The sequence below is a fragment of the Argiope bruennichi genome, chromosome 7 (genome assembly GCF_947563725.1).
Source record: "Argiope bruennichi chromosome 7, qqArgBrue1.1, whole genome shotgun sequence".
NCBI classification, from domain to species: domain Eukaryota; kingdom Metazoa; phylum Arthropoda; class Arachnida; order Araneae; family Araneidae; genus Argiope; species Argiope bruennichi.
The window spans coordinates 18,518,652-18,807,009 of record NC_079157.1 but is presented as its reverse complement, the minus strand read 5'-3'; the positions used below and the strand labels follow the sequence as shown (position 1 = coordinate 18,807,009).

The 288,358-nt window shown below is 29.4% G+C and overlaps 3 protein-coding genes across 5 annotated transcripts; all 3 read right to left on the bottom strand.

Annotated features, from left to right (window-relative positions):
- Positions 1-102,097: 102,097 nt before the first annotated feature.
- On the bottom strand, positions 102,098-118,445 carry LOC129976764 (uracil phosphoribosyltransferase homolog). Its single transcript, XM_056090502.1, has 8 exons — positions 118,113-118,445; positions 116,584-116,626; positions 114,626-114,695; positions 113,456-113,518; positions 111,338-111,499; positions 107,045-107,143; positions 104,518-104,673; positions 102,098-102,220 (listed from the first exon to the last, which is right to left on the bottom strand). Exons 1-7 carry the CDS (start codon positions 118,256-118,258, stop codon positions 104,567-104,569), a joined length of 690 nt encoding a protein of 229 aa, XP_055946477.1. The 5' UTR covers positions 118,259-118,445; the 3' UTR covers positions 102,098-102,220; positions 104,518-104,566.
- Positions 118,446-122,469: 4,024 nt separating this feature from the next.
- Positions 122,470-232,634, bottom strand: LOC129974933 (afadin-like). 2 transcript variants are annotated; one of them, XM_056087735.1, is made up of 31 exons: positions 232,369-232,634; positions 154,246-154,438; positions 152,265-152,374; positions 150,969-151,070; positions 149,066-149,237; positions 147,828-148,112; positions 146,412-146,558; positions 145,997-146,100; positions 145,575-145,775; positions 145,346-145,395; positions 144,590-144,840; positions 142,866-143,071; positions 140,803-141,043; positions 139,593-139,858; positions 138,772-138,939; positions 138,379-138,553; positions 138,060-138,148; positions 137,224-137,352; positions 137,070-137,135; positions 136,391-136,464; positions 136,191-136,309; positions 134,139-134,276; positions 133,576-134,017; positions 132,649-132,933; positions 129,671-130,360; positions 128,865-128,976; positions 128,661-128,708; positions 127,631-127,810; positions 126,709-126,897; positions 125,814-125,927; positions 122,470-125,215 (listed from the first exon to the last, which is right to left on the bottom strand). In XM_056087735.1, exons 1-31 carry the CDS (start codon positions 232,477-232,479, stop codon positions 124,379-124,381), a joined length of 6,294 nt encoding a protein of 2,097 aa, XP_055943710.1. In that variant the 5' UTR covers positions 232,480-232,634; the 3' UTR covers positions 122,470-124,378. The 2 variants fall into 2 exon arrangements, with proteins under 2 accessions (XP_055943710.1, XP_055943711.1); XM_056087736.1 differs by lacking the exon at positions 128,661-128,708.
- Positions 232,635-262,517: 29,883 nt separating this feature from the next.
- LOC129975897 (recQ-mediated genome instability protein 1-like) lies at positions 262,518-276,562 on the bottom strand. Of its 2 annotated transcripts, none has more exons than XM_056089176.1 (12): positions 276,277-276,562; positions 276,043-276,189; positions 274,264-274,377; positions 273,892-274,011; positions 272,182-272,315; positions 270,354-270,783; positions 270,127-270,265; positions 268,400-268,479; positions 265,548-265,661; positions 264,709-264,750; positions 264,516-264,569; positions 262,518-262,942 (listed from the first exon to the last, which is right to left on the bottom strand). In XM_056089176.1, the coding sequence occupies exons 1-12, from the start codon at positions 276,388-276,390 to the stop codon at positions 262,790-262,792; spliced, it is 1,641 nt and encodes a 546-aa protein (XP_055945151.1). In that variant the 5' UTR covers positions 276,391-276,562; the 3' UTR covers positions 262,518-262,789. The 2 variants fall into 2 exon arrangements, with proteins under 2 accessions (XP_055945151.1, XP_055945152.1); XM_056089177.1 differs by lacking the exon at positions 262,518-262,942 and adding an exon at positions 264,280-264,347.
- Between the last annotated feature and the right edge of the window lie 11,796 nt (positions 276,563-288,358).

Below are 288,358 nucleotides of genomic sequence, written 5' to 3'. Positions count from 1 at the left end.
TTCAGGGACACTGCGACCTATTGTTAAAAATTGGAGCAAAATAATTTTTTAAAAAAACTGTTAAAAAAGTTAATTCTTTAATTGGTATCATTAAAAAAGCATCTTTCTAAACTTTTAAATAGCCAAAGCTTCGCTTAAATCTGAATTATTTTAAATTAAAGCAACCACCCCGCGAAGAACATTACAACCTTCCAAAGTATATGTGTGCTCTAGCATTCCCAAAAAGTGGAACAAGCGTTTAAACTCCTAATAATGAATATAAATTTTATAATAATTCCCTATTCATTTAATCATATTTAATAAAATATTTTAAGATACATCAAAGCAAAAATCGAAATGGCATTTTTTTCTTACAACGAAAATTTCCATCAGCTACCGACAAATATTGACGACAACATCAGGGCCGCCGCGTGGGGGTGGCAAAATTGTTCACCGCACAAGGGCGCCTGGGCCAGGGGGGCGCCAAAATTTATAGTACTTATAGTTTTTTAATTTAATGTTACTTAAAATAAGGTTGTTAATTATACGCTTGCAATTTTGCATGTTTTATATTTTCTAAGCAATAAAATGAGATTTTATTTTATATTTTAATATCATTTTACTTTTGTTTTCCTTTGTGAGGGTTGTTTTCTTTTGTGTAAAACAAAATTTGATTGCCGATACGAACAATAAAAACTCTTTCCGTGTGGAGTTCGCGCTACCACACGGAACGTGTTAAAAATCTAAGAATGTGTAACATGTAACAACAGGAATTGGGAATGTTTTGTATCGGCATATATTTATTCTTTATGTGCTGTGAAGCTGTTGCGGCTCAACGTCGTTGTTTAGTTTGCTTTTTTTTTATGATGGTGACGGCGCCACCGTGCGTGTGTGCCCTTGAATTAACAGGGAATATCTTTATTTTTAATCATATGCGTAGTCGCTGCTCATAAAGTGCGTAAATTCTGTGAATTGCTTCGGATGCAAAGTACTGTGATTAATTGTTTTCAAATCATTTTTTGTTTATAATTGCTCAAAAAAATAGGATTATTATTTAGAGGTAAATGAACAATATAAATATATTATTAGTATTATTTCCATTGCAGTAAAAATTCATAAAAAGAAACAATTCATTAAGAAAAACTTTTATCTTTGAAATTAACAAAATAATTCAAAAAGCAACTTTTTATTTATCTCTATAAAACCCAGATAAATCTTACCCTTAATTGGGCAGAATTTGATTTATCTATTTCTGATATACAATTACAATTTCCAAATAATCGCAAAAAAATTACTAGTAATTATAGCTTTTTTTCATTACAAGTTTGTAATGTACCTGAGATATTTTCAATATTTCAATTCTTATAACAAATGCTTTTTAGTAATTTGAATTAATATTGGTTTAATTTACTTAAATATTTTGAATTAGCAGAAAGAAGAAAAAATTTCACATTAAATTCTCAGAAATAAATTTTCCCACAAAAAAAAATGTTTCTAAAATTTTAGTTAAATAAGTTTCGTTATCTGAATTTATATTTAGTAGCAAAAGACATAAATGGGCTTTCGACATTCAAATAGTATATTGAGAGAAAATCATCTGATGCAGCTCATATAATTTGCAGCAGTGCAACAGAACCCCATAAAGGGGCGCCAAATTTCCATTTGAACAAGGGCGCCTAATACCCACGCGGCGGCCCTGGACAACGTAATGTATTTAGAAACCAAATGCAATTGGCTTTGGACTTTGGCCTAGAAGAGTTTAACTTATTTGTTTAAACTTTAAAGTGTCGAGAATATTTACTAAATATTACTGACAGGAGCAGGTGCTATATGAAAATTTCGAATACTGATTTTTTTCAACAATACATTTAATATTTCAAACAACATAAAATATAATTATTTGTGTCATTTAAAAAAAAAAGGTTCTCAACTGGATGTGAGCGCCTATCTCTAATGGTTTAGAAATTAGATTTTGAAGCATGGTTAAAGAAAATAAAAGATCAGACCATGATACAAAATTAGAAAGCATGATTAAACATTTTATATAATGAAAAATATATTAATTTCAAACTTTCTTCATTTATTTAGCAACCATATATTATAAATTATTTAATTAATTTTTATATTCCTTTATTGAAAATGAATTTTTAGGATTAAATAGTCGACCATAAAACTTAAATATTAAAGGATATCATTCAATTTTGATTAATTATTTGATTAAAATTTCAATCTTAACTTGCTTACCATAATCCATTACTGAAGACATATTTTGTTATTTTCAGTATTGATCATGTGACATTTAATTGAAATTAAATGCAACTAATGTTCGCCAGCTGGTCGCCAAAAGCGACTGATGTGTAATATGTGTACGTTAAGGATATAAAAATAAAAAAATTACGTAATTTCCAACAAAAAAAAGACAATTTGTTAGTTATTAAAAAATGAATAAGGCTTAACACTAATTGCATAGAAAGTAATTTTGGACAATTTTAAAAAAATATTTTAAAAAATTATGAAAAAGTTTAAACTGATAATTAAATTATCTTAAAAATAACACCGATTTTTCATAAAAAGCTTACTAAGTAAGCAAAAATATCTTTTTTGGGCTTCTATATATATTTCTCTGTAATAATTTAATAATGAATTTCAGTTCACTCTTAAAAATATTGACATTAGGCAAACTATTAGACAAAAAAAAAATAGATAAATAAAATAAAACTAATAAAACATCCAAAGATAAAGGCTTTTGAAGCTATCTCACATTCTATTGCAACGAAAATTGCTCTTATCTCTTGAAAATGTCCTTTTTATCATTATTCTAAGAGAAAATCCTAAGCTTTGTTTACTTTCACACAAAAAAACAATTAATAATAATTCTGTCATTAATAATCATGTGATGCTTTTCTCATTAACGCCATTTTTCAAACTCGCGTAATTCTAGGACAAAAGAAGACTTTTAATTAATAATCCCAAAACTGAAGATTAATTTTTAGTAGATCATTCAAACATCTGTTACAACTCTCGCTCGAACGTGTAGGTGAAAAAAAAATAATAAATAAAAAAAAATCGTGTGGTGTGCCGATGTTTACAGTAATTAAGTTTTTAAAAAAATATAATGGAAAATACCTGAATTTGTTAATAGTGTTTAGAAAACAGCAAAAAAATTTTTTTTTATTAATTGCCTATGAAGTAAAATAAAATTATGACAGTTTCTGAAGAAAAAATTTGAAGCTTGGAACAATGATCAAATTTAAAATAAAATTTTTAAAACTTGCAAACGATTTTTTTAACTAATTGGAAATAATGTATTACTTTTGAAGGAATGAACATCTTTTAATATTTAATTGAATTTTTTAATGTAAAGAGAAAACTCATTTGCAAATTAGTTTGTAAAGTAAGGCAGAACATTTAATTAATAAACTAAAACTAAGCTTTATTTATTTATTTTCTCGGAGTTAATGAATGCTTTAGAAATATTTGTTTTAGACACGAGCACTTTACAATTTAATGTTGAGTTGAAGTTTTCAAAAACTTCTTTTTAGAAAATACACATTGTAAAGCCATGGAATACCACATTTGTGATATTTAGAGTTTTGCTTGATATAATTAAATTATTTGTTTCAAAATTACTGTTTTGAATTTTTTTTTTAGGTTTTTTGATTTAATGCATTACTATTCAGAATGTAATGAAGTTGCATATACTTTGAAATGTATAAAACGGAAAACTCAAATCTTTTAAAGCGTAAAAGAATGCTACTTTAAACTATGATTTTTGCTCTTACTTTTAAGCGAGAAAAAGTTCCAACTTTTTTTCTTATCAATTCCTTTATCACATTTTACAGAATCATCCTAGATATTTAAACTATATTTTAAGAAACAATTTTATAAAAAAAAATTTTATATTACATTTTTAAGACCTTTTTCAAATGTTTGAGGTACATTATTTATCATATCCTGACAAACTATTAAGTCTTTAAGGCAGTACAGTAGCGCTTCTTTCAATTAATTGTGCATCAAAAGCTTCTCAAATTTGAAGCAATAATAAAAATTAGGAGTCTGAAGATAAAAATTTATTTGTTGTTTGACTTGAATTTTTGTAAAAATTTATATATAATGTAATAAATTAAAAATATAATTTGATAATGAGATTTTGAATAAATATTTGTAACCGCAAGTCGTTATTGTAACGGCAAACGGTCATATATCAAATGTTGTTCGATTGATATCAAATTGTCATTGCTGTTTTTTATAGGCAATTGATGCCAAATCGTTAAAGCCAATATTCAAGATAATTTCTAAGATAACAATGTAATCTGTGGGAGTGGTTACATTGTTACCCTTGCATGCCATCCGCAAACGATAGTTACAAAATATTAATCATTGGTGGAAATTTAGCATTTTTACTGAATCATGTCGAGTTTCATCCATGGTGAGGTTTTGGCACTTAATCCCTGATATGGGGTTTATAGTATCCGAAAATAGAATTTGTATTTCAGACGAATTTTTTCAAACCGATTGAAGGAAATATTTGACACAGAATTACAATTTTAATCATATATCAAATTTGATGAATTTAAATCATTGTGTCTTTGAATGATCCTGTTTAAAGATTTCTGAAAGTACAGACAGACAGACAACCGTTGAGCCAAATTCCTTATAGATCTAGCACAAAATTTGAAAGATATCTATATTATAGATGTTAATTCTGTACATCGAATTTTAACTATCTAGCTCTATTCGTTTCGTAATTAACGCGATAAATTATATTCGAACAGCCGGAGATTAAGTAAAATGATAGATACTAAATTTCATGTATCTAGATCAAAGCATTTTTTAGTTATTTTTGTCACAGACAGATGGACATCTTCCAAAACATTGTTTTTCGAACTCAGAGATGTCTAAAACATGCAAATTCGTCAAAATCTTGAGTTTGTATTTTGATGATCTTTTATCTTAAGATCGAAAATACAATCGAATCTTTGCAAATATTGGTCAAATTGTACCCAACATTAAAATTTCATCAAACGTCCACCACTTTAGTGCCAGAATTTTTCCACTAGAATCAAAATTTTAAGACTGAAATAAAAAATAAATTGGCGAACTATCGCCAAAGCAGATTTCTTGTTAAGTAATTGTACTTTATACTGTAGTCTAGATAGATTTTTTAATTTGATGTGAGCACTCAACGAATTCATGCATTCTACAAGGGCTAAATTTCTTTCCACAATGTTTACATTCAAGTTTCTTTAAACAAACAATATCATAAGGATTTTCAATGTATATTTGTTTTGAAAAATCAACAAACTTCTAGAGTTCTAAAGTTCTGTAAGATCTTCCACAGTTTTGAGTAAGAAAAATTTTAGTTTCTAAACCAACCAACTCGCATACATGGATGCTGTCTCAAGAATTCGAGTATTTTACACAATTTTCGAAAAATATTTGGCAAGAATTCTCCAAAAATAAACTGATATAGTTTTACCAACAAGTCTCAACTTCAAATTCAGTTTCCTAGTTTTGTAGAAACTAGGAGTGATGGAAAATTTATCTGATATACAAAGAAAATATTGTAAAAGTTTCAAAGTTTAACAAAGTAATTAAATAAATATTAAAGTAGCGAATTGTCAATTTAAAATCAAACTAACTTTTATGAAAAGTAAATTTTCAAAAATACTTTGAAACAATTTATAGTTCGAAAATCCTTTAAATTCTTCACTCTCAAATATCATAGCAATATCTGAAACATTACTACTAATGCCACTTTCAAGAATTTATCACATTATTTAATTTAGCGTAAAATAAAACAGGAATTCAACTCAACTTATGCTCAAACGATCCTTCTTCAGAGTTTCATAAGAACTTTGACATTCTTCTTTGAGCAAAAGCGCGGGAAAAGTTTAGAATACTTTCAAACTGGAATTTTTATCTTTACAAAAGCGAGAAATTCTTTCCGTGGCTTTGATGTAGATGACCTAAGTTTAACATTTTAAAAGCGCCGCTGAATGAGAGAATGGAGCACTCGAGTTTCAAGAGATTAAACAAAAGTGATAATTTTCGACAGCGGTAAAAGTACCAAGTTAATTAACGCTATTCAAAAGCACTTGTATCTCAGAAATGTGGCGGAATTCGTTTAATTTCCTGAGCTTTCTTGATTCGCTAAATAGCTTAGAGAAGTACCACTTGAAGTTAATACGTTATGAAAATTTTTTTTTCTCTTGATTTAAGTTTTCCAAAATGTTTTGATAAAATTTCATTGTATGAATGCACATGATGTTAAGGAAGTGAATTCTACAATGTTTATGTCGGTAAAAAAAAATTATTTTTTATTATTTGTAAAAACGGAAACTAAAATTTTTATTTTAAATACCTACTTTTAACTGTGATGCTTCTAAGCGATTCAGTTTGACATTTTGTTTTAATAGGTTTATGGTTCTAATTCCATTTAATCTAACATATCTAGTTAAATCCAAAAATCAACTAATCATATTATGCAAGACCTATGATATATTCCATTGATCAAAGCTTATTTTAAATTATTTCATTACAAACTCAGCTGGAGCGGTCTTCTCAAAACTTTCTTGCATATTGTCTAATAAACTTATCATTTCATAAAATGCTTTACATGGCATTGGCGTACAATAGTTATGAAATATTAACTTTTGGCTTGAATTTAGCATTTTTACTGAATCCATCCTGTCGTCCTTGGCGAGTTATTTGGCGATTAATCCCTGACATGCGGTTAATAGTCTCCAAAATCGAATTTGCCTTTTAGACACGTTTTTATCAACCAAATGAAACCAGCATTTGACACAACACTGCACTTGTAGTCACAATTGATATATTTAAGTCATTGGGTTTTTGAATTATTCCATTTACACATTTCTGAAAGTACAGACCGACAGACAGTTAAACTGTTGTTGGATTTGCCTCAAAATTTGACAGCTGTTTACACTATAGTTATTAAATCTGTGTATTGAATTTTATCTACTTCACTCAACTCGTTTTGTAGTTATCATGTTAACATAAATTCGAACAGCCGGACGGGCGGACTTTCTCTGAACAGATTTTACACAAAAGTTGACAGAACTCAGCAAATTTGGTGTAAAGATCGTATACCTAATTTCATCCTCCTAACTCAAAGTGTTTTTTTTTTTTTTTAGTTATCTTTGTCACAGAGAGACAGACGGACATTTTCTAAAAATGTGTTTTTCGAACTCAGTGAGGTCAAAAACGTGGACATTCGTCAAAATCTCGAGTTCTAATTTTTTGACGATTATTACTATATTTCCGTTACACTATGTATATGAGAAAGTTAAAATAAATGGCATTATAGAACCTAAATCATCAAATATTAAAATTGTCTGGTAACAGAGAGAGTAAGTCTTAAGATTAATACATGGTTTTTCGCCAAGTATGTCAAAATTCTTGTCAATTGTCCAAAAATTTATCATAAGTCCGCCGTCTTGCATGGATACCGGAAATGAATATAAGCGGCTTTTAAGGCTGCAATAAAAAGAGTTGACACGATTACATTTGGCGAGAAATTGCCGAAAAATAATTCTACTTTAATTAATTTTCAGTCAAACTTTCCAATTCTCCTTCGTTTAAATAAGATGAATTTCATCAGAATTTATAGAAATAGTGGTAATAAGACTAAAATAATCGCCAACAACAGCGAGTATTAATAAGATTAATGTAGATGAATTAGATGTCTATCAATTTAGATGAATACATCTCATTACAAAAAGATACAATATTGTAACGAAATTTCTCGGGGTTCGTTTGGATAGTGGGAGTTATATGGTGTGGTGAACGCTCAATCAGCAGGCGGTAGTAGAAAATAAAACAACGACGTTTATTTACACGAAGACACACAGGACAGCACAAGGACGACAACTATATACAGCACAGAAGACGATTATCTTCAGCCGAGACGTGCAACATACATCAGCATACACAGCAGCATACAACAGCAGCATACACAGCAGCATACAACAGCAGCATACACAGCAGCATACAACAGCAGCATACACAGCAGCATACAAGACTCTCTACTGCAGACAGTAGCGCACAGCTTAGTTCAGCACTAGCTTCACTCTGCCGCTTCTCCGCTTTTCTCTGGAATGCCAGTTCTTTACCGTCGATTCCGACTACTCTCTCCTAGCAGCTGCGGCCGCCTCCTTTTATAGGTCCCAGGAGGCGAGGCTAGAAGCCCCTCAACCAATCAGGAACGTTCGAGGCACATCTCGGTTCCTAATGGACGGATCGGGAAAATTCTCGATGTTTCGAGTATAATCTATTTTGGCGCCAAAGTCGCTAAATTCGTCACCAAGTCTCCAAATGGTCGCCAAGTTTGTCGCCAAGCTCCGGGACCTCCGACGCGACACACGGACTCCGTCCAATACAGATGACTGTAAAACATTCTTTCCGATGGTGGAACCAACTATGCTGGGAAGCAGCATTACAGATTCGTAACAATATTATTTTAAATGCTTCAAAGTGGCAAAATTAATTGGCAACGAAATTTAGCGATGTTCTTGTAGTTCGGAAACTTTATTCGGTAAAAACGAGACACCGCTATTTTGTCCATGTCGACTGGATTTTTACGAATGATTCTTCTACAATTTCATTTCCTTTTTTCATTTTCGAACAATTTTGATTTATTATCGAAATTGCTCGATTTACTTAGATAATTTTTGCTTTAGCCAATGCCCGAAAAAAATATCTTAATTACATTATTAATGAAATGGATAAATTCAGATTTTTAGCAGCAAAATCTTACCTTACATTTTCCCACCAAGGCAAGCATGTAAACAAACCAAAGATGCGAGCTGTTGCCAAATGATAATTAACAAATTCAACCTGATTTTGTGCCCATATAAGCGTTTTATATAGAGAGATGGTTATAATTTTAGTTACTTTTTAATAGATTTGAAACATGATTTGTTTGATTTTGCTCTTTTCTTTTACTTCAGTGGGCATTCAATCATGCCTTTTTGAAAATTATAACTTTCTGCGTCTATCTTTTAAACCATTGCCTTTCAGATATTCTTGGATTTTTATTTTTTACACTTGTCTTTACACATTACATGTTATTTCTTCATAGGAAATCTAAAAAAAAAAAAGGCCAAAGAATTTATATCGCCGTTTTATATGCTATCATTCGCGTATAACAATGTGCTAAATCTGGATATTGTACCTATTGTGTCTTATTTATTGAGCTATTAAATAAATACCTTAAAAATCCGAAAAATTTCGATTTCGAAATATATTATATTTAGCAGAGTCTTCAGATGTTGTTTAAAAATTTTTAAGACAGAAATTCTGAGACGTAAGAATGGAATTCTTCCACAAGAAAATAAATAAAAATAAAGTAAAACGAAATCTTTCTAAAACTTCTTCAGCAGACTATTCGAATTTCATATATCTATTTTCGTTTTATTTAAAAAACGAAGCAACATATCAGATTGATTTTCAAAAGAATCATTTTCTGAACTTGAATGTGGTTATTATTTCTTTATTGTCGCAGACGATAGTTTTACTGACAAAAAAGATAACTATTCGAAATTTTGAAGAGCAAAGAGAAAAAGATTCTTTGACTTTCATTCTTTGAAATGTTCTTTTTAGATCGAACGTAATCTCTGCATTCGCCAAAGTGAAAGCTCAAGTGTAAATATAAATAAAAATTGTTGATAGAGAGGGAAAAAATAAAAAATAGAGTATCTTTTGTGACAGTTTTCTTTTTTTTTCAAAAACTTCCCTGGAATTCTTATTTCGAGTCAAGTTATTCATGTATACTTCTTCAAAAACCGCAACAATATTTTTTATTTCGCGATTTTTTTTTCTTTCCATGAAAGAAGTTTTGGAAATCTATTTTAATGTATTATTTATGTGGCTCGCAGTCAGACAATTCCAAGAAAGAAATGAAAAAGCATCTTGAATTTCAATGGCATCGTATTCCAGAACGACATGCTATCCTCATGCTAGTGGTTTAGCTAGAAAAGATTTAGGTTTCTTTACGAATAAAAAAAAAATATTACTTCTTTTTTCTTGGCAACACAGAATTCAAGCTATGGCGCCGTTTTCATTGTCGTGGGAAAAGTTCACTCTGAAGAAAATTCTAAAAGGTTTGCTGTTGCCACTCTATGCATCTTTTTGGAAAATCATTATTGGAGTGACTGAAAATCTGTTTTCATGGTGAAAAAAGAGTTTAAGCGCCTTTTCAATGCAGATTTTTTTCTAACTTATTCATAGAATAGAGTTCGGATTTTTTTCCAACCTAAAAAAAGAATTTTCATAAAAGTTTTCTAACAATGGAATGCATTAGGATTAGTGTATAGTATATATAATGTTATCACTTCGGAACTGGGTGTTACTTTAGAATTGTAACCTGTATTGGAAAGCTAGTTAAATAAATACAAGACTACTATAAGAATGTCAAATGTTTGAATATAAAAAAATTTCTAAAAATTTAACCTTAAATAAAGGAATATAATTCCATCAAAGCATGAAAATTTATGTATAAATATTTAAAGTGGAACATCAAAGAATTTAAAGTAGCATCAATGTGTACTTGTAGAAATTATGAAATATTTTATTGGAAATTATAAATACATATACTTATAATAATCCTGCATATATTGTTTATCACTTACTCGTGCTTAACCCATAAATAGAGATAACACTCACTTAATCTTATAATATCAATATGTATTTGTAATACTGTTATAAAGTTTAGTTAATAGTTGTAAATACATGCATTTGTTTTGTTAAAAGCTGTAAATATATGTACTTATCTTACATATATCATTTCTTATTAATTCATGCTTAAAGCATAAATAGAGACAATGCTTACTTATTTTTATTAATTAATGTTTACAGTATAAATAGAGACAACGAAGCATAAATAATCATTGAAAAATTTTATATCAATCTTAATATAAATAAAATCCATTGAGGGTAAGCACGTACCTGTCACTTCCCTTTTAAAACAATTGAGCAAAATTAAAACACACATGAAACGATTATCATTTAAGACAAAAGAAAAGATGCCTACATTTCAAAATACAAAAGTTAATTAAATGTTCAATTCATTAGAAAGTAACTGAATTTTTTTAGAATTACGCTTATATTCTGTTTCTGTGATGTCATTGTATTTGATTCCATAAATTTGACAGAGACTTTATTTTATGATACCCATTTGCTGCTTTACACGTTTAAAAAAATTCACTTAACGATGCCACATTCAAGCCTAAGTATTCACCATTTTTTTTAATAAAGCAAATGTTTGTTGAAATTTAATACTATTCGGTAAAAAAATTATTCTGACTAATTACTCAACAATATTCCTTCTTCCATCTACTTTTTTTTAAAAAAAAATAAATAAATAGTATATTTTTTCTTCAAAAGAAGATTAAATGTTTACCTTTTTTTATTTATAAATCCCATTAAATGCTAGTTTTCTTATAAAAGACATTTACGATATTTAAAGAGGACGTTTTTCTTCTAAAATCTCTAATGATCGGATGGAATGCCAAGGATGGCAACCTCCCATTTGATTTATAATTGGATGACCTCACTGTGTATCTTCTGAAGCGTTCGATATCTTAACGACGGAATCCACTTTATGATAGTCACATTAAGAACTACTCTGCATTACGTGACCCGATGAAAAGAAGACTTCGAAAATAAGCAACAATTTTTGCGAGCCAGCAGCAAAATATAATCCTATAATAAGACAAGAAAGAATATTCTTCTACTCTGAGCATTCGTAGCTATCGATTTCAGCAGACGACATTTTCCAGTAGAAAATTCAAGGAAAAACATTTGCGCTAACAAGCGAGCCACATTAAAAATGGATCGTTTGCATTGTACAAAAGGGAATTATAAATGAAGTCTTGAGCAAAATGGCGTACGAAGGCTTCTTAGAACTTCATAATTTATTCAGAATTTTTCTTGCTTCTAAAAGCCAAAATTCAAAGTTGAGAAATCCTTTGCACAAAGATCACGTACAATTTTTTTTTAACTTTGTGCTTTTTTTTTTACTTTTAACTCTTGTTTACATTACATAGGCTTAAAAGTTAAACGATGTCAGTCTTTTAGCAAAGTCAAAAAATTTTAAGTGCTTTTTTTTGCCGCTTTTAAAGAGTGCATTTTGTTTGTTGCAAAAATCTTTCTTTTTTTTTTAAGTTTTGCATTTATATCCATGGCTTTTTTTTTTAATATTCTAACTACATATGTGTATTTCGCAATTCTGCATTCAGATATCAACGCCCGGACTTATAAATTAAATTCATCAGACATGCATTTCAAAGTAATTTTGCTAAAATATTTTTTTCTGTTAAGTACTTTTTTCAAAAACATTTGTTCTTTCCAAATAGTAAATGAATTAAGCATTCAGATGGCTAATAAATTTTGGCTTACAGCTCGAGCATTAAAAATTATTTCATTCTTATTTTCTTCTGATCTTAAATTCTGTTTTTGCTCAAAGGAAAATATAAATTCATTCATATTTTTTATATTGCACCAATAGCTTATTTTCACAACATGTGTTTACTATTGCAACATTCTGTATTAAAAGTAATTACATTATATTTTTTCATAATACAAATAAATAAATTTGTTTATTATAAAACTTCCAATTTTTTTTAGAATCAGCGTAAAGAAATTCAATTAGAAAATTTATAAAATTTTATTTGAAATAGAATTTACTGCTCTTATTTCGTAAGAAGAATGTTTTGATCAGTAAGATAAGAATAAAAGTATAAATATAATTATTTTTGAAAACAATTCAATCATATTCTACAAAGCTTTTTTTTACTAAGAAAAAAAGGTTAAGAAATTTCTTTATGCACTTAGGGAAAATATCTATTCTCCTTCATGTATTTGGGAAAGAAATTTGATGTAGGTCCATAATTTCGATATTAAAAGTATATAGTTTTGAATTTGTAATATTGCTTCCCAGCGCAGAACAATTGTTGGTAGTAAAACTGAAACTCAGCTCTGAAGGATGTTGATCGTATGTCAGATCAATGAGCTCGGTCTTGGTGGCAAACTTGGGGACTATTTGGCGGCAAAAAAGATTCTAGAATCTACAGGAATTGTGGCGATAGGCTCATTAGGATATTATGATGATCTTTATAGAACATCCTCTGTGCTGTCACTGACACTATAAAGCCTTTAGATAAAGCTGGAGTCATTCAGTATTGAGTTAGTCGACGAGGCATATATTGAGTCAGTAATGAGTAGGCAGTTGAGTTCAGCTCAAGTGAGTAGTCATTTGAGAATGGTAGAAGATTCGAGAGCCGTCTTGTTGTCACGTTTGTTTACTACCGATTTACTGCTTTTATGCTACTGTTTACAGCAAGTATTGATTTTATTGAGAGGGTGAGATTTGTTATCTGTGTCTTCGTATAGATTAAAGATCGTTCTTTGTTATTATTGAACTTTTGATTCTGTTGGATTTTTAAATCTTAAAGTTTTCGTAAAAATATGTAAAATTTCCTCCTCCATATACAGTTGAACCTTCATTTAGAACTTGGAAAAAAAATCCATATATAAAATTTTTCATCCATAAATATTTTATTAAACAAAAAATATTTGTTGTAAATTTCTCATCATTTTCTTGCTCAAATCATATGCCTTTAGTTAAGTTAGGGTCAAAAAAGAACAAAAAGATTTTAAGTAACAAATCAAGTTATTTTTAAAAATGCATCAACAACAACAATTTTACAACATTGTTGAGATATTGTTCTTTTATTCTTTTTTTAAAATTCATTTTTATTTTTTTATGTTGCTTTCTATTTCTTTTATTAAGCTAAATTTATTTTTCAAATTTTATAAGTTCAATCTAAAAGTCGTACTCATTAAAAAATTAACAGCCAAACTTAATTTAAAGTAAAAAGAATCTTTTCCAGCATAGGATTCGTAAAATAAAACGTAATTATAACGTATGATTCAACTGTAATTTTAAAATTTATTCTTTTTCCTAAGCGACTTACGATTACCCGAAAACCATTGTTGTAGTAAAAATCTATATATCAATTTTTTCGTTCATTACTCCTTCTTATGAGCGAAATCAATGTCAGCTTTTGGCTGCAATGTTATTTTCTTCTGAGAAATTATTTGTTCGATTTATAGAAATTTCATTCGATAAACGAAAATTCATCGATATATTAATTTAATATTCTCGAAAAAAGTTTGATTTACATAGATTTCTATTTTCTGCAAGTTTTATATGAAGAATTCCATTGCATTTTTAAGCGATCATTTCACAAATATTCGAACAAGAAGTATCAAGTTACATTGCTAAATTTGCCTTTTACAGAGATCAAAAGATAGAGAATATTTTAAAATAACATTTTTAGGAAAAAGTTCAGCTATAAAAGAAAAAAATATAGGACATCGGGTGTTTTTTTGTTTTTTTTTGGCAGACTGAAATCGCTTTGTAATTGACTGAAGCTAATTTCAAATTTGCAATTTTAATGGCTACAGTTTGATCAGAAAGGTCCAGTTATAAAAAAAGTTAAATACTGTCACATATTTTAAGCAACTAATTTTTCGCTAAACGAGATATATAACAATAAAATTCATATTGGCTCATATTAATTTGAAATCTGCTTCAACAAAACCGGGACATTATTGATGCTTCAGAATCATTATTTTTTAAAATTTTGTGGATCATAAAATTTATTTCAGGTAATTAAACAGTAAATTCTCTGAAATACGAATTTGCATCATGTGATATTTATTCATTTTCACATATAATAAACGATAAAAAATATTAAAAATAAAAGCAAACACAAAAAAATTGATAAATTATGCTTCGAACTAAAAAATGGGAAAAAAAATATTATTATCGTTTGTAGATTTAAAATAAGTACTAATTAAAGAACAGAAGAAATCGCAACTTTTGAAAAAATAAACAAGATAACTCTAATGTATAGTAAATGATATTTTAATGTATATTTATTTTTTGTTTTTATTTTGGATATCTTAATGTTTTTTATTTCTTATGTTTTAATGTAGAGAAAGAAAAGTACTTGCATCCATTTAGTACGATTTATAATGTCTGTAAAAAGAGTTTCAGAACGATGACCATTAAATATTCTTTAAGAATTTTTTATCCTAAAAGTTTTATATTTTTCTGGGTTTTTTTTTTCAGATTAATAATTACTTCTATTGGGATTTTTTTGTTTGTTTGTTTGTTTACTTACAGTTCAGAATTCATAAGGTATCTTTTTAAAAGAAAAATACTTTTGGTTGTTACTTGTTTACTTTGATGTTTACTTGTCTATTATTTTTAAGTTTTTTTTTAATTTTTATTGTTATACTTAATTTTTTTTTTCTTTTTCATTTCGAATTCACTTTTAGCTACTGCTTAATTTCAACAAAATTTGTTCTAATAAATTTTAAAAAAAACTCTGCATGTACTTTCGGAATATAAACAAATTCTTTTGTAAAAAAGCAAAATTATTTCATGTTAAAAAAATAGAAAACAATCGAAAATTACCACAAGTCTAAGAACTATTTTAAAAATTAAAAAGAACCTACGATTATTATGAACTGACTGAGAAAATATTTTTTATTCCATGGTTTTGGGTAAGTCGTAGAACAAGACTATATGGAAAACAATGACATGGTTGCTTAAAATATGAGAGAAATCTTTAAAAAATGTTTTTAGAAAACTACGAAAAATATAAAAATGTTAAAAATTTACAATAGATAGTAGGAAAGGCAGAAAAAATTTGAAATACAAACAATATATTTTATTTATTCTGCTTTCTTCATTCACATTGCTTTTATCATTGTTTTTTACTTTGAACTAGGAATCTTCTCAAAAGATATATTTGCCGTTACAATAAATTTTAAGAGTGTAACAAAGCTTTTAACATAATTAATCTCGTGAATTCATTACCAGTTCTAAACAGCCATATATTAATTGTCTTTTCTCGCTTCTTAATTCTTATGTGAAGAAATAATCTTGTTGTAGGCGCAATAATTAAAAAAATATATATATTTGTGGTTGTCTCTCATATGCAAAGAAATATATCGCCCATGCACACATAAAATTTGGCAAAAGAATAGTTTTGCATTAATTACTTATTACATTTCAATCCAGATTTTAAAATTTGATATATAAATCTGTTATATAATATTTGTGTCAGTAGATTTTTCGTGTGTATATATATATATATACACAAAAGTATTAGAATCAAGTTAATAGGAAAAACAAAAAATCAAATAAAAATTAAACCAAAAAAATTATAAAAAATATAAAAAAAGAATCCGGCCTGAAGACTTTTTCAAGGGTCACCCTCAGGCAGGGATTCAAAGAAAGGGATTTTTTCTGTGAGGAAATACAGACATTGTCTAATAATGATTCCTCGTGACCGGAAAATCCCCTGAAATTATGCTCAAGAGATATACCATTTTAACAGAAAGGAAATACAAAACAACAAATTAGAAGAAATTAACCACAACAAAGTAAAAATACAATAACAAAAATAACAATAAAAACAAAAAATAGCCCTAAAATTAAAAATTAAAAACGAAAAGGCCAGTACATACCATCAACAGTCAAGGAAACTTTAAACTATCGATGGTGATTCCCTGTTTTTAAAAAACTAACGGTAAATTATGTAAACAGATGTAGGCTCCCAGCGCCATCTATTGAGTGATCCAATATGCAAGTTCTATTTTTATTTAAGCCAAAGGATTAATCCCAAACCATACCTTGTTTAATTAAAAAATTGACATTACAGTAATTTCTAGGAAATTCATTTTTAATTAAATTTTTAAGGAGGTTGTTTGATGCTTCAATATAAGAATTTTTATTATTGCAAACCCTTTTGATCCTGTTAACTTGTGAGAAAATTAGATTTTTGAAAATTTTAGAGTTTAGATTGGAATGGTAGTTACATAGTTTTGTTTCATAGTTTCAAAGTTAGGTAGTTACATAGTTTCAGAAAAAATCCCTTTCTTTGAATCCCTGCCTGAGGGTGACCCTTGAAAACGTCCGGATTCTTTTTTTATATTTTTTATAATTTTTTTGGTTTAATTTTTATTTGATTTTTTTGTTTTTCCTATTAACTTGATTCTAATACTTTTGTATCAATTCATCTGTGTTTTAGAAGTAGCTGCAATTGCGCTCTCTAAATACTATGAAGTTCTTTTTTGGTTTTAGCTTAAATAGGTTATAAATTTTAGTTGTGATTTCGAAACTGTTTTGTTTCGTTTTCATTTTAGTTTCGTTTCATTAGTATATATATATATATATATATATATATAATCCAGGTAAGGAAGAAAGTTTTACAGAAATATTAATAGATACCGAGCAAATATCTCCCGTCTTGATGACGAATTTTGCAATTGTGGCAGCAAAAGCGAAGAAAGCCGAGAATCTTGGCAATAGATGTATTAGAATTCGAGTTCCGTCGTTTATTCTAGAGCATTCGATGTTCTGTGAAGGGAGTTTAAAAAGCCGAGAGATTGATCTGAAATCAATAATGAGTAGTCGGCAATTGAGTTGAGTTCAAGCGAGTCGTTCAGCGAAATCTCTTTGGAGTGTTGATCGCTTACAAGTTCTTTGCTTTGTTACGGTTTTCTATTACCGATTTGCTCCTGTTTATTAAAAGTGCTGTTTTTATGCTCTTTCAAGCTATGTGATTTGTTAACTGTTACTTGTAGAATGAGGCATTGTTATATGCTATTGAATCTGTTGTACTTTTCATCGACCAACCCAAGGGCGAATTTTTGGATGTTTTTTGTAACAATAATTTTTAGTGATTGTAAAAGAAAAAATCGGTTGTCGTTCCTATAGAAGAAGCAATTTTAGCTCTAAGAAAATTTGTTTTAAACGTCTAACATATACTTGATTTTGAGAAATTTTAAAATATAGTCAGTTTTCCTGAAATATTTTTAAAACCAAAAATTAATAATAAAATCCCTGCATCCAACATTCTATTTTCCTTAACTTTTTTTCAAATTTTTTGAGACAGTAACTGAAATAATTTATCCTAATTTAAAACAAGAATGACAAAAATAAAATTTGAATTGATTTTTAATTGATTGTTTTCTTGTTGAATTCAATTATTTTCGTTCAGATATGCAATATAAAAAATGAAAGAAATATTACTTCACTGGAATATTATTGATTTCACTGGAATATTATTCATTTAGTATCTATTTAGTTCATATTTATCTTCACTGGAATATTATTGATTTAGCTTGTTACATGAGTGTCTAATATTGAATTGGCAAGGAGGCAAATAAGATTTGATGCTTCAAGAATCACTTCACGCGAAACGCCACGCAAATGCTATCAGTTAAATGAAAATTCGGTGGTTTCTTTTAAAAAATTTAGAATGAGAAACAGGAGTCCTAAACATTTATGTACGAAATTTCAACTATGCCAACTACATATTCTACGTATAATATGAGTTTAAAAAAAGAATTTTTTTTAATATTTTCTCAAAATTAATTTCATTTGTTTCTACTTCTACATTTTTAAATAACTATTATTTACTTGCAGGTAAATAAAGAAACACATTACACCGTTATATTCTAAAACAGATTTTTTCTGAAATATCCTTTGAAGTTGAAATCTAAAATTTAAAATCAGGATCGTCAACTAGCTGTGGTAGTCTCCCTGAAACTTTCTCCCATTCTCAGTAATAAAAATGTTATTCTCTTCTGTCTCAGAAAAAAAGCATGGACGTGAGCGGGATATGGACGACACAAATGATGAAATTATTATTTTCAGAGACCCACACTTGAGGGTATCGTGCATGTTAATATAGTGAAAAAAATCGGATATGCCTTTTGAGCACCTTTTTTGTTAAGATTGATTTAAATCAAAATTTCACACGGAATTACATCATAAATAATAACATTAGGTACTTACAAAATTTAAAGTTTCCAAGTCATTATATTTTGAGTTATATGCATACAATCTTATACAAATGAACAGCTTGACATACGTTCAAACCCTTGACAGTTTTCACACAAAATTGGATTTCGGTCTACAATTTAGATGCCAAATTTCATTCGTCTAGTTCTTTACATTTTGTGGTTATAGCTGTTCACTTGTACTCCATCAAGCAGATAGATACATTTCTTTGAAATATTTTTGTTCAGAATTTTATAGAAATCTACAAAGGCCACTAACCAAATTTCATTCATACAGATCAAAGTTTCTTGACTTAATATATTCACAAATGGGTAGATTTAATTCCAAAAATGCGCTTTTCAGACTCAAAAAAGGGGTGAAATGTGGAGATTTGTGAAAACCTGTAGTTCGAATTTTTTTGTCAATCACAATATTTTCTCTTTGTATACTTAGTATATGAGAGAGTAAAAACATGCTTTATTTTTTAAACATTTATTCTTATAAAAAATAAAAGAAATATTCTTTATTTTTTATAAGGAACATTCTTATTTAGTATTTTGTAATATTCTTACAAAAAGAAATTCATAACAAGGCATGGATTTCTTTTTGTAATGAAAGCATAATAAAGTCAAGAATTATATTAAAATATATTAAAATGTTCCATTCTTTTTACTTTCTGGTATATGAATTTACAAGACGTAAGTACTTTAATAGTCAAAAAATTCGAAATTTCCGATTTTGACGAATTTTTAATTTTCGGACCTCCCTGAGATCTGCAAATATATTTTTGAAATTGTCTATGAACAAACACAATGACTTAAAAATGCTTTGAACTAGAAAGATGAAATTTGGTATGCGCACTTAACAGCAAATTTATAGATTTCTGTCATGTTCTAAATAAAACCCATTCTGAGTACAAGTGTAAATGATTGTACAAGTGTAAATGAACATAATAACTACAAAACGAATAGAGTTAAATGAATAATATTTGGTACACAGATTTAACATTTAGAATATAAATGTGTATCAAATTTGGAACCAAATTTTCAAACGGTTCACCATCTGTCCGTCCGTATTTTTATACCACATAGACGCATCAACTCAAAAATAGATTGATTTAAATACATGAAATCAATTTTTTTTACTACAATTGTAGTTCTAAGTCAGATTTTTGTCGGTGAAAAAGCGATTAAAATTCACATTCTTATTTTTTTGTTGTTGTTGTTAGCAATGGCATCTGAAAAAATCGCCAAAGTTCGGCTCTTTCGTAACAATTATTCGCCATTTAGTAATACACAAGTATTATTAATTGAATTATCACAGAGCAATTTTACTACCATAATAATCTCGCATAATAATAAATAAAGCTGCGTTCCACCTTTTACTTAGCTTTTTCCAACTGCTGTTTCATCTGTAAAACATAATTTATGTTAAACAAAATAATTTTAATTAATGTCTCAATAAAACTCTGCCAAATTTATTTCGCAGTTTTTCCTTGGTTTTTATATAACAATGCTTCACATTTATTTAGTTCAATTTCTAAAGAACAAATAATACTTTTGCTTATTTATTGTTTGCTTTAATACAAACAGATTTTTATCGATAACATGGTTCTTTTAGAATAATTTGTTAAAAGTAGTTCCATATTTATTTATTCAGTAAAGGTATTTTTATACTGAGTTTAAATATTCAGCATTCAAACTGAAATAGCATCATTAGCATGTTATCTTATTTGCACTCTTTAAAATCTATAACAATTCACAGATAAACTTCTTTATTTTCAACACCGAAATCACTTTATTCAACATAAACTAAAATCTCTCAGGATTTTTTTTTATTGAAAAAGAATAACTATTGAAAAATATTCATCCTTTCATATTTAAGTGCTCATTTCAACTCAGTTCTTAAAAATGGAGATAATAAAATCTGTCGAAACACCAAACGATACAGATAAATTCCCCAGCCTTTATTATTTATTCAGAAAAAAATAAGGCAAATAAAAGCTTTCGAAATACCAAACGATTTAGATAAATTCAACTTTTATTATTGATTGCTTTCGTGTGGCATCAAAATGTCACTACTTCCGGACAGTGAAAGCTGAGCTTAAATTCCATTAAGGAACAGGAAATCTGGCAACAAACATTTCGCTCATTATTATTCATAATTTTCTATCTCTCCTGAGGTTATGCGGTTCTACAAAAGGGATGCGGAAACAAAAGACCGAATACGTTCTTTGTTACACAGAAAACATTTTAGTCCAAAATAAAATTCCTTCGTTATTTTAACAAAAGCTTTTAGTTTGGAGTTTGTAGTCCATTGTTCCGAGCGAAAGTGGTACAGTATAAATTAAGCTTTTCTCGGAACGTTTTCGTGTTCCAACAAAGACGGTTGTTTAATTAAAGCATTCCTTTTACAATTTTAAGACATCTATTTAAGAAAATTATGCGTGAGGGGGAATAAGGTGAAAGCGAAGAGACATTTCAGACATTAAGTCGCATCAAAGCGGCATAACTTCACAAAGTAATGTAAGGGGAAATTTTAAACACCAAACACTGCTTTTGAGTTTCCGAACTATATAGCCTTTTATTTAATGTTGAAAGTTATTCAAATAGAGTAGAATTTGTGTATTTTTAATACAAGAAATATTTAATTCTAAAATGTTAGGTTATTTCCATCAAAGTATATTATGTTAAGGTCTTTTATGCAGATAATCAATTTTTGTAAAATAATATATACAGTGGCTCAAAAAATTGAGAGTACACCTTACGTTTACTTGATAAATGCGACTTTCAATATAAATAACACATTACCGGGAACTGCAAACTTGTTTTTATTTTTACACATAACAAATGGTTTAATTTAGAGTAAAAATAAAGAAAAATCAACGAAAAATTTCTTAATTGAAAATTTTCAGAAGCATTTTAAATAAACATACGCCGAATTTTGCCTCAAAAAATTGAGAATACACCAATGAAATTTTTGCAATATCACGCATAGAAACAAAGTGTCACTATTAAATTGCATGTCTTTTGGCTCTTATAATGGTCTCTAAACGTCATGGTACCGATTCGACCCATTTTTGGTGGTATCTGAAGATATTTTACCTCATTCTTCTTGCACCACTTGTTTTAAATGGATTTTGTTTCTAATTTTGTATTTTTGAACCACTTTTTCGAGTATCCCCCTCGAATATTCAATGGCATTGATGTCAGGGTACTGTGGTGGTGTGTGTAACTGTTGTTTACAACGAAAAATACATCATATTTTGACGTTACGTGCATTCTGTTTGAGGTCGTTGTCCTGCTGAAAAATGGAATTTCCATCTAAACCCAAATTTTTAACACTTTCCTTTAGATTGCTGCTACCCTATGGTTCATCCAACTTGTTGCAGAAACTTTTCAAATCATAGGCAGAAGTGTAAGTGCTGAAACTGTGCTAAATGCCATTAAACAAGATGGATATAAAAGTAGCATTGTTAGAGAGAAACCGTTCACCAGCTTGCAAATTCAGAAAAAGCATTTGAAGTTTGCAAAAACTCATCAATTGACGACCAATAACCTTTGGAAGAAATCTATATTTAGTAATGAAAGAAACCTCAACATTTTTGGCAGTGACAACCATCTTACTGTATGGAGAAAGCCTAATACTGCTTTGTATCCAAAAAATTTACGTCCTACAGTTAAACATGATGGTGACTCCGTGATGATTTGAGGTTACATGGCTTCATTCGGGGTAGGAAATTTAATTTTTATAGATGGCATTATAAATGATACGGTTTACTTGAATATACTTAGCAGCAATCTAAAGGAAAGTGCTAAAAATTTGGGTTTAAATGGAAATTTCATTTTCCAGTAAGACAACGACCCCAAACAGAATACACGTAACTTCAAAATATGGTGTCTTTTTCATTGTAAATACCAGTTACACACACCACCACAGTGCCCCAACATCAATGCCATTGAATATTCGTGGGCCATACACAAAAAAAGGGGTTCAAATACACAAAATTAGAAACAAAACACATTTAAAACAAGTGGTGCAAGAAGAATGGGGTAAAATATCTTCAAATACCACCAAAAATGGGTCAAATCGGTACCATGACGTTTAGAGGCCATTGTAAGAGCTAAAAGACATACAATTTAATAGTGACACTTTATTCTTATGCGTGATATTGCAAAAATTTCATTGGTGTATTCTCAATTTTTTGAGGCAAAATTCTGCGTATGTTTATTTAAAATGCTTCTGAAAATTTTCAATTTAGACATTTTTTGTTGATTTTTCTTTATTTTTACTCTAAATTAAACCATTTGTTATGGGTAAAAATAAAATCATGTTTGCACTTCCCGGTAATGTGTTATTTATATTGAAAGTCGGATTTATGAAGTAAAAGTAAGGTGTACTCTCAATTTTTTGAGCCACTGTATATATATATATATATATATATATATATATATATATATATATATATATATATATATATATATATATATATATATATATATACTTAAAAAAAGAAACATTTTGAAGCATATTTTTTCAATCTACTAAAAATATACTGTGATATGTATGATCAAAGTTAATAAATCGGAGGATCTAAATATAAACATGAAAAAATGAGACGCTGATAGAAGAATTCAAAATAAAATGGAATTTTAGTTGTGTTTAAGATAAATATTGGAAATATCAATTATTTCCTCTTGTCAGTTTTTAAAAATAAAAATTATATTTTTTTACATTTTATTGCATTTTTTTTTGTAATATTTCTAATTTTTTTTAATTAAGTATGCGCAGCTAAAAAGTTTTTGCTTTCTTTTTCCTCACAAAGCGGCTTAAAGCTGCTTATGAAAGAACAATTTCAGAACAACCAATTTGTTCTTGATAAAAATCTTATATTAATTGAAAAGATAATTCACATTAAAATTCTGAATACATTGCTTTGTCAGCAAAAACTCACAATTTGGCAAAATTTTAGAGCTATCGCACTTTAGAAAGTGAAGTAAAAAAACCATTTATCTAAATTCAACTTTACAAATATGAGAAGTTAAAAATTATGTTAATTAGAAGCATATAAAAATTATGATCCCTAAAATCTTCATGTTCATTTAATTGACCTACCAGCAATGGAAAAAAGAGTATTAACTAAAAAACTTTTATTAACTATTATTAGTAATAATTAATTAATTTAATAATTAACCAAAACTATATTTAATTTCATGAATTCAGAAATAAAGACTATTTTTTTAATGTGGATAGTCATTGAAAAGAAATCGTTTGATTCGTTTTTATTTGCAAACGATATCTAGCTTAAAATAATCAAAAAAATATGTAAGTTATTTCAAAACAATGGCCGCTATTACAACTAACTATATCTATAGCTTTCAAAGACAGGAATAAAAGGAAATTGAACATAATACGATGGAACTTATTGATATTGTTTGATTATAGAAGAAGTTTACAGACTTAGTTTGACTATAATATTTTTACATATCGTATTTTCTTACAAAGACAAAAATTTGATGAGTACACTACCATAGAATAATTACTAGATGAAAAATTCAGCCATTTTTAAAAATTTATTAATATTCCCAATTAATACCAAAGTACAAAAGAAAAACAAATTTAATAAATAAAAGATGTGAACTATAAATAGTTAAGAAATAATTCGACAAGAATTAGGGAGAATACTCTTCAACTTTCTATTGTAATTATATAATTTGAGATGTTTTATATTTAGCTTCGTATTATAATAAAGCGAATCAAAAAACCATTTTAGAATCATTCTTTTTTATTCATTAAATCCAAATTTGGCCAAGTCTTCAATTTACGTGCAAACGATTACATGCTAAATTTTATTCGTCTGTTCGATTTTCACTTAATGAGCTCTAAAAATGATTTCTTTTTTTTTTTTTTTTACATTGAGTAGTTTAAAAAGAACAGATTGCATCAAAGGTTTTTGTTCGAATTTTTTGATGATGCTAATATTTTCTTTTTGTATACCTTATACTTTCCGTATACCACATGCATTTTTATATACCTCACACTTTTTGTATACCTCATACTTTTTTGTATATCTTATACATACTCATCTCACATCAAAATGACGCTGAGATTTATATGAAGATTTTTATTGCCATTAAAGTTAATAGCAAATTTAAAACCGAAATAAAAACAAATAAAGAATAGTCGAATCGTTGAATCGGAACATTGTAGCATGATAATGATTTAATTTGTCTGCTTTATCTTTTTCTGGCTTGATTGCATCAGGTCGTTTCATTCTGTCAGGAACGATTTTTGCATAACGCAGTAAGCAGTAAAAGTGTCAGTTTAAAAAAAATTATCATACTAAAAAAAACTGGATGTTTTGAAATATGATGGAGGATTAGTAATTAACTGAAAAATCTAATAGTTATTTTTGTTAGCAAGAACTATTAACAGATTAATAATTGATTTAGTAAACACTGATTAACCCTAACTATTAATTTAACTAACACTATTTATTTAAATTCGTGGATTTTGAAACGCACTGTTATAAAGAAAATTTATTTATTTTGAAACGTGCTATTAAAAATTATATTGAAAACTGTTTTTGAAAATTTATTAAAATCATAAAAGTTGTACGAAAATAAACAGCGGTGTATTAATTACAAATATAATCATCATTTAATTACAATTAATTATAATTGTGTATTAATTACAATTTAATTTCTATTAATTACAAAAATTTAAAATACAACAAAAATTTTGAAAAATCCTTTCTTATTCAATTCCAATTAGGTACCGAATTTGATAATTCTATACCCAAAGATGTTCTTACTTATAGAGTATTTTGTGCATTTTTGCCTCATGATCCAGATCACAGATAATAAGCCAACCTAAAAGTATAAAATGTTAAAAATGCATCTTGTGGAAAATTTATAACGCAAAAAAATAGTTTATTAAAAAGGGAAAAATGATTTTTTTTATATGAAAAAGTAATATTTTAACTTGAAAATCGTTTGGCCAGTTTCTTCCGAAATTTGTGAAAAATATTAAATCTTTATTGATATTAAAATCACATAATTGCGGATGAAATTATTAACTTAATAAATAGTAACCGCGCGTTTCAAAAATTATTGTAGTACTTACATTATACGTAGTCAAGAACTTGAATCAGAAATTTAAATGTTAGGAAATGTCATTTAAAAATGAGAGTACATTTCGTAAAATTAAATCTGAAATAAAACTTGTGTATCATAACAATTATTTCATTTCCGTAAGGAATTTAATTAAAATCAGTCTAAACGTTTGAGAGTAAACTGAAAAATTTAATTTTCTAAAGAATCCGGATCCTATAATGCGGGCAGATGCATGTATTCCCTTATAAATTACCATGAATGCTCATTTCAAACACTTAGAAATAAACAAGCATTTCTGAAATCCCATCATTCGCCCTAAATATTTTAGAGCTGACTATTTAAACAGAGATCATAAGACATTTTTGACTCGGTATAGAAAAGATTAAAATTGTTTATTTGAAAATAAATTTTATTCCGATTTCACCCGTACTAATCAGTTTAAGTGTCTTGGCTTCTTATTCGGATAGCAATGGGTTCGGGGTTTGATTTCAATGAAAATTTGCTTGCACAAGGGTTGGTACATGTTAAATCTATTGAGAATCAAATATCTTTCCACACCAAGAACTGTGTCGGACCTACTCATCTGACTTCCTCGTCATCTGATCACGATTCAAAGCAAATATTTTTTCCCAAAATAGTTCTCGATAACGATTTCAAACTATAGCAAACTAAACGAATGATTTTTCATGTACTTTTATCATCACACTTACATCGATATTTATCAAATGTTCGTCATAATTGGATTGATTATAGTTGTGTCATATCTGTAAGCGATCAAACTTGTTCAATACATAACAAAGAACATGGCTGTACGTAAGACAACATGCCACTAAATGACATGTGCACTTACGTTTCTTCCATGGTTGGATATTATACTGTGTGCATGCGTGAGTGTGTGTTTGTGCATGTCTGCGTGCGCGTGTACTTGCATTCTTCTGTGTGAGTGCGTATGAGTAATGCATGTATTGTATGCTAATGTGTGTGTTTATGTGTGTGAGAGAGAGTGTGTGCTTGCATAATTGTGTGTGTGCGTGTGTACTTGCATGCTTGTGTGTGTGTGCGCGTGTGTGTACTTACATGCTTGTGTGTGTGTGTGTGTACTTACATGCTTGTGTGTGTGTGTGTGTGTGTGTACTTAAATGCTTGTGTGTGTGTGTGTGTGTGTGCGTGTACTTAAATGCTTGTGTGTGTACTTAAATGCTTGTGTGTGTGTGTGTGCGTGCGTGTGCGTGCGTGTATACTTGCATGCTTGTGTGTGCGTGTGTGTTCGTGTGTGTGCGTGTATACTTGCATGCTTGTGTGTGTGTGTGTGTGTGCGTGTGCGTGCGTGTATACTTGCATGCTTGTGTGTGTGTGTGCGTGTATACTTGCATGCTTGTGTGTGTGTGTGTGTGTGTGTGTGCGATCGTATGTACTTAAATGCTTGTGTGTGTGTGTGCGTAGGTGTGTACTTAAATGCTTGTGTGTGTCTGTGCGTGTACTTAAATGCTTGTGTGTGTCTGTGCGTGTACTTAAATGCTTGTGTGTGTCTGTGCGTGTACTTAAATGCTTGTGTGTGTGCGTGTGTACTTAAATGCTTGTGTGTGTATGTGTGTGTGTGTGCACGTGTGTACTTACATACTTGTGTGGGCTGCGTTTAATCTTAATTAAATCTTTAAATATAATTGTTTTCAATAATAATTAGCTAACTTATTCATCAAAGCATTTTTAAACATCAAATTAATGCAGTGTTATTTTAATAATACTTTTTTTTATTGTTAATGGATATTCTGAATGCAGTCAAGTCCCATGACATCACAGGTTCATTAGACACTGAAATACCTCAATAATTTATTTCAGATTTGGAGTTGTGTTTTGCATCAATGTAATTTAGCTTTTAAATTTCTCGTTGTAAATTACTCAGACAGTTATCAGAGTCTTGCTTGCTCATATTTCAACAATAAAGAAAATGATGCGATGTAATATTTAATGGAAAAAAAATCATTTGAATTTTATTTTTTGCAACAATAAAAGCTATTCTTGTAAATAATACACAAAAGTATTTTTAAGAAATTATCGAAATTCAGAGAAAAATTACATAACAATTAAATTGGCATAATCAAAAAAATAACTTTTTTTAATTTTAAAATGAAGTAAAATCAAGTTCTGCGTAAAACTATTTTCAAATATCATCGAGAAAGAAGACCAAACTATTGTTAAATATTGAGTTGATTAAAAATTTTAAATGGTTTAAGATATAAATTTCCAAAGTATAATCTATACCAAATTTGGTAGTGCAAATTCAAATAGTATTTTCTGTAAAGAGCGCCAACAGACAGACAGACAAACTAACATTTACCTTTATATTTAACAGATGTAGTACCTTCATTCATAAATTAATAGAAACAAGTGGTAATTGAACTAACTTTCATGCATGCCAAACGTATTCCAAATACCAAACTTACCAAATACCACGCATACCAAACTTTCACGTAACCAAACTTTCATGCATACTCTAATAAAAGTGTTATCCCAGAAAACACCTTGCATTACATTGGCGTTCAATAACTAAGAAATATCAGCCTTTGGCGAGAATTTACCATTATCATTGAATCTATCTTGTAATCCTTGGCGAATTTTTAATGATTACTCCCTGATTAATAGTACCTACAAATTGAAATTGTATTTTAAACGCGTTTTTTCTAACCGACTGAAACAAAAATTTGACACAAAACTACACTTGTAGTTATAAAATCCAATACCAAATTTGATATACTTAAAGCATTGGGTTTTTGAGTTGTCGCGTTACGTTTTTAAAAATATATGTCGACATATGGTCAACCTGTTGCTGGATTTGATTTAAAACTCGACGGGTTTCTATAGTATACATATTAAATTTATGTACCGAATATTATCTGTCTCGCTCTTTTCGTTTTGTAGTTATTGTGTTAACTTATATACGAACAGCCGGATAGATGGACTTCCTCTGGATAGATTTTACTCAAAACTTGATAGAAATCTACATATTTGGTGTAAAGACCGTATATGAATTTCCTCTTTCTAGTTCAAAGAAGTTTTCAGTTATCTTTGTCACAGACAGGCAGACAGACGGACATTTACCAAAAATATGTTTTTCAAACTTAGGGAGGTCTGAAACATGCAGATCCGTCAAAATCTCAAGTTCGAATTTTTTGACTTTCTCTATACTACGCATTTGAAAAAGTAAAAATGTGAAAGCAACGAACATAATAGACGCTTCAAGACTAAAAACTTTTGATTTAGTGGCATATTATACAAGATTTATATTTTGATGTTACCTATAAAAAAAAGAAAATATTACTTATAAAAAAAGATTCTAAAAAAAACATTCCATTCGCTAAAAAATGCAAATAAACTCATCAGATTATGAAAATTAGATCTATAAAAATCCAACAACCCTTCACAAAGAATTTATATCTTCCATTCCTTTTCAACACTGCAGAAAGAATACATCACCTTCAAACCTTATCCTACCAATAACGATACTTCCACCTAGAAATAATCCATCCCGTACCACTGTTAACCTGAAAGGACTTAACTTCCTTCAAAACATCCAGCATTACAATAACAATAAATAATAACACTAAATGAAAGCCCCATCCATAACCGAGCTTCCGTTCCTTTGCAACTGCAGACGACTTCATGAATATGACCTCCCCCCCCCTATTTCCTGGATCCTCCTTCATTAACAGCAACGCAGGATATATATATATATCGTCAGGATATTATCCGTCGGCGTAAGAGAAATATTCAAATGAGGATGTGTGTGTGGAAAAATGGGCTGGCAAAGGTTGGATTGCTTGCTCTGCTTTGGAGATGGTAATTTTATCGTGATGGTTTTAGGCGGTGGCATCAAGGAGATGAGACTTATAAAGATTAGTTTTAGCTGGTGGGTATAATGGGGTTCAGGGGTGTTATTGATGCTCTTCTATGCAAACCGGAGAAAAATGCGAGCCTCTTTTCAAATTCGGTGACTTTAACGGTAGTTTGCCTTTGTGTGGAAGTTGTTTTGAATAGTGTGTCTTCGACGTCGGTTTTGTTCATGCTGGGGATATAGTTTTGCTCGTGCATTACGAGTGTTGGAAATCAAATCGAATTTCTTTTTAGTCGCAGCATTTGGATTGTAAATTTGGAACGGGAAAGTGGTTTCTTGCTAGGAATGACTTATGTAGAAGTCAAGGGAAAAAATTATTTCATGGGAAACTGGTTTTCAAAACTCTTCATGCTATGAATTTGTTATACAAATTTATTTGATAAATAAATTCAGGAACTTCCTATGTTTCTTTTAGCTAAAGTTTTCGAAATTGCAGATTTTGTTTTTGAAGTTTATTTAACGGAATAGTTAGATATATAAATTTTTGATCAAATACAGAGTTTCTTCATACGCTGTAGTAATATTTTGAATTCACTTTATCTCAAAAGAAATCTTTGTAATGTTACATTTTACGTTGGAAAACTCCTCTCCTTACCCCTTCAACCAATTTTCTTGTACATTGAGCAATACATCTTATTACTTGTTAATGCAACTGCAACAGAGTGTGCATTTTGTACGTCTTCGAATGAATGAGTACAAAATTAGATTGCGATCAACAATTTTGATTGCAAATACATATTTCATTTTTCTCACTTGTATTTTAATTATCAGTAGGAAAGTTTCTCCCTACCTCCCCTAATTATCTCGTAGATTCCGTTATCTAAGTTCATTTAATGCAATAGAATACATGCATTTTGAAGGGCTTCGATTGAATGGACCTGGAATTGGATTCATATCAACAATTTTGATGGCAAAACTATTCATTTTTCTCACTTGTCTTTTTTAGTTATCTGTTTATAAATACTCGTTTCCCTTTTCGATTATCTCATATACTTAGCAATATAGCAGATTTTCAGTTTTCTGAATGCATCAGAGTATGCATTTTGGACGGCTTCAACTAAATGGGTCCAAAATCAGATAACCATCAACAATTTTGATTGCAATATTATATTTCTCTTTTTTCATTTGTGTTTTTAATTATCAATAGGAAAGTAGTACTCCCTCTTCCTCATTTGTTTTGTGTACTTAGCAATACAGCATATTTTCCGTTCCGTTAATGCATCAGAGTATGTATTTTGGACGGCTTCAACTGAGTGGATCCAAAATTAGATAACTATCAACAATTTTGACAGCAATATCATATTTCTCTTTTCTCATTTGTGATTTTAATTATCAATAGGAAAGTAGTACTCCCTCTTCCTCATTTGTTTTGTGTACTTAGCAATACAGCATATTTTCCGTTCCGTTAATGTATCAGAGTATGCATTTTGGATGGTTTGGTCTGAATGGATCCAAAATTAGATAAACATCAACAATTTTGATAGCAGTATCATATTTCCCTTTTCTGATTTGTGTTTTTAATTATCAATAGGAAAATACGCCCTTTTCCTCATTTGTCTTGTATACTTATCAATACAGCATATTTTTCGTTCCGTTAATGCATCAGAGTATGTATTTTGGACGGCTTCAACTGAGTGGGTCCAAAATTAGATAACTATCAACAATTTTGACAGCAATATCATATTTCTCTTTTCTCATTTGTGATTTTAATTATCAATAGGAAAGTAGTACTCCCTCTTCCTCATTTGTTTTGTGTACTTAGCAATACAGCATATTTTCCGTTCCGTTAATGTATCAGAGTATGCATTTTGGATGGTTTGGTCTGAATGGATCCAAAATTAGATAACCATCAATAATCTTGTTGGAAAAACTTTATTTAATTTTGCTTATTAATATTTTTAATTATAGTGTTCTCATAAACTAAAAAAAAACAAACAGATTGACTACTGAGTGAATTATTTATTCTAAAATTAAATAGTTTTATAATTTTGATGTTAAGTTTAAATTCTTAAACTCGGCCATCCAGCTTGTACTATTTTTGAATTACCACATATTCAAACTGAATTTGTAATCTTTTTTTTTATTGAATTTCATGAAAAGTTTGATAAAAATCTAAATTTATAGCACAGAAATTCATGCCAAGATTTATTTATTTAACTTTTTGCGGTTTTCCTTGTCGTATTCACATACAGACACATAATTCCAATTAAAGTATCTTCTGGGTATCCAAACGATGGTGATTTATCAAAATCTTTTGGTAAAAAATTTTTGGCAATATTTTCTTTTTGTAAAAGAAAATATAATGTTTTTTTTTTTTTTTTTTGCGAAATCACTAATTTAACACTGTGACATTTTTCTATTTTAGAAGTTATGAACATTGAATTGCATTGCATAAAGAGTTTTCTTCATATTACTGCTATTCTATAGGAAACTGCTTCCCAAAATGGCACTCTAACACGTTCCGAGGGAAAACAACCTTTGCTTACAAAAGCCTGATGTTTTATGTAATTCATTTTCATAGTTACAAAATAATAATATTTCATAATTAATTTATTTAAAAAAATTATCTTGCATAGCTGTTTCTAAAACGCTGCATATTTTGATCTCATCCTTTTGAAATATTTTATCTAAATATCAAGGAAATATTAGGGGCTGATTTCTTTATAAAAATAAAACGAATACTTGATGAATTATTCTGGTAAATCCAGTTACAAAAGGCTAGATCAACAAAAATCGACTTTAATTGCAAATTAAAGAAACGGTCAAAATTATACTGAATTTGCTTGATTCAATTAAGAATCACATTCAAAAAAAGTATTTTATGTGACTTTAATGATCTGAAAGTAACCCTTGTCAAAAAATAAAAAGAGAAAAAAAAAAGAAATACTAAGGAACTAAGAACTCTTTTACTGAACAACAGAAAATCGAATACTCTCCTCTTCAATTCGGAGGCACTTCAATTCCGTCACATAAATAAAAGCCACGTTGCGTAATCCAATGTTGCGAAGTAAATTCGTTTAACGAATTCCATTCCTTTTCGATTAACTGCGTTAATTAAAGCATCGAATCGGTTCAATCATTTCTTCTTTTGTCTTTATTCTCTTTCAAACAGAACAGCATTCTAGAAGACTCAATTTTGATTGGATGCCCGCTGTCACGTGATGGGTTTTTATCGTCTGCTTCTGCATGGAAGTCTTCCGAAGACAAATAAAATTTTCAAAAGTTAAATACAATCTCTCTAAATCTAATTAAGTTAGAAATTGATATATTTGTTTAGATTACTTTTTTTTTGCTTCGCTTTTTGATGAATTTGGATTTGAATTTCAAAAGAATCGAATGAGAAAACGATTCACTCGTTATTACAAAAACATTAATTAAGTTACGGTTTCGGTTAAAGATATTACATTGATAAGATTTTCTTTATCTTGACTTTTTGGATTTATTCATTAAAAGAAATAAGTATCCACAAACCACAATGAAAGAAAAGTGAACTATTCTAATAAAAATGAACAAACTCATTCTTGGAATGCAAATATTTTTATCTTTTAAAATGAAGTGAAGATGAAAGGAATTACTTTAGATAGGAATTTTGTAATAAAATTGAAAAGCACACTTATTTGCCTTAATTAAAATTTATTGTTCGGTTAGTGTGATAGCGATTTATGTCATTTCAAATAAAACAAAAAGCGTTCCCTGGTCATATTGGAAAAGAAATGAAAATCAAAATTAAATTTGAAGTAACTTCCATTCATTTTTGAATCAGTTAAATCATAAAAACATTTTTGAATTGATAAACAAATAGATAAATAAAGAAAATATAATAATTACATGAATAAAAAGAGCAATGATCTTCAACACATAAAAAAGTACGTTTACTAAAGAATCATAAAACTAAAAATCACATGAATAAAGCATTGATTCAAACTTTTCATATTAATTTATAAAGCGATGCAATGATTTTTACAAGTTATTATAATTAACTTAAAACATAGAAAAGATACTTTTATTCTGGCGTTAGCCACCTTATCAAATTTAGTGATTACAATTGTAGTTGCATGATAAATTTTGGGATCATTCAATCACGAAAGAGGCGCCCAATATACAAATTTGATTTTCTGTTACTTTTATGTTATTCATTATTGGTCTAGACATTGCGCTTATTTTTACTGATACCTTAGCTCTTAGATTTGTCAGATGTATAGTTTTTCCCTAAATAAATTTTTAGGTCTAATACTTTATAAGCATCGTATTTATAACTACAAATCTAAGCATATTATTACGACTTTATAATATTGCTTCCCTGTACAGTTATTTTCTTGGAAAGGAAGTTTTTTAAAATATCTCTAACGAATAATAAAGGAAGGCGAGTCAATGACTCTAGATCTTAGCGACAAACTTGGGGACTAATTGGCTTCGAATTGAGAGACTTTAGAGGGAAAAAAACTTAAGTTCTTGAAACAGCTGGAATTTTGGTAATGCATTGATTAGGAACCGAAGATACGATAACTTCCTAGAATATTCTATGCCTTGCCATAGGTGCTATAAAAATAAAGGGTCACAGATGACAATCAGTCGGCAGTTGAAATGGGGAAGTCTCTTTGGTGTATTTAATCACCTCCGAGTTTTCTCTGAGTGCTTAGTGCTCTTGTTTATTGTTAATTTGTTGCTATTTATTGCATTCGTATTGCATTTCGTATACACTTCATCTGTTTTTTAGCTGCAGTGATTTCGCGCTTTTCTTAAAGTAAAGCGTCCTTATAAGTTATTAAGTCTATTTGACTGTGCATTCTGAGCCCATTGACGGGTTTTTGAATTATTTCTTCTAACAATAAATTGATAAAATTTTGCATATATTTGCATTTAGGAATGTCATGTAGGGATTCGTGTATTATTATTCCAATGATTTTTTTAAAGAAAAGTTTTAAAATGCTAGTTTTGAAACATTTATTAATTAGAGATGTAATATTAATTAAAATTTAGGTATTATTAAACTAGTATTAATTAAAATTTAGGGATGTAAAACTTGCAAAGCATTATGTAAAATGGAAAAAAAAAATAATAACCTGGCCGAAATTATTTATCTTTTATTTTAATATACTATAATACTATAAAAATACTAATACTATAAAAGAATGTAAAGTTTTATAATATTTCAAATCATTTTTTAAAAATTAAAACTACAGTAACCAATTTTATTAAATTAATTTTACAGCATAAAAAAATAAAAATAATAAATTGCTATAAAAATACCGGAGAGTAACGCAGAAGAAAAATATTGTTTTGAACATCCATTATAATTAAGCATGTAATTTTTATACTTGTGTTAATCTTTTTTTAAAACTGTAATCTGTTTAGAAAAGAAAGGTTTCATTTTTTTGAATATTTTTCTGTTCTTAAAGAAAGACAGATAAAAAGAAGCGGATATTCTTTTTTTATTATTGTTATTCCACTAAGATGAAAAAAACTATAGCAAAACAAGGGACATATTGATCTTTAAGAAGAACAAGGCACAGAGCTTGTAGTCTGTGTTTTATAGCGTCGTAAGTTACAGAGCAGATCTGGATAGTAACATGTTTTAATCTGGGGATTATCACTTTAATTAATATGGCCACGGTGACAAGTTTTTAAATATGTCTTCTTGTGTGTTTGCTTATGTCTTTTCATGCAAAAGTGATTAACTGACCAATTTGATAACTTTTAGATGACATAATACGACAAAATATCGGATTTCCATCAATTATAAGAACAGAAAACTTTGTTATCCGAAAAAAAAGGGATATTTTTTTTTATATAAAAGATGTTTAGTACAGCATTTAAAAGTTATGAAGTTAAAAATTTCGTTCATTTTTAATTAAAATTAGTTAAAGGGACCTTATTAGAATGAAAAATTTTTAGAGTGGAAAATGTTGCTACTGATATTTCAATCAATTTATGATAAATAAGTGCCACCAAAGAGTATCTTTAAGCATTTTTATTTTTCACTGCATGCCTTTGGTTATCTGTTGGTTCACTGAGATGAATGATTGTTTAAAACTGAAATTAAATATTTTGTGTAATTGTAACTTGGCTCCCCCAAAAAAAATTTTCAAATCTCAAATTTTAATAGAAGTTTAACTCGTACTACTTTAGACGCCTTGCATAGTTCTGTTCATTCTGCAATGTATTTCCCTGTCTATATCTGATTTTCTGCCTATATCTTTATATATACAATTATATTACAAGACAAAGCAGCAATCTTTAAAAATAAATTAATTTTTTAAAAATTCACTTTTATTAAATTTTAAAATTAAATCAGAAAAGTAAGTATAACAAAATTACAAAAAAATATATTGAATAAAATAGACAGAAATAGAAATTAATATTAATAATTAAAATTTGACGAGTTACTAAACACAAATAATATTTTTAAAAATATATTGAAGCGTCGTAAAGAAATACCTATCTAAGTCAATCAAATATTTATACAATTGTTTTCAAACATGCTTTCACCATTTGTGTTTCTAATGGTTTAAGTCATACATAACATCAATATCTGAAATATAACATAATTTATATTTTTAGGAGAATGATTTAATCAAAGGAGTTAATTTTGTACAAAAATTAATTTTAATCCTGAAACACGCATTGGACAAAAGAAAAGCTCTTGCTTTTGATGAAAAAAAATATAATTTGTAGAAATCTGTTTAGTTTGTTGTTTTAAATGACCACTATTTGATAAAAGATCTCATTTTATGATAATTTTTTAAAAATTTCTTTAACAAATGTCTCAAAATTCTTAAACAGAAACTTATTTTGTTTCTTAAATCAGTTTTCCTTTTTTTAATATTCCCATGACGTTGCTTATTTAATTTTTTTATTATTTAAACTAATTTATTTTCATGAAGAAGCAAGTAAAACCTACTAGTAAACATACATTATTTTTATAATTTTCTTCCTCTTATAATTCTTTTCCATTTATATTTTTTTAAACTTTACATTGCTGCGATTTCGATTTCACAAAACGTTGCAAAATTTAACGATGAACCTTGGTGGAAATAACCATCTTTCTTACATATGTCTTAGCTTCTATATTGCATCGATTCAAATAAATGGGCCGAGCTATTTGCAATTTTTTTTTATAATAAATCTTATTCTAACAATACAAAGAAAGAAATTTTTCGTCTGGCAAAAGATGAATAAATAATACAAACTTTATATCGTCTGATGGAATTCTGGTGAAACATTTAATCCCTGATTTAATGAATTTTGAAACATTTTTTACATTATTTAAACCATGTTATAATAGCTCATTTTTATTTGACAATATTTATTCAAAGAAATGACTTGCAATTAGAATAATGATATAATAAAACAAAATATAATGATCTTCAAATCTTCGTCGATTTGAATTTTAATGAAGAATAATTCTCTAAGTTATATATTTATAAAATGAGAAAATTCCATGTTGATTTTCATATAAAAAGAATTTTAAATTTTAAAACTTGAGCTTTTAGGAACTCCATATATTTATTTTTCATATCACATGAGATAATTAATTGTAGAAATAGAAAGGATTTCAAAAAAAAAAGGATTCTGGAAAAGGATTTTCAAACCCATTATCATTTTTTTAAATAATAAATTCTTTAAGAACTGCGGCTTACGCAATAAGTACTAATAAATTATTTTATCACAATAGCTTAAAAATTCTACTTTCGCTGTTTCTAAGATTATTGCGAGTGCAATAAAAGATAATTTTAAATTATGGTTCTGGACTTCTTTTGTAAAAGGGAATTCATTATTTACAAAGATTAATAAGTGCTATACAGAAACAAATCCCTTTAATATCGAGACATTTGAATTAAAGTACTTTATTCATAATGTCTATACTTATTTATTTAAAATACTAGAGTTACTTAAGCTCTTTTATTATTTCATGAAACGGTACAATTTTTCTCTTTTAAATATTCAAATTCATTATTGTCTTTCTCATTTTTTGCAATTAAAATCCGACGAACTGTAAAAGTATTTCGGTTTTGTACTTACATATAAGAAATATAAATTATTTCTTAATAAATATAGTAATAAATCTTTTAACTGTTATTTATGTATTAAAAATTTTCAGAAAATCCAATTAACTATGCTAAAACTTTTTTAGAAAAAGGAATTCATTATTTAGAAAAAAATATCTTTACTGCCTTATAACAAATGCTCAGTGCCACTAATGGAGTCAATAGAAAACGAAAACACCAAATATTCTAAGAAATATTTTATTTGGCATAAGAAAATACATTTCCGCTTTCGAATACTAATAAATTCCACGTTGATAAGAACAATAAAAAAATCGTCTGCTTCAGCGCCTTTGGCCCGGTCCATTCAAGTAGCAGCGGAATCTTTTGATCATGATGAAGCACACTTGACGAAATGACGCTAAAAGAACGTTTTTTTGTTTTTGGAATCACATAATCATACGATCACCAATTCCGTTGTTTCACAAAGTAATGGCGGGAAGCGAAGCATCCATGATTAACTAGCGCCCCCTAGCGGTTATTAAGATTCGAGTTTCAAAAGAACCTGCAAGTGTCTGCAACTTTGATAATTTTTGTTCTTTTTTTTTCTTTATTATTTTTCCTCTTTCCTTTTTATATCTTGATATACCTCTTCATTATGTGTAGAGACAAAAGAGGTAGAAAATGCAAACGACGGCGAAAATTATTCATAATTTTTCGGCGTTGATCTTTGTTCTTTGATGAAATCATGTAGGTGAGGTCGAAGTTCTTTTTTTCTTTTTTATAATCCATGTGTTTCGCTGCGTTTGCTCTACACGCAGATTAAACCGATAACCCGGATTGAAACAAAAAAGAATCACTTCACTTGTGAACGAGGGCTACGAAATTAAAGAAGTTTCTCCTTCCTTTTGTTTTAATATTTCACCCAAAGATAAAAGGCGGCACGAAATTCTGTAATTCTCTTCCTCGTATTCGGTAAGTGGATTTTATCGGATATCTTCTAATCCAGTTGAGATAGAAATCATTGTTTCTGTGGTTATAAGAAATGGCTGAACTATGGTGGTTTTAAATGATTCAGAAACCATTTGTTCATCTGAAATATATTTTATAATTGTTTGGCATTAGTTCACGCCTGAATGTTTTAAGTCAACATTTTTTTAATAACTACTAGCTGCGTCATTTCAAAAATTTCTATTTGTTATTCATTTTTGATTATTCAATATTTTATTATTCATTTTAATTTAAGTTATTCATTTTAATTTTAAAGCTGCCAGTGAAGATTGCAAATTCCTTTTATTTTTATTCTAGTTAGATATATCTATATATTTTAAATTCTTGAATACATGTAACACATAGCGTATATCCATTACATAATAATATTTGTTTTTGGAATTCCTTTTTCAGTATTTTGATAGTTAAAAAAATAAATGAATAATTCAGAATCATTTGTTTATTTTAAAAATATTTTATAATCGTTTGGCATTATTTCATGCTTTTCTATTTGTTATTCTTATTACATAATTTCTATTTATATTATTTTTATTTATTTTTAAGTATTAATTTCAGAATTGCTTGTGAAAACTGCAGCTTTCTTTTTTTTATTTTAATTAAATAGGTCTTTATTTCTAAATTTTGAAATAATTTAACATACCATGGATATCAATTACTTAACAATTCATGTTGTTGGGTTTTTTTTTTATTATTTTGCCAGTTAAAATACTAAAAAAAGTAAAGTAATTTAAGCCTTTTTTTTTTCAAAACTGATCAAATGATTTTTTTTATTTGTTCTAACTTTTTTTTAAAAGAAACTATTCGTGTAATCTATGTCATTGGGCTTATTAAGATGCACATTATTTAATTCATCTTATCCTAAAGGGAATCCTTTTTCTTCCTATGAGAAACGAATTGGATTCTAAAATGAATTGACAATTCCCATTGAACATGGATTACTTCAGAAAGTACTTATATGATTGGGACATCTTGAAATAGCGTTTTTGTAACTGGAACAGTACAAGTGAATTCTGTCTCCAAATTTTTTCTTTCTAAATAGTAAATAACATTATGACTGTTGAAAAGAAAGATACATTTTTGGAATTATACTTTTCCTTACTGACGTAAAAGCAAAAGGTATAAAGTAAACTATCATAGCAATTGCCCATTTGAACTTTTCGATTGAATCCGATTACTGAAAACAAAAATATGGAAAGAAGTACATAATTAGTAAAATTGCATAAAATATTATCCTGATATTTTATAATTCATAGAATTTGTATTCCTTACAAATTTATTTATTTGGCACTTAGACGAATAATATCTTCTTAATCGACCTACTTGTGGCCAACCTCATTTTGATGGTCCAAATAGTTTGCCTGGTTGAAAATCTGCCTCTTCGTATTGTAAGAAAGTAAAGAAAAATTTTTCAATGTAAGATATATTTGAGAATTTGATAATATATTTAGTGGTCTTCGAGCTGATTTTCGATACTGATTCTCGCGAACAATTGAAAACTTCTTCCGTATAAAAAATTGCCGACAACATAGTATAAATAGGATCCAGAATAAATACTATAAAATGCTAAAATACCATAGTATAAATGGTACTTTAGTACTGATTCATAGCAAGCGTACTAGTAACCATTGCCGAGTAAAAATATTTGAACCAGTTGCCTCAAAGCATTAAATTAATGACAGCATTTGAATTGACAGAAGATTTAGAATGCATTTTGGATCCCTTGCAGCTGTTTTGTTTGATCCAAATGTACGAGCTATACGAATACGCAAATTGGCAGAAAGAAGAGATTCGAAAGATTTGTTCTCAAAATATGATACACAAATACAATTCCAATAATTAAATCATAAGCAAAATTCCTTTATCTTGTAATATGATGCACATTTAGAATTCCGGTAATTAGTCATAAGCAAAATTTCCTTGATCTTGTAATATGATGGGCACATACGAGAAAGTAAAAAAATGAGTTTTTTGAATTGAAGGAGATCGAAAATGGGAAAATGCATGAAAATCTCGATGTCGCAATTTGTGATAATAGCAATGCTTTTTCTTTGCAAACTTCTTATTCGAAAAAGATAACAAATTGCCTATAACGTACCTTCATTTATAAAAACAAAAAGACCCTCTAACATTCTTCCAAAGAATGTTTTAAAAAATGTATATGTAAGACAAAATATAGACCTCATGGACCACTTTTTAAGAATCTCTACAACAACCCAATCCACCATATCCCGCCCTATATTAATAACTTCTTCCTCATAGCGGCAAAACACAAATATCCATCCAAAGCCACATAAACCACTCGCTTTCGCTCGATATAAACATAACAAAGGCATTCAATTACACCCCTGAATTATGCAATATCTCTCGCAAAAACCACCATATCTTCCTCTAAGCGCTTAGATTCCCAATTTCCAACACAGAGCAAATCGTTTTACACCTATTATCTTCGCCTGCACCAGACTCAACAGTGCCCCCAGAACACCCTAACTCATCCACTACCGAGCAATATAGCCGGGACATAACATATCGAACGTTCATTCCATTAGATTGCTCGTGGAATTTTTATCACGTGCGTGGACGAGTATATCCATATTACAGCTATTATAGAGAGAATAAAGTGCATCTGACTCAGCAAGGGGGAAGGGCTGGATCCCTCCATTTTTGTGCGGGGGTTTTCCCCCTCGTTGGATAAGATCATATTCCTTTGTGTTCCGTAGATTGAGTGGGTGGCGTTCGTTTGGAAAGAGGGAGGAATTATTTATTGCTTACAAAGAGATGGTTTTGCTGGAAAATCTCGGAAATTTGTGAACTGTTAGAAATTGTGCTGATGTGAGGAAATAAGTGTTGGTATAATGCAAGGCAGTGTTTGAGTTGAGCTCCGAGGGGTGGGGATTGGTCAGTATAATGTGTTATATTTTGTGCCTCATTTTAGACATGAATACTATATAGGGAAAGAGAGGATATTGATTGAATTCCATTTGGAAATTACCGCAACGTAATGGAAGGTACAGTTTGGACTTGCATACTATAATGATGAGTTGTTTTGTATAGTTATATCATTGAAAATCTGAAATGGATGAAAGAAAATGTTCATATAAATAAAATTCATTATATGTATATACCAACCATGTCTTCTACAAAGCTTTAGCATCGATTTTACCCAACAATGAACAATTATTATTATTTCTTATCGATGAAGCAAAATTACTGTGGGTATCCTTATTTCCTTTACATCCTTATTTCAAACGCTATTTGAAGATTAAAAGCCGGAACTTTATAACATTACAAAGTAAAATTTTTGAACATGGAGGAATATTCTAGAATATTTGTAAACACTATTTCGTCTTGGAGATTTGCAGTATTTTTGAGAAATTTCTAGAATATTTTTGAGCATATTTGCATGTTGAATATTTCACATTATCATGTATTCATTATCCTTTTTTTCCAAATACTACCACATTTCAGAGATTTGTAGAATTTCTTTAAAATGTCTGGATCATGCTGAATGATTATGATACATTAATGAACTGCAATTTCTAGATCAATCTTGAGATTTAAAAACTTGAGAAGATCATTCTTGAGTTGTTTCCCCAAAACTTTCTCGCATATAGTCTAATAAATATGTTATTCCAGAGATGTATAGCTTTGGTGCATAATAGTTCCAAAATATTTTTTGGCATGAATAAAGCAATTTTATTGAATTTATAGCAAAGGAAGCACGCAACGAAGACCACCCTCGAGTAGTCACCTGTGCAGATGCGAATGCTGCCGCCAGGCGAAGGATCTACAACCAGCATCTTAGCAAGGCAACAATCCCCGATCTAAACTGCCCAAGAAACCTTTCCTCAACAATAGCTAGGCTACGTACTGGACATTTCAAAGGCATGAAGATCTCACGAACCAATATAAAATCGTATCCCATCTGTAAGTACTGTCCCTATTCGCAATTAACTCCAGATCATGTTTTTGACTGCCAGGCCATTATCGATTCCCTCTTTCAACTTGGAGCACCCCCAATCGAAATCCTCCATAGCCATCGGGCTCCAGAATTTGCAGATCTTATCACCAAGGCTTTTGGAGGACTCTAATCATTTGCACTAGCACTGTATGCATAGACACGACAACAACAACAACATTGAATTTATAGTGTGATCCGTGGAGAGTTATTCGCCGATTAATCTCTGGTATGCGGTTAAAAATGTCCAAAAATCGAATTTAGGTTTCAGACACGTTCTTCCCAACCGATTGGTTCAAAAATTTGACACAAAGCTACATCTGTAGTCACAAAACTATATACCAAATTTGATATATTTAAGTTATTTCGTCTTTATCGTATTTATATGCTTCTGAAATTAGAAACCAATAGACGATGAATCCCTAGTTGGATTTAACTCAAACGTTGATAAGTATTTAAACTATAGATGTGAATTCTGTGTATCGAATTTTATTTAGCTAGCTCTCTTCGGTTTGTAGTTATTGCGTTAAATTATATTCGAACAGCTAGACAGCCTTCCTCTGAGCTCCTTTGCTCAAAACTTAATAGAAATATACAAATTTAGTATAAAGAACATATATTAAATTTCGTCCGTTTAGATCAAAACGTTTTTGAGTTAGTTATCTTTGTCACAAAGAGACAGACAGACGGATATTTTCCAAGAAATATGTTTTTCGAACTCAGTGAGGTCAAAAATGTTGAGATTCGTCAAAATATCGAGTTTTTTGGCAATTACTATATTTTCTCTATACTATGTATACTATAAAGTAAAAAATATCATCTTAAAGAATATAAGGGGAGTTGTAAGGATACCAGTTCTTGTTTAGACTTAAAAGCTCATAAGTTAAAGTACGAAATACGAAGTATAAAACTCAGTTATTATTATTATTATTGTTATTATTAATGAATGAATCCAGTTCCTAACATTTAACGAAAAAGAATATAATTTAGAATTGTATAAACTTTACACAATGATTTAAAGTACCTAAAAAGAAACATAGAGCCATCAATCAAAATTCATCTTAAGAGAATAGCTATTTTACGACCTGATCAAACAGGTGATCCACAATAGTTAACGGCTTCAAGCTGCTTGGGAACGTCTCAGAACATCACTTGTGACTGAATTTGAGGATCGACATAATTGTTATCTTCAAGAAATGCGAGTACTCATTAATATAAAATAAAACTACCTAAAACTATTCGAATTTCTTGGGTTCCATCGGGTAATTTTCATGGGCGTATACCGACTTTGAAAGATTCATAGCATAATTTACATATTTGTTTGATAATAAAAAAAATTATTATAGTTTTTAGAAAATCTTCAAAATTTGTCCTTTAATTTTACGCTGAAAAGTCCAACAAGTTCAATAATGGATACAGATGCTTTATTCTATTCGAGTCTTCGAATTCACAAACAGATAGACAAGCATTTCTTGTTTACCCAAAATACAGGCAAGGGGTAAACAAGAACGGCATTTGCAGTAAACAGCAGCCCAGATGTAACAAATCAGTAATGCAAACTAATGTCACAAAATGGTAGGAGAGAACTCGTTCAACTATTCGCTTGAGCTCAACTCAACTGATTGATTGAATATTGACTTTAGCTCTTTGTCTCTTGAGGTTTATAGCGTCCATGACAGCGATTCGAATATTCTAGAAGGATGCCGTATCTTCACTCTTAATCTGTATGTTACTAAAATTCCAGCAGTTTCAGGAACTTTCGTTTTTTGTCGCCAAATTTATTGCCAAGCCCGGGAATCATTGATTTGACATCCTTTCAGCATCTGTTAGATCTACTTGTAAAACTAGCTTCCTTATTAGGAGACTTATTGTGCAGAGAAGCAATATTGCAAATTCGCAACAATAGTTTGAAATCTTTGATCAAGTTAAGACCTTCGGAACGAATATTTCTTTTTGCAGATTATCTGTCTATTCATTAACTTCGAAATACTATTTTTTTTAAAAAAAAAAACTTTCTTTTGCCGGTTTTATAGCTTTATAGGCTTTGAAACCACATATGAACACAATACATTTATCAAAGCATGTCCCCAAAAATGGAACATGCAGTATTGAAGATTTAATGCATAATTATTATGCTTTAAAATGTTACATTAAATTAATTATAGCACCAAAGTGGAATCAAACTTACTTTCTCAATTTTGAAGAGAACTTCTTAATTCTTAAAATAAATTAATTGATAGATTTAATCAACTATTAAAAGGTTATTTAAAATTTGCTGATGGCAACAACAGTTTTCTCCTTTCCTAAATCATCACAATTTTCATAATATATCATTTCATAATTTTCATAATATTAGCATAGTTGTTATTAATATATTTATACATAAACTTGCCAATATATAAAATTCAGAAATTTTGCTGGATTTATTTTTTCACATACTTTAATTGACTTCTGAATAGAATATTCATATTTTTATATAGATTAACAATATTAATTAAACAAACTATTTTTAATCAAATAGATAAATAATAGATATATGCTAGAAATAATAATATAAAACAGAAATTTCATAATTTTCCAAGATATTCCTTAAATACTTCAAGTTTATAAATTGGTGGTAACATTAACGTGTCTCAAAAATGATGCCTTATACCGGAATAAATATCACTGTGTAACTATTTACAAAACAAACAACAAACAAAAACACATCAGACAAGAAAGAAGCACATTGTATAACTTCTAAAGCAGTTTCAGTTCCATGTTTGCTGCGAACTACAAAATATAAATTTAAATATTTTATCACAAAGGACGAGTTTCATTCTTAACAAGATATTTTTCTGACTACTAGGAGATAGAAACGCAGTTCTTTCACTTGCAAAATTCCTAACAAAACTGTAAAACTCTTTCAAATTTATTCGTATGGAATAAAAATGAATAGAATTCGTCCACACATGTTTGTGTATAATCTCATTTCAGGCAAGAATGTATCACGGAGTTTTTATACGAAGGACGTAAAAAAGATAACTATCTCAGCGGATACGGAAATAAGCGATAGAAGTGCGTGTGTCAAAGCAATAGATTTCTGATCGAAATCACAATTTCCGTTACAAAAAAATACTGCATCTCCGGATTACCTCTAATGAGATATAAATAAGAGAATCTCGTGACATGGAATCCCGGAAACTTGAATTGGAAAATGTGGCATTTTTATTTTATTCGGATATGGCGAAATAATTACCTTCTTATAGTTTCAGAAGTTTTTTTTTTTCTTAATTTTTATATGACTAAGTTTTATTATAGAAAAAGAATGTTTTATTTTGTAAGAATAATTCGTTTTAATAAATGTTTATTGTTTGAAAAAAATTATTAGTTTTTATTATTCTTCGTAGAAGTTTTATTTTATATTTAGCGAAATAAAATCGTTTGCGCTGAAATTGCTTCAGAATCCAAACAGTAAAATAATATTTCTTTAAAAAGAATAATGGATATATCTTCATCAAATTAAATAGATTTACTTCTAATTTCATCATTTTTCGTTACTCTTATTTTTTTATTTTCTTTATAGTAAATTAAAGTAGAAATAGTATAGTATATATATATAGTTAAAAAAGTAGTATATAATATAGTATAAAATATATATTGCTAAAAATTAGTTAAGTTAAAAAGTTTAATTAACAATTAATAAGATCTGTTTGTCTGAATTTATTATTTTATGTTTTTTAAAAAGGTTCTCTTTAATGCAAATATTTTTAGTTGGGCAATAAGTCATCTTCATCGCATAAAACAAAGAAGGATTAAGTGCATTCTCTTGTTTAATGCGCAGAACAAAAAATTATGTTTTCAGCAAATATAATATTTATAATGTACTTACCTTTCCTTAAAATAATTTTCTTTGATTTTTAAGAACATATGAAAGACAAAACTACTTAATATGAAAATTTCAAATAAATAAATTTAAAATTTTAGAATAAATTAATGTAAAAAAATTAACAAATATAATATTTATAGTACACTTAGATTCCGCTAAAGCAAAACCGTTGGCCTGCTAAAACCTTTGAATTTTAAAAACGTGATGAAAATAAAAATGGTTTGATGAGAAATTTTTAAGAGTTGAATGTAATGAAAAAACAATGCTAATATTGGAGAATTGAAAAAGAATTAATATAGAACAAACATCTTTTTAATACTAATGAGATTTTCCTTTATTTTTGGAAATAAAATTTTCAGGCATATAATTTTAGACATATAGAGAGATTAAAAAGATTACAACACTTAGTTATGTGTACTTTAGATAATCTTTTGATATAAATTTTTAATGACAAGAAATTTAAGAAGAATTTTAAATGCATTTACTTCTTAATAATTATGAAAATACCATTGACGATATTTGGAACTTTTAAAATGCCAACTAAAATTCTTTTCTAAAACGCTTTGCGATGTTTTTGTTGTTTTTCAATTACTTTTCAAAATTATATTTGAATCTTTCATGAGAAATTTTTTAAATTTCATTTAATATTCTTTTTTCATTTTTCTCTCGACTTTCAATATGCGTTTCGGTATATTCTTTTTCTTTTTCATGAATCACTTTTAATCAAAATTATAATTTAAATATTTTTCAAAAATTACACCAATTACGTATAGTCTAGGATGATATTATTCGAGCAAGAATTTAATAAAAATCTTTTGGCAATATTAATATTTAATAATTAATATTTGGCAATATTAATATGACCTTTTAAAATCTTTTGGCAATATTTTTATTTTTTATGTAGCAGATATCGTATTGCAAAAATAAATGTTAAAATGTATATTCTTTTTGAATTACATTTGACATTTTAAATTAAATTTAGACGATATTTGAAATTAATTATTGAATGTTACTGGAAATTTATGAGACATGTAAATATTTCATAAAGTTTTGCGAAAGATTTCTAATATGTGTTTTATATGAAGCATTCCTTATACTTTTTGAACACAGTAATACGTTGTATGGAATAAGTGAAGCCCTTGGTAACTTACGGTTTCAGCAAATGTTTCCGAAAATCATTTTTCATCAGCCTCGAACACAAAGAAGCCGTTTAGCTCCGATCCATGTTATATTCTCTATAGAAAATACTCCTCTAATCTTTTCTGCCTATATTCAAAACTTATGGTAGAAAACAAAGAAGTAACAACGAATGAACAAAGTCTTGCTACCGGAGAAGAATTAATCTTATCAAAATTCTGATTTTAAATACTTGATTATAATCGTATGAAATGAATATTAAATCGCAATAAATGCTTGAACAGAAATGCGCCCAAACTATTCAACAAGTAATCTAATAACTTTTCATTCCTCTTCAAAACATAAGAATCATTTTGTATGGATCCATGTTATATCATTTACAGAAAGTATTCATGTAATCTTGCCTTCATGACTGAGAACTTATGGAACGGAACAAAGCGGCAACGGCAAACGAACAAAATTATGTTTCCTAAAAAAGAATGAACCTCATCAAAATTCTGCTTTTTAACACTCGATTATAAGGGGTGTTCAAATGAAAAGGTACCAAACGACACTGTGGGTATCAATAAAGACTTTATTCAAAGTGTACACCATATGCCTGAGCACGACGGTCCCATTGATTAATAAGTCGAAGGATTCCTTATTCCCAGAATTCCAGTGGCCGTTACGAGACCCAATCCTTCATAGCGTCTTTGAGTTCGCCCTCGGAGTTGAAGCGCTTCCCTTTCAGATGTTTTTTCAGGGGACCAAACACATGAAAATCGCAAGGTGACATGCCCGGGCTGTAGGGTGGATGGTCGAGCTGCTCCCACTTGAACTTGGCCAGTTCCGCATGCGTGACCCTGGAGATGTGTGGAAGCGTGTTATCATGGAGCAGAACACACCCTCCTTGAGTAACTCAGATCTTTTATTCTTGATGGACCTGCGTAGTCTTCGGAGTGTCTCATCGGAGTTAAGGTTCTGTAAGGGAAGCGCTTCAACTCGAACGGTGAACTCAAGGACGCTGTGAAGGATTGGGTCTCGTCTTGGCCACAGGAGTTTTAGGAACAAGGAATCCTTCGGCTTATTAATCAATAGTTTAATCTATGGTGCATACTTTGAATAAAATCTTCATTTATACCCACAGTGTCGTTTCGTACCTTTTCATCTGAACACCCCTTGTATAATTGTATGTAATGGATACTTAATGGCAATGAGCGCTTGAACAGAATTGGTATACCTTTTAGTACTTACCTCAGCAAATTTCACGACTGATCATTTTTCATTTCTCTCCACAATACAGAAACAATTTTGCAACCGATCCATGAATATCATCCATAGAAAATATCCCCCTAATCTTTACTGCCAGATTCAGAACTTATGGGAGAGAACAAAGAGGCAACGACGAATGAACAAAGTCTTGCTACCCAAGAAGAATGGACCTTATCAAAATTCTGCTTTTCAGCACTCGATAATAATTGAACACTTAATATCATCCCATTAAAACTCATTAGCTTTTAAAACATTTCAACTGACTCCCGTATCTTCATGTCCACAGTTGGAGAAGTCTTAATGCGAGTTGCTGATTTGCATTGTAAAACTCTTCCACCCCCTTTCCCACACACGCGCACGCTCCTTTCTGGGAAACTATCTCAGATAGATAATTACCACCACCCCCATCCTCTATTCCTCCTAAATCAATAATGATAATTATCCTTCATTCTAATTTTCTGCCTCATAACTTCATTATGGAAACAGGAGCTGAACGGATTTCCTACAGATGTTTCGATTCACTGTTGTGGGAACCGTTTTTTCATGCGCCTTATTGCCTACTTGTTACGAAATTAATATGTGATGTGAACGCGTTCTGCAAGTTAAGTGAACGAGATGAAGTGCTTTAAGGCCATTTTTTTTTCTGCAAGAAAGCTTTTAATTTACTTAATGGCCATGATGTGAATATTTTAGGTCTCCGCCTAAGATTTAGCAGAAGCTTATTAAAGGATAAGAGTAGGTTATTTGGGTAAAAAGAACAACCTATTATGCTTAGTAATATAGCCAAACATGACATTATACTTGATTGTAACATGATGAAATGGAGTGAATATCGCCATTTTTTTATCGATTTCCGCTATGGCTGTACTTTAATCTAAAAATTATCCATTAATAAATCCGTTTTGATGTAGGTCTTTGAAAATGTTAAACGTTTATCAAACCAGGCAAGTACTTGTCATGTATCTTTTCATGTCATTTACAAAAACAGGTGCAAAAAAGAAGCATAGACACATTTTGACATCTTACTGCTACTTAAAACAAAGCTTATGGCAAATAAATCCAGAGAAACTTAAAAATTCTTCCAATTTCTTCAAGATCACTTTTATTGCTTATTAAAATTTTCAGCCACTATGGGTTTTTTTTCTGTCTGTAATTTTATTTATACTTGCGTAATAAATTATTGCAAGAGTAACAGAACTTAAGGAAAACTCTTCGCCAGACTTATGCAATTTTACCTAAATTAAGTCTGAGTCTATCAACTGAATTAGGGAAGATAAATTTTCTCCGAACAGAGACCTTTCCCAGACTATCTCCATAGTTTCGAATTCGCCAATAATAACCACCGTAGATATGGAGGAATAAGGTCTACATTGTCCTTCGCCACAAAATGTTTCCTCAAGTCTTGGAGTTGCAAAGACTATTGTTCACAACTCTTATAACTCATGAACTGGATACTTAACATTTTTCTTTTTGTTGTCATCGTTTTAAATGTATATAATTTAAAAACAGTAACTGAAGAAAAATTCAGAAATTTACAACTCACTCTGTGGAAGTGGTGTTTTAAGTATAGGATACTGAAATGAATCTTTCGGTTGGAGAGGTTTCTCTGTATGCACCAGCATGTATCCTTCATGTTCAATATATATATATATATATATATATATATATATATATATATATATATATATATATATATATATATATATATATATATTTGTATCAGCATTATTTTATGTGAAGCAGAATGCAGTTTCGAAGACAGTGAAAAGACATTTTACATTTTTGAATTAATTCAAATATCCATCGGGAAAGCATAACTATTTACAAGCAGAGACGCGGACAAGATACGTCCGCCACAGCGTGACACAAAAGCAAAAGTGGGGAAGAAGAGAGAAATAATTTAACCCTTGTTTTATATAACCTGAGATTTTGATAGGGAAAATATTTCTTTACAGTGCTAATATATCATTAAAATTTTGATAGGGATTTTTGCTACACGCGTCGACGAGGTAAGGGAAAACACAGGGTTCTTTTAAAAAGGAATTTGTCTCGTCAGCTGTATTTTGTCTCTTCACGTGGAGTGTGGGAAAGTTAGGTTCTTAGCCGATTCAGCAATTTTACAAACCTCTCTTGAATAAATTAAGTAGAGAAAGTGGAATTGGAACACGAAATAAGAGAATATTTTAGAATGAAATTACTATGGGCTAAATTAAGATAAAACCTTGGAAATTAATTAAATTTAAATTCAAGTTTAAAATATCATTACACACACACACACACACACACACATATATATATATATATATATATATATATATATATATATATATATATATATATATATATACACACACCAGTTGATGATGTTATTCCATAAATTGATAAATATTTGCGATACTGGTGATAAAGCAGAGTTTTATTATGCTCTTTTGTGAATTTCATATATTACTTAACACAGTTTTATAGTAAAGATCATTCATCGAATTTCACTTGATTTGCTCTTTCCGTTTTTATATTGGAATGTTTAAAAATAAAAATTCCAATTTTTTAACGGTCTCAGATTGGACAAAAACTTAGATAAATTCGTCAAAATCTTGATGTTGAATTTCTTAAAATTATCTTACTTTGTCTTTATATTTGTAAAAAGAATGAAATTCTACTAGTACAACATAAACTGAATAAATTTTAACAACCTCTAATTATTTAGTTTATTCATTTTCTAGAATTTTATTGGTAGCTTGATAACTGTGTTGTAATTAATTTGTTTAATTAGTTTTTGAAAAGTTCTTAATAGATGAGTGCTTCTTCAAAGCCTTGCCTTCTTCATTTAATTACGATAAAAGAAAACTAGGCCAGATAGTATAGAAGCCGGATAGTCGCCAACTGGATACTCGGGAGTGTACTGTACCTTTTATTTAACGATATTATAAAATATTTTTTTTATCTATACCCTTATATATTTATAGCGGCATAGCAAAAGTAATTATCATAGATTCTATTACATCATATGACATTTATTGCATTTTTAAGCCTAATCCAGCTCACAATTCGTGAAAATCGTCTGCTTAGAAAAATAAAACTCCAGTCTCCCTCTTCCATTCCATTTCTAGGCATTTCCTAACAGCATCTACAGAATCGCTCCCCTCCAAACCTTATACACACGTACGGTCCTCGACCACCCCTAAATAGCCTAACAAACATCCCCCTAAAATTATATCTCCCATATTCTCCATCCCTCCAACACGTTATCAGCACGCACCACACCTTCTGCCTCCCCGGGTGGATCTCTATTCCAGGGGTTGTTGCGTGGGAGGGGTGGACGTTTAAGAATGTGTGTGTACTGCCTCGCTATCTGCGTTATGTACCAAGCGATATGTCGCCTTCATTAGATCCTATGTCGTCTGCTCTTAATCGAGGTGATGGTGGCAACGATAGAGCGGGTGGTTTGGTTTCTTGGGGTGGGGGGTATGAGGCTATCTTCTGTAGGTGATTATTTTGGTGCTGAAATTTCGGATGAGTGGAAACGGTTGAGGCGTGAAATAAGAGATGCTGTTGGCTTGGGGGTAGTTAGTTTTTAAGTAAAAAGAAAAGATGTTTGGATGGTATACTAGCGAATTGTAGAACTGTTAAGAAATGGTCTTTAATAAATTGTTACCGCAGAACTTTTATGATAAAAAAGAGAGTGTAAACAAGGAAAATGTGTTATTACTTTCTCGCATAAGTAGTATAGAGAAAGTATAGTAATCGTCAAAAAAAATCGAACACGAAATTTTGACGACGCTACACGTTTTGAACCACTCTGAGTTTCAAAACCATATTTTTGGAAAACATCTGTCTGTGGCAACGATAATTCAAAAACGCTTTGAGCTAGACGATTGAAATTTGGTATTGTATACACCAAATTTGCAAATTTCTATCAAATTTTGAGTAAAATGTATTATAAGGAAGTCTGTCTGTCTGGCTGTTCGAATATAAGTTAACACGATAACTACAAAACGAAGAGAGCTAGACAGATAAGATTCGGTACACTGATTTAACATCTACAATGTAGACACCTGCCAAATCGAACAATGGTTTGACTGTCTGTCGGTCTGTACTTTCAGAAATATGCAAACGTGATAATTCAAAAAAAAAATGCAAATGCTTAATAAAATAGCTTAAATGTATCAAATTTGGTATGGGGTTTTGTGACTACAAATGCAGTTTTGTGTCAATTTTTGTTTCGATGGTTTGAGAAAAACGTGCCTAAAACACAAATTCGATTTTCGGATAATATTAATCATATGCCAGAGATTAATCTCCAAATAACTCGCCAGGGATTACACGCCAGATTCAATAAAAATTTTAAATTCGCCCCAAATGTTAATATTTCATAGCTGTAACAGTAGTTATGTTAATATTTCATAGCTACTATATGCCAATGCCACGTAAGGCATTCTTTGGCATGACAAGTTTAATAGAAAATATTAAAGAAAGTTTTGGGGAGAAAATTCTCGCCGGTTTTTATATATGTAAAAGTTTTTAAGCCTAAATTAAATGCCAGATTTAAAAATCAAACTATAATTTTAATAAAAGGTTGCTTAGAATAAAATTAAATGTAGATAAGAAATTCTCACAACTTTTTTCCTATTTGTAATCTATGCAGAAAATATTCCGAAACAGCATCCGCTAAAGAAAAAAAAATTCTACCAACTGAAATGGGCTTTAAAAGCAAAAATTAAAAATAAAAGAAGATAACTGAAATTTATAATACATAGAGGGATAATTAATATAACACTCATTTGAAAAATTAAATAAAATGATTATTGACGTGGTAGAATCTGATTTAAGTACACAGTTTTCAAGATTTTCATAACTGAAAGGTAATTTAGAATTACTTTCCATAAATTAAAAACAATTACTAAAATAGATCTGGAAATTATGACAAAAAATTTATAATAATAACTCTTCACAACTTACATTTTACGCATGAAGTAAATTAGAAATACAAATAAAAATGTAAATTCATTTTTGGTCCAATTGAATCCGTTCATTCAATGTCACAGACGTACGCTAAGGTCATGTTGTGACATCACATTATTTTTTTCAATGAAAAATTAATGCCAAACTGAAATTAAAATAGTGCATGCGTCATTTATTGTTTAAGCTAAAGATTTATATAAAAATATCATATCAAAAAATATATTTACAAATACGATTAATTATTATATACTCAATATACTTTTTTAAGCATCGCTGTAAGTAATAATTATTGTTGAATTCTTTTCTGCAAAACATGATTTATTTTAATAGAAATTTTTGTTCTGGTACATAAATTCTTTTAACTCACATACACTGTCAAAAAAAGGAATGAAATAATTTATTTTTTAAATGTCTATTTTCACCAAAAGTCTGTTTCTCATTGACTTAAATATACTTAAAAACGAAGTATTTAAGAACAAATTTTTATAAGAACCAGAACTAGTGCGATTTTCTTTAATTCTCAGTTAAAATCAAGGAAAAACTACAGCTACCATGAGAAGATTTTCACGTGTCGATTTATGAATTCTGGTTGCCATTTACGAAATATAATCTACATTAAAATAATTGCCGTTTAGCATCGTAATTTATATGAAATAATTAATGGTATTATTATGTTTAGAAGGGTTTTTTTATCATGCAAGTTCTATTTATTATGAAATAACAGCACGAATAAATTTCAAAATATTTTATGTGTTCTGGCAACACTCGAATTGCAAACGATCTAACTGAGTCTGCGCTTATATTTTCAGAATATTTGCATGTCTAGACAGGAGAAAAATTGTTTATCTAACAGTGAAAATTGAATGCAAATCCTAAAAGAGAGCAAAAATAGAAGAAAAATAACATAAATTGCATTTCAGGGGAAAGCTAGACATATTATTCATGCAAATATGTGAATTTTAGATAAATTTATTATTATTTTTTAGAATAATTATTTCATGAACATCGAACATTACAGAGCGTTTTAGCTCATATTAGAAGAGCAGGTGTTTTGGTTCTCAGGATGCTTTTATTTCATGATTTTTAAAGATATCCGGTAATTTATGATTTTTTTTAACAGTTTTGTTATTTCCGAGCAGCTGCCATAGAATATTTAATCTGTTCAGCGAAAATATTTTGCACTTTATATGTTTATATTCGTGTAGTAACAATTTAATGCTAACATTAAATGAATAAATATAAAATTTATAAAGAAATTGTATATTAATAAATTCGAAAGAACATTGTATAATTAATTTTTAAAAATGGTATAATTAATTAAAAGATTAAAGTTATAAGCTATATTCAGTATTGATGCTGAAAGAGATTAAAAATATTGTTAATATATTTACAATATTCATTTAAAAATATTTTTAATTAATATTTTTAATTTAATTAATATATTTTGATTAAAATAGTTTTAATTGAAATATTTTTAATTTAACAAATATATTTTGATTAAAATATTTTTAATTTATCTTTTTTACATAGTAAGATAGAAAACAGTAATCTATATATTTAAAAAAATTAAAAATAACAAAGAATCAGATTTCACTCTCTCTTATCTCCATCTAATTTCACTAATTTTTATTTCATAGGAAAGCTAAAAATACTATAAAGGCATTTATAGTCGCCTATCCTCCCCAACAATACCACTATTTTAGAGAGAAATCAGAAAAAAAATCCCATCACTGTACATTCTCAATGGAAAAAAAAAACCATGACAGAGTTATCCGCTTCCAATCATTATATTGTTTTCGGCAATTTTTATTTCATATAAAAACTCATGGATAGTAGCTATATTAACACAGGCAACTCGCTGGCACCATCTTCCGTTTTTTTAGAGGTTTTGCAAAATAAATCTTTGGCAGCTTCAACAGCTGGAGCGATTTCGCCAATTAATTTCACTACTTTGCAAGCACAACAAACCAAATCCATTTCTCTATGTTTGTGGTGCAAATATAACCTAAAATAGTAGTTTCTTCTCTTTGTAGGGTTATCATACTTTAATAACATGACAAAATTAATGCTCTAAACATGGTGAGCGTACAACTAGTCGCCGAATGCGACTTCAATAGACAATATAGGAGCAGCTGTAAGCAATTAAATTGCCTTTGGTGGCGGGATAAATTTTTTTATGATTCTTTGGCTTGTATAAGCATAAATTGAACTTTTTTTTTATCAAACATAGAATTTCATAATTCATAATATCGATTATTGATATTAAACTGAACTAAAAATTATTTTTCATCGATTTCCTTTCAATATAATATGAAAGATTTTTTAAATTAATTTATTATTAATATAAGTTAAACGTCAAGTGAAATTTATTTTGATCAAAACTGATGAAAAAGCAGGCTGCCTTATTTTCAAAACTTCTGTATTTTTGCTCATCATAATAAAGACAGAATTGTAAATTCTTGTAAAATTTGTTTTTCGTATATATTATATCATGGATTTTATTTGCTTTATTTTACTGCTTACGTGCACTTATGTACCATAACCATATCATAAAGATCAAATAAATATTTCTTAGATATTTCGCTCATATTCGTTGTAACTGGGGGATTTTGATGTCACAAATTCTTACTGAACTAGTAATGTCCGACATCTGAAGTCTTAACTATTACAACAAATGGTTATTCTCATATTTATCTTGGAATAAATCCCTACTACCATCAAATACAGTGTCGAACTTTTTTCCTGATGTGTGTCGTTTAATATCTAATGGGTTTTGTGCTTAAAAATAGCAATCCATTGGAATCTTTAGATCCAAATATTTATTTTGAGAGTACATGAGATTGCATTAAATAGAACTTTTTAAGGTAATGATGAAAATGCTATTATCACAAATGAGGGACTGTAAAGTCTTCATATTCGCATCACATTGAATTGTTTACTTAATAGACGCTTAATAGGAAATGGGGAAAACCCATTTTTAAACCAGCAGGAGGGATCATACCAAAAATTTCTCGCCTACACCACAGAATGCCTTGGATGGCATTAACGTGTAATAGTTACGAAATATTAATTTTTTTTGCTTGAATTTAGCATTTTGATTTTAGTTTTTTAGTGATTATTCCCTGACATGTGGTTAATAGTATCCAAAAATCGAATTTGAGTTTTAGACGTTTTTTTCTCAACCGATTGAAACAAAAACTTGACACAACGTTACACTTGCAATCATGAAATCCGATACAAAATTTGATATTTTCAAGTGATTGCATTTTTGAATTATCGCGTTTACATGTTACTAAAAGTATAGACAGACATGCGATCAACCGCTTGTTGAATTTGGCTCGAAATTTGACAGGTATATATACTATATGTAAAATCTGCATACTAAATCTTATCTATCTAGTTCTTCCCATTTTGTAGTTACCGTGTTAATTTATATTCGAACAGCCAAACAGATGAATTTCGTGTTAGGATTACATACCAAATTTCAACTATTTAGCTCAAAGCGTTTTTAAGTTATCTTTGTCACAGGCAAACAAACGGACGAACAGTTTAATTTTCAACTAATTCAAATTACAATTAAAATTTTAAAGATGACATTCATTCTCTCCAAAGTATATATGTGCCAAATTTAGTAGCTATAGATTTGTACAGCACACACACACACACATATTCATCTTATTCATCACGTCTCGTCATATGATTGCAGCATCCTATCATTACAAAGCAAATGTTGAAAAAGACAGATATTTGGTGGAAGCTACAGCACCACGAAGAAAAAATACTACACGTGGTTCAAATTCACAGACACATGGAACAGCATATTGTTACGGAAATACCATAGCCTACACAAGAAAAACAATTACAGTAAACAGAGCACTCAAGTAGAAAATAGCAAGAGCATAAAGCACGCAAACAGAACTGGCTGGAGACCAACACTCTAAAAGACAGACTTCGCTCAACCACTCGATTGAACTCAACTCAACTCAACTATTCTACTCCACTTTTTTATTGTTCCCATGACAGGGCATCGAATGCTCTTGAACAAGCACACCAACTCCAGTCCTAATAAGGCTATCATCAGTATTCTCGAATATTCTGTTCCTTCTTGACGCCAAGTAGCCGCCAAGCACAGGAAGCATTGACCTTGCTTCCAGTCAGCATCCATTTGGGCTATCTGTAAATCTCTCTTCCTTACAAGGAAACTTAGTGTGCAGGAAAACAATATTATAAATTCTAACAATATTGAGCTATGAATAGACGAATTAATCTAAACAACATTTTTTGGAGACCCTTTAGCCATGATGGGATGTAATTATCGCCAAATATTTACTGTGTTCCCTTAGTCGTTCTCCAGGCTTAAACTTATCAAAACAGTCAAGTTTTTTTATTGTTTTTTATTTTATTTATTTATTTGGCCAAATGGCATAATTGTTACACAATTTACTAAACATTATCCATACTTCAAATACTATTTTTCTAAATTTTCGAGGTTTTCACAAGATCTTATTTTAAACTTAGAAAAACTGCTTAAACACTGCCTCACAAACTAAGTCCTAATTAAGAAGAAGAAAAAACTAAGTGTTGTTAACAAGGCATTATTGCTTTAAAATTTTCATTATGAATAGAAAGAGCTTGATTTATTTCAACAATAAATAGTGCAATGGGGGAAAAACTCATCAAATATATTTATAATTCATTTGATTGAATTTATTTCACTCTAATGGTCTTCAATACATTAAATATTGCATAAGACAATGGAATGATTTAAAATGACACCAAAGTAGCATGACAGATATTATTGAACATTCATCTAACATTTAATTACACATTTTGTAAATTTGGACAATGCAGTATGTCTTTTTACCTCTTTGGACAAGACCACTAGTAGAAAACGAAAGAACTTGATCACGCACGCTTATGTAATAATAATACAAAAATAATGATAATAATAAAACCTCAAGTGATAAGTACAGATATCTTCATTTAATCCAATGATTCCGAAAAATAATATCCAACAGAAGATTTCTCTTTAACTATTTAGAATGGAATGACATTAACGCTCAACGTTTTCGAAGATTCTTAAATCCCGAGCATTCATTTCAGAGAGTTTACACGCTCTTAATACTTCCATCGGGGATATTTTGTATTCAATTCAAGACCCGCAGCAGCCCATTATGGGCCCTGAATCTGCAAACCTCATCATCATGATTACGGTCATGATGATGATCGTCATCGAATTTCTGATCCCTCCAGTCGTCAATTTGACGACCTAGGATCGTCAAAACGGTCGTCTTTCAATCTTCGTTAGTCCGTTTCCCGCGACTTCGAGATTTCTCACTTCATTTCCGGGTTCTTTTTTCGGGCAGCATGTTTATTCGCAGAATTGCTCAACCGGCAATGGCAACAGAGATGATATCGCCGATTTCTCTAATGATCTGAATGTGCTGAGTTTTCGCGAAGCGGTTAAGAGATGGTATTTTTGAGGAAGGAACTAGGCAGGTGTTGTGAATTACTTTCCTATGAACACAAAACTCTTGTAATTTTGGAATCATCACCGTCTATCGAAAAAAAAATCTTAAATCGAAATATCAAAAAAAAAAAAATCAACAAATCAATCTCTTACTTTCCGAATTTATTGTTACTTCCTTCTTTAATAATCATTGTTTAAACTATCTGCTTCTGAAGAAAAAAAAATCAGAACTTTTTTTCCATCTACCGTCTTACTTGATAAGTTCTTTTTTTCGCATTTATTGAAGCTTAATAACAATGCTTGGAAATATTTTTGTTTAAAATAATTTCTTTAGAATTATTTTTAATTATGTTACTGGTCATTAATCTTCCATCAAAAATCACTCAATTATTATCAAGGTTTTTTAACACATTTCTTTGTTCTCAAAACGAAATATAAGTGCCAAAATATGTCTGTACATTTAGTCTATTAATTTCATAAAAAATAAAGACTTTTTTTTTGTATTCTTAATCTATGCTCGAGTCAATTTCTGCTACGATATTGCTTTAATTTTCAATAAAATATTAATTTTATTTTAATACCTTTAAAAGCAAAAGTGTGTTCTAATATTTGGGTATATTTTATATTTTTCAATAAATTAAATATAGCTCTATTTCAAAGAGAATTCTTTGACTTAAATAGAGATGCAGACACCATGAAATATTACAACTAACAAAGTACATCAATAAAATAAAGAATACATTATCTAAAACTATCTCAGAATTTTTTAAGTTAAGATTCTTGGCAGAAATTCCCATTTCTTTATGCCATCATATTTCTTTTATTTATTTTTTCAGCACATTGATTAAACATTTTTATCAGTAACATCTTCATGATATGTATAAAATACTTATTTAACTTGCAAACGATTCTCATTTATATATAACGAATTTGGACAGTGAACTCCATTCTTTTTTCCTCAATAACGATTAAAATGGTTTGAAATTGTTTGCTGAACTAAAAAAAAATTCATATTGTTTTTACTCCTGATTATCTATCTATACTTATAATAAAGCTCAATGTGTGTGTGTGTGTGTGTGTGTGTGTGTGTGTGTGTGTGTGTGTGTGTGTGTGTGTGTGTGTGTGTGTGTGTGTGTGTGTGTGTGTGTGTTGGCGCTCTACAGGCCAGACCGTTTGACATACAGCTACCAAATTTGGTACATGTATAAATTGGAGGTCGGGAATGTGCACCTGGGGTTCCTTTTTTCGAATTTTTAATTAGAATTTTAATTATTAATTAAAAACTAACTTTCCCGCCAAAAAAATCTTCCATTTTCCCCACCGCCAACTTTTCCGCCAAAAAAATCTTCCATTTTCCCCATCGCCAAACGAGAAAGGCTTCAGTTTTTTTTTCTCCCAACAGTAATGAGGCTAGGGTTAAAAATTTTCGGCGGATTATTTCAATCGATTCTGCTTATTTTCTTAATGTTTGATGCATTTAAAATGAAACATTGTTAATTAATCCATGTTTCAGATTCATTCTGAAGTACTTTTGAATTAAAATAAAACAGAATAAAGGAAATTAAAAATTTCTAATCCGCATAGCGTTACCCCAACTGGCGTAGAAAAAATCACGTATTTGCGTTACGTAACCGGCGAAGAAAATTCACGCATGCGCATTGTGTTCTGATTGTTGACAATTATTATCAACGGATGCGGACTTCATTTAAATTATTTTTAGGTTAGTTGCATGCTTTTGTAAGTAAATTGTATTTATGTTAGTTATATATTTTTTGTATATGCTTATAGTTTTAAGTACATCGTTTTTTAAGTAGTTTTTTTAAAACCTGTTTTCAACCGTTTATTTTAAACGATTCGTTTTATTCTCTTAGTGTTTGATGCATTTAAATTTAAACATTGTTAATGAATCGATCTGCTCATAATGAATCTAAGAAAATTTTGTTGACCAACTCTTGAGATATTACATAAATTAAAAAAGATATTCTTTAGTGCGCATAAAGTTTAAACGCTGAGTGACTCTATTTTCAGTAATCAGATTATAAAAAAAATGCTTTGTTGCAGTAAAAAATATTATTATATTAATTGAAGATTAATTCTTTCCACTTTAATTTAAAGCATAAATTCTACTGGTGCTAACAGAAAATGTAAGAGATACATATTATGTTATGACTGAAGGCCTTTATAATATTATGAATGAATTATATGATAATCAAAATTTGAAGTTTTAAAATATTTTGATGAAGAAGCTATTAAAGTAGAAATTGCATAAAATATTTAATTATTAAAATTTTAACGAATATTAAGATTGGCGAACCGGCTGGTCGCCAAAGGCGGCTAGTAGAAAATAAAATAAATAAATAAATATAATAAAAACATTATTTTATTAATATTTTGGAAATAATTTGTTTCATTAACATTATTTTATCTCTATTTTTTATTCTTTAATTTATTATTCGCAATAAGAAAGATTATGAAACTTTGAAATCAGATTTTTTTCATCAAATTTGCTACTAGATCTCATTCCTATAATGAAAAAAAGTTTAATTAAATTAATAATTAAATTTTATTTAAGTTTTGGAAACAGTAAAACGTATTTTTAGCAAAAACATATTAGTAAATGTAAATAGTGAATTTTAGCTCACGAAAAAGAGGATGCAAAATAGACTACAAAATACCATGTTTACAAACATGAAATAAATTAAATAATAGATACGTTAAATTGAGTTTTTCAGGCATTTAATCATAGAATAGATATGTGTATATTTCAGTTCATTAGAAAGAATATGCAAAATCGACTACAAAATTTCATGTTTACACAAACATAAAATAAATTGAATAATAGGTACGCCAAATTGTGCTTTCAGACATTTAGTTAAATCCTTTTATACATGAGACACTTAAATAATGTATTAGAAAATCCAATTTGTAAATAGAGTCACGTTAAATTTTATGATATTATCTTATTTTCTTCGGACTATCTGATCTATAAGTGAAACATATTTGATTCTAAAGAAAATATTTATGGCAAAATAATTTGATTATTTTATACTTTAATATACCAAACTTGCCACTGAAATCTTATGCATTTACACAAGTCAATGATAATTTTTCAATCTAGTAAAAGAAAAAGAAAAAAAATCAGCAACATTAATCTCCTCGAAACTTTTTAACATACTCCCTAATTAAGGTATTATCCTCTTACCCACCCGTATAAATATTGATCAACCTTGATCAAGACCGTGCAAGCCATGAATACTACTCCAATTTTTATTTTTAGAGTCCCGCTTATGAGCGTTTTGTGCTTCCTAGTACAATGAAGAAAACCAAATATATATTTTCGATCGATTTAAAGCAAAATTTGACATACAATTATATATCACTTACCAAATTTCACTTATTTAAGTCATTTGGGTTTTTGAGTTATCGCGTTTACTTGCAATTGAAATCACAGACAGACAGACAATTTTGTTCCACACTTTGGATGCTTAATCTCTGTACTAAATTTTATCTGTCTGACTTTTCACATTTTGTAATTTTCATATTCATCTATATTAGGATACACAGACAAACCTCCTGAGAAGTGATTTCGTTTAAAATTTGATAGAAATCTATAAAGCTACTGTCAATACCACATACCAAATTTCACCAGGATAGCTCAATGCGTTTTTGAGTTGACCTGTTTTATTTTTATAAAGCTGGATTTTTCGAAATCAGGGAGATTTGATATTTAAAAATTCGTTAGATGTTAAATTTTTGAAATCTCTAGAAGTCAAATTTTATGGCTATTATAATATTTTTTTTAATTTTTTGTATATTCCCTATATGAATAAATAAAGAATAAATAATGTATTTTATCTTAAAAATCAGAAATTAAATTGATAACACGTAGAGAGTTATTAACATCCGCAGTACCGTTGAATGACGTAAATGTATTTCATTTCATTTTATGGCTCTATTTCCTCTAAATTAAATAGTTTTTGTCTGAAAATAGGCATTTTTAAAGCAAAACATTGATTACTACAGTCAAAATTCATTTTTTCCAAAACATATGACATTTTTAAATACCCAGGAGTCATATTTAAGACTATTTGACCAGATATAATTTTATACTATAGAACTTTTCTATAACTATCTGTTTGATCTGTAGCACTCGCTATAGAATCCATGAGTAACACAAAATTAAACATTCAAAGTTGAACTCAAACAACTACAATCACGTTGACAGGCAAATTTATTCCTCTAATTTATTCTATTTATCTACTCTTCCTCTTTTCCACTCACATGAAAAAGAAACAAAATCGAACGAAATTAACCCGCCGAAAATCTGCTAATAATTTAGCAGATTTCAGAGAGATTAAACAAGAGAACCAATCTCTAGAAGGCTAACTAAACATCCAAAGTAATTTTTTTCCTCTCTTATCAAACGTGTTTAAGACGGGAGAAACAAATGCCTCGGAACATAAGAGAAAAAGAACAAAGAAAAAGATAGGAAAAGGAACGCAAGTTTTCCAACATTGGTGGATAAGAGATGTCTATTTTATCATGCCTAGTCTTAGAAGTTGTCGTTTCTTGCGACACTACTGCCATCTCCCGGGAGAGTTTGCAACGAAACTCCATTTGTCTCCATTTAGGGCGATTTATTTCAAGACTGATGATCTTACCCTAGGATCAGTCTGACTGTGAGCTTAACATTTATCTTGGGCTGTTTGTTTGGACCTGGTGGACCACTGGCTTTTCCCAAAAAGCCTTAAAACTGTGAGGTTAAGATTAAAAAAGAAATGAAAGTGACTGATGTTACGTCTTTGTTTTTGATCCAAGACAACTTAAGTTGAGTAACGGTAACCGTACTGGGAGAGAGGCTTATACCAAGAAAATGGAGCTGTCATTGCCAGATTACGAAGTGTTAACTTTAACAAATTTCTCTAAACTTAATCATTGGTTGTGATTTCAGAAAATAAAAAAGTAGAAGATGGATCAAGGTGGTCATTAATTTAATTCTTTCCCTTAGAAACTAAAGTTTGGTTTAAAGTAAGTAAAATAAAAGTTGGAGCTTGGGAAGAATTAAAGTCTGTCTAAATTAAATCGTTATTTATCTTTAAATGTATTTCAAAGTTTTACTTTTGTAAAGGCTGAATTCATCTTAATGGCATTTATTATTTTATTTCTCATACCAAGTAATTTCCAATCAGAATCATGTGGATTATATTCTATGAAAAGTAATTTTTAATGTGATTTTATAATGTAATTATCCATCAATCCATTTAAAACTATTTAGAAATCAATTGATATTCTTAATAAAAACGATGAATGAAATTTAATATTCCTTGCTTAATCTTTCATAAAGAAAAAATGTTGAGATTTTGCTTCAATTAAAATAATTGCAGACGATATGAGAATGAATTATTCTATCTAGAATATTTTTTATTTTATTTATACTCGAGGGAAATAAAAAGAAAAATTTATTTTTGGTAATTTTAATTCAATATGCTTCTGTTTTTTTAAAACTACTTTGTTCTGTGGATACAAAAAGTTGATGAAAGTAATACATAAATCCTTAAATATTTTATACACAATTAACTAATATACCCAGCATTACTCAGATTAAAAATATTTTCGTATCTAAAATTTTCAATCTTAAAACTACTTTCATGTAAGAATAAATAATAATAGTAAAAATAATATCTTTCATTAGAATACACAAAAACTTTTTATCACTTGAGAGGTTTTTTAATTAAATCGAATATTAATAGAGTCGTTTGATTTTAAGAGCCGACAATAGCTTATTTTCTTTGGAATTTTATTAGGATTTGCTGTTTAAGTACTTAAAATTTAATTCATTAATATTGAAGATTAAGAAAGGTTTTAATAAACGTTTCGGAATTATTAATCAGATAATAATTTTTCATGCTTATTTATTACTTCATATGAGCCGCAGATAAAAATGGGAAAATATTTTAGTGCCAGTAATTTATAAATTTAATTAAATAAAGTTTAGAGTTATTTTAAAAGTAATTTTTAAAAAGTCGCCAAAAATATTTTTTAAAAACAAAACTGAAATATTTAAAAAAGAATGAGAGTAGAATGGTTCACTGTTGCTTAGTTAATTAATTTTTCAAAATTTAATAAATAACTGAATCGATGTAAATGATTTTTAAATAAGGAATTATATTAATATAGTGTTGCTAAGCAAGAGTGAACCATTATTAACATTTATTAAATTTTGAAAAATTAATAAAGATTGAAAAAAATTGTGCATGAAGGAAATTGGTATCATTAGCAAAATAATATTTTGAATTTTAATATGGTCTATAAACATTTTTTGTGGAATAATTTGCTCCTAAGTTACTGAGAAAAAACAGCAAAATTTCACCTAATATCTTATTAATTGAATATTTAATTCATTTCTGCTCTCTGAAAGATTGATTCTATTCTTTATATGGTCTTAAATAATAAGTATACAAAGTTAGATTGAATTCAACTCAATTATTTAGGAAGAGATGAATATGCATACATACAGCATTACAATGACTTTTATCAATATTTATGTCGCCAACTTTTGACGACATTTTTTTCTTGTATAATTACGTTAATTTTTTGTTTGAATCATTCCTTCCTGGCGTCATGTAGCGACGTATAGTAAATTTTACTATAATTCTCTTTTCAATTCCTAAAGTATTGATTGATTCATAACTAGCCGCCTTTGGCGACTAGCTAGATTGTCGGGATTAATGGTCGCTAAAAGTTTTGATTAAATATTTTATGTAACTTGATCTTATTCATATCTTATAAAATGATTTAGTGTTGATTTATTTATAATGTTACATTTTTCCAAGATAATTTTTATAAACTTTTTCCATCTTTCTTGCTTTAAAGAAATGTGGTGTAATTAATCTATCTCTAACAATAATAAAGGTGTGTGTGTGTGTGTGTGTGTGTGTGTGAGAGAGAGAGAGAGAGAGAGAGTGTGTGAGAGAGTGTGTGTATGTGTGAGTGAGAGAGAGAGTGTGAGAGAGAGAGTATGTGTGTGTGTGAGAGAGAGAGTGTGTGTGTGTGAGAGAGAGAGAGTGTGTGTGTGAGAGAGAGAGAGTGTGTGTGTGTGTGTGTGAGAGAGAGAGAGAGAGAGAGAGAGTGTGTGTGAGAGAGAGTGTGTGTGTGTGTGTGTGTGTGTGTGAGAGAGAGAGAGAGAGAGAGAGAGAGAGAGAGAGAGAGCAATTTTTTTTATTTTATTAGAAATTTAATTAATTAAAAATTAAGCTAAGTTCAGGTGTTTCAACCTGATAACTTTCCAAAAAATTATTTCACAATTAAAAATCGAATTTTATCAGTCTTGAGATTGATTAATTTTTCTTCTATAATTCTGCAATTATTTTTATATTTAAAGAACGTTTTGCAAAAATTTACCCATTTTACCATTTAATTAGTCATACTTATTTTACATCTCAAAATCATTGTCCTACAGAATTGTTTTTTTTTTCTTATTATGTATTATGTCTGAAATACTAAACAGCGGTAATGGTCCCCCCAAAACTTTCTCGCATACTCTATAATAAAGATTTCATACCAGTGAACGACATTAGCTTAAAATAGTTGTGAAATATTAACTTTTGGCGTATATTTAACGTTTTTACTGAATCTATCGCATAGTCCTTGGCGAATTTTTCGGTGAATATTGAAATTATTCGGTGAAATTGCAACTTGTATTCTATCAAGCATTTTTATAAAATTCGGTTTATGCAGAATAGTATATATACCGTGCCTGTGTTCCAAATTTTATCTATTTAATTCTTTTATAATTTTGAATTAATCGTGTTCACTTGCACTCGAACGGCCGGACGAACAGACTTTTCCTGTTCAAAAGTTGATAGAAATCGACAAATTTTGTATAAAGATTACATATCAAATTTTATCCGTTTACATCAAAATGTTTTTGAATTAAAACAGGAAAATAGTTTTACGCACTGATTTGAGTATAACTTCTTTTAAGTTTGTAAGGTTGTAATTTCGTAATTGATGTTTTACTCACTTCTTGATGTCTTGAAATTTTGAAATTTTTAACACCTGTGTCTTCTCAATGACAATGCAATATATCAATTGCACTTGACTTTTAACTAATTGATTAATTTTCGAAATTTTAACGTCAAATGAGTATCACCATTTATTTGTGAATTTAAGAAAAAAAATTGATTTCAAAAGTCATAAAATTTCAAATAGAAAATAATAAAATATATTAAAGATTAGAATTTGAAAAAATAAAAGATAATTTTAAAAAAAAATTCAAAAATGAACTTTGGTTGCTGAATTTAAAAGAAGAAAATAATTTTTTCGTCAAAAATATAGTTTTAAAACAAAACCATATAAGTCTAAGGCTCTGAAAATAGCATTGCTATGACGAAATTAAATCCTTATAGATATTGCCAGAAAAAAAATCCTTAAACTTTCATTACAAATTAATTCATATTATCTAAGCAATTTTCAAATCTATGAGACAATTTTTATGCTTAGTTTAATAGAAGCTCTAAGAGCTCAAGGAAATTCATTTTGGTCAATAAGAAACTACCAACTATAATTTATTAAAATTTCCTTTTTAAACAAAAATTTTGTTCAATAAATCAATTTACATCATTAGAACTTAAACCATTTTATTTTCTGGTAGCATACTGAGTAAATATATATCTTAACATATTCGTATTTCGCATGAATCATTAAATTTGTATTTAAATAAAATAAATATATAATTATCACTTCATTTAAATAATCTTTAAAATTCATAAAAATTTTCTCTTGAGTTTTTCAAAATAGTCGCATAACAATAAATGAATATAGATATATCAGAGCTAAAAAGAAATATTTTCTTCGTTTTTATTCAAGATAGCGAAAGAATTCTTTGTTTGAACTATATTCTTTCTATGTTTGCAACTATGTTCTTCGACTCTATTTCTATTTTTTGTTCTTTCTTACATTACATCAAAACTGTCCCATTGCCTTGCTTCTATTTTAAAATCATTCTTCCACAAAAGGCAGAAAAAAATTTTTAAATCCATCGAGGACTCGTATTACAAGTCTGAAAAATGATATCCTGTTTTTCCCGCGGTATTATTAAGAAAAATCTGAAAATAAAGCCACATTTGATGTATGACGGTCCAACAAACTTGAAAATATAACCATGTTTCCCCAGAAAACATGAAAAACTTTATCTTCTTTTCTTTCTAAAAAAGCTACGACGAATAAATAATAAATACGCGGCAAATAAATAATCCCTCTAGATTAAATAAAAAAAATTAAATGCAGACGATTCGTACGAATGACAAAAAGAAGAAAAAAAGAGTACGAATAAAACGAATTCCACAAAAAAAAAGTCGTTCGTTGATAAAAAGAAATATGACAACCAAACGATTACTCGTTGAACCTTGAAGTTTTTATTCTGAAAAATATTCTTTCTGGAGGAGTTCCATGATTTTTGGTTGATTTGTCGTTGGACGGTTTGTATAACAGGAAATTGCTGCACTTCGGATGTTCCACGAACTCTTTGGGTAAAAAGCAGACGACGAATCAATTGGACAGCTCAAATCGGTGCAGTAGTTGAAGTGGAAGCATTCGGTTTCGGACTTTTTGACAGCGACTATTATTTTATATCTTGGGGAAGGAAAATATAAAATGTTTGAAATACACTTTTCTCTAATGGATTTGATGTTTCGTAAAAACATTGAAGTCCATTTTTTTTCCCCCGCTTGGATTGTGGTAATAATGAATTTATTCGACTGAAGAATATGCGCTATTGTTTGGAACTTATTAAAGATACTATTTAAGCTGGCGAATTTTTTTTTTTTATTCGTCTGAAATTCAGAATCTAATTTATAATTTGCCTTTGAAAACCACAGCAATTGTGAGTATAATCTGAATAGCTATTGAGCCTTTGTAAGTAGTTGTAAATATGCATTTGAATTTTCCATCTAAATATTGCATGATTTAATATTTTAGTTTATTTAATTTTATTATTAGCTTATTTATATTTATTTTTTAATATTTCCCTTAAATAATTTATTTATCAATTGAATTTAAATTATAATCTTTATCATAAGAATGACTTTCTACGTCATACTTTTCTTCGCATCAGATTTTACTGCATTTATAATTTAGAGCTTAATGCCAAAGTGATAAATGATTCACGGCTCACAATCTATTATGGGACAGAGCTAGACGGATGAAATTTAGCAACTGATCTTTACAAAAAAATTGTAGATTCCTTGTAAATTCTGAACGAAGTACGTCTACAAAGAGTTTGTCCGAGTATAAATGAAGAACATAACTACAAAACTCAAAGACGTAAATGGATGAATCTAGGTACATAGTTTTAACATTGAAATGCATTTTGCTATCAAATTTTGAATCAAATCCTTCAACAAATTGGCTACATGGAATGTATATTGGAAACAAATTTCGAATCAAATCATTCAACAACTTGTCTACCTTGAATGTATATTGGTATCAAATTTTGAATCAAATCATTCAACAGACTGACTATCTGGATTGTATACTGGTATCAAATTTTGAATCAAATCATTCAATAAATTGGCCATCTGGAATGTATATTGGTAACAAATTTTAAATCAAATCATTCAACAGACTGACTATCTGGATTGTATATTGGTATCAAATTTTGAATTAAATCATTCAAGAAATTGGCCATATGGAATGTATATTGCTATCAAATTTTGAATGAAATCATTCAACAGACTGACTATCTGGATTGTATACTGGTATCAAATTTTGAATCAAATCATTCAATAAATTGGCCATCTGGAATGTATATTGGTATCAAATTTTGAATCAAATCATTCAACAGACTGACTCTCTGGAATGTATACTGGTATCAAATTTTGAATCAAATCATTCAAGAAATTGACCATATGGAATGTATATTGGTATCAAATTTTGAATCAAATCAATCAACAGCATGGCCATCAAGAAAGTATATTGATATCAAATTTTGAAACAAATCATTCAGCAAATTGGCCATCTTGAATGCATATTGGTATCAAATTTTGAATCAAATCATTCAAGAAATTGGCCATCTGGAATGTATATTGGTATCAAATTTTGAATCAAATCATTCGACAGACTGACTCTCTGGAATGTATATTGGTATCAAATTTTGAATCAAATCATTCAAGAAATTGACCATATGGAATGTATATTGGTATCAAATTTTGAAACAAATCATTCAGCAAATTGGCCATCTGGAATGTATATTGGTATCAAATTTTGAATCAAATCATTCGACAGACTGACTCTCTGGAATGTATATTGGTATCAAATTTTGAATCAAATCATTCAAGAAATTGACCATATGGAATGTATATTGGTATCAAATTTTGAAACAAATCATTCAGCAAATTGGCCATCTGGAATGTATATTGGTATCAAATTTTGAATCAAATCATTCGACAGACTGACTCTCTGGAATGTATATTGGTATCAAATTTTGAATCAAATCATTCAAGAAATTGGCCATCTGGAATGTATATTGGTATCAAATTTTGAATCAAATCATTCGACAGACTGACTCTCTGGAATGTATATTGGTATCAAATTTTGAATCAAATCATTCAACAAATTGGCCATCTGGAATGTATATTGGTATCAAATTTTGAATCAAATCATTCGACAGACTGACTCTCTGGAATGTATATTGGTATCAAATTTTGAATCAAATCATTCAAGAAATTGACCATATGGAATGTATATTGGTATCAAATTTTGAAACAAATCATTCAGCAAATTGGCCATCTGGAATGTATATTGGTATCAAATTTTGAATCAAATCATTCGACAGACTGACTCTCTGGAATGTATATTGGTATCAAATTTTGAATCAAATCATTCAAGAAATTGACCATATGGAATGTATATTGGTATCAAATTTTGAAACAAATCATTCAGCAAATTGGCCATCTGGAATGTATATTGGTATCAAATTTTGAATCAAATCATTCGACAGACTGACTCTCTGGAATGTATATTGGTATCAAATTTTGAATCAAATCATTCAACAAATTGGCCATCTGGAATGTATATTGGTATCAAATTTTGAATCAAATCATTCGACAGACTGACTCTCTGGAATGTATATTGGTATCAAATTTTGAATCAAATCATTCAAGAAATTGACCATATGGAATGTATATTGGTATCAAATTTTGAAACAAATCATTCAGCAAATTGGCCATCTGGAATGTATATTGGTATCAAATTTTGAATCAAATCATTCGACAGACTGACTCTCTGGAATGTATATTGGTATCAAATTTTGAATCAAATCATTCAAGAAATTGACCATATGGAATGTATATTGGTATCAAATTTTGAAACAAATCATTCAGCAAATTGGCCATCTGGAATGTATATTGGTATCCAATTTTGAATCAAATCATTCGACAGACTGACTCTCTGGAATGTATATTGGTATCAAATTTTGAATCAAATCATTCAAGAAATTGGCCATCTGGAATGTATATTGGTATCAAATTTTGAATCAAATCATTCGACAGACTGACTCTCTGGAATGTATATTGGTATCAAATTTTGAATCAAATCATTCAAGAAATTGGCCATCTGGAATGTATATTGGTATCAAATTTTGAATCAAATCATTCGACAGACTGACTCTCTGGAATGTATATTGGTATCAAATTTTGAATCAAATCATTCAAGAAATTGGCCATCTGGAATGTATATTGGTATCAAATTTTGAATCAAATCATTCGACAGACTGACTCTCTGGAATGTATATTGGTATCAAATTTTGAAACAAATCATTCAGCAAATTAGCCATCTGGAATGTATATTGGTATCAAATTTTGAATCAAATCATTCGACAGACTGACTCTCTGGAATGTATATTGGTATCAAATTTTGAATCAAATCATTCAAGAAATTGGCCATCTGGAATGTATATTGGTATCAAATTTTGAATCAAATCATTCGACAGACTGACTCTCTGGAATGTATATTGGTATCAAATTTTGAATCAAATCATTCAAGAAATTGACCATATGGAATGTATATTGGTATCAAATTTTGAAACAAATCATTCAGCAAATTGGCCATCTGGAATGTATATTGGTATCAAATTTTGAATCAAATCATTCGACAGACTGACTCTCTGGAATGTATATTGGTATCAAATTTTGAATCAAATCATTCAAGAAATTGGCCATCTGGAATGTATATTGGTATCAAATTTTGAATCAAATCATTCGACAGACTGACTCTCTGGAATGTATATTGGTATCAAATTTTGAATCAAATCATTCAAGAAATTGGCCATCTGGAATGTATATTGGTATCAAATTTTGAATCAAATCATTCGACAGACTGACTCTCTGGAATGTATATTGGTATCAAATTTTGAAACAAATCATTCAGCAAATTGGCCATCTGGAATGTATATTGGTATCAAATTTTGAATCAAATCATTCGACAGACTGACTCTCTGGAATGTATATTGGTATCAAATTTTGAATCAAATCATTCAAGAAATTGGCCATCTGGAATGTATATTGGTATCAAATTTTGAATCAAATCATTCGACAGACTGACTCTCTGGAATGTATATTGGTATCAAATTTTGAATCAAATCATTCAAGAAATTGGCCATCTGGAATGTATATTGGTATCAAATTTTGAATCAAATCATTCGACAGACTGACTCTCTGGAATGTATATTGGTATCAAATTTTGAATCAAATCATTCAAGAAATTGGCCATCTGGAATGTATATTGGTATCAAATTTTGAATCAAATCATTCGACAGACTGACTCTCTGGAATGTATATTGGTATCAAATTTTGAATCAAATCATTCAAGAAATTGGCCATCTGGAATGTATATTGGTATCAAATTTTGAATCAAATCATTCGACAGACTGACTCTCTGGAATGTATATTGGTATCAAATTTTGAAACAAATCATTCAGCAAATTGGCCATCTGGAATGTATATTGGTATCAAATTTTGAATCAAATCATTCGACAGACTGACTCTCTGGAATGTATATTGGTATCAAATTTTGAATCAAATCATTCAAGAAATTGGCCATCTGGAATGTATATTGGTATCAAATTTTGAATCAAATCATTCGACAGACTGACTCTCTGGAATGTATATTGGTATCAAATTTTGAATCAAATCATTCAAGAAATTGGCCATCTGGAATGTATATTGGTATCAAATTTTGAATCAAATCATTCGACAGACTGACTCTCTGGAATGTATATTGGTATCAAATTTTGAATCAAATCATTCAAGAAATTGGCCATCTGGAATGTATATTGGTATCAAATTTTGAATCAAATCATTCGACAGACTGACTCTCTGGAATGTATATTGGTATCAAATTTTGAATCAAATCATTCAAGAAATTGGCCATCTGGAATGTATATTGGTATCAAATTTTGAATCAAATCATTCGACAGACTGACTCTCTGGAATGTATATTGGTATCAAATTTTGAAACAAATCATTCAGCAAATTGGCCATCTGGAATGTATATTGGTATCAAATTTTGAATCAAATCATTCGACAGACTGACTCTCTGGAATGTATATTGGTATCAAATTTTGAATCAAATCATTCGACAGACTGACTCTCTGGAATGTATATTGGTATCAAATTTTGAATCAAATCATTCAGCAAATTGGCCATCTGGAATGTATATTGGTATCAAATTTTGAATCAAATCATTCGACAGACTGACTCTCTGGAATGTATATTGGTATCAAATTTTGAAACAAATCATTCAAGAAATTGGCCATCTGGAATGTATATTGGTATCAAATTTTGAATCAAATCATTCGACAGACTGACTCTCTGGAATGTATATTGGTATCAAATTTTGAATCAAATCATTCGACAGACTGACTCTCTGGAATGTATATTGGTATCAAATTTTGAATCAAATCATTCGACAGACTGACTCTCTGGAATGTATATTGGTATCAAATTTTGAAACAAATCATTCAGCAAATTGGCCATCTGGAATGTATATTGGTATCAAATTTTGAATCAAATCATTCGACAGACTGACTCTCTGGAATGTATATTGGTATCAAATTTTGAATCAAATCATTCAAGAAATTGGCCATCTGGAATGTATATTGGTATCAAATTTTGAATCAAATCATTCGACAGACTGACTCTCTGGAATGTATATTGGTATCAAATTTTGAATCAAATCATTCGACAGACTGACTCTCTGGAATGTATATTGGTATCAAATTTTGAATCAAATCATTCGACAGACTGACTCTCTGGAATGTATATTGGTATCAAATTTTGAATCAAATCATTCAGCAAATTGGCCATCTGGAATGTATATTGGTATCAAATTTTGAATCAAATCATTCGACAGACTGACTCTCTGGAATGTATATTGGTATCAAATTTTGAAACAAATCATTCAGCAAATTGGCCATCTGGAATGTATATTGGTATCAAATTTTGAATCAAATCATTCGACAGACTGACTCTCTGGAATGTATATTGGTATCAAATTTTGAATCAAATCATTCAAGAAATTGGCCATCTGGAATGTATATTGGTATCAAATTTTGAATCAAATCATTCGACAGACTGACTCTCTGGAATGTATATTGGTATCAAATTTTGAATCAAATCATTCAAGAAATTGGCCATCTGGAATGTATATTGGTATCAAATTTTGAATCAAATCATTCGACAGACTGACTCTCTGGAATGTATATTGGTATCAAATTTTGAATCAAATCATTCAAGAAATTGGCCATCTGGAATGTATATTGGTATCAAATTTTGAATCAAATCATTCGACAGACTGACTCTCTGGAATGTATATTGGTATCAAATTTTGAATCAAATCATTCGACAGACTGACTCTCTGGAATGTATATTGGTATCAAATTTTGAATCAAATCATTCAAGAAATTGGCCATCTGGAATGTATATTGGTATCAAATTTTGAATCAAATCATTCGACAGACTGACTCTCTGGAATGTATATTGGTATCAAATTTTGAATCAAATCATTCAGCAAATTGGCCATCTGGAATGTATATTGGTATCAAATTTTGAATCAAATCATTCGACAGACTGACTCTCTGGAATGTATATTGGTATCAAATTTTGAAACAAATCATTCAGCAAATTGGCCATCTGGAATGTATATTGGTATCAAATTTTGAATCAAATCATTCGACAGACTGACTCTCTGGAATGTATATTGGTATCAAATTTTGAATCAAATCATTCAAGAAATTGGCCATCTGGAATGTATATTGGTATCAAATTTTGAATCAAATCATTCGACAGACTGACTCTCTGGAATGTATATTGGTATCAAATTTTGAATCAAATCATTCGACAGACTGACTCTCTGGAATGTATATTGGTATCAAATTTTGAATCAAATCATTCGACAGACTGACTCTCTGGAATGTATATTGGTATCAAATTTTGAATCAAATCATTCAGCAAATTGGCCATCTGGAATGTATATTGGTATCAAATTTTGAATCAAATCATTCGACAGACTGACTCTCTGGAATGTATATTGGTATCAAATTTTGAAACAAATCATTCAGCAAATTGGCCATCTGGAATGTATATTGGTATCAAATTTTGAATCAAATCATTCGACAGACTGACTCTCTGGAATGTATATTGGTATCAAATTTTGAATCAAATCATTCAAGAAATTGGCCATCTGGAATGTATATTGGTATCAAATTTTGAATCAAATCATTCGACAGACTGACTCTCTGGAATGTATATTGGTATCAAATTTTGAATCAAATCATTCAAGAAATTGGCCATCTGGAATGTATATTGGTATCAAATTTTGAATCAAATCATTCGACAGACTGACTCTCTGGAATGTATATTGGTATCAAATTTTGAATCAAATCATTCGACAGACTGACTCTCTGGAATGTATATTGGTATCAAATTTTGAATCAAATCATTCAAGAAATTGGCCATCTGGAATGTATATTGGTATCAAATTTTGAATCAAATCATTCGACAGACTGACTCTCTGGAATGTATATTGGTATCAAATTTTGAATCAAATCATTCGACAGACTGACTCTCTGGAATGTATATTGGTATCAAATTTTGAATCAAATCATTCAAGAAATTGGCCATCTGGAATGTATATTGGTATCAAATTTTGAATCAAATCATTCGACAGACTGACTCTCTGGAATGTATATTGGTATCAAATTTTGAATCAAATCATTCAGCAAATTGGCCATCTGGAATGTATATTGGTATCAAATTTTGAATCAAATCATTCGACAGACTGACTCTCTGGAATGTATATTGGTATCAAATTTTGAAACAAATCATTCAGCAAATTGGCCATCTGGAATGTATATTGGTATCAAATTTTGAATCAAATCATTCGACAGACTGACTCTCTGGAATGTATATTGGTATCAAATTTTGAATCAAATCATTCGACAGACTGACTCTCTGGAATGTATATTGGTATCAAATTTTGAATCAAATCATTCAAGAAATTGGCCATCTGGAATGTATATTGGTATCAAATTTTGAATCAAATCATTCGACAGACTGACTCTCTGGAATGTATATTGGTATCAAATTTTGAATCAAATCATTCAGCAAATTGGCCATCTGGAATGTATATTGGTATCAAATTTTGAATCAAATCATTCGACAGACTGACTCTCTGGAATGTATATTGGTATCAAATTTTGAATCAAATCATTCAAGAAATTGGCCATCTGGAATGTATATTGGTATCAAATTTTGAATCAAATCATTCAAGAAATTGGCTATCTATTAGTCTGTGCATTTAAATGCATGTAAACGCAATAACTCAAAAACGTAAAATTTTTTTAAAAAATGAAATTTAGTATGTGATCTTGTAACTAATATCGTAATTATGTGTCACATTTTGGTACTAATCGGTTCCATAAAAGAGTTCAAATGCCTATTCTATTTTCTTCACTGCTTTTTGACGACAAAACACTCGTGTGTGGGCCTTTGAAATAAATATGCGAACACTCGTGATATCCACAATTTTTAATGCGAGAAGTTTAGTTTAGTTTAGTTATATTAACGTCCCGTTTTAAAGCAACACTAGAGCTATTTTGGGATGGACCTCGTAATTTTGAACCGCGGTCAGATGACGAGGGAGACACCTGAACTGGCACCCCCTCTCCAAACTTCCACACCACACGAACGGGTTTAATGAGAGAAGAAAACAGAGATAATACCTGTATTGATAAGTAGGCGAGAATGTTTCGGAGATACCACTTCCAATTATCAGTATTATATAATTTAAGTTAAATTTTAAATAATGTAAAGACAGACGATTTAATTCTAAAACATTGTCATTCTACGATGTTTGCGTGTTCGAATGTTCTTTGAATTTTCTAGAATGTTTCATTGATTCGAGATCTATCAAATTTTTACCCAAATAGTCCTCGCGCGATTAAAAATTGAATATGAATTTAACTAAACAAAGATTTCAACAACTCTTACAATTATTGAGAAGCCCGGATGTGAAATATCCTGCGAAAAATTTTCCCGATTCCAATCGGGGTCAAGATCTAGGGAACAATAACCCTACTCTAGTACATGAGTAGGGTCTTCTTGACAGAGCATTACAGAGCTCTGAGGGGGTGATCGTTACAGATCATCGGAATGCAATCCTATCAGTGAATATCCAGCTCCGATCCCTGGCCTCACAGACCCATTAAGAGGGGGATCTACAATCGCGTTTAGCGCGTGTCAGGGATTGCCGGGGATGGACATGCGGAGGTATTGTTGGACATTCCGAATCGGTGCACCGGACGGACGCTGTGGATGACATTTATCGTCATCGCTCGCGCCGGACACTTAATTAATACGGTAGCCAAACGATCCCTCTGACAGGATGAGCGGTCATTTGTTAGTGCACTCGCTGTCCATGAGTATATTGCATGTGAGGCAGGGAATGGGGGGTAGTCGAAGTCATAGATTTGAATGGAGTTTTAGAGGTACAGGTGAGTAACTTCTGAATAATTTAAGGCATTGGCCTGGTGGTGATAAGAAAGTCAAGATTTCGAATAAAAAGGTAATAATTTAAATCTCAAAGATAGCCTTTCATACATCAAAAACGTTCTTTTTTAAGCCTAAGTACTTGCCGTTATTCATATTTTTTTTTATCTCTAAATACAGATCAGTACTTTATACTGTCCCTTCTGTATCAAAATACTGTATGCCAAATTCTCTAAAATATTTCGTTGTGGATAAAAAAAATTTTATGTTTTGATGATGTGTCGTGTCCGCGTTACAACGGAAAGAGGGGTGCAGTAGCTTCTGAAGGTAAAGATCCCTGAGCACCCGAGGGCAGAAGTCTGACTTCTAGCTCATATGAAGATGACACTCTCCCACTCGCTTGCACAACCCCATTTTAAAAAAAGGGGGGCTCGTTCACACACCTCACAAATAGAACACAGGGTAAGGAACAACCATGCCCGAACCAGGACGCCTAGATCACAGGCACGACCCCTACGCCAGGACGCCGACTTTCTGTGAGCTGTGAGTTACCACAAAATTCTGTTGTGTTGTGACTTATGGCACTTTAAAAGCCTGATGACAGTTATCAAGTTACAAAATTCTATATTTCTCTTTTGACTCTTGCTAGAATTCGAGAATCATGTTGTCGTGTTCGTTTGTACTAGGGCAGACAGACAGATGGACTTCCTAAGAACGGATTTCGTTCAAAAATTGGTAGAATTCTGCATATTTAGCGTAAAGACCATATATAAATTTCTAGTGTCTAGCTCAAAGCGTTTTTTAATTATTATGTTCACAGACAGACAGACATCATTGCAGAAATGTGCTTTTTAGATTCAAGGTGGTGTGAAATATGAATATTCCCCCAAAATTTCAGATTCTAATTTTTTGCTGATTACAATATTTTCGCTTTATATACTTCTATTATTATTTTTATTATTCCAATATTATTGCTGTGCTGTAGGTAAGTATTTTATTCGTGTTTAAAATAATAGCAGAAATGCAGCCATTTAAAAAAAAAATTGAACTTCATTCAGAAAACATGACGTTTATTTTTGATATTCGTCAAATTTCTTAAAGAAGCCTAAAATCCTGAAATATTTCTTAACCTTTTCCGAATTTCTGTCTCAAGAAGACGGCATGTTTTACTACAGAATATTACTTATGACGAATGCCAAATCATTTTTTTAGGTTAAATATTTATTATTATTTTTTTTAAATCGTCTGCACCGATTTCGTGTAACAGGAAAAAGCGAAAGATTAAGACCAGACGAAAAATTTTCGAAGTGGTGGCGTGTTAGTGAAAATATATAAAAAAAATAAATGGATTTCAAGAGAAATTGCAAAGGAAACATTACCTTTTTTTCCCTCTTCAGATTCATTTTGTTTTTCTTTACATGGAAAAAAGATTGGAAAATGGGATAGAATCTTACGAAATTGGATTTCGACCATAGATTTCCAGGCAAAACGTGCCGTTTTTGTAAATCAGACGATTTTTTTTTCTAATTTTATTTATTTATTTTTTTTCCAAACTTCTCTTTTCCCACATCTTTCACGAAGGGAAGAAACTCGGTTAAAAGCGGCAGGCATTGTCTTTCCAAACGATTTTCTTGCTTTATATAATCGTCTGCCGGTGCACGCATTTCAGGTAAAGGGTAAAAAGAAGGTTTTAACTTTAGAAGCGCGGAAATGGAAAGTTGTTAGCGGAAAGAATGAATTGAATGGAATCGTCTGCTCTTTCAGTAAGATCGAATGCTTGAGGGAAAAAATAAATAAATAATATTTTTTTCCATCAAGGCTTGAAATAGAATTTCTCTTTCAACATTTGTGAAACTTTTAACCACAGGTGAAGACTTGTTACGTGGTCTATCAGAATGTGAACAGTGAATGCTTTCTTTTTGTTGCTTCGCTAGAAAAAGAAATTGAAGAAACTGTTTTATCTGTTTCTTACTTTGCATGTTTAAAGACTTATTCTTCGTAGCAAGGAATTTACTTTAACTTAAGTCAGATCCGTGATTTTGATAAATAAAATGAATAATTTTTACTGCTTTAGAATTTATTTAAAATGTCAAAAAAAAAAAAATATCTCAGGTAAACATTTTTTTTTTTTACTTTATTGTTAGAAAAAATTATTGATCCACTAAAAGAAAATTTTGTAATTACTAAGAAAATCTGATGAGATTTGACAACATTTTACTATTTTAGACTTATTTAAGTCTCTTCTACACAAACTCATATATAAAAAATTGTATTTATCTCGTATATCTCTGCTTTAATGGATGAGATGAGTGAAATTCTATCTCTATACATTTAGAAGAAAAAAATCAAGGAATCAGAGCCCTATCCCCAACTTCTCATCCAATTTCGTCAATTCTTATTTCATATAAGACTCAAAATTTTGAAAGACTTTAATGGTCACTTGTGCCCCATTTCACTCCCCCCCCCCCCCACTTTACGAAAGAAATTTCAAAACACTACATCACTATACATTCTCTGTAGGAAGAAAATGGCGACAATTTTACTCTCCAATTAATCTTGCCCCTTTACAATCATAAGTATCCAATGAAATGTTCTTTGTTTGTTGTACAGACATAATTTGAATTAACCCTTTAAAGGGCCATTTTTTTCTAGTCATATTATGTTAAACTATTTTTAGGTTTGAAATTAGCATAAGAAAAGGAATTCATTTTGCTTATTAGACAAATTTAATTTGATTAATTAATTAATTTGGTTAATTAATAATGAAGTAACAAATCAAGACGCATCATTTTGTGTAAGATAAAGAACTGAAGCATCTAAGTTTCTGTCTTTCTAAAAAAATTTGTCAGAACTTATGCCAACCTACATAATTTCATACAAAGATTGATAAATTTGGTGGGATGCATACTTCCCACGGCCCTAGAAAGGGTTAAAACCTTCTTTTGTTATAATAAAATGCATCTCATCGAAATTTTTTGACATAATTTAATATTGTGGTTAACAAACAGCTAGTGTAGTACTTAGATAAAAATTGTAAACATGCTTTAAGTTTTGAATTATATCGTAAACCAGTAGCAGTGGTCTCCCAAAAACTTTCTCGCATACTCTCTAATAAAGTTTTTTTCCCAGAGAACTCCTTGCTTAGCACTGGTGTACACTAGTTACGAAATATGAACCTTAGGCACGAATTTACATTTTTACTGGATCTATCGTGGGAACCTTGGCGAGTTATTTGGCGATTAATCCTTGGCATGTGGTTAATAGCAACCTAAAATCGCATTTGTGTTTTAGATGCAGATTTCCCAAACAATTGACACAAAATTACATTTTTAATCACAAAACCACATACCAAATTTAATATATTTAAGTCATTGCATTTTTTAGTTATCGTATTTATATATTTCTGAAAATACAGACCTAGAGACGGTCATTCTCTTGTTAGATTTGACTCAAAATGTAGTAATGTCTAGACTATAGATACTAATTCTGTCTATCGAAATTTATCTATTTGGCGCTCTTCGTTTTGTAGTTATTATTCAAACAGATGGACAGACAGACTTCCTCTGAGCGGAATTTGCACAAAATTTGATGCAAATCTACCAAATTTCATTCTTGATCAACGCGTTTTTTTAATTATATTTTTCACAGACAGCAGGTAATGCCATCAACAGTCAAAAAAGTTAATGAATCAGTCGCTCTTCTGTCTGTCGAATTTAAATGGTTTTTTGACAAAACATGACATCACATGGAATTTTCAAGAAGACTCATTAGATCTTGATTCTTAACAAAGAAATAAGTGCAATTCTTGCATTTTCCAGAAAGTTAATTTTTGTCACTAATGTTGAAGGCCATTGAATCATCCGTTTAGAATCCCTTAAGAATCTTCCTGAATAATTCTTTACAGCTATAAAACTAATATTACAGGAATGTAGTATTATAAGTTCGCAAAGCTGCTGATCTCTTTAAAGCATAGGTTCCCAAAGTGGTCCAGGTGGACCCCCAGGGGTCCATCGGAGACCACACGGGGGTCCACGTAGACGTGAAAAGAAAACAGGGGTTCACACGTTGTAAGTGGGGGTCCACGAAACATTTTCTGGTTTTCATAATAAAGGACAAAAATTTTGGCTTGGATTTACTTATCAACGTAGGTAGGTAGCATCATTCACTAGGTAGGTACTCAGAAATGTTCGAGACTCAGTTCAAACACAGAATTAAATAGAATAATAGATAATAGTACAAGTGTACACCACATGTCGAGACTTCCAAAGTGCCGCCCTTGCGCCCGCTCGTCCGTGATGCTTGTTTAGACCTGCAAAGGGATGAAATACGACTTGCGCTGTGCTACTTTTTTGAAACTGAAAGTGTGCTGCTTTTTTTTTCTTCTTAACACCCCCAATTTAGGGTGATATTTTTTAGGAGTTTTGAGAATACAGTAGAAATGTAGCAGCAAGGGGTCTACCGAAAATAGTAAAACTTTGAAAGTGGTCCACGAGAAAAAAAAGTTTGGGAACCTCTGCTTTAAAGAATACACGTCCCGGCAGTCTCATTATGTAACTATAACCAATACCTTGGCTCGCAATTGAACAAATGATGAAAATAACTTTTGATTTGACTTTGGGCGATTTTGACAATTTTGTTGCAGCTTTGGTCTAAGATTGCTCTGTCACTTCGCGTTATACATTAATGATTTAACGGTGGTCTGTTGCTTTAATATCTGGAAAACTCAAGTACGCTTTCCAAACGATTCTTCATAAGTTAATTTGACTTTTGTAATTACACGGCTTTAAATGTCGGTCGCAATTCAATGTCTCAACGAGAATGATGATCCTCAAGTTACGTATAAAAGGTTTAATTGAAATCAGTCCCAACTAAAATATTTGAGAAAGGCGGTTATTGAAAAATATTGTTGTAAATTATGGAAAAATATAAAATTCCAAATATTATCAAAATTTATGGAAAAATTACATTAAAATTTAATTTTAACATTACGTAGATATTTTTTTAAATTTTAAATTGGTTCAATAATTAATTTTGTGCAGTTATATTATCGAAAGTTATCACAGAAAAACATCGAAAATAATTCTTAACTCTTCTCATTCAAATTTTGTGAAAACATGATGTTGTTTTGGTTTTGGAATTTTTGAAGCCTGAAAATGCACGAGTAGAAAATTGGCAATTTACCGCTTTTGAGGCATCAATTTTTCGCTTTTAAGGTTATTTGAAAATAATACAGCCACATTTCGCGACTTATCGCCAATAAAAAATTACAACTTGGCGCGATTATCCGTCATGCACCCGATTCTCCTGATTGGCCAGTAAAGGGCGGGGTCGTAAGAAGTTATCGTCCGAAGAATCACAGCACAGAGAAGAAAAGGGAATGAACGCGAAACAGCGAGGTAAGGTATCGAAAGTTATATATATATATATTAATTTTTAATTTTTCTAGCTGGCAAAAAAAGTTTTGGAGCTTGATTTTGAGATGAGGGGAAAAAAAATGGCCTTTCTAAAAATTGACGAATGCGCAATGCTATAGTCACGTGATCATTCCAAACCAGTTTCCCGCTGGTGTGGCGTGGTGTGGAGAGGAGGGTGCCAGCTCAGGTGTCGTCCTCGTTATTTGACCGAGGTTCAAAATTATGAGGTCCGCCCAAAAAATAGCCCTAGTGTTGCTTTAAAAGGGACATTAATATAACTAAACTAAACTAACCTAATCCAAACCAGTTTAAACTTTATTTTCGCAAAAAAAAAAAAAAAAAAAAAAAAAATTGGACTTCAGATAAAGTTTTGGAGCTCGAAGGGTTTTGAGACGGTAGGAGTAAAAACAACATCGTTCTCTAAATATCGATGTATGCTTAATTTGATAGACACGTGATTGCTTAAAACCAGTTTAAACCGGTTTTCCAAGGGAAAAAATTTCATAAAAAAATTGTTTAAACAAAAAAAATCTACTAAAAATTGTTTAATTGGAAAAAATTTTAGTACTCGATTGATTTTGAGATGGTCAAAATCCATCGCTTTTCTAAATGTTGGTGATTACGAAATATAAGTCATGTGAGAACTTGATGTTTTTCTGTCGGATAGATACCACGTGAATTAAAAAAGTAATGTCCCCACATGGTAACCTGAAATTTGCGATTGCAGGTTTCAATTTTTTTAATAATTTGACTGAGGTTTATATCACTAACAAATTTTACTTGTATTAACTTTGATAGCTCTAGGTCAAACAACTTATCTTGTAGAATGCTTTATTATTAGTAAAGATATAGATACGAGAAACTATAACAAAAAAGAATTTATATTCAGGAAATAATTATAAATCGTATTACATTTTCAGAACTTTCTTTGTGCATAAATGGAAGTTTATGCAACAAGGAAGATTTATGCAACAAATAATTTAATCAAGAGAAATCTCTAGCTGGTTTTAACAGTTTATGAGCTTGAACTTTTCAACAGAAGTTGATCAACCCTAAATTAAAATAAAAAAAACAACATTCGGGATTTATTGAAGATTACTTAGATGTCTGGAGTAATAGTTTAGAAATTCGTGTTGGCATCGTAAAATTAAGTCGGTTTTATTACTCGCTTGAAAAAAGAGAAAACAGATTTTACTGACTCTAATCTAGATCTAATGTAAATATATATAAAATGCTATTCAGTAATAAAATATCGAATGACTTAAAAATCTTCCTCGCTGCATTCTATATTTTATTCCATTTTAGAAATGAAGAAAAATTTCTGTTTACATACTAAAGTATATTGAATTAAAATGAAATGAAATTCCGAAAAGCACTCTGCGGATTATTATTTTAAGCCTCGTTCAGGGAAATTACAAAATAAAAAGTTATTAAGTTTTAAACTATATAAATGTTAAAACTGTCGCATGGTTTTTTTATTTTTATATTCTACGATATGAATGATACAAAGTATTTTATTCATCAAAAGATTGAAATCAAGATATTGACGACGTTTGACGTTTCATACATTCCAGAATCCGAATTACATCTGCCAATTTTTCTGTTAACATGAAGATTCAAAACCGCTTTGAGTTACACGTTTTTTCTCCTTTGGCTAGAGCTACCAAAAAACTTACCAAATTTGTCGATTTCTTTCAAATTTTGAGTAAAATCAATTCACATTAAGTCTGTCTATCTAACTGTCTGAGTACAAGTAAACAAGAAACTATGAAATACAACAATTTAGATAAATAAAATGTATCGCACAGTTTGACCATTTAAAATGAAGATTTTTTTTTAATTCTAAGCTAATTCCATCAAAAGGTTGATTGTCTGTCCTTCTGCAATCCAAAATAATCCAAAAACTGAGTTGTATGTGAGTTTGCTATTTAAATTCGATTTGTACATCAAAATTTTAGTTTTCAGTCAACCGCAAAAAAGTCGTTTCAAATGCAGCTTTGTTTGTTTTTTTCAATGCACTATAAAGCGAAACACTCTCTTTACGGGACTGTGGAAATAAAAGTTTGAGCACTTGTGGTTTTCAGGACTTTGCTCGAGTTCCAAAAAATTTTTTGTGGATAATTCTTTTACTAGAAAGTATGCTTGAAACTTTCAAGAAGAGGTTTAACTTCAGCATACTTTAATTTCAGCATGAGAAACTATTGGGATGAAGCGAGCGGACTATTTTTCTCGCGTAGGAATATCTGTGTGATTAGTCTTCTGGCGCTTCGTTCTGATGCATTCGCCCCTCGAACTGTTTTAACATGATGCTGTGTGCGTAATTGTCAATATGTGTGTTCTTTTCTTTTCGTTTTCTTTGTCTAATAAATGTGCTGTCTTCAAGAACCATGCTGAGATTTATTGAAAAGTAACAACAGAAACACTAGATGTTAATGAAGGTATGTTGGGAATCGAGTTAAGACAGTAATTTTAAACTAGGACAAACCAAGATTAACATACGATTATTTTAATTATGAAACTATTAATTTCATGGACATCTGCTTAAAATTTAAATTCACCAAAAATAATTAGGATATGGGATTTCAATTATTCTTCAATTCTAAGTGGCACTCTCTATGCAGTAAAAATAGAAAAAGTGAATTTTTTAGAAATTTTATTTAAAACCAGTTCGCTTTCGACAATCAGCTAGTTCGCTGGGAATAAAGTTAACTAAAAAAAATTTAAATTCATTATTTTGTGTAACTTGGTATTCTAATAGCTTCTTGGGTTAAATATTTTTAAGCTACAAATTTTAATAGCTTTATAACTCATATTACAGAAACCTCAACTGTTCTGTTCATTGCAGTATGAATTTTTCTAATTATTGGAAGCAATTCGTTTAAAGCACACATTCGATTTTCAGATACTATTAACGCATGCCAAGGGATTAATCGCCAAAAAACTCGCCAAGAATCTGAGTCGGTAAAAATGCTAAATTCAAGGCAAAAAATAATTCGTAATTATTATACGCCACTGTCATGCAAGGAGCTCTCTAGCCTAACAAGTTTATTAGAGAATATACCAGAAAGTCATGAGGCGATCACTCCCACTAATTTAGTTTTAAGATAATACAAAAACTATTTTTTAAATAGCACTTTGGGGAGATAATACCATCGATTTTCTTAAATAAATCATTGGGATTGCCCATCTGGAAGTGGTTAAACCTATTTAACCTTGATTAAAATTACTGTATGACGCCATTTTTTTAAATTCTTTTATATCTTTTCTCTCCCGACTAGCTGTGGACCGTGGTGGCCTGGTGATAAGGTCTCAGCTTCGGAACCGGAGGGTTTCAGGTTCGAAAACCGATTCTACCTTAGAACCCTCGTGTAAGTAAATCTGGTGCACGCTAAATCCGTCGGTGCCAAACGTCCTCCCGCTCGTGTGGTGTAGAAGTTTGGATGCCAGTTCAGGTGTCGTCTCCGTCATCTGACCACTATTCAAAATCGAGGTCTAAATTAGCCGCAGCGTTGCTTTAAAATGGGCCGTTAATATAACTAAACCATTTTTTTAAAAAATCCTAGACTGATTGTAATTTATGGTGGCATAGCGAACTTTCTCCAGAAAATTTCTAATCATTCTATTTGCATTTTCATTAATTAGCTACGTAAAGCATTGAATTCAATGCAGTTATATAAAAGTTCAATGAAACAATCTGAAACATTCTTATGACATTTGATCGGTACTATTCAGTAATAATAGAGCTTTCTGTGTCATGTATGTACTTAGCGCTTCATAAATGTAGAATTTATAAAACGTTTTCTTTTTTGATAATAAATCTTAGTACTAAATTTCAACATTTAGCCTCTCCGATTTCTAGTTATTGTGTTCATATATACGCAGAATGATATCCTTTTCGATGGATTTTGTCCAAAATTTGATAGGAATTTACAAATGGACGCAAAGTCTATACATCAAATTTCATCTTTATAGCTCACTGCGTTTTTAAGTTATCAAATTCATATATTCTTTATATAAACGCTAATATACGTGGCTCTCTCAGTCGCAGATTGAATGTCAAGTTAACAGGACTTCGTATAGGTCATACTTATTTTACTCTCAAGCATTTACTTCATTCGGATTCGGCTCCAATTTGTGCAAGATGCAGTACAGTAATTTCTGTTCGGCACATCACAAGAATAAAAGAAGAATTCTAAGAATAATCTAAGAATAAAATATTCTTAGATTATTCTTAGAATAATCTAAGAAGAAGAGATTATCCAAATTTGAAAGATATAATTGGCCAAACTTACCATGCTAATGTGTTTTCATTTTTACCTGACATCAATTTCAAGCGTATACTTTTTCACTTTGTTTTTTGTTTTTTACTTTGCATCTCCTTATTGTTTTCAACGAGTAATTTTTTTTTATTTTAAATTAACACGAGTTTAGCACAGCTTGGCTAATATTGGTCCTTGCTCCAAAAAAAAAAAAAAATCTATCAATCAACTAACGTACGTGACACAGAAAGCGCTGGTTATTACTTATTGTGGAATGGCAACAGCCAAATGTAAATAAATCAAATATAGGGAATATTTCAGACGATTTCATTTAATGTTTTTCAGTTGCATTTAATTTAACACTTTCACTAATTAATAAATTTGGAAAATATTATCATAAATTCTTTACGCCGTTTCAAACACTCCATTCATTCAGACAACAAAAGAAGTCAAGGGAGAAAAAAAATAGACGCCAAAGAGAAAGTTTAATCGAGCCCAAAAATAAATTTAACCGCCACTAGATGGATAATCGCTATGGCTTACCTATGGAAATAGATGACCATCTCAAAAAAATGGGTTTTGCATTATTTTAAATCTCAACAAAATTACCTCTTTAATGATATTGGTTTCATTTCTGCACATTTTTCGAATTTAATGCTTCAAGTTTAATTTATAATGCTGCGATGCTTTTAATGTTATGATGACATTCAAACTCTTCTATCAAAATATCCAATTGCGAGCTTTTGCAATGCCAAAAGGAAGATTGAAAAATAGCTTTCTTTTGACATTATTTTCGAAATTAGATTTTCACCTCCGTTTTTATTTCGTAGTACATACATTTTTAATTTGCATAATATAATTTTTTGAAAATTGCTGCAATTAAATTCAATTTTTAAATTGTATCAAATAAACTGAATTGTTTTTAAAAAAAAAGTCCATTCCACATTAATCATTTAACATCCTAAAAAGTCAATAATTTGGGAGAACAAATTGGTTGCCAAAGGCGGCTAGTTTTTATAAATGTAGGTAAGATAGTTTCGCTTCTTTTTCAAATTTTAATTCGAAGACCAAGCGTGGCATAAACTTCTTAGCCCGGTTTATTGACATTTATCCATATATATTTTCAAAAATGTCGTCAGCGATTAAGGAAGATATTAAAAAAAAATTCTTTTTGTTCCTTCTTGATAACTTTTTTTCGGATGGTGTTTTACCACCCTTTCGCTGAAAGGTCTTAATGCATGCTGATGGATTCTGAAGCAGGAGAGACTGGACACCGACAACATCTGGAAAATTTCTCTCCGGGAACTCTGCCGTATCAACTCTTTTTCTTCTTCGGTATCGAACTTTTGAAGTGGTGGAAGTTTAGGAAGTTCGTTGATTTATACGAGCTGTATTACCGGCTGGGAAGCTTTAAACTTTTTATTTTTTTTTTACATTCTCATGTATGCAGTGGACAAAGAGAAAGTACACGAATTGTTAAAAAAAAATTCTATCACAAGATTTTGATGAATCTTCATGTTTCAGACTTCAGAAAGTTCAAAAAACACATTTTTGGAATTATGTCTGCCTGAAAAGACAATAGCTCAAAGTCGCTTTGAGGTAAAAGGGTGAAATTCAGTGTATGATTATTACTTCAAATTTGTAGATAGCCACCAAGTTTTGAATGGAATCCATTCACAGAAAGTCTGTCTGGCTGTCTTTTTGAGTGCGGCTGAACACGATAGCGACAAATCGTAAAGAGCTAAATAGATAAAATTTGGTACACACAATGATTAACATCTTAAATATAGATTCATATCAGATTTTGAATCAAATCTTTCAGTGGGTTGAAAATCATTTCATATTCATCGTCATAATCATCCTTTGGTTTTCAAAATTCTAGATATTTTTAACAATCTCGAGATTTTATTATTTTATTCTGTTGGGTACCCTCTCATGTAGGAATTCTGGGCAATGAAGAGGCAGACAAGGCTTCTAAATTGGCAAGTATTCCAGCGGTCACATCTATTCCTCTAAGCGACTTAAATAAGCACACTAAAAGGCTTCTTTATTCCAAATGGCAAGCTCAGTCGGACCTTGAAACTAGCAATAAACTACATGCTATTAAACCTCATGTAAAACCGTGGTCTTCATTACCTAATCGGAAAGCATACACAGTATTAACCCGTTTACGTATTGGTCATACGGGATTCACTCATCTCCATTTGTTACTAGGTGAACAACCACCTCTATGTTCCCAGTGTGACTGTCAAATGTCTGTCCAACATATATTGTCAGAATGTCCAAATTTCAATGCTCAACGTTTGTACTTCTTTCAAAATACGAACACTCCATTATCCTTCTTACTTGGTAAGACACCACATGTTCAAATTTTTGAAATCAATTGGTTTTTATCCACATATTTAAGTGTTTTTTTTTTTTTTTTCCATCTTTCTCAAAAATTTTCACATTGTTTTTATAGCTGAAATTTTATATTTTAATCCTGAAAAACACAGTTTGGCACGGCATAGCCAACATCATGGCTTTTGTGCCAATAAAATCAAGATCAAATCATTCAGTGGGTTGACCGTCTGTCGATTTATACTTCATCATGCATTCAAGGGCTATAACACAAAACCGCAAGAGCTTGAAAAAGTGAAATTCGATGCATTGTTTTAGCATCTAAAGTGTGGATTCTTATGAAATTTTGAATCATATTTGTAGAAGAGTTTTCTGGCTGATGCTCAGTTCTTTTATATCCATGTAAATTCGATAAAAATTCTCGGTGACTTACATAAATAAAATTTGGTATGTAATCTTGTGACCATAAATACAGCTTTGTGTCAACGTTCGTTTTGAATCGGTTGAAAAAAAAATCCAAAAAGAAATATTGTGGGAGAGTTTGCTTTGTTTGTTTACTATATTAAGAAACCTGCAAGTCTGATGAGCGAGGTTTAGAAAATAAAAATCTGAGTAATCATAATATTGTTACGAAATTTCCGGGGTTCGTTTGGATGGTGGGAGTTATATGGTGTGGAGAACGCTCAATCAGCAGGCGGCAATAGAAAATAAAACAACGACGTTTATTTACACGAAGACACACAGGACAGCACAAAGACGACAACTATATACAGCACAACAGACGATTATCTTCAGCCGAGACGTGCAGCATACAACAGAAGCATACAAAACAGCATAAACAGCAGCATACAACAAGTCTCTACTGTAGACAGTAGCGCACAGCTTAGTTCAACACTAGCTTCACACCGTCGCTGTTCCGCTTATCTTTGGAAGGCCAGTTCTTTACCGTCTATCCCGACTACGACGACTCCTCTGGTCCACGACTACTGTCGCACTGCTCTGTAGCTGCAGGCTGCTCCTTTTATAGGTCTCAGGAGGAGGAAGGGCTAGAAGCCTCTCAACCAATCAGGAACGTTCGAGGCGTATCTCGGTTCCTCGGGAAAATTCTCGATGTTTCGGGTATAGTCTATTTTGGCGCCAAAGTCGCCAAATTCGTCGTCAAGTCGCAAAATGCTCGCCCAGCTCTGGGACCTCCTATGGAACCAACTATGCTGGGAAGCCGCATCACAGATTCGTAACAATATTAAACGCCTTGCTCGTGGTAAACAGTTTTATGCTCCGATTCTCTAATAAAAGATTGCTACCACGTTCATCAAGGACTATGCGAGAACCAATCCGTTGCATCTGTCTGTTTTAGCTTTGTTTTATTTCTACTAAATTTAAACAAATATTTATGTTACTACTTGTTGAGTAAATATCCAAACAAATATTTAAGTGCTGTAGCTATTTGAAAATTTTTGAAGAAATACCTTATTCTGGATAGTTTTTAGTTTTTCGAATATAAAAGAAAAGTTTTGTCTATAAATGAAAAGTCTTAAGAGTTCTAACCGACAAGATTTATCATACATTAAATCTATTTAATTTAAAACAAATTAATTTTGGAATAAAATCTATTGTTTGTTTCTTTGTGAACATGATATTTCAAAAAAGGCAGCAAGCTAGAGTGATTTGATACTCGTCTTTATATTAAAATTGTTGATTTCTATCCATTTATCGACTAATTACATCTGTGGTGAAAGCTTATAAGCCAGTTAACAACTACGCTACCCGAGCAATTGTATTGTGGTCATGTTACTGGGCTGTGCACCACAAGGCCCCAGGTTCTATTCTCGCGCATAACAAACCACCACATTGGTGACCTCGGACGATGAATCTTCAACCTTCGTACAGCTATTGTGGCGGCATCTAACCGCAACCAAAGTCGTCAGATTCACTTGACGCAGCAACAGCATCAACAACCACTCACACGCTCGCCATAACGCTTGGCGCTACTCAAATGGGTACAGGCGCATTAGAATCAACAGCTAATACATCATCACTCAACAGCCATATTGTCCGACTCACTGGAGGGCGAGTCTATGGTGAAAGCTTATAAGCCAGTTAACATCTACGCTACCCGAGCAATTGTTTTTGTATTGTGGTCATGTTACTGGGCTGCGAACCACAAGGTTCCAGGTTCTATCCTCGCTCATCGCCAATCCGCCACACATCTATGCGAAATCTGTCTGTCTGCACGTCCGTTTCAAAATAACTAAAAAACGCAATGTTCCAGATGGGTGGATGCTATTTGATCTATCTTATCACCAAATTTGTTGATAGGTTTTGTTTTAAATGCATCATTGGTTTGGTTATCGATTGACATCCTGTTTATGGGAATGCGATATGCACAATGGATGAATTTTGCAGTGTGATATTTACAGCAAAATCGTTGGTTTGTGTTTAACTCTGATTTAAATGTATTAAAAAATACACTGTGTCTTTATCATGATCAGTATTAAAGCTGTAGGTGAAAAGTGTAACAAGCTATATAAATAAAATTTGGTATTATGTATTTTATACGTCACACAGACAACGGAAATGAATAAAAATGAATTTTAAAAAAATGAATAAAAAAGTCAATAGAAAATGAATCAATTAGGAGATACGCAAGCTACGGCTGCATGACAATTCGGTCTGGACAATTTAAAAATTAGATCACTGCGCATCGCTAAGTGACAGATCGGAAAGCCAAACAATTGATAATTAGCGAGGAGTTTTAAAGGAGCTAAGGTCTATATTTTTTGCCAAACTTTGCTAGACATGTGGTTAAAATATCAGAAATTGTAGATATAAATCTAGGCTGAAAACTGCTTCGAACGATATTTATGAAAAAGTTATTTAAATTGAAAATTTGAATATCACACTATAAATAAATGTGAGAAATGTTAGTAGAAAAAAAAAAACAGTACTGAAAATTATATACACCCATAAAATGCACATGATTCATAAAAATATTTTCATGGTGATGTTCTCTCATTTAGTTTAACATTGTTAAGGATGAAGATATGAAATTAAAACCTTCTTCAATTGAATTTAAGTAATGGCTCGACAAGACTCTTTGCAGCCCAGGTTTGGCATTCGGCCAATTGTTCTCTCTCTTTTTTTACTTATTTTATGATTTTGGGTTCCCATTTTATATTTCTCCGACAATATGGTATTCATTTAATACATATTCTGCTTTCTTTTGTTAGAAGTCACACACTGAAAAAAAAGAACAATAGGTAATTTATTTAAATAAAATTCAGGTTATCAGAATTAATATTTTCTGGTTAATCGGAGATGAAATTGTTTTGTTGTTTTATTTTCTCGTATACGAAGAATATTAAGGGAAAATATCGCAATCTTCAAAAATATTCGAAATTTTGAATTATCTTTGCGTTTAGGACACCTCCGAGTCCGAAAAAAAAAACAGATTTATAGTTAAACATGTCTTTTGTTGATCACAATAATTCAAAAACATTCGAGTTAGATGATTATAGTTTGATCTTTACTTCAAATTTTTCCAATTAATGATTTCTATGTAATTTTGAACAAAAAGATTGACAGGAAGTTTATTTGACTATATTTATAAAACGTACCAAATCTAGATGAAAAAAGTTTGGTACACGATTTTAGCATCTAAAAAAATGTCGTCTACCTCTTAGAGTTTGAAGAGATCATTTAAATGACTTAGATAAATGAAGTTTGTCACAGGATCTTGTTTTCTAAAATTGTAATTCTGTGTCAAATTCTGGTTTCGGTCGGTGCGTCTAACAAATGTTTGGCGTAGAATGACCAATGACCTTGTCCGAAATCTACGATTTTTATGTGAAAGTGAGAAAGTAGATAAGAAAGTTTCGGAGAGGCATTCTGCCTGGATTTTATTGCATTTCATTTATTATTAATATTGTTTTATCTTCTTTACTTGGAAAAAATTCCACATGATAACCTCTTACCCTTTTTAAAATAAATTGGTTTTTATTCACATATTTATTCTATTGTCCTTTCTTTTTTCAAGGTTATCTACTATTAATTTTTATTCCACATTGTTTCCTATATCAAAGAATTTCGAAATTTTAACTTGAAAGAATTTTACCTAGTCTGGCGCAGCATAGCCAAATTTATGGCCCTTGTGCCAAAAAAAAAAAAAAAAACCAAACCAAGCCAAGCATTTCATTTATATTTTGTTGAGAAAAAATATTTTATAATACTACTTATTTCTGAGCCTGAGTTCTAGCTGCCACTGATCCAGTGTCTCACGCAAGTGTGGTGTGAAAGTTTAGAGTGAAGAGTGTTATCTCAGAGTGTTTTGTCTGATCTTTATGCAAAATGACTATATTCTTCACTAAATAGACATCATATGGTACTCGAACAGGATACAAAGCTGATCAAGTTTGTGTAACCTCTCCATTTTAAGCGGTTCGTTTAATTTACATAACGATGTTACAGTATTACTTCCCAATAAGCAGCCACCCGAACAGTGATTGTTCTCTAATAAAGGGACTGGCTTCCGCCACTGGCCACTGAATGGGAGAGATTAATTAGTGAGTATAGATTGGATGATGAAATTCGAATTTCAATTCTAAACAGTATGGTTACAGAGAGTGTATGCTGCCTCTAATTGCGTAATCAATAAGACTTATCTATGGAAATTGATGAATATATCTTCCAAAACTATTATCTCACAAAAAACGGTCTTTGCATAATCTTGAAACTCAAAAATTATCTTTTTTAATATCAGTTCAATTTCTCCCTTAATGTCAATGATATTTTTTCATTCAGTTTGATCCATAATATGTAATAAAATGTTTAAATACTATAATTCGATTCAACCTCGAAGTACTGGATCGTAATTTTAACATTCTATTTTGTTGTATTCTTGGACATGTTATCCCTGGGAATGATCAAGCTGATGTTGCCGCAAAAACAGCAAGCTCAAATGAAGAAACATTTGTCCCGTTTCAAGACTTAGATCATATTTTCGATCAAGTCTAAATGCTCAATGTTTTCCATATATAGCAACATGCCTAGGACTTGCAACTTTATAATAAATTGCATTCCATCCAGCCATCTATTTCTGATTTTAAGGCTGACTCTCTCAGCCGTAGACTGAGTAGCAAGTTAAGATAACTTCGCATACGTCATACTTATTTTACTCAAGCATTTTCTTCATTCCGATACGGTTCCAATTTGTGCAAATTGTAGTACCATAATTTCTGATCGGCATATCATATGTGAATGCCCTAAATACCACTTTCTAAGAATAAAATATTTCGGAAGAGATTATCCAAATTTGAAATATATAATTGGCGAACTTACCATGTTAATATGTTTTCATTTTTACTTGGCATCAATTTCATGCATAATATTTAATTCCTAATTTCACTTTGATCTTTTAACTTTGCATCACCTTATTGATTTTAATGAGGTGTTTTTGTATTTTAGGTTTACACGAGTTTGGCACAGCTTGACCAGTATTGACTCTTACGCCAGGAAAAAAAACTCAACCAATTAATCGTTTCGTACATATTTCATTTATAAACCAGCGGAAACTCTTTTACATGATCATTAATAAAAGTACTATCTCCCTCCCCACTCTTGCATAAAATTGTGGACAACGGATAAGGCTATGAGTGCTCTGATATTTATTTTTAAAGCCTTGTGAATCAGAATTGTGTGCTTCATAACATAGTAAATAAAATCGTTAATAGTATATTACTAACCATATGCCTTTGATGAACAATAGTTAAGAAAACACCGAAATCTATCTTTGATTTTTTTTTGGCAATTAATCGCTGGATTAGTTTAGTTTAGTTATATTAACCTCTCGTTTATAAGCCTATGCTAGGATTATTTGGAACAGACCTCGTACTTTTGAACCGCGATCAAATGACAAGGTAACACCTGAGCTGACACCCACTCTCCAAACTTTCTGGCCACACCAGGGGGAGGACGTTTGTCCCCGACGGATTTAAAGTGCACCAGACCACTTACATGACTTTTCTACGGTGGAATCGGATCTCGCAGCAGCATCCCTCCGCTCCCGAGGGTTTTAAACCCTTAATCGCTGGAATGCGGATAATACAGAAGTACCAGAAACCGAATCCATATTTTGAACGTTTTTTTATAGGCCGATTGGAAATCAAATTTTGCCACAGAACTACAATTGTAGTCAAAACATCATATAATCAATTTCATTTATTTAAATTATAGCGTTTTCTCTGTTATCGGGTTTACATATATGTGAAAGCAAAGACCGACAGACATTTAATTCTTAAAAATTCGCTGAAAATTTGACAGAAATCTGCGCTTTAAATGCGCAAAACTGTAAAACAAATTTCATTTACCTAAGTTGTGACATCTTTGTTTTATCCCGATTGTATATATACAAAAGTACAGACTGCCAGACAGTCACACACTTAAGACGGTAATTCTGTGTACTTTTATCTGCCTCGCTCTTTTCATTTTGTTTTTATCGTGTTAACTTGTATTCAGATAGTCGGGCAGACAGATTTCCTCTAAATGGATCTCCTTCAAACTTTAATAGAACTCTATAAATTTGATGTAAAGACCATCTACCAAATTTCATTCATCTAGATCAAAGTTGTTTTTTTAATTATCATATTCTCCAACAGGAAGGTAGACATATTTTTTTAAAATGTGTTTTTAAGAATCGGGGAAGGGGATGGTGGTTCTGAAACGAGGATCTAAAACTGGAGATTAAATTTTTTGTCGATTGAAAGACTTTCTCTTTTGAATATTTCGTATGCGAGCATATAAAAATCCGAATTTGTTTTATTTTCCTATCGTACTTCTTATGGCATGCCTGTTCCATTCGTATAAAACACGCACGCTCAACCCAAGTTTCAGGTTTACTTTTATCTTCCATAAGACGTAAGATCCCCCCCCCTTAGAAAAAAAGTAAAGGTCCGCGATACGATAACACATCTCACATCTTCAAAAACCACCAGTTTTCTAACCCTAGGGATAGCGTGTCCACCCCGAGAAGGTCTGCACATCCTTCCAGCCGCACGTTATACTTAAATAACAGACCAGACGATTTTTCCATCATCTTCGCACGTACAGAAACAGATTAAATGAGGTGGAACGCTAACATTTGTCCTAGAGTTCGAAATTTCCCACACCCCGCGATGCTGGACCCAGAAAGAGAGTGATATAAAAAAAAAAATAATAATACTTCAGATAACGCTTCTGTCCATTAACAAACGTTCGGATAGAGTAGCTCCTTCTGATCACACGAGGTGGCGTGCTGTCGCTTATTGCGTCAACTCCGCTCAGTTCGAGGATTGCTGGTAGTCACGTGATAGAGGTGTGCAAGAATTGCTGTAGTTCGGGTAAATTTTGTGAGGGGAGGGGAGGAGGGGAGAAAAGGAACGGCAATATCAGGATTTAAACTTTAAATGAAAATTCTTCGCTGGGAAATTCAAGACGGAGGTTTTCTTTGTATAGTTTTAATGTGGAATATATCCGAGTAAATCCAATTTCAAGGAAAGAATTACTCACATATTTTTTATTTCATTTCTTTTCTCTCTTTCCAGCCTATTAGTGTCACTATATATATATATATAGCAAACGTAAAAAATAATAGAATAGAAAAATTTTAATGCCATTTTTAAGTCTGGGGATGAATTCTAATTGATAAAAGAATAAAAAATCATACAGTGGACGTCGCTTAATGTGATCATGGTTAAGGCTATCTTTCACCTTATATTATCTAAAATTTCTACTCTCGAAGGGAGGTATTCAAATGCAAATAAGAAGAATTCGTTTAGTGGGGTTACTACATCGCTTAAAGATATAAATTTTGAAAAGGATACTTCATCAATTCTTTATTTTCAGCGAACGTTAATGATTGACGTTCGTGGGATTGCTTGCGCCATTTGTAAGGAAACATCTGGGAATCGTTTTTTACGAGGAAGTCTCTTCACATTTCTGGTCCCTTGTGCCATAAAACCAAACCAAACTAAAATCTCTTCACATTCTTTTGTCTAGTCTACAATGATCCAGTTCAGTTTACTTATATTAACGTCCCGTTTTAAAGCAATGCTGGGCTATTTTGGGACGGACCTCGTAATTTTGAATTGCAGTCAGATGACGAGGACGGCATCTGAGCTGGCAGCCCCCCTCTCCAAACTTCCACGATATACCAGCGGGGCACGTTTGAACAGATTTAAAGCCATAGTTACGTTGCCAAGTCTGGCTTATAATCTGTCGAGTAGCCATAAATCATTATTGTTCTGTAATTAAATTACGAAACACAAACGGATTCTAACCAGCTGGTGAGGTCTCCTCAAAACTTTCTAGCATTTTCTCTAATAAAGATGTTACCCCACAGAAAATGGTACTAGCGTACGGCAGTAACAAAATATTGGCCTTTGGCTTGAATATAGCATTTTTATTGAGGCCGTCGTGTAATGCTTGGCGAGTTATTTGGCAAATGATCGCCGGCATGGGATTAAGAGTATTCGAATAATAGAATTTGTGTTTTAGACGCGTTTTTCCCATCCGATTAAAACAAAAATTTAACGGATAACTACAATTTAAGCCACAAAATCCCATACCAAATTAGATATATTTAAGTCATTAGCGTCTGTGAGTTATAAGCGTTCAAATGTTTCTGAAATACAGACCGATTGACGATCAATTCCTTGTTGGATTTGGCTCTAAATTTGAAAGATGTTTACACTACAAATGTTCATTCTGTGTATCGAATTTTATTGATCTAGCTCTCTTCGTTTTGTAGTTATGTTAAATAATACTCAAAAGTCCAACAGACCAACCTTCTTTGAGTTTAAATTTGCTCAACATTTGATATAAAGGCTTCATACCAAATTTCATCTATCAATCTCGAAGCGTTTTTGAGTTATCTTTGTCGCAGACAGACGGATATTTTCCAAAAATGTGTTTTTTGAACTCAAGAAGGTCTAAAACGTGGAGATTCGTCAAAATCTCGTGTTCGAATTTTTTTATTCGACCCCCCCCCCCCCCGACAGTCCTTGGGTTCCTGGTTTCGAATTTTTTTTTTTTTTTTTTTTTTTTTTTTTCTCATACATGTTATAAACATGTTTGAAATTCTTACCAAGTATGAAAGTTTACTTAAAGTGACTCAACGCAACACTGTGCCGCAGTTGAAAATTTCACTACCTCTCTGTAAAATTTTGAAAAGTAAGACTAAGCGATTCTTTTTGTAAAACATTGATGGTTCCGAAAAGAAAGAATGTACTGAAGAAACCTTCCAGCGAATGGGGCAAAAACTTGATTGCATTTGGAACCTGGCAAAATCGATCCGCAAATTTTTAAAAGATAATGCTATAACTTATAAATGAACCGTTAAAGAATAATTAGGAATAAGAAGCAATTAATAAATATTAAATGGTATTTTTGAAATAAATTATAAGACCTGAAGTAAACGTTTTTCATATGTTTCGATATGAAAAATATATTTGATTTTACCCAATTCGATTAATGGTATCTTTCTTAAGTATCATATTAAGCGACAGCTACTGTTGTACATAAATTCCCAAAAACAGAATATCGGTATTTAAAATATTTACTATAAGGTGTAGCGGTTGTTAACTTTAATGTATTGAAAGATCGTTTACAATGTTTGAAAATAAGTCAAGCATGTCGAAATATCATATGGAATCGCAAATACAAAGCGTGATGTCTGTAAATTAAGTAATGCAATAGGATACATCAAATAAAGTGTACAACACAAATTTACCATAGCACACTAATTTAATGATGTACATATCAATGCAAAGCATGTATCATCCTGCAGGTGTAAGCCCTTTAAATAATTATTTTAAATATTCCTTTACATAAAATTTTAGACTTTGGGTAAAACCTTGCATGTTTTATATGACTTTCCTTATTCTTTGTTCTTTCTTTATTCTTTCTTATTCTTTGGCATGAATCTAACATTTTTATTGAATTCACAGTGCCAATATGTATTTTGGATACATTTTTGCCAAACCGGCTGAAACCAAAATTTGGCACGGAACCACTTAACACTTAACACCTCTCCATGCCCCTGCGACTATAATCTTAACGATTATTTAAACAGTTGGGTGGACATGGAGAGTGAGAGTTGCAGATGGCTAAGCTAATGATGTGGAGGTAATCGTGATTGGGCTGATGATGTGAAGCTGATGTTGGCAGAGTTGTAGTTGGCTGGGTTAAAGATTTTTAAGCTGCAGTGGGTTGCATTGGAGTAGGCGAGCTGAATTCGGTTAGACTGGTGAGGAGCTGACTTGGCTGGGTTAGAGCAGGAATGGTTGGTTTTAGGTTGGGTTGGAGCAGGGATGTCATGGGCTATGCAGGGCTGAATGGAGTTGTCTGAGCTTGAGGATGCGCTGCGTTGGTGGTTGGAGTTTCCGGGCCTGGTGGAAGTCTTGTCGTGCAGGTGGTGAGATGGGCACGGAACCACTGTTGTTGTCAAAAGATCATATGCTGAATTTCATCAATTTGAATCATTGAGTGTCCATACATGTAAAAGTACAGGCCAGCAAACAGCCTGTACTTTTGCCCTTTAATAAATATGGTACCAAATTTTATCTGCCTAGCTTTTTAAATTTTGTTCTTATTGAATACAATTGTACTTGAAAAGTAAAATAGATATTCATCCTCTATATGGATTTAATTCAAAATTTGATAGAAATTTACAAACCAAATTTCATTAGTTTAACTTGAAGCATTCTTGGGTTGTTGTGTGCACAGACATAATGCCAAAAGCATGTTTTTCAAACTCAGGAAACTCATCAAATTCAAATTTTTTCGCAATTCTAATACTTCTTCTATACCAAACTATTCTTTATGAAAAGAAATTGAAGTGTATTTTTATTTTAAGTAATGTTCTTTAACATTTTCAAAAAAGTAACATCAATTATTGTTTTGGGTTTTTTTTTTTTCCAATTTATTGCAGTCTTATAATAAATGCCTTTATATTTTTTATTTACAGTTGACAGTTCAGTATGATCAGAGACATTTGATGCAAACAATACAGAAAATGTTTCAGGTATGTAAAATATTTTAGCATGATATCTTGTTGTTCAATAAAATATATTAAAAATATTTCCTAATAGAATTAAAAACAAAAAAATACTGAGGATGTATAATATTTCACTGCTCACAATAGTGAAGATATTCCAGATTTTAATCATAACATGGCCCATGTAATTAATCTCTGAATGGCAATTCTACCCATGAAAAAAAATTTGAGAATGATAAGGAATTTAACATTTGATAAATTCAAAAAATTTGGATTTTAAAATGCAAAATATCCAGAATTTTTAAAAAATTTCAACTACAACTATCTCCACTAATTGTATCATTACATCTAATTTTGGGAGAAACAAAAATTTGCTGTTAGTTTGTATGACCATTTGGGTTACTGATACTTTAATTTTAGAAAAGGAATTTGGATCTATATGAAATTTTGATAAAAATTTAAGTATGGTAGTAAGAACACTAAATAAAAATAAGTCTTAACTGCACACAAAAATAGTCAACATTTATTGTAGTTTATTTCAAACAATCTGAAAAAATATTTAAATAAATGAACACATAAACTGTAAAAAACAGAACACTTATCTTCTAATAATCCAATTTGCATCTGAAATAAAGAAAATATGAATATATAGCTTGTTTTATGTTAGCCATAACTAATAATTTACTTCAATATTTACATTTAATATGTGAGAATATGCACCAGACATTTGAAATATGTATTGATTCATATATATACAAGGTGTTCACTATTATCATGGATTAATAGCTAATTTCTAAACAGTTACATATAGGAATAAAAGTCCAACTGAAAAAAAATGGTGGGAATAATTATATTTGTCATTTAAGTCAGATGTATATCAACAAAAGTTGTAAAATCTAACATTTTATACAGTCCCTCTAGTCTTATGTATCCTAATTAGTAAAATACTTTTGACATTGTCATATTTTGTTTGTTGGTTTTAATTAGTTCTTCTGCAACTGAAATGGAAATCCCTATTTTAGGCATATTTTACAAGTAAATTTGTGGGCTCAAGAAAGATCTCAAAAGGCTATTTGCAAATTGAAACAATGCAGTGCTGTGTTATTATACTTAAATATTTTTTAATGCTTTACATTAGGAGGTAACACTATTACTTTGAGAAAATTTTTAAATCAATCTCTTCTTTGTTATTCTATTTTTTTTAAAAAATATCTCTAATTTACAGAATTTTCATTCCACAGGTCTATGAATACTTTTTATTTATAATTTAGCAAAATATTTAAACAAATTTATTTGTGTTTGAAATTGTGAAACATTTGATATCAGTGAGAAAATTAGAACTCGATTGCTCATAAAGGAATATTATTTATTTATTTATATATATATATATATATATATATATATATATATATATATATATATATATATATATATATATATATATATATATATATATATATATATATATATATATATATAATTTGTTTCTAAATACAAATAATGGATCACAAACCAAATTCAATGGGCAAATAAAACTTTAAATCCCTTCAATTTTTCAAAATTTCAGCAGCCAACAACAATGTTATTTTATAATGATTTTTTTAGGGACTAATTTTCAATTACAGAGACATCTAAGCACTAACATTTTTATTATTGTAATTTACATTTTGTCTGCATGGCTAAAAACTTGGACAAGCAGACAGGCAGTAGTAGATAATAGCAGAACTTAGGTTACTTACATTAAAAAGGTTTTAAAAGATAGCAGTAAAGTTACTTTTGTTTCAGATTTTTAGAATTGTTGATTTTAAATATTACTTTATTTTGAATTAAAAATTATCTAGTTTCTTCCATTACGATTTTTAATGAACAAAGTGCAATGTAATTATATTATTATCATTTATGTACAAGCTGAATATTTTTACTATTAAAAAAATTACAATGTTTTTAATTTCATCCAAACATTATATGCAGGTTTTTTTAATTGTGTCTTAAAATTTCTATATACACTTTCCATTTAGGTTAGAAAAACAACTCAGTTAAATTTAGTCATAAAACAATAATTTTATCACATGTTTTAGGAAATTAACAAAATTTTGCTAAATATGATTCAGAGGACTATGTCAGTCTATTTCAGAAATACAATTATTGACTGAAAAGTATAATTCTTCCAATAAGCCATTTTCCCAACTGGAATTATATGTCTATATCTAACAGATAAAGAAATTAATTTTTAGGACACAATAAGAGCAAACAACCGATATAATTAACATTTTTTTATGCATAAAATAATATTTTTCCTTGGGTTTCAAAGAGACAAATTGTTTGTTTCTAAAGTAATTAATTTCAAGAAATTATGAAAACAATAATTAACTGAGTTATTTAATAAAATTTCATTTAAAATCACAGCGCTTCACATACCAGCAATACTGACATGCAAACAAGTGCCAATATTTAAATGTATTTAAAAATTTACATGCTGCTTATTAAAATATCATCATACTAATAGATATTTTTACTGTTTCATTACATTAAGCAACAACTAATTCATACCACTTTTCTTCACAAATAAATAATAAAATATACAATACAAAAGTTTTGACTTAGATTTTCTTTACTGTAGAGGGGAATTCTTTGAAATATTTTTAAAAGATCTTCTTACTTAGATAATAATTCTTAACTGAATTTTGATTCAATTATCATGAAAAATATTCCTAATATGTATGTGCACTACTACATATTGGATCACAAAATATTTTCTTATTAGAAATAAAGTCAAAAGCAGGCAAATCTTTTACATGAAAATGCTGTAGCTGGTGGGTAAATATTTCATAGGTTACAGCTTAGTCACTAAACAATTTCACATAACAACTTTACTTATAAAGAAAAATCAATTTTTATTAGATAACTTGACTGACACTTACCACAGATAAATGCAATAAACTTTCATATGCCTACAGAAATTGTAGGATTTCAATCAGTTCCAAAATATTTCTGCCCAAAATGGTTCGGAGCCACTGGGTGAACTTCAGAAGTCAAAATAGTCATGGCCGGATATGCTTTCATAACAGAATTAGCAGCTGAAATAGAAATAAAAAAAATTACACAAACCAAAAAAATAGAGAAATATTCATTAATATGCAAAGAAAGAATCATAGCTTTAATTTAAAATATTTTGCCATGTTACTGGTTTATGCCCGTCATTGAATGGTACTTAATTTTCATCAGATGTAATTCTTGATGAATTTTCAACCTCTTGATATATGACATCTGTGAAATATTATTCATTTCGTGTAGCACTGTAGATTTTGACATCCCTAGCAGACACTGAGAATCATGCATTGATTCTGTTTTGTTTTGAATGCTCAAAATCAGCCCCTTTCCACTCCTTCTTAACACATACTTTTAATTAATAAAAAAAAAATATCTTGTACAGAGATGCCATGCATGCGTAAGAAACGAAACAACTTGACAGCATAATAAAAGGATCTAGTAATTTTATGATTCCAAAATGTGTTGAAATTTTTCATACTTAGCGGAATTGCCCATTAACATTATGTATCAACTTAAATGTTATATAGTGATGGAACTTTTCGAATGTTCTGATTCTAAGTTTACACCTAACTGTTCAATTAGACCAAATTATATGATAATAAATTAATAGCAATGTGGGACCTAGTAGAACTTTTTCTGATTATGTCATTTTTTCCTACAAAAAGATTTGTGCAATGGTTGGACATCCTGAGAGCCATATTTTTATAAAGACTGATAAAGATCCAGAGGAAAAGTGTTTCTAGAAGAGAGAAAATTTGACCACCAAGTTGAAAATGCAAAAATAAAACCACAAAGATTTTTTTTCTCCCACTTGTCATGAAAAATTTCGTGGTTCTATGGAAATGAAGAAAAATAAGAAGAGAACTACTGTCTGATAAGAAAAATCCTAAGCTAGTGTTTACTGACAACTAATTCTGTTCTGGAAACTGGATGATATCTTTCCAACCTGATGTGAAGCTCCATTTATGATTGAAGGAAATATGGTTCCAGTGTTAGATGGCTTGTGACTCCATATGAAATAAAATATACTTTTTGCGAATTTGTAATATTGCTTCCCAATGCAGTAAGTAGGCTTAGTAAGAAATCTCCTTTTACAGATAACTCTGATTCCTACAAAGTCAATAACTCCAGTGTTGATGACACATCGATTAAGAGTGAAGTTTCAATATCTTTCTAGAAACTTCTTTGCTTTGTCATCAAAACTATAAAAACTTGAGAGTCAGTCAATAGTAAGCCATTTGAGAATAGATGATGAATCAAGAGATATGAGTAGTTGAGTGAAGTTTCTCTCTTGTGAATTCTCACTGAGAGTTTTACACTGTTACAGTTCTTTATTAACAATTTCCGGCTGTTATTGCTGTTGCTGTTCTTCTGTACATTCAAGCAGTGTTTTGCTACTAGGTTTTCATCTTTTAGTGTGTAATAAACCAATGTTATTTGATACTGAGCCTGTTGAACTCTTTTCACCATATACATTTTGGCGATTCTTTTGTGACAATACATACATCTCTGATCTTGGATCCTAAGTCAGCATCAAGAGAAGGAAATAAATGGTTACCCTACCCCATATCAAATTCATCACCCATGTCAGGCTTCTGAACTATGATCTTTTCCTAAAGTTGAAAATAGTTTGTTAAAAAATTTTCCATTTTCTCTAAATATACCAATAAAGACTTTAGTAATAGCAACCACCTCATTATCAATTGTTGATGCAAGAAGTTAAAATGTCCTTCTGTTTGTTTGTTTTTTAGAATGCATTAACTTTCTCAAATTATTGATTTTTGAATCAATGATTACAATTGATAGAGAAGTAATTGTAACTAAATGCTTTCGTATATTTATGAGAATTTCAGAATATCTAGTTTACATGCTTACATTATGAGCTCATAAGTTTTCTATTGTTATATACGTAGTTACATTTCATGTGTAACTGTTATATTAAAATACCAAATATTGTATTTGTATAAATGTGTGGAAATAGAGTTTTGTGATTTCATGTCAATCCATCACCATTTTAATGCATATTTGCAGACAGAATGCTCAAAAATTAGTATTTACTTTGATAATTGGTTAAGTTTTGCTTTTCATAGCCTTTTAAATAAGTTTTGGTTTTTAAATATTTCAATTCCCAAATAATAGTTAACCAAGTATACCATAACGTACTACCTGTACAAAATATTAACAGAATAATAAATAAAACATCCAATTTTGCCAATATAGTAATTTACTCAACATTTATAAAGAATAAAAACTAATCATTTTTTTTTCTCCCCTAGATATATTTTCAATGTACTTATTTTATATTAAATGCTTTTGTTTATTTTAAATACTAGCACATTTTGTTTTCATACAATTTTTTAATAGAGTTTTTAAAAAATTCAAATTTTAATAACTTACCATGAGGTGTGCAAAATAGGTTTAGAAGAATTATATTATCCTCTTTAACTCCGTGATCTTTTAAAACTTTTACAGACTTGATAACTGTATTACCTGTACCTATAGCAAAAGGGAAAATATATTATAAGCTATATAAAAATTTACAGAAAATTAATATTATGCATAATTAAGTTTTAATAATTTTTTAAGAGATTGATATAATCAACAAAGAAAATCAAAGATATTCTTCTCTTACAGAAAAGAAAAAATTAAAAGCTCTTCGCAGCCTTGAGTATATTTTTTGTATTTTAAGTTAACTCGAGTTTGGCACAGCTTGGTCAGTATTGGCCCTTGTGCCATAAAAAAACAATCAAATCAAATCAAATCTTTGCATCCTTCCACTAAATACCAATAAGGAAAATTATAATTATCTACATTTATTTAATTTGCAGACAATCTACCAATCAAATAGCATTTCTTTTATAGCTTTTGAAGCTTTTAAGAAATGAATAAAATTACAATAACTGCATAATTGATTTACTAGGCACAAAATAAATATGTTGTAAAAGTAACATAACTAATTTTAAATCTTTTGTTTAGTATCGAATGTGTTTGTTGCTTTGACTTTCAACACATACTATAAAATGAGCAAAAGAAATAGAAAGAGGTTTATTCTCAAGATATATATACAATAAGAAAATTAACAGCACAACTCTGTCTATCAGAATATTCTTACAAGGACAAAAGTATGCTGCTATTTCATTCTGTAAACAATGATTCTTGCATCTTACTTCTCCACATTTTTTAATCATACTCTATATTAAAAGAAATTTATTCATTTGAATCAATATTTTAATCAATGACAATAGTTCTTTTCTCACAAACTGTAGAGAGCAAAGAAGCTTTTAAATAAAGAAACTTTTAATGTAGCCATTAATGTACTACATCTAACAATCTAAAACTAGAATAAAACTAAGCAAAAATTTAAGCCCTATGTGTAGAGATTTTCTTATTGTCAATAACAATTATAAATAATCTGACAACTGATCAATAAAATTGTTTAATTATAGTATTTTTAACTTGAAAAAGAAAAGGTTTCCTTTGATAAAAAAACTTAAATTAAACACTTTATGTTTATAAATTAATTGCAAAAAAAAATATTTACATTAAAATTTATAATTATTTCCTGCATTTGTTTAAATGAATTTACTTTACTTTTTCCAAAATAAATAAATCATGCAATACAAGAAAAATATGAGGCATCTCTCTGGATCAAAGTAGTATAAAAATTTATAATTTCAAGAAATTCTCAACATTTATGCATTTTATTTAACAATACAAACAATTCTTGAAAGAGGTGGTATTTATATAAAGTTAATCTATAATAGAAAGTATCACAAAATTATATAATACAATAAAAACACAGAAAACAATAATATTCATAAAAATATGCTGAATATTATTTATTATCCAGTATTCCAACAAACTTTATATAAATTTTAGTTTGTGTTGCTTGGTATTATTCTTGTGCATTACTTTGGGAAATCGAGGTATAAATAAATTTATAATATGGCTGCAGTCTTTTTTTTTAAAAAAAAAAATGTTCTAGATTACTGATTGTATTTAATAATAAATACAAATAATCTTTAGACATAAATTCATATTATAGCTCCTAGTTATGGCTATAATTATAATCATTATAAACAAGTAACATTTAAAAAAAAATTTTAGGTCAATTCCTACTTTTGCAAGAATTGAACTTGCATTCTTCACCATCACGTGAAAAATACTGAAATCCTTGCATTTTACTGATTGAACTACTGCCTGTTGATTTCAATTTTCATTATAAACTGCTAAAACTCTATTTAAAGTATTAAAAATTAATTCAATTTAATAATTAATGTGTTAATATTTGAAAAAACTGTATTCACATCAAGTATCATCCACTACAAGTTTTTAAAAATGTATTTGAACTTGAGTGGATGAATAAAAAGTATTTTATTAACAATTGAAAATTTGAACAAGATATATAAATATATATAGGGATAGTGTGAAATAATAGTAGGAATTGAAAAAATTTACACATTATATAATTAAAATCCAGTTCAATAATTATTTTGTCTGGTTCAACAAATTATTTTGGGTTGTTTGACTCAACAAATATACTGCAAAATAATAATAATAATCTCTAAAAATTTTTTCTGCAATATATCAGTTTGTTCAATTACAATCAGTAAATATTCTTATTATACTAGCATTTAATTTTTTTTAAAAATATATCACATTTCAGCAAATAAAACTGTTTGAGTTACAAAACACACTATTTTAAATGATTTTACATCACTTTAATGGCCGATTTGATGAAGATTCATAAATCAATGAACAATGCTTCCTTGAGATTGCCATTAATTGTCTTAAAATGATGAAGTTCAAAACTACAGAAACTTAATCAATTTTGGTCACAGAAATATTTTTTTTCAATTAATGTATTGAAAATATTTTGCTAATTATGATAACATAAAATGTAGTCCTTTACATCATAAGGAGAATTTGTCCTAGATAAAGAATAAGCCTATTTCTAACCTTTTAGAAATTAACTATAAGACTAATGTTAGAGTGAACACCCCATACAATATATTGAACAAAACAAGTTATTACTAAAGGATTCTTCCAATTTAAAAATTTGTACAACCAGAAAAATCTACATAAAGTCAATATAAACAAATGACTTTATATGCTGAACTGGTCCAGTTTGTTTAACCCTGCAAGAAACACTTTGAAACTACAATCAAAGTGCTTTCCAACAAGGGTAGATAAAAAAAATGTTACAAAAGTACTGTCTCAGCAAAAATAGAAACACCTTAGATAAAAGAAAACAACATAATTTGTAACTAGAAACCAATTTAGAACATATGAATCAAAAGCTGAAATAAAGTAATTTTTCCCCTCTTTAAAAGAGATGTAGAAGCAAAAAGGAAAAAGAAAAAAAGGGAAGGGAGAAGACTTCTCAAGTTTCAAAGAAAAAAATTATAATCTTGAGCAAATTTTCAATCTTTATTTTATAACTACTCAGTATTGAAAATTAATAAATAATAAAGTTAATAATAAAATTTATGAATTTTAATCCAAATTGAAATTAACTAAAACCTCTATTCAAAATATTGAGAATTATTCATTTTAGTCAGAAACTGACAACATTAACCTCAATATATAACTAGGATACTCAAGATATACATTGCATAATAATTTTTTTATCTTAGTTAATTTTTTACATAAGATTTTTAGACCAATATTCTGTGTATAATGAAATCACTTGGAATATAAAACATTGGAATACATCATATAAGTAAGAAAACAATACTTAAAAATGGAAGCACTAATCTTCAAAGATTTATGAAAATTTCATTCTTTATGTTTGGATTCAAAGTAGATAATCAAAACTTAATTCAAACCTTTCCTTGTGGAAACAATTATGGTCTTAATTTAATCTATCTTAGTTTTGTTTAACTAAAATTAGACAAATATTTTTTTACTATCATACCTAGTAATTTGGAAAGCCCAATCATTAATTGTTAAAATAAACGTCTATAATAAATGCTTAGTTTCTATTTTTGCAAGGTTTTAGCGTTTTGAGGACAGCAAAATATAAGCACTTCAATAAGAATTCTTTGTCACTTGTGAGTATATAACATTGTTTTTAAACATGTAGAATAGCTTTACTTCCTTACTCACATAATTCTTAAGTAAAGTTATGATAACTATTCTATTGATCTTCCCTTCTCACTGAACATTCTAACAATGCTTGTTAAAATAGCTTCGAAGAAGGGATGTTTGATATAGATTAGAAATTAATGAATAATTATAAATATGATGATTCATAATTTTTAATTCCTATAACATCTGGATTTCTTCTCTTAACAGTAAGTATATAAATATATAAGAAAATTTAAAATTAACTTATATTCTACAAATTATCCCAGATAAGTACAGTACTTAGAGATTTATTCCAATATTTATTTGATTTATTCTATAAATTTCATTTTTTACTTTTTAAAAATTATATAATTCTTTAATCATTATTGTAATTTTTATATGATGCACATTATAGTTTTCAAAAAATGTAAAAAGTTTTTTTTTTCTTTTTTTTTACATAAGCGAAAATACAAAAATAAAATTGAAAATAATCTAGGTTCAAGTCAGACTGGGATTTCAAAATCACAATCATAATGAATTGTCAACATATATAATAAAATAATGAAGTAGTTGGGGGAAAAAAGAAAAAAAAACAACATGCAAATAATAATAAATATTTACTCATAATAGGATACATCAAAAGAACTTTTCTTGAGGCAATATCTTCTGGGAATTTTGCATACACAACATGAGCTTCATGTGTGTCCTCATCACTTTGAATTAAGATCTTTCCAATTCGAATAGAACGACAACAATCTCTTAAACCTTGTTCCATTGCTTCACCTATTGTAAACAGTGAAAAGTTCAAATAAATTAATCAATATCCAAACAGAAAAATAGTTTAAGAATTATCAAAAAATGCTGTCACAATAGTGTATTTCAGTATCAAGACATATTTAAAATACAAATTAAAGCAACAATCAAGATCTTGGTTGATACTGCAAACAACGAAGATCAATTTCATTTTCAGAACAATAAATAAAATTTTTTATTTCAGACATCATTAGGTTATCTCAGTTTATATATTTCCAGTAGAATATTCAGTTATAATGACAGTCAAAACTATAGATAATCTAAGTTTTTTTTTCTTTTATAGTTTTTATTAATAAGCTTGAAAGATTATTATTTCATGATAAAAAAAATATGTCTGTGCAGCATTTAAAAGTATTTTTAAAGCTAATTTACTAAAAACAAATTCCAATACTTTTATTGTAGAATATAAAGTCAATTTAAAAATGATAAATGATGGCAAATTTGCAGTTAGTTATTCATATAACATATTTTAAAATGTTAATTACATTGATATTTTTACTTATTTTCTAATGCATTAATCTTTACAAACTTAGCTGACAACAAATGTTTATGGCCCAATGTACATATAATAAAATAATGTAAAATATGTTTCTTAAATACATTTTTGATGGTAATTATTTTCCCAAGATAACTTCAATTTTTGTTTCTTTTAATTTAAGTATTTGACTAGCAATTTAATGTTTGATTTAGCGCAGTTATACAATAAGAAAGTAACTTAAAACACACAATTTTAAGACAAACATTTTTTGCAAAATATTATAGCAAAATAAATAAATGAAATGTTGTATCTTTCCAAATTTAATTACAGCATTAACAGTAGTATGTTGTGTGATAACATGAATTCATGCAATTCTGAAAATAAAATTACATATATCTTGATACTGATTGCAATAATGAAAACAAATTCTATAAAATAGATATTAGTTCTTGATCACATGACTACAGGCAATTAAAACATATATTCTCGATTCAACATATGACAAAGTTCAAACACTGATAATATAAGAAATACTTTGATTATTTTAGTAGAAAAGAATTAATTCATCTAGAGATAAACATTATAAATAAATGTTTTTAACTAATATTACTCAACAAATATTATCTGCAACTGATTAACTTTCACACGGTCAATTAAAAAATAAAGGCTATTTTACAAATTATAATATTGATTAATATTTAATAAATCACTTGCTAGTTTAAATTTATCACCATTGAAATTTAAGATCACCTAATAAATCACCTATTATGGTTCTATTGTCAAACAATTCAACAATTATAATACAACAAGTCTTCCGGACAGAAAGATAAAATACATTTATTAATCACACTGTAAAATAATAGTGCTATGCTATACACTATAAAAAAATTCCACTTTTTTAATGCTTTCTACACTAATGTAAGTACCTAAGTATTACAATATTTTGGTACCATAGCAGCTTATTTTTTTTCTAGCTTTTATTCTCATGTTTCAGTACTTTCACAATAGAAATTTGAATAAAAGCTGGGACTAGAGTGCACAGTCAAGCTGAATACATTTTATATCCAAATAAGGCTATGAAAAAAGAAAGTTTCCAGTCAAAGATCAAGAAGATATTCAAAAAGCAAACTACCTAAAAGTCCTGGATTAGATTAACAAATAATGTCTGACTGAAATCAATACAAAATCTAATCTACTGACTTTTTAATATTAAATAAATATGCTGAAAGTATCAGTTGATGACAAAGCTTCACAGAAATGGAATGTTAAATTATTTACAAATTTCTTCGATAAAAGAATAGTAAAAATTAATTTTTTAATATATGTGAAATATCTGCATAAAGAAATTCTTATTAGCAGAAAACGATGATATAGAGTAAAATTATTTCTTACGATTAAATGATATTATTACAAAAATATTTACTTTCTTCAATAATGCACTCACTTACCACTTCTTACAATACTGACTCCACAGTTGCCTTTTAAATATTTCAGCCCTTCATAAGTTCCACCTAAAAATGAATTTGGAACATTTTAGTTGTAGGCCAGATCATAAGAAAAACTATTTAAATTTATATTTTCTTAAATTTTAAGCTGAAAGATAAGAAAATTAAATTTATATTTACACTTCCCAGGCTTAGGTGAGAAGATTCTTGCAACAAATTTTAAGAATCTATGCTCAAATACCATAAAAATTTAAAATATACAAATAAAAAAAATATTACTTAGAAACAAATAAAACACATATATTGGAGACGAATAAAAGTAAAATTATAGAAAACATAAGGAAACAAATATTTATGTCAGTTCAGCATATTACCTTCTTAGAAACAAACATTTCTTTTTAAAAATTAACCTGTTATGAATTTTCATTTTAGATTAAAACAAATTAATTCCCATTTTATGAGCACATTTGAAAATCCAGGAGGGGGAAAAAAAAACATCTGTAATTTTTATGTCATTATATAATTTAAATTTTTTCAAAGTAAAGATTTTAATTAAATAAATTATTAATAATTATTATTGAATAATTATTATTAAAATACAAATTAATTAATAATGCTTACTGTAAATATGACATTGTAAATCACTCGTTAACCTTTTAGGTACATTTAATGCATCAGAATGTCATGCATTTGTTGAATTTATTGTAGTAACAATTGCCTAAAATTATCTCAGTATTAATATGTGAAATCTAGCAAATTATCAACTACTTTTAAAAGCATAAAGAATTAAATATGCTACAAAAGCAAAACTGTTTCAAATGAATGTGTTCCCAAAGGTTAATATGAGAAGGTCTTTCTTTCTATGTTCAAGTGCTGCCATTTTATGAAAATTCAGGCGCTGGACAGTCACCGGTCCATGGATTAAAGAAAAGAATTTTACTTTGCAGTTATCTAATCTTGGTATTTTAAACAAAATTAAAAGAATATCAAGTTAAACCAAACTTAAAGAATTTTGCAATTTTAATTCATTCTTTCAGAATAGTAGCATTTTTCAAACATTTTAAATTAAATATTAAATTTATCAGAGGTATTCAATTTTCTATTACTTTACAAATTGAATGGAAATTTTAAAACTACACCATACTTTTATTCCATGCTTTGCAGGGCAGTTACCTGTTGGAGTTGTGATTGTGCATCGCTTATAAGGCAATTGGTTTAGTCCTTCTTCAACAACTAAACGAATCTAAAAACAACAAATTCAATAAAGAAAAAACATAATAGCAACATACTAAATAGACAATATTCATTCATTCCTTTTCAGAAAAAGACAGTTTAGTTGATGGTGTAATATCAGACCATGGTTACCTAAACTTCGTGGTTACAGGCAACTTCATTTAATCATGGTTGTGCCTTAAAGCTTAAAACAAGCATATACACAAAAATACTATTTTCATATTTCTTTATAATAAAATTTCATAATACAGCTACAATTTAAAAAATAACATTTTAAAATATTATTATTTAAATAACATTATTATATTCAATGTTATTTATTTAAAAACATTATAACAGTCAAAAATATACCACTTTTATCAACAGAATATCTCAAAACTGCACAGATGCTTGTTTGAAAAATATATCCTATGTTTTCCCTTTTTACCAATTTAAAATATATTTCTCATTAACTCTTTAAATTTTCGATTGTGCATTGTTAAATGCAATATATTAACAGCAAACAGATTCAAAGTTATAATGTACACTGTAAAGTTGTATTAAATTGACATGTCATATTCAAAACGTTGTTTAAAAAGCATACATACCCTTTGTTATTTTAAGATGAATTTTTTCAAACTTCATCAGATGGCTGAATTTGAAACAATTTAATTGAATGGAAATTATAAATCATAAGAATCTTTTTTTTTTTTTTTTTTTCATTTCAAAAATAACTAATTCTTCACTGCACTACAAATAAATAGTAAGACTTATTTATTTCTCTCTTGTTTGGGACCTAGATTTGTGAAGGATGTCAATGCCGAGTAGGAGATTAAACCCATGTTTTAAAAATCAATTAAACTATTGCTATTTTTAAGAGGATACAAAGTTAAATATTGGAATATTTCTTAATTAAATGAGGTTTTTTATAATCCTATATTCCTTAATGTAAAAAGGTAACATCTGCATCTGTAAAACATCTGCTTTTTTTTTTGCATTTTTATGTTTTATTGTATTTTTGTAATAGAGATATATATGTCTTATTTGTTACTATACGAGATCATGTCATGCTTCAAGATGCCAAGAAAAAAGCAAAGGTAAATACTTAAAATGGATCTTATCTAGAATATGTTTACTTTTTAAATTTAGCTTTGTAATAAGGATGTAAGTTAATAAGAAGAAAGACTGAAAATAGTGATCAATATGTAGATTTGATCAATTAGGATGCATTAAAGATACTAAAGAAAAGCTTGAAAAGAAAGATAAACTGATTTCAAATAATTGTGAAATAATTTGTAAAAAAGTTTTAATTCTGCAATGTAAAGATAGAATAATTGAAAAAAAAAATGGTTTCTTTCACAGTTGTTAAATGCTAACAATTTTATCTCAAGAAAAATTTATTTATACAATGAAATGTTCACATTACATACAGTAGTAACACTGATAATATCATAAAGCAAAGCTTATTAATTAATAATAATGCCAATAACTAAAAAAATAGAATTCAATGGTATATATATAAATTTTGGGTACTATATTTTTAGCCCTCAAAAGGAAGGATTCGATATTTTAAGTAAAATTATTATTAATTGAAATCTACTTTCAAGAAACATTTAATTGTTAAGGATTTTATAGTAGAATTTATTATCAATTTGAGAATTCAAAATGACTAATTACATTAGCAATCACTTTTGCACATGATAAAAGTTGTGTCTTTGACAACCACATCAGAAAGTATACTCCAAATTTATTTTGATTCATGAATAACTAAAAGAGAATAATTCTGCATCCACTTTAGATTTCACAATTATATTTTCCAACAATTAGCTTAAAACATCCAATATTAAACTGGATTATAATAAAATAAATGCCTAAAAAACTGTCATTCATCGAGAAATGCAATTATAAATTCAACTCACCAAACGATCAGCATAAAACACAAAGTCACTTCTATTAGTATTTCTGGAAAAAAAAATCCAATTAATATTTCTTTTATAAAATTAAAAATAATTTGTTAATTATAACTAAAACAGCAATTAAATTAGAACTATCAACATTTAGCAAATCTCAACCACAGTAAAAAAATGAATATGGATAGATTTTTAAAAAAAAAGTTTCTTACTGCAAATCAGAACATAGAAAAATTATTTAATGCAAGCAATGATGAATATGGGGAATAATGTATAAATAATGAAAAATAGCAATAAAAAAGTTGCAGAATCAAGAACTCTATTCTTGATTATAAAATCATAAAATAGAGCTCTTCCAATCTTTTTACTAAAGTTATTATTATTTTTTTCCCAAATTGTTTTTATAGACAATTAATTTTTAAGCTAAATATTTAGATCCATAAAATTTAATTGCTTCACTGATTTCCTACAACATAGCATACATATTATCTAATATCACACTATTAATTAACTAACTCAAAGCTAAGATCTCAGCATAATAAGATAAAGAAAACATTAAAGTAAGTACCAAAATTGTTTAATTTCTTTTTTTCAAAGAAAAATTATCAAAAAATTCAGTACAAAATCATCTTAAAAAACTATTTTATAGATATATATTTAAAAAATGTTAAATATAGTAATATATCAAAAAAAATAATTACTTTTTAGTTCCTTGAATATAAATCAAAGGAAAAAATAAATTTCAAAACTATGACATTCTGACATTAAAACTGATTAATGGGTAGCTCATACTAATTAAATCATTTCAAAAATTGGTAGCACCTTCGTATTGATTAGCTAGATAATAAAACAGGGGGAAATAATGGAATGTGAATTTTTTTTATTGAAAAATATTTTATTCATTCATTTTCCACTTGACCTATTTCAGAACATTTAGGAAGCATTCTGGATACAAAATAAAGTAGGTATATTCTAATTACATTTACTATCTTTTCAATAAGCATTTTGATTTGAACCTATATTGAATTCTTCTGTAATTTTTAGTAAAATATAAGTATTATTATTAAATACAATTTAACCGAAAAATGAGAAATAACTCAGAATTCTATATACATATGTAAAAAAAAAAAAAAAAAAAAAAAAAAAAAAAAAAAATTTACATCATTTGCTACATTCAAATACTATTTATCTAATTTTATTCAAATTTTCCTAAAAGAGACAGAACAGCATTTTTATAACATTTTGCAGATTTTTGAGCATTAAACTTAAAAATTACAATTTTTACCTTAATATAAATAATATAAACATATATAACACTAAGCAATTTCATATTTATATAAATTTTATGTAAATGAGTCAATAAAAAATCAAACATTATCTTAAAATTACCAAAACAATTATATTAAAAAACGGCAATATTTAAAAAATGTTTATTTCATTAAAAAAATCGTTACATCTACATTAAAACCAATTCATGTTCCATAAATTAGTTCTACATTCTACAAAAGATTATAATAATTTTGTCACAGATTACATACCTATCTCGTATTACAGTTTGAAGCTCTCGTACTTGGTCATTGATCAAGATAACTTTAAAATTAGGCCCGAATTCATCTGTTTTAATATCAGCATTTAAATTAGCCTGTTGGCTTGGTTTCAAAACATCGGGAACATCGGCCAACATGGTTGATTAAATTCTGAAAGGGTTCAGACTTTTTAATACTTCTTTTTAGGAAATTTAGACATTCACTGGACAGTTCAGTTATGGTACATTTTTTAATCACCCATAATAAAAATACAAAATTATGTTGAACTGGGTATTAATACATAACCAAATCCTCACAAACTCGTTGTTTTTGTTTTGGCACTAAATCAATGAACGGAACGGTTACGGTGGAATTTCATCAAAATAGTTCCGGTTGATGAAAACCGAACTGGTTGGCTTATTTACTAGATTATTGCAAATAAATAAAAAAAAAATTGTTATTATTTATAAATTAGTTTTGGGCAACTAATACTTTGATATCAATTCCAATTCCTCAAATCAAGATGGATGAAGAAGAGAAAACATGCTAAAAACTATATTCAATTCCCCAACTTTACCATAAAATGCAAACTCGAATGCAAAATAAACAAATCTATATATTCTTTTTTTTTTAATTTAAATCTCAGGGAAAAAATATTTTATGACGTAGTTGTTCTCTAACAGTTTCATAAAAATATATTTCTGAACAAAACCTTATTTTGATTGAGATTCATATAACATAACAACTAAAAAATATAAAAGTTACTCAAAAAGTAAAAGAAATTCCGTAAATTTTAAGATTACCAAAACATTTTCTTTTTAAACTCTATCAATCCGGAAAAGGTCACAAGCGCCTATTCAAGCGCAGCCTGGATATCATTGACAAACTAAACAACACTTCCGTTAAGTGTGATTAATGATTGATCGAATACTGTTGTCACGTGCCTGGTTCATTCTAAAAACATTCAAAGGATATCCGAGCATAAATTTTATTCATAACTATCATATTCATCTGAGCGAATATTTTTGTATAACAACTCTTTAAGAACACCGGTTGTCACTGCGGTCATTGGGGGTGGGGGCAGACTTTTCTTATCTTGAAAGAGAAACTGGGGCAGTCTAGTATTCTGAGATACATGATCTAAAATAATCTTAGAAATCAAATAGTTAAATAAAGCTTTAACTCATCTCACCCTGATTGTATCTTACCACCTAAAAAAAATGTCTTGCGATGATTGATGATCAATACGGAAATTATTGATCACCAAACTCAATAGCCTATTTGTTGAGATTAAATGCGTCATGCTGTCATAATTTTGAGCACTAAAGTAATGCTTTAATGTGGTTATTAACTTGAATTCAAGATTCAAAGCCTTTTGATATTTCAACATTTAGGAGTAACATAGCTATGCTTTCATTCAGAATTTATTTCCTGAAACCACATTTACAACATGACATGTACTATAGTCTGTGTATTTTCTGTAGGTGGTTCAAGGTCACATTTTCTACCATGTTATTGGTTGTTTAGTACCAGTAACGCGGTAGAAAATGTGACCTTGAACCGCCTACAGAAAATACACAGAGAATAGGCAATTAAGTATTCCAATGAAGAAAAATAAGGGATACATTACTTATTGGGTGTAGCGTGTGACAATGGATTTATCCATTGTTATAACACCCGAACTGGTCAGTTACTCTCCAAATCTTCATAATTTAATTACGGAAAAGAAATTGAATTAAAAAGTATTTTAAAAAACCAGGTCATCACGTTCAGCGGATCTCGAACTGTGCCCATAAGACTCTTAGTTGAGACAGAAAGAGCCCATAAACATTGATTTCATAAAGAGGAAAGTAACTCCCTGATTTTGAGTCCGAATCTCTGCTTGAAGAGGAAATTTTGCTGTTGCATCCGCTCATAAACTAGAAAGTGACACTGTAATTGCATCAATGAAAATCTGTTTACATGCGCCAGATTTGTATTTGATATTGTTACAATTTAATATTTTAATGTGGAGAGGCTTAAGAGATTATTACAAAATTATTCAAGAAGCTGCCCTAATTAATCATAAATTTGTAGACAAACATGAAACAGTAAAAATTTGTATATAAATAATTAATTTAATACATAAAAGTTTCAAAACATAATTTAAAGAATTTATTAATTGCTCAGCTTTTATAAAGTAAGCATTTATGTTTATTTGTTTGGAGAGAGGAAATAAAATTATAGTAATCACTACATGGATATTTTTCTTTTTTAATAAATGAAGGTTCAGTAGAACAGCAAGACATTTTGTTCTACAAAAAATGATTTTCCCTTCAATTACAAGTTAAGGAATTCAATTACGCATAGCTACAGGCGTTCAAGATAAGGCACAGTAAATGGAAAGCGAATGATTTATAAGTTGTAAATTATTTCAGTCAATTAACCAATTATCTACACATTATCTCCAAAATCTTACTAAAAGAGTTTTGGAATAGATTTTGTGGCCCAAAAATTTTATTTACATTTTCGCTTCATAAGAATAAAATAATAACTGATAAAATATTATATATCTCGCTTAAATCTCATATAGTTCAAAATTTTATATAATATAGAGTGATTAAATTATTTGTCTCTGAAAATATGTTAAGTTACAACAAAATATATACAATAAGGAATTTGTATTTTTCCAAATTCGGATTTGCGAAAGTAAAAAGTCCAGTGCAACTTTTTATACATATAGACATAGTTTAGTCGCATTAATGTTCCACTTAGAAGCATGAAAGCCATTTTTCCACCCTAATTTTGAACCATAATCAGATGACGAAGATAGCATTCAAACCAATACTACTTTTACTAATTTCTTCACTACTCCAACCAGAAGACATAAGAAGATTTAACTTGCACCAGGACTGCAAGTTCTTTAGTGCTATTTCTTTTCAAACCTGAAGTCTCTCTAGTCTTGAAGCCAAGACATTACTGCAAAAAACCCCACACCTTCCAAATCTCGAAGATGCAACACGCAATCAAACATCCGAATTCACTGTCAAATACTTGGAAAAATTGACATAAGCAAGAACTGCCAGCAACCTAACATCCTTCATTTGCATTCCTATTCGCCAGATTTCTTCGCTTAATAAACAAAATCTATCTCGATTGTCAAAATTATTCAAGAGAAAGAATAAACTCCCCCCCCCCCCCCGACAAATAATGAATATGACACATGTTTTTTAAACAGATGTATTATTTCGTGTTCACATTAAATACGAGGGGGGAAATAAAAACAAGAAATATTTTTTGTGTGTGGGGGTTGCTTCATCTTGTAAAAATTGGGTGAAAAATAAATGATGGTGCTGTTTCAAATATTGTTATATTACAAATGAACTTTTGCACACATGGGCTATGGAAAGAAACATATCTGATAACATAAAATTGTTAATCGACTATAGAATGTTGCGAGAGCAGAAATTAACTGCCCATATTAACTTTACAGAAGGCATTATCATCATTTATATAAAGATTTGGTTAAGAACAAGGAAAATTGAATAAAAAGTCATTGAAATGAGTACATGGGAAAAAGATGACAAAAGCTATTATTTCCTATTACTCAAAATATTCACATTAGTTCACAGCTAGTTTTTAGTATTAGAAGATACTAAAAACTAGCATAGCTTGCAATGAAACAAGAAAGTTGGATTTATTTTCTGTGGTCTTAGTCAACTGTACTTTAAATGTTATCTTGCATGTTGAAAAGAAGCAACATTCAATTTTTGTTTTTGCAATAAAACTTTTTGCAGGTCAATAAGATACGGAACAACATTACATCAACGTTCCACTCATGGCAAAAAGTACCATTATACAAGTTTAAATGGTTTTAAAGTTCTGATATTATGATTTTGGTGATAAATAATATTTCTCTAATTTCTTGCCCAGGATGTAATAATATTAATGATTCGCATGCCACCTTAAGAAACTGAAATACTGGCTATTTTGGAAATTATTTAAAGATGTCTGCCATGAGGTATTTTTAAGGTTTGAAATATCATCAGAAGAGATCCATTCAACAAATTATCTGTAATTTCCGTTGCTAAATGATCCACTACTTCATTCTTGGCAATATTTTAGTTGTCTTAAGCCAATATGAATCATATTCTTTAATTTAGTGTTGCTGAAGTATTACATAAAATTTATATTATGCTAAAATTTTTAAAAATATAAAAAATATATACAGTGTTTCTATATTAAATGTAACAGGAAGAGGACATTTTTATAAAGTTTTACTTTATTAGGGAGCAAAATCATAATTAAATGTCACACTTCATTTGTATACAAGAGCATGTCCCTGGAAAAGGTGTGTATTCCAAAATGAGCACACAAAAGATGGACACAATGAAAATGTACACATTTATTATATTACAACTACAAATATTTATAATGCTTATGATTATATTATGTTACAGATATAAATCTGACATGGAAACTACATCCTGAAATAGAAATGGGCCAGCAATTTGTAAAAGAAATATTACATAAAAGCATTTCATATAATCATAAGAAAACAGCTGCTAAAGTTAAAAGGACGGATTCTAAACAATCACGAAGAAGGTTTCATTTCACAATGAAGGCACTCTATGCAAAAAATATTTCATATTCTTAGAATGCACAAAAGTGATATGTTATGATAAATTGAAAATGATTCCACCAATATGATTTAAGATACTCATGAGTTCTAGATAAATTTAAAGTTTTTATAGGCACAAGTGATTAAGAAATTATAAGAGAAAAGAGGAATGATGCTAGTTTATAAGAATCAATTATAATTGAATCTATAAGTTTTGATAATACTACTTAATAATTAAAGTACTGTTTCTAAAAATTATTTTTTCTTTAAATTTATAGATTTATGTAGGATGTATTATGAATTTCCTGATTTCAAAATGCATTATGTGCAAGGAATAAAAATTATAATTTAAAAAATAAAAATACATCCTGTAATTATATAAATGTCTTATAGAAAGATAAAAATCTGAAGATTAGCTAACATATATGCTATCACTTATTAGCTAATATTTCAAACATTTAACTCTTAAATACTTTACTTACAACTATTTTAAAATAGAAAATTTTTAATTTTATAACTGCATAGATATATTTCTTAAGAGCTCTTTTGATTATTATTGGAATACTGAGTACCAATGCAGCTCTTCTGGTAGTATATTTTGCTAGCAAATTATGAATATACGACTTAAATTTCACTTCTAACAAATGTAAAAATACATTTGACTCTTTAATATATATTTTTAAAATTTAAAAGAAAATATTACAACAATACTAATTAATCGCTTTCAATTCATGTATAAAAAATGACTTTTAGGTTAAAAAAACATAAGAAAATATAATTTAAGAATGCTTCTTTTCATATAAAAAGAATATAAAATTAAACTTGCAAGCACTGATAAAATAAAATGTTTCCATGAAGTAATTCTTAAAATGCATTGCCTTGACACAATGATAATCAACAAGAAAAGAAATGCAATAAAAATTGCAAAACAATATGAATTTTTAACAATATATTTTGATTTTATTTTAAGGCCCTTACTAATATTTTTCAGTTGAAAAATGAAGCCATTTTCTACTGCTTTTAAGCATTTTGTCCATTAAAATGAAATTCTTAAATATAATTTTTGGATTGTTACAGTACTATTTACTAGAAAGTTTCTATTTTTAGCATATTATAATAAAAGAAAAACATTTGTACAAGAATTTTATTCTAAAATAATTATATAAAAGCAACTAAAACATTTTATCCTTAATTTTTGAAAAGATACGAGTGAAAAATAATTTTCTATACACAAATTACAGCAATGCAGAAGCAAAACAGCTACAATATAAAAAAGTTAATCTGAATACAAACCTGGAATTAATACTGCTAGCAAAAAAATGACAATGACAAATATTGCAATAAAATTGGTCTTAAATACAAAAGTAAAGGCTTACACAAATCAAATATTCACAACTACAAATAAAAAGCTATATAAATATCCAGAAAAATCTTCTTAAAAAACTTTACAGAGGCATTATAAACTTTGAATATACACATTTAATCCATATAAACACTAATAAATTTTCTCATTCCAAATCATATGGACATTATTCATTATAAAACAACAATAACTGCCTATTAAAAGATGCTTCTAAAACGGGAACACTTCTTTTGTGGAGACAAATCTCTGGCAAGACTTGTGCATTATGATATAAATGAATAAGTAGACATCATGAGCAGCAATTGTGTCCGACGTTCAACTTCCATTCAAATTGGTCTCTATCTCTCTTTGAGCTCTAGATATCTTCATTTTGTCCTTTGGGGACTCCTGTTCTCCAACTTCTTGCGCAAACATTTTCATTTTTTCTTTGAATGTCAATTTCTCTGGCCCTGGGTTTTTAGTGTGGGTAACTTGTAAAGTCCTTTCAGCTTCAATGCGCTGCCTTGGATCTCGATAAACTTCCTGGGAGCCTATTACCCCAGGAGTATTGCCAGCATTATAAGTGTTTAGGTTCTGACTGTTGTGAGGTGTTGCAAGTACCTCATTGATATCATCGAGAGTATATGACTGTGAGCTGCCAGTATCGACATTGTGGTTGCCATTTGAATCACAATCGTTTTCCATGGGGGAATCATGGAAGGAAACCTTTTTGGGATAATGAGGGGCTCCATTGTCACAGTTTCGCATAGATGATGGAACATAGCGATTACCTGGGCCCATTGAAGTCATTTGATTAGTGATTTCATAGGAGGATTTTCGAGCTGGAGGAGCAGGAGGTTCCAGCTGTTTCTCGTAACCCCCACTAGAGTTCTGTTGACTGAGATGCGAGTCATTCAGTCTTTGATTCCGCATGGAAGCAGGTTTCTGACTGTAGACTGATTGGTAACTGGGTTCTATAGGGGGTGGTGATGTTGGCAAGGGTGGTGGAACATCTTGGTGATTAGAGTTATCAGTCTGGTTTACTTTCTCCATATTATAATTAGGTATAGGTTGATGATTGGGAATGTGTGGCTGGCTGTTCGGTATCATCTGATGATTCATAGGAGGTTGGCTAGGTCTGTTTGGAATACTATTAGGTGTCTTGAATTCATCCTAAAAATTACAAATGGGGTTAAATTATTTTTTTTAATATCATTATATATATTCATTTCAAACTGTTTTCAATAAATCTTTCCTAATAAAATTATTGTAATAAGAAAAATTTTATTGCATATAAAATTTAAAAAACTATATGTATAAGATGACAGCTTGCATATGTTTTAAATTAGTTCCCCCTACAGCAATACATACAATGAATTGATAAGATAATTGCTGTAATTGTGATAATTGAAATGAATTTTTAAACTGCTTAGTAAAAACATATTGCCTAAAACACATTTATATTCTGTCACTAAGATCCCCTGCACTATGTAACAATATACCAATATGACAGCTGCTTGTAAAATTAATAACAAACAATAAAAGAAAGTACATTATCATACTACAAAGGTTTACAAATCAAACTAGCAATAGAATTATTTCCAAAAAGGGAAAAAATTGCTTTAGATATTCAAACACTAATTGAAATTGCAAATAAAAACCCTAAAAAAATTCTTCATATCTAGTTGGTTTAATTAAATTTAGGATCAAATTGGAAGAAGAGGATATCATCAGGGGATTTTTACAATTATATACATTTAAAACAGCTAACCTGCCGACGTCTAGCTTCCCTTAAAAGTTTTTCTTCAGCACTTTTGGCAACCTCCAATTCTCTTTTCCTTTGATTTTCTTCTAAGCGCAATTGCCTTAATCTTCCTTCTTGTTCCTAAAACACATAACAAAATGATTATTGTCAATAAAACTAATGTTATGTCAGTTAAATAGAAATATTTTCGTTAACAATGGAATACAGTGATCCATAAAGACTTATTTTGACAATAAATATATGCCAAGAAATTTTTAATAATCAAATTTTAAAAAAACATACGATCTTTAACATTTATGATACTATTTGTAAGCATATATGATATTTGAAGCATCATATGGATAAAATTATATTTGAAGCTATTGCATCAATGAATAAAATTTCCAAGTTGAACAATCAGGAAAGTAAAAAATAACTTTGAATAATATATATATAAATAATCAAATTAGCACAGCTTTAAAGAAAAAGAACAGCCACATATAAATTTTTTTACTTATCACAATGATTTAAACTACAAAAGATATTTAACAACATGTAATGGCTGATGAAGCTAGTCATCAGAAAGAAAATTTGATGGAATATATATTTGTAAGGCATAACAAATAAATTACCATTAATCCTTAAGAATATGAAGCAGAAAAATATGAGTATTAATTATCATAAGCAATATAAAGAAAACAATCTATATTCTGTATTTATCAATTATATGATTAATTTTTTTCTAAATTTATAAAGATCCTGATGATTATGTTACACATTTAGATTTAAACATTCCAACTTGGTGAGTTAATTTGTGCTTTTTTTTAGGCATTAATGTTATTTAAAAAGCATAAATATAATTTCTTAATTAGGTATAAAAAAAGAAACTTAAATCTATTATTCATAAAGAATTTGCACAAACCTCTAGTGTTTGTTGTTGTCTCTTCCATTCATCATTGTGGCTCATTTGCTGTTGTGGTGGTGGTGGTTGCATTTTCATTTGTGTTTGGCTTTGTTGCACATCCCATTCCAAACGGCGCAGGCGAGCTCGTTCCAGATCTTCCTGCATTTTTAATTTTCGCTCTCGAGTTTCAGCACGGTCCAATAAATCCTGAATATCACAATTTTATAACATGAATAAAAATATTTTCTATTGAAAAAGAGACTTTATTTAAAAATTTGTAACAAAAAATACATTATCAAAATCCTAAACCATGAATCGACTATGCATTATACTTTGAAATATATGTCACTAGAAACAAATCTTTAATTAAGAAAAAGGTTATTAAAAACATCATTCCATCTATAAAAATTAACTTAAAAAATAAATTAGAATTGCTAAGAAACAATCAATGATTATTGTATCATTAACTTTTATACGCATTTTAAAATAGAATGGAATAAATATGTGATAATTTTTGCTATACTGAATAAAAACAAAATTCATTACAATAGTTAGATACAACATTCAAACCATTACTTATTAATGGCATAATGTTAATATCTATTTCATATTTACTATATTCTGCTTTATATTTTTTCCCTCTATGTTTTTCAGATTTGACTTTCTTTAAAGAGTGCCATGAAGACATAATACATTATCACTATCTTAAAATTGCTTTAACATTGAATTTGTCATTTATTCTAATATCACTTGCATTATTTTATTGAATGCTATCTCATAATCATAATTTCATATGAAATAACAGAAAAACAATCAAAAGAGGAAAGGAATCTTAGTTTACAATTAAAACAAAAAGTATATCCAGAGCGATAAAATGTGAATGATTTTCACTTACTGACCATTAGGTACTTTTAGGATTTACACTATTCTGATCACTTACTTCATCATCGTCATCATCTTCCTCTCCATGTAATTCTTCAGCACGCCTTTGGAACTCCTGTTCAAGTCTTAAAGCTCTCAAACGATCCTCTTGCTGAGGAGTGAGATGAGGTCTACTTTCCAGTTCACGAATTTCTTCATCTCGAGCACGTCTTGCTTCTTCCTGTTTTTGTTTATGTAACTGTAAAGCAATGAAGCAAGATTAAAATACAAAAATAGTGCAATTTTTCTCCCCATTCAAATAATTTTCATAGCCTAAAAAACACCTTCTTAGAAATAAAAGCCCTATTTTCGAGAAGATGAAAGAGATTATCTACATAATCAAGTATGTGCAAGTAGAAATTATGTAACAATCAATAAAATTAGTTGATTAAGTGATCACTTACAAAATAATTATAACTGTTTAAAATTGAAAGTACTTAAAACTAGCTTCAAAGGTACTCTTTAATTTTATAAATAGCAAATATTCATTCACTGAATGAATTGATAATTAATTTTCATAATTATTTGTTTTTATGAGAAAGACATGACAGTATTTTTCTAATAGAATCATAATATACTTAACTATAAGAAACTTTATCAAAATATTTATTTTAATCATCTAAAACTTGACAGACTAATTCTTATTAAAATGTAAAACATTTAAATGCATGCTTTACAGAAAAAAAAAGACAAACAGACCAAAAAAACAAACATGGAAAAAAACACCAACTTAAATTCACACAACAAATAAAAAAATATTGAAATTGCCCAGTAAAAATTTGGATTTCCAACAACCATATAACATTCTTCAATCCACCCACCAAATCAATTACATTAATTAGAATTCTAACTTGCATTCTTAAAACAAGCTTCCAAGGCATAAAAATTTTCAACAGACTAAAACCAAAGAACAAAAAGGGGAGAAAACCAAGGACGAACTAGAACAGACAACATGCAACAGGGACAAATCCATTGAGATAGGACAGAAAGCCAAAAGCCCACAACTTACGACATTTGGGAGTTGAATTACTTAAAAAGAGCATACTCACAAGAACATGAGTAGCATAATAAAAGTTGCCTGATACAACATTGGATATCTAGAGGTAGAGAAGTGTGTTAGTACTGTTAGAAAGTATTGAACTGAATTTACAATAGAGTAAAATTACAATATTCAATTATTTTTTATTAAATTAAATGAAGAATATCTTATAGAATTTTATTAATATTTTATACAAAATTAATAACAGGCTTACTTTCTCTTTTTCTTCTCTCTCCCATGGTGAAGGACTCAGGAGGCTTGAAGTTTCTTTTTTATCATGGCCTGAAACATGCTGTTGGGCTTCGTAAGCAATACGAGAGCTTTGGCTACAAAAATTATTTTTAAATAATATAAATGTTACAGGTTAACAGAAAAATATTGGCAAATGAAATGCATTTTGAATAGGAACATGACATACATATTCATTTCTCTGAATTTTATATGTTTACATAAATTGCAAAAGATTTTCCACTATTTGTTATGAAACTCAATAAAAAAAATTCCAAAAATAAATTGCATATTTTTTTAATTTTTTTTACAGATTAAGACATTACTGTCATAAATAGATAAGTAACAATATGAAAATAAAAAATTATAAATTAAATAGCCAAATTTTAATTTTGTATAACATTTTAGCTTAAAAAACAGTGAACCTGTAATGAATAAACATGAAACAAATTACAGTTAATGATAATCAGTATAATTACAGATATATTATATGTCATGCTAACTAATTAAATAATAAATAGGATTTTAATATGTATTCTTAAACTGTGTAATTAAATATCCTGTATGAAATCAAGCTTAATATCATACACCTATTTCAAAAGCTTTATGCAACATAATTTATTAGTACTGAAGTCACTCCCAGCTTTGTGTCCGAAGTCAAACTGAATTGGTATTGACTATAATATAATCAATATAATGAATTAAAAAAAAATTATATTTAAAAGGATAATTAGAAGATACAATCTCAAAAGTAAAAACGGCTTCAAAATCAATGAAAGGTTTCTGACTAACCTCATATTAGAAGGCTTAGCTGGAAGTGTAGCTATTCTTGGATCTGGCATCAACTGTGGTCGAGTGACCTTTTGCTCCATGCCTTCTTCCCCTCGAGGTGGATATCCTGATGGACCATAGCGATAACTAACAACAGGAGGAGGTTGGTGTTGCATTCTAGGATTGGTATTTGGTGGTGGATGTTGAGGATGCATAACATTCCCATCATAGGGAAGTGAATTCTCAAGTGGAGGCATATAACCAGCCGGTCGAGGGAGTCTTTCCATGCCTGGATTATTGTATAACTGAGGACGAGGTTTAGGAGCTGGTGCAGGTGGACCGCCGGGATAGGGTGGATGCATGTGTCCAGTCATTTGCTGACCATGATGATAATCATGTGGTGGTCTAGCAGCAGGTGCAGGACCCCTAGGAAGCGACCATGTTGTTCCTCTCCCCATCGGATGATGTTGCTGCTGCTGTTGTAACATGAGTCTTTCACGATCCTCCCGTCGACGAACTTCTTCCCGCATTTCCTCCATCTTGGCCTCCTGCCTTAAAATATCTCTTTGGCGAGGGTCCATGTGCATCATATTGTATTCATGAGAATTCACTGGATAAGGTTTGTTATTCATGTCAGGGTGGGGTACAGCATCTGGATAGGGTCTCATATCAGCTTCTGGAGGCCGTAATGGATCAGCACTGCGGAAATCCCTATTAAGAAGTAATGGAGTATAGTAAAATCCTTAAACAATTTTAATTGTATTGAGTTCAAAGATACAATAACAACTAGTAGGTTTCTTAAGTTCTTTAGTGCATAAAAATTATGAAAGGAAAGCATGCCACAAATATGACACATCGGAAAGAATAGGAAAAATTATGTCCCTTATCTTACCTTAATAAAAAATTTCAAAAAATGAATGTCACTTGCTTTCCCTATTGATTTTGTATTTGGAATCAGAAAGAGAGAGGGGGGGGGATAAAATAAAATAAAAATATGCAATGATGTAGTTTATTTTACCAAAGTGATCTCTCATATCAACTTTAAAAAAAGGGGAGGGGGCATTGTACAATTCTTCTATATATATATTATTCAGATATTATTTAATAATTTTGTGAAAAATAATAAATAAAACATTAATAAAGATTTATCATTTATACTTTTAAATCATTGTTCACTTTAGATATGCCCTAGTAATGATAATCGTTGTATGAAATCAAGGACCTACAAATGAAGATAAAATACAGATAAATTTTCTTTTAGAGTGGTTAAAAACTGAATGATTGTAAGGAAAGAGAAAACAAAATAAAGCAGCTAGTTCAACAATGTAGCAAAAAAAGATTTCTGAAAAAACTTCATATATTTTAGAATTTAAAAAAGTAGAATATTTAATCAAACAAAATTGGTGACCAAAATAAAAGTATGTAAAAATAAAATCAACAAAAATTTACATATATATATATATAAAACGCTTATGTGGACACAAAAGCAAGCCGAATTTGTTAATCGCCGTTTGGCACCACTTCAACTTCGCCCGGGAACATCAACATGCGGTTTGATAAGATTAAGCAAACGCTATTCTTGCATCGGTTTGAAAATTTGTTTAACAAAATAATAATAATAATAATAAATAAATAAATAAATAATGGTCAAAAAAAGGAAAAAAATTTTTTGCAATGAGTTTGAGTCATGCCCTATCGATTTTAAAACGAAATCGTCGAAAAAGATCTGACAAGTCCAATGAAAATGCTCAAGAATCATTCATAAGAAGATCCACGTAATAAACGAGATAGGGTTAAACGTTTATGTGTACGTAGCGAAGTTTCCGAACTACAGTAGCATAGTTGTGGTACTATGTCAAGACTTTGTTCTTTTTGCCAGGTACGTTACTGGGAAAAAGGAGTAAATTCAAGTGGCAAATACATAAAATGTTGTCATGATAAAAAAGTTGTTTTGGAACATCTGTTGAATCCACCAGAAATATTGAAAGACTTGCTGATCAGTGATTCAATCGAAAGAAGAAACTATCGGAAGTATACAAGAGAATATAATTCTGCTTTAACTTTTGCTTCCATGAGAGCTCAAATTAAACCGTCTCCTGGAACAGAGTCATATTGCTATAGGATTCATGGTCAGATATACTATATGGTTTCTCCTATACACAGTGGTCATAAAAAACCAGGTTATGGTCAATTATATGTGTCTGGTACCAGTGAAGCCACTGAAAAACGAATGGAGAGAAATGAAGGATGTTTGCTCTCTGTGATGGAAAGATTCGATTCTATATTGAGAGCAATCAATCTGTTCATCGATTATTACCCGCAGACACATCATATAAATAAATATACCTGCTACAAATATCAAGATGATTTTCATGGAGACTAGAAATTTAGATACACATAGATTTAACCACCCTATTACAAAAACAGAAATTGCAGTGATATTTGTTGGAGATAATTGCGAACCACTTGCTAATCGAGACATCTGTATTTATCCTATAGGCGATAGCTGCAAAAATATTTCTCCATTAAACCAATGATGCGAATTCCATGGTCTATCCCTTGCTGTTTCCAAAAGGAGAATTAGATTGGAACATAAATATGAAACATTCTGCCGAAGGAAGATCTGCAAAATATACTCGAGTCATCCAGCTACAATTTTATGCTTACCGACTTTCTGTGAGAAGTAATTTTAGCATTCTCTGTCACAGTGGAAAACTATTCCAGCAATACACAGGAATTGAAGCAGTACATTGAATAATTTCAATGTATCTGTTGCTAGACTAAAGTGGTTTCGTAGATGGGATCCGAGCGAAGGGATTCGAGAGGAATTGCATTAGCAGTTTATGGGGGTTGGCGAGCATAAGCAAGCAAGGGGCAGAACCCCTAGTATAGATTATTTCAACAATTTATTAGATATGCACAATTTTCAAACAGCAAATATATTTTCTCTTAAAAAATAAACATACAATAAATTATATTTGTGATAAATATTCAATTACCTCTGATCATGTAGTGGCCTAGGAGGAGGATAACCTTGAGGACCATAATGAGAGTCAACAGAGCCATGTTGAGAACCTTTGGGCGATCTTGGTGGACCCACATTAGGATGAGGATAACCCATAGAGTTGGCATACTGCTCCTGTTCCCGTGGGGATACTAAAGTGGACAAAGGACGTGAGCGATCAACAGGAGATTGTAGTCCCTGAGGATCAGGTCTGCTGAGGGATGATTGAGATCCATGTAGCATCCTAGGTGGATGCTGTGGGTGAGCTTGAGCAACTGACCTAATAAAAGATATACAGCATGAAATAAAAAAGGAAAATACTTATTACGTTAAGATAATAAATCACCTGAACAAAAAATATACATTTTACATATGAAATATGCATGTATTCAATCTATCAATCAAGAATATGTAGAAGATAGAAAGTTCAAAAATGTAATCAGTATACAGATAATTTCATAATAAGATATAAAATAAACATTTTCTTAAAGACTGCAAATAAAAGAAAACTAAAATAACAAAGGAATAGGAAAAAAGCACAAATTCAACAACTGATCTAATATGGGTAGTTAAAATACTTACACAGCCATAAGAAAAGAAACTTACAGAAACTGTATATTTAAACTACAGAAGTGTGAGAAGAAAAGAGGGGTGGGGGGATATCAAATGGGCTGGGCATTGTTCTTGAAATTATTTTTAATTAGTCGATACAATAATTTATAAACTTATATGGTCTACAAACATCTAAAAGGACCATATATATTTTATGGACAAATTTAATAATTAATTAATCATACACTATCTAAAAATACAGCAACAAATTTGTAAAGGATTCAAAATTTAGATTTTTCTGAATGTAATGAAAAATTGACATAGCACTGCAACAGGTTAATTATATTTTTACATTAATAGTACATATTACCTGGGATGTTGTGGGTATGGATTTGGCTGCTGAGCTGTCATTTGTTGAGGAGGCGGTGGCTGTTGATATACACTTATATTTTGATAATGCCTCTCTTCCTGTATAGCAGAAGGCGGCATGGATGGCACTTGAGGTGGCGGATGCATGCTTGGCTGAGAATGCGGTACATGAGGATTAGGCACAACTCTATTGCCCTCTGGTGGTCCTGGATAAGGTGGTGGATTTGGATCATCTGGTGGATTCCCATACTGCATTCTAGGATCCACTGGCATTTCTTGGCGAAGATTATTTGCAGATTTTGATCTGGAGTGTTGATCAGGATAATCACTAGCTTTAGGTATTGAGGCTGTGGAAGACGTTCTGCTATAAGCAGGATTGTAAACTTCATGGGAGCGGATGCTGCCATTGGCATGGACTCGGGCTGGTTCCGCATCATGATTACCTACAATAAGTTTGAAGATTTAATTATGTTGAACAATTCTATTGATAATTATTGAATCTAATGATATTGATTGAATAATTATATTGGTATATTCAATGAAAAAAGGAAAATAAAAACATACTGTTTAATGAAGGAACACTTTTGCTTCCCTGCATGCGAGGAGGCATCATCTGACCAGGTCCTGTAGGTAATCTACTGTCAGGTCTATTTTCATGCATGACTCTAGATGGAATGTCTCGTTCACTCATTCTTCGTGGTCCTAAGGTAACCAAGAAAACAAGATATTATTAATGATGCTAAAAGAGGAAATGTACTTGAATCAAATGCTTCTACTCATTACTCTAATATTACGAGATGGAAAGTTAATTAATGGAAGTTGAAACAAAAGCCCATTTTTCAAAACTCTTATCTATAACCATTAATGAATTTTAAACCAAAAATGAACTATGCAGAGAAAGAAGTTAATTTTTCCATTTAAAAGACCCTTCAAAACTTTCAATTAATGCTGCAATTCCCTTGTTTAACAGATTTAAAATTATCATTTTTTGAAGTTAATTTACAAATCATTAGTACTTATTAATGAATCAAAACATAAGAAACATTAACATGTATTCAGAATTTATTTATCAATGTATTATAAATAACAATTAAAATTATTTTACAGTGAAATTTTACCAACAAATATCAAACAATATCTAAAAATTGATAATGAAATGTAAATAAAACACAGTAAAATATTAAAAGAGTGCACAGAAAATCCAAATATAAAAAAGAAAAACCATAAATCAGTGCAAGTAAATCTTAAATCCTAACAAAAAAAAGCAAAACTAAATACCAAATAATAAAAGGCAAAACTACGTCCAAATAAAAATGAACATCAGAAAAAAATAAAATTCATGCCAAATAATTATTAAAAAAATTTAAGATCGAAGAGAGAAAAGAGGACTATAACACTAAAAAATCAAAAGAAAATCCATTCTATATAAGAAAACATAAATCACTGTTCTGTGCGTAATGTGGAAAAAAAAAAAAAAAAAAACTAACAGAAAAACTGAACAAAATAATCGACAAAATGATCATGCCTAACTGTGCAAAACTGTACCAGCATACATACTAGCTTGTTGAGACGAAAACTCCAAAGCACAACTTCCAGAGCTGCATAGAGTTTCAGTGCTACTGAATTTTGAAGTCCTCTGGTGTGGCAACAAGGAAAAAATATCCCGAGTAACCTTTCTATTGTATTCCTTGAATACTTTATTTTTATTCAAGCAACCATGGTTAGTTGCATTACATTTCAAACAGCATTTATGATTTCCATTTTTATCAAAGTACTGACAACCATTAGAATATTCTTGGTAATAACAAACTAGAGATAAATTTTCTAATGATATGCACTTATGGGATTGTTGCGATTTGCAAAGGGCACAGGTGAATACATTCTGGTCGGATTTTTCCTTGGCAACATGACGTTTCTTTAGAAGGCACAATGAACAGTCATCTTCAGAATCTTCCATCACTCGATACAAGGCACTTCTATCTTCTTTTGATTGGACACACGCTGGACTCGAATGTGATTGACAAAAAGGACAAGGACAATCGAGATAAAAGTCGATGAGCGATTCCTCACTTCGAGGTTTGAATAATGCTCTGTTGTATGGACAAACAGTAAATTTTGAAGGCAAGCCAGGTATGTGTTTTGTTTTAGTTTTTATCACATCTTTTTCAGTTCCACTACGAATAGGTCTGCCAGTATTAGTATCAGAATTGTTGTATTGCTTATTATAAGAACGGTTTGGCATCTGTTTTATGAAACGTAAAGCTGGATTGTTATTGATGGAGTTCTGAAAATGGTTTGTGTTAGTTTGGGAATCATAATTTTCACATCCACAAGGAGGGTGTCCAAAAGCTTTCTGCCTTTGTAATAAAGTGATATCTATTAAGGTTAAAAGAAGACAAAGTAAAAATATGCATATTGAGAAAAATCAATGATTGTTATAGAAAGTTGTCAATGATCAAAGTAATGACATGAAAGCCTACAAACTAAGAAACAGAATGAGTATAGGAACTGTAATAAAAAACGTCGCTACAAAAAAAAATTATACTCTTCTTAAGGAATACTAAAACAGAAAAATAAAAATGCTTTATAAATGTCTATATAATCATAATTCCTTACCTCTTTGAATTGTTGGTGAAGGTTTACTTAACAAGTCTGATAAACCATTATAAATTGCTGCTTGTTTGGCTACTTCCAGTGTAACAACAGGTCCAGTACGTGTCATTAATTCTGCAGCTCTAAAGAAGACAAAAGAAATTATAAAGTATCTCAGATAATAGATGAAATCAGAAAAACAAATGTCTTTAAACAAAACTTACTTCTCTTGGTTTACACCAACTAAAGAATGGCCATCCACTTTCAATAACTGATCACCAGCTTGCAATCTCCCATCCTAGAATTGAAAATATATGTTATATATACTTAAGAAATAAAATTCTAAATATTTATGATATTTGAAATTGATACTATTTTTAATACCATGAAAAGATATTGCTGTATACAAAAGGGAAGCATCTGCAAAATAATCATTTTCCGATAAAAGTATTTTTATAAAGAGAAAAGAATTCTAATCCTGTTTTTTTCCCAAATTAACTACAGCTTTATGATTTATCTGCCAGTTGGTTTTATTTTGTAGAGAACTTTTAAAAATTTTGCAATATTAAACCCGTAAAATTACAAAATAATGGCTCACATAAGTGTCTACAATAATAACTAAACACATTTTCTGTAAAATATTTCCAAGTTTAAATTCTGTCTGTTTGGAAGGATGGAGAATTAAGTTTTTCGTGCAAGTAAGGGTATATTTTTAAAAGCCATTCAAAATGTGCAATGAAACAGAAAAATATATTTAAGATATTTGGAAATCAGGGAATAAATTCACTTTTATCAAAAAATAAGGAATAAGTAAAATAAAAAGTTTTGACTGCACAGAATGCATGAAAATTTGAAAGATTCTTACGCACCTATTTACATTTTTCTAAATTAAAAATTTCTTACCAAATCAGCTGCTCCTCCTTTCACAACAGATTTGATGTAGATTCCCAATTTATCATGATCAGCACCCTTTACAAATATTCATGGCAAATTAATATTAAATCAACATTAATTATCATAAGTTATCATAAAATAAAAATAATAAATAATGACTTACCCCTGCTGCAACTATGCTCAAACCTATTCCATTATTGCTCTTCTGTAGACGGATAGTAGCTACCTCAGGTTCATGATGTTTCCAACTGCTATTGTCATCAACATGACTATGGACACTAGGGCTACGACCCTAAAATTGAAAAGCATTGTATAACAAATAGAGTTCCATATATTTATTTTTTTTATTTATTTTTTACAACTAAGACTAAGCATTTGGTGATATTTGGAAAGTAACATCTTAGTATTAGATTCAGAATTTTGATTCCAATCATTTATAAATAGGAATGTTTCCTCAATTTAATTTCTAAAATTAATTTAACATATAGAAAACATACAAGTATTAGCTTACTATTTTAAAACTGAAAAATGTCTATATAAATGCATTAACTAAAACTAAATTTAAGACATTTTAGATTCCAATTAATTTCGCTACTATTTGAAATAATACTTTCGTGGTTTAGTCCTTAAAATCTACATATGTGGCGGAATGAAGATCACAATGATCTGTGCAGTGGATGCAAGAGGACCCATGTTTTCGAGAACATTTCTTTAATGACTGCATTTCACACAAAACAAACACAAAGACAAGGCATTCAAGCATGCACATCTTAACAGAACTGCATTTCATCTTATTATTTACAATTGTAATGCACTATGGGATGTGTGTCTAATCACACATCACCATCTATTATTTAAAAGAGCAGATAGAGTAACGCAACTGCTACACATATAATAATTATCAGTTTTAATGATACTGTATAAATCAACATTACTTTCATAACTATGAAGTAAGATAAAAATTTGCAAAATAAATAAATAAATATGGATATAACATACCCCAGATGGCATTCTTCCAATATCTTGATCAGACATATATATAGTCCAATAACCAGAGGATGTAGGTTGAATGGTTAAACGGCAGTAACCTAATAAAAAGACACAGGTATTAAATTTCATTTCAAGTTATAATAAAATGCATTTGAATATTAAGAAACATAAGAAATCATCAGAAAAAAATGTTAAAATAGATGAAAATTTCTAAATAAATAAATCCTAAATCTTTAATAATCTAGCATTCTAATTGTCTGACATAAATGAATCCAGTGATTTTACTTATCTTCAGTAAGAAAATTAAAATAAAAATAGTCACAGATACCTGCTTGAATAAGAGGCTGCAAAAATTCTTGGAGGCCAGCAGGAACACCCCTTACAATATCACAAGAATATCCATCTTCTGGCAACAAGAAAGGTAGCTGCAAATCAGAATCTTCTTCCAGTTTTATTTCTCGTCCTTCACTCCTGGCTTGTTCATCAGCTGTGTTTTCTGCAACCTGCGAATTTAACTTATTTTAGAAAAATACTTCTTAACTATAAATTTCAATAATATAAAAATATAAAAAATGTTTAAAAATAGAGCATGAGAAAAAGCACATTGACAATTTTCTTGTTCATTCTATGGCAATTGGCAATTAACATTTCTGAAATAAAATGGGAAAATGTAACAGAAATTTGAACTCAGTTAATTAACACTCAATAGTTCTTCACATACCTTCACGACACTTTCAATAAGTTCACGAGGAATGTGAGGTTCATCTTCTGCTGGCTGGTACCTTTCAAGAAGTGTCTGTAGTTGTAAGGAGTTCAGCTTGAAACAAAGAGAACTTATTGAAGCAAGATCTTCAGAATTACTTTTGGGAGCTTGCAGTAAGTGAGCAGCCTGAAATTTACACAGAAAAAGCATATATAGTTTTTAATAAAATACAGAATATTCATAAACTTTTCACTATCTTTTTGTTGATATGCAATTTAATTTAAATATAGATTTCAGAAGATTTTTAAAAAAAATTATACTAAAAATTTAACAGTAAAAATAACAAACTATGATTAAATTCTAATAATAAACTTTTTGAAATCTTCCTTTTTATAGAAAAATCAGTAGAGAATCACCTTAAAAAGAACTCGTGCATAACTATAGTAAATTAGAAAAAAATGCAGATTACTTTTAATTTCTTGCGTTATTACAAAAATAAAACAATGAGAGAAAATTTAAAATTACAACATATTTAACTTTAGAATTCCTAATGGGAGGTACATGGCATTGAATAATGTCTAGAAATGCATACTGGTTAATTACACAAAACAAAACAGAATGCAACACCTATAAATAGGATTTTTTTAAAGTTACTTTTATTGATTTTTAACATTATATTCATAGAAGAAAAACCAGTTTTATGAATCTGAAATTTTATTTAATGTTGAGAAGAATTTGAAAAAATTTTAACCTTGGTTTCTAGATACAGCTGAAATAAAACTATAAAATTATTGAAAAATAATAACAAAGACAATTTTATAAGAAGCAACATTAAATACCTGTACAATACGGCTAAGGTGGCAATCAGCTGCAAGTTCTAAACCTTGTTTCTCTGCCCAGGCTTCAACCCGACCAAGTCGGCGTTTTAATCTGGCACCCCAAACTCTAGTACAGAGATTAGTTCTCGTCTCACACACAACTTTGTTAAACAGCCACATATTAATGAAATGAAACAACTGAGAAAACATCTGTATAGTTAAAGCTGCATTGACACGACAACGCCGTAACAAGGACATAGCAGAAGCAAGGACAGCCAAAACATCAGCTACAAAGAAATAAAAACGTGAACAATTTTCATATTTATTTGAATATTCAGCTTACATGATATATTCACTAACAACTATACACATTTTAAAAATTAAATTAATAATCCCTAGCATAAAATTTTTTTATCATTTCTTCAGAACTAAAAAATATAAATTTACTCAATGAATTCAAAATGATTTTATGATGCCCTTCTTAGCACATAATTATAGTCATTAAATCTTATAATTGTGGTGTGAAAGTAAAAGCACTGAAAGCAAAAAAAGAAGATTTTTTAAAAAAACTAATACCAGAATGCATGAAGAATAAACAAGAGCTCATAAAAAAAAACTATTGTTCTCTATATTTAATTTTATGATATTTATATATAAAAATAATTTGTAATTTGGAACTATCTCAAAACAAATGCAGAATTTTATTCTAAATAATTTAAAAGAATATTTTCCCATATAACAATGTTTCAATGAGCAAATCAAATATTTATTGTTGTTCAGAGTCGAACAAAACCTTGGCAATAAATAAAAGAGCAAGATAAGCTAACAAAACTTACAGATATGATTATAAAAATATTTCATTCTAATCATGTAATAGTAATGGGGGAATTTTCCTCTCTTGGGAAAAAAAAATTTAAATTTTCTTCAAAATACATATACAAATGTTATGAAATAAATGAACAAAATCTTTTTTGCTTTTGAAAGCTAAAGAGAAAAATAAATTTATAAAGATTTATTCTACAGAAACATGATAAAATATATATTAAAATTTAACAGGATAAAATAAAACAATGAATATGTCAAAATATTTAGCTATTTGACAAATTTAATTGAAAAAAAAGAAAAGTTTTTCTGTATGTGTGACAAAATGAATGCCCCCACCTCTCAAAACAAAGTAAAATCCTAATTTCTTTTTTTAAAGTTAGCTACAAAACAAAAATATAAACAATACCAGTTGTGCCTTCCTCTTCATTGATATCATCTCGGTCCTCTAAAAAGGCAGGCATAGCATCTTGAAGTTCAACTTGCAGGCAAGTTACTAGACTTCGAAACGCTAATTGCACACTTTCAGCCAGTAGGTCTTGAGCATCAAGGGTATAAGCACTCAAGTGCCTATCTTGCTTCAGAAAATGTAGTAGCTCTGAAGTATTTGCAAGCCAAAATGCTAATGCTGATGCATCACGATATCTATCCTGCAATGTGCATCAGTAAATATTAATATAAAAAAAAAGAAAGTAAAAAAAAAAAATTATGAACAATTAAGTTTTGAATAATAAAAATTAGCTTGCACATGTTAAATCACAAAATTTGATGTGATCCACGATATAAGTTATTCACCAAAATTTCTTAAGTTAATTTAGTAAATTCAAAGATAATATTCATATAATTAAAAGAAAAAAACAATTATAAGAAGATCATATATCCTTCAAAATTAACATAGAACCAGAGCACTATAAATTGCAGGACTAAACTTTTATTATAGTAGCACATTTTTGAGCTCATATATTAGTTTGAATTTAGTTTTAATCAAAAAACTAAATTTTTATCATAGGTCTTTTAGTTTTATTTTAACTTTTGTTTTTACCTAAAATTAATACTTTTATTAAAGTGTAAAATCATTAACTACTTAAAAATTTAATTTTTTATTTATTGTTTTTTATTAATCTATTTTTAAAATGTGTTATCCTGTATCAATTCATTATTAGTAGAGCTCCCAAAATATTTAAGAATTTAAAGTATGTTTTTTAATGGAATTATAACATCCATGCATAATTTAATTTATAAGCTACAGAATATTATAATTTAATGCACATATGACAAACAGATAAATCAATTGATATTAAATAAAAATTCAATAAAACAGTTTCTCACCTAAGCTACATGTGCCATTAGTAACATTATTTTTGGTGGTACAATTTATATACAAAAATTTAAGTGAAATGTCTTTTTATACAACTCTTTTAAAAATATTTATATTTTAAATAAATCCCCCCCTTCCACTTCAGGCGATTTGCTTCAATTAACACTTAGAGTAATGCAACACTAATTAAATACTGACATATTGTGCTAGATAATAATTAAATTCAAAAACAGAGATAAATTTTTAGATGTTTCAGATGACAGAAGTCTAATGAATGAATTCAAAAATGAAAACTATGTAATTTTGAATTGAAAAAAAATTATTTAATGTATGAATAATATATCTACAATGTAATTTCCTACAATGCAATAAAATATTTTATATCTTAAAAAAATCAAATTTTTGAAAAATTGTATTTTTAGCTATAATATTAATTAAAAATAAATAAAGGACAAGGGATGGAACTTGAAACTGATTAATGTTTGAAACTAATGGATACAAAGCTCATATTTCAGAATTGATTACAATGAAACAGGCTTGCATGTCATTAATCCTCATCAATATTAAATCATACTATTTGCTATATTAATTTCACAATATATTAGTTATTTATTACAAATATATATTACACTATATAGTACAATTACCTAATCTTAAAATACAAAAGATTTGTTTATCAATCGAATTGAATAATATAAATTTAAAATAATTTTTATGATTATATACGATTCTCATACTGTACAAAATTTAAACAGCTAGTAACTTTTCCAATAAAGAACAAAATATATTAATTTCATTCAAATTAATAATTCCTTTTCGAAATTCTATAAGGTTCACTGATTTCTTTGATTTTGTGTATTTCACGGATGTTTAAACTGATATTAAAAAGTATAATAGTATTTCTTTTCTGATAAAGATTAAATTATTTAGTATGTATTCCTTTAGTATTTATCTTTGTCATTTTAAATTTGTTAACTTTCAAAAAGGCATTCATTTCACAAAATGGAAAGAAGAAAAAATTTGATGCTATTCAATAATCTCCATGCTTTTTTTTTTTTTTTTTTGAAATGGTGAAATCTTGAATCTAGAATTTCTTTTTTCCCAACATGAAATCAAATGTTAATGTTATTATCCTGCACAAAAAAATGACTTACTTGAATTACTTGATGCATAACTGCAGCTACATTATTCATAAGTGCAGTTAATCTGTGAGCTCTATCATTAGGAGTGGTTTCCGGCCTAAAATGAGTAGATGCACGATATCGAGCTGCCATATAAAGAGCATATGTAGGAGATAATTTGAATTGGACTTGACTAGGATCTAGCTGTGTTATTGCAGCATTCAAAAATGCTTCTTCACCTGCAATAAAAATAGGATGTAATTTACTTTTGTATTCAATGACTGAAAGAGTATTTCAAAAGACTATTTATACTTGTGCACAAACAATTAATTTCAATAAAAAACATACATATACATTGCAAAATAAAAAATAAAATTTAAAAATTATCAAATGTTAATACTCAAATTTTGCATTTTTGTGTTATTTCCGCACACAAATTAAAACTCTAAACAGTAAGCTTTCAAAAAGAATATAATATAAATTTGTATATATGTAAAACATTCTTTCAAGAAACAGGTGTGGAGATCTTTAACATGTTTATATAGTTTAAGTAAATAGTCCAATTTTTATCCTTTGTCAAGATTTCTTTATTAGAGCCATAATGAGTTTAGAGCTGCAAATTAGAAAAATAAAAAGCTGAAAAAAGAGTGAGAGAAAAACATTTTTAATACATTCATCACTACGGACGAATTAGATACATATTCCATGAAAAAACAAAAGCAATTCTTCTCACCATCGGCATTTTTTTATGTAAATAATAATAATAATTAAATGAAAAAAAGTGAAGGTATTCTCCAGACATGTATTACAAAATGCAATCTATCTAAACTGGCATAAGATACTAACTTTAGCACATGGAACCTTTAATTTGTAATATTTGAAAGACGAGATACCTCGTCTGTAGCGTTGAATGTGTTAATTGTATATTGTTTCAAAAAGGAAACTGTTGGCACAGAATTTTATTTCTGTAAGAAAATGAAAGTCTCTGAAACTCAAAAGTTAAAGTTACATTAATGGTAGGATTCTAAATGATTAGGAAATTATTTTTAGAAATAGATTGATTAAAATTTTTTATATATAATACAATTACTGCATTAAAACTGATTATATACAAAAAGGGAGTAAGACAAACCTTTTCAAAAGATAAATATAAGCTATTAATAGTAACATGAAATAAATATCAATTATATTTTTTTCTCCAAAGTAAGGGCACCAATTTCATTTATTAATGTATAATTATACTAAATGCAGCTTTTGAATTATTTAAGTCTCTATGTCAAAATTTTAAATAATATTAATTTTTTAAACAAAATACGAAGTACAAAAAATAATATATATTATTTATGGTAACCCAAATCATAAATAGAAAACAAATACCTATGGTAAAAAAAATTACAGAAAGGTAAAATCTATAATAAAACTTAAAATGTTACATTTAAACAATCTAAATTAAAAGATTAAATTGATGAGTATAGAAAGATTTCTGATTACAGTATAGAAAGATTACATAAGAAAAAAAAAAAAAAAAAAAAAGATTAATCACAATACATAGGGAGATATATTTTTAAAGGGACTGTGGATAAGAAACTGCTTTCTATTATTATCATGAACAAACTAATTGTTGGTTATTAGCTAAAGTTCCAATTCACTTACAGCATGTTTAAGACTTCATATACTTTACTCATACTTTTATAAATAATTACATATTCCTACAGATAGATTACAATCATGTAATAAAAGGATTTGTAAACATATACCATCTTCCCAAAACTCCAGAACAGCTGGGAGTATAGGATCATTTCCCCTCTTTTGTTCAAACCTATCACAGCTGCCTCGGCCATGAGTGCTTTCCCTTCCCAAAGACCTATGGGAAAGAGCATCATCTGACTTCTTTGAAAGACGTTCATCCCTGGAATGTGTAGAAACAGTTTCAACATTGCCATCAGCATCAAATGTAGTTTCATAGCTGCCATGATGGTGAAGAGACAACTGGTCTTCTCTTCGACTTCTACAAAAAATAAAATAAAATAATGATAAGTTTTATAAAATTAAAATCTTTTATAAATGAATAAATAATATATGCATATTATTTTTATCAGAAAAATTGTTTTAAAATCCTCAGATCTAATCATTATTAACGGTGAAGTTTAAACTTCCTTTATCATGATTAATATAAGAAAATACAAAATGAAATAAATTAATATAAGAGCATAATAAGGAATATTATATAAAGAAAATCTAATGATGCTAAATAAGAAAAATTGAAATATTTATTTCAGATATTTAAGGAGTTAAAAAATAAACATCAATGTTACAAGAACTCTCTTCATATATATATATGTTATATTAAATCTAGATTAGAATCCCCAAATATTTATTTGTAGATATAACACAATTTGTTTATGAAAACAAAATTAATGTTCGTTTATAATCCTCTATGATATAGGATTATCAAAACTATATAAAAAAATTGCCAACAAAACATTAACAAAAACTCAAAAAACATTGTATACCTTTCTATAAACTCTGGGTGTTGACGGGGATCAGGCAACATCCCATGCTTCTAGAAGAGGATAAGAAAAATAAATACATTCATATTAAGTATAGAGTCTATAAATTACAGATACTATAATATTAAAAAATATCTAAAAATGTTCTCAAGAAAATGTTCTTATTTCAAATCAAAATCTATATATTTCTCTATTATAAATACCTATTTAAGATGCCAAAATTTATATATACCTGATCATGTAAAGGATCTACAAATCTAAAAGTATGGAGTTTTCCAAATCGTACAACCATTCCATTTTGCAATATAGTAGTTTCATATATCCTCATGTTGTTTACATATGTTTCAGCATCTCTGCTGCTAGGGGTTACCGTTACAATTCCTTGAGTATGAGCAATGACACAATGTCGAGGCTGAACGTTGGGTCCAAACAACTGTGAAAGCAATAAATTTTATTTATATTAGATATTGTTGAGAGGAAAAAGGAAAAGTAAAATAATTCTATAAGAAATATATATATATAATTTTTTTTTTACTGTACACACTATCATCCATTCACTTGTTACTAAAGACAAATCTTTCTAAAAATTACAATATTTTCCTTTGCTTTTAAGATAATACTTAAAGGATAGTGCCAAAAATTTCAGCTACATACCTGCAAATATTGCCCACCTATCGAACTGCTTCGCTCACTTCCAACTTCAGTAACATTTAGATAAAGTCTATGTTTTTTAGGAGGTCCATGACTTTCACTTCCATCTATAAAAGTTCATTCCCCAATGAGGTGAAATAATTGCAATGGCATTTTATTCATAAAATAGTAAATAGAAATTATGAAACTTTATATTTATAACTGGCCCAATATTCACAAAGAAAAGCATATTTTAAAGTTCTATTTTTAACACAATTTACATCTTTATAGTTAGGGATATCTGTAATCAAAATTATATCCATTATAGATATCAATTATTATTAGCTCCTTAAAATCATCAAATGTAGTAAATGGAAATTTTATTGAAAAAATTAGTACCATCAATATTGTTACATGAAAAATCATTGTGGAATTTTACCTGGATTTAATTCCAACAAGTATGGCAATTTTTCATTGCCATCATCAGATCTGTAACCCATATCATCTTTAGTTGGTTTTGCCTTTTTTTTCCGCTTCCTAGGTTGATAATCAGCAGGACGTCTCCTGACATGAAATGATAAAGCACCTACAACAAAGACAATTTAAAATTAATTTTTAAAAAAGAATAGTTATTTGAGCTCATTGTTTATGCTATTAATAAAACTTTTCTAGATTATTTTGAAAAAAGTAGTCTCAATAGCTTTAATATAAAAACTCAAATACAATTATATTTATTGCTAAGCAAAGAATTTTCAGATCTCAATTTCAAGTAACTAAACACAACACAAAAAATATGTTTGATGCAAAATTTTTTGATCTTAGGAAAAATAGTTATACTTTTGTTTATGCACTGTACTTTACTTGACAGTTATACTTTTGTTTAAGCACTGAAATGTAATTTTGAAAAATTTTAATTCTGATACAGTAATACCCGATATAACAAATACCATTTTTCAAAATAGAAATTTAAATCCAAAATTCTGGCCTATATGCTAAAAAGGTAATAGACTTCATCCATATACAATGCATTTTTAAAACTCTGTTAGCAGACACTCAATTGTCAATTAGCAGACATTCAAAGTTATATGATAATGAACTAAGAAATATGCCATATCACTTTCAAACAATAGTGAGTTTTTTTTAACTTACAAAAATGTTATTAAATTTTGTTTTTCTGAAATATAAAATTATATATTAATATTGTAATTCAAATAGTCAGTTAATTTTCAATACTTTTTTTTTTGAGGCTGGTAAATTGAAAAAATTTCAACAGATGATATCATAAAATATGAACAAGCAAATACTAGAAATGCATTTAATTATTTTTAGAGAAATTTCTTTTTTGATACTGGCAAGGCTCCCCATCACAAATAATTGCAAAAGATCCTATTGTAATTTGGAAACTAAATTCTGAATTAAAGGATCAATATAAAATGTTTACATGCTTAACACATTGCATGCAGAAGCAATTTTCCAAATTTTTGAATGTGTAGTATGCAAATCCCATCCTCCCCCTCATTGGCAAGTCAATCTGATAATATATAAATATTACTGATGTGAAGGAACTTAAATGATGTAAATAAAACTGGCTAATTACAAATAATTCTTTCAAATTCTTAATACAATTTTTGAATTAGGCAAGATTACAAAAAAAGCAAAATAAAAAAGAAACCCCTTCAAAGTCACAGAATATAAATTCACTGAAAAACTTTATGCTCACAAATCAAGAAAATGAGATTACAGCCTCCTACCTATAATATGCTAACATTTGGAAACACAGTTTATAATATAAATCTATCTTTACACGACAACCTCAATTTCAAGAGGTTATGTTACACACACACAATTCACTCACCTCTATTTCTATTATGTTGTTGCTGGATCATTAAAGGACAGTCATCATCATCTAATATATATTCTCTAATACCACCATTTGTTTGGAAATCAGGACCATCTGACTGACTATGATGAGAAACTATAGTCTGCACAAGACAGTACTGTACTGGATCTTCTTTGTCATATCCATATTTGTTGAGTATTTCTTTCACTACATATGATGCTGTGTCTCGAGTTGACAAAAGTAAAGTTTTATAAGGGACATCTTTATTTAAAGCTTCACCAAATATTCTGAGTGTTCCTCCTGTAATTAAAAATAAAAATGGCTCAATCCCTAAGTAGCTCGAGAATTAAATATAATTTCAACTAAGAAAGATAAAATTATCAAATAAAAATATATGACACTCAAATAAAATATTTTAAAGCTAAAAGACATTGAAGAAAATAAATAAAATGTTAAATTACAATTATTTTTAGAACACATTTCAAAAAAAATTCTAAGGCTGCACTTTTCAAACTTTATCATTGCATGATAAGTAATCAGTAAGATAACGGACTGTTTGAACATGGATAAAAAATTAAACTCATTTGAAATAATTGAGGTTTTCTAAAAAAATCTAAAATTCAAAATAAGATTCTAAATTAGATAACTATGTCTAAATATACTGGAAAAGAATTCGAAACAGTTTAGCAATTGGATAAAAAACTCAAGTATACATAGTTTAAAATTGTTGTTTTGTAAAAATCACTCAATGAGTTTTCTTAAAGTCATTTGTTGTATTTATATATAATTGTTTCAAATTGATTTGTAGCTAATTTAATTTGCATAGTAAACAGCATACACTAAGGTACTATTTACCACAGTGAAATGGAAATTCCAATAATTGTTGATGCATCTCAATTATAAGCACAATTTATATAGATTAACATCATCAAAAGATGAGTAAATAATAGAAACTGATAGCCTTAAGTGAATAATTCAATTTACTAGTTTATTTGAATCAGCTATTTGATACTGATAGTTCACAGACTAAAAAACAAATAAAAATATAAAGAAAACATCAAAAATTAAAATTATATAAGTTAAAGTAATAATTTAAATAATGGAGCTTTCTGTAATTGTATTCATAATTCATGATACATGGGATTTTCATTGTAGCTCTCAAACACTCATTGTTACTCTCTTTTTTATTAAAAAAATTGATGAATAAATATTAAATAAACTATTTCCATTATTTTAAAATAACATTAACATACCAGCATCAGATCCACCTTCTTGGCAAAATTGTTGTAATTTCTTTTCAAGGATTTGTTGACGCCTACGCCGCATCACAGCTTCAGGGTTTGATATAGATCGAGTGAAACTTGTTTCTGGCAATTCTGAATATAAGCGTTCAGCAATGCCATCTTTTTTACTTTCTTCTGCAGCCTGTAATGGAGAAGAAAAGGCTTAATAAAGACAGAAAATTTATTACACACATTATCTTTGGATCCATATTTTAGTAGTTACCAAAACTTATCTACTCCTGATAAAATATACAGATACTTAATTATACAATTATAACTAAAGAAAATAGAGAACTTTACAGCCAGAATAAGCCATAACAGAAACTAAAGTTACTATTAATTTTGAAGTCTAATTTTGTTTATAAAAGCATATACTATTTCCCTTTCTCTGCGGAGGAAGGGAAGACCCTAGATCAAGGAGACAAAAGGAATGGATTTCTTTGGAGCTGAATGGGCAAACACCCTTGTTGCTCAGATGAGTGCTGGTGCTTCATGGGACTATTTCAATATTATTTCTATAAACTAAACCTTTTGCATCAAACAAAAATGGCTTTTGAATAAGGTTTGACAGTTTTCTAAACACGGTTTTTTAAAGTAAATTTGTCCATTTGAAAATCGGTTTTTGAATTAAGAAAATAGGTTTTCCTGAACACCTGAATATTCCTCTTCTTCTCAAAAACAATTGGGACTGATCTGTCTAGCAGCTGAAGGCTTCAGCAATGAGATACTAATTTATTAACAAGTGAAGATATATCTGAATTTCTGTTAAATGAACTAAAAAATTTAAACACTGAAATAAGTTTGAAATTATTTTATCCTTTTGAAGAACGAATTCAAGAAAGAAGTAGAATTAGCAATTCTTTTGCTGTATTTGCACATTTCCAGTTCAGCGAAGAAATCTAGTACACTTACTTTAGCTTCAAAAACGAATTACTGAGCTATCTGGAAAGATACTGTCTAGAATATTTCTGAATTCTTATGTGAAAATCAATTCTGATGAAGAGCAAATCGAAGAAACTACTCATCAGAATAATGCTTTTTCAAAAGAAGCCATGGAAAAATCAATTCAAAAGTTTCTTGAAGACCCTGAAGAGAAACTTAAAAATCCAAAGACACTGAAATCTGAATTTTCATTATTTGAGTCAATGAATGAAAGACGAAAAAAAACTTAGGTTTGTTATTTGATGCCATGAAAACCATAAAACCGAACTCAGTAGCTAGTGAACGGGTATTTTCAATTTCAGGCAATATTGTGTCCAAAATAAGAAAAAAAACTTAGCCACCGTTCAGTGTTTATGTTTTTTAAAATCCTATTTTCTTAGGAGAAATTAAAATTAGTGAAAATAATTTCAATATTATTTGATAATTTTTGTTTGAGTTTTCATTATTTTGTGTAAGTAGTATGTAATTCTTAATTTTATATATATATATATTTGGACTTTTTACATTGATTTTGTTTTTTATTAGTTAATATAAATCAAATAAAATATTTTCCACATTCTATTTTTTTTTTTTTTTGACAAAAATTTAGAAGCTAGCTAAAACTTTTTTTTTTTTTTTTTGGAAATATTGAATTTGAAAGCCGGTTTTTCAAAAAGCCAGTTTTTGTATAAATCCTACTATTGAGAAGTAAGAAGACAATGCAAAACAGTGGTGACTATTTAGAAATATTTTAATAGAAGAGCTTTTAAGTAACAGATAAAAATTTTTGGTTACACCTTGCATATCATAAACCAGAAAACACTGCCAGCACAAGGAAAGAATATATTATATTGATTCTTTAATAAATTAAAAGCACCATTTCTAAACTTTCAACTTGTAATATTAAAAAAAAAAAAAAAAAAAAAAAATACTGAATGAAAATATATGTTACTTTTAATCGTTCACGCTTTTCCCTTTTCTTCTTCTCTTTCTTTTCTCTTTTTGAAAGTTTCCTCTTGAAGTTTTCATTATCACAAGCATCCATGCTAGATATCTATAAATAATATAAACATGAATTAATTCAAAACATAAATACAAACAAAAACCTTATACTGAAAAGAATGAGGTAAATTTTAAATTGGTGATGATAATTCAGTAATTATCATGGTAATGCAGTAATTATCATCTTATATGCTAGATAATCAATACCTCAATTTAAAAATATAAAAAATTTATGAAACTAGTAATTAAACATTTATTAATACACAGAAAAATCATAAATTTGATTCATTAGCTGCATAAGTTAGTGAGGAATTTTTGTTTTCCTCCAATTAAAGGAGAAAAATAAGTCTAAAAACCATTGACCTTTTTTTTTTTTGGTATTGAGAGTTATATATATATTTGGTATTGAGAGTTATATATATATATATATATATATATATATATATATATATATATATATATATATATATATATATATATATAGGTAAAGGAAGTAAATAATGAATTCTCCCAAACTATTTTGCTATTGTTACACTCATGTTTAGAAAAATGCTGTATTTTTAAACACATTTTAAAAGGTATTTGTTAAATCCATAACCAGGTAATAATGTAGTTAAAAATGAGAAGACAGAAAACATGAAAAAGAGACAGCAGGGAAATATTCAGAGCTTATATAATTTTACAAGGCAATATATATATTGGAATTCGCTTTTTGTATGAGAAAGATAGTATTTGTAGGTAGTAATCTGGATAGAATATATGAGAAAAAGGAAAAAAATTCTATGCATCTCGGAAGTATATATTCAAATTATCAAAAATTAAAATTATAAGATATTTAATTATTACAATCTAATTACAGGAAAATTTACATTTTTCTCTTAAATCTCACAGTAACAAAGATAATTTAAACTGGGCAAATTATATTCTTAGCATAAATAATTTTTTATTTAATTTTCTCTATAACAGTAATTCAGAAGTGAGGAATTAAAAACAATTATCATTAACTATCTTCAATTGCTTTTTAATCTAAACTTTTGACTTAGCTTCAGAAAGTTTTTATCAGTTATATTTTCTTACACTCTCTCTTTCTTTCTTCTTCTTTTCTGGGGGGAGGCTCCAACATTTATGAAATTAAAAGTTTAAATGGAGGAAAATGATTTACATCTTCTTTTATATTCGAAAAATTTGAATTTACATTTGCTTTTTGATTTCCCCAAAACTATTTAAAACAGAAATTGAAACTTACGTAAGATTTTTCATCCATTCTCCTCAGCAGAAAGCGGCCTTCTCGGTCATCTTTATGCCAATCCAGCTGCACTAACAAAGGTCTTTCTTCACCTTTTAGCTTCCTCTCTTCTACTCAAGAAAATGTATATTATTTGCAAACATCTAATCATGGACATACATTTTTTTTTAAAACATTCATCATTTAATCAATACAAAATATTGCATGCATAAAAATTAAACAAATTCCTTGAAATAAAAAAAGAAAATTTCTTGCATCATTATGCTTTGTATTTCAATCTTATGAGTATTCATTAATTTTTTAAAACATAATTTCTGAAAATATCTTTTCTTAAAGTGCTTTGAATTTTAAACACGTTTATAGAATTCAGTTTGTTTCGTTTTTCAGGAGACAGAATTTTGTAGTCGATTTTATATTTACTTTCCTGATCCAATTGAGTTCTGGTTTTTTTTTTTTTTTTTTTTTTTTTACATGTACATGAACTTAATTATCCAATAATCAACTTATTTAATCAAATTGTAGTTCCATAATAGTAGCAAGATCTTACAATGAATTTTTTTAAGATCAATAGTTTTCAAAACTTCTTAAAATTCATACTAATGAATTAAAAGTAAAATACTGAATAGCAGAAAATAATTAAAATAACAAAATATGTATGTTAATCTATATAAAAGTGCACTTTTAAAATACTATATTTTATCAAATTTACTTTTTTTTTTCCTTTAAAAGTCATATATAACAGTCCAGCAGGAAAAAAATATGTAATATTTGTATTTTATGCTCACATATTATTAAAACAATCACAGGGAAAATATTAAATGACAATAATGGACAGCTGAATCAAAATACTTGTTAATAAACATGCTTAAAACAAATTTTTTAACTACTGAAACCTTTTTAATCTATGAAAATATTCTCAAATAATATGCAATTTTGATTAATAGAACTGAACATTAAAATAGTACAATCATATAGAATAGCCAGCCTAGCAAATACAATTATACATATGATTTTGTAAATTAACAATTTACAAAACTGCAGCATTCTTATAAAATAAAAGCCAGAAAACATATTTAGCATGAATAAACTTCTAAAAACTGCTGAAATTCTTAAAAACATACATGGATTGTATTTGTAAATCTGAGTAAAAATGCTATTAAATCTTATGCTTGTTCATGAGGATTGAAAAAACTTATTCTTGGTGGAAAATGAATCTCATTTCAAAAAGTCAAACTAGCAGTACTTGGAAATTAACCTAATTAAAGTCTAAAATAATTTTTTATAATATTTTAAAAAGTTGATTTTGTGAATTCAAACAAATGACCAAATAAAAAATTATCTATCCGATTTCTGCAAATTTTTCAGATACTCTACACAAATTTAGAGGCTAGTGTGCAAGCTACAAAAAATATTAAGGACAAAAGTTGCAAGTGGTCATAGTACAACAAATGATGAAACGGTCCCACAAAAATTATGGAAAATACAAATTCAATATAAATTACAAAATTGATTCACTTTCAAAAAGGAAACATTTTTTTTCGGCTATATAAAGCAATTTCCTTCAAAATCAAACAGACCAAAAGTTATATAATAGATGAAAATGGCAAGCCATCAAAATGGGAACTTTTGTTCAAATTATGGCTTTACCTATTCAACAAACACTGCTAATTATTTGATTGTCTTACAGTGATTTGTAAACTGATTTTGAATTCTTTTATTAGATTAGAAATTTGGGGGGGGGGGGATCTACTGTATTTTTTGCAAACTTATCCGAATAAATGACGTTCGCGCTAACATGACCGATTTCTTTTTCCTCTTTCTTGCTTTTTTTATTAGCAAAAACTCAATTGATTTGTTTTGTTTCGTTTCTGCTAGAGACTAATTAGAAGAAAAGACAATCAAATAATAACCTTCTTATTTACGGAACATAAATCAATCCGTTTTCTGGACATTTCATTTAAATAAAAGAATAATTCCGTACCTCCGTTTTCATGTATTTCGTACAAGGCATATTCAGGAATAGATAACATTCTGATGTCAGGACGGAATTTTTCAATCAGAGTTTCGATGACATCCGTTGTGGTAGCTGTACTGGAAACTCTGATGCATTTAGTAGCTACTTTTTGACCAGCATCTTGAAAATAAAATCGCATAGCTCCATGGAACTCCAAATCCTAAAACAGACAAAAAGAAGTTAATTTAGAAGCTTTAAAAAAAAAAAAAAAAAAAAAAAAAACCTTAGAAAATTACAGCACTAATGCAAGATAGAATCATAATTAAATCACAATGAAACAATTCTTAAAGTCTTAAAAATGAATTAAAGCTAAGCTTTTGATGTGCTCAGTCATGCCAGCTTTGAAATAGGGGCATTTTAAAATTTCATCTACTGATTATCACATTTTTTTTGGGGGGGGGGGGGGCTACAAAATTATTCCATAGCCACATACTTATAAACAAAAAATGCCTTTTACTCTAACTGTATAGTAAGAAAGTGTAAAAAATAGGCGAATACAATATTAGGTTGGTTGGTTGGTTGTATAGTATTTTATGATGCAAGGAATGTTTTTGGTGATGCTACAAAAACAATAAAACGTTAAATAACAGCAAATTTTTTATAAAAAAAATAATCTCGTTTGATTTATCGATTTGGAAATCTTTGATGAAATATTTTTAAAATGTCATGGATGCACCAGAATTTTATTCCACTCCTCCAATTCAAAAGAGCAGATTTGTTTTTTTTTTAAAGATAATTATCGTGGAAAAATAATGTAGATCATATATATTAAATATTAGCAATACTTCATTAAATGAGATTAAAATTAACTGACTACAACACAATTTTTTTCTTTTTCTTTCTTTCTTTTTTCTTTTTTAATCATAACAACGAAAAGGTAAAATACACAAAACTTTTATTCAGAAAAAACTTCAAAAACTAACTTATTTTCAAAACAGGATTTCAAAATTGCTGGCTCTTTCTTCTTTTAGGGGATCAATAAGAATTAACTAAATAAAACCGAAGCAAATAATAAAGATATTTAAAGCCGTCGAAACATTTTGATTGACACCACCTGTTTTTCCAATTTATTTTTACAAACAATAATTCGAAATGTAATACATTATCTTTTTCTCATACAGGATACACAAGCGGCTGTTTATTCATAGAGTTCGGTATCAGCTGCAACAATCGTTTTTTCACCGAAACTTTAACCCACCCAAGAATAATAAACAAGAACCCATCTGAAACAATGACCATGACAATGACAGAAGTTCAAGGGAACGTTATGGCTAAAGGCTCCAGCAGATCGCGCACATTAAGATCCTTATCCGTGAGCACAGGATGGTAGAAGAATGGAAAGAAATTAAGAAAAATAAAAGCGTGATTCATACAAAGACTTGTCTGTCACTGTTATTGACACGAGGAGGGGTCGTGTCCAAATGAAAAAAATCGGGTCTGTGCTCTCCCTTTGATTTTATCGTGTACTATATGGAACTAGCTGAAACAGTGCAGAAAGCCGTCTGTTTTGTGTTTGGACAAGCATTTTGGAAAAATTCTTGTTTCCGTTGGTAGTTGCAATGTTAACATTTAGGAGTAAACAGAAAACATTAAAAAGACAATTCTTTGATTTTTAAATTAGTGTAAAAATTAATTTTGTTTAATAATATTTTCAAGCGTTTTCAAAAAGGAACTTAATTTTTTAATTTATTAAAAAAGTGTTTCAAGGTGAAAATTTCCAATTCCAAAGTATATTTTTTATAAATGTCGTCGTTTTAAGTCATACGAAGTGGCATGCAGAGTGCCAAAACATACCTAATTATTATTATTATTATTAAAAGTAAAATTAGTTATTAGATTAGTTAGAATATAATCGATCTCCCTCCCGTATACAACAATTATTTTCAAAATTTAATTACTACCTTCTACTATGGATCTGAATAGATTAACCTCCGTGAACTAGAATTTCGAGAATTATTTTTTTGTTCTGTTTTATTTCCAAGTTCTTGTCATCTGACGGAAAACAGTATCAAATATTTTTAATTGAATAAAATTACATCAAACTTCACATTAAATACTTTCAAAATATTTTAATAATAAGAGTAGCGATTCTTCTCTTTTATTTTATATTTATATATATTTAAATTAAATATAAGAATGCAAATGAAGTGGTTCGACTGGAGCATTCAAGACGCCTGAAGAGTGTTTTGGATGAACAAAAATAAAGGATAAATTTCCGACTGATGGATTTTTTTTACCAAATACGTTACTGAAATTGCTAGGCATCACTATAAAGTTTTACGAAACAGAAATTAAAATGCTCTGCTTTTTGAAATGCATCAGACGAGGGTTACACGACTTTCTAACTGTTTAAATCAAGATTAAAACGACTGTTCCGCGCCTTATACTGATCGAAAATTAAAAAATCTCAATATTTTAATCTAAACACTAAAAAAAGTTAAAGGTCAAAATTTTGAATCGACATGCGCACGTCTGATACTCAAAAAGTTATAGTTAGTAAACTTTTAAATGTCATTAATTTATAACCTTCTGCAGAAGAAAAATGTTTAATAACTGTTTCTTTCTTATATACCACGCATTCTCCATATCCTGTAGGTTTTTAACCTACTTGAACTCCTTCGCTTCTACCTACGAAGAAAATAAAGTAGAACACTTTCAAAGGCAAATCTTGCAAGAAAAGGAAAAGAAGCCCAGTGTAATCTATTTAAATCAATTATATCAAACTCAGAAAGAAAAAAAACTTATAAATTCGATATGTAAACATGATGAAACTGGTGTTGGGTTTTTAGATAAGCTACAGATTTTTTCTTCTGTCAACGAAAAATTAATGTATCTCCTGGAATAAATGTGGAAACTTAACACTATGGAGGGGGGGGGGATTTTTATGATGCAATTATTTTCACATTATCCCTTCCAACTCCCCAAACTCATTTGAAATTTTAGTTACATATTGAATCGCCGAATTTAGGAATTTTAATCCCACTTTGCATGATTTTTTCTTTTTCTTGTGAAATTAATCAGGATGATATAATTCATGCTCTAGCTTAAGGAGAAAAAAAAGTTTAAAAAATTCAAGTATAAGTATATAATATAAAATAATTTTTTTAAAAAAAGTATGATGGAAATATCTATCATCATGCAAATTTACATGTTAAGCTCAGTACAAAATCTTCAATGTCCCTCTCTTATATACCTCCACTCATTATTGCTTTTATAAGCAAAAAAATATCAGATTAATTATAAAAGATATTCAAGAAATCGCGAGTTTCTTCCAACCACAACAAACAGCGGAATGACAAGTTCAAACCCGCTATAATGAATGGGACTTTTTTTTTTTTTTTTTTGACAGCTGCGTTTTTTTATTACGCATTGTCGTGAAAAAAGTTGTCAGCAACAACCAATTTACATTACACCTGTTTGAGTACAATTTTTTGTTCACTATATGTTATGATGTAAATTTCCATCATCATGCAAAGAAGAGTTAAATAATAGCTAAATCATTCTTGGTTTTCATCAAGTGTCAATTGCTCCAGCACAATACTAATTACAATCTGCACTATTCTTAATCTGTTGCTTGTTATCCTCAGAGAAAAGCAATTCATTCTCTCATCATCGAATGCAACATCGTGGAATAACTTGACTAATAACAATTTTCAACTTTAAAAAATAATACCAAAAAGAATAGCCGAAGTACAAGACTTTTTTAAAAAAATTATTTTTCTTGCTTGAATCCTTTATGGAACTCGCTGAGTTGGCCCAGATGCTTTCTCAATATTTTATAGCCCAACTTTATCAACATACGCATCACACGTTCTTATCAGGAACCACACAATACTTTCTAAAAATAGACATTTAATTGAACGAAAAATTAGATGCCGAAAGATAAAAAAACTTTACTTACGTAATATAGATATATCATAGATAGGAATAGTGATTCTGTCAGTGATTTGCATTATACAACATCAACAGAAATCACTGACTCGCGCGTTTCGCAGTGAGAATATTGAGGTAATTCGTACTCAGAACCACGATATCCATAACCCTAGAGTCCAAATTTTGGCCACACATAAAAATCTTATTGTATTGAGAACTTAAAAAGTGTTTGAATTGTAGTCAGATGTCAAGGGTGGCAACAAATCACCCATTTCAAATTTTTACACAACACGAGTGAAAATGGATTTAAAATGAATAATCTCTGCGTGCAGAGAGAATATTTAGTGACATTGGTTCGAATCCGCGGTCTTTCGGTTTGGTTTAAAAGGCATCCAACGCAACTCCAGGTTTATGAGCATATGTAGTAAGATTTGTCCCTCAACAGATTTTTATTACGTAAAAGCAATATTCACAATATTTCCATCTTATTTTATATCAATGTCCACTTTAAATATCTTAACAGAATACACAATTCAATATCATATGAGTGATTTACCTTGCTATGGTACTGTAACCCTTTAAAAGACCATTTTTTTTTTCTAGTGATGATATATTTAAAAAATATTTTTAGGATTGAGATAGATTTAAGAAAAATGATTCATTTATAGCTTAGGAGATGCATTTGATTTATTAATTGATGATGATGTCGTGTCAGCGTTACAACGGAAAGGGGGTGCAGTAGCTTCTGAGGGTAAAGACCCCTGAGCACCCGAGGGCAGAAGTCTGACTTCTAGCTCATATGAAGATGACACTCACACACTCGCTTGCACAACCCCTTTTTAAGGTTCTCTTTTGTTCTTTCTTAAGCTCTTTCACACACCTCACAGAGAGAACACAAGGAAAAGTACAACCATGCCCGAACCAGGACTCGAATCTGGGACGCCCAGATCAGCTGATTTATTAATTAATTTGATTAATTAATAACTGAGTGACAAGTGAAGATATAATTTGTGTGAGATAAGAACAGAAACATCTAGGTTTCTGTTTTATTGAAAAAAATGGGAGAATTTATGTCAATCCAAATAACTTTATATAATGATGAATTTGATGGCAAATGTACCTTCTCTAGCTCTGGTCAGATGACAAGGGTATCAACAAAGCCAGCATCATCCACTTCAAATGTTTACATAACACGAGTGAAATTAACACTAAATTAGATAAAATCAGATCTCTTCTTTTAATTCAGATTTAAATAGTACGCCGCACTAAAGATTTACTAATTTAATCAAAATGAAATTCTGGAATTTTTGAAAGCTTTTGAGGGATATCTCGAAAAACCTGTTAAATTCGAAAGAGACTCAAATTATTGGGGCGTATGGTTACCATACTCATAGTCAAATGATAAGCCATTTTTTTTTTAATTGTTCATCAGTATACAATTTCTAATTTCAATCTGCCCATAACTGCTTATACGGTCATGCTGATGATCTATATTTAAATCAAGATCTATGTTCCAATAAATTATGTTATGCCAGATGCTATTTTAAATTCGATTTGTTTCTATTAGCATTCAACGACCAGAAGTCAATGAAATCTTCCAAATTCGAAGCAACATAAACACAATCAACGCCTACGCCCCGTTATTTCCCAATTAGCATATAAAAAAACAAACGGTCAGTATGAATGGTTGTTTTTCAACTGTTGCAAAGGGGCCCGTTCCAGAAGTTCTTTTGAGGAAAAGTTTCACGCCACTTAGGGGAACAAAAGGCAAACGGCAGAGTTCCGCAAAATGCACCCGAAGAAAGAATGGGACGGTAATTCGCGTTCAGCATCCGGTGGCTGGTCTCAGTGGGAAGTTCCTCCTCAAGCGTAACCAACTTAGCGGATTAGATACACTTGGCCCTTACTTGCCGACTGGTTCGCGGAACCGGTAGGGTGGATCATCGAACGGGAGATATTAAAATGCAGAAGATTCAATGGATTTTTTTCCCCCGTATCGATCTATTGTAGGAATGTAAGAAATGTAATTAAATGTGCATTGGTCTATAAATTTCATATTTTAAGCTTCAATGATTTTCATTATGTTTAATTTTGAGAAGTACAGTTTGTTATTTTTATTATTTGAAATATGCAATCAAATGCACTATGATATTAAGAGCAGTTTGAAATAATTAATTTTAATAAAAAAAAGATGAACTCCGTTGTTAATTTTTAAAAAATACGATTAGGTTTATTGGATGGCATATTAACTATAAACTCCGTCATGTAATGATACAATATGTATGATAAAAAAAACGTCCAAAAAGCTCTACAAGACATAACATCGGATCCAGAGCAACCAAATTTGGGACACAGTTATTTCTTGTATAACAGGTAATCATCAAGACAGAATTTTCAAAATTTTAATAAAAAATTATTTAAAATGTTAACGTTTTTCTTACATAACTTTGAAGAATAATACTTCACACACACTATTTTTCTGCATAACATAATTAAGTTTGATTATTGTGTTTTGTTACTTTCTTTGATCTTTTTTTATAAAATGGAAATAACAGATTCAGAACTTAGGATCTCTTAGTCGCATTAAAAAATTTTTCAATGATACCAATTTTATTTCAGTGCGATTTTCTGATAAATTTTAAAAAATATTTGTAGCAACATATTATGATACTTTTCATTGTTTCAATTAATAAATTTATACTCAGCGCTTCACAACGATATTAAATACATTGTGCGTGTGTTTACGTCCACATTACTGCTTCTATAATAAGGAATGAATTTTAAAAATATAAAAAGAATTAATTCCAAAACATTAGCCATACCACGATGTTTCGGCCTAAAAGTTAAAATTTCCTATATATTAATTTTTAGCAAAAAAAAAAAAAAAGTTTTAAAATAGTCATTTAGATAAATAATTTTATAAAGAAAAGTACGCCAAACATACACAACATAATTTTCCAATGTTAACTTCCAATTTTCCAACTTCTAATTATTTGATCGATGCAATCAAAACACAAACATTATATAAATAAATTTATAATACGATAGCCAATATGCAAAAATTTAATTTAATCAAATTTAATTACATTAAATAAAAGCACTAGATTTACTTTTGCCAACAATAAGATAAATAAAGGGTACAGCTTAAAAATATGGATTTAAAATGGATGTATATTGTTTTAATAATTGGGATTTTCTTTTCTTTGGGATTCTTTATTACACTTTTAAATACTAAGAAAATAGTAAATAAATACTAAATAAATTAGATGAAAGATATGAATTAAAATGGTTGCATTTTTATTAACTTTTTTATACTAAAGTATAACTTCAATTAAAGGAAGATAAAATATAACATTCATTGTTTTACTAAAAATGATGCATTTAAAATTTTGTCTATGGTACGTCACAGAATCCACATACGCTAAGACTAGAACTTCGGAAGTTACTTTTAGAGTGTTTCTGACGCAAGTTTATTCACCTTACTGGCGGCAACTGTTCAAATATGCACTCAAACGACCTACGCACAGAATCCGATTTTAACCACTAAATCAGCCGCCATCAATTTGCATATATTAAGATTAGTTCAGCTTTACACAGAAATTTCTGGACATAATCTTAAGATATTTTATGGCAAATTTGATTTCTTTTAAATAACTTTTAAGGTGTATGTACACACTTGAAACTTCGAAAATCGTTCAAAATATCGAATATTTTTTTATTGCTTAATAATGTTCTCTGATCCTTTAGCTTTCAAACGATACCAAGATGTTGCCAATATTCCAAATATTTCTCGAGTTATAAATATTTTTCTTGAATTACTTTCATTGAAAACTCTAGTTACGGTGTTTTTAAAACTCATTTTATGAAGAATGATATTTTCCCACTATGTTGCTTCATTCAAACAATCATAACTCAACAATAAATTAACTAAATACAGTTATTTATATATCAAAACAATCTGTATGAAATAGCGGATGTTTTGTGCCACAACCAAAGTAATATTTATAGAAATAAATTTTTAATAGCTGTTTAAAAGTTAAAATGACAGAAAAAATCTCGCTTTTTCTATTCATCGTTGATGAAAAAATTGTAAAAAAAATAACTATCTATTTTTATAACTTGATTGAGGCAGACAACATGAAGACTAATATTAGGCATCATTTCCAACTAGAATTATGTGTCTGTACAAATTAGAATTTAAGATATCATGTTTCAAAAAATAGGCTAATTAGCTCATTAAATATTAATTAATTAATTAATAATTAGTGTAATATGGTTTTTTCTCACTGAAATGAGTTTAAACATATATTAATAACCTACTGTGAAAAAATTGGATTTTTAAAGTTAAAATTTAAAAAAAAATCTTCAAGTGTGTACGTACACCTTAATAAACAATTTATTTTATTCATCAGGGCTTATATTATTTGTATACACATTTATGTATGGATTTACTGTATTCAAGTTGCTAACAAAAATGTCTCAATAACAGAAAATATATGCATATTAATACATCTGCAGCATATAATAATGAAATGGGGGGGGGGGGTCGAACTTCGTAAAATAGTGAATAGTGCAAAATAAACATAACAAATGCGTAAAATAAGCATGATCAAATCAAATGAATTAATTTATATTAGAAGTGTTTAGAAATATTATAGAATTATTACATATTAAGAAAATTAATCGATATCAAAAATGACAAAATTCGATTCCGAAAATATTAAAATTTGTGCTTCGTGGAAATGTGTCATATCGGTTTATGTCATAATATAGTAGCAAATAAATTGATTCATTTATCTTTTCTTTCTTTCTTTGAATTGGTCGTTTTTAGTTTAGCCGACAATATATCAATATTTTTGATTTGCTAAATTTCGAAAATATAATTGAAAAAATTTATCATGCTTAACAGGCAGATCAACGCAAACGTCTACATTTAACATACATTTTTTTTTAAATCATTAATTAAATTCCAAAACTTATAAAATGTCGATTATTTTTTTCAAACGCTATACTGTAAACGCCCAATCCTATACAATAAATTATCCAAACGAATTCTAAAAAGAAAAAGAAAATGCCAACGACGCAAATAATAACCACAGAGTAGTGTAGGATTTGTTAATTATGTAACTAAATGGATAAATAGTTAAAAACAATATTTCTAATTAATGCATGAGGAAAAGAAGCCTTTCTAAACAATAAGTCACCCTGCTTTGTTCCTCTTAATTATGTAAAATTATAAATTAAATTCATTCACTGAGAAAAAGGTGAAAATTCTCAAAATCAAAAAATTCCTCCATTGTTGTATTCTTATGCCTGATTTCCATGGAGATACTCAAAATGTGCAAGCAGTATAAAGAAACGGAAGGAAGGTTGAAATAAAATAGAATTAGAGAATAGAACAGAATAGAACCTGAAAATAAAATAGAATTTTGCATAGAGAAAAAGAAAATCAGAAATTTCATACTCTATTAATGCGAGTCAATTCATATCACGTCATAAACATGTGACATGCAAATATGCAACTAAATACTATACAGCGTGTCATTTAATATCAAGATCATTTTTTCTTTATACAGAATTCACATTCTCATTCATATTTTTCCAGCATTATGATGATTAATTCATACTTCGCGCACTTCTTACCTTCTCGTTTACCAGGATACAACTTAAAAAACATTGTAATCATTCAAAAAATTCGAAATTGAGATTATGACGAATCGACACCTTTCAGATCTCCCCTGAATCGGAAAAACACATTTTTGGAGCCATGTATGTTTATCTGTGAACAAGATATATAAAACGTGCTTTGAATTAGAAGAATGGAATTTGGTATAGAAATTTCAGATCAAATATGTAGATTTTTATCAAATTTTCAACGAAATCCATTAAAAAGAATGTCTGTCTATATCTGAATACAAGATAATTGCAAAATAGAGAGCTAGATGGATAAAATTTGGTAAGAAGATTTAGCATTTAACACATCAATACCTATCGAATTTGGAACTAAATACCTCAAGCGTTTAACCATCTATCGATCTGTAATTTTATGAACAATCAAATGCGGTAATTAAAAAAAAAAAAGCAATGATTTAAATATATGAAATTTGGTACGTGATTTTGCGATTACACTTGTAGTTCCGAGTGAATTTTTTTTTAATCTAACGGGAAAATGGCGTCAAATATATATATCAATTTTCTAATATTAACCACATTCCATTTTTTTTTCGTTAATAGACTATCCTAACTATTGTTCTCAAACACCATACAATTAGTAATGTACATTTTAGAGAATAAGAACATTACGAGGAGACCATTTCCGCTGGTTTAGTAATAAACTGAGTTATTGCTCGATCTTTTAGATTTATAACTTGAAGTAGAAAGACACTCGCCAACCGTAATTTCCAGCTTTCGTTTCACAATCTTGCATTACTTAAAGAATGGAATGCGGTATTGTGAAGTAACTGTTTAAAGTTACATCAAGTTATGCATTGCATTTTTAGGCTAAAAATTGCATACAATAATATAATTTATTTTCAAAAATCTATTCTAGTCAATGTTACTTTTAATTAAAAATACAGTTGTATAATGATCTTAATTAAACACATTTTAGACTATATCAAAGGAACTTCAGTTAAATTTTTCAAAAAAAGTGCCTCAAACTAACGAAAATCTTCAGGGTCGCCCTGCTGTGACCTTGCAATCTTAAGCTCCAAAAGAGATCTCTTCCTATTTTGGAACATTCAATCAACCATTTTCCATCAGTTCAGCAAAATGCGTCGTTTTTTAACAGAGTTGTACATCTAAATGACGTTTTTTTTTATTTTAAAATTATTTCCTAATTACCCAAAACGCGTTGGGTTGCATGCGTTGAAGTCATTTACGCAACGCTTATTTTTTTCATTTAATCAACATCCATCAGCTTTTTCGTCAGCTAAAGAACACTTTCTTTTTGGTATCGCTGCACGTGAATCCCGTCTCCCCATCCCTTCCACCGACTAAAATGTTTTCTTATATAAAAAATTTCTTGTAACAAAAACTCTCTTTTCAACCCAACCAACCTCTCATAGAAAAAATTTTAATTCCTTTTGTCTTCTTTTAAAAGATATTTAAATTTATTTAATTTAGAATAGTGATGCAAGGTTCTCACTGAATCAGTGATACATAGTTATATACAAAGGAGTCTGCATAACAAACTAAATGCATTAAAAAAACAGCTATACAGTTTAAATTAGACTTAATCCAATAATGCTAACCATCACGAATGATTCTAATGTAAATAAAAAAATTTTAAAAAACTACAAAGAATAATTTTCTTAATGTCACGAGAAGCAATTGCACGAAGCTGAATATATTCTAATTTGCTCTCCTACCAACTGATTAACGTTTATCAGGTGAGTATGAACTGACCTTACAGGTTCCTAAGAATATTAGCTGCAAAAGAAAATTGTTAGTCAAAAAATATGCAAAGGAAAAGGGGAATAGTTTAGTTATACTAACGTCCCGTTTTAAAGTAAGACTAGGGCTATTTTGGGACAAGACCTCGTAATTTTGAACTGCGGTCAGATGACGAGGACGACACATAAACTGGCAGCTCTTCTCCAAACTTCCACAATACACCAGCGGGAGGACGTTTGGTCCCGACGGATTTACCATGCATTAGACCGCTTACACGACGGTTTTTCGGTAAAATCCGGTCTCGAACATGAAACCCACTGGTTCCGAAGCCGAGACCTTTCCAACAGGCCACCGCGGCCCAGGAAAAAGGAGGAAAAATCGAAATTGGGACCTCTATCCGAAAAAAAAAGTCGTAGCACAATTACGTCTTAAGTTTGATTTTACATATCGATCTAAGAATTCGCAGAAGTATTGTCAGTTTAAAAACATTATGTTCAAAAAACAAAGAAATTTATACTCGGTGATTATACATTGAATGAGCTCCATTTGCATTATAACAGTTCAATTAAAATCCGAAATTTTTTTTTCCATATCCAAATACATAAACAGCCATAAAAACAGAATTAATATAAAATGCAAACTGCTGTGAATTAATAACAAATTATTTAGTAAATAAACGTTGAATAAACAGAAAAGGCGAGATGCGTTCCTAATAGCACATTCACTTATTAATAAAGATATTAGCATGTAAGATGGTTCTTTTAGTGAGACAAAAGCATTATATCGAAAAATGTCCTGTGAAGCAAGTCATTAAGCTTATAAAATGGGAATTCAGAGAAATACGCTGTATGAAGTATCCTTTTCCATCTTGAAATCCGTTTTTCTTTTGTTAAATCCATTAAAAACCTCAAATTTTCTTTACAGACAGTAATTCTTCCCTTTCCCAAAAAGTGAAAAATTTATCAAACAGATTTCAAAAGAAAAGAAAAAAAGGATTAGATAAAATTATACTGCACACAAAACCATTCCTAAGAAGCAATACAAAGAGAAATAATAGAAATAACATAAAATGACTAATACATACACAATGGAGACAGTCAATTTTGAAAAAAAAGTAGTAATTGTAGATGATTCAGATGAAAGCCATGAGCACCAAAACTTTTGATTCGGTCACATACGGCAATACATGTGATTTTTTGAAATAAATGATAAGAATAATGCTTATCAAGTTCATTCGTGCATTAAATAACTTCTACATGCGTGCAACTACTTCACTGTAGTAAGCCGTATCCATTTCTTGGTAAGTGTTGCCAAATGTTTAAGTTTCCGAAATTTTAATGAAAAGGTTATTGCCATACAAATCCTTTATATCTAAGATCAAACTGTGTCTGGTGAATAGGTCCATTGGATAGTCCCAATATTTTGTACTTCATAAGAAACACAAAAAATGTCAGTCCAAATATATCAAATTTCAAAATGTATATACTTATTCGTAAATGTAGCAAAAGGTAAAAAAATAATAGAACACAGAAATAATTGTAGAAAATAACAACTGTTACAACCATTTATTTATGAATGATTCGTACACGAATACATAGTTTCAGACATTATAGTCTACGGTAGACTCCCGATTATCCGCGGTGCGGATTTGACTGATTTTTTTTCAAAAAGGTGCAGTTTTACAGTTATGCTTTTGTAATTACATAATACATTACAGTATTAAAACAGTACATATGTATTAATTTTTCTGTGTATCCTTGACGCTTCTCGTAAGTACAAAGCACTTTTCTGTTTTCATTAACAAAATGCATTTTAGGTTAGTTTTGAGTGATATACTAAAATATTAAGCGTTAGTTAAACATTTCCTGCTGTTTAATTTACGTTTCATGGTACATAAAATGACTTTTCAAAGTTGGAATGACTGTTTTCTCTTTTGCTATACCCGTTTTTAGCTTTTTTCGTAAAAGCAGATGGCCAAACTCACTGACAGTTTGCACCACAACATCAAGTGTTGGTCCTGTCGCCACTTTAAGGCGGTTTAGGAAAATAGTGGATATTTTTACTATATTAAGAATCATCAAACATAAATAAAACACAAAAAATAATTTTGGCTTAAATATTTCGTTCAAGTTTGATGATTTAAAAAAAATGATTCGTTTCAGCTCATTATTAGAATAGTATCTTCTTCATTTCCCAATCACGATAATATTTTCCGGAAGAAAATGAGAAGGCGAAAAAAAATTATAATAGAACTGGTTTACACTAAACTTTAACCATGTATATCTGCTCTATTTCAATTTTTAGAAAATCATCCATTACGATAAAATCCTTGAGAATTCTATCATGCATTTAGTAAGACTGTACCTACATTATGACAAATGGTTATAAGTTTCGAGGGAATTTGCACAGGTATATATTTGTAGCAATAAGAGAAATTTAAAATTTGTAAGCCAATATTTTAAATTATTCATATGCATCGCGTCAAATTATTATTTAACTAAAGAGAATTGCTGAACTTTCATTTCTCGTACCATCCCATTAACTTGCGTTATTATAATACGTTTTAAAACATTTTTATTAATTCGTTTCATGCTTGGTAAAGATGGTATTCCATTATTGATTTTTCATTCACCTCCCGAAGTGTTGGATTGCTTAAGTCTTGTACAGTTGCTTATATTTGATGGCAAACACTATTTTAATATTTTTAGAACTTAATGATCAATTAACTGAATCAAATTTAGATTTTATGCGACTGGCGCCACCTGGTCAAGTTTTTGAGGAGAAAATAATTTCAAGTTATCTAGTATTTGTAATAATGAATTACAAATTAAAATACTAAAAGGTAGAAAATAATTAAAAGAAAAAATATTTTTCAGTACATTTATGATAATTAACTCTTTAGATTCTACTTTCTTTATTTAAATCCAACCAATACAATAACCAGTTGAAGATATAAAATAGCAAAAAATTCTTTCTCGTTTCAAAAATTCTAATATTATCACAAGCTATATTACCTTTTTCTTTTCTTTTCTTTCTTACCACCAATGTGGGCAGTAATTGATATTTCATATCACGATGTTTTGATATCTAAGTAAAATATTTCTATGATGAAGCAACTAAATGATAATAATAATTTTTTCCCTCCTATTTTATAGATTGATAACTTATTCAATGTACGCATATAAAAGGCTAAGAAGAACTCATTCCTAATACATACATGTCATAGAAAACATTTCCATAAAAAAATTTTTAATTACTTTTAAAATAATAATAATATATTGCACGTAAGAATCCTCAATAACATTCTATATTTAAGTTTATATATTTATTAAAAGTGTTCAAAACATAGCATTTTGAAAAGTAGAGAAACCAACCAAACATTCCAATCTCTTGAGTTATACATATACTCTGCCACATTAACAATCCAGTTATCTGAATTATTTAACTGCTTCATATGCATATCCGACCACCAATCAGAATTTTGAGATCCTCCCTTTCCGCCCCCGGGAGGTCTCTCCAATAGAATTTCAGCTTCTATTGCAATGATTTTCTTGGAAAATTTGAAAGGTCAACAGTGTTAATAGAATACATCTGAAGAATTATAAAATCTAATTAATGATGCATTTTATTACAAATATATTCGACAATCAAAGATTAATGTAATGTTATTAAACAAAAATATTCAACTAAGAAGCGATGTTGGCTAAAATTTCCGTTCGAATTTTTACAATTATGCGTTCAAGAACTGAAAACTTAGTGTTTCAAGAAAAGAATCCACATTTCTTTTTCAGCTGTTCCAAATTTGTAATTGTTTTTCTATTTGCTTCTTGGTACGCTAGTTTTCGATCACAATATTGCATTTTAATATTTAAAATTTTTTTATAAAATATTTATTTTGAGTAATTTTGAGTCTATAATAATGGCACCATTTGGTAGAGAATTTGGGAGATAACTGCTTTCGAAGTTAAAATGTTTAAATTTTCACAAAAAAACGTTTTTCACTTAAGCCGCATTAAATGTGTTCTTTCTTATACCACCAAAACATTCTTTTATTGAAAAATGTTGCTCAGAATAAAAATATATTAATAAACAAAATATTAACTTTTTTTTTAAATTACAGCCAGTCACTCCGTTAATACAGAACTAAGCCGTATAAACAGGGTTTATTTTTGACTGGCTGACAAAATGTTAGTTGTTGAATGATAAGTGCTGACGCCCGCAATAAAGTTTGTTATTTCACTATAATGCAACATGAAAAACGATTGTAATGAGGAAATCATAAACCAGAACCTTATTTTTGAAGCTTGTGTGGCTTCTATGCCAATTCAAAAAATACATGGCTCAAATATTGACAGTTTTAAAAGCAGATTTAATAAAATTCTACACATGATGATGATGTCGTGTCCACGTTACCACGGAAAGGGGGTGCAGTAGCTTCTGAGGGTAAAGATCCCTGAGCACCCGAGGGCAGAAGTCTGATTTCTAGCTCATATGAAGATCACACACACACATTCGCTTGCACAACCCCTTTTTACAGGGGGGCACATTCACACGCCTCACAGATAGAACACAGATGAAGAACAACCATGCCCGAACCGGGATCCGAACCCGGGACGCCCAGATCACGGGGAAGATGCGCTACCCCTATGCCAGGACGTCGGCTTCTACACATTATGTTTTTTTAAAACACACACACACACACACACACACACACACACACACACACACACACACACACACACATTTTTGAGCGTATTGATGATCAAATGTTTCAATGGCTTATTCTTATAAAAAAATATACTTTCTTATCCAATACTCTGTAAAGTTGCTTGGCATAATTCAAGAGGGAAAAAAAGCGACTTAAATGAACAATGAAATCATCTATAAAAAAAATCGATGACGCTCTTTACACGTAAAAACAGATAACGGCAAAAGAAAAGAAGAAAAAAAATGAATGAAGATTACAAGAAAGGCAAGGTGATGGAATGTGACAAATAATATGATTAGCACATCAATGGATGGTATTTCCGGCATAAATTGCATTTAAGAAAAAGATAAAGATTGCCAAAGTTATCAATGAATGTCATTACATCAACTTTTCAAGATACAATATTACAATGAACAGGGTGCTGCGATAATCAGTGGGAATAGTCTTCCCGGTACTTTGCAATAAAGGAACTCTCCCCACCCCCATAAAACTGTGCGCTTTGTAAAGACTATGAACGCCAGAAGTATTCGAACTTTCGTTTTGGTCTAACACATAGCAGATTTCTTGCTTTGTAGCAAGGTAAAGAAAATCGAATAGGCATTTTGAAATTTGTATTTTATTTTATATTTTTAATGACAATTGTATTGACACTAGAATTGACATTAACAATTGTATTTTAATGAACGGCATTGTATTAATGACAACTGACACAGAATTACAATTTTAATATATATTTCAATTATACAAATTGCATTCTAAAACTATTGCAACTGCGAAAGTACAGATCGACAAACATTGAATCCAGTGACGGAGTTGGTTACAAAATCTGATAAAAATCCACATTTTTGATGTGAAATTTATGTACAAAATTTTACCCGTTTAGCTCTTTATGTTTTATAACTACTGCGCTCATTTGTACTCGGATAGCCGGACAGGGAGTGAATGTATCTCATTCAAAATTTAATAAAAGTCTTTACATTTCGTATAAAGACCACACACCACACATCATCCGTCAAGCTCAAAGTGTTTTTCAGCTATAATTTCAAAAACGTATTGTTAGTACTCGAGATTTGAAAGGAGGCAATTCGGCAAAATCCCCAATTCGATTTTTTGACGATTATTATTTTCTCTTTGTATACCCCGTATACAAAAAGAGAAAAAGAGCTCGAGCTAAATAGCGTCTAAAATATATCGAAGAAACAATTACAAAATTCAGTAGCATTGTATGTTTTATTACAATTAATAAAGTTAAAAGTAATCTAATGACTTTGCGGATGTCCAAATTGTAATAAACATCAAATTCAGTCTCGTTTCAAGAAACAAACTTCGGATCGGATCCTCTGTACGGCCTTTAGAATATCCAATCATAACTAAGTTAGATTTTTCACTTTTTTCAAAAGTGACCTCGTGATTTCGACATATTTCCATGTTTCAAAACTTCTCCCGAGTTCGAGAAACACATTTTTGAAATTACCTCAGTTCGTCAGTAAATAAGCTAACTGAACCAGCTGGAGTGTCCTCCCCCCCCCCCCAAAAAAAAAACCTTTCTCGCATACTCGCTAATAAAACGTTATCCCTCATCCCTTACAAAAAGATCTTGGGTACGGCAGACAATGTCTTGCATGGCATTGGCGTACATTACTTGCTAAATATTAACCTTTGGCGTGAATTATAGATTTTTACTGAATCGTATGATCCTTGTAAGTTTTTGGCCATTAATTCCTGACATGCACTTAATAGTACCCGGAAATCAAATTTATTTTTTAGACGCGTTTTCCCAGTCAACTGGAACAAGATTCTGATATAGAATTAAAGCTGTAGTCATGCAAACGCATACCAAATTCAAGTTAATGCATTTTTATCGCGTTTACAAGTTTCTGAAATACAGACCAACATTTAGAGGTTCCAAATTTAAATGTTATCTACATTTTAGATGTTAAATCTAAGTAAAATATTTTATTTATCAAGCTCTGTCCGCTTTGCAGTTATTATGTTAATTCGAATAGACAAATTTCCTTTAAATGCATTTCGCTCTCGATTTGATAGAAATCAACAAATTTGATGTTTTTATAACAAATTTGATTCTTTTAATTGAAATCATTTTTGAGTTACTGTGTTCATAGATAGGCAGATAAAGATATATAATTCCAAAACTACTAAACACAAAACTCGCACGCGCCGGATTCTGAAAACAAAAATCGGAGTACTCGTGTCGTTCTCCGCCGTTCTTATTAATCAGAAGTGGTTCTCTCAATTTAGATGGATACACCGAATCAGAAATCGTTAGAATTATTATTATTATTAGTTAACGTTAAGTAGTTTATTGGGCGCTTCCGATAAACCTTTCCTAGATATACTTTTGATACAAAAAATTTAGAGCTTTTAACTATTACTCTGTTATAGGAAAAATACTCACGATATAAGTCATATTTCTTGGCGCAGAAAACTAGTTTTTACAGCGCATGATCAGTCACAAAATATCATACATTTTGAAACTTCTAAATAAGTGTTTTTTTATGAGTTGCAGCTTTTAACCATTAAATAATAAATAAAATTGAATAAAAGAAGCCAACTAAAACGAATAGCAATGAGAACTTACAGCTCCATTATTTCTTTAACGAAGCGTTGTAAGAAATAAAACTAAACTATTCTTTGTTTACGCTTCAAAACGTTGAAGGTATTCAGGTACCACAATTTCTAACAGAATGCAAATCTTCATATGGAAGGGGAAAAAAATGTCATTACATATTTACCGATTCTGAACATCAATCAATTAAAAAAATGCCAGTCAGCTTATATGTAAAGTAGACAAGGTAGTCGCTGCATGAACGTCCGGCATTTAAATAAATAATTGTTACTCTACTTTAAAGTTTCGATCCTTTGAAATGGAAACGTCAGCTGCGACAAAAGAGAGTAGTAAATAATCCCGGATTAACTAAAGAGGAAACCCGAAAAATTCCAAAGAAGATACGTGAAACAACGTAGACGGGTGATGTTTATGATTACATTACAAAATGGCTTATTGCGAAGAAAGAAAATTGGATCCGTGCTCACGCCCGCAAGTCATGCGGAAAAAAGAACAAACGTGAAAGCTTCGCTCAATCAAAATGTCACTTGGAAGAAATTTCAAGAATTGCAAGTGAAAGGATTCGTCAGCAGTGCCCTGTACTCCCACGCGACCCAGCAGCGTTTAAAGGATCAATAACAACGCATTGTTGCACACGGAAGTTTGAGATCTCGTTCACTATTCCCAATGAAGTCTGCAGACACAGTGGCAACGGTCATAACAACTTCCTTGTCTTTGAAGTTCAAAGTGATCGATTTAAAGTTTTTAAATGGGTTCTCAAGATAAGTTATGATCATGTTTAAGAATACCGGTAGCTAACAATCCAAGTGTTTAGGTCCTTGTAGACGAAATAAATTTTTTAAAGATCGAGCAGTTCTTTAAATATAAGTGTAATTGGTAATATAATGTGTCAAAGTTTATAAATTGGTAATAATGATGAAATATTTTATCTCTATTCATTTAATTTTTCATTTTTCCCCCATTTGAAACCAATCCTTTTTCAAGTCAAAACCATATCACAAATAAAAATGAAATTGAAAAAGTTTTATTTTCACACAGATATTAATGTAAGGATTCAACTTAAATATGCTTTCAGGGTGCGTAGTGAGAAATTAATACAAAAAAAGTATTTTTAAGCAATTTAGCCCAAAAAATTAAGCACCTTTGTATATGTATGCATAAGCAAACCTGCGTATTTTCTAATCCTAGGTTATTTTCTGTTCATTAAAAATGCATAATTTTTATTGAAATTTTTTTTTAAAAATTAATTTCAAATGTGCATTTTTTAAATTTTAATATTTATTTCTTTATTTGCATAATACAGAGTGTTTCACAAGGTATGCGGCGTCTAATATTTACAGATTCGGATGGAACTCGTCAAGACGAGAATTTTGATATAAAACATGTGGGTTCCCCGAATATAGCGTCATAATCTAATTAAGGTGTGAAGCTTGTGTTATGAAAACTTCTAGAAACGAGGGAAAAAAAACCTACGTGAAAAAATTGAAAATAATATTTATTCAGAACTTTCAATAAAACAGATTTTCGAAATGTCGGCCGTTCGAAGAAATGACATGACAAAGTTTGCATAGAAGTTCACAATTGTTTTTTGCAAAACATCTGTTCCAATTTCGTTGATCTCGGTTTTAATTGTTGCTCTCAAGTTGTCCAATGTCGAAAGCTGTGTGAGATAGACTGTGCCTTTCAGATGTCCCCATAAAAAAAAAAGGGGGCATGGATTAAGACCCGGGGAGTAAAGTGGCCATTATCTGTTTCCGTAATTATCTGAATCCAACCCAATCAGTCTATCGTGAAACTGTTATGCTAATGGATCGAAATTTCGCTGAGTGCGGTTAAGTCTAGCACCATCTTGCATAAACCAATAATCGCTTATGCCATGCAAAAATGGTATGACACCGTCATGCAACACGTCAAAATATGCTTCACCGGGGACATTTCAGATAAAAAGAATTGACCCAATGATGCCTTTAAGCCTAAGTGGGTGCAGTGGCCAAACTATTAAATGATGAGGATTTTCAGTGATTCAGAATCTCCAGTTCTGTTTGTTAAGATATCCTTGCAGGTGGAAGTGCACCTCATCACTGAATCATATCCAATTAAAATCAATGTCGCCATATTCAACCTTATTAATCATCATGTTCCCAAAATGAAACCTCCTTAAACCATCCAAACCGGTGATCGATTGATTTGAATTTTGTAAAGGAACACAGCCGCATCCCTCCTCATTATCTGATACCACAAATTTTCAGTCACTTAGGGAAGCTTTAATGTTGTGCAATTGTTCTATGCATTGTAATTTGGAATACAAACTGTCAGTTTTCGTTTCTAACGTTCTTCGTTTAATTAGACTATGACGCTATATTCGAGACCCCACATGTTGTATATTAAAGTACTCATCTTGACGTAAATATCAGATGCAGCATACCTTGTGGGACACCCAGTATATGCTCAATGTCTTCTACTGTAAAACAAATGTCTTTTTTTTGGTTTTGATAAAAACAAAAAAAGAATGCTAAAAATGAGAAAACTATCAATAAAGATTTAAGTCAACTTTTATAAGATTAACAATCAAGATCTTTGATATTTCTTAAAGTACCAGCTTATTTAGATGGATACTGATTTCTAAAAACATCGTCATTGACGTAGAAGCATTTCATGATCAAAGGTTTGTATTTGATTTTGACATGTGCAACAGCAAATAAGATTCGACATAGCTGGGATAAAAAGTGTCAATTTCCTCCTGCACTAACTCGCTTCATTTAGAAATTTTAGCTGTAGTCCTATTAAGCTAAGAACTAAGCATTCCGGAATGGTTACCATTGCAAGACTGGCAAAACTACCACGAAAATTGATGACAGAGCAATGCCATGTTCTATATAAGTTTTTTAAAATCACTTTTCTTAATACAATTGGATAGCAGCGTTCAGAAATGTTCAAGCTATAAAAAAATGCCTTATTACTTTAACTCTTAAAGTTTAGTAAATTATTATTTTTTAAATGTTTCAGGTATACGACTACGTACAAATTTTTTTTTTTTTTTTTTTTTTTTTTTTTTTTGAAAAACGTTCAAACATAGTTGCTATATTTTAAATATCTGCATAAAAAGGATTGGAAAAAAAAAAACATGTATGAAATCAAATTATTATCAGTTAAATGGTAAAATTTGTTTAACCCCCCCCCCCAAAGAGTGGTATAAAGCAAAAATCTTATAGTTTAGGAGTTTATCAAATGATTTGCTTAAGATTTTGTAGGTAGCTTAAGAAATACATTATTTAGTTTCTGAACCGAAAAATAAAAAATATTTTTATCCATTTTTTAAATATTGGGGTTCACCTGAATAATAACACGAAATTTTCAACTTTTTTTACATTATGAAGCACTAAAACAACTATAAAATATTTCTAAATGAATAATTTGCTTATTCTCTGTTTTAAGAGAATATTTCTAGCTGTTGTTTCCCCCTTGATAAAAACTAAAATTAGGCGAGATTGGTCCAACAAATAATAATTTTCAAATGATGGACACATTTAAAAAACACACCGTGAAAGAAATCATTATTATTTAAAAGTTATAACTTTACGTTAAAAACCTCATCATACTAGATTTTATGAGAATAACTTCATTACACGCCGCAATTAATTACAATTCAGCATAACACATTAAAATTTCTCGAATAAAGTCGCTGAAAAGATTGCTTCAAAACTACATATTAATGAGAATGACGATCGAATGCGTAACATACTGAAGAGGTTTCGCTGCAAGTGTTTTTGCAGCAGCTTCTACCATGTTCGAAATATCTCTTTTGAGCACCAAATTCATCCTTTGTATTATTTTCAGTTGGTCTAACCAATTAGCGTATTCTTTTTTAACAACACATAAAAGGTTAAACATATACTTAAAAGGCATAACTTAACTAAATTCTTCAACATCTCAAACACTAAAAGTTTTTTTTAGTACTCGATAAATTTTTAAAAAACATTTTTCGGCAAAATACATATTATGCCACAAGTATGGCACAATTATGGCACAATATGTATTCTGTATTGCAACTTCCGGATAATTATTCCAGTATTTCAATAAACAGCAATATCCATTGATGAAGAGAGAGGGGGACGGAAAAAAGGCTCATTATGCGTTATCTTAATATGTGTTGGAACCCATGGACTCTTTGTCCGACTTTTTCCCTTTTCTTGGTTTTCTTTCTTGATACATATGATAAACTAGCTCTTACGATTATGCTTTTGAACTTTCGTATTCAACATGTGAGGAAACAAAAAGTTTTATTTGCACTTCTCCAGAAAATTAAGCAATTTTTAAGAACTTTTTTTCCAATTTAAGCACTTTTAAGATGCTTAAAAATAGTTTTCAAATTTAAACACTTTTTATGACTTTACGCACTCTGGCTTTGCAAACTATTTTCGAATTTTCTTATTTTTAAAGATTTTGGGAAAAATGATGAATTAATTCACGTGCCATTTTGGTCAGTGACTGATGATTGAAATAAATAACATCTAACTACAAATTGTCTTAAGATATACTATGATATCACGTGCTTTTTCTTTCAAAAAGATACACACATGCTTCCAAAAATTAAATTACAGCGACACATTTGGAATGCATCTCATGAGCTAGATCATAGGTTCTCAAAGTGGTCCAGGTGGATCCCCAGGGGTTCATAGTAAAATACACGGGGGTCCACGTAGACGTGAAAAGAAAACAGGGGTTTACAAGTTGTAAGTGGGGGTCCACGAAAATTTTTCTGGTTTTCATAATAAAGAACAAAAATTTTGGCTTGGATTTATCTATCAACGTAGGAGGTAACATCATTCACTAGGTAGGTACTCAAAAATTTGAGATTACTCAAGATTTGAGGTTGCTTCTTACAAAACTGAAGCCAACTATTGATAATTTGCTGTCAATTCATCAAGTTCATCCGTCTCATTAAAAGTATGACTATTTTTTATTGTTGATTTACATTTCAGAGTTCATTGTTGATTTTTTGTCAATTGTTGATTGTTTGTAATAATAAATGTTTATAATTTTGTATATCCACAAGTATTATTTTAATAAATAGGACACAAGAAAATGTGCTACTTATTTTTCTTCTTAGCACCCCCAATTTAGGGTGATATTTTTTAGGAGTTTTGGAAATACAGTAGAAATGTAGCGGCAGGGGGTCTACCGAAAATAGCAAAACTTTGAAAGTGGTCCATGAGAAAAAAAGTTTAGGAACCTCTGAGCTAGACCCACTATTGTTAGTTTCAGGATGACGAAAAAAAAAAAAAAAAAAAAACTAGCACTTTTGGACGCTTGCACTTAACTAAGGGGTGATATGGAAAAAAGCGAGGGATTATCACACTTCCCAATTTCACGAATAATCTGAGTTCACCCTATAGCTAAAAGTAAAGATATCCTCCTTAATCTTTCCTCTCACCCCTTTTTTGACAAAATAAACTCTTTCTGACGCATGCGCAAAACCGCTAAGGGTTTCGGAATTAGAGATAACCAGAGAGACATAAGAACTGAGCTCTGATTCGATTCACACACAATTCACATAAAAACAAATATTTTTTCAAAAAAAAAAAATCAAAGGGATGTTTCGCCTGCAATTATAAACCAGGAAAAAACTTGTTAAAGAGAAGGCAAAATTATTTCAAAAATGCAAAATTCAAATACAAAGTAATGAAACAGTCAACTATTTCAAACGTCAAGATGTCTGATTACACATAAAGCTTCATGCTTGAAACAATAACCTCAGGAAAATTTCATCATGACAATTTCACAACTGAGACAGAAATTTAACGTTAATTTTTCAGCAAATGCAAATCAACAATAAAAGACAAAATTACCATGGCAAATTATTAATGCCAACAATGAACGTATACTTTGTGCTCTGTATATCCACAATCAGCACGAATACATTCATTGTAGTTTTCAAGGAAATTATTGAAATTATATAGACAAATAGAGAAAAAGCTATGTAAATGAATGCGGCAATGATGGATGATTTTTTTAAAAATCTTTCTCACAATTTCAACAGAACATTTAATAAATCTCTACCATACACAATTGTAAAAACAATATTTAATTACTAACTTCCTTATTAAAAGAATGCTTCATTTAAATAAAATATAGAGTGCTCAAAACAATAATATAAGAAAACCGAATACAGCTTATCTCTCACCGATCACTTTTCGATCAAACCATTTTAACAGCTGAAAAAAAGAATGAAAAACAGATTTAAAAAGAAAGAAAAGCAAGTCGCAAATCTGACGTCTGTTCTTCAAATTACAATTTTTATGTCCACAATAGAGATGATTCATCGAGGTTTCACGTTATAAACAAAATACAGTACACTCCCGATTATCCGCGGAATTGGGTGGCGCGGCCGCCGCGGATAACAAAAATCGCGGATAATCCGAATAAAGCTAAAAACGGGTATAGCAAAAAAGAAAACAGTCATTCCAACTTTGAAAAATTGTTTTATGTACAATAAAACGTAAAATAAACAGCAGGAAATGTTTAACTAACGCTTAATATTTTAGTATATCACTCAAAACTAACCTAAAATGCATTTTGTTAATGAAAACAGAAAAGTGCTTTGTACTTACGAGAGGCGTCAAGGATACACAGAAAAATTAACACATATGTACTGTTTTAATACTGTAATGTATTATGTAATTACAAAAGCATAACTGTAAAACTGCACCTTTTTGAAAAAATCAGTCAAAAAAAAAAAAAAAAAAAAAAAACTTCGTGTGGCAGGCGCGGATAATCCGCACCGCGGATAACCCGCCCGCGGATAATCGGGAGTCTACTGTAAAGTCTATACAGTAGTGTTTTGAAATTGACAATTTAATAAAACAAATACAATTTTCGGTTTCTTTTAACAAAGAAATCCGGAAAGTGGGAGGGGGGAGGGAACTGTTAAGGCAAATCATATAAATAGCTTCTCGCCTTACATTTGCTTTGACAGGCGCTAAACAACGCCCTTTTTAAAAACCACGTTCCTATTGCACACCTTGACCGATAGAATCTAGCAGACATTGGAATGCTATTTCATACATTGTCTACTATTGGCATTGTTCCAAACTGGGAGTTTTTCCCGAACACTGCTGTCTGTTTAGCATTTTCTTAGCACTTGCAAAAGATTGGGTCACAACAGAAAACAATCAACATTTAATAAATTTTCGTCCCCTTTGGTTTTTACCTGAAATATAACAGAATAGAAGGATCATTGACGAAGTCGATGTTAGACAATTCAGCAGAAAATGACATACTGAAGAAATTATATTAGTATCGAATTAAATGCAGAGTAGTCAGATTTTAAAGAAATACGAAAATGTTCCTTTAAAGCAAATATAATTAAGATAAGACGAATGAAGAAATCAAGAAAACTTTTTTCAAAAGTAACACTCTTTCAAAAGAATCCTTCTTCCTCTCCCTTGATCAAATTCAAAAGATTTGACATCTCACAGCTCGCTTTGGTAAATTATTGAACTTGAGAATCAGCAACCTAGACTAACTTAACATTAACTGTTTGGTAAGAAATATATTAATATTTTAAAAACATTTGACATATTCATTTGCGAATTAAATATCCTTTTTTTTATCCCGAAATTTCGGAACAATTCATAAAAATACAACGTTATTCTAATGTGGAAGATCTTTACATGCCCCCACCTTAAAATGGGAAAATTTTCTGAATTTAAATTATAAGTATAGAGGAGTCACAAACTGGGACAAGGAATAAAAAATAAAAAGACTACCTAAATGAAACTGATGTAGTGCAAATATATATAAATATTATTTCAACAAACTATGATATTAGACTATATCTGAGTTATACAGTGCAGAATTCAGATCCTTTCCGTAACCCTAGTTTTCCACTTCAAATCATTACATATGAGCATGCATCAAATACTATTTTTTATGGCCGGTTAGGTCCTCCAAGGACTATTAGACTAATGCGGGTCCCGGTATTTATATATAATTTCAACAAATAATGATGTTAAACCGTATATGGGATAGTAAGTAAGTCCTTTCCGTATAAAGACTACCAAACAGTTCAGTGACTATTCTGGAAACTAGTCATAAGAACTAGAATGATCTTTTAAGCCTTTAATCAATACTTGATTTCAATTAAAGGATATGGTCTTTGTAAATTAAATGAAAGCATGAAATGGATATAACCAGAAAATATTGCAAAAGAATGTACGAAATTTCGGGACCCTCTAAAGTTGCGAAGCCTAGGCAGCTGCCTACTCTGCCTATTTAGTAATTCGATCTTTTTTTTTTTTTTTTTTTGGAAGAGCGAGCTGATGAGAATGAAGGCAGAGGTTGTAAAAGAGACTAACCAAGGATATTTGATCACCTAACCACTCCTACAATACAGTTTACAAAATACAATATAAAACTAAAATGTTGAAATAGGTTAAATCATGACTTTATTGATTAAACTTTAAATCGAGGCTTCTAAAACTGATGATTCCAGTCACAGTATGAGAACGTGGCCCAAAATAGCAAAAATCATTCAGATTAAAACGCTTGCTTTAAATTTCCAAAATAAATAAATAAATAAAATTCTTTACAGTGTAACATCTTTTTTACTTTCTCGGATACGTAGTATAGAGAAAGTACTGTAATCGTCAAGATATTCCAAGTCGAAATTTTGAAGAATATCCAAGATTTAGACAACCCTGAACCCAAAACGAAAAAACATTTTTTAAAAATGTTCTTCTGTCAGAGACAAAGACAGCGCAAAAACACTAAGAGCTAGACGGCTGAAACCTTGTATACGATCTTTACACCAAATTTGCAGATTTCTATCAAGTTTTGAGCAAAATATGTTCAGAGGAAGTCCGTCTGTTCGAATATAAGCTATCACAATAATTACGAGCTGAAGAGACAGATAGATAAGATATACGATATACAGATTTAATATGCATACATAGAAAATAGATACCTGGTAAATTCTGATCCAAATCTAATTATGGATTGATTGTCTGTCTGTCGATCTGTACTTTCAGAAACATGTAAATGCTGTAGTTCAAAAGCGCAATAACTTAAATATATGGAATTTGGTATAGGATTTTGTAACGACAAGTGTGTCAAAACTTTGTTTCAATTGATTGAGAAAAACGTATCTAAAGCCCGAATTCAATTTTCGGGTACTATTAACCTCATGCCAGGGATTGATCACCAAAAAACTCAACAAGGATGACACAATAGATTCGGCAGTCCTCCCGCTGGTGTGATGGTGCCAGCTCAGGTGTCGTCCTCGTCATCTGACCGCGGTTCAAAATTACGAGGTCCGTCCCAAAATAGCCCTAGTGCTGCTTTACAACGGAACGTTAATATAACTAAACTAAACTAAAAACTCCGTAAAATGCTAAACTCCGGCCATAGATTAATACTTAACTTTTGTACGCCATTGCCATACAAGGCGGTCTCTGGCATGATAAGTTTATTAGAGAAGATGTGAGAAAGTTTTGGGAAGACCACACCAGCTGGTTATTTTCCTGTTTCTTTAGATGCATTTACACACACACACACACACACACACACACACACACACACACACAAAAGAAAAAAAAAACTTTGTTCATAGATGAACATTACGCCATCTTTGCCTATAGCGACATCTATAACAATTTAAAAAATATAACCAGTCTATGAAAGCACACGATGAATAAAAATAATTAGCTTAGCAGAAATACTCTATTTTAGTATAAATTTAAATGTCATAAGACGGAAAAGACATGGAGTCGCCTATTATTTCTGCAGTCCATAAAGTCGTTAAGAAATGTTGATTTAAATAAAAATAAATTTGGACATGCTCTCCTTTCTTCGGGAATATAAAGAATGACGCTAGAAACATGACATAAGCTTATATGTATCATTCTGAACGCTTGACTGGATCTTCCGAGGAACAAAATGGATTTGAACAAGCAAGAAATGGCTAAGATCTTTTTTTGTGTGTGATAATCGCATAAAAAAATGTGATAAATAATAAAAATGCCTTTAACCGAATGACAAAATCATTCTGAGTTTCTTATTCAGAATGACAATTGCGTTTCGCATCATATAATACGTCAAAGAAACACGCCCATTAACAAAATATGCATAAGCCAACCATATCTTGTATTGAAATTTCTATTTAGATGAATAAAAAGAAATTATATGGTGTACAGAAAAATCATGAGTTGTGACTCAATTCCATATAAAACAAACAAAAAATGCAAAATAAAGGGGGGGGGATAAGTATTTTCTCCCTTGACATCGCAGAAAAATTAAAATTTCTCTGAAGAATAAACGATGGAATAGCTTTACAATGAACCATTCAATATCAATCATATTACAGAATCTGCATCTTTAAAAAAACAATACCCCAATTTGAAGGTTAATCAAACCTAAAAATATCAAGAGTATAAAGGAATCGGTTTAGAAGACATGAGACGTACGTGACAAAGATATCTAAAAAATGCACGCTTATATAAGTTAGTTAAAAATGCGCGCTTATACACTGTTACACATCTACACTGCATAAATTAATTAAGTGCATACATTAAGTTTTATAAAATTAAAAAAAAACTGCTAATGCTGCATCACTCCAGAATTAATATTTACAACGCCAGTAGTTCGTTTTACAATAAACTGGATTTCGTTCTATTGAATAGCATTCTATATAGTCCATTTCAAACAGCAGCGCCTAATATGGATGATTTTTCTCTGCAGAAGGGTGATACGTAGTAATTAATTGTTTTGCTTTTCCAGAATTCTTTTCTAGATACTTTTTCTGCCGGATATTCTTCTCAAAAGCTAATATTCTCGTCTGGTCGATTTGTTTTCATTCGAAAATTTCGTAATGCTTCTACTTATTTTTTTTTTTTAAATATGCCTTTATCTTTAATCTATCTCATTCCCGTTTTGGTGAAATCAAAACTGAATCGCCCCTGTGTAAAAACGCGCAGAAATTTCGTAACAGCAAACGGACAGGACAAGTTTAAGATACAAAATTACAACACTGAAGTTGAAATCCATAAATGATAAACTTCCGATTATATTAATTGCACCAAATCGATTTAAATCGCTTTTTATTTTTTAAATTAAACAATAAACAACATTAAAATTATTAATATTACTCACTATTGTCAAGATTATTTTATAAGAATTTAAATCTCAAATTTACTCAATAACAGATAAAAAAAAAATTAAATATAAATCGAATTTAAAGTTCCAAAATTACAAATCAAACTGTTAAATTAATAAAAAAAAATTTATAATCATTGAACAATCCTAAATATAAACCTTAATAATTTCAGAGAAAGAATAAGAAACATCTTGCGAGCAGGTTTAAAAACTAAATATAGCTGTATCGAAATAAATCTGAAAGTAAGCTTCTTTTAAAAACATCTTTATTTTAGGTTGAGAAGAGCACATTTTTTCCAGAAAGGAAATCAGATTTCATCACTAAGCTTGGAAGTGCACCATATGGCCGGAAAGACGGGCATAAGAAAGCAAAGAACCCACAGGAACGCGGTAGGTAAGCTAAACATCATTAAGGTTCAGTATGGGCAAGTCAGCGCAAAAAAATGTTGCACTTTGGAACTGTAAAAAGACAAGATTACGAAAGTTGTAACACTTCGTTTGCGCTGCACAAAGCATTAGCAAAGAAACACTCAAGTCAGAAGCGGAGTATTTTGTTCAGCTTACTGAATTTCCATGAATGATATGTAAAAAGCCATTCTCCAATTCAGACGTTCGAGTACTGACACATTCATGCACTAATTGTTAAAATACATAATATATTTCTTTTATTCCAATAATAAACTTTTTAAAAAAATCGGTACCCCCCCCCCCCCCTCCAAGCTTCAACATACGGATGTTATAAAGGTGGGAAAAAATTTCGAACAAATGTTCTGGCTTTTTTTTACCAAGCAGTTTGGAGCAATGTTGATTTCAATGATTCCGATTATTATCCAAAAAATTCGATTATATCCATTGAACAATCGAAAAAATTTTCAATAAGGACAGTTTGATTAATATACCCCCTCCCCCTCTTTTCACTTTTTTTTAAATATATTTATTTCTAATTCTAGCTATGATATCTAACATATAAATGTATTTAATGTTTTAAATGTTCGTAGACCCAACTATCATGTAAATAAACACAGCATTTTCCTTGGAAGTGGCAATGCACAAGCTAAAATTATTTCTGTCAATATGGCTTTTTTTTTCCCAAAGTATTCTAATTTTTTTTTAAATCAAATAATAGTTTAGGAAAAGTACTTCTTGTAGATCTGCGAGCCAAATCAGTCCAAAGTAACTCGTGGCGACGCCACACTACCGATACCTTGTAGAAATTAGAAAAAGACATCTTCAAAATGAATCAATTTTCGACACAAGACGTGTGTGCTCCGGCAAGCGATCTCAGTCGACGGGTCGTTAACATCATTTTTACATCAGTAACAATTACCTGCCGACGTGCGTAGCACATCGTCAGCGATTCCGTCACAAAGGCATCTCGGCGTGCGTTGCACGTCTTTCCACCGCAAGTGATTAGGCGGAAATATCGATGTTACATGTGCAGCAATTTAGTAAACGTAAAGAAACAAGAATCTGAGTAATAAAATTTGGTAAAATGTTAGTATTATCTTACGTTTAATAATAAACGAATTAGTATTGTGAAAAACTTTATTTTGCAATTAAGGTAACAATATTTTAATCGCAAAGCGTGCCGCCTCTCTCAACCTAGCAGCCCTAGGCACCTACCTAGTTGGAAACCTTGAATTGCTATCAGCGAATGCCTAATTGAATGTATTGCTATCAATGGCAGACTAGGCAGATGCCTAGTCCACCATTGATAGCTGTATATTCTCTACGAATACTTCAAAAAACATGTTATTGATTTTTCCTTATAATTATATTTTGAGATGCTATACTCAAATTTTGATTTGACAATTTTTAAAGGATGCTGCATATGATATGACGAGCAGTGATACATTCTTATATCAAGATCGGTTGTCTCATTTATAAAAACTCTAACTTAAATCATTTTAAAAAATATAACGTAAAGAATTTTTAAAAAACTTAAAGAATGAAATAAAATTGTCCATGTTACAAATCAGAGAACAAAGACAAATCAAACACCAACTTAAAATTTGCTTTGTTTCAGAAATTTGAAATTATATATCACGATTCCAGTGAGAACCATATAATCAAATTCTCTGCTTACAAAAAGTAACGCATAAACAAATCATGGTAAAAAAAAATTCAATAATCAAATTAAATTAATTAAAAAATATTTACTTTTACTTCTCAGAAAGTTAAAAATAAAATCAATTTATATGAGGAACTATGCATGAATCTCAAGATAACATTCCGAATCTTGAAATTGTTCTTCAGACAAAGTTTCCATTTATTTGTTAAAACTAAAAATGCAATTCAATAGAATGATCTGTGAAAAATCGTCCATTATGCGACACTTAATGGAATACCGTCGAAACAATCGACAAGCTATTCAATGCGGAAAAAGGGTCATGCATCCTGTTACAACGGGATGTTCTGTCCAGTGACTATTCCAGATTTGACAGACAATTACATTTGCCGAATAACAAGTGATCGCCGGTCGAAAACTCACAGAGCAGCATTCTTCACACTTTGCATATTGCGCATGTATTGTTACATGTAAATTTCAGTATTATGCAAGTTTAATACCAAAAAATATTTAAAAGCGAATCGAACATTTAGTTCGAGATAAGTAAGCACAATAATTTTTTTAATGCTGGACCTTTGTTTCATTTTAAAAATTTCCTCTTCATTAGCAGTGATTATGTGCACACAAAACGTGTATTAAATATAGACATAACGCGGATGATTATAAATCCAGTAATTAAATAAATGAAAAATAATGCAAGGCACACTTAAATGTCCGTTTATATACTTATTAAAATTATAGAAAAAAATTTTTTTAATAAAATTACTATCATTGATAAGTTTTTTTTTTTTAATTTAAAGTGATATAAAATTGATTTTTGTACAATGGCATGTTCTGAAATTACTAATAAAATATTAATAACATTAATATTTAATTGAAAATTAATTAAGGAGTAGGAAACTACCTGAAAACCCCTTCTTTAATATACATCAACCCATAACATACCAAATTTGGCAGCTCAAAACACAACGGCCTACAATGGAGTATTTCGAACGATTTCTTAATCATGCATGCTGCAATTTACTGATATATTTCAGCCTAAAAATATTATGCTAAAAAAGTTCCATCGCTTCAAATACAGACACTAAAAAAAACAATCATAATTATTTGGGATAGCTAAATAAGACTTGCTATTTAAGGCCAAACTGGTTTTTCATAAACATAAGTCACATTTTTTCCCGCCACACAGACAAAGTAATTAGGTCAATACAAACAATACAATGAAAAGAACTTTAGAAGAGGAGCACTAGTTTCATTAAAGCAGAGGGGGTGAGACAGGTTTCCTTTCTAGAAGAGCTAGAAAAAGATAACGAAATGCGCGCATTGCAGTCAATTAATGGATCAAGAAACGGTGCAAAATCTTAGCTTAAAAAAGAACAATTTAGCATAAGAATAATAAATTTCGATGCTTAATTTTATACCATCCAGATTGAGATGTAGTATCTATCATTTAAGATTTGGGAGGCGGAGGCAGAATTATATACTAATTCTTAGGAGTGAATGCGTTAATCTATGCACAGTGTTGAGGAATATGAAATGCATAATTCACGAAGAAACGCAATTATTCATAATTTAATTAGCCATGTGTGTTACTTCATTTTGATGTTTTCTTTATGAAGTAGAGTGTCAACACTTCAGTCTATGATGCTGGTTAGTTTCGCAAAACATCAAGAATTTATGAATTAAAAGCCTTTCGTGTGTGTCTCCTGTTTGATATGATCTTTGCAGTCATCCTTAGATCCGACACATCCGAGAATTGAAACGGAAATTTTATTTCAATTTAATTACACGAAATGAAATTATAAATAGAAAAAACTCTAAAAATGTAAAGAATCTAGTAGCAAGATTGACTTTTTCTATGTATTACTGATTTCAATTACATTTCCCTTAAAATGAGCAGTAATTTTCTAGAGCCGATATTTATTCCCATATTTATAATGAAATTTCAATTCACTATTCGTCATTATTTTTTAACAGTTCAGAAATGATTTAGATAATGCTTCAGGATAAATGAGACGCATTTGTTGCGTAATAAAATTGCTGCTACTCTTACTGATGCTGCCGCATTTCTTTTCATGCTTTTTTCTTATTAAGTTTAATCGATATGTGGTGATAAAACAGCCGCAGAATACTGAATCGAAACAGTACAAATATAATCTAAATTAGAATCAGAGCTGCTAAGACGAAACACGCAATGATCAAGGTTAAATAAAATTATTGGAATTGCGGCTATTCAGCAAAATGGTTTGTACAGGATTAAAAGAAAGTGTCGAAGTCTTTACTAAAACGTGTAAATGAAAAGTACTGTCCAAAATTTAAAAATGCAGTTATATTTACAAATTGGATCAATTCTTGTAACCTCAGTGTTCTCTGATTAATATTATTATCATTGTTGTTGTATTTAACATTCGTTAGATAGAAAAAATAGAGGAGCATTTCCGATTAGTCAGCTATGTAGGGATGGCAAAGCTGAGAGGGACCGCAAGCAAGTCGATAAACAATCCAAATTCTATGGATGATAAAATATTCGGTAATATTCACGATTTATCAAGTATATTTGGTCATGTTTTTTAATGTTTAATTACATAAACTTAGAATATTTATTAACACCCAATATCTGCACCAAAACTATTGTGACCAAACATGGATGGTGAGTGGTCTGGGGTTATAATGACAATATGAAAACGAATAGTTTCACGTATACTATAAAAATGATTAACTTAAAATTAATCATCAACTACTATTCGTTTCAGTTTCCTGAGACGTCCACATTTCGATGATTCAATCTCACTAAGGGGTGAAACGCGTAAGGATGAGCGCATTTCCGGAATTTATTTTATTGTTAAATTAGCCGCCTATGGCGAGCAGCCGGTTCGCCAATCTTAGTGCTCGCTAAAATTTTAATAATTAAATATTTTATGTAACTCCTATTTTAATAGCTTCTTCATCAAAATATTTTAAAACTTCAAATTTTGATAGTCATATAATTCACACATAATATTATAAAGGTTTTCAGTCATAACGTAATATGCATCTCTCTAATTTTCTGTTACATTCGGTAGAAATTTAAAATGGAAACGATTAATCTGCAATTAATATAATAATATTTTTTTACTAAAACAAAGCATTTTTTTTTATAATATGATTACTGAAAACAGAGTCACAGAAGATTTAAACCTTATGGGCACTAAAGAATAACTTTCTTAATTATGTAATATCTCCAGAATGTCAACAAAATTTTCTCAGATTCATCATGAGCAGATCGATTCATTAACAATGTTTAATTTTAAATGCATGAAACACTAAGAAAATAAACAGAATCATTTAAAATAATCGGTGGAAAACAGGTTTAAAAAAATTACTTAAAAAACGATGTACTTAAATCTATAAACATACAAAAAATATATAATTAACATAAATACAATTTAATTATAAAAGCATACAACTAACTTTAAAATAATTTAAATCAAGTCCGCATCCGTTGAAAATAGTTGTCAACAATCAGAACACAAAGCGATTAATTAACAATGTTTAATTTTAAATGCATCAAGAATTAAGAAAATAAACAGAATCGTTTGGAATAATCGGTCGAAAAATGTTAAGCGTAGTCTCATTAGCGGGGGGGGGGGGACTGAAGCTTTACTCATTTGGCGGTGGGGAAATGAAGATTTTTTTGGCGGGGAAGTTAGTTTTTAATTAATAGTTAAAATTCTAATTAAAGATTCAAAAAAGGGACCCAGGTGCACATTTCCGACCTCCAAGGTATACATATACCAAATTTGGTAGCTGTAGGTCAAACGGTCTAGCCTTTAGAGCGGCAACAACACACACACACACACACACACTGAACTTTATTATAAGTATAGATGTAAACATCTTTTCCTTTCATCTTTACTCTCACAAAAAGTGTGAAGGTTATAGTTACAGACGCGTTGAAATGGAAAATTATATTGTCCAGTTTATTTAAAGAGGATCCTGAGAACGTGCACTGTCTCTAACCGCAAAATACTTAAACCCCCACCACAGGGGAAGAAAATAAAAAGGTGGGGAGGGGAATTTTGCAATGCATTCTTGTCATTTTTTCACAGTAATAGTAAACGAGAAAATATCTGTATTCACAGATTTCAAATATACTCATCAATTAATACGAAAATAAAATCAGAACAGTCGAATTCCCTCAAAAACAAAATCTCAAAATATTTTGAATGAAGGTAAAAATACAATGGTTAAAAATAGTTTCCATAAATGAGCAATTTTTAGTTCTCTTGTTCTCAATACTGCAAATCCTTTTTAATCCCTATAGAACCATTTTAACATTTATTCGCACTATAATAGTCGATAATTCGAATAAAATCGGTCACACTTGCTCGAAACTTACGACACTTTGTCATGTAATAAATCAAAATAGTCCTGGTTACAAACCATTAGTGCATCATTTTTCATAAAAAGGGATAAAATCAATTTATATTTAGAACTCGCATACTCCCCGAATCACTTACGAAGATATAATACGGATTATACAAATCATATCACCCTGATTTATGCGGCCGCTGGAACAGCAATTATGGCACCACATAAAACTTTCAGGCAACATTTCCCAAGTCGATCATTCCGGAGTTAACAGAACAATTATCTCCCATTGATCGACTGTTTATCTTTCGTTGGATTGTGAAAAGTTATCCAATGAATTATTCAGCGACTTCATCCTTTCACTAACTACCACACCCTTGGGCGTTTTGTCCCTTACAAAAACCAAAAACGCCCTCAGGAATTTCGTCTGTGTAGAAATTCCAACTCGTCTCTTGTCTCTTCAGGAATCGCAGGCGAGATGCGAATTGCAATCTAGAAAAATCTGCATTTTCTGATCATTATTGCAGGAATATTTCGGATGTTCATTTATTTATGATTTTTACTGTTCGGCGATTTTCATCTTTAGAATAATTTTCGTATCAAAGTACTTTATTGTTGCTTTGCAATTCAATATGCTCGGAGTAATCACTCTGAATTCGATTCTAAGAAGAAATTATCCAGTTATAGTTTACTAATGCTAATTTATGTTTGCACGCTGTTTATGAAATTTTTCAAATAACATAACATCCACACATTATTTTCTTGTACACAGTGTGTGTGTGTGTGTGTGTGCGTGCGTGCGTGCGTTCGCGTGTGTATTTTTGAGCAGTTTTGTGGCCAGAAATATTTTCCTCCGGTGATTATATACTATTAGATTTTAATAGGAATTTCTTTACAAGTGTCGATTTAAGAAAGGAAACATAGGTATGTTTTAAAAGACTTTGTTTAGCTTCACAGATTTTTATCCCTTCATTCAAAGTCTGGGAACCACTGATTTAAGCATTTTCACAGAGCTCATGTACCATTAATTAAACTAAAAAGATTAAAATGGATCAAGAGGTAAGACAACATTTTAGCATAAAGTTAATATGGGTTAAATTAAGATAAGAATTAGGAAGTTAATTAGGATTTAATTTAGATTTAGAGATATCATTACATATATATAAAAAGAAATAATCATATCCTTCTAAAATTTCGATCTCTATAAACATTTCCACGCTTTGAATCAGCCTGATTTGAAAAATCAAGTTTTTGAAATTAAAAACCTGTGTTTTCGTTTGTACATCCTGTACATGGACATATAAACAAGATAACTAAACTGCGCTCCAGAAAAATTAAGTTCGTGATCTCCAAATTAAAATTGGACCAAATCAGTAAAAAGGAAAGACATATACACGATTTTCTGCATGCGTTGAAGCTAAATTCAAAACATGTTATATTGTGTAAATATACAAGAAAATCGAGAAGAAGAAAAAAAATTGATTTTCTATTATACAAAATTTCATTACATTTCGCATATATTTGGCATTAACAAACATTGTTACAACAACATGTAATGCTAAATATATACATGAATTAATAATGCATTAATATTGTTCCTTTCCCAAAATTCTGTGTAGGTGTATATTGAAATAATCAAAATAGAAATTAATACACATAAAACAATATTATCAAAGACAATTCATAAGACATTACAACCACATGATAAACATAACTACGCATACCCTCTAGCACTTTTTTGAATGTTGGTTTACGCTGTCCTATGACGCACCGAACTTCCGTTTTCTTACAATCCTTACAGGCCTATGTATTTCAAAACTGAATTGATGCGGTTCAACTGACAGATATTAAGTGAATATTTAAAAAGAATTTCAAAATTGTACCGGCAAATATTTGAGTTATCAATAACTTCTATAAATTGCTATTTTTCCAAGCTCAATAAAATCGAATAAGAGTTCATAAAATGAAACGAGGATAAAAATTGTATTGCAAAAAAATAACTAATTTTACGCCTGTATGAATGTCAGATATTTTATGATGAATGTAAAATTTATCCCGACATACATCTGACAGCTAATATTACGGGTCAGAAGAGCATGTGCTTCCAAACGGAAAATACAACACGCACTAATGGACCAGCATATGTTTCACCTGGACTATTTTTGACCCAATATCATTTATTTCGATCAAAACTTGATAAAATGAGGTAATGATAGGTGAAATATTTGGTTTAATGTAGGTAAGAAAAAATTTACTGTGTTAACAAAGAGCTTTAATCGCAATGAAATAGCAAAAAAAGAAACATTTACATTTTAGTATTAATATGCCATTTCGAAATTACATCAAGTTTACTGAAAACACATCACAATGATTCATACAAAAATTGATGGGAAATTGTGAATTGCAGTAGTAGTATTTTTTCCAAACATAAAACCGCTAAAAAGGTGTCCTTTAAAAAAGCTCCAAAATCTCCATTATTAATATTAATACAAGTATGTTGCAGTAATTATTCCAGTATCAGTATTTTTTCTCAATCTTGAAGCAGAACGAAGTCTATGCAAAAGAAAAGTGGAGTAAGAAGAAAAAGGAAGAGCTTCCGCGGTTTAAAAGTTGCGAATAGTGTTGTTTTGTTTTAGAAGTTTTGAGACGGTCTTTTATTTTTGCAATATTTAAAAAGATAAGTTTTACATCTAAAAAAATGTCGAATAAATTTAAAATTCATTGTACTTTTCTGGTTCTCAAGGAACATTTCAAAATTCCCAGCATTTTTCTCGTTTTATAAATGCATTTTAAATCCTCTGTATTTTGCCGTGATAACCCTGATAAATTCGCAAATACTAGATCAGCACACTTCTTTTTAAAAAAAATTTTTAACTAGAAGATCTGAAAACTTAACTGCCAGATCAACGTCCATGATTGAACAAACAAAATAATATTCGAATGTTAACAATAGCACAAAGTGTCAGTCATAAATCTCCTAAGGTCAAAGTGTATCAAATATACGAATCAAAATAAGAACTGATTTGAATGATTAATGGATATGGTATGAGGAAGGGAGGATGATTAATGGTTAAACTACAAAAATGTTTGACTAGTTTAAATTTAATTAACGATCCGTTTTGATGTTAATATGAAGGCTGTTTTAGATCGATTCTCCGCGTTTCGACCCGTAGTGAAATGATGAGCTGAACCGGTATAGCCGAATTTAGCAACCCCCTTGTCCTAAAAAACTTCAAAATTTCTAATCAAATTTTCTAACAAAATTTCAACAAAAATTCTTCAATTTCAACAAAATTTCTAAAAAACACGAAGCTATTTTTTTTAAACCTATGATTTAGTTTGAATTATCCAAGTTATTCGCAAAAATAAAGGCTATTTGAAAAATATCAATACGATAAACAATTGATTTTCCCAAACAAATATTCAAAATTTAAAAATACTCTCGGGGAAGAAGAGAGATGGCATTTCAAACTATCCCCAGTCATCATATAAAGCCCTGTCATTCATAGTTACTGTTTCTCATATAACTTTAAACTGCCATTAACCCTTTGACTACCAATTTTTTTTTAAATCTTTTCCTCCGCAATCACGCATAAAATGAAAATAATAGCTTCTGTATTAGACAAATCTATTCGATCTTTTTTTCCAAATGTTTTTAAACCCCCGTGGTTAGGAAATGATGGCCAAATACATCATCGCCCCCCCCCACAAAAAAACTACTTTTACTTAGAACTATTTAAACTGATTTTAAAAGGTAAGTGGGATGTATATGTCCCACTAGTAGTCAAAGGGTTAACAGTTTAATGAAATTTTTCACTAGAATGGAAGAGTTTGTATTGTTCTTTTAGAAAGTATTAATTCAGTGGCGCTGCGACAGTAATGCATGCACCCCCCCCACCCCCCCCACCCCCAACAAATTATCCTCAGTAGTTTAAACAAGAGTAAATAAAGTCATTAATAATTTAATGGGCGTTAATGGTTACGATTTTATTTTCCACGCTCCTTTAACAAAATTGGCTTTAAAAATATACATACGAGACCTATAATTTGTCTCCAAGGTAAGGGTTATGTACACACACACCCCCAATTCGATTTGCCGTTATATTTACTCCATTTTGAATTTAATCTTCTCGTTACTACATCCTCAAATAACTTCATAAATAACTGGGGGGAAAAACTGGACATTTAATGGTCAAAAATAGATATTAAATGCCTTAAAAAGCCACTTAATCCATAACTTCAGTTAAAGACACAAAATATCCAGTACGTAAAGACAAATCCGAGCTCTAAAAAAAAGTGCCAACAAGCAAAGAGGTCTCGATCAACATAAACTCGACAACCAACAAGAACACCTGGCTAGTTCAAACCATCTTACCAGCCATATTCTATATTGGTAGTTTATTTACATAAGAAATGTGCGTAAACAGATGATAAAATTCGGCCATCGTCAACTGCCGAAAAGCGAGGTGGGCGCTTTCAGTTTACAAAAGAGATACTTTCAAGACGAAAGTTCTATGGTAGGGTATTTTTTGGTTGCACACGTGCAGGTTTTCTTAAATAGAAAGAAGGGAGATTATAAAGCCTTGCCTGGAGGCAACTTGATTCTTAGGCACGTGGTCGCGGCATATAATATTCGTGAAAGAACTAGGTCTGGATGGATGCAATTCAAAAGGCAACTCTAGACGAAATGCAAATAGAGTGAACTGGCAGCAGATTTTATCACACTGTTCTTTCGTAGAATATTTATGATTTAAAGAATGAATTTGTTGGAATATTTTCACGGTTGAAGGAAATTTGCTAGTATTTTCAACAGTTTCTGATAACAGAAAAGGCGGCAGAGATAAATGCGTTCTCTTGAGCTTGGCGATATTCATTTTTCAACAAAGTACATAAACAGAATTTTTCAAAAAAAAAAAAAAAAAAAAATCAAATTAAATCAAATTTTTATATACAGAGTATGCATAAATGCATAAGACATTTATAAAACGGATAACATTGCAATAAGTAATAAAATGCGAAGTTGAAAATGCCTTCATGGCTAAATTTCCATTCGCATGGAGGTTTTAGATTTAAAAAAGTACTTTTTACATTTTTTTTTTTTTTTTTTTTTTTTTTTTTGCAAAGTGACAAAAAAAATATTAATACTTACTACGCATTTAAAAAAAAAACACGTCCGTAATTAAGATAATTTAGCTATAAAATCTATTCACAGCATATACCTATCTGCACTCCATTCAAATTGTTCCTAAGATGCTAGATTATTTAATTTATTTTTATTCTATAGCATGCATCATTATATGCTGGTGCAAATCCGTTACAACGTTATAAACATCAATTCATGGACAATGATAATTTTTTAAAAAATAATGAAACACAACGAAAAAAAAATTTAAGTGCTTTTAAGCACACGTTTTATGTTAAAGATCATCAACGGTGTGATTAAAAATAAATCAGAAAGAGAGGATGCTTGTAAACAACTGAAAACAAATTCAAAAATCAATAAATAAGCAATAAAATGAAAATGTATTTTTTAATATCATTAACAGTAACTGAAAAACTTGAATATATGAAGATTTAGAGTAAAGGATTATTTCAGAGCATTTCTGTATTTCCTTACAGCAATTTTGTATCCTGGAAAATGATCGTGTATTTATATAAGAAATTAACTAAAGAAGATGGTGATTTGGAGAGAGGGTGAGGATTAGATTTTAAGATTTTTATTTTAAGACTCCTCAAACTGAAGAAATATTCCACAATTTTTTAAATTCTAATTACTTGTCAAGCATTTCAAATCTTCAATTCACTAGAATTTTTTTAAAAAAAATGCGTATTAATCTTTCTTAAAAAATTAGTAAAATTATTGCAGGATTTATCTTTACAATCTGAATTATGTGTAGAATATAATCACCTTGGATTAAAGATCATAGAGATAGGGGATGATGCATAGATCAGATTTACCTTGAATAATCAAGGCTGTACTTCAAATCTTTTGCGTATCAAATTCCATAGTATTGCTGTTGTCCCTCATTTGCATGAATGAAAATTTCGCGCCCATATATCCTTGCTTAAAACGACAATTGTAATAACTTATTGATGTTGTTTACACCCCACCTATTGACTATAATATCCAGAGAACCCTACACTGAAGTGAAAATATCAGGTCATTTCTAATGTTAAGAAAGACGCAAGTAACCTCTCCTTGAAAATAACTCCACGTGCTTGCATTTAATTAGCGTTAGATCTTCATACGCAGTGGAAGACCATGTTATTTTACACACAATTCCATCGTAATATGAAGATCAAACAGAATCTCAAGCCTTGAGATGGGAATTCCTCAGTACTGCTCCTAGAATTTGCATAAAAATTCACCATGACTAAAATACCAATGTTAGCACGAAATATGGTGGATAACGAAGAAAAAACAGTGCTATAAAAGGAAATGTAGACAAATACGGAAGAACGACGAAAACAGATGGCAGAAGGAATTCTGAGTGAAGGACAGAGGTCTAATCTTTGGCATTCATTCAATTTTTACGACATCAAAGGTATGTGGTGTCATAATAATAATACGCCGATTATTTACTTCGCTATTGTTTCGGGTAAATTATACTAAAAAAAAATCTTCATTGCTTGAGTGAAATCCATTGAAAATTTCGGTAATAAAAGAGACAAAGGGTTAAGAAAAATGTTAAAACAACACTTTAGATATACCTGCAAATCTTTCTATATTCATCTCTCTTTATTTCCCCGAAATTTAAAAAAAAAAAAATCTTAAAAAATATTTTTTTTCTAAAAACAGACATTGATTTTTTTTTTTTTTTTTTTTGTACATTAGCATAGAAGCAAAATGACGCATTGTTCTTTTTTTCAAGTTCAGGAGAAACAAAAATCAAATCATTTTTCTTTTAATAACTTCGCGAGGTCACAGAAAGAAGCAAATAATGTAAACAGAATGTCTACTAAAAATTCACTGATAGCTTTATTTATTTATTTAATTTGAAGAGAGGAAATATTGTGTTTCATTAAAGAGTAATTTTTTTTTTAAACAAAAATGAACATTCAGTGAAATTTTACTTTTTAATTATGTTTTCCAATTTTTTTATAGCCACTCTATCTGTAAAGATTTATTTATGTTTTTACTAAAGTTACATTTACGTCTTTTACAAGGCACAGAAAAGGATTTGTCAAATTATGGACAAACGATATTTAAAACGAAAGGGCGATTTTCATTAAAAAAAAAATTAAATGATAAAATTAAGTTATCAGAAATAAAATATGAGCGATTCCAAACTGATAATAAATATTTTATCTTACTCGGTTGTTTTGCATAGTTGGATTAATTTTAGATGAAATCTACATAGAATTATTTTGAATGCACATATACAGTGGATTTTCGAAGAAACGGAAATTGAAATCCAAAATTATCTGCTTCATAATTAGACTGGGGAGAGGATACCAAGACCAACGCATACAAATGAAATTCTATGCAGATCAGAAAACTAGTTAAATCAAATAATAATAAAACTAAATTAAATCAATAATTATAAGCAAATAAATATAAAACTATAATAATACATTTAAAGGAAACATCAATAAATACTGATGAATGATGATTGATGATTTGATGAATGATGTTGATGATTTAAATCAGCAATAACGACGGATTTAAGCATTTTGTGACCCTAAGTAATGCACATGATGAGGCCTCTTTTTTAATAACAAATCAATTCAGGAGAAAAATATTCGACATTTTTTTTTTTTAATTTAACGTGTTAATATTTTTTATTCATTTTTTTTTTAATTTTAGTGACTTTGTGACAATATATATATTTGAATTTATTTAAAAATTATTTATTTAAAAATAACTGAGGTAAAAGATTATTGAAAAAATAACCAAAATTATTGGTTAATGATTTTCTTATTTACAAATATAAGCACTTAAATATTACAAAAAAATGTGATATTTTTAACAATAAAATTAAAAATTATTACTTTATCACATGAAATATAACGTATATGCTAAGTAAAAAGCTATAATCCAATATATTAGAAACAAGTAATTAATTGTATTTAAAATGAATTTAATAATTTAATGTGTACACACACTGTAGTCCTAATATTTTCAATTCAAAAAATATGCATCGCTTGAAAATTTATTTAATAATAAGCTAACATTTTATAATCAACCTGCTCGTCACCCCTCCAGCTTCAGTCTAGAGGCAGGGCCGGCCATCTGGGGGGGGGGGCGGATGCAATGCACCGGGGCCCAGCATTTGAGGGGCCTCGGTGCGATAAGAAAAGAAGAAAGGATGAAATTTAACTGGACAACCGACGGATTAGAAAATATACGAAGTTTACAGATATATTACAGTCTAGTGCAAGTGTGCAACATATTATAAACATAAAATAGGTAAATTATGATCATTTACATCATTTTCAAGATTAGATTGCATATAGTATTTTGATTATACCATAAAATGCTTACTATTGTTAGATTTAATCATGTCCATGATAAGGAAATATTCCTCTGGGTGTCAGAAAAGAAAATTAGCAGAAAGAGAAAAAGAATAAAAGTTAAACTTCAAGAAGTCACAAGTAGATCTGTTTTCTTGTCAATAAAGTAATTCTGGCACTAATATTGCTTCGACTTCAAAAGTTACAATTCAAGCTCCGACTGGAGAAAAAAAATTCCACACAAACTATACGGTCTTACAATGAAAACGTAGAAACACGCTTAAATGCACTTACTGTATGTACAAAGCAACGAAAAAAAATTGAAAATTTTTTTAATTATTTTTAAGTAATTAATAGCAAAAATAAAATCACGTAATAAATAAACACGCAATAGTATGATATATTCTGTTAGTAATTTTTTTTTCTTTTACTTTATAAAAAATTTCGGGCCTCAAATGGTTTCTTGCACCCAGGCCCCCTTCATAGAGAAGGCCGGCTCTGTCTAGAGTCGATAGGTTGCTCCCTAATTGGAAATCATCTACTTAACCCGCATTACAAAATCATGAAAACAGTGCATGGAATGACAATACATCTATGTAAGATTACAACAAATGCTTATTCTGAACTTTTAGAGCCGCGACCGTTTGAAGTAAGCGGTTTCATTGGATATCCTACATATTGAACAAACGACTAAACATTAATGAACAAAAGAATAGGTCGGTTCTAGACTAAACAAATTTCAAATTACAATAAAAATTTTCCCACAACTGAAATCGTCTTGTATTTAAAAGAATCAAATTATTAGAAACGTCTATCACCAACGATGAAATCCATCAACAAGATCTTTTGAATGAATAGCACATTTTGGAAGATAAAAATAAACAATATCTTTAAAGATCACTGACTCTGTACTGTATGTGGAAACTACACGAAATTAATCAATTCATTTATCAGTTCAGCTACTTAGACAAGCATTCTAAAAATAGACTATTAGATCAATAGTTTTAATTTTATGACGATATAAAACTTGATGAGGAAGACATAATATTGGAGAGATACCACGTTTTATTGAAACTAAAACTAAATATAGGATAAGCAAAAAATTGCATTTCCTTGTTGCGAATTGTCTTTCTGGAACGCAGGATAGCAGTAGCAACAGCTTTTTTCTTTCAAAAGAACATGCTTTTTTTTTTTGACTCAAAGAAATAAACAACAGCGGTATGGCATCCCAAGCACAGCTCATCTCCGCTGTTTCCTGCAAACAGGTTCTGCGATCGTAAAGCCTTCTTGTAAAGCAGTAATTAGTCGCTAATGAACATCGCAACCTCAGAAGATATAAGCTGAGCAGGTTATACTCGCGGTTGAGTTGATTTAGCTGCGGAGTTTGTTGGGAGCAGCTGGGACTCGCAAGGCTAAATTTAGGAATCCACTTTGAAAAGTTCTTGCTTAATTTTTTTTTTTTTTTTTTTTTGAAAATCTGTAGCTTAGGTTCTAAAATTTTTAGGGTTCTCTCTTTCAGTAATATGACAGAAAAAAATATGTAGGAGGTTCGAACTTCCAATCCGAAACATCATAACATGGTACAGTTCTATGCCTGGTATGTCTATCTTTAATTTTTTTAAATTTGCTCTTAATTATGAAGCAGTAATTAAGTGCACATAACGAGTGTGAGTACAAACCCAGTAATTAAAAGTAAAAAATATTATTAAAAATATTTGAGAATTTATTAAAGTTAACAAGTGCACACAACCAAAGTGAGTACAAACTCAATAATTAAGAAGGTAAAAAATATTTAAGAATTTATTAAAATTAACAAGGGAAAAAAAATTTAAGCGTAAATACTTTCTAAGTAAAAATATGCTTCAAAGTTATAAAACGGAGGAGTTAAAATTTCGATTCATTCTGAATTCATTTCACAAAACTTTTGAAATTCTTTCTCTTATTAAAGCGTAATGGGGATTTACGACTAGACAGCTGCTTAAAACCGCTAGACTGAGACAGCAAACACGGAGTCTCTCCGGTAGCAACAGAGTACAAATGTGGCTTAAGATATAACAGCTAAATAAAAACTATTTCATTTTCATAATAAAATAAAAATATTAACATTAATTATTAATATGTAAAAAATGTGTTAAAATCTGAAACTTAATTGATCACTTTATTAAAAGAGAAGCCTCATAATATGCACTGCCTAGGACCAAAAAAATACCCAATTTTGTCACTGCTAAAATACTTAGTACCTAAGAAATAACAAACTGCCAAATCTAGTAGCTCAACAATATGTCAGCCTTTAATTGTTTTTAAAAAATTTAAATGCGCCAACTTAAATGTAATAAATTCTTTAGTACAAAGAGAAAAAAATAAACTTAATGTTGCATCAAATCTAAATTTTCTTCCTGAATTGTACATAAGTAGCTTGTTGTTCAACAAATTGCTCATTCAATTTTGCGTAGTAAATTACCTTCATTTAAGCTACAGTTAACCATGGTGAACATACTACGTAAAAAAATGAAGCTGTTCTTCGCTTGCATAATTATAGTTGTGCGAGAAAAAAAAAATTAAACAAAAATCCATGAGAGTGAATTAAAAGACGTTCATTAAATGTGAAAGGAACAGTGGAGACGAAAAATCCGTCAAACAACGATGCATAACATCTGTGTAAACCATGCAACCGATGACAAGCATAAGATTAGCACATGTATATTCAGAAATATGATGAAAAGCATTCCAAGCATTCTCTACACTTATTTAAATACAGCTTTTCGGCAATTTTCTACATAAATATGTAACAATAATTATCTTTTTTTTTTAATCGCACGGGTAGATCTTTTCCGATTTTCTTTATACTTCCACGATTTTACATTATGATTCATAAAAACGTCTATTTAAAAAAAAAAAAAATTCCAATTCATTATTTTGTTATTTTCCTGCGTTTAATTCTGGAACTACTGCACATAGAAAACCATTTTTAGGTTACCTTAAAATTCAAAACTTATTTTTCCAATGACGTTAGTTTCACTGTCGTGCAATATTGTCTCTAGTTTTCACAATATTATTAAAATTCAAGTTTCTACAAGAAAAGGTCGAATGATTATAACGCTTTCTCTTCGCATGCGACAAAGTAAAAATGTGAACGACAAAAAAATCCACTTAGATCATTTATTTTGTATAATTTTTGGAAATAATAAGCATTGGTGGTAAAACAATAAAGTTAAAAGTAGCATTAATAAAGCTTAAAAGAAACCATTTTTTGAATAAGTAGTTATTTTCCACGTATAAAAATACAAAATGAGAAGACAATTTGAATGAAAAGTTGATAATACTACTAATGGGAAGAAAGAGTTGGGGGTTGTGAAGCACACAAATTCAAAAATCCTCGATCTCACAATCTAAAAAAAAAATATTCATGGAATAAAAATCAAATCTAGACTAACATTGGACCGACATTACGTTTGTTTTATTAACTGTTATAAACAGAGGCGTAACAAATTGGCGGCCGGGTATTGTATGATCCCCCCCCCAGCTGTCTTATAAAAAAAAGCAAACGGCACCCGAATTATGGTATTTTTCGCGTCCCACATCACATTTGAATTTAAATATATGCACTAATGCTTGATGTCTATGACTTCCTATAAGATTGAAGTATACTTGTCTTGTTACCAATCGTTACACCACTATAACATTGAAGTTATCTAGCACTTAACTATAGTCAATTTACTTAACTGTGAAGTAAAAATAGCGATAATTAGAAAGAATGTTATGTAATTAAATAATTAGTAAAAACAGAGCACTTGGTTTACCCAGGAGTTAAGTAAAAAAAAGAAAATACTTCAACTTGGTTCTGAAGAAAGTGAACACATAACGTAATACAGGTAGATTCCTATAGGAAGACTCTCTCTTATAATGATTCTCATGACAAGACTTCGAAAAAATTTCTTCTCTACATGATCTTCACCGATCATGGTCCCTAGAACCCAACACCACACTTCATTCAAAAGTTTATTATATTATATATAAACATTTTGTCTATGTTATCTTGTGAACAGAGTAACTAGAATAATTTTATTTGGATATTAAATGGATTGGAATATGTTGTTAGAAATGTAAAAATCTCGGACGAGTTCGTACATGGCCCATCTAGCTCAAAGGGGATGGAAATGATCGGAAGGGGGGTGAAATTTTCACTTCGTTATAATTTTCTTAATATTGAAGACAGAAAAATCAATTGAATTAGCACCTCATTAAGACGAATAATTTTTGTATTCAAAGTAAAAGTTAATTTTCAAGGTCTAATATCGACTGTCCCTAACATCCATAATTTTTGTTGCCAGATAGTTAGATGTAAAGGAATCTATCTTGGCTTTCCAGCTTGTTTTAATATCCATACTGATACAGCTGAAAACTCACGGCAATCTAAAACTTAGAAAAAGAATATGCCAGACACTAATTCAAACAACTTTCAGATATTTTGTTCTACTATTCTGATAGCAATTGTTGATGAGAAACAAATAAGCAAGTACAGAATGACATTTCTTCCATTGGGCAATAGCGGCACTGACGCTTCGAGAACAAACAGCAGCGTTCTGTCTCAAATAACACCAGAAATTTCGGCGATCACAGGAAAAATAGCCCCAAAAGAACCATATTTTACTCTCCATTTTTTCCACTGGCAGATGCATCCGCAGAACAAACAAGGATTCAACCATGATTCATGTAGCTAGCGAAAAGTGTACATTCCTAATGTACCACGGAGCGTGGTTACACGACCAGATCATGGCGCACTTAACGCAGCAGGTAGAGTATTGCGCACGCAACTTCTCCTGGGGATGTAGCTGAAGGTATACGAATTCATACACAAATTATACGCTCCGTTGGGAACGCAAGCAAGTAATAGTAAAATGAAGCAACACACACATAAAAAAAATAGGCTGACATTTTGCTTAAGAAAATATCTAAAATGATCGATAGGGAACACAAATCAAGTTAAGATAAATCAATTGCAGCTCCTCGCTATAGACAAATGTAAAAATGATTCGCGTCGGTAAGTATAAAAATGTAAATTAAATGAACAAGACATTTCCCAAGAGATTTGATGGTGAGTAATAGCAATAATGACTGTAGGTTGGTTACCTTCAGTAAATCACTCGTTTCGCCTCCTACTCAATTCTGATTTCAAGTAGCATTAACTTATTCTGTTTTTTAAATGATAAAAAATACTTTATCGGTCTATTTATAACTGAAATCACTGTTTAAACATTTTGATGTGATCTGATTTTTTTGATTTTCAATGGTCATAAAGTCTTTTGCTAATTTAAAAAAATTACGATGAATCCTTTAAATAATTATTTTAAATTTTTACTATGAAATAATCATATTCCTGATTTTTTTTAAAATGCAACAAATAGCGCAATTAATCAAAAAATGGTGATTTTGCATGTTGTTATTAACAAAATGGTGTCAACGAAGGAAATAAGTTCAATGCGATCTTTGGTTTTATGAACCTCAAATCGGCCATTGCAGTTCGATGTCGATTCCGAGATTACATAAAGAATAGAGAGTTGGCCACGACATTTGCCGGTATTGATACACTTAAAGTTAGGATCATAGATATTGTGTCTAGTATAAAGTCGATTTGCTGAGCAATACGTGATTGGGAAGACCAACCACCTTGAAACACTCTTCGAGTTACCAAGCATGCTCATACATTGATATCAGAGGTTTTATTAAAAACTTTATGTACGTCTTTACAATAAATCGAAAAAGCGTATGCCAAATTATAAGTTTTTTTCCCTCCTAACAATAAATTTTTAATGGCTGGGATAGTCTGGTTGGTAGGACGTTGGATTCGCATCCCTTAGAGTGTAAGTTCGAACCCCGCCGGCCGAAGATTCTCAGTATGTATGATAGCTGCTGCACGTATAAATCTGTTGTGGTCACAAAGTCCTCCAATCGAGGGTAATACCACTAGGGGTACTGGTTCCGAGATAATCGTTCTCTGATTCAGGTCTAAATGACGATCTGTGGATGAGTGAATGAAATGCATGAATGAAGTCCATCCCATAAAAAGGGTTGTGACGCGTGAGTAACGAAGTCGTACTCTTGGTCCTAGTTGGCGCTACTGTAAAAACAAGAGACGCTCACTCGGCTTAAATCGCTGACAGATAACTGTCAACGGGCTTGTAAAGTGCCATAAGCCACAACACACAATAAATTTTTATAATCAGAGAAAGACTTTGTGACCATGCTATTAAAGTCACCCTCGACTTCACAAGGATAATTATTTTTAAAAACTTAAACCAAAAAAGAAAAGAAAAAAAATACCAAACATAATATAGTTTTCTTTTTCTTCTGATTCATCCATAAAGGTCATCAAAAAATTATAAATTTTTTGAAAAATCTGAAAAAAACCCTGCAGTGGTTTTCGTGACTTCATAATTTTTCAACGCCACCCACTTACAGTTTTTCTCCAAAGTTTAAACAGCACTGATTCACTTAATTTCCTACTTTCCAATAAATAGTAATTGTATATTTAACATGGGATGCAGAAAAAAATGTTTCAAAAAATTAAAACCCGGGAAAATAAATGTAACGTGGGTGGAGTTCCTGGAAAGGATTGTAAGCCTCTAAATGATTGTGATGTTGCAATCGTAACGACAATTTATCGATGCTTATTTTACATTTTTAATTAGGCTTGAGCATTTACTAAGCACTAATCGACAGACAGATACGACTATTTACGACTTCGAGGCTCGTATATTTCAATACAAGAAAGTCCTTTATGGTCTTGTGATAAAAAAAATATGTCTGAGTCATGTAACTAAACAAAACGATCTCCACTGGCATACATAAAAATCCTTTAAAACCATCTAAATAACCTTTTTCACTGATATTTAGTTTTTTTTTTTAATTTCGTAATTTTGATTATTTTTACCAATTACCTTGATCGAAAAAGAAAACAATGACCTATTAAAATTCAAAATGTTACCAATTCAGTGTTAGTTTGTCAATAGAGATAATTTTTTATTTTAATTTCTACATTTAGAAAACTCATTTTTAACTGCTTAACTGTAGTGTCCGAATGTGGTTCATACATTGAATAATTATATTTTTTTAAATAATAAATCAACATTCATTTACAGCCATGGTAATTCGATTCAGAAATGACGCAGAATGAATCCTCCAATATCTTTTCGAATCCAAAGATGCCACATAATTAGATAATGGAAAAAATTAAGCAGTTAAGGGGTTAATCAACGATACGATAATGTACGTACACCCATACGCAATATTTTCATTGGATAGAGTAATAATGATCATATAAATAAAAGCGAAAATTAAAAATTCGCATTTTCCTTGGACAAAGCGCAAGTAAATTAATAGTTTGAAATCTTTACAAACAACAAAGGAGAATATACGCGAGTCTGTCTAGGTGAGTCATTCTAAACGCTGAACTTTAGCTATACCTAAAACTCGAAAACTTGGCACAAATGTACTAAGAAAGATGAAAATATGTACACCAGAGAGATTTTTTTTAATTTTTAATTTGAATATTTTAAATTAAAAACAGTAAGCTTTATCAATCGATTGTTAAAATAGATTGTTACAAATTTCAGAAGTAAAAATCAAAGTTCAAATTTCACATTATTTTAATATTCGAAAAGCTGTCTTAAATTATACTAATTTATAATTGAGAAATTTTTCACCTCTATGAATTTTGACAATTTTTTACTTTACTAGTTTTTACAATACTTTACTTTATTACTTTGTTACTAACGTCCCACGTTTGGTGTGCTCTCAAAAATTAGGGTTATATTATTTTGGAATTGCGGGAATTCTTTTCCTGCCCTCCAGAATTGGAATTGAGAATGACCGCGATGGTATTAGAAGAATAAAGTCAATATTCCTTTTAATATTGGAATAAACCGCTTTTTTTTATACTTAGCATCACTTCATCATTTCTTGTAACCGCATATTCTTCATTACAATCCATTTTACATGAACTTATTCTCATTCTAATCCTATATAACTTCTGTTTTCAGTTTCCCGACATTACTAACAGTTAGCGCTAATAGTTCTCGCATTTGCATGCATAAAAATATAATTGAAAGAGTATTGTTTGCTAATGGATTTTAAAAACCTTCCGAACTTTTGCGCATGCGTTAGGATACATTTAATTCGTCAAAATAGGGGTGTGAGGGAAGATGAAAGAAGGATATGTTTGTTGTTGTTGTTTCTTATGGCACTTGCCACGGACAAGCCCGCTGTTCGGTTAAGCCTGAGGGAGGCACCTCTTGTTTTTATCGTAGAGCCAACTAGGGCCAAGAGTACGACTTAACTACACACATACACGTCACAACCCTTTTTACGGAGCGGACTTCATTCATTCATTCATCCATCCATAGATCGTAATTTAGACCTGAATCAGAGAGCGATCACCCCTAATTCAGTACCCCCAGTGGTATTACTCTCGCCATGGAGGACTTAGTGATCACAACAGATATATACGCGTGTCAGTCACCAAGCACAGGGGGGATCTTCGGCCGGCGGGGTTCGAACTCGCAATCTAAGGGATGGGAATCCAACGCTCTACCAACCAGGCTATCCCGGACATTTAACAATAGGTGAGCTCGGATTACTTGTGGGCAATTAAAATATAATAATAAGATTAGAAATGACACAATATTCACATACACGTGAAAAAAAAATTGAACAGAAAAAGTATCTAATAGGGTGAAAATCAAGGTCAAATCTTGATGAAGAATTATGGAAACACTGTCATCCTTCCGCTTCTCACTCCTTAATGAGATAGAATGGTCGAAAAGTGGTATCTCAGGATACTGAAACGAACAGTATTTCTTTAAGTCTCGAAAAGATCTACAGTGCCAAGAAGTAATAAAAAATACCGGTTGAAATCTTTAACGAATATAATATTTATAAATAAATTCCAAATAGTTAAACATGCATTAAAAAAAAAAAAAGAGTTACCGCTAAAAATTGAAATTTGGAAAATTGCTGCCGATTTCTCCCCAACTAACTGTTTAAGGTTTCACTCCCCATTTCCGCTACAAATACACGTCTGAGGAACATCCCGCCCCTTCAGCTTGCATGTATCATTCCAACCGAGGTGTGTGACGTATAGCGTTCCTTTTTTTCGTTATTTATTTCTACGTCTCCCTCCCCCATCTCCCTCAAGCTGCGTTTTCCCCTTGATTTGACACTCGCCCATGCGAAGCGAATAGTTGGCGTGTTCCGCAGCAGAGAACGACAATTACTCACTTTAAAGCCAATGTTTCGGTTTATGAACAGAAGTTGGAATGGGATGGAAATAAAATGAAAAGATGAAAGAGAAAAAAAAAAAAGAAATTAATCATTCTTTGTGATAGCAAATTTGGATGAAAACGGATATTTGTACAAAAAAAATGCAACAGCAGGAAATGAAGCAATGCTATCTAACATCGACAATCCGAATACTAAACCTGAGTAGTACCTGATACCAGCAGACAACGGGTCATCGCCACTTTTACTCTTCCAAAACAGATAAGCGCATACCGTAATTTTATCAGAGCGATAACGACAGTAAATTTGATGTATAACACAATAATATCTCTAACGAATCTGGGTTGAAGAGCTTTTACAAGATTCTGTTTATCATTATTTTCCTTTTACAGGGGCAACATTTTTTGAATTGATTTACAGGTTCCGTAGACTACCGCAAGAGATAAGGTACTTCTTACCAAGAAAGGATTTAAGATTGCATAAGGAATTTGCCGTAGAAGGAATACGGACTTCAGTTAAATAAGATAACTCTGAAAAGTCGTTCAAGCTCAGTTCTAGTACGTTAGATATTTATTACTAAATATATAATGAACAGAATCATTATAATTTCATTATTAATATTATTACTTCAGGAAATCAATATCTTAATTATCAGGTGCAAATCATGATTGGGAACTTGGAAAACTAATAACAAAATTCTGATATATAATTCACAAGAAGCGTATTTTAAAACACGTGTTTTTGTTTTTATATTTTTATTCGTTTGATATAAAATATTACATAATATATTTAAGTCCATCTTGTAGCAACATGTTTTTTACTTTTGAACGTTTTAAAATATGTGTTTTTACTTTTATATTTTTATTTTATATAAAATATTGCATAGTATATTTACGTCCATCTTGTAGCAACCTGAGGGCTATAGTAGGACAATTATTATAATTCTCTGTACCGTGGTCAAATGATAAGTACTTTAAAAACAGACGATTAACAATTTATTACAGGAAAAATTATTAATTTAGTTTATTTTCATTTTTTATTAATAAAAAAATAACTGTCTGAAAATTTTCATTAAATTTTCTCATACTACAGTAGTTGAAGACAAAAATTTGAAAGTACTAATAAAACAAATGTTAATAATTTCTTTAAAAAACTGGCAACGATGTTTTTTAAAACACTCCTGCTTCAACTGATAATTCTAATTTTAATTTTTTTTTATTGTTTCAAGTAATGAAAAAATTTTGTGCATTATAATATTTCACACAAAAGTAATTTTCCAATAAAATTAATTTTAATCCCAATGAAAACCAGTATATCAGTCGTTTCATAACAAAATGGCAACGAGACCGCCATGTATCAATAGACTGTAAGAGAACTTTTATAAACCCAGCGAGCATGCCATCTTTCAAAATGGAAATGCTAATCAACTCATTAAACAACTCATTTCCTAAGCTGGAAAACAGTCAGCAACCTATTAATTGCAAGCCTCATTCCATACGCATCCGGCGGTTAAGACATCCTAACGAGGCAGGAAAGTAAACTAACTACAACTCGAAGGCACTTCTCTCTCGTCATGATCAGCAGCGCTCTCGAATTCTTCCAAAGAGCATCTAACCACAGGCAATAGAACAATCAGTGGGGATGACGTAAGAAGGAAACAGCTCATTCAACCTTCCATAACAGATGTTACGGCGAGGTTGAAATTCCAGAGCAACCACTATGGACGCCCAGATAAGAAGTGCAGCGGGTGCCTCGTAAACCATCTCTTTTTTTTTGACTTTCGGGCTTTTACGGGACGTGTCGACATGAAATACAAGCCAAGAGGAATATGGCACTTGCCTAAATCTGCTTTTATGACTTGGCACGTTCTTGAAAACCGTTGAGATTTAATGGAGATTTCCTTTGGCGTGTTGTGTCCTTATCTTTTCGAGTGTTATTCGAGATAATACCACGGTTGGAAACAAGTCCAGTCTTTTTTTAGGGTTTTAATTTTCGTGAAATAAAATGAAGGTCAAGGGGTAAACGAAAGTAGATTTACCTGAATAAAATTTTATCTGGCCTTTTTTTTTTTTTTCAGTCAACCTCCTCAAATAAAAAGATCACATTTGTAAATTTCAATCTGTGATGTTCCAGTTTTTTTTTTTTTTTTTTTTATCATTTATTCTACTTATTATTCCAGAATGTTATAATTTAGGAAAGAATTGCAATACACAATATGAGTTACGACAGCAGAGTAACTATTACACAATAACTATACGTCATGAATAGTAACACTTTGAGATTAAAGAATTTAAAAAATTAAACCACATTAATTTTTTTTCAATTAGTTAATACATTTATTTTTAAATTTAAATACAAGAAAAGATATTTCATTCAAAACAAGAAGTCCGGTATGCCTACTCATTTTATACGACTACGTTGAAAATTAGGAAATCATTTTTACTTTAGTTTTCAAAAGCAAATATTAGAAATGAACATTTAAAAGTTTAAACTAACAAGCCTTGGAACATAGTTTCAGAAACCATACTATGAAAGACGCATATTATAGCATTTGAAGTACTTTGCGGCTGTATTTACACACAACATTGAAAATATTCTGGGTTAAGATTTTGATTAATGTCTACATCACCACCGGCAATTTCTGGATCTTATACTATTTCGCCATTTCAGAACGAAATTTGCAAATTAAAGGTGCTTTAAAGTTAATGTTTACAGGTGGAACTTATAATAATTCTACTCACTCTATCAAAGTTCCGCCTATATTCTCGAACTTCGTCCATTTAAAATCAAATTTCTATAATTACAATTTAATTAATATCAACATATTAGTAATTATTCTAATATAAAGAGAAGAGATATAAATTGCTTTTATAACCAACATACAAATTTAAGCGAACTTACACAAATATGAAAAATAAATTTTAAAGTTGATATGCAATGCTAAAATACATTCGTCCAACGGTTTCCTATCCCTGCACGTGACTATTCATCCTCGTCAGCCCCCGCAGTTCGTTTCCATTTCTCTCAACCCATTTTCCGAATCCGATGCGACACCTTGACCTTCAAGAAGCAGTACGTGACAAGATGCCCTGGTCACTCCCGTCAAAGGGAAGCGAATCCACGTCCAGGTCTGGCGTCGCGACCCACCAACCAGAGAGAGACATGTCGCAGGTGCCAGACACTGATCAGATCAGTGACAAGCGTAACCAACGCAGAAGGATGTTCGAAAGGAATGTGTAAGGGGTATGGATTCTAAGAAACACTCAGATAGCTTACCTAGACCACAAAGTGCTATAAATTGTTATCAGGTAATGCTGAAAACTTACGATCGATCGATAAAAAAAGGACATGGGAGGAATTAGGCGATGTATTGAAGTCCAGACGCTAGTCTGGTGGGACAACATTAAGATAAAATAGCGAGTTCATGTGATTTTTAATGTAAAAATAATGCTACGCCCTGGGAGCCATTTACATCGGCTAAACTACTGAAGATGATTGGGGGGGGGGACGAATAAACAGCATTATGACCAAGATTACTTATGGCATACCACTGCAAAGGAAGTTTCGGCCTACATTTTCATTCCAAACGGTTAACAGAAACAAGGTCATATATTATACTGAATGTATATAGAGAGTCACAGTAATTATAATTTGTACTGAACTTCTATTCTTAAACTGCAGAGCCCTACAGCGGTAAACGAGACACTGACTGGAGTGTAAGTAAATATTTATTATCTGAAATTCATTTTACATGTATTAAAAATACTGTGGAAATAAAAAGGCATGTAATTTGTTATTACTCTTCAGCTATTTTCTCATCGACTAAGTCATATGAGGATAACTTTACTTAAGTATAATAAGAAAATTGGAAAGACCATTATTTCGAAGTAAGAAGAAAAATGAAAACAAACATGATTGAACTAAAAATGACAGAACAATCGGATTAATTCGAAATCGGGTATTTCTCATTCCAAGATAAAGAACGACACTATACAGTTTAAAAATGGGAAAGCATGCAATAAAAAAAAATGGAAAGGAGAATTTCACTTGCACACTTTTTGCTTCAAAATTAACTTTTTATCTACTTCGATCGATAAATCTTAAATAATTTTTATTTCATACGGACTATTAAATGTTAAATAACCTTCGTTTCATAGGAACAATTTACTTATAAACAAAATTCGAGGCAACTCAATTCAGCGACACTTTTTTCTATTTAGGAGAAACAAAATTTGGGATAGTTCAATTATTTCCGAGACGATAGTTGGGGCTGTTACCAATGACGAATTCAGAATATTGTGGCTCTTGGGAGCGTAAATTATGAGATCACTATATTAAGAACCTGGCCAACTCAGTTTCACATTTTTTACGTATGTTAATGATGTAATAAATTTACTTATTAAGACACATGATCGTACCATATCTATGTCTGTAGAAAAATTCAAGTAGGCGCTTGGTGTTTCCAAAATATATAATAAATGATTAGAGTAATGAAACAAATAGGAACCAGATACATTATATTTGACAAAGTGTTAAGATTATTCTAATATTTTCTAATTACTTTTTTTTTAACAAATTGATATGGTAACTAAGAAAATGCTTCTTGGGGTTCTTCTTTCAGGTCCACTTATGGAATAGCGGATGCCTTGTCAGAAATCAGTACTGATGATTACCTTCACAGAGCTTAAATATACAATGGGCCTTAAAAGAAATACAAACTAGCCATGTGGAAATATGGACAAGCCTTAATAAATGTACTGAATTTCTTTGAATGGGATGAAAGGTGTAAAGGTAAAAATTTCTGTTACAAGAAGAAAAATATTTAAATTAGATAATGAAATAAGGCTTCGTTATTATAACTCTGGCAGCTTAATGATTGTAACGGAAATTTTTTGTAAATAAACTGAGTCGTTCTACGCTACGTCTTGTGTGTGTTGTATATGATTATAAGGAATTATTATACGTTTTGTATACAGCAGCATGCAATGCTCTGGTGCCGAACCCCGGTAACGAACCAGGCCTATAGAAAGCGATTACTTGATCTTTAAAGCATGAAACACGGCACTCGAAAGTTCTTTGAACTGGTTCTAACTGCTTTTAGTCAATCCCAGCATGTATTTTTTGATAATATTTAAATAAAACTTTCTGCAACTTATTCTTTTTTCCCCTTTTTGTTTAATTAACATTAGCAATATGAGCAATAATAAATTGTATCATCTGCTTTTCCTTATTATTTATAAATTAGACTTTAACGGTAACATATATACTTTCGCCTAACAAGAAATTGGCAATAAATACTCTCCTCAAAAATACAAACAATTCATCAAAACTCTAAATCAAATTTATACAATCATCAAACTGAGCAGCGTATTAAAACTAATTATTCCACTACCGTCAAATTTACTGTTTTCTAATTGCTATAGCTATACAAACGTCGGTCCGTTTAACATTAAATGAAAATTACAACGATGACACCAGGAATACATACCAAATGCCACATTGGGAGCATTATTGTTAAAAAAAACAATGCAATTTACAATATGAACAACTGAATATTAAACAGACTCACGCCTTTTTCCCCCAGAAATTGGAAAGCATTAACATGAAAAGGAAACGATATTTCACCTATTCGGTATCATTCAGATATTCGCATACATACAAAGCAAATTAAATAGCACTTTCTTTCGGATGGAGTAAATTCCCAAGAGGTCAATGCCGAGTTACCACAAGAAAAGAGCTTGCGGTCTAATGAAATATATCCATTACTTTTTATAACAGGAAACGCCCACTCTATAAAAAGAACCACAAATGTAGACAATTAACCAACTCGATCATGTCACAGACAAAAAAAAAAAAAAAAAAAAACGTTATTTATTAAACTCATCTATACTGCAGCTATAAGTTGAAGCTACTGTATAAATTCTTTTTTGAGATACGCCATTCTGATATTAAGTACAAAAATGAGCTCTCTTATTAGAAAAGTTCAAGGCTTTGTGGCTAACATTAAACTCCATCGAACTAATTTGACATAATCGCGTTTTGTATGAGTCAATTGTAGTCTGGATACAAGTATACGAGTTTAAAATTATTGCGCACATTTTTATATTCTGGAAGAATCAACCGTTTATTTTCTTTATACAGCTGCGACAAGGCCTACGATCGACGCAGAGAAAAGATTGGAGTAAAAAGATAGTCTTTTAGATTAACTGAGCAATTATAGCGTGGATTAAAGGTTTCATTCACGGTATTTACATGAGAATACACAAGAATATTTAGCCGCAGAAGCACAAAAAAAAAAAAAAAAAAAACTTTTTTTTTCTCTTTAAAACTTGCGAAGACAACAGTAATCCAAATATACAAGGTATCCATTCTAATTTCTAAGCCGTTACGGATAGGCATATACTTCTAGCTGGAAAACTGTTTTAATTGGCAAATATAATTATTTTTGATGTTTCAATCAATAAATTAGCTACTGAAAAAATTACGAAATCTGTTTATACAGCCTTCCAGTCTTATTAACCACATTTAGCAAAATATCCTGGCTATATTTCTAATTTTAAGCAGAAAAGTAGCATTCTTTTAAGACTAAAAAATTGAAATCTAATTTCTAGTTACAAAGCTAATTATGAAGCTTTTCACATCGTTATTTTAAACAATTTCAGTAGCCCATCTTGAGGAAGGTTTCGAATCAACAGTAACATTTGCTAGAGGTGCCACTGACTGGTTTTTAATTGTGATATTGGAATAATCGTAATTCACAATTTTAGCCAGTTTCTTTTTCTTTCTTTCTTTTTTTTTTTTAATTTAAAATGTTTGTGTGTCGAGAATACTTTATGAAATATAGCTAATAAAACCGTAAGACTGGACCAAAATTAAGTTTCCGTAACGATATCCATTGACAAATTTTTGACGATGTTAGAGATGGGTACACATTTTTTTTAAACGGACATTAACATTATAAAACAAAGCTCTTTTTTTTTTTTTTTTTTTTTTTTTTTTTCTTTCTCCACAAGGCATAACATATAAGAATAGCCAATTTCAGCCATTTTTTTTATTTAAAATATTTGTGTGTCGGAAATACTTTATGAAATATAGCTAATAAGACAGTGAAATTATAATTAGCATATAAACATATAATAATAGCATGCAAGCACCCGAGCAATAATATATCTCACAAAATCTGTGTTTGTATCATGAAATTAAAAAAAAAAAAAAAAAAATCTTTTTGGCCATAAAAATTTGAAATGAGGAAGGGTGAATTATAAAACTCCAAATGACAAACTACTTAAAAATGAGGAATATTAACATTACAAAGACAAGGAAGTTTTTCGCTTCTAGTTGAAACTAATATGATGAAAATTTCCACAGAAGCAGTTTGCTTTCTCCAGACCTGGTTGAGAGAAACGAAGTAAATAATCACCCTTAACCTTCTTGTAGCAGATTACAATCTACTATATTACACTGTAATGTTATCACAGATTTTATCGGGACCATTTCAATGACATCAAACACGATGAGAGATCTTTGAAAATGACAGAACAATTCAGGATTGTATGATGAATCGGCAACACGCCATTCATCGGCAACTTTCATGTCCTCTTTTGTACTCCTACTGAGTCCTCGGACTATTTAAAATATCCAATCTCCATCTTTTTCTTTTTTTTTTAAATTTAGTTCTAAGAGTATTGATTTCAAAAAATAATAAGAAAAATCACAGCCATCAGACGAATCTGGTGCCATTTTTGCAAAATTCATAATCATTAATGAGTGTAAAAATAAAATTGCTGAAAGCAAATGGTATTCTCGTATTTACTTGTTGTTTGTTTTCTTTTGATTCATTATTTGCATCGAGAACAGTAAATTTGTTCTGTTTACATGCATCGTTGTCATGGATACATGCTAATCGGCCAATGAGAATGAGTGATAAAATTAAAAGAAATGCAGAAAACTGATAAAAACTGCAGTTCAGTAACCTTTTAGAATTTTTCTACCTCAGGAGCAAAATGTAGAAAACATCAAGTTCCAAATGATTATATGATGAAAAATTTCAAATATTCACTAGGATATCATGGCTTCTAATATTAATCTTTCATTTAGAAAATATTGATCCCTAAATGTTACTCCGGAATTTAAAAGAGATTCTAATTTCCAGTTCGAAATATTTTAGATTTAGATTCGTGTCTCTTATTTCATGAAGTTTGATTGTATCAGTCATTGAGTTCTGTTTGTCACGGTTTTTACATCACACAATTTACAAAATGAATGCCAGTAAAAAAAAAAAAAAAAAAAAAAAACGAAACACTAATCTTTAACAATATATTAAAATCGAAGCAAAAAATTGCATGGCAATAAAACTGGCAAAGTTGAAATAACACATTTTTTTTTTTTTTTAATTTTAAAGTAGTGTGAAAATAATTTTTGTATGAATTGTTCTGGTGATACTAAGGGGAAAAAAACTTTAAAATGGGATTGATTTTTAATTAAAATTCGTGAGTGAAATTTTGATAATTATGTTAACAGGTACCTACAACCACCCAAGAAACTAAGCGCGAAATCTGGCAGCTCAAAATCTCATGGTCTGTCCGACAAAGCGTTTTGAATGATTTTTTCATCACACATGCACATGAAGAAATTTACAGATTACGTTCATCATATAAATATTATTAATACTATAACATTAGAGCATTAAGAATTCGCATAAAGAAAACATCCCTTATTTCGAGAGAACAGATTTTTTTGTACTTGAAAATATATATATATATATATGTAGATATTTTCTTCGGCGGGGGGAGGGACTGCAAAAAGGAATAAATTCGGAACAAAATGTACACCAGACTGCCCCAGCTAGTTTCAGAAATCTGGTCACTTCAATGGCTTTCAAGTATATTACAACTATGTACATTGAATGAAGAAAATGAGTCAAATTTTAATCCCATTCACTTCAACGCCCCTTACTACACTACAACGCTTTAAGGACCCCGCTTAGCATCATCGAATTAGAACAATGTTAATATAATTTATGAAATCAACAAGAGCACAAATATTTCTTTATTTCATTCTCACACAACCATGTTAATAATTAGCCGCCTTCGTCGATCAGCTGTGTTATTGAGAATATTGCTTGTGTTTAATTTTAATGAAATGTCTCATTCCAAACTTGAGGTCCATGATTAAAGCAACTAAGTATTTTTTTTAATAATAGATTGACAATTTAATAATGATAGACAATAGAGACGCTCATTTTTTTTAGATTTACATCTGTTCTGCTAATTATATGTATTTAGCTTTTTAACAGATTCAATGCTTGTATTCAATCCAGAATTCTGGCATCGACAAGAAATTATAAAGAGTAAATGGTCGCGTAATCTATCTTCTAATGTACATTATTTTTCGCGGTACTGAATCTTCACTAATATCTGCACAGTTTACGTAATAAAAGAAAATCTCTCCTCTCAATATAGAGAATTTTCTTACTTCCTTTGTATTTCAAAGATGAAATAAATGTACATTACTAAATATTTGATGAAATAATGTTAACGAATTTCACAACTACAATGAAAAATATTACAGCAAATACTGCATAAAATTTTCAAAAAATTGTCGAAATTCAGGAAAAAGTTGCATAGTTCAAGTAATAAAACATTACAGTTTCAATGTTTAAATGGCATAAAAATCGCTTTCATTTCTTGAAGAAAAAAGCCAAAATCTTGTATTTAATTTTATATTTCGAAAAAAAAAAAAATCACTCCTACATGCACATTTCTACCTTCTGAAACTTATCGGTGCCACATTTGGTAGCTTTAGGTCAAACAATTTGGCCTATCGAACAACAAAAAGCATTAGCACATTTTTTTAAAAAATATTTGTAGAAATAGGAATACAAAATGAAAATTGTTTACACACATACTGTTCGAAACATTAAATATTTCAGAAACAGAATTACAAAAGCCGTAACAAATTATATAGAGTTGACAGGATTTCATACAGAATCGTGTTCAAGAGTTTTTGGATCACTAAAATTATGTCTTAAAACATTTCTCGACTTCACTCTGATAAGCTGTATTGCAAGTAAAGTTATATGAATCGGAAAACGATTTTGATTTAATAGATAAAATAATTCAAGTTTTAATTACTTACAGAATATAAAGGTATAATTCTTTTTGTTTGCTATTACTTTTTTTTTTTCTTTTTTACTTCAGTACTTTAATTAGCGCTTCCATAATTTTAAATGAAAATGGATTTAATATATAAAAATATAACTTCCTGAATAACGGTCTGAAAACCTTTTATATGATATTGAAATGCGAAAAATATAAATCATCCAACAAAAGTAAAGTCGTACAGGGCAATACGTCACTCTCCAGAATCAAGGACCTGTTCCAATCCAAAGTAAGGCACACGGGAGAAACGATGATCGATTCCGCGGTTTGTCCGATCAGAGGTCAACGATCTTCCCTACAAAAACTGTCACGCAAGATAATCACACGGACAAAGGTCAAAATGAATGAAGGACATGTTCCTCAGTCGATTGCTTCCCGCTAAACTGTGAGACCAGGTAACGCAGGCTCAACGTATTCACCGATGTTCATCATTTGAGAGAAGAGAGCGTGTAATGAGCACGACGTTTAGAAAGGGTTGCTGAATGACTGCGTGATCCTTGACTGCCCCACCTCTTTCTATATTATTTCCAATCCTTGGTAATACTAATAAAAATAATGAAATAAAAGACAGAAAGCATTTATGTACATTTTTTTCTTTCCGAATTGTAGTTGATATAATAGTTTAGAATGATGTTGTTACACTAAATGATTATACAGAGTAGTTATAGTTAAAGTTCCACTTTGAAACTGTCATAAAAGGAAAACTACTGGTCCAAATGTTGTAAAATTTGGCAATAGTTTAAAGGAGATCATAGGAATTTCTTTTCCGTGAAAAAAAGGTTCAAAAACTCACTATCAGGGGGAAAAATTGAGCTTTATGCAATATTGATAAACAAAATAGGACATGAAGACATCGGTTTCTAATGTGTTAAATCGTTTTCATGAAACGTATTACAAAGCATGTTCATTATGTGTTGTCTCAAAAAGCACTGTTTATAGTGATAATCTAAATAATTCAGCGGAAATGAAAGATGTGATACACCGACATGTGCTAACATTCCTTCTGATATGCTAAGAACTACTGTTGAGAATGCAGTTATGCGATTTAACTTGCCTTCAGAGCATGGTGGACGCCACATTGAACATGCTTTGTAACAAGTTTCAGAAACGATTAAACACATTTTAAACCGATATCTTCATGTTCTATTTTGCTTTAAAATATTGCATACAGTGCCATTTCCCCCCTGGTGGTAAGTTTGTGAACTTTTTTTTTTTCCCCTCTTGCGGAAAAGAAATTTCCATGACCTCCTTTAAACTATTACCAAGTTTGACAAACATTTAGTCCAGTAGTTTTCAAGCACTGATTCACTGATTTAAAAATGAATCATCATGCAATTTTGCGTAAATAAAATTATTCATAAACTTCAATCAAATTCATATTTTTCCAGCTTTAAATACAATAAAAACATTTCAATTCGGATTGTAACCAGCTGTCTAATTTATATCACAAACTGGTGGAAAAAAATCTATATTATATACTTTATACAAAATTTCTGCGAAGCTATTTTTAATGAAAAGTTTAAAGAGAAAATAAAAACTCGGGCTAAACACCTAAACGATACATTTAACACTAAGTGAAATGAGTCAACTGTTTTAACATACTGAAAAGAAGCAGACGACGTCGATAAAAAAAGAAAGAAAACTAAGCAGACAAACGAGACAGATTTAACTAGACAACCAGTAAAATTAACCTATGAACTCACAATAAGCAACGATACATCACAATCCGCGTTTAGTGTGAACAGCTGGAAACTTCAACCAACACCCACTGCTGCCAATCTAAATCTAGCAAATTGTTTTCTGGTAAAAAAGCTTTTTAACTCCTTTCATTGGGCACAGCCCACGGATGGAGGAGTCCTTCATACATAAATGATCGACAACACGCGATTCATTTCATCGAAGACCTATAAAACTCCTTCGTCACATTCTGCAGAATGCACTGGCAAACAAAGAAGTCAATACACGGACTCTCGTTACTGAAAAGAAAGTTCATTTCCTTTTATTGCTTGAAAATCTGACAAACAATCGAGTTCTTTTACTTTACGAAGTGGCAGCAAACAGCAGGGGATGAATGGCATCAAGAATGAAGTGACCACTTGACGAAATCGAAACTATTCTGAATACACGAAAAAACTTCGAGACTAGAACAACAAGGGGGGGGGGCAGGAGAGGGAATTCGGTTCGTGCATTTTCCAGATTTTTTTTTAAACATATGATCGTAAAAGGAAAGCGGCACCCACTTCACAGCAAGAGAAGGGAAAAAGAGGAGAAAAAAAAAACTGATAAAGAAAATAAAGGGGAGAAGGGGAGGAGAGCGTCTCTTATGGGATATCTTCTTTTTAACCACCCACTTCAAATGCTGAGGAGAGAGAGAAGGCGGGGAAGCGATAGTTACACTCGGATGAAAAAGTGACGTCAATCCGTGAGTAAGTAAAAAAGAGTGAAATGGGATATGACGTCTGAAAAATCTTAACAACTTAATGGGAGGACTTTCGCTTATTTTTTTTAATTCCTTAATATGGGAAATTACACGGAAAAATGGCGTAAGGAAAATAGAAATTGTATCGATTATGTAAATATATAGTACTTTTGTATTAATTATTTCGTAATATAAGATTTCGAAAATTTTAACATTAAATTTGTCCAAAAAATTTGCTTAAGAATATAAACAAAAAGAAATACATGGGAGATAGAAAAAATTATTTGCTGCCTAATCCAACTTTTTAAAAAATGCATTTTATCTTTGCCTTTTTGATTAATGCTATTAAGTCTCACATGAGTTATCTGAGCTTACAAAAAATTACTATTAATTAAAATTTTAGACTGCCTACTTATTATTGATCAAATTATATTTGAAAGAATGATGACGCCAAGAGAATACATTACTTAAAATATCAAATTGAATTTTATTTCTTTAAATCGTTTCGAAACAGTGCGCGTGCGTACGTGCGTGCGTGTTTTCCCCATTCAGAAAAGAAATTAAAGTCGTCCAAAGTTTTTTGAACATGGCTTTAACATCCCTAAACTTTTAATTAGAATCCCTAATGTTACATGGAATGTCAAAACAGCCATTATAGAATTCAATATAATAAGCCAATCAAATTAAACAACAGGGTTGAATATAACGGATATGTGGATTGTACGGCCATAGTGATGGGGGGGGGGAATGGTTCAGATACCCAAAGATCCAGTTTTATAGAATTGCAAGAAAGAGAGAGAGAGAGAAGTAAAATTAATTTCTAACTAAAAAATAAATTTCTAATAAATTAATAATAATTAATGATAAATTTCTAATAAATTAATAATAATTAATGATGAATTTCTAATAAATTAATCAAATAAAAAATAGACGAAAATATGATGCAGAAATCTTTTAAGCTTTTGGAATACCATTCCGTGACTTGAAGTATCATATTCGAGGCTAATCTTAAAGAAATAAAAAATATATATGCCATTATCAATAAATCTTTCTCAAATGACAAAAAAAAAAAAAGTTATTTAAAGAAAACCACAAAAAACTGACATTTCATTAGTAAACATTCATCACTAAAATAAAATAAACCAAAATGATGACCCAGAAAGACGAAAATAACTCGATTAGATTTTCAGAACTAAAATCCAGCTTCCATTTCAAACCAGCAAATATTGACAAATTACAAGAAAATAAAATAAGTATGCAGGAACAAGGAAATAATTAATGCTTCAAAAATTTAAAAGACATGATTAAGATTACAAAAAACAGTATGATTTGCTTTAATAATATTGTTTGGATTGATTCATCCACATGAGACAATTCATGAAGAATTATTCTTTGCAAGATTAAAAATAGATGATTCCTCACAAACTTGCAGAAAAATTAAATCTAAGTGATTTTATAAAAGCCTGTACAAAGGATGAACTCATTCATATCCATGATATCTATACATATTTTAAGTGAAAAGATGAGAATTTAAAATTGCACTTCTTTTAACTAACTTTTTAAAAAATGCATCAAAAGTGAGTAAAGTATAAAAGTATTCCGATATCACTATTTATATAATAAACTGAAATTCGGGATAATATTAAAGTCGAAATAGTTTTTTACTCTCAGACAGGAGTGAAAATTTGGGACCATCTGGTAAATCCTGAAAAACGAATTATAACTGTTCCCGATTCTTCTAACTATTGATGATCATTTTGATCATCAATTGATCATCAATCATTTGAATATAAAAAAAAAAGTAACGAAACATGAAATGTTATGTATGCTATCCATTTTGCATGATAGGCCAAAAATTTTTTTTAAAAAAATGTCCTTACGTTCGTTTTGTTTACATTCAAAATTTTAAAAACTATATTTTAAAAATAAATCACACTTTAAAAAAAAAAAAAAAAAAAAAAAAAAAAAATTTCGCATAAGCAGTACAAAGAACTGTGACAACGATAGTCCAAAAACGCTCTGAGCTCGAAGGATGAAATTTGGTATATAGTTTTTACACAAAAGATTTGCTCAAAATTGGATAAATTTTGAATAAAATCCGTTTGTCCGGCTGTTCAAATATAAGTTAACATGATAATTATAAAATAAAGGGACCTAAAGGATAGTAAAATTCGGTACACACATTTAATATCTATAGTGCTGACACCTGTCAAATTTTGAGCCAAATTCAACTACAGGTTGACTGTCCGTCGGTTTGAATTTTCGGATCCATACAGACACCGTCATTCAAAAACGCAATGACTCAAATATATCGAATTTGGTGTGGGATTTTGTGACTACAATTGCAATATTATGACAATTCTTTGTTCCAATCGGTTCACAAAAACTCGTCTAAAACACAAATTTGATTTTCAGATACTATTACCCATATGCCAGGAATTAATGACCAAAGAAAAGCTCGGCGAGAATCACACAATAGATTAAGTAAAATGCTAATTTACGCCAAATGTTAATATTTCGTAACTGCTGTAAGCCAATGCCATGCGAGGCGTTCTCTGGAATAACATTTTTATTCGAGAAAGTTTGGAAAAAATCATTTCCGCAGAGTTTTATTTATTTGCATTGGACATTTTACATTACAATCTTCAACTCAATGGTATTTATTAACTGCCAGATGGCATTATAATTGTAAAAACAATGGGGTTGCAAAGAAATTTACAAAAATAAATTGGAAAGCACACTGTTACCATAAATAATAGAAAAATTAAGAAAAGAACATTTTTGAAATTTTAAATTTGTCATGAGCTACGAATTTGTTTTATACACTTTAACACTCTTTTCTACCAGTTTCTTTTTATTATTTAAAGAGTATAAAACTATTATTCACTATAAAGTATTCAATTTAAAAATATAATACACAAAAATATTTTTAACAAATGGATTTCTTTGTTTTTGTCATTTCAGTCAGTACAAATACATGGATGCATTTAAAAACCGGAATAAATTCAAACGATCAAAAAAAAAAAAAAAATCACCAGGTGAGATGAAAAACGAAAAAAATTATGAATTAAAAAAAAAAGAAAAAAGAAGCCGATTCATTTATTAAAAGAAGGCAGCTTTAGTATTCCAAAGCAAGTTTTTTAAGAATAATTCTAAACTGAACTATGATTCTACAAGAATTTATTTACATTTTTAAATAATCGTTTGTGTTCTGATCAGGGAAAAAAAAAATAACTACAGTTGTAGCCAAATCTTATAGCTAAGAAACGCGTTCCCTGGTAGTCGCATAAGGGTATTATTTATATAGATTAACAGTAATTTAATTTCATTATAAAGCATTTTATAATCATAAAACATTTTTCATATATACGTTATTCTTTAAATATGTCTGCGAATTGGTATTCGTTTTTATAATAAAATAAAACCTTGTGGTTCAATCAGTATTACAAAACTTTATTTTATCTTTTTTTTTTAACTTTATTTTTTCATTCTGGTCTGGCAACCTTGGTGCTAATTGAATAACCTATTATCATTTTAACATCACCATCAAAAAAATGATTTATCTTCCATAAAGGCCTACGTCTACGTGCCAAATTCATTCTATGCCGGCTAAATGTTTCAAGTGTTTCATTCACAGTGAATAGCTCTTGAGATCCACGGCAGAAAGTGAGCGTAGGAAAAGGATCTCGTAAACATAAATATACGCTGAAAAATTCCACATGGCTCTAGAAGCAACTTGTCCAATAGGCTGAAGTGTGGCGGTTCAGGCGTCAAATACCAAAATCCTTCAGGTTCGTGCATATCCGTTTAAAGTAAACAACCCGGCGGAATATTTCGGGGAAAAAGAAACGCTGCCATTTTGGTTCGCCAATAGCTAAGACAATAAGCAGATTGTATAGCTACGGGTGAAGAAACATTGAATCAAACCAGTTATCTGATCCGACAAGAAAATAAACCTTTTCGGGACCTTCTATTATTATACGACAATGCAAAGAAGTGTCATTAGATGAAACGTAGTTGTGGTTACTAAATAAGGGTTTGGTGTGTTTGCAACCTCTATACCGAATAACCGGAAGGTTATCGCGGTCTTAACACAAGAATATTAAGCTGAAGGTGAAATAATGTTATAATCAGAAGAAAAAAAAAGGAAAAAATATTAACACAAACTTATTAAAATTCATTGAAAAGTTTTGATAACGATAAAAGAGTTGAGACCAAGTATAAAGTACGTGTTCCGACTGATAATTACCCGGGCATAAACTTACATAATGAAATTCGAATTATAATGTTAAAAAGTGCCACTAATTTCAATAACAGAGGTTAATGTCGTTTTAAAGCAACGCGAAGGTAACAACAGGACGGTCCTGGTAATTTTGAAGAGTGGTTAAAGTGGCGAGAATGAATCTGCGTTGACACTCTTGTATTAAGCAGTATCTTGACACTCTCGTATATCAGCTTCGAACCTGGGATCCGCCGGTCTTGAAACCAAGAACTCGCCATCCGAACACAGACTTCAAAAGATGTTTTAGAAGACGGATTCTGGCAGTAACTACAGTGGATCAAAACACTGAAACCTTAAGAAATGTATTAATAAATAAAGGAATCAGTTTTCTGAATTTGAACCTCAGATATTTTGGATACTGGAAGATGTAAATAATGAGTAGGAAAGCATTTATAGTAATGGCAGCAAATGTCTGAAAGATAATAACCAAATTATGTCACTAGTACAGATCCGGGGAAGGGGGAACTTCAAAAGATAACTTGGAATAAATCGGGGGTGCATTTGCTTTCGATCTTTTATATTGTTTGTTTGTATAATTTCAGAGTTAGATGTAGAAAATTAAGTAAGCATTTAGGAAAAAGACTCAAAATTTTAAGCAGCAACGATCGCGTACTATATTTCATCTATTTACTTCTTTTTGTTTTTGAGTTAAACACTCATATAATATGAACCCTTGGATGTACATGATCGAAAATTCGAGCCAGATTTATAATGATTTTAATAAAGCCACATGCCTACTTTCATTTATTAAGATCGTTGCTTTTTCCGTGTTATCATGCTTACGTGTACGAACAGCGAAATATACTCTAATATAGTTCTCTCAGCGTACTTCGCATATAGAAATGTAAAAAAGCATATGAACATTATATAACTGCATAATAATAAAAAGGAGAATTATTCAGGTCATCTTAAAGGGAAGGATCAAAAACTAGGATTGTCAAGACTAATGAGCAGAATGTCTGGTCACTTTATTTACAAATCGTCCTAATTTGACCAAAAACTACTGCAGCAGAAAAAAAGTTTGATATCACAAATAATTAATGGAAAAGATTTAAAAACGACTACGTTCTTAATTAGACAACAACATAAAACAGTTATTCATTTATTTTAAAAATCAATCAGCCGATTTATTTCAAATAGATTTTTTTAAACCCGAATCTGATCGTCTTTCTTTCCAAATCACAGTCTTTCAGCAAAAGATCAATATCGTGTTAAAAAAAATTAAAAACACACAAAACATACGGTTCCGCATAAATTAATGGCGTGGAAACTGAGATAGGAACGGCCGATCCCACTTTAAACTGTAATTCATACGGTTTCAAACCCTCTACTATCGTACACAAGACCAAATTACCAGTGTGAAGTATCACTAGCAACCACACATGAGAGACCAGAATAAGGCTTCTTATTTTTGAGAAGCTGGAAAGAGGATGCGAAGTGACAAAAACAAAAATGCCTGGGTTCCCTTCCCTCCTGCAAAACTGATAAGGGGGATTACCTCCTACAATAAAATGTCAACGGGACACTTTTATGGCGAATCGGAGAAGAGAAACACATGGTTATGCATGAGTGGTTGGGAAGACAGCGGCTACAATCTTGGTTACGCCTGATAAATCTACGCCAACTTTAACCACTTTTTTTATGCATCTCTGTGCATCGATAAATCCCAGTCACTTGGCCTTATTATTTTTTTTTTTCTACTTCATTTTTCAGTCGAATAAGTAGCTTAAGTCGATTTTTCTCTTAGAAATTATTCATGGATTTTATTTCAAAACCTCTTAAGAAGAAAGTGAAGACTGGTTTTGGAGGCGTACGCTAATATCTCCAATTTCTAAGGAGGCAATTTTTGAATTTTTTTTACACTTTTGACTTGAGTATCTTGTAAAAAAAGGGGGGAGAGGAGGGACCTCTAGTCTCAAACATTGTAGCATAAAAATAGTAAGTTAAAAAACATTATGAAACACGCAAATGATCGTCTGTTTTTGTTTTTTTTATCCTTTTTCATCGTCGTTTTTAAATCAAGTTTACATACACATAAAATTATATTAATGCAAAAAAGGATAGATACTTCCCTTAATCTGAAACAAAACTAAAAAAGCAAATCTTTTTTCACAATTAAATTTCCCAAATTTTCTTCAATTAAATTTAATCTTATACTGCAAGAGACAACTCCACAGACGACTTACCATTTCAATAGCGAAGGAATGATATATCACGTCAGTTTTGGTATGATAAATTTTGAAACATTTAATAAAATTAAAGAAAATATCATTCAGAGAATATTGATATCACTAAAAGGCTAATTTTTATGAATTTTAAAGTGATGCAAAAATAAGTTATATATGAGCATATACTTTGAGGTAATTGAGAAAAAATTTTTAAACTTAAAATAAATAAAACCCTAATTAAAACTTTTTAAACCTGTCTTTTTTTAATTAGAACTTTACTCAAAAAATTACTTAGAGCATATTCTACATCAAACAGTTTGAAATATTTGAAAGATTTTTGCTTCATATATCACACAATTTATAAATAGTATGCCAATCTAAAAAAGCTACACAACTAAAATAATTTTAAAACATTCTGGAAATATTATTAGCACATCTTTTTTAAATAATAAAAATCTTTAATCTGGCCAAATTCTTCCTTTAGCAATTTAGTAAAAAAATATAACATGCTAATGAATGTAATCACAGAGTATAATTTAGAAAATATTACTTGACAAATTTCTAAGCATTGGCTATAAAGAAAGAAAATATTATAAAACACATTTTCCTTGGAAAATCATGATTTTCTTTCATCTAAAAAACAAAATGAATAATAATTTCCCCTCCTAAAAATCATTCATTCAATTTTAAATACTAACTGCACTATTTCCACAGCTGTTTGCAGTTTATAAAAAAATGAATTAATAAAAAATCATTACCTCAGATAATTTATTTCCCTAAATAAATTTTAAAATGCATTGCAAAATTTGTTTAGTATCATGTTATGAATCTTATTTTTCAAAATATAATCAGTAACAAAGTTGATAACACAAAAAAAACTGGCAAAATGTGTCATTACATCTTGTAAATAGGTTCAAATCTGATTGTATATTTAAAATCAATCAATATATTTTAATAGAATTTCATTTTTACGGTAATTATATGAGATGAAATTATATATTTCATCTTACTGTTTAATGTCATGGGGTTCTTTTAGCAGCCTTATGCAGATACAGGTATTTTACACCTGATACTACAAGCTAATTGCATCTAAATTAAACAAAAATTAATATCCTACTCCTTAAACCTCCATGTCATATTAATATAAGGCAACAATTCCATGACAAATTTAATAAGCACCTTACTCGCATGTACAGTGAATTTTTGTTGATATTAGATCTATACATTTCAGACACCAAAATCAGTTCTATAATATTTAACTACCGAGTACTATGAAGAGGCCCTTAAGGAAAATAAGCAGCACAAATATAGGCACATAAATATTAATAATCATTGTTTAAGTAAAGTTGTTTAAGTTCTTTCAAGTAAAAAGAATCAAAAATAAAATCTTCTCGGAATAAAATAAAACTTCCTTTGCAATACAATATTCGAAATTAAAGGACATGTTCTGTCTAAAGCAAGAAAATTCTGCCTAAAAAAATAAAACCTTTCAAGTAAAAAGAACATGTATGAATTTAATTCATTTTAAAACACTGCTCTAGCTTGAGTGAATTAGAATTCAGTCCAGAAAAAGGAGAAAAGGCAGACTGCTCAAGACATCTGAAAAAGGTCATGACCTCCTTAACAGGGAAGAAAAAGGAATTTCTTGAGTCATACTTCAATCATTAATTAGCATAATTACGAAAGACTCTACTCTTAATGAAAGATCCTAGTTTGTATAGCATATAAGCAATTTGAAAAAAAAAAAAAAAAAGTTATTACGAAACTTAAGAATTTTACTTTTGAAAAATGAAACAAAAAATTGTCACAAAATGTTAAAAGCTAAATCTTTCGTTTAATCAAGTAAATTACTAGAAAAAGTAGTATATATATTGGTAAAAGAAAAAGATAGATTAAAAGAAATGCAAAAAGAATTAGAAGAAATTTTTCCTATATAAAGAAATATTCTAAAGTATACTATTATTAAACCATTATAAATATATATAAAGAATTTTAATCTTTTTAAATAAAAGAGCAAGATACATGCTTCTTTTTTTTTTATTATATTCCTTTGAAATAACATTGAAGAATCTAAGGGCCAGAAAACTTTTAATAGACAAGTTGTTAGCTACGGCTGAATGATATTTTGCAGTGAATTTCTTCTGGTATATAATATAAAAAAAATGAATAATTTAAAATAAATATGCTCTTCAAAAATTTTTAAAAAAATTATAAGTTTTATAACATTTTTTAATTAAATTACTGTATTGTTTGTAAAGTTCAAAGCTTTTTATGCTCCATACAAATGTTCAGAAAATCTTTTAAATAAATTTTGAGCAAATATTGAATGAAAGAGTCGCCCTTAAAGAACTGATAAAAATTTATACCAAGTTATAAATTCTATGATTGAATACATAAAACATTATCTTTAAAAAGGTAAGAAAGATTACAAAATAATTTTTGTAGCTTTATTTTAATTCCTATAACAGAAAAGAAAGTTTGTTCTTTCTTAGGAGTGGAAAGAGAGATTAAAGGCAAAGTAAAAGGCTTGTTTCGATAATATATTCCATTTATAGTCAAAACACTATATTACTTGATATTATTTACTTTTTATTTCTTTACATTAGGTTGGTCTTCAAAAAAAAAAAGCGGCATAAACAAGTTTCCAACAATATTAAGAGTGCGAGTCTATTAAATTTTGAAAATTTAATACACTCATATTTGAATTTATCATAAAATTTTCTTTTTACTTTCAGTTTCACCTCCATCACTAAAATGTATGGATTTAAATGTGTAAAGAAAAATAAAAAAATACTTGCATTTCAGATTTTTCTGTTAACAAAATCAAGCTATCATAAGAAATACCTGCTGATAAAACTGCTAACAGGATGATAAAATTTAACAGTAAAATTCGAATTTTGTTAAGACTGTATTTACAGACATTTTTAATTGACTCGCAAACATAAGCAACTGTATAATGAATATGCAATACTTCAGTTAATATATTAGTTCTAAATGGAAATTACTTTTACATATATATTACATATTAAGCTTCAAAATTTCAATGAATATCTATAAAAAAATATTTTAAAAACTGCTTCTGTTAATAATCATGTAACTTCTACAGTTTGCATTTAAATTAATTCGTCTATTTTTGTCACAATTCAATTCAATTCAATTCCATTTATTTGAATTTTCTTGACAAAATTTAAAAAACAATATTGGCATATTTAATCTTTGAATAACATTAAGATTTTTATTTTTATCAATAAGAATAGAACAAATGGTAGTAAATTTTGCTATTATTTTTACAGAATTGACCAAAATAGAGCTGCCGTGTTCCATATGGAATACAAATAAGGTCCAACTCCTATAAATTACCATTACTATGCAATTTTACTGAATTGTATATATACATATACATTATTCCTTCTTATTTGGTTGATTTTGGAAATAATTAGTTAAATAAAAACATTTACTTTTTAAAATTATATGACTTTAAATTAATGAAAACAAATATTCTGATGTATATTCTTTAAATAAAATACAACATTGTTTCAATCTGTTCTGAATGCGAATCAATTAATGATAGAATTTATTCAATGGGTAATAGAAATATTTAAAAGTTAACAAAGAGCATAAGTTTATGATATTTCACAATCTATACAAAAAAAAATGCAGTAGTAATTTGTTATTAAAAGTTCATAAGGAAGGCAATTATCTATACTATAAGCAAATTATACAATAAAAACTACACAAACTACTCAAAACCAATAATTCCCTTTTAAAACATAAGACATATCATTCATTCAAACAAAATGAATATTTAACAAATGTGTAACAGATACTTTTTAATATCATAATTTCATAAATTTATTTTCATGTAGTCAATGATTGACCACATGTAAACTTTAATCGATTCTGAACTAGGACAACATTAAGATATATATCTCTTCCCATTTTCATTACTGTTGAAATATACTGTACAACTCTGTTTAAAAAAATTTATGCGAAAGTAGAAATTTATATTAACAGCAATAAAAATCTTTCAAAAAATACAACTCTAGTATTTTCTTACATTTTTTTTTTATTTCAGCCATACACACAAATTTAATTTATTTTTTAAATTTATTTAGAGGTGATATTAAATTATTGAAAGCAATATTATATTTAATTCTGATACATGTAAAGTACAACATTGAAAAACTGTAATCCTGACTTTAAATATTAAAGTATAAATAAATATAAATGATTTAAATATTCATCAACATAAGATCCTTTAGCAAGAAATTACGAAGTGACTGAATGATATTTCAGTTTTAGAAAAACCTTATTTTATTTATTTCATTGATTATTATTATGATTGAATTTGAATATTTACAAATATTAGCTGGCCAAAACAAAAGGAACCCCTTAGACGAAGGTCTAAATAAAAAAATTTAAAAAATATTTCAAAACAAATCATGAATTCTTCTTCAGTAATTCTTAAATAATTAAAATCAGTTAAAGGTGTTAAAACTAAGAGTAGCCGAAATTGTACAGATAAGCTGACATAGAACATATTACATTTCATTAGGATTAAAGATTTATAAAAATTCAATAAAAAAAAGCTGATAATTTAAATATTTCTAGAAGAAAGTCATCAACAAATACAAGTTGCACGTGTTTGACTGTAGTAAAATAATACAACATTGAATTATATCCTTAATCAAGATATTCTGAACTGTCAGAACAAAAAAATTCTACCTCACAAAAATCTATTTTAAAACACTTTGATTCTAAGACAATTACATTCAACACTAATTTATCACTTATTACATGATATTAGTTTATAAAAACTTTTTGATCAATAATTACAACAAAACTGGAAAAAAAATACACAGGAATTTTAAAATTTCAAATGCAACAATTTTATTACTAAAATAAAAATAGACTTTTTTAATAATTAAAACGATAATTTTATAATTTTATCATAAAATATATTCGTTGTCTTTTATTTTATTTTTTTTATACGCGCCTTTCGAATAACACACCTATTCTACCTGTCTGTAGCAATAGCCTTGAGGGTGTGCTACTACTACGCCATCTTGAATCGAACAAACGTAAATAAGAGATTCCAATTTAAGTTTTCATAGTGTTAATCATGACAAAATAAATCGCTAATGCCCAAAAAAAGTATTTCTTAAATGTTCCTTTTAAAAGAACAAAAATTCATCATACCTCATTCGGTTCCGACAGCCAAAATATATCCAATCGGTTAGCGTTCCATTGATCGATTATATTCTTCAACTTTTCTCGTTCTTGAGCTTTTCTTTCACGATCGTTGGCCATTTTGATATTTAATTCCTTTACAAAATTAGTATTTATAGGACGGCTTCAATCCAAGGCAATAAGGCAGTTTTTCACACATAGATTTATAAGGACACTTTACGTACACACGCACACAACCGAACATAACACTTATTTACGGCGCAAACATTACAACACCGAACTAGACGATTCAAAAGTAACTTGCGCATGTGCGAAAACCGCCATCTACTTTTTGACAGTCGCACTAAAAATGCGACGAATCAACAGGTGAATATTAGTTTTGGAATCGCGAACAGGAAGAATACTTTTGACGAACGAATGTTCTTTTAGAATTTTCAAGATATTCATTGAATTAGTGAAAATAATAAAAACTCGGGTCATTTTAACCATTAGTAAAGATTATTTCATGAAGTGACATGTGAATAAATGGCAGGAAACAAAATATTCAGCATATTAGAACTAATGTTTTATAAAATACTTTAAATAATTATAATTCTTTAATTGTTTATTTTTAAAAAATTATTTCGACAAGTTTTTTTTTATAAAAAGTCTTTTGAATTCATAAAATGAATAAATAACAATATAATTATATATTTTTTTATTTTGGAAAAAATTATTTCTAAGAATAGATTTAAATTCAAGAAACCGAATAAAAAAATTAACAAAATATTAAAGTGTCCAATTTTAAAATTCTTCTATAAGAAAATATCATATAAGAAAAATATCTTTGATAAGAATTTATATTTTATATAAATTTGCAAGATATTTTTAGTACATATTAATCCATGAAATAGCATATAGATAGTAAAGCATCGACATTCTGTAGGTATCATAAGTTTAAAATGTTATTAGTCTAAAAAAATAAAGGCATTTCAATTTTTTTGAAATTCATTTTTGATATCTTAAGAAGCATCAAATTTTAATTCATTTATATTTTTATTGAAGAATGTAGAGTTTTGACATTTTACATCAACATCAATTAATGGATATGCATAGGTTATAAAATATGCTTCTTAAATTTAATTATAATTCCTCTTTTCATTGAATATTAATTAATTTAATTTAAATTTCTTTCTTTTCTTTTGTATTTTTATTTGTTTAAACTCGTTTAAACTTTTTTTTCCCTCTTCATTTTCTATCGTCCTGTTATTTTTTTATTAATATATTAGATTCCGAAGAGAAAAAATATTTCCTAAACAAATTCAAAGAAAATAATATTATTTACAATGGTGAAAATCCAAAGAATTGTAATACAATGCACTTAACATTAATGTCAAATTTGAATGATACCCTGGAACAGTGAACTCATAGATTAAAAGAGTTAATGTTAAACTTAAAACTTTCATCGATTTTTTGAAGAATTCTGCTCGAATAATTGATGATGTGAAGATTTCCACAATGTTTATTTTTCGATTCTTTTACGAGGAAAAAAAATCGTTTTCCATTCATCTTAATTTAAATTAGATATTTATTTATGTATATATAATCTAATTTCAACAGACTTTATAAAAAAAACTATTCCAAATCAATTTAGAAGCAAATAGAGCAGACAGAAAATCAAATCATTTGAAGATAAAATAAATGCAACATGCGTTACGCAACGGAAGATAATTTTGTCAGCTTTTTCTTTTCGTTTTGTGAAAAAAAAATTTTTTGCGTTAAAGACGAGCAAGAAAATGACTTCCCTATTTACGAATGAAATTCTATGGAACAAGTAGATTAAGGAAGCATTGCTGTATAATTTATCACGAAAAGGCAAGCACACAGCCTAAAAAAAAGAAAATATTTAACTAGTTAATTTCTTCAGTTTTGAATTTGAAAATGGAACAAATGATTTTTAAAGCATAGAATGAAACACATACCATTAGGATTTTTTCCTCCTTTTACGTTGTCTCGGAAAAATGGCAATGTCTTTAAATGTTCATTTTAAAGATTTTTTTTTTTTTTTTTTTTTTTGTGCGTTGGCATTACTTAGTTCGTTTGACAGTATTTGTTTCAGTGGTGTAGATGCGATTTTAGCAATCCGAAAAAGCAGAAGAAAAAAACAAACAAAAAAACTACCACTCTCTATACAGTGGCATAGAGTGTATAGACTTCAAAATTAATTTTAACAAAGCATTTTATATCTTATGTATTTGATAAGATGGAGGGCCGCGGTGGCCTGGTGATAAGGCCTCGGAATCGGAGGGTTTCAGGTTCGAGACCCGGATCCACTGAATAACAGTCTTGTAAGGGAGTCTGTTGCACGCTAAATCCGTCATGACCAAACGTCCTCCCGCTGGCGTGGCGTGGAGAGGGGGGCGCCAGCTCAGGTGTCGTCCTCGTCATCTGACCGTGGTTCAAAATTACGAGGTCCGTCCCAAAATAGCCCTAGTGTGGTTTCAATCGGGGCGTTAAAATAACTAAACTAAACTAACGAACTGATGAAACAGTGAAAATGAAATGTTTGATGCAACAGTGAAATCTAAGGTTGAAAATTATGCGTTAAATATATACTTTTTGAGAATTGCAAAATTTTAGGAAAAATTCGCTCGACAAATTTGTTAATATCACTAAAAAAACAATTTTTTAAATTTTGAAATCAGTTTTCTAAATTGATTTTAATCAGTTTGTAAAACTAATCAGTGTAAAAATCAATTTTCGTTATAATAGTTAACTAATTAGTGTAGAAGTCCTTTTTTGTAATAATATTTTCGAGAATTTTTGAGCAAAAATCCAAAATTTCGCTCGGTTTTTGAAAATAATTCGAGAAAAAAAATCTTGTCTCAGGTGAATATTCCCACTTTCCAAAGTATATCTTGTGCCAATGCGGCAGCTCTTGGTCCTACGATCAAGCCAGTAACACACATACATATACACATTCTCATTCCTCATCAGTAGAGCTAAATATTAAGATGTAAATACTATTTCTTGATTTTCATAAACACAAATATAATAGAATTTTATACAATTTCCATTTATTACTCTTAATAATAATTTTATTCAATATTAGATTTATGCAATTAATTTGTACTATTTTTCCATTTTGTGCTTATACTTGCATTGTAATTTCATAATGTTATGTTCATAAATGTTTAAAATTTCACCTTTACTACTTGTTAAGAATAAATATAAATTAATGCAAAGAAAAAAAAGACCTTTTTCTATACTTGTTTTTGGCATTTCAAAAATCAATATTTTGATGTAAATATGAGCAGGCTAGAAATGCTTCAAGATTTCTTCATCATTAAACGAACTGAATGAATGCATAATATAATGCTATGGAAAATCACCTAAACGAAATCACCAAATAGACGCCAAATTTTCAAAAAATAGCACTATTAAAAATACCTATAAACCTGAAGGAGTAGTCTCTCTGATACTTTCTATAGTGTTACTCATAATAATGGTACTATCCCCTTGCCCCTGCATGAAATTGTGAATCTTCGACAATTCCGGGAACGCAGCGAGTGCTCAGATTTTTATTTTCAGTTTCCCATATGAGCATTTTGTGCTTCGTGCTATCTGAAGAAAATTAAATGCTTGTAACATAGAGTGAAGAAAATTGATTACACATTTTGATCATTTTATATTTTACCAACTGAAACCAAGTTTTGACATACAGATGCAGTAGTTACTAATTACATTTAGTAACTACTGTACTAATTGCAGTTAGTAATGAGATTGCATAACAAATTTCAAACTATCTGCATTTTTAAGTTATGGATATACGTGCATGAGAATGAATAAACCATGAAATGGTTTACTCTTTGCCGAATTTGCTTCAAAATATCATAAATGTCTACATGTTAAAATTGAGACATTAAATAATGCATTAAACTGTACTAAAACTGTGCACTAGGTTTCATTTATCTGGATTATTGCGTTGTTGACTTATCGCCTTTGTATGTACAAATGAAAGTACAAAGACAATCAACCCTATGATGGTTTCATTTAACATTTAATAAATACCTACATCACAAATATTAAAATTGTGCGCTAAATTTTATTTATCTAAGGTTTTGAATTTTTGAGATAAAATACTTACGTGCATTCGGAAACATACAGATGGATAGACTATCAATTCTGATGGATTTGCTTTAAAATAGGATACAGATCTACGCTTTAAATGCGAATGAATGTATTATGATACCCCCAAAATTAAATTCAAATTTACAATTTGTTAATGGCAAGTAAAGCAAAAAGTAATTCTTCTTTATGACTTCTAAAAAAAGTTCAATTTAAAGATGATGCGAAAAAAAATTTCAAAATACGAAGCTCATCAAATGAACTAACACTTTTTTCAGTGAACTTTAATTATGAAAACACCAGTGTGTGAGTAAGTGAAAATAAAAGTAAATACAATTTCACCAATCCACCCCCCCCCAAAAAAAAACAACGGTAGTAGTCTTCCCAAAACTGTCTCGCATGCTCTCTAATATACTTCTCATGCCAGAGAACGTCTTACATGGCACTGGTGTACAATAGTTACAAAACTTTGGGCATGAATTTACCATTTTTACTGGATCTGTTGTGTCATCCTTGGCGAGTTATTTGGCGATTAATCTCTGGCATGCGGTTAATAATATCCGAAATCGAATGTGTGTTTTTGGCGCGTTTTTTCATCCGATTGAAAACAAACATTTGACATAGAACTGCACTTGTAGTCATAAAATGCCATACCAAATTTGATACATTTAAGTCATTGCGTTTTTAAATTATCGCGTTTACATGTTTCTAAAAATACAATCCGACAGACAATCAACTCGTAGTTGGATTAGCTCAAAATTTGATAGGTCTCTACATTATACATGTTAAATCTGTGCACCAAATTTTATCTATCTAGCGCTCTTCGTTTAGAATTATCGTCTTAGTTTATATTCGTACAACCGGATAGACAGATTTCCTTTGAACATATTTTACTTAAAATTTGATAAAAATCTGCAAATTTGGTGTAAACACCGTATTCTAAATTTCAGCTGTCTAGCTCAAAGCATTTTTCAATTATTTTTGTCACAGAGAGACTTGCATTTTCCAAAAATGTGTTTTTTCCACTCAGGAAGGTCAAAGACGGGGAGATTCGTCAAAATCTTGAGTTCAAATTTTTTGACGATTACTATACTTTCTCTATACTACGTATACTAGAAAGTGAAAAAGAATTATTTTGACAAGGAATGAAAATTCCATAATTATAACATCAATAATGCTGAAAGATAATGCTATTAAATTATTTAATGAAACAATGTAATTAGTTTAATTTCTAACATAATAATGAAAAGTATCGCAGCAAATCTTTAAAAATTATATTTGTAATCATTTTTTCTAAATTATAATTGTCTGATAGTTAAAAATTGAAGGACAGTTAAATGGATACCAATAAAAAAAATTTAATTTTTGTGCTATAATATTCTCTAAAAATATCACAGAATCGAATAATTTTCCTTACTCGAAGACATAATTGCAAGTACCTTGGTACAATCTTCCCATTATTAGAAGTTGGTTCCGTGAGGAAATACTCTCTTTAAATAATTCACGGGGCTCCTTCTAGGGACCATTAAGAAATCCAAATCTCAAAGTGACTTTACCCCTCTAAGCTCACAAAAATCACATTATTTTTATCGGATTTTAATTTGATTTTTAAATAATTAAAGTAGCAAATGTTGACAAAATAAAATAGTAAAATACTTAACTGCAGTTCACTTTCTAGAAAGTTCGTATCTGTAAATCAAATATTTAAAAAAAGTCACAACTGAAATCTAAAAGCAAATTTAAACAAAATAATAAAGCTTTTCTGAATACAATCTAAATGACATTTACTAACAGGATCGGATATTTTTTTTAATTATAAAGTATTACATTTCTTTTAGAATTTATAAAATAATATAAAATTTACAAATAAAAATTATTTAAGTTAAGGCTACTGATATTTCACCTGATAAGGCTACTAGAATAATGCACCAAAATTAATTCAACTATATTTCATTTTAATTTGAATAAGTTTGATTGCGCGGTCTACATATTGTTAACTGAAAGTACAAAATTAAATAATTTTCAAATATTGCAAAAAATTCTCAAAATGCCTCCTAAAGTTGTGGGTATTTCCTTTGCCTATTTAATAATAATACGATCCTGCCGCTTCTCAAATTCTTCATCTTCGTATATCTTGCAAACGATAAATTAGTAAATAACAAAAAAGAGAAAGGGAAAAAAAAAATTGCACGTTAATTCTTTATAGAAGATAGCTTAATAATTGTTCACTCTTCAAAAAATAATAACTTCTTTCCGCGTGCTTTTATTAACTTTACTTGTTTTATTTTTGCAAATGTGAAATTTTATAACCGATTTTTCACTCTCTGATGTATTAGAGTTTTGAATTTAATTAATAATAAACAATTGAATTAAGTTATGTAATAGAGATGATAATGCAACATTTTAACCATTTCCGAGTCTGTGATGATATTTGTCCTCACCGGAATAGCTTGATTTTTAATTAATATATGTATGTACTATGTCTATTTTAAATTTTTGCTGAAGAGGATTTTTTTAAGCCCTAAATGGCATCACGATCCGGATATAAAGAAAAAAAATTAATATATAATTATAATTAATTAATAAGTATAAAATAAATTAATAATTTCAAACACAAAGTATTTTTCAATTAATTTTATCTTTATTTTCTCACAGATATTAATTTGAACTGTGAAAGTTTAATATTATCAAAAGATATTTTGTAATTACATTTTTTTTTATTTATTTAGCACAAAATTTTGATTTCTACTAAAAAACAACAACTGAGGGTTCAGGTGTTGTTCTAATAAAAAAAAAGTTGTTTTATTCTTATAAAATATTTTGTTCTGATAAAATAAAAAAAAAACATCAAATATTAACAATTGTTTCTATTGTAGAACAGATTTAATTTTTAAGAGAATTAATTAAAATAAGTTGTTCTAATAAAATAAAAAAAACATCAAATATTAACAATTGTTTCTATTGTAGAACAGATTTAATTTTTAAGAGAATTAATTGATAACATTATAAGATGGTATAAAATTTGAAAAAAAATTAAATATTTAATTTTAGAATTTAAGAATGCTATAAATATTTAAGAATTACGACATTTGTTGTTAGAACAAAACTGTTATTAATAAAAAAACAGGAACAATAAATATTTATACATTCAAAAATCAGAAAATTTATTCTAAATAATTAAAATCAATCTTTTTAAAGAAGTAATTAAGGGAATAGTTTCATGAAAAATAATAAACTAATATAAGAAAATGAATGGAAATTTTTTTATCAACATCTTATTATTATATTATTATTATTTTATCATTTATGTGAAGAGGAAATAACATTTTACATTTTTGAATGTTCCTATAAATTCTACAGAAGGATTCGAAAGTGTTTCGACAAATTTTAAATGTAAGTCAGACTAAAACAAATCAGTCTAAAATATGAATATATAAGTGCGTGCTAGATGGCATTTTTTAGTCTGTTCTGATGTGAACAACACGAGACTCATTAATGAATTCTAAGGCAAAGAAAACTTTGAATGGAATCGCGCAATGTTGCTGACTTGCTAATCATCTATGCTCAGAAGAGATCTGATGTTTTTTTTATAATGGAATAGTAAGAAATCTATCGCAGTTATTTAAATTATTCTTTTAAATTAACCTTCCTTCAGTTACTTTACCTAGAGTTACTTACCTAGTTACTTATCTTCATAATAATTTAATGACACAATATAATATTTTATTTTTCAAGCCATAACATATCAGAAATAGCTATCCATAAAATTTTAATTGCAAATCTATAAGATAAAACTGAATGTTTTTAAAGCAAAACATCGTTTTCTGCCATTATCCAAGACCGTGCCATTTGGCGAGTATTTTAATAATTGATGGCGAGATCGTACCATGATCGTAAGTCTAACCAATAATTCAGTTTAAGAGATGGTTGGTTGATCTACATTTTTATAGAGCAAGAGCCAGAAGCGGCTATGCTGCGCCAAGACACATCAGCTTAAGAGAAAATCTATGAGTCAATTCAGGAAATTTAGCTGTCCTTTCTGACATGATCAAATGTCATCTATATATAGTGATTAAGCTTCAAATGCTACCAAATATTGAGAAATATTGAAAATTACAAAAAAATATGTTCAAAATGCCTACTGATCACAGGAAAATTTATATTAGGAGAAATAAATTTGCAGAAACATTTCAGAGTATCTAATTGAATGGCTTCATATTCATGATGCATGGTTTACTCGAGTTCTGCCAGCGTAGCGAGGTTTTGTGTTGCTTTTTTTCAAGTAGCCTTAATGAAAGAAATCACATGAACTGAGATTCAGCGAATACAATCCACATCTTTGCCGACTGCGAACTGAAAGGCATGTGTAGTGATGCGCTTATTAAAATATTATTCCAGACCGATAAAAAACTTGATCAGCCTGGAGAGGTCATTGCAGCCTTTTATATGAATTAAATTTTTCCAGATAAATGATCCAAAATATTGAGGACAATCGCAAATTCGTGTAATATATAAACATGCTGACCTGAGTAAATAATATCTTCTCAATACATGGTCCCAAAAATTTTCTGCTGGGTAATTAGAATATTGACCAAACAGTCTTTTGTAATTTTTTTTTTTTTTTTTTTTTGTGCAGGCATAGAATCAATACTGTGTGATTTGCAGATTTTTCGATAGTTTTCCAATAATTGATAACAAATTAATAGTTAGTTTAATAGTTTTCCAATAAATGATAGTTGATAACTTTGGGTTTGAGAACTTTCAAATCCAAAGAGCCTTAACATCGCTATTATATCAAGCTACCATATGTCAAAAATCACAGACAACAGAACATATGAAAATTTGCTGTAATTATTGGATGCTGGGCATTTTTTGACAACATACAGTATGGGTGTTAATGTTGCTAACGTATACTAGAATTGGCATCAAAATGATATTTTGAAAATTTTAGTATATGACATGTTATAAAAAAAACAATCAATTTATCAATGAATTAACTTAAAATTATAGAATAGAAAAAAATTTTGATTTCATTCATTAATTTTCAGCAAGAATTACAGAAATAATTGTCACATTTTCTTTCTTAGCCTTAATATACAGGGTGTTTATAAAGTCCCGGACCCATTTTGATGTTTAATAACTCATAAAATAATAAAGATATAAACACACTTATGGCATTTATTGATGGAATGACTCATATATTTTCCTTTTCAGGTTTGAATATTTTTACTTTTGTAAATATCGTCTGCGCGTGTGGTTAATTTCAGATAATTTCATTTTCCAGTCTAAATATCTGTACTTTTCTAAATATTGTCTGCTTATTAATTGCATTTTTCTCTTTTGTTTTTGGCAACTATTGCAATGTTATGTTTACTTTTAATGTGTTTGTTCTATGTAGTACTTTTGTATGTGATGTTTTATTCGAGCGGATATTAAGGAGATTGCATACACCACAAGAGAAAGCACAGATTTTATGGTGGTTCATAGAAATGAAATCGATAGTGCAAGCACAGAGAAATTTCAGAAGAATTTACCAAAAAGATCCTCCATCCAAAAACAGCATCTTGCGGTGGAAAAAGAATTTTCTAGAAATTGGAAGTATCGAAGATAAAAACCTTCCAGACGTCCTTGCACAAGTGATTTTGATGTTGAGCGTGTCAGAGAGACATTTTTACACAATCCTAGAATATCTGTGAGATTAGCGGCAACAGAATTGGATATGCCAATGTCGACGGTGTACAAGGTTATTAAGAAAAAATTAAGACTGCATTAATACAAAGTTCAAATTGTTCAAGTTTTGGAACCGAACGATAGGCCTAGGAGGATGGTCTTTGCAACAGATATGCTAAGGAGGATAGAAGATGCTGCTGATTTTCTGAAGAGCATAATGTTCTCCGATGAAGCATCCTTTCCTGTTTCTGGTATTGTTAATCGCCATAATGTGCGCAAATGGCTCTGTGGATGCCGACATGCTTGTCGCTACCTGGCGTGAAATTGACTATCGACTTGATATTCTCCATGCGACGAAGGAGGCACACGTGGAAGTTCATTGACAAGGGTCATGAAACTTTTTGAGTCTATTTAACCATTTATGTTATTAATTTAAATCTATCTTTATTATTTTATGAGTTATTAAACATCAAAATGGGTCCGGGACTTTATAAACACCCTGTACATTGACACATATTGGAACCGTACACGTATATTATTTCTATTTTTGACAGTAATTTTTTGCTGACAAAAATAGAAATAACTTTTTTATCCTTTTCTTTTTCCATAACTACGGAAACAAACTGATAGAAGCAATTTATCATCAGAGTAGTTGATACAATCAAACAAGTAATTCCTAAATTTTTTTGATTATTCTCTCCTCTATCAGAATCCATATTTTTCTCATCTTAAAGAAGATTTGTGGAATAATATTTTCGGAAAATAAATCTTCAAAACACCATAAACTTTTTTAATTTTGAATGATAGGCATTAAAAAAGTGATACTGATCTTTCTCTTGTTTTCAACAGCACATTAGCAAAATTTCTTAAAGATCGAACAAAAACTTAAGTTTGTAAAAAAAAATATAAATAAACATTCAACTTTATAATTTTTATGGAACCTATGAGAGAAAGTCTATACTTTCAAAGCCGCCAATCCCATTTTGTTGGTAATAACAGAATTAAATGATTTAGAAGATTTAGGAAGGTGAAATGAAAAAGGAAAAAAAAGTGAGAAAATAAAGGAGAAAAAAACAAGGCTTAGTACTTCAGTGATTAAAAATATACCGATTGTTACATTATCAAGTTAAATTACAAAGTTGAAATGTTTATTTTGCGAATAATTCAACGCATTAAAGGAATAACTCAAGTAATTTGTAAATCAATAAGTAAAGTACATATTAATGGCTTTCGAACATTAAAAATATCCTTTACATTATTTTTGATATTTCATCTATTGCTTGAGGGACAAAGCTTATTCTTATAATTTATAGAATCTTTTCGAATCATTTTATACAATATACAGAAATGGGTTATAGTGAAAATTATTCGATTTCTGTACTCTATAGCAATTCAGTTTGACAGCACTTGAAAGACAAGACTGACCACTTCTCATTCAGATGATATAAATATGCGTCCCTAGACGTCTTTGAGACAGAAAGAATTCCATTAAAATACGCAAATTTGCAAAAGTTTAAGTATAGATTGTTATACCTGAAAATATCGAGTAATTACTATTTATAATTAAATTCCTTTAAAATATATCAACTTTTCTAAATATATTAAGACTATAATCAAGATTATTTAATTGATAACAAGTGAGATAAAACCTATAATCTCCACAAATGGAATATTCATTTTCATAAAATTAATTTTTAAAAATATTACATCTGACCAATGCAAATGATTAAACATAAAAATGCACTATTTAGGAAATCAAATTTTAAAAGTATATTTTTAGGAAATGAAACCACAACAATCATAGACCAATTTAAATTTCTGAATAATAAAAAACAAATATGACATTTTTTTTTTTTCTTTACCAGAATTTGAAACGGACCAAAAATTAATTTACGAAGTATCAAATCGTCCTGCAAAATCATAGATAATTAAAAATAATATATTTTTATTTTTTGCTAAAAATACTGAAATGTATTCTTAAACATTAGGAAATATAATATATAAATTTAATAATTCTTTTATGAGGAAAATTTTATTATTTAAAAATTTCATTTCATTTCAATAGTTTTTACAACAAAATATCTTGTAAAAACTACTAGTTGTTTTTTATGCTAATATATTCTATAAAAAATGATGAATTATTTGGCAATTAATAAGTTTTTTCTATTCATTTAAAGTTTATGTTCATTTAGAAATTAACCAAACGATTTTTCCCGTAAATATCAGACGATATTTTTCAGAATATTTTCTATCCTGTTTTATGTTTTAACAAAGCATTTTACAGCACGGCATTTAAATCAAAAACATATTAAATACGTACATAAAAATGTTTCACTTTTCAACAGTAAAAGAGTTTAATGCTTGAACTTAGATTTTAAGAACAACCCTATTTGCATACTTACTTCGGATGTGGGGAAGCTGCATGTTGCTTGTTTGAAGGAGAATACGTAATGGCGTCTATTAAAACAATAAGCGCTTTCAGTTATCAAATTCAGCTTTGAAGATGAAGGAAAGTGTCATCTGTTGGTTAAAATTAAAAATGAAAACTGTTTTGGAGTGTATAGGAACTTTATCCATCATTTAAAGAGTAAATAAATTTACATTACCTTATAGAATAACACTCGGAAAAAACACAATAAACTTATAAATGTCTCATTTTTCTTGACTTCTAAGAATATGAATAATTCTTAATCAAAGTAATCTATAATGGATGATAATTTTTTATTGTTCAGTTCCTTCGCAAGTCTTTAAGGAATTTATTTTATAAACTTTAAAATTTTTTCTAATGAAACTCGGGTTTCAAAAGTTATTTTATAAAATGGATTATAATGGAGTTAAAAAAGTTTGTTTAAGTTTAAATTCTTCTTTAGTTTTATTTTATTTTGCAGTCCTTTTTTTTGTGTAAAAACACATTTTAAAATATATTATGCGATTTTTGCAGTTAGAATTTGAATTTTCAAGTTTGTTGAATCAATTTAGAGTATATGTGTTCGATGAAAATTTTTTTGACTTATTTGGTGTAATAGGAATACCGATACGGCGTTCTCCGTGTGATGATTAAAATAAATTGGCGAAAACGTAATCATCATGAAATAGAACGGATTTTTCATTTTTAGTTTTCTTGAGAATGATATTGTGTGCAAAAGTGCAAACGATGTCAATTTAAATCAAAGAGTTGGAAATGCTTAAAAAGGGAGAAGGGCAGTAAATTAGAAAGTTTATTGCAAGTGATGTAATTAGAATTTAAATAAAACAATCATGTTGCCAGTGAACATGGTAATTAAATCTCATTGGCCTTAATTCTCATTTGACTCCTTGCCAATCTAGATTTAAAAGACACTTGGCACAATGTTATCTATAGTGGATCTGGAAAATTTTTGAACTCATCAGTAAGACAGTTAATTGAAAATCAACTTAAAAAAAGATTATTTCGAATATTCTTGTTTTATATTAGGAGAAAAAGTACAATTACTACCTCAAAAATTTTGAAAAAGAAAAAAAAAATCAAAATATCGGATACAGGAATTTTAGTATCAATTCTAAAAAAGTTTTCTTTAAAAGTAAATATTTAAAAAAAAAATCTCCAAATTTTGTAAATTTCGTGACTTTTAAAAATCAATTTCCTTTGAGCGACAATTACTTGTTCTTTCAAATAAAGCATAAAATATTCTCTGCTACCATTAGAAACAATAGATAACTATGGATAGATGAGAAAGAAAAATCAATCATAACATATAAAAAAAAAGAAAATAAAAACTTTCTTTACGTTAGATAAATTTTTTTATGGCTGTAAAAGTAATGGATTTTTCTAAGATAATCATTTCTATATATAATTATAGATTCAACTATAGATTTTTATTATTATTTCCTTGGTTATATATTTCTCTCTCGTCGATTCAAGCATTCTTTTCTTGATAAATCATTTCTGATATATTGTGCTCACGTGATACACGTTAAATGCGCCTTTCCAATTTAAATTATAAGTCCATTGCGCATCTTGTATTTGCTGCTTATGCAGTATTACGCCCCAGAAAGAAATTAATTAAATTACATGCACAGTTATTTAATTAAATTACATGCACAGTTATGTTTATCATGTGAATATATCCGTGAAGTGATTCTTTTATTGGCATAAAAATCTTCATACAATATAAAAGTAAAACGTCAATTTTCCTGTTTTCGGTGAAAATCCATTAAAAAAATTTTTCTTTCTTTCTTTCATTTTTCACAAACACTGTAAAGAGAAATAAAAGTTTCTGTTAAGATTTCAGGATAATTAATTTTTTATTAATTAAAAATTATGTTTCGTTTATCATACTCATGTTGTACCAGTTCACAAAATGGCGATGTTCAAGATTAGCTTACTGAACGGGATTAAGAAAAGTCAAAATGTAAGGAAAATATACATTCGATGGAGAATACTATCCATTTAAATTGAAAAAATGGCTTTATGCTTTTAAAACTATCTTCAGGTTTCCTATTGCTTAAAAAATTATTCATCACTTGATTAATTTCTTTTAATATTCGATGGCGATAAAAATTCACTGCTGAAAATAGTGACCATCCTATTCCATGTTATAAATACATTCTGAAGAAACCATTCACAATGTTTACGTAAATTCTGTATCATTCTTGAAAAATTCATAATAACAAAAATAAAAACTTAATTTTCAGCATTTTTTAAAAAAAATCATTTGGTACAATATGTAAAGCTTTTAGAAACTAAAAGATTTTTAAATTGCTAAATGAAATAGTTTTTTTTCTTTTCAGTTAAGAACACAGTTTCAATATAAAAAGTGATAGAAAGATAACTGATAGAAACAAGATAAATAAAAGATAGATAAAAGTTAACTGACCACTACTGATAGAAAGATTTTATGGTTTATATTTGTTATTCACATTTTATATAAACAACCTTTTTTTCTTTTGCTTTAAAATTAAATAAATTATTTAAAAGGCGTTTATTAACGGAATCTTTGGAATTCCACCGAGTAATAATATTATATATATATATATATATATATATATATATATATATATATATATATATATATATATATATATATATATATATATATATATATATATATATATATATATATTAATTTACTGCGTTTATAACGCATGGCTTTCAACTACTGATATGATATTAATAACATTTTCGAAAAAATATTTGTTGTGTTATGAGTACTTCAAGCATCAATTATAAATTTTAATGAAGTTCTTGTGATAATTGATTAAATAGTTGATTTTTCATTATTATAAATGTAAAAATTTCATTCTGAATAAAGCTGGATATATCAGTTAGTAGGAAATAGACACGAAAATACATGCTTTTAAAAGTTGTAACTACTACATATATGTAATCATTGGGTTTGTCATTGAATTTACGTTCTTCATGAGAAACATTACTTATTTTTATTATTAATCTGTTTTTAAAAAGCTGCTTTTGTTAATCCAAAATAATGTGCATTATACATTCTGTTCTTACATACGTTATATAATAAAGTTTTCAAAAAATTTGATATATTTTTATCTATTGGATGAATATATAGCCCCTACGAAGCACATATTAAAATTATTAATTACAATCCCTTGTGATATAAAATGAAACAATTTAAGAGATAAAACGATCCACCGGAGTTTCTTCTGTAGAGTTGACATTTAAACGAAAAAGAACAATGTAAAAAGAAAGTGCATATTCGTGTCAAAGAGAAAAGAATTATTACTCTGTAAAGAGGACTGCTAATTTCGCGAATGTTCTCTTTTGCATATACATTGCCAAAATTATCCGATAAGAACAACATGTGGGTGTTCCGAAAGTGAATTTCTTTGGCAACACGGTTGTTCCACGATGTGCCGTCTTGTGTTACACAAAGAACTAAGTTTTACTTACTTGTATGTATGTCTTTGAATATAAAATATTCAGAGATAAAGTATTGTAACAGTTAAAATATTCGAACTCGAGATTTTGATGCATTTCCAAGATTAAGAATACCTAGCTTTGAAAAATTTGATGCTTTCGGAATGTCTGTGAACACGGTGATTCAAAAATGGATCTAGCAAGCCAAGATTAAATGCGAATAGAAATTTACAGCAAATTTTCATTCAATGATAGTTTTGAAGAAATTTGTCAAAATGATGTTTGTTTGTAAAGATTGCATGTAGAATATTAAACTTAGCCGCTTTTTTTTTCCAATTCTGCGGTGAATTTTTTTAAAAATAGAATTCAATCAGAATTTTATTAATAAAAAATTAAGCATGATTTTAGAGTTTTTACCTAATAACTCACGAAAATGTCATCGTGAAAGAATAATTTCTACACATTTTAAAATTTAAAAGAATTATGTCTTTTTGATGATATCAATTTATTTGATAATTTTATAACCTTTGACAATATTATTTTCTGAAAAATTCTGCTGAAACATTTGATTATCACAGTGGGATTCTATCAGTTTTTATCATTTCTTCAGATATTTAATCACGTGATTTTCTTCAAATTTTTGGAAGCTAAAATATATTTTATTTATTATCTCTATCATGTTGAATTACTATCTCTACTACTAAAAAAGATGAATGTGCGTGCGTGCATGCGTGCGTGCATGCGTGTGTGTATGTATATGGGTATGTGCACGTGTATGTGTGCGTGTTGGCGTTCTGCATGTCAAACCATGCAACCTACAATTATTAAATTTGGTACATATATTCTTAGAGGGTTGGAATGTACGCTTCGAAATGTTTTTTTTTCTAAATTTTATTTAGAATTTTAATTACAATTTAAGATGAATTTTGGCATTTTAACTCGCTAATTTCCGAGAATATAACTGCATTAGAATAAATTTTATACAGTTCCAAAATTTAAGAAATTGCTCTTATAATGATATCAATTAAATAGTCATGCAAATTTTCCATAAACTTCGATAATTCTTTAAAGTAATTTTTTGCCTAACATACAACAATAGAATAATCTAATTACTTAATATACTACAATAAAATTCCTTTCAATGACATCAATTTTTTTTATCGTATAATTTTTTTCACTATTTTTAATGAATTTTAAAATATATTTTAACTGCATTCTATAACAATATGTTTTTTGAAATGAAAATGTAATCTAACATAATTGCATGTTGTCTTTTGGTATTGCAACTTCAGTTTCTGATTCTTAATCATTGCATCTAGTTGCATTATATTGTTATCCTGAAATTCAGACTGTTTTCTTTATTTCATCAAATATTTAATTCCATGATTTTCCTGCATGGTTGAAAGCTAAAGAAGAAAGATTCTGTATAATATCTATGTAGTTTATACGAAGGAATAAAAAAATTAAGTTATAGTATGACGAAATTTTGAAGACAGATGAACCAGATATTTATGTTTTAAATAGGGTCAAGATGTCATGAGACTAGTCTCCATTAGAGATGTTCATTTATACAACAAACAGAATTTAAGTAAAACAACACGGCTTTAATGTCTGTCAATTTGGCAAAATCGTGGACATAAAATTATATCTGAACCATTTATTTCAAAATAATTGTAATTAATATTATCGGCGAACCAGCTGGTCGCATCTGGCTACCAACGAGGAATAAAAAAAGAGGAGTCACAGTAACAAAATATAATGATGATTCGAAGATTGATTACATTGTCATTAGAATAGTTTGTATAAATTGCATTTAAAATAATTTTTTACATTAAAAATAGCAAAAACATGGTAAAAAAATGATGTCATTGAAAACAAAAGATCTATAAAGAAGGCTGTTGGATCTAGACTAAAATATGTTTGTAGTTAGTAGTTGAATAGTCAGTAATTACCAAGAAAAGATTTTTTAAAGTGTTAATTAGAATTTCAATTAATTAAGAATTAACTGAAATTTTTGCATTTTCCTTAATTATTTCGACATTATATTATGAAAAAAAAAAAACATTTTCATATCATCTTAAAACTTAAAAATAATCTTTTCATTGATACCAATGAAATGATTATTTTTTCTGGATAATTTTCTTCAAGTTTTAATAATTTTTTTTAAATACTATTATCAAGCGCAATTTGGACCAGCGCTTTTTAGTATTGTAATGAAATCCAAATTAATTTATCGTTTCATTGTATCTTACATTCGCATACTTTTGCCGAAGTTATGATTTTTAAAACATGGACATTAATTACAAAGCAGAATGTTCGTTTTCACTTTTAATAGTACCATAATACTTTTTACTTTTTTGTGTATCAAGTATGCAAGGTGAAAGTATTGTAATAGTCAAAAATTCGAATTCGAAATTTTGCTGAATCTCCACTTTTAAGTTCTCTCTTAATCCGAAACTTTCATATTTTGAATTTTGTCAGCCTGTTGCTTCATATGTAAACATGACAGTTCAAAAATAATTTAAGCTAAAGAAATGAAATTTGATATGCATACTTAGTTACAAATTTGCAGATATTTTTTCAAATTCTGAACTAAATATATTCAGAAGTCTGTCTGTCCTGTAATCCGAATATATATTGTTACGGATTTCCCTCTATCACTATCAATCCGTCGGGTTCGTTTACTTGTGTGTATTTAGTGGTTGTGTATGGTATGAAGATAACACAACACAATGATCAGTCCTTTCAGTAGACGAACACACAACACGTTTATTGACACTACGACACACAGGACACCACAAAGACGACAACTATATACAGCATGGAGCAGACATCTTCAGCCCAGACGTGCACACAACAAGACTTTACTGCAGACAGTAGCGCACAGCTTAGCTCAGCACTAGCTTGACTCCGTCGCTGCTCTGCTAATCTCTGGAAGACCCGTTGTTTACCGTGGATTCCGTCTACTACTGCGGCAGCTGCAGACTGCCGCCTTTTATAGGTCTCAGGAGGCGGGGCTAGAAGCCTCTCAACCAATCAGGAACTTTCGAGGCGTATCTCGGTTCCCAATGGACGGATCGGGAAAATTCTCGATGTTTCGGGTATAATCTACTTTGGCGCGAAAGTCGTCAAATTCGTCGCCAAGTCGCCAAATGGTCGCCAAGCTCAGGGACCTCCGACGCGACACCCGAACTCCGTCCAATGCAGATGACTGTAAAACAGTCTTTCTGATGAGGGAACCAATTACGCTGGGAAGCAGCATCACAGATTCGTAACAATATTAACACGATAACAATAAAATGAAAAGAGCTAGGAAAATTTGGTACAGAAATTTATCGTATAAAGATATGTAACGAATTTGAAACCAAATCCGCCAAGGGATTGATTGTCTGTCAGTCTGTACTTTTGCATGCATCTAAAAGCGATAATTCAAATAAATAACAATTTAGGCTCAGGAGATTTGATCCACACGTTCAGCGTCTAAAGTGTTGATTCTTAACAAATTTTGAACTGAGCGTCTGTCAGTCTGTACTTTCGTTTGCATGTAATCCAATAACTCAAAAGCACAATGATATAAATAAATAAAATTTGGTATATGATCATGTGACTACTACTATAGTTTTAACTTTCGATTCCAATCGATCGGAAGAAAAGCGCTTAAAATACGAATTCGATTTTCGGGTACCTGTGTATTAACCGCATTCCAGTGCAGCGATTAATCGCCAAAGATAGCATGCTAGATTCACACCAAACATCTATATTTCGTAATTATTGTTCGCCAATGCCATGCAAATTTGCGGCGTTATCCACATCCGCACTTTCAAGCGGGGGGAGAGGAAAAATACCTTTATTAGAGAGTATGCGAGAAAGATTTTGGGAGACCACTACTACTAGGTTCTTTAATTTTAATAAATGTTCCAAAAATTTTTTAGCACATTTTAAAACAACGCGTTTCGTTATTTTAGTTATTAGATAAGGTATCCGATTAGGTTCGGAGGGAATTTTTTTTAAAAAAGAAATATTTTAATGTTTATATGATTTTTTATTAATATAAAGATAAAATAATGAACAAAAATAAAATTATTTCAATATATATGTAATTGCTGAAGAAAAAGCATATTTTGAAAGGAATTTTAGCATTTATTTACAAAAACTAGAATTGTTCTAGAAGAAAATTTTTTTTACAGTTTTACATTTTTCTTTGTAACATTACATGTGTAACATATTTTAGAATGTACCTAGCTATTATCTAAGAATTATATTGAAAAATAAAATTTGTGTGTGTAATATATGAAATTATCTATGAAATGTTGGAATTTATTTCAACAATATTTATATTAAACAATCACAAATCCACTTCTAGAGCATTCAGCATGAAATCCATTGTTCAGTACATATTGCATAACATAACGAGCATTAAATTTCATTAAGATATCTTTATTATTGTTCGAGCTATGACAATACTCGTACAGTAGAACTGTGAAAAAAAACTCGTTCTTCAGAAAATGTATATAAAGTGTTTAAATGCTTATAAATAAGCATCACTTGCATGTCAATAGTTTGTCATAAATTGGTTTCAAATTGATATAAAAACCAAAATAAAGTTAAGACTAAAAACAGAAACATATCTGTTCTTTTTTTAACTGCTAAACGATTAAAATGCGAATTTTCATCCAAATTCATGTTTTTAACCTAGTCAAATACCTTAATACTTATGCTTGTGAAAATATTTTAAGACTTTTTTTTGTCTGTATGCGTCGAAATCGTTACAATGACTAGGATTCAATTTTTAAAATTGCAAAACAAGGACAGGCGAATCAAAATTATTAATGTACGATATTTCGAACAAGAAGTTTGAATTTCCTTTCAATTTTTTTATGTACAGGGGGGGTTATAATTAAAGTTCCACTTTGAAATGGTCATAAAAGGAAAAAACTATTAGACCAAATGTTATCAAACTTGGTAATAGTTTAAAAGAAATCATTGGAAATTCTTTTCCGCCAAAAAAAAAAAAAAAATGTTCAAAAACTCACCACCAGAAGGGGAAATGGCGCTGTAAGCAATATTGTTAAACAAAATAAGATATGTAGACATCGGTTTAAAATGTGTTTATTTGTTTCTGAAACGAAACTGTTTGTGGGGTTGAGTAAAACCGCAATGACTTGTAACTGGCTTAACGCAGAAAGAAGCAAATGGTTTATGCAGTTGCTCTTTACACGTCATTTGGTTTTCCGGATGAAAGTGTGCCTGTTTGACAGAGTTCTCATTGCTACGAATCGACAATTTCCCTAACCATGCAAGACCATTCTTTTCTAGTTAAATGTTATTATGAATGCGATAGCATTGCACGGCGTGCTTTGTAAAGGTATCATTCAGTAAGAGGAATACGCCGAAGAATATTCTAGGAACTCTTGATGAGAATGCAGTAATGCGATTTAACTTGCTTTCAGAAAATGATAAAAGCCACATTGAACATGTTTTATAATACATTTCAGAAACGATGAAACACATTTTAAAACAATGTCTTCATGTTCCATTTTGTTTAACAATATTGCATACAACGCCATTTCCCTTCCTAGTGGTGATTTTTTTTTTTTTTTTTGTGGAAAAGAATTTTTCATGACTTTCTTTAAACTATCACCAAGTTTGATAACATTTGGTCCAGCAGTTTTCCTTTTATGACCATTTCAAAGGGGAACTTTTATAACCACCCTTTATATTTCATAATATTAAAGAGTTCTTTTTGGTAAATTGTAAAACTTTTTCCTTTCCCATTGGATCAGTTTCCAACTCTTTTATGTCCGATTCTACTTCCTAATCAAAAACAAACGTGAATCAGTGTCCATTGTCTGGAGCGGTCGCTAATACGCTAGGAAGGTCCTTCTAGTAATTGAAAAATTCAGTTTCCTTTGAACTCTCTCATGAAAGAAGTTTTTTTTTTTTTTTTTTTCATCGTGTACACCGCAAAGAAAATTAACTCACTTCCTGACTGTAACAAAAAGCAATTTTACTGATTTTATTCTTTTAAGAGCTTCTAATATGAGCTCTGACAATGGGAAAGAGAAGCTTCCTGCTGTGATAAAGTTGTTTAGTTGAAGAAGATAACTCGCTTTTCTGTTACAGTGTCGATTTAAATCTAATTATATTACTATTTAGAAGCATATATTTTCTTGAAATGTAATAGTTGGATTTTTGATATTTGTATTTCAATGTTTAAATGATATTTGTATTTCAATGTTCATTATTACAAGATTACAAAACAAATATTATTTCAGCTGTTAGAAAAAGGGAAATAATGGTGCTTAAAATTCGAATTCTAATTTCCATGTAAAATTTCATTTATTTTAAAACCTAATAAAGTATTCATAAGTTTAAGGAAAAATGAAGTATAGATGGCGCCACTTTTACAAAATCAAACTTCAATTGAATTGCTGAATTTATTGATAAATGAGAGCTGGAAATAAAATATTCTAATTTCATCGTGATCCAATAACTGTACAGAATTTCAGAACTTTAGTAGATGAGTAAGGAAATGAAAGATAGATTTCAAAATCCCAACCTGATAAACATGAAATATGTAAAGTTAAGTGAAGGCGTTTAAAAACTTAAAAGAAACCTTCTTTCAGAACCACCAGAAATATATTCCCCATGTATTTATATAGTATGTCACATGTTTTGTAGAATATTGAAGAAAACTAATTATATAATTTTGACCGATTGCTTTTGATAGATGTCCAATATTTGACAACGATATATATGTGTGTGTGTGTGTGTGTGTGTGTGTGTGTGTGTGTGTGTGTGTGTGTGTGTGTGTGTGTGTGTGTGTGTGTGTGTGTGTGTGTGTGTGTGTGTGTGTGTGTAAGCATAATTTTTTGATCGGAAGGCAGTTTTGAAGACACTGAAGAGACTTTCGATTTCTTGACGTCGTTTTTATTTTATTTTGGAGAAGCAAGCATTATGTACAAGCAGGAGCGATGAATACACACACAACACAGAACAACTCAAAGCGAAAAGAGAGAAATGAAGGCCAACTGAACATTTTATCCCTGATCTTATATAATATGAGATTTTCTCCACTTGTCGATCTTTGACACGGGCAACAGATGGATCATTTTCACTCGACACGTGGAACTGATGGTGCATCATTTTTACAAAGCTTCAAAAGTGGAATAGTTTGGTTGTTTGAGGTTTAATGACGCAAGAGCCATGTTTGGCTAAACTGCGCCAAACAAATAGTAAAACAAGGAACAGGAATGGTAAAACAGGAACAAGGAACACTTTAGAATGACTTTGACATGAATTAGGATAAAAATTTAAGAAATTATTTAGGATTAAATTAGATATTAAAATATTATTACACACACACACACACATATACATATTATATATATATATATATATATATATATATATATATATATATATATATATATATATATATATATATATATATATATATATTAATATCTAATTTAATCTTAATTAATTTCCTAAATTTTTATCCTAATTTAGCCCATGTCGGGGTAATTCTAAAGTGTTCTCTTGTTTCCTGATCCCATTCCACTTTTTCTGTTTAATTAATTCAATTAAAACTTTGTAAAAATAATGCGCCATGAATTCCACGTGCGGAGTGAAAATGATACCTCCGTTGCCCTTCTCAAGGTCAACACGTGTATTGAATCGACACGTGGCGGAAATCTTATGTTATATAAGACGAGGGATGATCTATTGCTCGTTTACCCCTCTTCTGCTTCTGCTCGTCCCTGTGGTGGACGTGTTTTGTCCGCACCTTCTTCTAAATATATTATGTCTTCCCAGGATGGATTAAAGCGAATTTATAAATGCAAAATGTCTCTTCTATGTCTTCGAACCTGCATTCTGCTTTGAAGAATTATATGCTGTATATATACATATTTTATCTGACTGGACAGTTGCATTTTTTAGTTCCTCGTATAAGAATTATAAAGAAAGAGAGATGTAATCCTCAAAAAATTCGAACTCGAGATTTTGAGGAATTTATATGTTTTAGACCTTCGTGAGACTGAAACACATTTTTTTTGGGGGGGGAGGGGGCATTATATCTATTTGTGAAGAAATTAACTCAAAAACGGTTCCAACCAGATTGTTGAAATTCGGTATATAGACTTAAAAATAAATTTGAATCTTTGAGTCAAATTTAGAACGAAACCCATTCACAGGAAGCCTGTCAGTCTGTCTAGTCGATTACGAGTGAATTCGATAGCTCCATAGATGTTACTAGGTAGATAAAATGATACAGATATATACCAACTAAATGATGGATTCTCTTCAAATGTTGAACATATTTGCCGAGAGGTTTGACCATCTAGGTCTGTATTTTCGCAGGTATGTAAACTGAATAACTCATGATCGATATGACTCAAATCAATGAAATTTATTTTCTCTTATGACTACAACTGCAATTCAGTGTCAAAATTTAGTTTTATTCAGTCGGAGAAAATACATTCAAAATACATATTCACACAATAGAAATAAGTCAGTAAAAATATTAGATATAAGCAAAAAGAAAAAAAAAACATATTTTTAAACTTTTGTTTGCTAACGCCATAAAAAAACATTTGCTGCCTTACACAATATCCATTATTTTACGTGAGGGGAGGGGTTGGGGGTAAGATCTGTGGTGGATTGAATTGAGCGAGGATAGAACCTAGGACCTTGTAGTTCGCAGTCCAGTAACATGACCATGATACAGAAGCAATCGCTCGGGTAGCGCAGTTGTTAACTGGCTTATAAGCTTTCACCACAGACTCTTTCTGCAGTGAGTCGGAGGTGAGACGAACGACATGGCCGTTGAGTGGTGATGTAATAGCTGTTGATTCTAATGCACTTATACCCATTTGAGCAGCGCCAAGCGTTATGGCGAGCGTGTGTCGGTGAGTGGTTGCTGTTGCTGCTTCAAGTGAGTCTGACAACTTCGGTTGCGGGTAGATGGCGCCACAACAGCTGTACGAAGGTTGAAGGTTGATCGTCCGAGGTCAGCAATGTGGCGAATTCAGATGCGCGAGGATAGAACCTGGGACTTTGTGGATCGCAGTCCAGTAACATGACCATGATACAAAAGCAATTGCTCGGGTAGCGTAGTTGTTAACTGGCTTATAAGCTTTCACCACAAATCTTAATCGGAAAGTAAGCGAGAAAAATTCAGGGAGACCATTCCGTGCTATCTTTATTGCATTCATATGCAGACCAATAGACATAATGTCAGAAATAGCTTTTATTTAGGATCCAGGGTTATCTAAAAAAAATCATGATAAACAGAAGGTCGAAATTTTGAAGTTAACGGTAATTTCTCTTTGTGAAAAAGATTAAAAAACGTTAATGATAGGTGAAACTGTGGCATCTTGGATCAGTAACCTCTATCTTAATATGAGCTGCCCTCTTGTAGGAAACAGTTGAACTATATTAAGCAATATTCACTAATATTTAATAGAAGCATATTGTTGATTACCAAATCTTATCTTGTTTAAAGTGCAGCAGCTCTATGACATTTTTCTCTGTATGTAAAAAGTGAACATTTTTTGAAAAATTATTTTTACCTATTTACAAACTTTAAAAATTGTTTGAGAACTTCATCTTTATTTCATTTTTCATAGAATATTTGAGAAGTTAGTCTTCATGTTATTTGTGAATTCTGTAAAATTATTATGTGTTAGAATAGTAAATTGTCATCTCTTTTGCCATCACAGTCGGCATAAAAATTGTTTGATGACAGGGGGGAAGAAAATATTTCCGACGTGGGGACCAAGTAAAATTTCCCTAATTAATTACGCAATTAAGCATTTAATTATGCCAATGATAATAAATACTAATAATTATTATTTGCGATATTAATTATATCAATAATAATTTTTTGCAATAACGAACAATTTGTACAAAGTCAGGCAGTTAAAAATTCCAACGAAATGATAAGCAATGATCTCTGCTAATAATAAAAAGGAATGCGTGCATGTGTGTTGTCGCACAATAGGACAGACCATTTGAATTAGAAGTTGGCACATATATATTTTAGAGGATGGAAATGTGTACTTCGGAGTGGCTTTTTTTTAACTTTGAATTAATTAAAAATTAAGCTGAATTTTGCTACTTTTCAGCAATTATTATCATTGCACAAAAACAAATTTTACATCGTTTTAAAATTTAAAAAGTGTGTCTTTTTAATCAGATCAATTTAAAGGTGATGTAAATTTTTAGCATTTTTAAAAAAATTTTTGCTAAATTTTCAAAAATAGACTACATAGAACCAACTAGTCGCCCAAAGCAGTTACTAGAAAATGATCAATTAAGAACATAACTTCAGACGAAGTTTAATCTCACTGGAATTGGAAGCAAATTAGCGCATTATTTAAATCCCGCAACAAAATAAAATAGTAGTGGAAATATTGAAAATAATAATTATTATTAAAATTGAACTGAACGACTACTGAACGATATTTCAAGCTGATTCAATGAAATGTACGTTAATTAATTGGTAGCTACATAAAATGGAACAAAACAAGTCAAATATTAAAGAACTTTTCAAAATTAAATTTGAATTATTCATCAAAGCGTAAAAGTAACAATTTCAGATATTTTTGTTATTTTCTGGTGAAGCAAATAAAAATTTATTTAAAATGAAGTTACTTCTCAAGAAAAACCATATTATTAGTATCAAATTCATTTCATTTAAAAGCATTTCGGGAAGAATACTTCTTGTAATAAATTTCTTTGTATAAATATGTTTTTCAGTAACAGTTTATCTTTCTTAATTTTTCAAACCAAATCAATTATAATTCATTTAAAAGTAAGGATTATACTGAACAATACGGAGAAATATCATATACTTCAAAATTCATGTAAATATCTTTAACATTTCAAATATTGAAAAAAAAAAAAAAAAAAAAAAAACCAACATGTCTAAAAAAATATTAAAATAAGGTAACATCAAAAAATATTTAGAGCGAAAACATAAAGTACAAAAATGAAATTATAAAGCAGTTTCAATGAGAATTTCAAAACATGAAAGTTCAACATTTAGGAAGGGTCAATAAATAAATAAGAAAATTGCAGCATTTTTTCCCCCCATATAGAAACTAATATCAGGACTGAAAAGAAAAAATGCAGCTTATACAGTGGACAGTAAATTTGATTTAACAGAAGTTAATTAAATCATTGTCATTATAGGTGATCTTGGTTTATTACTAACTGCCTTTGGCGACCAGCTGTTTCGCCGAGATTAATGATCATTAAAATTTTCATTTAAATACTATATGTAACTTGGCCTTTTAGTAGCTTTTTCAGCAAAATATTTTTCAGCTACAAATTTTGCTCGTCACATAACTCAACTATTATAGAAGCCCTAACTATTATAGAAATTAGTAAAATTAAAATACTTATAATTTTAAATTATTCGCAACAATGATAGAAGTTCTGTTCACTGTACAAGGTATCTCGCACATTTATAGTTTACTCTCGTAAAATTTGAATTTTAAATTGAAACGAAAGTGATTGAACTTCAATTAATGTTAAAAAAAATTATTGAAACCAAACATGTTTTTAAAATATATGAGTACAGAAAACAGAATCGTTCAACACTGAAGTTTTGTGAGTACAACCGAATATTTTTCATAATTATGCGAAATCACAGAAAATTATTCAATAAAAATTTATCCGATTCTACATAAAATTCACTTTGCTTAAGAAAAAATTTGTTGCGTACAGCTCATAGCACTGAGGGTCTGTGCAAGATTTGATTCATAAATATTACATTTATTGACTCAAAGTACATAAAATATAATTTACTTCATTTTCCTGATTAAATGCGTATATCTGTTATTAACGGTTTAGAAATTAACTGCTGGATCCCGACTAGAGAAAATCATTATATATCAAACCATATTTGCCTTAAATAATACAGAAATATTAAATTAATAATATATTTTAAAAGCTGCAGAAACCTTTTTATTGGATTTAATTTTCTAGAAAATTTATTTCATAGTTATTTTATTTCATACAAATTCGGAATGAAAATATATACTTCTAGATTTATTTTGCATTAAGTTAACTTTATTTTTAAATTTGATTTTGTATCAGCGTGACAACCACATGTTGATAAAAAGTTAATTTTTTTTCATGCAATTAATTAGTTTTTCATGCGTGTAAAAATTAAATTTTATTTCTATTTTGTGTGAAATATATTGTTGGAAAAGATGTTTAAAATATTTTTTTTTTAAATACACGGCAAAATAATATGTATCAATGAAAAGATAATTTTTTGAATGTTAAGATGATGTAAAAATTGTTATTGTTCTGTAAAATTTCCAAAAGTTATCACCGAAAACGCCAAAATTTCGCTTAATTATTAATTAAATGAAATTCTTATTAAAACTTTTCAAAATATGCTGAGGCGCATTTTTCCTAACCTCCGAAGTATATATATGCCAAGTTTGGTAGCTCTACGGTCAAATAGTCTAGCATGTAGAGTGCAAACACACACATCCATTATATTACAAGTAGATATTCGTTATTTATTAAAGCTGTTAAATAAGAATGAAAAAAAAAAAAAAAACTTTGCTCAAAATATTTAATTTAAAAACTGTCGTTTACTCATTTTTGTTTTTTAAAATTCAAATATTAGGCAAACGGTGTTTTTATCAAGATTCTATCGCTACCTCGTTAGTCAACTGTCACTGCTTTTTATTATCTACAGTGCTTTTGGTGCCTTAAGGTGTACGTACACACTAGAAAATTTTTTTTTTAAATTTTAACTTTAAAAATCCAGCTTTTTCACAGTAGGTTCTTGATATATGTTTAAACTCCTTTCAGTGAGAAAAAAACCATAATACACTAATTATTAATTAATTAAATAATATTTAATGAGCTAATTAGCATATTTTTTTAACATGATATCCTAAATTCTAATTTATACAGACACACAATTCTAGTTGGAAATGATGCCCGATATGAGTCTCCATGTTGTCTGCCTCAATCAAGTTATAAAAATATATAGTTTTTTTTAACAATTTTTTCATCAACAATGAATAGAAAAAGCGATATTTTTTCTGTCATTTTAACTTTTAAATAGCTATTAAAAATTTATTTCTATAAATATAACTTTGATTGAGGCACAAAACATCCACTGTTTCATACAGATTATTTTGATATATAAATAATTGCATTTGGTCCATTTCTTGTTGAGTTACGATTGTTTGAATGAAGCAACATAGTGGAAAAATATCATTCTTCATAAAATGAGTTTAAAAAAACTGGGATTAGAGTTTTTAGTGAAAGTACCTCAAGAAAAATAATTATAACTCGAGAAATATTCCGAATATTGACAACATCTTGGTATCGTTTGAAAGCTAAAGGATTAGAGAACATTATTAAGTAATAAAAAAAATATTCGATATTTTGAACGATTTTCGAAGTTTCAAGTGTGTACATACACCTTAATAATGAAAATAAAAACGATGCATTTTATCCATTTCAATTTAAGCATATTTAGTAATTGTTTCTATATATGCACATTATGGTCCATACTTATTTTATTCAAAAGAATTCCATTAGAAATTTGGTTGAAACCTGCAAAATAGATGTGCATATATCAGACATTATTTATTATTTTTCACAAGTTTTCTTTCTGTGTTATTTTATTTCTATAAAACAGAAATCACATATTTGTGTCTATGATCTAAAACAGGAAAATCCATCAAATTTTCTTGATGTTCAAGACTTGAAGTCATAAAATCCTATACCAAACTTGAGTATTTAAATCACTGGGTTTTTGAATGATCCCGTTCACGTTTCTGAAAGTACAGAACAACAGACTTAGTAATTTTGAACCGCGGTCAGATGACGAAAGCGACACCTGAGCTGGCATCCCATCCCCAAACATCCACACCAAACCAGCACAGGACATTTGACCCCAACGGATTTAATGTGCACCAGACCCGCTTACACGATGGTTCTTTAGTAGAATCGGGTCTCGAACCTGAAACTCTCCGGTGCCGAGACCGAAACCTTACCACCAAGCTATCGCGGTTCTAATGTCAATGATTAAAATAAATGAAACGTGTACAATCTTGTTACTAAAATTATAGTCTTTCGTCAAATTTTGATTCAATGGATGGGCAAAAAGCTGTTTAAAATACATTTTTGGTTTTCTTCGCTAAACTACGAAGCTCAAAACTCTCATGTGCAGGATCCTAAATATAAAAGAGCAATCATTGCGTTCACGGATTTATAGAAGAGGGGGAGGGGATAGCCCCTTTCTTGGAAAGTATGCGAGAAAGTTTCGGGAAGACAACATTAGTTCGTTTTGAATACATGTTTACAGCTCTGAGCAGTTTCGAATGTCCCTTCCAAGCTAATAGAAATAAATAAATAACTTGAGAAAAAGTTTTACAAACTTTTTATTGGACTCAATGCACAATCTTTTAAGAATATGTACCATACAATTTACACAAGGATAACTCTTGCATCAAAAAAATCCAAAACACGTCAGAATATAAATAAAAAAATAATTCTAATAATGGATGAAGAAGATATTTTCTTATCAAGTATACAATGAGCCATTTATAATTTTATCTCTTGTAATATTTCGATGATGGAATCAAGACGCAGACTTGCAACTATTCAAATGTGATGTCTAGACATTGTCATTAGTCTACCATAATCCTTAATTCAAAAAAGTAACCGCAAAATGTTTATTTAAAAAACCAGAAAATGTAAATTTTTATTTACATGAATTATTTACAAAAATTATAAACATCATAGTTAGGAACTAAATTCAACTCTTTGACGAAGTTGTTGAACATGTAGAGGACTCATGGGATATGCCTTCACAAGGCATGGTTTGGACCCAGGAGTAAATTTCACATCCATCAGGCAGTTGTAATTTTGAAGAGTCTTTTTACACTTTGAAATGGCCTGAAATTAAAAAAAAAAATTATATGAATTAAAAAAAATAGCTAAAATAAATTGGTATTCAATTTTAATACACAGTAATTATTGTTTTTTTTTTTTTAAAAAATCAGTATAAGTTTTATATATTATTTTTACATATCAACATTAAAATTTATTTTATGTATTTACCAAAATAAATTTTGAGAAAATCAGGTAAATAGAATATACTTTTTCAGATCATATTAAGAATTGCCAAAATGAAAAATCATAATGCAGCTAAATAAATAAAAGAGTATTATGATTCAAACAATGTATGAAAAAAATAAGAACTGAATGGATCCTGCACATTTTAACTAGCATGTTTATGTGAAGAAGTAAATCGTTGTATTTATTACTATTTACTGTTGACGACCAGTTAGTTTGCTAGGAATATTAGCTGATTAATTTCAATTAAATACCTTATACATAATTTGGTGCTCATGATTTTCTCAACATAGGAGTTTATTTCATAAAAGAGTCCATAACATCACAATGCCATTAAAAACTTAAGTGTTTAGATAATCCATTTTAGATTACATATTGAGTTTCCTGATAATATAATTCCATGTAAACTGCTCAGATAGTTAACTTTCAACAAAAGAAGAAACTGACACAATTAAAATATTTGAAACTTGATAATGATTTGAATAATGAAATCTATTAATAAAAATATGAGAAAGGAAAAATTTAGAAGAAAAATTTAACAGTAATTAAATTAGTATAAATACATTTTTTTAAGTCATATAAAAATCATATTTGTGCTATATTATTTAAAACAAAATCATTCAAGGAAAATGTCAAAATTTTACTCCATTTTTAATTAATATTTGAAAAAAAAAATTTCACTTCCAGCTGCAATTTTCACTTTCTAAACTACACCTGGTAGCTCTACGACTTGTATGTTAATTGTGTGTGTGCTAGTGTATGTGTTCATTGTGCTGCAGAGTGTCAATTAACCCACAGGCATGTAACTTATTTTTATATGAATAAGTAGTAGGAACTGTTTCAAAATATACAAGTAAAATAAAAGTAAAAAGAAAATTCACGATTTTATGACAGCAAATATAATAATTTATCCTTTTATCAGCTTTAGAAAGGTGTCTGTTTTATGTCATGTTAACAGGTAATATTACATGGCATTATTTTTTACACTTTAATTACATATGCATTAATAGCATCAGAAAACACACATGCACAAACTCAAATTTATATGAATAAATGAATAAGTTTATCTCAAAGTTGTAAAAACTTTAACGAAAACTTTGAAACTGACTTTCACACTAAAAAGTCACCCACTGGAATGAATTTGAAAATTAGCATTTAATTAATGTGCTCGGATTCAGCAGATTTATCAAGATGCTAATTCTAATGGAGTCTCAATAGCTAATTTCTGAAATATTAGACATATGTATATACATTAAATGAAATATTAAAAAAAAAATTTTACATTAACTCGAAAACAACATATATACAAAAAAGCATATGGTATTTTAGAATTTTAAAACTATTCTTACTAATTAAATAATTTCATTAAGTGAGAAAAAAATGGTATCCATACCTCCATGACTTCCTTCCTTTTTCCCGGATTCTCGTATGTTGGCGACTGAATATTCTAAAATATATAAAAAGTACAAAAGTACTTTTACTAAAGTATTTTTAAAAGCACTAATTACAAAATAAATAAAAATTTATACTTAGAAGCTCATAATTAGAAAATAAATGACATTTTAATTAATTTAAATAATACTCACAATCACATCTGATGCTGAAATACCAATAATATTTTCTAGAACCTAAAATAAAAACAGAAAACACATTACATACAAATCATCTGGTATTTTTCAAATTTATTGATGTATTTTACAGCTCTAATCCATACACAAATTACTACAAAAATCTTAAAATTAAATGATTATATTTATTAATTCATAAATTAGCACTCTATTTGATGAGCGTTAAACTGAGTATATATTACTAAGTAAGATGGTTTCTATTTTGTCATATTCACACAGTATTTCTGTACTCTTAAAGCGATTTTTTTTTTTTTTATGAATGTTGAATACTGACTGATATTCAAAATTAATAAGTCAATTTTTCTTCAAATGGGAGGGAAATAGAAAAAAAAGTATTAATATTAAATATTCAAACATTAGTAGTACTCCATTTATAGTTTTTTAAGTGTGAGAGTGTGTATATGTAAGAAAGGGGAAAGCAGACATGAAAGAAATGGCAAATATGGTATGAAATATTTTTTTTCCAAAATAATTACTTTATCTGTAAAATATCAAATAGTTTTTTAAACCATATATTTTTTTCTTTTAGTATTATCCTAATTGATATGATAGAAACATTTTTTAGATGTTATCAACTCACATCCACATTTACTTAATATTGAACAATAATTAACAAAACTTAACTATTTACTAAAAAAGATTAAACACTTCAATTTAAACAAATTTTTATATTGCTTTCTCAAATTCACAAAGTAAAGAGCAGAAATTTTTTTTTGGACAAGATGTATGCAATATATAGTTTTATGATTAACTTAATATAATTTTATTCAATGCACATTAGCATTTTCTTTTTTTACCTTATCATGAATATTTACATCCAAAGTTGCTGTTCCATCATTTATTTTTACTCTTAGGCTCCATCCTTTTTCTCTAGTACATTCTAACTTTGACAAAACAGTTATAATAAAACCCTGAAAAAAAATAAATGCAAATACTTCAGTAAACTTTCTTCAAAATAATAACAACACATTCTGTATCAGTTTGCATATATTTCAGCTACTAGTATTTACAGCGTTTTTTAGTTTACCTAGAATAAATAATTATTTAGTAAATAAAATTATTCACTTATTATATTTTTGATTCAAAATAAATAAAATTTTCGACTAACAATTTTTAAAAAAAATTTCTGTTCAGCATTAATTTTTCAACAAACTGAACATAGAAAGACACATATTAAGAAATTATTTTAATACGAGAAAAATTATGATACACATCTATAAAAAAAATGAATGAGATTAAAAATTGCTCAAAAATAAAATCTTTCTCATTATGTTCTTCTATTAAAAAAAATATTTATAAATTCATATGACAGTTGAAAAATACTTGTTTATGAAAACTATTCCAATTATATGTAATTTATTCTCATTTGTAATGTTCCTAAGAAAATATATTCTCATTAATGTTAAAAAACTGATTAAATTTGATGTAGGCATAGAAAAAGAGCAAAGAAAATTATTAAATTATTTTATTATATCTGGTTATTAGCTGTGTTATGAATTTTTCAAATGTGGATAATATTATTGATATTATTTAAGAAGTAATATCCCTTTAAATTGTTCATGGTTTATAATAAAACAGATTTTCTTACACTATGAATATGAATTCTAAATAATTATATTTTCCCCATTTGATAAAAAAATCATAAATGAGAGAAAAAAACACACACTCCTATTTGGAGGTATAAAGTTGGACTTAGATTTCTTTGTCAGAAGTTGAGAGAAAACAAAAATTTTAGTCCTCCTTCATCATTTCTAAATTTCATAAAAGTTGGAACAACAAGGATAAAAAAGGATAGAAAGAATGCATCTGTTGAGATTTTTTCCATCAAAGTCTTACAAGATTAGGTTAAAAAAAAAAAAATTAAAAATTAAAAAAAAACAACCAATAAATTTAAGGACTGAAACATATTTTTCAGTCCTAACTTCTATGAAATCATAGTCATAAAAAAATAAACTGCTAAATTAATTCACTTAGTTTGAATTCTCTTTCTATCTTCTATTCTCTTCTGCATAAGAGAATTATGAGATAATTAAATTTTCAACCCACATTATTTGTATTCTTTTTGGGCTAGTATATCATCTAAGAATTAAATCTAGATTTCCAACTGCAATCGCAAGTTAAATTCTAATCGAAATTACCTTAGTATCATCCTTACAAGTAATATAAAGAAAACATTTTGAATATAAAATAATTCAGTGTTGTTTTGGGTTCTAAGATTCATGATTGAAAAAATATTCCCAATATCATGTTATGAAAATAATGGTGTAGATAATATTTCTGAAAGGTATTTAATGAAAAGTTTAAAATCTTTGCGCAAAACAAATAACCAAAACAGTACTGGAACCCAGAAAAGGAACTGATTTGCAGACAATGGCATTAATCAGTAAATATATTTCATAAAATACTCAAAGCATTGTAAAAAAGAAATGGTATTAGATTGTTGAAAAATGATTAAAATTTTATATAAAAATAGAATGAATTATTAATTAAATTTATCCAATGAAAGATGGGTACTACAGTAGCACAACACAAAAGTTATCCTTAAGTACAATAATAATTAATCAGTCACAGATAGGTAGATAAAATATTTATGAAATAATATTTTTTACAAGGAAAATTACAATACCAATGGCAAACAGAATATTTGACTTCCAATTTTATAATATTAAATTAGCAGTTTTTTTTAAAAATAAAGATCATGATAAAGAAACAAATAAATCTCTTAATAAAAAGAAATTTACTAAATAAAAAATATTCAGAAACTAAAAATGATTTCAGCAGAAAATGACAATTAAACAATTTTAAAGTGAAGTCCATATGAAGTTATAAGACAAAATATAAAAACTGCAATGAAAATCAAGCATCATGCATCTAAAATCCAGAATGAAATATGACCTTATAAATTTCAATTACTCTGGATATTTTCGTGAAAATGCACAAGTTTATTTGGTGACCCCCCCCCCCAAAAAAAGAAAACTTTCAGTGTAGTGTAAAATTTATAAAGGAGCAATTGCAAAATAATGGAAACATTGGTTCAAAAGTATAAAATCATAAAGCAATAGTTCAGCAGAAAAAAGAAGTTTGTTCAAAATACAAACATGTTTATTTCTTACTAAATAATGAATTTTTTAATTTAATAACATAATTTTATATCAACATTAGATTCAACTAATCAATTTCAACATTTAAAAAATAAAAATAAAAATGACACTTAAAATAGTTAACTTGGCCCAGTTTGGTTAGAAATTTTTTCTCTGTATTATAATTTAATGAAATCACTTTGCATTTATGTATTAAATTGCGATGTGCATAAATTATCTTAGATTTATAGTTATTAGATACAAACAATATATGAAACTTTGTTAATAAATTACCATTATTATACATTTCTAAATTACCCAGATTTGTAACATGCACAGATCAAAATGTAAGAAAATATGATAAAGAAAATTTAAGAATGTAAAAACATAATAAACCAAAACAAATAAAATGTTTTACTTTTTTATTTAAAAAAAATCAAGATGAATAAACACACCATACTTCAAGTGTGAATAAATAACAGCATCTTACAATAGATTATGAAAGGATTGTTAAATATGTAGAAAACATAAGTTAAATTTAAAAAAAAAAAAAGCATTAAAAATATCACCTTGATCGTCACAGTACAGTCAGATGATGGATTTTGTAATGGTTTGAACAGATAAGTGAAAGGTTTGCTGTCATCCACTTCTGAAATAAAAACATAATCGTATTTAAAGACAAAAATTAGTCATTGCAATTTGTAAGAAAATATTTATTTTATGAACAAAAATTCGGAAATATTTATCGAAAATTCAACTATAACTCCAAACAATATCATGCTAAATAATTTTGTACATAAAATAAGAATAATAAAACACAGAATTAATTTTCAGAGGCATACAATATGTTGCTACAAATGCTTATAAAAAAAAACAAAGATAAATCACAAAACTTTTATATTTAAATAAAGATCATATTTCTATTATTAAAAAATTATATTTACATGATGAAAATTCAACACCATTCCAAAAATGTACATTTCAATATTTTTTTAAAGAAAGTCTATCTAATCCTTTTAGAGCTTTGATAAAAGATTTGATAGAAAAATTCGAAAATTCTGAATGCATATAAGAATTCTAAAGTAAGATTTTTTTTTTTTGTTTACACATCACAATTGCATTATTTCTCAAAGTTTTTATTTCATAATAATCATATTCATTAAAACTTTGCTGAAATTCCTTTTCAACCATTTTTTCAGATGTTTGTAATACTATTTGCAAAAATTTGAAATTTATTTCAAATCAAAATTGTGGATTAAAGAAAATTCACCCAAGATATTATTACCCATTATTTACTAAAATCTAATATGGTATAAGAAGCCTGATTTTTTATTATAAAATGGTTATTTGTTTCAGTGCTTTAAAAAAAAAAAGAAGTCCTTGGAATTAGACATAAATTACTCACAGATAATAAATTTAGTTTTTAGTTTCATCATATTTCTAACTTAACATGTTAATAATCTGTTTTAGCTTATTTTTTTTATTTTAGTAATGTTGTAAAAATTTATTATTTATTTACTTATTATGTATATCAGGGGAAAAAATGATTAAAATAGTAAAATTCTTGAAAAATTAAATTGCTTTACTTAATGATTTATTTATCAACAAATAAAATTGTTTAGTTTTATTAAAATAGGCAATAAAAATAATATACTTCAAACAAATATAATATTAAGTTTTTTTTTTGTTTTTTTTTACAAGACCTGCCAAATGGAATATAGCGCAGTTAGTAAAATGAATGATTAATATTTTAATATATTATAAAATATGCATTTATCATAAATAATGAAATTTTAAAATATCTCAAAAATTTTAAAAGCTCAATATAAATACAGTTATCGTTTAATATTTTATAATTCAAATTTTTATTTTTTATAAATTTATTTATCAGGCAACTAAGCTGACATTTTGTAAATCAATTCTGTAGCCTTCCTTCCCTCCCTCGATTCTGCCATCCTAAGCAGTTGCCTAGACAAAAAACTACATCAGATTGCATGTACAAAAGGAAAGTAAACAAATATACAAATTCACATGAAACTTCAATTTGAAATTTACTTCTTGCAGTCAGAGGTTGAGAAGTTATGTTTTTGAAATGGGGGGAAAAGAATCTACATCTCAAAAAGAAAATTACTGTCTATTTTACAGCAAAATTATTACTGCTTATGGAAAGTGATAAAATATTCATTGTTTTTAAATATTTTGTTGCATATTTGATTAGAGCATTTTCATTTCAATAAATGTTCTTCAACAACATTCTCAGAGATTTTTTTTTTAATTATATAACTTAAATACATACTTGAATCAGTTTTTTCATTAGATAATTCAGCAAAAGGAAACTGGAATCCAGGATCTTCATCTTGAAATGCCAACATGTCTTGAACCATATCTTCATCTTCAGCCCAAATATCAGGCTCTTCATTGGGTATTTGATCTTCCTAAAATATAACATAAAATAGAAATAACATATAACAAATAACAATATTTCAAAATACCCAGATAAAATAATATAAGAATCAGATATACATTGGATTTATTCAGACTTTCTTTCTCTATCTCATCAAGAGCTCCATAATCTAAAATTTGCTCAAATTCATCATCTTCTTCAAAAGCTTCCAAGTTGTCAATGTTTTCCAAATCAGAAACATTGTTTCTTGAAGAAAAATTATTTTGCTGTCTAGAAAAGGGGAGAGTTGTTTGTTTTCTGCGAATGGAGTTATTGCTATCATTGATGTTTTGATTATTTCTTGTATCTCTCCTTGGATTTTGATTTCCAGAACCAAGATTATTAGAATGCATATTTAATGTTGAATTTGTATCATTCTGAAAAGAATCATATTGACCATGTGGTGCGAAAGCTGAAGGATTCGGCTGATTCACGACACTGTTTGATCCACCAGCATCAGAGAGATCATCACTAGGCACTGATTCTGATTCAACTTCAGGAGGAAGCTGTCTAGATAAAAAAAGTTTATTATTTAGGTAATATCGATAAATAATTGAATTTATCAATGATAAAAACTTTGAGAGAAAAGTAGGTTTAAAAGAGATGTTATTAAATTTCACATAATTTAACTAAAAAAAATATTGTGGTTAAAAAAAAACACACAAATTGAAATCTGCAATGAAATTAAAGAATATTTTTAAGGTAGGCAAGATATTTTATAGTTCAAATTTTAATAATTAAGATATTTAGGTAGTAAACTCCAAAAGAATAAATGTAATAGAACAAAGTAATTTAGCGTTAAACTCTATCATTGTGGAACATGCATCAGACAGTATTTTAAAATAAATCTTATCCATGCAGAGATACTTGTTATAACAAGGGATTGTATCTTCCAAACTGAAACCCATTTGTGTGTGTAACAGCTTATTTCATGCACTATCATGCTGGAACTTCTTGTCAGAAATGAGACTTTTGCTGAAAAAAGGGATGAAAATCAGATGGGGCAAAACCTGGGTTTTAAAGGTGATTAGAAAATGTTACTCAGGTAAACTCTATAAGGCGTTATAGCTTTGCATTCACCTTATGAATATGAACACTGTCATGGATGAAAACAACTTTGCATCACAAGGCACATCGGTTTTTTGGAATGTCTGATATAATTTTCATAGAATTTGTAACATTTAATGATATTAAAGATTCACTGCCATTCAAATATTCAATAAGTAGTCACCTAGTTGGACTGAGATGACTTGACATGGGGAATAAGTATACATTTTCTTAAGCATTATCACAACCTATCATGGAAAATATGCATTGCTGTCTTCCCTAACAATGATGTCTTTGTCTTCCAGGTGGTTTAAACTAATGGATGCACATAAGAACTCCACTTCCCTCATCTAGAAGGGACTTATTTTCTGGGTAACTCATGTATAAACACTAATGGAAAATAATTTAAATACCTTGAAAATATAACTTCTGTTTCTCATTTGAATATTTTATTTGTGCCTTTTATATTCATCTTTGATACCAGTAATAGAGATTCAGCATAGAGCTGTCTGAAATAAATAATTGGAGCCACAGAAAAATTCTGTTACCTCTTTATTAGTCAATTATTTTCAGATTATTTTTTTAAGTTAAAAAAAATGATCTGATAATTCTGAAATAAATTCAATCCCAAATTCTCCCCTGTTTTTTTCTCTCTGATAAATGTTTAAGCACAGAAGACAGAAAATTATTTTTTCCATAGAGAATAACACTGAAAAAAAAGTTTCAAAACGATTTATGAAAAATCTTTGTTTAAAATAAATCTACAAGCAAGATAAAAAAGTTTAATTTTTTAAATATTCTTAAATAAATTAAAAAATTCCTCTAAAAATACACATTGTAAATTTTTATACATATACTTACAATGCTTCTCTTAAAATTGCCTTCCTTGAGAACATAATTAATTTGCTTTCAACTTCTCCACCTAAGATTTTTATTTTGTCTGAAGTTAACAACAAGATTCCAAACCTGCAATCAACAGGCCCTCGTATTAAAACCTATTCAAAAGAAGCATAAAAATTAAGAAATATGTAGTGTTCAATATTATGAATGAAACTATGTATGCCTTCAATATTAATAAACCTTAAAGAAATTTTAGAATGCTTTTTTTGGATGGGGACTATTTATAAATTAACTAATACTAGAGATAAGTCTGTTCAAAAAATAATCAACTATAGTTATAGACAAACTTTAAATAATTTCATTAAGTGAGAATTAAATTTTTTTACGGTGAGTCTTTATTCGTTTTCCATTTCAGTTTGCATGTCGAAAATTGGATTAAAAACATTATTGGCATAATCTTGCATATTTTCAAATATATTGCAAGTATAATTTATTTAAATAGATTTTACAAAGGTATCGGACATATTAATGCTAAAATTATTTTACATTAAAATCCCTATAAAAACATGAAATAAAAGTTATAAAAACATGTTACTTATGAATGCAAAATTATCATATATATATTTGGCATTCTGTTATAATCATGGCATTAAATTAATGAAAATTTTTCAAGTCAAAATTAAAAATGCCAAATGGTACTGTTCCGAATAAAAGAAATAGGCAAAAACTCAAAACAAGGAGTCAAGTGATATTATTATAAAGGAAAAATACTTATTTATTAAAATCAAAATAAATAAGTAACCTACATTCTGAAGTGTTAATTAATTACTTTTCACATTTTTAACAGATTTTCCACATAGAGATAGCATTTTTTTTTTCTGATGAGAAATGATAACAAGATAAACGAATTTATGTTTTAAAAGATAAATCAAGTGGAAAGTAACACTGCTATAGATTCTTGACATAAATTTAATAGCTATTAAAACCTTTGAAAGCTGCATTTCAAAATATTTATTACTTTCTGGCAAAATATGCATACAGCACAAGAAAATTAAGAAACACTTATATAATTTTAAACTAAAATCAAATCTTGGTAAGTCCAGCAAAACAATGAATTAAAACAATCTCTGAAAAAGTTATTTAATCTCTGATTATTTTGTTACCTATAATGCCTAACCAATAACTAATTGGAACAAATTGGAAAATGATATAACTTCCAAGAGTTGGCATATTGAGGATATCAATAAAAGAGTATTTAGTGGAAATTCACTAGGTTGCAGGCTTTCTAAGTACAAATTTTTACTACATATTCCAACTTTTTAAAAATAAGCTTAATTGAAAAACAAGACGAACATACAATGTATATGATTATACAAAATAAATAAGAATTTTACAGTTAGAATATTAATACCATCATTTCAAATGTTAAAAAATAATAGTAATTCCAAAAAAATTTGTGAAAAAAGAAAATGCAAATTCAATTATATTGTTACATTTTAAAAAATAGTTATTTAAATTTCATAACATATCAATATTGACATTCAACAAACCAACATCTATGAAATATAAAAATAATGCAAAATTATTATAACTAGGAAATGGTAAAATTTAACATAGTACTTTTTCAGCATTATTTTAAGACAATTAAAAAAATAGGCTTCAATAAATTGAAGCATTTCATTAAAAAAATAAATATTTTTACTAACTACTGAACATTATAATATCACTAACCTTTGTACCAGGTGGTAAATTTGGAGACAGAATATTAATAGGTTTGTATTCCATACCCTGCACATGGATACAGCCATCTGTCAAATTCAACATCAACATTCTGGTAGGTTTAGATTCCCACTAAGGCAAAGAAAAAAATAATTTTAATGCAATGATGATTTAAATAAAATCTTTTTACTTCCAGCTTTTAGACTATTAAAAATATTCTTGAAAGACATTTTTCATATACATAACAACAAACAAATTAAAACACAAATTTAATTTAATAGTAAAGATGGAAATTTTTAATGTAATTAGCTTTATGCAGAATACATTATGAATAAAATGACGTCTTTCTGATCAGCAACAAATCTGATTGTGAAATGAAAATACCAGAGGAAGAGTTTGTTCAGGTGCAGCAGAAAATTCAGCATTTGTATTAACATCTTTATCCAATTCTTTCAACTGAGAATATGCCGGCCGGCCAATATCTCTTATGCCTTCTACCTAAAAAGATGAATAATAATGAATATGATAAAAATAATACAATTAAAATAAATTATTCTTAATTATAATAATTATTTTACATATAGCAGAAATAAATATTCCATGAGGGAAACTAAGACTTATGACCTCATATGATGTTAGTTTATGAAGTAGTTACATATTGCATAGCTTCTAATACTTTTTCCTTTTGCTAATTCTTTTGAACGGTTAAAACTTCCATGTTACCATCTTCATGATTTTTTAAAAACTTAAGTGTATGTAATAAATCATTAAAATAATAATAATAAACCAGTAGAGAAATAATGACAAAATAAATCTTGGTTTTATACATTTATATACCGCAACGACAATGTCATGATGTTTCGGAGTTCCGTGATGTGACAAAGTGGTCACAAGCACATCCACACCATAATTTGGAATAGAAAATTTTAATGATATCATTCAATATAGGTGGCCTTTGAATTCATCTTGTTTACTGCCACATTAAGAATCTGTGAAAAGCATTTACAGGATTATAAAAAGTACGTGATAAGATTGTCCCAAGCAAAGAATATAGGCAAAAATGAATATAAAATTTTAAAATTAGACTGGTACAGTATACTATATAGACAAAAAAAATAATGAATAATACTTTTGTGGCTGATTAAAAATTATGATTAAATCAAAAACAAATAAGAAAAAAGTTTTCAAATTATTTATTGTAGTGATATATTCGATTTGGTGTGTTTAGTGTTTTTTATCATCAAAAAATGTTTTCAAAAATATACAATTTTTATTAAATGTACTTATACAATTATAAAATTGGTTATATCCACACACACGCACAAAATTTTTTTTTTTTAAAGAAAGGCACTTTTCAGGGAAGAGATGAATAAGGAAGCATAAAAGTTTTCTTAAATATAGCATGTTTTAAGTAAGAGATGGAACAGCAGTTTTGGCAATATATTAGAAATGCAGGATCATTCCAGTATGACCCTGATATTTAGTAAATTTTTATCTCAAAATTTATGCATGCATCTCTGAATTAACAAAACAACAGAGATACACTAAAGCATAGCAAGAATATACAGTGACCAAAGTTTACTATTTATTTTTTATGGCTTCTGGTCTCATTCAATAGATTTGGGCTTTAAAAAGTAATATAAAAATATTGTTTTTAGGATCCCCAAAAAACTATTTAAAAAGCATCTATTTACCTACCTCTTCAATTCTTCATTGTAGAAATATTTATATAGAGGGTCAAAGCAGGGCAATTCTTAAATAGCTCACCTATCTCTCATATTCTTCAAAAATAATTTTAAAAAAATTAATGAACATTTGTAATGATTCAATGTTTATATTTATCTTTAAATTATTTGCTAATTACTTCCTAAATACTGAACATTTTTATTTTAAATTATTCTTATAGACAATGATATGATGAAGAATGGGACTTACACAACTTTTTGGTGATACCAGTAATTTCATCTACAAATGCATAATTTGTTCAAAGAAAATACATTACATAAGGGGGGGGGGGAGGAAAGTCTCTGATTTTTTACCTGAAATAACTAAATTTCTAATTAAATTCTATTATCAAGTAACTGAGAAATGTTAATTCTTGCATTAAATTCATATTTTATTTAAATTGTTTCAAATATAAAAATTAATTTATAAAAAACAAACCTGTAATGCAAAACAACCATTCAGAGTAATTTTTTGGGCTCCAACTAATTCTTGAGGTAATGATGAAACACCAATTTCCTCCAAATCTGCATCAAGCCATTGTTGATACACATAATCTTTTAAATTTTGCAAGGAGAGAGTCTGGTTCTGAAATATACATTTATATATTAATAATTTCGATTGAACAAAATTGTTTCATAAAATAATATTAATATACACAGAAAAAGTTTTTACATGCTCTTCTTTCAAAAATGTAATGCAGGCTCCAATCCATTCAGATGAAGTGGAAACAAATCGTTGTTCCAAAAAAGTTTTGACTTGCAATATTTCTTGAGGTGTAACAGACATTATTTAACAGCAAAAACAAATACAGAGTTTTAAACAAAAGTGATAAATAACATAATGGTGTAAGTCACGTCAAAACAAATGTTATGAGCCAAAATAAAAAGCAAAACGTTATTTAATGACCACTAACACCTATATTGAGTAAATTATCCATGCTTACCAACACACATTACGCGCGCACTAAATCCGAAACTAGTAGTTAAAGTAGAAGTGCCAGTAGTCATTACACATTGGGGGGGAAAATCTGAGATTTTTTCAGCAATAATAATAATAATAATAATAATTCATACATTTTTTTCACTTTCTCATATACGAAGTACAGAGAAAGTATTATAATCGTCAAAAAACTCTAACCTCGAGAACTTCAACAATTCTCTATGTTTTAAACCGCCCTGAATTCGAAAATCCTATTTAAAAAAAATCTGTGTTCTATTTGTCTGTCTGTGACAGAAATAACTCAAAAAGGCCTTTAGCTAGACGAATGAAATTTAGTACACGATCTTAACACCAAATTTTCAGATTTTTGTAAAGTTTTTGGCAAAATCCGTTCTGAGGAATTCTGTCTCCCCGGCAGTTCGAATATAAAGTTAATTTGTTCAGAGGGAAGTTTGAAGTTAATACAATAATTATAAAACGTAGAAAATTAGACAGATAAAATTCGATGCACATATTTAAATGCTATAGTGTAGACACATATCAAATTATGAGCCAAATCCAAAAAGTTGTTGATCGTCTGTCAGTCTGTACTTTCAAAAACATGTAAACGTAATAATAAAAAATTCAATTCAATTAAATATATTGTGGGAAGCGCTGACAGATCTCGTATCCTGTATGGCGCCATGTTGGCCATGTTGCGTCACTTCATTAATCACGTAATGCTTTCCCGCCATTATTGGCAGACGAGAGTTGGGCAGTGAGACTGCAAGACGTGCAGCTCACGCTCATGTATCTTTTATGTTCTATGTAGTAATGTTTTATCTTTTCTCCTTTAATCTTAATAAATATATTTCACATATTAATGCTGGTCGTTGCCTTTTCCCACAATATTGAATTTGGTGTGTGATCTTGTATTTACATGTATATCTCTATGTCCAATTTTTGTGTCAATTGGTTGGGAAAAACGCATCTAAAACAGAAATTCTATTTTCGGATACTATTAATAACATGCCAGGGATTAATCGCCAAAAACCTCGTCGAAGATCAGACGATAGATTCAGTGAAAATGCTAAATTCCCGCCAAAGGCTAATACAGTCTAAGCTATTTTTTTGCAGTAGATAGGGACCGCATAAAAGAAATCGCACAAAACATATTCCAAAATTTCATAAATAGCTATAATAAATAATTTTTACAATAAGAAAAAATTTTATGCTGTGAAGGGGGGCCGCATAATAAAGTCTCACCTTAAAAAAATATGTTTAAGAAAAACTGAGAAAATGCTTTCCAAATGAAATATGAAATCAATAATCAAATTACAGATTGGAACATTTTTCTAAAAATATAATTTCACATTTTAAACATGAGGAAATTTTTAAAACTCACTACTCGTCGTAATTCCAAACACCCATCTTCTTAGGATGAACTGGTTCAAAATCATTTCATCACATGAAGATATTAAAGTTGATTTATTTTTGGAATATATTTTTTTATTTTATTTTGGAATATTAGAATTAGTTCATGTGGTATGTGGATACATTGTATACCATATACACTGTATTTGTGTACATATGAATGCTGTCAGAAAACATTACGAGAATGTTATACTGCCTAAACAATTCCATAAAAAGGACCGTAGAAAAACAGATTTGTTTATATTTCGTAACTATGGTATGGTAATACCCCACAAAGAGTTATTTTATTATATTTTTTTAGAGAGTATGCATGCAAGTTTTGGGGAGATAACTCCTATTGGTTTAAACTTATGCTCATTATAAATGAAATGTTTATAAATTTAATTCCCAGAAATATATTCTATAAAACAATCTGCCAAAATATTTTTGCATTATATATTATATTATTAATTTGAAATAATAACGTATTTATTTTGCTAACTAATTTATAACTATTTTACGAGATAATATGAATTAATGCTTTGACAAATTCCTGAAAATTTTCATTTTAAATTAAACTGTTAATTGAAAATGAGATTATTGTTATTATTTGAATATTACGACTAAAAACTGTTTCAAAATTATTTATTTTAAGCATTCAGATGGGTTTTCCATTTTTTTTCATTTAAAGGGCAATTACTTTGAATGGATTTTAATTTAATTTGGGTTTTTAATTCACGCATTAAAAGGATTTATTTGTGAGAGTAGTTTTGAAACACTTATAGATTAATTTGTCTGTAAACCAAAAATTCCACTCAAGCAATCTTTTAAATATTGTCGAAAAGTGTTGTTACTCTGGTTGTAATAAAAATTTTGCATTAACTGGAGTAACAAAAAAAAAGTTTCAGTTTTAATTGACTTAAAAAATATTCCGGACAATTTAGAGATTTTTTTTTTACCAATATTATGACAAGCACCAAACATTTCTTTTTTTTTTATTAAAAAAAGTTAGACCATGAGATTTCAATAAGTCTCCACTTCCTTGAATTGGAGAAAATCCCTTTGAACTGTCTGTCTTTCCACGCACATGCGAACACAACAACTTTAGAATGTAATGACAAAATAAGTAAAATTTGATACATTATTTTATTATGAAAATTGCATATCTCCAAAACAATTTTACAAAAATCTTTGAAACAGGTATCAGAAATGAGAAAGAGACTATTTGTAAAAATGCAAAATTTCAAAAGCGTTTCAAATCCAAATAAATGAAATTTGATAAATTGAAGATCTGAGTTAAATTTTAGACGTAATCGGTCAAACGGAAACGACACTAACCCAATTCATTTTACTGTAAAATGAAGCTAAGTTCAAAAAATTCAAATTTATATTTATTAAAAAATTATGTTATTTAAAAACAATATTTGTAGAGCATATTCATAACATTTATGACTTCAAAATTTCAGTTCCATTATCTTCCCTGAATTCAGTATACATTTTTAATCAGAATCATTCACTAGGATACTTTTCCACTAATTAATGCCAGTTGACTTGATGTTTGTTAGTGATAATGTTTAACTGTCTTCGCAATTTTTAGACGATATCAAATAATAGAAAAATATCTGCATCGATATTCCATTTTTTAAACTGCCTTCCCATATCCTCTTTATTTTGCATACTTTTCTGTTACACGGCGCCAGTAATCGCCAAGTTAAGACACATTTGTTCATCTTTTCATATTTTACTCCTAGCATATTTCGGGAAAAAATAAATGACTCAAATATTAAATATTTTTATACTATAAAGATCAGTGATCTTTGACGCAAAAGGTTGAAAAAAAAAGACCATGGGCACATTATAGTACATTCAAAATATTAATTCTTCATTTTGGAACTACATAGAGGTTAATAGAGAGCCGACCTCATCCTTTTGATTTGGAACAGAAGACAAAAATTATATTTAAAAAGTGCTAAAGAATTAGTTGCCTGCTTTGAAGAATTTGAACGCCTTATGCTAGAATAATGTTTTCTTGAGATTTCGACAAATTTCTACATTTCAAACCTTTTTAGAATTGTGTCTGTGTTATGGTAGGTCTATGAATAAGATAATTCAAAAATGCAACAAGCAAATGGTTGAAATTTGGTATGAGGCCTTTTCACCAAATTCGCAGGCATCTATCAAATTCTGGACGAAATAATTAGTGGAAACTCTGCCCCAATCTGCTCTCCAATATAATTCAATATAGGACAAGTTGACGAAATTAAGCATAAGGATTTATCCTTACAAATATAGATTCTATTAAATTAAATAACCAAATTATCAAAGACAGTCCTATTTCATGAAATAATTTACCATCTGTTGGTCTGTAAATTTTCCGAGTATGTGACCGAAATAACACGAAAAGGCAATGACTTAAATAAGCAAATAAAGATACATATCGAATTTTTACCGTAGTCTATGGAATGGAAAACTCCGAAAATTCATAAATAGTTTTCTTTATTGTAATGGCAAAGCAACGAACATACATATTGTGCTGGTATACGTTTAAGTCCAGAGGAGGCCCCACTAGTTATTTATTTATTGCATCATAATGCCCCTAAAAGCTTAAAGATAATGTAATATCAAAATGATGATAAATAAGCAGCAGCATCTTATTAACATAGATTACCTATATTTCTGAGGATGAATAAAAAAAAATTCATCAAAGAAAGACATTTTCGTCACTTTTCTATAAAAATCAACATGTACCAAATACTGAAATTTAAGCCAGAGTCCAAAAATGTCAAGTAGAGAGAGAGAGAGAAGACCAAATTCTCAGTAGAAAAACATTTTCAGAGAAATATAAAAAAAAATGTAGATGATATTGAGTACCAAAAGAATTATCCAAACAATAAAGAAAAAATTAGTATCAACTCCAAGAATAAAGAAAAATTAGGAAAATAATATGTTTCTATAAATAAACATCCATCCTAGCGGTAGAATTGCATCCAAATAACTCAGCACATTCGGATCGACTCTTGACGCACCTTCTCAACAACGGACAAAATTCCGAAAATCATTAATTCCATAAAGAAGAGATTAGGCATAGAAAATTTATTCTTTTATTTTCAGTTTCTCGTATACAAAATATAAGATACAAAAACCCCAAGCAGCAAGAGATGTCGCTAAACGATTGGCCAAGCATCGCAGCCATCTGATATACGCCGCCCGTATTTTGCCAATGTGACCTTTGCATTGGCGCGACATCGGATTTTGACCATATTTTTTTCTGTCGCCTCTGAAGATCGCTTTTTCTTCGGGGCGAACTCCTACGGCGACTTAGTGAAAAAGACCGGCTCAAAGCAATCGGCCCATAGTCGCCTCGATGTCGGGAAAATTGCTTTTCCTAGGTGGCGCTATGCGAACATATTTTAGAAATTTCCCATGAATCACCTGGCGTGTTTTGGATTTTGAAATTCAACCAGCAACGCATACTGTCATTTCAAGAAACTTGGTAAGTGTAAAGTTTTTATTATTATATATTTGTAAATAATATATTATTTATTCTAAATAGTGAATAAAAAAGATTATTTTTGTTGAAGCCGTTCGAACTCGTTGCTTAACATGGAGTTGCACGTGATATTATTAGCGTTAGGCGTAAGCTACGATTATCATTTCTTTTCTTGTTTGTATTCTTTTCAAGTGATTTTATTTCCTATCTTTTTTTTGTGTGTGTCTGTTCTTAAATTATTGCCGATATTTTTCCATTTCATTTACAATGCCTTTCCTTTTGTTAACAACAATTTCTAATGAAAAAAGTTTTAAAAAAAATATTAAATTACGTTCTTATGTTTTGGTTTTGCAATAACATTTGTGTTATTATTTTTATTTCGACATAAAGCTAAAAAAATAGATTAGCAGAATATATTTATTGTAAATTTCAAAAAAAAAAAAAAAAATCTTTAAAACTTGCAATTATGTAGTTATATTTGAATACTGTTATGTGAATAGTTTATAATTATTTCACCTTTCATAAAATAGTAACATAAATTTTACACCCATTAGTTTATACTATTTTTCTCTATTGTCCTAAACATTATTATAATATTTACCTATATAGTTCATTATCAGATTGGAAACATTATCAAGCTTATGAAGTTCTATATATCTATTTTACTCCTTAATTACATATCTCCAATTGTCAACAAATATTTTATTTGTACTTTTAAAAGAAGTGAAAGCTCAATCATTATTCAAATTAAGGAATATGTTTTTTAGGTTCATCAAATCTGGAAAAAGAAGAGTGAACTTGAAGAAAAGTATATGTATAATTCTTTATATGTATTACCAGCAAAATATGAAATCCAGTATTCTATAGAATGGCCAAGCATTGTATATAATGCCTAAAACAAGCCAGTAATGTATGAAACAATTTGTATTTCATACATTTTCTAAGCATTCTATAGAATGCCAAATGACAACCTGGCAAAGTATGAAATACATCTCTCATTCAATGAAATAAAAATTTTGTGCAACCTTTGTTTCAAAACTGAAAATGCAATTAAAGATAAAATAAATTTTAAAATTGATCTATAAATATAAACAAAAAAAAAATTTCTCACTATTTTTTTGGAAACTACTGTGCAAGTTTCTATTCCTGACTTCAAGAAAGAGCAAAATATTGGAAGTTATAATTAATGTGATGGAGTATGGTTTCTACCTACTTGGAACATCAGAAGGAAATTTAAAACAATTATATGTCCCAATTCACTTTATATCCTAAGAACTTGTTTAGAATTGAAGATATTCCAAATCACAAAATTTCTCTCTGGTCAGTTGCAATTACTCAGAGCAGTGGAAGCAATCAAGGATATTTATCAGATGTATGTGTTTAAGTGCCAAAATATGTAATGTCTTTTCGTGAAAAATGTAGTAAAACTTCAAAATGTTGCAATGTGATAGGCTTGAATGACAAGTAGGTAAATTTTAATTTCTGATTTTTTTATCTGAAAACTTATTTGCCATTATTAGAAAGGCATAAATTTTGTTTTGTACAAATTTTATTTTTCTATATAATTTGAATAAATTTTTTTAATGGCAACCTCATTATTTTTTCAGACTGACAATTCAAGTGATTTTAATCCTATTTAGCTTAGTTAATTTTCCTTTTCATTTACAATTTTTCTATGAAAGAATTTTAATAAAGTATTAAATAACATTTTTATATTTTGGTATTGAAATAACATTTGTGTAATTATTTTTATTTTGACATGAGGCTAAAAAAAAGTTTAGCAGAATGTATTTATTTTAAACTTCAAAAAAAAAAAAAATCTTTAAAACTTGAGATTATGCAGGCACTTTTGAGTTCTCTTATATGAATAGTTTCAAAGTATTTTGCATTTCCTATAACAGTAACATAAATTTTACTCCCATTAGTTTGAGTTTTTTTTTTCTTTATTATCCTAAACATTATTATAAAGTTTGCTTGCACAGTCCAGTATCAGAACAAAAATATTATGCTTATGAAGTTCTATAAGACTTTTGCTTGTTAATTACTCATCTCCACTTGTCAACAAATGTTTTATTTGTATTTTTAAATGAAATGAAATCTCAATTACTATTATAATTATTTTCTAGGTTCAGCAAAAAGGAAAAATGAAATGTATAAATAAATGTATAATTTTTTATATGTAGCTGAAGATTCAGTTATACATATATAGAATATTTATATAAATGTGTGTGGATTTTTAGAAATTTCAAACTCTTCAAGTATTACATAATAAATAAAGTTTAAATAAATTTTTTATAAATTACTTTGTGTCAATATTATTTATTCTTCTAAATTATAAGTCATAGTTTCAGGATTTTGCTTGGGTGAATAAGTCATTACAGAAAATTCAGTAAAAAATTTCAAGTAAATTATTATTTTACTTTGTATTTCTAAAATATTATTTAATGAAGGTCTTTGTAAATAAATTGTTTTGCATAGTTGTTTTTCTTTTCTCCTAAAAATAAAGAGGGGAAAATAATAATTAAAAAAATATTTGTCTAAAGAAATTTTGTATAATTGAAAGTAGTGTTTACATTTTTAGGTATGGAGTTTTTGTAAAATATTCAGAGTTAATCATAGATCAAATTTGGTTCTTGTGCCATGAAACAAAACCAAACTAATCATAGATTTTAAAAAAAATTAGAAATTTGAAGTAAATTGTTAATTTGTGCTTGTAAAATGTTATCAATTGGACATTAGCTAACACTAACATTTGTAATAGGGTATAAAATTTCTACACCATAAAGTAACTTTGTAAGTTAATAATAATAAAGTAACTTTGTAAGTTAATAATAAGATTTCGTATAAGTGAAAGAAGTGTTGTATTTTTGTGCATGGAATTTTTGTGAAACATATTTTTCAAATATTCAGAGTTAATCATAGATCAAATTTGGTTATTTTGCCACATATCTAAACCTCACTAAACATAAATTATGAAAATATTAGAAATTTGAAGTAAGTTATTAAATAAGAAGTAAGTTTGTGCTTGTAAATTGTTGTTTATTGAATATTAGCTAACACTAACATTTATAATGAGGTGTAAAATTTCTACAACTTGAAGAAACTTTACATGTTAATAGTAAATATAAGGAATTTTGTAGAATTGAAAGAAGTGCTGCATTTTTGTGTATGGAATTTTTGAGAAATATTCAGTGTTAATCAAAGATCAAATTTAATTCTTGTGCCATAAAACCAAACTAATCATAGATAATAAAAAAAAATATTAGAAATTTGAAGTAAATTATTATTTTGTGCTTGTAAAATGTTATCTATTGGACATTAGCTAACACTAAAATTTATAATGAGGTATAAAATTTCTTCATGAAGTAATTTTGTAAAATCAATAGTAAATAGAATCAGTAAAATTGAAAGAAGCGTTACATTTTTGTATATGGAATTTTTATGAAACATATTTGTGAAATATTCAGGGTTTAACATTGATCAAATTTTGTTATTTTGCTACGAATCTAAACCTCACTAAACATAAATTATGAAAATATTAGAAATTTGAAGTAACTTATTAATTTGTGCTTGTAAAATATTTTCTATTGAAGAAACATATAATAGGAATTATATAATTTAGAGTTTGAAACTATTTTTAACCAATGCATTAAATTTTAGGGTGTTAAAATAGGAATTTGTGTTTTATTCATTATTCTTTAGGAATTATTTGTTTATTGCTCACATTAAGCAATATAAAAGTGTGTATAGTAAAAAATATATATATATATATATATATATTTTTAATAGGAATTATATATTTTTCTGTTTCGAATTTTTATAAAATAGCTTTTAAAAACAAATGATATAGGCAATATATATAATACATCTACTTTTAAATTTCTAATATCAGTTAAAATCATACTGATTAATTATATAATTGAAACTATGATTATGTTAACATTTCTTCCCATGCATTAAACAATGAAAATAAATAGGAAATATCAATGAAGGAAATAAATCTTATATGTAGGGGATATATTCAGGGGATCAAATTTAAAATTATTTCAGATAATTTTAACATTTATTTTTTTAAAGAGCAGTAAAAAAATGTTATTTAAACATTTTATAGGGTAAAATTGTGGTAAAATCTATGCTATAATAATAGTTTTAAAAAAGTTGGAAGAATTGTTAGAATGACATTTTCCATGAATTTTTATCGAAAACAAGTATTTTATGAAATTTTAAATTTATCAAAATAAATAACAAACACTATTATTAATAGGTAAAAAAGAAAAGTAAACTATTCAAAATATCTCGTATTTTCAGGCTTTTGAAAGTATGTATTTCAGGCAAAATTTTGAAAGTATGATAGTTTTAAATATTATGACACTAGTTTCTAGAGTTTGAGAAATTTGAATAACCATTAAACTAATATTTCAATTTGACACCAGCAAGTGTTCAGAAATAAATTGCCTATTGATTGGCATTTGGTTGCCCATTGCTAAAATACATGGGGAAATGATTGGTATTGGGTCGCCCATTGCTAAAACACATGGGGAAATTATTGGCATTGGGTCGCCGATTGTTAAAACACATGGGGAAATGATTGGTATTGGGTCGCCGATTGTTAAAACACATCGGGAAATGATTGGTATTGGGTCGCCCATTGATAAAACAGGTCGCGAAATGATTGGTATTGCGTCGCCCATTGCTAAAACACATGGGGAAATGATTGGTATTGGTCGCCGATAGTTAAAACACATCGGGAAATGATTGGTAGTGGGTCGCCGATTGTTAAAACACATCGGGAAATGATTGGTATTGGGTCACCGATTGTTAAAACACATCGGGAAATGATTGGTATTGGGTCGCCGATTGTTAAAACACATCGGGAAATGATTGGTATTGGGTCGCCCATTGATAAAACAGGTCGCGAAATGCGTGGTATAACGTCGCCCGTAATAATAACAAGTCGCCAAAGGATCGGCAAATTCGTCGAAAACAAGTCGGGGCGACCATTGCGCGGCGAACCGCCGGGGGACATGACCAATGTCGGGGCGAGATCGCCTACGATCTCGCCCCAATCTCGCTCGTTCCGTGGGGCGATGCTTGGCCAATGGTTGGCCAACGATCTTTTGCTGCTTGGGAATTTTAATCATGAAGTTTTAGATCCCACCCAGCCACCCTTCCTCGCCTAAAAAAATTATGATTTTGTATACGAAGTGTAGAGGAAGTATTGTAATTGTCAACAAAATTCCCAAATTTCGAATCATGTTTCAGAACTTCTTGAGTTCAGAACATACATTTTTGGCAGCATGTCTGTCTGTGAACTAGATAAATAAAAAAACGCATTGAGCTGGTCGGTTGAAATTTTGTACAACAAACTGTAACCAAATATGTAGATTTCTATCATTGTGAATGAAATCCATTCACAGTATGTCTGTCTGTCTGTCTGATTACAAGTGAACTTGATAATTCTAAAACGCAAAGAATTAGATAGATAAAATGTGTTGCAAGGTTTGGTATATAAAATGCAGATTCTTATAAAATTTTGAACCAAATCAGCAAAGGGTTGGTTGCCTGTCGGTTTGTATTTCGTATGGATGTAATGCAGTAACTCATCAACGCAATGACTTAAAAGAAAAGAAAATTTAGTATGTTATCTTATGACTAAACCTGTAGTTACATGCCGAATTTTCATGATAACCAGCCGACGAAAATACATCGAAAATGCTTATTCTCGCAATAAATTCATTAAAAATGTTAGATTCGGTCCAAAGTATATTTCTTAATTATCCTACATTAATGCCATGCAAGGAATTCGCGATCTTATCAAGGAATCAGCCGGAGTCCTTGTATAGGGGTAGCGCATCTTCCCCTTCATCTGGGCGCCCCGCGTTCGAATCCCGGTTTGGACATGATTATTCTTCATCTGTGTTCTCTGTGTGAATGCGCCCCCTGTAAAAAGGGGTTGTGCAAGCGAATGTGTTAGTTTCATCTTCATATGAGCCAGAAGTCAGACTTCTGCCCTCGGGTGCTCAGGGGTCTTTACCTTCAGAAGCTACTGCACCACCTTTCCGTGGTAACGCGGACACGACATCATCATCATCAAGGAATCAGTTTCACGGGAAGGACACTCCCGCTGATGGGAAGCATGTCTGTTCCCTAATGAACACGATAATTCTCAAGACATATTGAGATCAACAAATAAAATTTAATGTGTTGTTTTTACACCAAACTTGTAAACTTCTTTCAAATTTTAAGGTCAGTCTGTCTATTTGCCCAAGAGCAAGTAAACACGATAATAACAAAACGCAAAAAGCCATATAGATAAAATTTACTACACAGATTGAGCGTTTAAAGTATAAATCTGTATCAAATTTTGACTCAAATCCGTCAAGTGATAGATCATCTGTCTGTCTATATTTCTGCATGCATGTAAACACAATAATCCCAAAATGTAGCGATTTAAATAAATGGAATTTCATACGTGATTTTCTTCTTTTTTTTACTAAAATTGTGGGTCTGTGCCAAATTTCGGTTCAAATCAGTCGAAAAATAGAAAGTCCAGAAAATATTCAATGTTTTTTTTTTAAAGATATTATGAAGCATAAAAATTCTCATGTACAGGATGCTTAGAACAACCAGCGGGAATGTTCTGCCCAAGATTTTTCGTATACTCTCTAATAAAGGTGTTATTCCAGAGAACGCCTTACATGGTATTGGATTCCAATATTTGCAAAATATTAACTGCTGGCGTGAATTTAGAATTTTTACTGAATCTGTAGTGTGATCCTTGGCGAGTTTTTTGGCGATTATCCCTAGCATACTGTTAATAGCAACCGAAAGTAGAATTCTATTTTAGACGCATTTTCTCAACCGATTGAAACAAAAATGAGACAAAGATAACATTTTTAGCCACGAAATTCCATACCAAATTTGATATTTGTA

Bases quoted from the DNA above. Each gene is read 5' to 3' on its own strand.
- LOC129976764 (XM_056090502.1), bottom strand. From the start codon at position 118,258: ATGTTGGCCGATGTTCCCGATGTTTTGAAACCAAGCCAACAGGCTAAT. The intron at 111,500-113,455 runs GTAAGTGAGTGC...TGTTTACAATAG, and splicing joins AGTCAGTATTGTAAGAAGTG to GTGAAGCAATGGAACAAGGT. The intron at 107,144-111,337 runs GTAAATATTTAT...CTTTTGCTATAG, and splicing joins TTTGATGTATCCTATTATGA to GTACAGGTAATACAGTTATC.
- LOC129974933 (XM_056087735.1), bottom strand. From the start codon at position 232,479: ATGGCCAACGATCGTGAAAGAAAAGCTCAAGAACGAGAAAAGTTGAAG. The intron at 146,559-147,827 runs GTGAGTGAATTG...TCTTTGTTGTAG, and splicing joins ACAACATAATAGAAATAGAG to GTGCTTTATCATTTCATGTC. The intron at 141,044-142,865 runs GTAAGTCATTTT...TGCACATTGCAG, and splicing joins TTATGCATCAAGTAATTCAA to GATAGATATCGTGATGCATC.
- LOC129975897 (XM_056089176.1), bottom strand. From the start codon at position 276,390: ATGTCTGTTACACCTCAAGAAATATTGCAAGTCAAAACTTTTTTGGAA. The intron at 272,316-273,891 runs GTTAGTGATATT...TCTTTTGAATAG, and splicing joins ATTTACCACCTGGTACAAAG to GTTTTAATACGAGGGCCTGT. The intron at 270,266-270,353 runs GTATATCTGATT...GTTATATTTTAG, and splicing joins AAAGTCTGAATAAATCCAAT to GAAGATCAAATACCCAATGA.